This window comes from Manis javanica, chromosome 8, assembly GCF_040802235.1.
Source record: "Manis javanica isolate MJ-LG chromosome 8, MJ_LKY, whole genome shotgun sequence".
NCBI classification, from domain to species: Eukaryota; Metazoa; Chordata; class Mammalia; order Pholidota; family Manidae; genus Manis; species Manis javanica.
Window position 1 is genome coordinate 77,424,590 of NC_133163.1, and position 283,454 is coordinate 77,708,043.

Consider the following 283,454-nt stretch of genomic DNA (forward strand, 5'->3'; position numbering starts at 1 on the left):
AGTGGATGCTGCCTTCTTTGATGGAGGAGAACGCAACAGAACGTTGTGGAATGTTGTGGAATGTTGTGCAATGGCGTGAAATCGGGTTCAATGTGACACGGTAGAGAGTTCCTGAGTTGTTTCTTAGCGAATGCTGCCTTCTTTGACGCAATGCTATGCAACAGAACGTTGTGGAATGGAGTGGAATGTCGTGAAATGGAGTGGAGTGGGGTATAATGTGGTGCAATAGAGGGAAGCTGAGCGGTTTAGAGTAGAATGGAGACTTCCTTGATGGAATGGGAAACAATGCAACGTGACGGACTGTTGGATAATGAAGTAGATTGTTGTGGACTGGAGACGAATGGGGTTTAATGTGATGCAGTAGATTTTCCTGAGTGTTTTAAGAGAATGTCTGTGTGTGCATGTGTATGCTCTTGTGGGTTTGATTGGGTTAGAGTGTGTGAGTGTGAGAGGGTGTGAGTGTGTGTGACAGTGTGTGAGTGTGTGTGAGTGTGTATGTGTGTGAGGGGCTCTGTGTGAGTGAAGGAGAGTGTGTTTGTGAGCATGTTGGTTTGAGAGTGGGAACTTGACTCTGAGTGAGTGACTGTGTGTGTTTGACGGGGAATGTGCATGTTAGTGTGGGTGGAAGTGTGTGTGGCTGTGCAGGTGTGAGTGTGTGTGTGCGAATTGTGTGTTTGAATGTGTGAGAGTGCGTGAGTGTGTGTATGTGAGTGAGAGTGTGTGAGATTGTGTGATTCACGATGTGTCTGAGTGGGACGGACTGTGTTTGAGTGTGAGTGTGTCCGTCTATGAGTGTGTGTGTGAGTGAGTGTGCACGTGGGTGAGGGGCTGTGTGGGTGTATGCACGTGTCTGTTTCTGTGAGTCTGTGTGTGTGCGAGTGTGTGAGTGTGTTTGGGTTAGTAGGTGTGTGAGTAGGAGTGAGTGTTTGTGAGTGAGTATACAAGACTTGTGTGATTGTGTGAGATTGCGTGTGTGTCATAGTGTGTGAGTGAGTGTGTGTGAGTGGGCGTGTTTCAGAGTGTGTGGGGGTGTTTTTGTGTGTGATTTCGTGAGCGTGTGAGCGAGGTTGCGGGACTGTGTGAATGTCTGTGTGTTTGTGTGAGTGTGAGTGTGAGGGGAATGGGGTGAAATATGGTACAACAAAGGGTGCCTGAGAGGTTTGGAATGGAAACGAGCCTTCTCTGACAGAATGGAAAGCAATAGAAGGTGGTGGGAGACGACGGATAGGAGTCCAATGTTGTGGCATGGATTGGAATGTGGTGTATTGTGAAGCAATAGATGGTTTCTGTGTGTTTTGGAAGAGAATGGATCCCTCTTCGACGTTATGAAAGGTTTTTCTCGGAATGGAGAGGTGTTTTGTGGAATAAATTGGAATGTGGTGAAATGCGACGCAATGATGCGTGTCTGAGTGGTTTGGAAACGAATGGAGCCTTCCTTGACGGCTTGGAAAGCAATAGAACGAGATGGAATTGTGCGGAAAGGACTGGAATGTTGTGGGATGGTGTGAAATAGGGTTTAATGTGATGCAATAGAGGGTTCCTGAGTACTTTCTTAGCGAAGGCTGCCTTCTTTCACGCAATGGAACACAACAGAACGTTGTGAACTGCCGCAGAATGGAGTGGAATGTTGTGGAATGGAGTGGAATGGGGAGGAATGTGACGCAATTGACAGTTCAGGGTGTTTTGGAAGCGAATGAAGGCTTCTTTGATGGCATGTAACGCAATAGAACGCGGTGGATGTTGTGGAATGGAGTTTAATTTTGTGGAATAAAGTGGAATGGGTGGAAATGTGACGCAATACAGGGTGTCTGAGTGGTTTGGAAACGAACGGGGCCTTCTTTGATGGAATGGAAAGCAATAGGACATGGTGGAATTTTGTGGAAAGGAGCGGAATGTTGTGGGATGGCGTGAAATGCGGTTTAAAGAGAAGCAAAAGATTGCTCCTGAATTGTTTATTAGCGAATGCTGCCTTCTTTGGTGAAATGTGGTGCAACAGAACGTTGCGGAATGTTGCAGAATGGAGTGGAATGTTGTGAATTGGAGTGGAATGGGGTGTAATTTGATGCAACAGACGGTTCCTGAGTGGTTTGGAAGTGGATGCTGCCTTCTTTGATGGAGGAGAACGCAACAGAACGTTGTGGAATGTTGTGGAATGTTGTGGAATGGCGTGAAATCGGGTTCAATGTGACACGGTAGAGAGTTCCTGAGTTGTTTCTTAGCGAATGCTGCCTTCTTTGACGCAATGCTATGCAACAGAACGTTGTGGAATGGAGTGGAATGTCGTGAAATGGAGTGGAGCGGGGTATAATGTGGTGCAATAGAGGGAAGCTGAGCGGTTTAGAGTAGAATGGAGACTTCCTTGATGGAATGGGAAACAATGCAACGTGACGGACTGTTGGATAATGAAGTAGAATGTTGTGGACTGGAGACGAATGGGGTTTAATGTGATGCAGTAGATTTTCCTGAGTGTTTTAAGAGAATGTCTGTGTGTGCATGTGTATGCTCTTGTGGGTTTGATTGGGTTAGAGTGTGTGAGTGTGAGAGGGTGTGAGTGTGTGTGACAGTGTGTGAGTGTGTGTGAGTGTGTATGTGTGTGAGGGGCTCTGTGTGAGTGAAAGAGAGTGTGTTTGTGAGCATGTTGGTTTGAGAGTGGGAACTTGACTCTGAGTGAGTGACTGTGTGTGTTTGACGGGGAATGTGCATGTTAGTGTGGGTGGAAGTGTGTGTGGCTGTGCAGGTGTGAGTGTGTGTGTGCGAATTGTGTGTTTGAATGTGTGAGAGTGCATGAGTGTGTGCATGTGAGTGAGAGTGTGTGAGATTGTGTGATTCACGATGTGTCTGATTGGGACTGACTGTGTTTGAGTGTGAGTGTGTCCGTCTATGAGTGTGTGTGTGAGAGTGAGTGTGCACGTGGGTGAGGGGCTGTGTGTGTGTATGCACGTGTGTGTTTCTGTGCGTCTGTGTGTGTGCGAGTGTGTTTGGGTTAGTAGGTGTGTGAGTAGGAGTGAGTGTTTGTGAGTGAGTATACAAGACTTGTGTGATTGTGTGAGATTGCGTGTGTGTCATAGTGTGTGAGTGAGTGTGTGTGAGTGGGCGTGTTTCAGAGTGTGTGGGGGTGTTTTTGTGTGTGATTTCGTGAGCGTGTGAGCGAGGTTGCGGGACTGTGTGAGTGTCTGTGTGTTTGTGTGAGTGTGAGTGTGAGGGGAATGGGGTGAAATATGGTACAACAAAGGGTGCCTGAGAGGTTTGGAATGGAAACGAGCCTTCTCTGACAGAATGGAAAGCAATAGAAGGTGGTGGGAGACGACGGATAGGAGTTCAATGTTGTGGCATGGATTGGAATGTGGTGTATTGTGAAGCAATAGATGGTTTCTGTGTGTTTTGGAAGAGAATGGATCCCTCTTCGACGGAATGAAAGGATTTTCTCGGAATGGAGAGGTGTTTTGTGGAATAAATTGAAATGTGGTGAAATGCGACGCAATGATGCGTGTCTGAGTGGTTTGGAAACGAATGGAGCCTTCCTTGACGGATTGGAAAGCAATAGAACGAGGTGGAATTGTGCGGAAAGGACTGGAATGTTGTGGGATGGGGTGAAATAGGGTTTAATGTGATGCAATAGAGGGTTCCTGAGTACTTTCTTAGCGAAGGCTGCCTTCTTTCACGCAATGGAACACAACAGAACGTTGTGGACTGCTGCAGAATGGAGTGGAATGTTGTGGAATGGAGTGGAATGGGGAGGAAAGTGACGCAATTGACAGTTCAGGGTGTTTTGGAAGCCAATGAAGGCTTCTTTGATGGCATGTAACGCAATAGAACGCGGTGGATGTTGTGGAATGGAGTTTAATTTTGTGGAATAAAGTGGAATGGGTGGAAATGTGACGCAATACAGTTTGTCTGAGTGGTTTGGAAACGAACGGGGCCTTCTTTGATGGAATGGAAAGCAATAGGACATGGTGGAATTATGTGGAAAGTAGCTGAATGTTGTGGGATGGCGTGAAATGCGGTTTAAAGAGAAGCAAAACATTGCTCCTGAATTGTTTATTAGCGAATGCTGCCTTCTTTGGTGAAATGTGGTGCAACAGAACGTTGCGGAATGTTGCAGAATGGAGTGGAATGTTGTGAATTGGAGTGGAATGGGGTGTAATTTGATGCAACAGACGGTTCCTGAGTGGTTTGGAAGTGGATGCTGCCTTCTTTGATGGAGGAGAACGCAACAGAACGTTGTGGAATGTTGTGGAATGTTGTGGAATGGCGTGAAATCGGGTTCAATGTGACACGGTAGAGAGTTCCTGAGTTGTTTCTTAGCGAATGCTGCCTTCTTTGACGCAATGCTATGCAACAGAACGTTGTGGAATGGAGTGGAATGTCGTGAAATGGAGTGGAGTGGGGTATAATGTGGTGCAATAGAGGGAAGCTGAGCGCTTTAGAGTAGAATGGAGACTTCCTTGATGGAATGGGAAACAATGCAACGTGACGGACTGTTGGATAATGAAGTAGAATGTTGTGGACTGGAGACGAATGGGGTTTAATGTGATGCAGTAGATTTTCCTGAGTGTTTTAAGAGAATGTCTGTGTGTGCATGTGTATGCTCTTGTGGGTTTGATTGGGTTAGAGTGTGTGAGTGTGAGAGGGTGTGAGTGTGTGTGACAGTGTGTGAGTGTGTGTGAGTGTGTATGTGTGTGAGGGGCTCTGTGTGAGTGAAGGAGAGTGTGTTTGTGAGCATGTTGGTTTGAGAGTGGGAACTTGACTCTGAGTGACTGTGTGTGTTTGACGGGGAATGTGCATGTTAGTGTGGGTGGAAGTGTGTGTGGCTGTGCAGGTGTGAGTGTGTGTGTGCGAATTGTGTGTTTGAATGTGTGAGAGTGCGTGAGTGTGTGTATGTGAGTGAGAGTGTGTGAGATTGTGTGATTCACGATGTGTCTGAGTGGGACTGACTGTGTTTGAGTGTGAGTGTGTCCGTCTATGAGTGTGTGTGTGAGAGTGAGTGTGCACGTGGCTGAGGGGCTGTGTGTGTGTATGCACGTGTGTGTTTCTGTGAGTCTGTGTGTGTGCGAGTGTGTGAGTGTGTTTGGGTTAGTAGGTGTGTGAGTAGGAGTGAGTGTTTGTGAGTGAGTATACAAGACTTGTGTGATTGTGTGAGATTGCGTGTGTGTCATAGTGTGTGAGTGAGTGTGTGTGAGTGGGCGTGTTTCAGAGTGTGTGGGGGTGTTTTTGTGTGTGATTTCGTGAGTGTGTGAGCGAGGTTGCGGGACTGTGTGAGTGTCTGTGTGTTTGTGTGAGTGTGAGTGTGAGGGGAATGGGGTGAAATATGGTACAACAAAGGGTGCCTGAGAGGTTTGGAATGGAAACGAGCCTTCTCTGACAGAATGGAAAGCAATAGAAGGTGGTGGGAGACGACGGATAGGAGTGCAATGTTGTGGCATGGATTGGAATGTGGTGTATTGTGAAGCAATAGATGGTTTCTGTGTGTTTTGGAAGAGAATGGATCCCTCTTCGACGGAATGAAAGGATTTTCTTGGAATGGAGAGGTGTTTTGTGGAATAAATTGGAATGTGGTGAAATGCGACACAATGATGGGTGTCTGAGTGGTTTGGAAACGAATGGAGCCTTCCTTGACGGCTTGGAAAGCAATAGAACGAGGTGGAATTGTGCGGAAAGGACTGGAATGTTGTGGGATGGTGTGAAATAGGGTTTAATGTGATGCAATAGAGGGTTCCTGAGTACTTTCTTAGCGAAGGCTGCCTTCTTTCACGCAATGGAACACAACAGAACGTTGTGGACTGCCGCAGAATGGAGTGGAATGTTGTGGAATGGAGTGGAATGGGGAGGAATGTGACGCAATTGACAGTTCAGGGAGTTTTGGAAGCGAATGAAGGCTTCTTTGATGGCATGTAACGCAATAGAACGCGGTGGATGTTGTGGAATGGAGTTTAATTTTGTGGAATAAAGTGGAATGGGTGGAAATGTGACGCAATACAGGGTGTCTGAGTGGTTTGGAAACGAACGGGGCCTTCTTTGATGGAATGGAAAGCAATAGGACATGGTGGAATTTTGTGGAAAGGAGCGGAATGTTGTGGGATGGCGTGAAATGCGGTTTAAAGAGAAGCAAAAGATTGCTCCTGAATTGTTTATTAGCGAATGCTGCCTTCTTTGGTGAAATGTGGTGCAACAGAACGTTGCGGAATGTTGCAGAATGGAGTGGAATGTTGTGAATTGGAGTGGAATGGGGTGTAATTTGATGCAACAGACGGTTCCTGAGTGGTTTGGAAGTGGATGCTGCCTTCTTTGATGGAGGAGAACGCAACAGAACGTTGTGGAATGTTGTGGAATGTTGTGGAATGGCGTGAAATCGGGTTCAATGTGACACGGTAGAGAGTTCCTGAGTTGTTTCTTAGCGAATGCTGCCTTCTTTGACGCAATGCTATGCAACAGAACGTTGTGGAATGGAGTGGAATGTCGTGAAATGGAGTGGAGTGGGGTATAATGTGGTGCAATAGAGGGAAGCTGAGCGCTTTAGAGTAGAATGGAGACTTCCTTGATGGAATGGGAAACAATGCAACGTGACGGACTGTTGGATAATGAAGTAGAATGTTGTGGACTGGAGACGAATGGGGTTTAATGTGATGCAGTAGATTTTCCTGAGTGTTTTAAGAGAATGTCTGTGTGTGCATGTGTATGCTCTTGTGGGTTTGATTGGGTTAGAGTGTGTGAGTGTGAGAGGGTGTGAGTGTGTGTGACAGTGTGTGAGTGTGTGTGAGTGTGTATGTGTGTGAGGGGCTCTGTGTGAGTGAAGGAGAGTGTGTTTGTGAGCATGTTGGTTTGAGAGTGGGAACTTGACTCTGAGTGAGTGACTGTGTGTGTTTGACGGGGAATGTGCATGTTAGTGTGGGTGGAAGTGTGTGTGGCTGTGCAGGTGTGAGTGTGTGTGTGCGAATTGTGTGTTTGAATGTGTGAGAGTGCGTGAGTGTGTGTATGTGAGTGAGAGTGTGTGAGATTGTGTGATTCACGATGTGTCTGAGTGGGACTGACTGTGTTTGAGTGTGAGTGTGTCCGTCTATGAGTGTGTGTGTGAGAGTGAGTGTGCACGTGGCTGAGGGGCTGTGTGTGTGTATGCACGTGTGTGTTTCTGTGAGTCTGTGTGTGTGCGAGTGTGTGAGTGTGTTTGGGTTAGTAGGTGTGTGAGTAGGAGTGAGTGTTTGTGAGTGAGTATACAAGACTTGTGTGATTGTGTGAGATTGCGTGTGTGTCATAGTGTGTGAGTGAGTGTGTGTGAGTGGGCGTGTTTCAGAGTGTGTGGGGGTGTTTTTGTGTGTGATTTCGTGAGTGTGTGAGCGAGGTTGCGGGACTGTGTGAGTGTCTGTGTGTTTGTGTGAGTGTGAGTGTGAGGGGAATGGGGTGAAATATGGTACAACAAAGGGTGCCTGAGAGGTTTGGAATGGAAACGAGCCTTCTCTGACAGAATGGAAAGCAATAGAAGGTGGTGGGAGACGACGGATAGGAGTGCAATGTTGTGGCATGGATTGGAATGTGGTGTATTGTGAAGCAATAGATGGTTTCTGTGTGTTTTGGAAGAGAATGGATCCCTCTTCGACGGAATGAAAGGATTTTCTCGGAATGGAGAGGTGTTTTGTGGAATAAATTGGAATGTGGTGAAATGCGACGCAATGATGGGTGTCTGAGTGGTTTGGAAACGAATGGAGCCTTCCTTGACGGCTTGGAAAGCAATAGAACGAGGTGGAATTGTGCGGAAAGGACTGGAATGTTGTGGGATGGTGTGAAATAGGGTTTAATGTGATGCAATAGAGGGTTCCTGAGTACTTTCTTAGCGAAGGCTGCCTTCTTTCACGCAATGGAACACAACAGAACGTTGTGGACTGCCGCAGAATGGAGTGGAATGTTGTGGAATGGAGTGGAATGGGGAGGAATGTGACGCAATTGACAGTTCAGGGTGTTTTGGAAGCGAATGAAGGCTTCTTTGATGGCATGTAACGCAATAGAACGCGGTGGATGTTGTGGAATGGAGTTTAATTTTGTGGAATAAAGTGGAATGGGTGGAAATGTGACGCAATACAGGGTGTCTGAGTGGTTTGGAAACGAACGGGGCCTTCTTTGATGGAATGGAAAGCAATAGGACATGGTGGAATTTTGTGGAAAGGAGCGGAATGTTGTGGGATGGCGTGAAATGCGGTTTAAAGAGAAGCAAAAGATTGCTCCTGAATTGTTTATTAGCGAATGCTGCCTTCTTTGGTGAAATGTGGTGCAACAGAACGTTGCGGAATGTTGCAGAATGGAGTGGAATGTTGTGAATTGGAGTGGAATGGGGTGTAATTTGATGCAACAGACGGTTCCTGAGTGGTTTGGAAGTGGATGCTGCCTTCTTTGATGGAGGAGAACGCAACAGAACGTTGTGGAATGTTGTGGAATGTTGTGGAATGGCGTGAAATCGGGTTCAATGTGACACGGTAGAGAGTTCCTGAGTTGTTTCTTAGCGAATGCTGCCTTCTTTGACGCAATGCTATGCAACAGAACGTTGTGGAATGGAGTGGAATGTCGTGAAATGGAGTGGAGTGGGGTATAATGTGGTGCAATAGAGGGAAGCTGAGCGCTTTAGAGTAGAATGGAGACTTCCTTGATGGAATGGGAAACAATGCAACGTGACGGACTGTTGGATAATGAAGTAGAATGTTGTGGACTGGAGACGAATGGGGTTTAATGTGATGCAGTAGATTTTCCTGAGTGTTTTAAGAGAATGTCTGTGTGTGCATGTGTATGCTCTTGTGGGTTTGATTGGGTTAGAGTGTGTGAGTGTGAGAGGGTGTGAGTGTGTGTGACAGTGTGTGAGTGTGTGTGAGTGTGTATGTGTGTGAGGGGCTCTGTGTGAGTGAAGGAGAGTGTGTTTGTGAGCATGTTGGTTTGAGAGTGGGAACTTGACTCTGAGTGACTGTGTGTGTTTGACGGGGAATGTGCATGTTAGTGTGGGTGGAAGTGTGTGTGGCTGTGCAGGTGTGAGTGTGTGTGTGCGAATTGTGTGTTTGAATGTGTGAGAGTGCGTGAGTGTGTGTATGTGAGTGAGAGTGTGTGAGATTGTGTGATTCACGATGTGTCTGAGTGGGACTGACTGTGTTTGAGTGTGAGTGTGTCCGTCTATGAGTGTGTGTGTGAGAGTGAGTGTGCACGTGGCTGAGGGGCTGTGTGTGTGTATGCACGTGTGTGTTTCTGTGAGTCTGTGTGTGTGCGAGTGTGTGAGTGTGTTTGGGTTAGTAGGTGTGTGAGTAGGAGTGAGTGTTTGTGAGTGAGTATACAAGACTTGTGTGATTGTGTGAGATTGCGTGTGTGTCATAGTGTGTGAGTGAGTGTGTGTGAGTGGGCGTGTTTCAGAGTGTGTGGGGGTGTTTTTGTGTGTGATTTCGTGAGTGTGTGAGCGAGGTTGCGGGACTGTGTGAGTGTCTGTGTGTTTGTGTGAGTGTGAGTGTGAGGGGAATGGGGTGAAATATGGTACAACAAAGGGTGCCTGAGAGGTTTGGAATGGAAACGAGCCTTCTCTGACAGAATGGAAAGCAATAGAAGGTGGTGGGAGACGACGGATAGGAGTGCAATGTTGTGGCATGGATTGGAATGTGGTGTATTGTGAAGCAATAGATGGTTTCTGTGTGTTTTGGAAGAGAATGGATCCCTCTTCGACGGAATGAAAGGATTTTCTTGGAATGGAGAGGTGTTTTGTGGAATAAATTGGAATGTGGTGAAATGCGACACAATGATGGGTGTCTGAGTGGTTTGGAAACGAATGGAGCCTTCCTTGACGGCTTGGAAAGCAATAGAACGAGGTGGAATTGTGCGGAAAGGACTGGAATGTTGTGGGATGGTGTGAAATAGGGTTTAATGTGATGCAATAGAGGGTTCCTGAGTACTTTCTTAGCGAAGGCTGCCTTCTTTCACGCAATGGAACACAACAGAACGTTGTGGACTGCCGCAGAATGGAGTGGAATGTTGTGGAATGGAGTGGAATGGGGAGGAATGTGACGCAATTGACAGTTCAGGGAGTTTTGGAAGCGAATGAAGGCTTCTTTGATGGCATGTAACGCAATAGAACGCGGTGGATGTTGTGGAATGGAGTTTAATTTTGTGGAATAAAGTGGAATGGGTGGAAATGTGACGCAATACAGGGTGTCTGAGTGGTTTGGAAACGAACGGGGCCTTCTTTGATGGAATGGAAAGCAATAGGACATGGTGGAATTTTGTGGAAAGGAGCGGAATGTTGTGGGATGGCGTGAAATGCGGTTTAAAGAGAAGCAAAAGATTGCTCCTGAATTGTTTATTAGCGAATGCTGCCTTCTTTGGTGAAATGTGGTGCAACAGAACGTTGCGGAATGTTGCAGAATGGAGTGGAATGTTGTGAATTGGAGTGGAATGGGGTGTAATTTGATGCAACAGACGGTTCCTGAGTGGTTTGGAAGTGGATGCTGCCTTCTTTGATGGAGGAGAACGCAACAGAACGTTGTGGAATGTTGTGGAATGTTGTGGAATGGCGTGAAATCGGGTTCAATGTGACACGGTAGAGAGTTCCTGAGTTGTTTCTTAGCGAATGCTGCCTTCTTTGACGCAATGCTATGCAACAGAACGTTGTGGAATGGAGTGGAATGTCGTGAAATGGAGTGGAGTGGGGTATAATGTGGTGCAATAGAGGGAAGCTGAGCGCTTTAGAGTAGAATGGAGACTTCCTTGATGGAATGGGAAACAATGCAACGTGACGGACTGTTGGATAATGAAGTAGAATGTTGTGGACTGGAGACGAATGGGGTTTAATGTGATGCAGTAGATTTTCCTGAGTGTTTTAAGAGAATGTCTGTGTGTGCATGTGTATGCTCTTGTGGGTTTGATTGGGTTAGAGTGTGTGAGTGTGAGAGGGTGTGAGTGTGTGTGACAGTGTGTGAGTGTGTGTGAGTGTGTATGTGTGTGAGGGGCTCTGTGTGAGTGAAGGAGAGTGTGTTTGTGAGCATGTTGGTTTGAGAGTGGGAACTTGACTCTGAGTGAGTGACTGTGTGTGTTTGACGGGGAATGTGCATGTTAGTGTGGGTGGAAGTGTGTGTGGCTGTGCAGGTGTGAGTGTGTGTGTGCGAATTGTGTGTTTGAATGTGTGAGAGTGCGTGAGTGTGTGTATGTGAGTGAGAGTGTGTGAGATTGTGTGATTCACGATGTGTCTGAGTGGGACTGACTGTGTTTGAGTGTGAGTGTGTCCGTCTATGAGTGTGTGTGTGAGAGTGAGTGTGCACGTGGCTGAGGGGCTGTGTGTGTGTATGCACGTGTGTGTTTCTGTGAGTCTGTGTGTGTGCGAGTGTGTGAGTGTGTTTGGGTTAGTAGGTGTGTGAGTAGGAGTGAGTGTTTGTGAGTGAGTATACAAGACTTGTGTGATTGTGTGAGATTGCGTGTGTGTCATAGTGTGTGAGTGAGTGTGTGTGAGTGGGCGTGTTTCAGAGTGTGTGGGGGTGTTTTTGTGTGTGATTTCGTGAGTGTGTGAGCGAGGTTGCGGGACTGTGTGAGTGTCTGTGTGTTTGTGTGAGTGTGAGTGTGAGGGGAATGGGGTGAAATATGGTACAACAAAGGGTGCCTGAGAGGTTTGGAATGGAAACGAGCCTTCTCTGACAGAATGGAAAGCAATAGAAGGTGGTGGGAGACGACGGATAGGAGTGCAATGTTGTGGCATGGATTGGAATGTGGTGTATTGTGAAGCAATAGATGGTTTCTGTGTGTTTTGGAAGAGAATGGATCCCTCTTCGACGGAATGAAAGGATTTTCTCGGAATGGAGAGGTGTTTTGTGGAATAAATTGGAATGTGGTGAAATGCGACGCAATGATGGGTGTCTGAGTGGTTTGGAAACGAATGGAGCCTTCCTTGACGGCTTGGAAAGCAATAGAACGAGGTGGAATTGTGCGGAAAGGACTGGAATGTTGTGGGATGGTGTGAAATAGGGTTTAATGTGATGCAATAGAGGGTTCCTGAGTACTTTCTTAGCGAAGGCTGCCTTCTTTCACGCAATGGAACACAACAGAACGTTGTGGACTGCCGCAGAATGGAGTGGAATGTTGTGGAATGGAGTGGAATGGGGAGGAATGTGACGCAATTGACAGTTCAGGGTGTTTTGGAAGCGAATGAAGGCTTCTTTGATGGCATGTAACGCAATAGAACGCGGTGGATGTTGTGGAATGGAGTTTAATTTTGTGGAATAAAGTGGAATGGGTGGAAATGTGACGCAATACAGGGTGTCTGAGTGGTTTGGAAACGAACGGGGCCTTCTTTGATGGAATGGAAAGCAATAGGACATGGTGGAATTTTGTGGAAAGGAGCGGAATGTTGTGGGATGGCGTGAAATGCGGTTTAAAGAGAAGCAAAAGATTGCTCCTGAATTGTTTATTAGCGAATGCTGCCTTCTTTGGTGAAATGTGGTGCAACAGAACGTTGCGGAATGTTGCAGAATGGAGTGGAATGTTGTGAATTGGAGTGGAATGGGGTGTAATTTGATGCAACAGACGGTTCCTGAGTGGTTTGGAAGTGGATGCTGCCTTCTTTGATGGAGGAGAACGCAACAGAACGTTGTGGAATGTTGTGGAATGTTGTGCAATGGCGTGAAATCGGGTTCAATGTGACACGGTAGAGAGTTCCTGAGTTGTTTCTTAGCGAATGCTGCCTTCTTTGACGCAATGCTATGCAACAGAACGTTGTGGAATGGAGTGGAATGTCGTGAAATGGAGTGGAGTGGGGTATAATGTGGTGCAATAGAGGGAAGCTGAGCGCTTTAGAGTAGAATGGAGACTTCCTTGATGGAATGGGAAACAATGCAACGTGACGGACTGTTGGATAATGAAGTAGAATGTTGTGGACTGGAGACGAATGGGGTTTAATGTGATGCAGTAGATTTTCCTGAGTGTTTTAAGAGAATGTCTTTGTGTGCATGTGTATGCTCTTGTGGGTTTGATTGGGTTAGAGTGTGTGAGTGTGAGAGGGTGTGAGTGTGTGTGACAGTGTGTGAGTGTGTGTGAGTGTGTATGTGTGTGAGGGGCTCTGTGTGAGTGAAGGAGAGTGTGTTTGTGAGCATGTTGGTTTGAGAGTGGGAACTTGACTCTGAGTGAGTGACTGTGTGTGTTTGACGGGGAATGTGCATGTTAGTGTGGGTGGAAGTGTGTGTGGCTGTGCAGGTGTGAGTGTGTGTGTGCGAATTGTGTGTTTGAATGTGTGAGAGTGCGTGAGTGTGTGTATGTGAGTGAGAGTGTGTGAGATTGTGTGATTCACGATGTGTCTGAGTGGGACTGACTGTGTTTGAGTGTGAGTGTGTCCGTCTATGAGTGTGTGTGTGAGAGTGAGTGTGCACGTGGCTGAGGGGCTGTGTGTGTGTATGCACGTGTGTGTTTCTGTGAGTCTGTGTGTGTGCGAGTGTGTGAGTGTGTTCGGGTTAGTAGGTGTGTGAGTAGGAGTGAGTGTGAGTGAGTATACAAGACTTGTGTGATTGTGTGAGATTGCGTGTGTGTCATAGTGTGTGAGTGAGTGTGTGTGAGTGGGCGTGTTTCAGAGTGTGTGGGGGTGTTTTTGTGTGTGATTTCGTGAGTGTGTGAGCGAGGTTGCGGGACTGTGTGAGTGTCTGTGTGTTTGTGTGAGTGTGAGTGTGAGGGGAATGGGGTGAAATATGGTACAACAAAGGGTGCCTGAGAGGTTTGGAATGGAAACGAGCCTTCTCTGACAGAATGGAAAGCAATAGAAGGTGGTGGGAGACGACGGATAGGAGTGCAATGTTGTGGCATGGATTGGAATGTGGTGTATTGTGAAGCAATAGATGGTTTCTGTGTGTTTTGGAAGAGAATGAATCCCTCTTCGACGGAATGAAAGGATTTTCTCGGAATGGAGAGGTGTTTTGTGGAATAAATTGGAATGTGGTGAAATGCGACGCAATGATGGGTGTCTGAGTGGTTTGGAAACGAATGGAGCCTTCCTTGACGGCTTGGAAAGCAATAGAACGAGGTGGAATTGTGCGGAAAGGACTGGAATGTTGTGGGATGGTGTGAAATAGGGTTTAATGTGATGCAATAGAGGGTTCCTGAGTACTTTCTTAGCGAAGGCTGCCTTCTTTCACGCAATGGAACACAACAGAACGTTGTGGACTGCCGCAGAATGGAGTGGAATGTTGTGGAATGGAGTGGAATGGGGAGGAATGTGACGCAATTGACAGTTCAGGGTGTTTTGGAAGCGAATGAAGGCTTCTTTGATGGCATGTAACGCAATAGAACGCGGTGGATGTTGTGGAATGGAGTTTAATTTTGTGGAATAAAGTGGAATGGGTGGAAATGTGACGCAATACAGGGTGTCTGAGTGGTTTGGAAACGAACGGGGCCTTCTTTGATGGAATGGAAAGCAATAGGACATGGTGGAATTTTGTGGAAAGGAGCGGAATGTTGTGGGATGGCGTGAAATGCGGTTTAAAGAGAAGCAAAAGATTGCTCCTGAATTGTTTATTAGCGAATGCTGCCTTCTTTGGTGAAATGTGGTGCAACAGAACGTTGCGGAATGTTGCAGAATGGAGTGGAATGTTGTGAATTGGAGTGGAATGGGGTGTAATTTAATGCAACAGACGGTTCCTGAGTGGTTTGGAAGTGGATGCTGCCTTCTTTGATGGAGGAGAACGCAACAGAACGTTGTGGAATGTTGTGGAATGTTGTGCAATGGCGTGAAATCGGGTTCAATGTGACACGGTAGAGAGTTCCTGAGTTGTTTCTTAGCGAATGCTGCCTTCTTTGACGCAATGCTATGCAACAGAACATTGTGGAATGGAGTGGAATGTCGTGAAATGGAGTGGAGTGGGGTATAATGTGGTGCAATAGAGGGAAGCTGAGCGCTTTAGAGTAGAATGGAGACTTCCTTGATGGAATGGGAAACAATGCAACGTGACGGACTGTTGGATAATGAAGTAGAATGTTGTGGACTGGAGACGAATGGGGTTTAATGTGATGCAGTAGATTTTCCTGAGTGTTTTAAGAGAATGTCTTTGTGTGCATGTGTATGCTCTTGTGGGTTTGATTGGGTTAGAGTGTGTGAGTGTGAGAGGGTGTGAGTGTGTGTGACAGTGTGTGAGTGTGTGTGAGTGTGTATGTGTGTGAGGGGCTCTGTGTGAGTGAAGGAGAGTGTGTTTGTGAGCATGTTGGTTTGAGAGTGGGAACTTGACTCTGAGTGAGTGACTGTGTGTGTTTGACGGGGAATGTGCATGTTAGTGTGGGTGGAAGTGTGTGTGGCTGTGCAGGTGTGAGTGTGTGTGTGCGAATTGTGTGTTTGAATGTGTGAGAGTGCGTGAGTGTGTGTATGTGAGTGAGAGTGTGTGAGATTGTGTGATTCACGATGTGTCTGAGTGGGACTGACTGTGTTTGAGTGTGAGTGTGTCCGTCTATGAGTGTGTGTGTGAGAGTGAGTGTGCACGTGGCTGAGGGGCTGTGTGTGTGTATGCACGTGTGTGTTTCTGTGAGTCTGTGTGTGTGCGAGTGTGTGAGTGTGTTTGGGTTAGTAGGTGTGTGAGTAGGAGTGAGTGTTTGTGAGTGAGTATACAAGACTTGTGTGATTGTGTGAGATTGCGTGTGTGTCATAGTGTGTGAGTGAGTGTGTGTGAGTGGGCGTGTTTCAGAGTGTGTGGGGGTGTTTTTGTGTGTGATTTCGTGAGCGTGTGAGCGAGGTTGCGGGACTGTGTGAGTGTCTGTGTGTTTGTGTGAGTGTGAGTGTGAGGGGAATGGGGTGAAATATGGTACAACAAAGGGTGCCTGAGAGGTTTGGAATGGAAACGAGCCTTCTCTGACAGAATGGAAAGCAATAGAAGGTGGTGGGAGACGACGGATAGGAGTGCAATGTTGTGGCATGGATTGGAATGTGGTGTATTGTGAAGCAATAGATGGTTTCTGTGTGTTTTGGAAGAGAATGGATCCCTCTTCGACGGAATGAAAGGATTTTCTCGGAATGGAGAGGTGTTTTGTGGAATAAATTGGAATGTGGTGAAATGCGACGCAATGATGCGTGTCTGAGTGGTTTGGAAACGAATGGAGCCTTCCTTGACGGATTGGAAAGCAATAGAACGAGGTGGAATTGTGCGGAAAGGACTGGAATGTTGTGGGATGGGGTGAAATAGGGTTTAATGTGATGCAATAGAGGGTTCCTGAGTACTTTCTTAGCGAAGGCTGCCTTCTTTCACGCAATGGAACACAACAGAACGTTGTGGACTGCTGCAGAATGGAGTGGAATGTTGTGGAATGGAGTGGAATGGGGAGGAATGTGACGCAATTGACAGTTCAGGGTGTTTTGGAAGCGAATGAAGGCTTCTTTGATGGCATGTAACGCAATAGAACGCGGTGGATGTTGTGGAATGGAGTTTAATTTTGTGGAATAAAGTGGAATGGGTGGAAATGTGACGCAATACAGTTTGTCTGAGTGGTTTGGAAACGAACGGGGCCTTCTTTGATGGAATGGAAAGCAATAGGACATGGTGGAATTATGTGGAAAGTAGCTGAATGTTGTGGGATGGCGTGAAATGCGGTTTAAAGAGAAGCAAAACATTGCTCCTGAATTGTTTATTAGCGAATGCTGCCTTCTTTGGTGAAATGTTGTGCAACAGAACGTTGCGGAATGTTGCAGAATGGAGTGGAATGTTGTGAATTGGAGTGGAATGGGGTGTAATTTGATGCAACAGACGATTCCTGAGTGGTTTGGAAGTGGATGCTGCCTTCTTTGATGGAGGAGAACGCAACAGAACGTTGTGGAATGTTGTGGAATGTTGTGCAATGGCGTGAAATCGGGTTCAATGTGACACGGTAGAGAGTTCCTGAGTTGTTTCTTAGCGAATGCTGCCTTCTTTGACGCAATGCTATGCAACAGAACGTTGTGGAATGGAGTGGAATGTCGTGAAATGGAGTGGAGTGGGGTATAATGTGGTGCAATAGAGGGAAGCTGAGCGGTTTAGAGTAGAATGGAGACTTCCTTGATGGAATGGGAAACAATGCAACGTGACGGACTGTTGGATAATGAAGTAGATTGTTGTGGACTGGAGACGAATGGGGTTTAATGTGATGCAGTAGATTTTCCTGAGTGTTTTAAGAGAATGTCTGTGTGTGCATGTGTATGCTCTTGTGGGTTTGATTGGGTTAGAGTGTGTGAGTGTGAGAGGGTGTGAGTGTGTGTGACAGTGTGTGAGTGTGTGTGAGTGTGTATGTGTGTGAGGGGCTCTGTGTGAGTGAAGGAGAGTGTGTTTGTGAGCATGTTGGTTTGAGAGTGGGAACTTGACTCTGAGTGAGTGACTGTGTGTGTTTGACGGGGAATGTGCATGTTAGTGTGGGTGGAAGTGTGTGTGGCTGTGCAGGTGTGAGTGTGTGTGTGCGAATTGTGTGTTTGAATGTGTGAGAGTGCGTGAGTGTGTGTATGTGAGTGAGAGTGTGTGAGATTGTGTGATTCACGATGTGTCTGAGTGGGACGGACTGTGTTTGAGTGTGAGTGTGTCCGTCTATGAGTGTGTGTGTGAGTGAGTGTGCACGTGGGTGAGGGGCTGTGTGGGTGTATGCACGTGTCTGTTTCTGTGAGTCTGTGTGTGTGCGAGTGTGTGAGTGTGTTTGGGTTAGTAGGTGTGTGAGTAGGAGTGAGTATTTGTGAGTGAGTATACAAGACTTGTGTGATTGTGTGAGATTGCGTGTGTGTCATAGTGTGTGAGTGAGTGTGTGTGAGTGGGCGTGTTTCAGAGTGTGTGGGGGTGTTTTTGTGTGTGATTTCGTGAGCGTGTGAGCGAGGTTGCGGGACTGTGTGAATGTCTGTGTGTTTGTGTGAGTGTGAGTGTGAGGGGAATGGGGTGAAATATGGTACAACAAAGGGTGCCTGAGAGGTTTGGAATGGAAACGAGCCTTCTCTGACAGAATGGAAAGCAATAGAAGGTGGTGGGAGACGACGGATAGGAGTCCAATGTTGTGGCATGGATTGGAATGTGGTGTATTGTGAAGCAATAGATGGTTTCTGTGTGTTTTGGAAGAGAATGGATCCCTCTTCGACGTTATGAAAGGTTTTTCTCGGAATGGAGAGGTGTTTTGTGGAATAAATTGGAATGTGGTGAAATGCGACGCAATGATGCGTGTCTGAGTGGTTTGGAAACGAATGGAGCCTTCCTTGACGGCTTGGAAAGCAATAGAACGAGATGGAATTGTGCGGAAAGGACTGGAATGTTGTGGGATGGTGTGAAATAGGGTTTAATGTGATGCAATAGAGGGTTCCTGAGTACTTTCTTAGCGAAGGCTGCCTTCTTTCACGCAATGGAACACAACAGAACGTTGTGAACTGCCGCAGAATGGAGTGGAATGTTGTGGAATGGAGTGGAATGGGGAGGAATGTGACGCAATTGACAGTTCAGGGTGTTTTGGAAGCGAATGAAGGCTTCTTTGATGGCATGTAACGCAATAGAACGCGGTGGATGTTGTGGAATGGAGTTTAATTTTGTGGAATAAAGTGGAATGGGTGGAAATGTGACGCAATACAGGGTGTCTGAGTGGTTTGGAAACGAACGGGGCCTTCTTTGATGGAATGGAAAGCAATAGGACATGGTGGAATTTTGTGGAAAGGAGCGGAATGTTGTGGGATGGCGTGAAATGCGGTTTAAAGAGAAGCAAAAGATTGCTCCTGAATTGTTTATTAGCGAATGCTGCCTTCTTTGGTGAAATGTGGTGCAACAGAACGTTGCGGAATGTTGCAGAATGGAGTGGAATGTTGTGAATTGGAGTGGAATGGGGTGTAATTTGATGCAACAGACGGTTCCTGAGTGGTTTGGAAGTGGATGCTGCCTTCTTTGATGGAGGAGAACGCAACAGAACGTTGTGGAATGTTGTGGAATGTTGTGGAATGGCGTGAAATCGGGTTCAATGTGACACGGTAGAGAGTTCCTGAGTTGTTTCTTAGCGAATGCTGCCTTCTTTGACGCAATGCTATGCAACAGAACGTTGTGGAATGGAGTGGAATGTCGTGAAATGGAGTGGAGCGGGGTATAATGTGGTGCAATAGAGGGAAGCTGAGCGGTTTAGAGTAGAATGGAGACTTCCTTGATGGAATGGGAAACAATGCAACGTGACGGACTGTTGGATAATGAAGTAGAATGTTGTGGACTGGAGACGAATGGGGTTTAATGTGATGCAGTAGATTTTCCTGAGTGTTTTAAGAGAATGTCTGTGTGTGCATGTGTATGCTCTTGTGGGTTTGATTGGGTTAGAGTGTGTGAGTGTGAGAGGGTGTGAGTGTGTGTGACAGTGTGTGAGTGTGTGTGAGTGTGTATGTGTGTGAGGGGCTCTGTGTGAGTGAAAGAGAGTGTGTTTGTGAGCATGTTGGTTTGAGAGTGGGAACTTGACTCTGAGTGAGTGACTGTGTGTGTTTGACGGGGAATGTGCATGTTAGTGTGGGTGGAAGTGTGTGTGGCTGTGCAGGTGTGAGTGTGTGTGTGCGAATTGTGTGTTTGAATGTGTGAGAGTGCGTGAGTGTGTGCATGTGAGTGAGAGTGTGTGAGATTGTGTGATTCACGATGTGTCTGATTGGGACTGACTGTGTTTGAGTGTGAGTGTGTCCGTCTATGAGTGTGTGTGTGAGAGTGAGTGTGCACGTGGGTGAGGGGCTGTGTGTGTGTATGCACGTGTGTGTTTCTGTGCGTCTGTGTGTGTGCGAGTGTGTTTGGGTTAGTAGGTGTGTGAGTAGGAGTGAGTGTTTGTGAGTGAGTATACAAGACTTGTGTGATTGTGTGAGATTGCGTGTGTGTCATAGTGTGTGAGTGAGTGTGTGTGAGTGGGCGTGTTTCAGAGTGTGTGGGGGTGTTTTTGTGTGTGATTTCGTGAGCGTGTGAGCGAGGTTGCGGGACTGTGTGAGTGTCTGTGTGTTTGTGTGAGTGTGAGTGTGAGGGGAATGGGGTGAAATATGGTACAACAAAGGGTGCCTGAGAGGTTTGGAATGGAAACGAGCCTTCTCTGACAGAATGGAAAGCAATAGAAGGTGGTGGGAGACGACGGATAGGAGTTCAATGTTGTGGCATGGATTGGAATGTGGTGTATTGTGAAGCAATAGATGGTTTCTGTGTGTTTTGGAAGAGAATGGATCCCTCTTCGACGGAATGAAAGGATTTTCTCGGAATGGAGAGGTGTTTTGTGGAATAAATTGAAATGTGGTGAAATGCGACGCAATGATGCGTGTCTGAGTGGTTTGGAAACGAATGGAGGCTTCCTTGACGGATTGGAAAGCAATAGAACGAGGTGGAATTGTGCGGAAAGGACTGGAATGTTGTGGGATGGGGTGAAATAGGGTTTAATGTGATGCAATAGAGGGTTCCTGAGTACTTTCTTAGCGAAGGCTGCCTTCTTTCACGCAATGGAACACAACAGAACGTTGTGGACTGCTGCAGAATGGAGTGGAATGTTGTGGAATGGAGTGGAATGGGGAGGAATGTGACGCAATTGACAGTTCAGGGTGTTTTGGAAGCGATTGAAGGCTTCTTTGATGGCATGTAACGCAATAGAACGCGGTGGATGTTGTGGAATGGAGTTTAATTTTGTGGAATAAAGTGGAATGGGTGGAAATGTGACGCAATACAGTTTGTCTGAGTGGTTTGGAAACGAACGGGGCCTTCTTTGATGGAATGGAAAGCAATAGGACATGGTGGAATTATGTGGAAAGTAGCTGAATGTTGTGGGATGGCGTGAAATGCGGTTTAAAGAGAAGCAAAACATTGCTCCTGAATTGTTTATTAGCGAATGCTGCCTTCTTTGGTGAAATGTTGTGCAACAGAACGTTGCGGAATGTTGCAGAATGGAGTGGAATGTTGTGAATTGGAGTGGAATGGGGTGTAATTTGATGCAACAGACGGTTCCTGAGTGGTTTGGAAGTGGATGCTGCCTTCTTTGATGGAGGAGAACGCAACAGAACGTTGTGGAATGTTGTGGAATGTTGTGCAATGGCGTGAAATCGGGTTCAATGTGACACGGTAGAGAGTTCCTGAGTTGTTTCTTAGCGAATGCTGCCTTCTTTGACGCAATGCTATGCAACAGAACGTTGTGGAATGGAGTGGAATGTCGTGAAATGGAGTGGAGTGGGGTATAATGTGGTGCAATAGAGGGAAGCTGAGCGGTTTAGAGTAGAATGGAGACTTCCTTGATGGAATGGGAAACAATGCAACGTGACGGACTGTTGGATAATGAAGTAGATTGTTGTGGACTGGAGACGAATGGGGTTTAATGTGATGCAGTAGATTTTCCTGAGTGTTTTAAGAGAATGTCTGTGTGTGCATGTGTATGCTCTTGTGGGTTTGATTGGGTTAGAGTGTGTGAGTGTGAGAGGGTGTGAGTGTGTGTGACAGTGTGTGAGTGTGTGTGAGTGTGTATGTGTGTGAGGGGCTCTGTGTGAGTGAAGGAGAGTGTGTTTGTGAGCATGTTGGTTTGAGAGTGGGAACTTGACTCTGAGTGAGTGACTGTGTGTGTTTGACGGGGAATGTGCATGTTAGTGTGGGTGGAAGTGTGTGTGGCTGTGCAGGTGTGAGTGTGTGTGTGCGAATTGTGTGTTTGAATGTGTGAGAGTGCGTGAGTGTGTGTATGTGAGTGAGAGTGTGTGAGATTGTGTGATTCACGATGTGTCTGAGTGGGACTGACTGTGTTTGAGTGTGAGTGTGTCCGTCTATGAGTGTGTGTGTGAGAGTGAGTGTGCACGTGGCTGAGGGGCTGTGTGTGTGTATGCACGTGTGTGTTTCTGTGAGTCTGTGTGTGTGCGAGTGTGTGAGTGTGTTTGGGTTAGTAGGTGTGTGAGTAGGAGTGAGTGTTTGTGAGTGAGTATACAAGACTTGTGTGATTGTGTGAGATTGCGTGTGTGTCATAGTGTGTGAGTGAGTGTGTGTGAGTGGGCGTGTTTCAGAGTGTGTGGGGGTGTTTTTGTGTGTGATTTCGTGAGTGTGTGAGCGAGGTTGCGGGACTGTGTGAGTGTCTGTGTGTTTGTGTGAGTGTGAGTGTGAGGGGAATGGGGTGAAATATGGTACAACAAAGGGTGCCTGAGAGGTTTGGAATGGAAACGAGCCTTCTCTGACAGAATGGAAAGCAATAGAAGGTGGTGGGAGACGACGGATAGGAGTGCAATGTTGTGGCATGGATTGGAATGTGGTGTATTGTGAAGCAATAGATGGTTTCTGTGTGTTTTGGAAGAGAATGGATCCCTCTTCGACGGAATGAAAGGATTTTCTTGGAATGGAGAGGTGTTTTGTGGAATAAATTGGAATGTGGTGAAATGCGACACAATGATGGGTGTCTGAGTGGTTTGGAAACGAATGGAGCCTTCCTTGACGGCTTGGAAAGCAATAGAACGAGGTGGAATTGTGCGGAAAGGACTGGAATGTTGTGTGATGGTGTGAAATAGGGTTTAATGTGATGCAATAGAGGGTTCCTGAGTACTTTCTTAGCGAAGGCTGCCTTCTTTCACGCAATGGAACACAACAGAACGTTGTGGACTGCCGCAGAATGGAGTGGAATGTTGTGGAATGGAGTGGAATGGGGAGGAATGTGACGCAATTGACAGTTCAGGGAGTTTTGGAAGCGAATGAAGGCTTCTTTGATGGCATGTAACGCAATAGAACGCGGTGGATGTTGTGGAATGGAGTTTAATTTTGTGGAATAAAGTGGAATGGGTGGAAATGTGACGCAATACAGGGTGTCTGAGTGGTTTGGAAACGAACGGGGCCTTCTTTGATGGAATGGAAAGCAATAGGACATGGTGGAATTTTGTGGAAAGGAGCGGAATGTTGTGGGATGGCGTGAAATGCGGTTTAAAGAGAAGCAAAAGATTGCTCCTGAATTGTTTATTAGCGAATGCTGCCTTCTTTGGTGAAATGTGGTGCAACAGAACGTTGCGGAATGTTGCAGAATGGAGTGGAATGTTGTGAATTGGAGTGGAATGGGGTGTAATTTGATGCAACAGACGGTTCCTGAGTGGTTTGGAAGTGGATGCTGCCTTCTTTGATGGAGGAGAACGCAACAGAACGTTGTGGAATGTTGTGGAATGTTGTGGAATGGCGTGAAATCGGGTTCAATGTGACACGGTAGAGAGTTCCTGAGTTGTTTCTTAGCGAATGCTGCCTTCTTTGACGCAATGCTATGCAACAGAACGTTGTGGAATGGAGTGGAATGTCGTGAAATGGAGTGGAGTGGGGTATAATGTGGTGCAATAGAGGGAAGCTGAGCGCTTTAGAGTAGAATGGAGACTTCCTTGATGGAATGGGAAACAATGCAACGTGACGGACTGTTGGATAATGAAGTAGAATGTTGTGGACTGGAGACGAATGGGGTTTAATGTGATGCAGTAGATTTTCCTGAGTGTTTTAAGAGAATGTCTGTGTGTGCATGTGTATGCTCTTGTGGGTTTGATTGGGTTAGAGTGTGTGAGTGTGAGAGGGTGTGAGTGTGTGTGACAGTGTGTGAGTGTGTGTGAGTGTGTATGTGTGTGAGGGGCTCTGTGTGAGTGAAGGAGAGTGTGTTTGTGAGCATGTTGGTTTGAGAGTGGGAACTTGACTCTGAGTGAGTGACTGTGTGTGTTTGACGGGGAATGTGCATGTTAGTGTGGGTGGAAGTGTGTGTGGCTGTGCAGGTGTGAGTGTGTGTGTGCGAATTGTGTGTTTGAATGTGTGAGAGTGCGTGAGTGTGTGTATGTGAGTGAGAGTGTGTGAGATTGTGTGATTCACGATGTGTCTGAGTGGGACTGACTGTGTTTGAGTGTGAGTGTGTCCGTCTATGAGTGTGTGTGTGAGAGTGAGTGTGCACGTGGCTGAGGGGCTGTGTGTGTGTATGCACGTGTGTGTTTCTGTGAGTCTGTGTGTGTGCGAGTGTGTGAGTGTGTTTGGGTTAGTAGGTGTGTGAGTAGGAGTGAGTGTTTGTGAGTGAGTATACAAGACTTGTGTGATTGTGTGAGATTGCGTGTGTGTCATAGTGTGTGAGTGAGTGTGTGTGAGTGGGCGTGTTTCAGAGTGTGTGGGGGTGTTTTTGTGTGTGATTTCGTGAGTGTGTGAGCGAGGTTGCGGGACTGTGTGAGTGTCTGTGTGTTTGTGTGAGTGTGAGTGTGAGGGGAATGGGGTGAAATATGGTACAACAAAGGGTGCCTGAGAGGTTTGGAATGGAAACGAGCCTTCTCTGACAGAATGGAAAGCAATAGAAGGTGGTGGGAGACGACGGATAGGAGTGCAATGTTGTGGCATGGATTGGAATGTGGTGTATTGTGAAGCAATAGATGGTTTCTGTGTGTTTTGGAAGAGAATGGATCCCTCTTCGACGGAATGAAAGGATTTTCTCGGAATGGAGAGGTGTTTTGTGGAATAAATTGGAATGTGGTGAAATGCGACGCAATGATGGGTGTCTGAGTGGTTTGGAAACGAATGGAGCCTTCCTTGACGGCTTGGAAAGCAATAGAACGAGGTGGAATTGTGCGGAAAGGACTGGAATGTTGTGGGATGGTGTGAAATAGGGTTTAATGTGATGCAATAGAGGGTTCCTGAGTACTTTCTTAGCGAAGGCTGCCTTCTTTCACGCAATGGAACACAACAGAACGTTGTGGACTGCCGCAGAATGGAGTGGAATGTTGTGGAATGGAGTGGAATGGGGAGGAATGTGACGCAATTGACAGTTCAGGGTGTTTTGGAAGCGAATGAAGGCTTCTTTGATGGCATGTAACGCAATAGAACGCGGTGGATGTTGTGGAATGGAGTTTAATTTTGTGGAATAAAGTGGAATGGGTGGAAATGTGACGCAATACAGGGTGTCTGAGTGGTTTGGAAACGAACGGGGCCTTCTTTGATGGAATGGAAAGCAATAGGACATGGTGGAATTTTGTGGAAAGGAGCGGAATGTTGTGGGATGGCGTGAAATGCGGTTTAAAGAGAAGCAAAAGATTGCTCCTGAATTGTTTATTAGCGAATGCTGCCTTCTTTGGTGAAATGTGGTGCAACAGAACGTTGCGGAATGTTGCAGAATGGAGTGGAATGTTGTGAATTGGAGTGGAATGGGGTGTAATTTGATGCAACAGACGGTTCCTGAGTGGTTTGGAAGTGGATGCTGCCTTCTTTGATGGAGGAGAACGCAACAGAACGTTGTGGAATGTTGTGGAATGTTGTGCAATGGCGTGAAATCGGGTTCAATGTGACACGGTAGAGAGTTCCTGAGTTGTTTCTTAGCGAATGCTGCCTTCTTTGACGCAATGCTATGCAACAGAACGTTGTGGAATGGAGTGGAATGTCGTGAAATGGAGTGGAGTGGGGTATAATGTGGTGCAATAGAGGGAAGCTGAGCGCTTTAGAGTAGAATGGAGACTTCCTTGATGGAATGGGAAACAATGCAACGTGACGGACTGTTGGATAATGAAGTAGAATGTTGTGGACTGGAGACGAATGGGGTTTAATGTGATGCAGTAGATTTTCCTGAGTGTTTTAAGAGAATGTCTTTGTGTGCATGTGTATGCTCTTGTGGGTTTGATTGGGTTAGAGTGTGTGAGTGTGAGAGGGTGTGAGTGTGTGTGACAGTGTGTGAGTGTGTGTGAGTGTGTATGTGTGTGAGGGGCTCTGTGTGAGTGAAGGAGAGTGTGTTTGTGAGCATGTTGGTTTGAGAGTGGGAACTTGACTCTGAGTGAGTGACTGTGTGTGTTTGACGGGGAATGTGCATGTTAGTGTGGGTGGAAGTGTGTGTGGCTGTGCAGGTGTGAGTGTGTGTGTGCGAATTGTGTGTTTGAATGTGTGAGAGTGCGTGAGTGTGTGTATGTGAGTGAGAGTGTGTGAGATTGTGTGATTCACGATGTGTCTGAGTGGGACTGACTGTGTTTGAGTGTGAGTGTGTCCGTCTATGAGTGTGTGTGTGAGAGTGAGTGTGCACGTGGCTGAGGGGCTGTGTGTGTGTATGCACGTGTGTGTTTCTGTGAGTCTGTGTGTGTGCGAGTGTGTGAGTGTGTTTGGGTTAGTAGGTGTGTGAGTAGGAGTGAGTGTTTGTGAGTGAGTATACAAGACTTGTGTGATTGTGTGAGATTGCGTGTGTGTCATAGTGTGTGAGTGAGTGTGTGTGAGTGGGCGTGTTTCAGAGTGTGTGGGGGTGTTTTTGTGTGTGATTTCGTGAGTGTGTGAGCGAGGTTGCGGGACTGTGTGAGTGTCTGTGTGTTTGTGTGAGTGTGAGTGTGAGGGGAATGGGGTGAAATATGGTACAACAAAGGGTGCCTGAGAGGTTTGGAATGGAAACGAGCCTTCTCTGACAGAATGGAAAGCAATAGAAGGTGGTGGGAGACGACGGATAGGAGTGCAATGTTGTGGCATGGATTGGAATGTGGTGTATTGTGAAGCAATAGATGGTTTCTGTGTGTTTTGGAAGAGAATGAATCCCTCTTCGACGGAATGAAAGGATTTTCTCGGAATGGAGAGGTGTTTTGTGGAATAAATTGGAATGTGGTGAAATGCGACGCAATGATGGGTGTCTGAGTGGTTTGGAAACGAATGGAGCCTTCCTTGACGGCTTGGAAAGCAATAGAACGAGGTGGAATTGTGCGGAAAGGACTGGAATGTTGTGGGATGGTGTGAAATAGGGTTTAATGTGATGCAATAGAGGGTTCCTGAGTACTTTCTTAGCGAAGGCTGCCTTCTTTCACGCAATGGAACACAACAGAACGTTGTGGACTGCCGCAGAATGGAGTGGAATGTTGTGGAATGGAGTGGAATGGGGAGGAATGTGACGCAATTGACAGTTCAGGGTGTTTTGGAAGCGAATGAAGGCTTCTTTGATGGCATGTAACGCAATAGAACGCGGTGGATGTTGTGGAATGGAGTTTAATTTTGTGGAATAAAGTGGAATGGGTGGAAATGTGACGCAATACAGGGTGTCTGAGTGGTTTGGAAACGAACGGGGCCTTCTTTGATGGAATGGAAAGCAATAGGACATGGTGGAATTTTGTGGAAAGGAGCGGAATGTTGTGGGATGGCGTGAAATGCGGTTTAAAGAGAAGCAAAAGATTGCTCCTGAATTGTTTATTAGCGAATGCTGCCTTCTTTGGTGAAATGTGGTGCAACAGAACGTTGCGGAATGTTGCAGAATGGAGTGGAATGTTGTGAATTGGAGTGGAATGGGGTGTAATTTGATGCAACAGACGGTTCCTGAGTGGTTTGGAAGTGGATGCTGCCTTCTTTGATGGAGGAGAACGCAACAGAACGTTGTGGAATGTTGTGGAATGTTGTGCAATGGCGTGAAATCGGGTTCAATGTGACACGGTAGAGAGTTCCTGAGTTGTTTCTTAGCGAATGCTGCCTTCTTTGACGCAATGCTATGCAACAGAACGTTGTGGAATGGAGTGGAATGTCGTGAAATGGAGTGGAGTGGGGTATAATGTGGTGCAATAGAGGGAAGCTGAGCGGTTTAGAGTAGAATGGAGACTTCCTTGATGGAATGGGAAACAATGCAACGTGACGGACTGTTGGATAATGAAGTAGAATGTTGTGGACTGGAGACGAATGGGGTTTAATGTGATGCAGTAGATTTTCCTGAGTGTTTTAAGAGAATGTCTTTGTGTGCATGTGTATGCTCTTGTGGGTTTGATTGGGTTAGAGTGTGTGAGTGTGAGAGGGTGTGAGTGTGTGTGACAGTGTGTGAGTGTGTGTGAGTGTGTATGTGTGTGAGGGGCTCTGTGTGAGTGAAGGAGAGTGTGTTTGTGAGCATGTTGGTTTGAGAGTGGGAACTTGACTCTGAGTGAGTGACTGTGTGTGTTTGACGGGGAATGTGCATGTTAGTGTGGGTGGAAGTGTGTGTGGCTGTGCAGGTGTGAGTGTGTGTGTGCGAATTGTGTGTTTGAATGTGTGAGAGTGCGTGAGTGTGTGTATGTGAGTGAGAGTGTGTGAGATTGTGTGATTCACGATGTGTCTGAGTGGGACTGACTGTGTTTGAGTGTGAGTGTGTCCGTCTATGAGTGTGTGTGTGAGAGTGAGTGTGCACGTGGCTGAGGGGCTGTGTGTGTGTATGCACGTGTGTGTTTCTGTGAGTCTGTGTGTGTGCGAGTGTGTGAGTGTGTTTGGGTTAGTAGGTGTGTGAGTAGGAGTGAGTGTTTGTGAGTGAGTATACAAGACTTGTGTGATTGTGTGAGATTGCGTGTGTGTCATAGTGTGTGAGTGAGTGTGTGTGAGTGGGCGTGTTTCAGAGTGTGTGGGGGTGTTTTTGTGTGTGATTTCGTGAGCGTGTGAGCGAGGTTGCGGGACTGTGTGAGTGTCTGTGTGTTTGTGTGAGTGTGAGTGTGAGGGGAATGGGGTGAAATATGGTACAACAAAGGGTGCCTGAGAGGTTTGGAATGGAAACGAGCCTTCTCTGACAGAATGGAAAGCAATAGAAGGTGGTGGGAGACGACGGATAGGAGTGCAATGTTGTGGCATGGATTGGAATGTGGTGTATTGTGAAGCAATAGATGGTTTCTGTGTGTTTTGGAAGAGAATGGATCCCTCTTCGACGGAATGAAAGGATTTTCTCGGAATGGAGAGGTGTTTTGTGGAATAAATTGGAATGTGGTGAAATGCGACGCAATGATGCGTGTCTGAGTGGTTTGGAAACGAATGGAGCCTTCCTTGACGGATTGGAAAGCAATAGAACGAGGTGGAATTGTGCGGAAAGGACTGGAATGTTGTGGGATGGGGTGAAATAGGGTTTAATGTGATGCAATAGAGGGTTCCTGAGTACTTTCTTAGCGAAGGCTGCCTTCTTTCACGCAATGGAACACAACAGAACGTTGTGGACTGCTGCAGAATGGAGTGGAATGTTGTGGAATGGAGTGGAATGGGGAGGAATGTGACGCAATTGACAGTTCAGGGTGTTTTGGAAGCGATTGAAGGCTTCTTTGATGGCATGTAACGCAATAGAACGCGGTGGATGTTGTGGAATGGAGTTTAATTTTGTGGAATAAAGTGGAATGGGTGGAAATGTGACGCAATACAGTTTGTCTGAGTGGTTTGGAAACGAACGGGGCCTTCTTTGATGGAATGGAAAGCAATAGGACATGGTGGAATTATGTGGAAAGTAGCTGAATGTTGTGGGATGGCGTGAAATGCGGTTTAAAGAGAAGCAAAACATTGCTCCTGAATTGTTTATTAGCGAATGCTGCCTTCTTTGGTGAAATGTTGTGCAACAGAACGTTGCGGAATGTTGCAGAATGGAGTGGAATGTTGTGAATTGGAGTGGAATGGGGTGTAATTTGATGCAACAGACGGTTCCTGAGTGGTTTGGAAGTGGATGCTGCCTTCTTTGATGGAGGAGAACGCAACAGAACGTTGTGGAATGTTGTGGAATGTTGTGCAATGGCGTGAAATCGGGTTCAATGTGACACGGTAGAGAGTTCCTGAGTTGTTTCTTAGCGAATGCTGCCTTCTTTGACGCAATGCTATGCAACAGAACGTTGTGGAATGGAGTGGAATGTCGTGAAATGGAGTGGAGTGGGGTATAATGTGGTGCAATAGAGGGAAGCTGAGCGGTTTAGAGTAGAATGGAGACTTCCTTGATGGAATGGGAAACAATGCAACGTGACGGACTGTTGGATAATGAAGTAGATTGTTGTGGACTGGAGACGAATGGGGTTTAATGTGATGCAGTAGATTTTCCTGAGTGTTTTAAGAGAATGTCTGTGTGTGCATGTGTATGCTCTTGTGGGTTTGATTGGGTTAGAGTGTGTGAGTGTGAGAGGGTGTGAGTGTGTGTGACAGTGTGTGAGTGTGTGTGAGTGTGTATGTGTGTGAGGGGCTCTGTGTGAGTGAAGGAGAGTGTGTTTGTGAGCATGTTGGTTTGAGAGTGGGAACTTGACTCTGAGTGAGTGACTGTGTGTGTTTGACGGGGAATGTGCATGTTAGTGTGGGTGGAAGTGTGTGTGGCTGTGCAGGTGTGAGTGTGTGTGTGCGAATTGTGTGTTTGAATGTGTGAGAGTGCGTGAGTGTGTGTATGTGAGTGAGAGTGTGTGAGATTGTGTGATTCACGATGTGTCTGAGTGGGACGGACTGTGTTTGAGTGTGAGTGTGTCCGTCTATGAGTGTGTGTGTGAGTGAGTGTGCACGTGGGTGAGGGGCTGTGTGGGTGTATGCACGTGTCTGTTTCTGTGAGTCTGTGTGTGTGCGAGTGTGTGAGTGTGTTTGGGTTAGTAGGTGTGTGAGTAGGAGTGAGTATTTGTGAGTGAGTATACAAGACTTGTGTGATTGTGTGAGATTGCGTGTGTGTCATAGTGTGTGAGTGAGTGTGTGTGAGTGGGCGTGTTTCAGAGTGTGTGGGGGTGTTTTTGTGTGTGATTTCGTGAGCGTGTGAGCGAGGTTGCGGGACTGTGTGAATGTCTGTGTGTTTGTGTGAGTGTGAGTGTGAGGGGAATGGGGTGAAATATGGTACAACAAAGGGTGCCTGAGAGGTTTGGAATGGAAACGAGCCTTCTCTGACAGAATGGAAAGCAATAGAAGGTGGTGGGAGACGACGGATAGGAGTCCAATGTTGTGGCATGGATTGGAATGTGGTGTATTGTGAAGCAATAGATGGTTTCTGTGTGTTTTGGAAGAGAATGGATCCCTCTTCGACGTTATGAAAGGTTTTTCTCGGAATGGAGAGGTGTTTTGTGGAATAAATTGGAATGTGGTGAAATGCGACGCAATGATGCGTGTCTGAGTGGTTTGGAAACGAATGGAGCCTTCCTTGACGGCTTGGAAAGCAATAGAACGAGATGGAATTGTGCGGAAAGGACTGGAATGTTGTGGGATGGTGTGAAATAGGGTTTAATGTGATGCAATAGAGGGTTCCTGAGTACTTTCTTAGCGAAGGCTGCCTTCTTTCACGCAATGGAACACAACAGAACGTTGTGAACTGCCGCAGAATGGAGTGGAATGTTGTGGAATGGAGTGGAATGGGGAGGAATGTGACGCAATTGACAGTTCAGGGTGTTTTGGAAGCGAATGAAGGCTTCTTTGATGGCATGTAACGCAATAGAACGCGGTGGATGTTCTGGAATGGAGTTTAATTTTGTGGAATAAAGTGGAATGGGTGGAAATGTGACGCAATACAGGGTGTCTGAGTGGTTTGGAAACGAACGGGGCCTTCTTTGATGGAATGGAAAGCAATAGGACATGGTGGAATTTTGTGGAAAGGAGCGGAATGTTGTGGGATGGCGTGAAATGCGGTTTAAAGAGAAGCAAAAGATTGCTCCTGAATTGTTTATTAGCGAATGCTGCCTTCTTTGGTGAAATGTGGTGCAACAGAACGTTGCGGAATGTTGCAGAATGGAGTGGAATGTTGTGAATTGGAGTGGAATGGGGTGTAATTTGATGCAACAGACGGTTCCTGAGTGGTTTGGAAGTGGATGCTGCCTTCTTTGATGGAGGAGAACGCAACAGAACGTTGTGGAATGTTGTGGAATGTTGTGGAATGGCGTGAAATCGGGTTCAATGTGACACGGTAGAGAGTTCCTGAGTTGTTTCTTAGCGAATGCTGCCTTCTTTGACGCAATGCTATGCAACAGAACGTTGTGGAATGGAGTGGAATGTCGTGAAATGGAGTGGAGCGGGGTATAATGTGGTGCAATAGAGGGAAGCTGAGCGGTTTAGAGTAGAATGGAGACTTCCTTGATGGAATGGGAAACAATGCAACGTGACGGACTGTTGGATAATGAAGTAGAATGTTGTGGACTGGAGACGAATGGGGTTTAATGTGATGCAGTAGATTTTCCTGAGTGTTTTAAGAGAATGTCTGTGTGTGCATGTGTATGCTCTTGTGGGTTTGATTGGGTTAGAGTGTGTGAGTGTGAGAGGGTGTGAGTGTGTGTGACAGTGTGTGAGTGTGTGTGAGTGTGTATGTGTGTGAGGGGCTCTGTGTGAGTGAAAGAGAGTGTGTTTGTGAGCATGTTGGTTTGAGAGTGGGAACTTGACTCTGAGTGAGTGACTGTGTGTGTTTGACGGGGAATGTGCATGTTAGTGTGGGTGGAAGTGTGTGTGGCTGTGCAGGTGTGAGTGTGTGTGTGCGAATTGTGTGTTTGAATGTGTGAGAGTGCGTGAGTGTGTGCATGTGAGTGAGAGTGTGTGAGATTGTGTGATTCACGATGTGTCTGATTGGGACTGACTGTGTTTGAGTGTGAGTGTGTCCGTCTATGAGTGTGTGTGTGAGAGTGAGTGTGCACGTGGGTGAGGGGCTGTGTGTGTGTATGCACGTGTGTGTTTCTGTGCGTCTGTGTGTGTGCGAGTGTGTTTGGGTTAGTAGGTGTGTGAGTAGGAGTGAGTGTTTGTGAGTGAGTATACAAGACTTGTGTGATTGTGTGAGATTGCGTGTGTGTCATAGTGTGTGAGTGAGTGTGTGTGAGTGGGCGTGTTTCAGAGTGTGTGGGGGTGTTTTTGTGTGTGATTTCGTGAGCGTGTGAGCGAGGTTGCGGGACTGTGTGAGTGTCTGTGTGTTTGTGTGAGTGTGAGTGTGAGGGGAATGGGGTGAAATATGGTACAACAAAGGGTGCCTGAGAGGTTTGGAATGGAAACGAGCCTTCTCTGACAGAATGGAAAGCAATAGAAGGTGGTGGGAGACGACGGATAGGAGTGCAATGTTGTGGCATGGATTGGAATGTGGTGTATTGTGAAGCAATAGATGGTTTCTGTGTGTTTTGGAAGAGAATGGATCCCTCTTCGACGGAATGAAAGGATTTTCTCGGAATGGAGAGGTGTTTTGTGGAATAAATTGAAATGTGGTGAAATGCGACGCAATGATGCGTGTCTGAGTGGTTTGGAAACGAATGGAGCCTTCCTTGACGGATTGGAAAGCAATAGAACGAGGTGGAATTGTGCGGAAAGGACTGGAATGTTGTGGGATGGGGTGAAATAGGGTTTAATGTGATGCAATAGAGGGTTCCTGAGTACTTTCTTAGCGAAGGCTGCCTTCTTTCACGCAATGGAACACAACAGAACGTTGTGGACTGCTGCAGAATGGAGTGGAATGTTGTGGAATGGAGTGGAATGGGGAGGAATGTGACGCAATTGACAGTTCAGGGTGTTTTGGAAGCGAATGAAGGCTTCTTTGATGGCATGTAACGCAATAGAACGCGGTGGATGTTGTGGAATGGAGTTTAATTTTGTGGAATAAAGTGGAATGGGTGGAAATGTGACGCAATACAGTTTGTCTGAGTGGTTTGGAAACGAACGGGGCCTTCTTTGATGGAATGGAAAGCAATAGGACATGGTGGAATTATGTGGAAAGTAGCTGAATGTTGTGGGATGGCGTGAAATGCGGTTTAAAGAGAAGCAAAACATTGCTCCTGAATTGTTTATTAGCGAATGCTGCCTTCTTTGGTGAAATGTTGTGCAACAGAACGTTGCGGAATGTTGCAGAATGGAGTGGAATGTTGTGAATTGGAGTGGAATGGGGTGTAATTTGATGCAACAGACGGTTCCTGAGTGGTTTGGAAGTGGATGCTGCCTTCTTTGATGGAGGAGAACGCAACAGAACGTTGTGGAATGTTGTGGAATGTTGTGCAATGGCGTGAAATCGGGTTCAATGTGACACGGTAGAGAGTTCCTGAGTTGTTTCTTAGCGAATGCTGCCTTCTTTGACGCAATGCTATGCAACAGAACGTTGTGGAATGGAGTGGAATGTCGTGAAATGGAGTGGAGTGGGGTATAATGTGGTGCAATAGAGGGAAGCTGAGCGGTTTAGAGTAGAATGGAGACTTCCTTGATGGAATGGGAAACAATGCAACGTGACGGACTGTTGGATAATGAAGTAGATTGTTGTGGACTGGAGACGAATGGGGTTTAATGTGATGCAGTAGATTTTCCTGAGTGTTTTAAGAGAATGTCTGTGTGTGCATGTGTATGCTCTTGTGGGTTTGATTGGGTTAGAGTGTGTGAGTGTGAGAGGGTGTGAGTGTGTGTGACAGTGTGTGAGTGTGTGTGAGTGTGTATGTGTGTGAGGGGCTCTGTGTGAGTGAAGGAGAGTGTGTTTGTGAGCATGTTGGTTTGAGAGTGGGAACTTGACTCTGAGTGAGTGACTGTGTGTGTTTGACGGGGAATGTGCATGTTAGTGTGGGTGGAAGTGTGTGTGGCTGTGCAGGTGTGAGTGTGTGTGTGCGAATTGTGTGTTTGAATGTGTGAGAGTGCGTGAGTGTGTGTATGTGAGTGAGAGTGTGTGAGATTGTGTGATTCACGATGTGTCTGAGTGGGACTGACTGTGTTTGAGTGTGAGTGTGTCCGTCTATGAGTGTGTGTGTGAGAGTGAGTGTGCACGTGGCTGAGGGGCTGTGTGTGTGTATGCACGTGTGTGTTTCTGTGAGTCTGTGTGTGTGCGAGTGTGTGAGTGTGTTTGGGTTAGTAGGTGTGTGAGTAGGAGTGAGTGTTTGTGAGTGAGTATACAAGACTTGTGTGATTGTGTGAGATTGCGTGTGTGTCATAGTGTGTGAGTGAGTGTGTGTGAGTGGGCGTGTTTCAGAGTGTGTGGGGGTGTTTTTGTGTGTGATTTCGTGAGTGTGTGAGCGAGGTTGCGGGACTGTGTGAGTGTCTGTGTGTTTGTGTGAGTGTGAGTGTGAGGGGAATGGGGTGAAATATGGTACAACAAAGGGTGCCTGAGAGGTTTGGAATGGAAACGAGCCTTCTCTGACAGAATGGAAAGCAATAGAAGGTGGTGGGAGACGACGGATAGGAGTGCAATGTTGTGGCATGGATTGGAATGTGGTGTATTGTGAAGCAATAGATGGTTTCTGTGTGTTTTGGAAGAGAATGGATCCCTCTTCGACGGAATGAAAGGATTTTCTTGGAATGGAGAGGTGTTTTGTGGAATAAATTGGAATGTGGTGAAATGCGACACAATGATGGGTGTCTGAGTGGTTTGGAAACGAATGGAGCCTTCCTTGACGGCTTGGAAAGCAATAGAACGAGGTGGAATTGTGCGGAAAGGACTGGAATGTTGTGTGATGGTGTGAAATAGGGTTTAATGTGATGCAATAGAGGGTTCCTGAGTACTTTCTTAGCGAAGGCTGCCTTCTTTCACGCAATGGAACACAACAGAACGTTGTGGACTGCCGCAGAATGGAGTGGAATGTTGTGGAATGGAGTGGAATGGGGAGGAATGTGACGCAATTGACAGTTCAGGGTGTTTTGGAAGCGAATGAAGGCTTCTTTGATGGCATGTAACGCAATAGAACGCGGTGGATGTTGTGGAATGGAGTTTAATTTTGTGGAATAAAGTGGAATGGGTGGAAATGTGACGCAATACAGGGTGTCTGAGTGGTTTGGAAACGAACGGGGCCTTCTTTGATGGAATGGAAAGCAATAGGACATGGTGGAATTTTGTGGAAAGGAGCGGAATGATGTGGGATGGCGTGAAATGCGGTTTAAAGAGAAGCAAAAGATTGCTCCTGAATTGTTTATTAGCGAATGCTGCCTTCTTTGGTGAAATGTGGTGCAACAGAACGTTGCGGAATGTTGCAGAATGGAGTGGAATGTTGTGAATTGGAGTGGAATGGGGTGTAATTTGATGCAACAGACGGTTCCTGAGTGGTTTGGAAGTGGATGCTGCCTTCTTTGATGGAGGAGAACGCAACAGAACGTTGTGGAATGTTGTGGAATGTTGTGGAATGGCGTGAAATCGGGTTCAATGTGACACGGTAGAGAGTTCCTGAGTTGTTTCTTAGCGAATGCTGCCTTCTTTGACGCAATGCTATGCAACAGAACGTTGTGGAATGGAGTGGAATGTCGTGAAATGGAGTGGAGTGGGGTATAATGTGGTGCAATAGAGGGAAGCTGAGCGGTTTAGAGTAGAATGGAGACTTCCTTGATGGAATGGGAAACAATGCAACGTGACGGACTGTTGGATAATGAAGTAGAATGTTGTGGACTGGAGACGAATGGGGTTTAATGTGATGCAGTAGATTTTCCTGAGTGTTTTAAGAGAATGTCTGTGTGTGCATGTGTATGCTCTTGTGGGTTTGATTGGGTTAGAGTGTGTGAGTGTGAGAGGGTGTGAGTGTGTGTGACAGTGTGTGAGTGTGTGTGAGTGTGTATGTGTGTGAGGGGCTCTGTGTGAGTGAAGGAGAGTGTGTTTGTGAGCATGTTGGTTTGAGAGTGGGAACTTGACTCTGAGTGACTGTGTGTGTTTGACGGGGAATGTGCATGTTAGTGTGGGTGGAAGTGTGTGTGGCTGTGCAGGTGTGAGTGTGTGTGTGCGAATTGTGTGTTTGAATGTGTGAGAGTGCGTGAGTGTGTGTATGTGAGTGAGAGTGTGTGAGATTGTGTGATTCACGATGTGTCTGAGTGGGACTGACTGTGTTTGAGTGTGAGTGTGTCCGTCTATGAGTGTGTGTGTGAGAGTGAGTGTGCACGTGGCTGAGGGGCTGTGTGTGTGTATGCACGTGTGTGTTTCTGTGAGTCTGTGTGTGTGCGAGTGTGTGAGTGTGTTTGGGTTAGTAGGTGTGTGAGTAGGAGTGAGTGTTTGTGAGTGAGTATACAAGACTTGTGTGATTGTGTGAGATTGCGTGTGTGTCATAGTGTGTGAGTGAGTGTGTGTGAGTGGGCGTGTTTCAGAGTGTGTGGGGGTGTTTTTGTGTGTGATTTCGTGAGTGTGTGAGCGAGGTTGCGGGACTGTGTGAGTGTCTGTGTGTTTGTGTGAGTGTGAGTGTGAGGGGAATGGGGTGAAATATGGTACAACAAAGGGTGCCTGAGAGGTTTGGAATGGAAACGAGCCTTCTCTGACAGAATGGAAAGCAATAGAAGGTGGTGGGAGACGACGGATAGGAGTGCAATGTTGTGGCATGGATTGGAATGTGGTGTATTGTGAAGCAATAGATGGTTTCTGTGTGTTTTGGAAGAGAATGGATCCCTCTTCGACGGAATGAAAGGATTTTCTTGGAATGGAGAGGTGTTTTGTGGAATAAATTGGAATGTGGTGAAATGCGACACAATGATGGGTGTCTGAGTGGTTTGGAAACGAATGGAGCCTTCCTTGACGGCTTGGAAAGCAATAGAACGAGGTGGAATTGTGCGGAAAGGACTGGAATGTTGTGTGATGGTGTGAAATAGGGTTTAATGTGATGCAATAGAGGGTTCCTGAGTACTTTCTTAGCGAAGGCTGCCTTCTTTCACGCAATGGAACACAACAGAACGTTGTGGACTGCCGCAGAATGGAGTGGAATGTTGTGGAATGGAGTGGAATGGGGAGGAATGTGACGCAATTGACAGTTCAGGGTGTTTTGGAAGCGAATGAAGGCTTCTTTGATGGCATGTAACGCAATAGAACGCGGTGGATGTTGTGGAATGGAGTTTAATTTTGTGGAATAAAGTGGAATGGGTGGAAATGTGACGCAATACAGGGTGTCTGAGTGGTTTGGAAACGAACGGGGCCTTCTTTGATGGAATGGAAAGCAATAGGACATGGTGGAATTTTGTGGAAAGGAGCGGAATGTTGTGGGATGGCGTGAAATGCGGTTTAAAGAGAAGCAAAAGATTGCTCCTGAATTGTTTATTAGCGAATGCTGCCTTCTTTGGTGAAATGTGGTGCAACAGAACGTTGCGGAATGTTGCAGAATGGAGTGGAATGTTGTGAATTGGAGTGGAATGGGGTGTAATTTGATGCAACAGACGGTTCCTGAGTGGTTTGGAAGTGGATGCTGCCTTCTTTGATGGAGGAGAACGCAACAGAACGTTGTGGAATGTTGTGGAATGTTGTGGAATGGCGTGAAATCGGGTTCAATGTGACACGGTAGAGAGTTCCTGAGTTGTTTCTTAGCGAATGCTGCCTTCTTTGACGCAATGCTATGCAACAGAACGTTGTGGAATGGAGTGGAATGTCGTGAAATGGAGTGGAGTGGGGTATAATGTGGTGCAATAGAGGGAAGCTGAGCGCTTTAGAGTAGAATGGAGACTTCCTTGATGGAATGGGAAACAATGCAACGTGACGGACTGTTGGATAATGAAGTAGAATGTTGTGGACTGGAGACGAATGGGGTTTAATGTGATGCAGTAGATTTTCCTGAGTGTTTTAAGAGAATGTCTGTGTGTGCATGTGTATGCTCTTGTGGGTTTGATTGGGTTAGAGTGTGTGAGTGTGAGAGGGTGTGAGTGTGTGTGACAGTGTGTGAGTGTGTGTGAGTGTGTATGTGTGTGAGGGGCTCTGTGTGAGTGAAGGAGAGTGTGTTTGTGAGCATGTTGGTTTGAGAGTGGGAACTTGACTCTGAGTGAGTGACTGTGTGTGTTAGACGGGGAATGTGCATGTTAGTGTGGGTGGAAGTGTGTGTGGCTGTGCAGGTGTGAGTGTGTGTGTGCGAATTGTGTGTTTGAATGTGTGAGAGTGCGTGAGTGTGTGTATGTGAGTGAGAGTGTGTGAGATTGTGTGATTCACGATGTGTCTGAGTGGGACTGACTGTGTTTGAGTGTGAGTGTGTCCGTCTATGAGTGTGTGTGTGAGAGTGAGTGTGCACGTGGCTGAGGGGCTGTGTGTGTGTATGCACGTGTGTGTTTCTGTGAGTCTGTGTGTGTGCGAGTGTGTGAGTGTGTTTGGGTTAGTAGGTGTGTGAGTAGGAGTGAGTGTTTGTGAGTGAGTATACAAGACTTGTGTGATTGTGTGAGATTGCGTGTGTGTCATAGTGTGTGAGTGAGTGTGTGTGAGTGGGCGTGTTTCAGAGTGTGTGGGGGTGTTTTTGTGTGTGATTTCGTGAGTGTGTGAGCGAGGTTGCGGGACTGTGTGAGTGTCTGTGTGTTTGTGTGAGTGTGAGTGTGAGGGGAATGGGGTGAAATATGGTACAACAAAGGGTGCCTGAGAGGTTTGGAATGGAAACGAGCCTTCTCTGACAGAATGGAAAGCAATAGAAGGTGGTGGGAGACGACGGATAGGAGTGCAATGTTGTGGCATGGATTGGAATGTGGTGTATTGTGAAGCAATAGATGGTTTCTGTGTGTTTTGGAAGAGAATGGATCCCTCTTCGACGGAATGAAAGGATTTTCTCGGAATGGAGAGGTGTTTTGTGGAATAAATTGGAATGTGGTGAAATGCGACGCAATGATGGGTGTCTGAGTGGTTTGGAAACGAATGGAGCCTTCCTTGACGGCTTGGAAAGCAATAGAACGAGGTGGAATTGTGCGGAAAGGACTGGAATGTTGTGGGATGGTGTGAAATAGGGTTTAATGTGATGCAATAGAGGGTTCCTGAGTACTTTCTTAGCGAAGGCTGCCTTCTTTCACGCAATGGAACACAACAGAACGTTGTGGACTGCCGCAGAATGGAGTGGAATGCTGTGGAATGGAGTGGAATGGGGAGGAATGTGACGCAATTGACAGTTCAGGGTGTTTTGGAAGCGAATGAAGGCTTCTTTGATGGCATGTAACGCAATAGAACGCGGTGGATGTTGTGGAATGGAGTTTAATTTTGTGGAATAAAGTGGAATGGGTGGAAATGTGACGCAATACAGGGTGTCTGAGTGGTTTGGAAACGAACGGGGCCTTCTTTGATGGAATGGAAAGCAATAGGACATGGTGGAATTTTGTGGAAAGGAGCGGAATGTTGTGGGATGGCGTGAAATGCGGTTTAAAGAGAAGCAAAAGATTGCTCCTGAATTGTTTATTAGCGAATGCTGCCTTCTTTGGTGAAATGTGGTGCAACAGAACGTTGCGGAATGTTGCAGAATGGAGTGGAATGTTGTGAATTGGAGTGGAATGGGGTGTAATTTGATGCAACAGACGGTTCCTGAGTGGTTTGGAAGTGGATGCTGCCTTCTTTGATGGAGGAGAACGCAACAGAACGTTGTGGAATGTTGTGGAATGTTGTGCAATGGCGTGAAATCGGGTTCAATGTGACACGGTAGAGAGTTCCTGAGTTGTTTCTTAGCGAATGCTGCCTTCTTTGACGCAATGCTATGCAACAGAACGTTGTGGAATGGAGTGGAATGTCGTGAAATGGAGTGGAGTGGGGTATAATGTGGTGCAATAGAGGGAAGCTGAGCGCTTTAGAGTAGAATGGAGACTTCCTTGATGGAATGGGAAACAATGCAACGTGACGGACTGTTGGATAATGAAGTAGAATGTTGTGGACTGGAGACGAATGGGGTTTAATGTGATGCAGTAGATTTTCCTGAGTGTTTTAAGAGAATGTCTGTGTGTGCATGTGTATGCTCTTGTGGGTTTGATTGGGTTAGAGTGTGTGAGTGTGAGAGGGTGTGAGTGTGTGTGACAGTGTGTGAGTGTGTGTGAGTGTGTATGTGTGTGAGGGGCTCTGTGTGAGTGAAGGAGAGTGTGTTTGTGAGCATGTTGGTTTGAGAGTGGGAACTTGACTCTGAGTGAGTGACTGTGTGTGTTTGACGGGGAATGTGCATGTTAGTGTGGGTGGAAGTGTGTGTGGCTGTGCAGGTGTGAGTGTGTGTGTGCGAATTGTGTGTTTGAATGTGTGAGAGTGCGTGAGTGTGTGTATGTGAGTGAGAGTGTGTGAGATTGTGTGATTCACGATGTGTCTGAGTGGGACTGACTGTGTTTGAGTGTGAGTGTGTCCGTCTATGAGTGTGTGTGTGAGAGTGAGTGTGCACGTGGCTGAGGGGCTGTGTGTGTGTATGCACGTGTGTGTTTCTGTGAGTCTGTGTGTGTGCGAGTGTGTGAGTGTGTTTGGGTTAGTAGGTGTGTGAGTAGGAGTGAGTGTTTGTGAGTGAGTATACAAGACTTGTGTGATTGTGTGAGATTGCGTGTGTGTCATAGTGTGTGAGTGAGTGTGTGTGAGTGGGCGTGTTTCAGAGTGTGTGGGGGTGTTTTTGTGAGTGATTTCGTGAGTGTGTGAGCGAGGTTGCGGGACTGTGTGAGTGTCTGTGTGTTTGTGTGAGTGTGAGTGTGAGGGGAATGGGGTGAAATATGGTACAACAAAGGGTGCCTGAGAGGTTTGGAATGGAAACGAGCCTTCTCTGACAGAATGGAAAGCAATAGAAGGTGGTGGGAGACGACGGATAGGAGTGCAATGTTGTGGCATGGATTGGAATGTGGTGTATTGTGAAGCAATAGATGGTTTCTGTGTGTTTTGGAAGAGAATGGATCCCTCTTCGACGGAATGAAAGGATTTTCTCGGAATGGAGAGGTGTTCTGTGGAATAAATTGGAATGTGGTGAAATGCGACGCAATGATGCGTGTCTGAGTGGTTTGGAAACGAATGGAGCCTTCCTTGACGGATTGAAAGCAATAGAACGAGGTGGAATTGTGCGGAAAGGACTGGAATGTTGTGGGATGGGGTGAAATAGGGTTTAATGTGATGCAATAGAGGGTTCCTGAGTACTTTCTTAGCGAAGGCTGCCTTCTTTCACGCAATGGAACACAACAGAACGTTGTGGACTGCTGCAGAATGGAGTGGAATGTTGTGGAATGGAGTGGAATGGGGAGGAATGTGACGCAATTGACAGTTCAGGGTGTTTTGGAAGCGAATGAAGGCTTCTTTGATGGCATGTAACGCAATAGAACGCGGTGGATGTTGTGGAATGGAGTTTAATTTTGTGGAATAAAGTGGAATGGGTGGAAATGTGACGCAATACAGGGTGTCTGAGTGGTTTGGAAACGAACGGGGCCTTCTTTGATGGAATGGAAAGCAATAGGACATGGTGGAATTATGTGGAAAGTAGCTGAATGTTGTGGGATGGCGTGAAATGCGGTTTAAAGAGAAGCAAAACATTGCTCCTGAATTGTTTATTAGCGAATGCTGCCTTCTTTGGTGAAATGTTGTGCAACAGAACGTTGCGGAATGTTGCAGAATGGAGTGGAATGTTATGAATTGGAGTGGAATGGGGTGTAATTTGATGCAACAGACGGTTCCTGAGTGGTTTGGAAGTGGATGCTGCCTTCTTTGATGGAGGAGAACGCAACAGAACGTTGTGGAATGTTGTGGAATGTTGTGCAATGGCGTGAAATCGGGTTCAATGTGACACGGTAGAGAGTTCCTGAGTTGTTTCTTAGCGAATGCTGCCTTCTTTGACGCAATGCTATGCAACAGAACGTTGTGGAATGGAGTGGAATGTCGTGAAATGGAGTGGAGTGGGGTATAATGTGGTGCAATAGAGGGAAGCTGAGCGGTTTAGAGTAGAATGGAGACTTCCTTGATGGAATGGGAAACAATGCAACGTGACGGACTGTTGGATAATGAAGTAGATTGTTGTGGACTGGAGACGAATGGGGTTTAATGTGATGCAGTAGATTTTCCTGAGTGTTTTAAGAGAATGTCTGTGTGTGCATGTGTATGCTCTTGTGGGTTTGATTGGGTTAGAGTGTGTGAGTGTGAGAGGGTGTGAGTGTGTGTGACAGTGTGTGAGTGTGTGTGAGTGTGTATGTGTGTGAGGGGCTCTGTGTGAGTGAAGGAGAGTGTGTTTGTGAGCATGTTGGTTTGAGAGTGGGAACTTGACTCTGAGTGAGTGACTGTGTGTGTTTGACGGGGAATGTGCATGTTAGTGTGGGTGGAAGTGTGTGTGGCTGTGCAGGTGTGAGTGTGTGTGTGCGAATTGTGTGTTTGAATGTGTGAGAGTGCGTGAGTGTGTGTATGTGAGTGAGAGTGTGTGAGATTGTGTGATTCACGATGTGTCTGAGTGGGACGGACTGTGTTTGAGTGTGAGTGTGTCCGTCTATGAGTGTGTGTGTGAGTGAGTGTGCACGTGGGTGAGGGGCTGTGTGGGTGTATGCACGTGTCTGTTTCTGTGAGTCTGTGTGTGTGCGAGTGTGTGAGTGTGTTTGGGTTAGTAGGTGTGTGAGTAGGAGTGAGTGTTTGTGAGTGAGTATACAAGACTTGTGTGATTGTGTGAGATTGCGTGTGTGTCATAGTGTGTGAGTGAGTGTGTGTGAGTGGGCGTGTTTCAGAGTGTGTGGGGGTGTTTTTGTGTGTGATTTCGTGAGCGTGTGAGCGAGGTTGCGGGACTGTGTGAATGTCTGTGTGTTTGTGTGAGTGTGAGTGTGAGGGGAATGGGGTGAAATATGGTACAACAAAGGGTGCCTGAGAGGTTTGGAATGGAAACGAGCCTTCTCTGACAGAATGGAAAGCAATAGAAGGTGGTGGGAGACGACGGATAGGAGTGCAATGTTGTGGCATGGATTGGAATGTGGTGTATTGTGAAGCAATAGATGGTTTCTGTGTGTTTTGGAAGAGAATGGATCCCTCTTCGACGTTATGAAAGGTTTTTCTCGGAATGGAGAGGTGTTTTGTGGAATAAATTGGAATGTGGTGAAATGCGACGCAATGATGCGTGTCTGAGTGGTTTGGAAACGAATGGAGCCTTCCTTGACGGCTTGGAAAGCAATAGAACGAGGTGGAATTGTGCGGAAAGGACTGGAATGTTGTGGGATGGTGTGAAATAGGGTTTAATGTGATGCAATAGAGGGTTCCCGAGTACTTTCTTAGCGAAGGCTGCCTTCTTTCACGCAATGGAACACAACAGAACGTTGTGGACTGCCGCAGAATGGAGTGGAATGTTGTGGAATGGAGTGGAATGGGGAGGAATGTGACGCAATTGACAGTTCAGGGTGTTTTGGAAGCGAATGAAGGCTTCTTTGATGGCATGTAACGCAATAGAACGCGGTGGATGTTGTGGAATGGAGTTTAATTTTGTGGAATAAAGTGGAATGGGTGGAAAGGTGACGCAATACAGGGTGTCTGAGTGGTTTGGAAACGAACGGGGCCTTCTTTGATGGAATGGAAAGCAATAGGACATGGTGGAATTTTGTGGAAAGGAGCGGAATGTTGTGGGATGGCGTGAAATGCGGTTTAAAGAGAAGCAAAAGATTGCTCCTGAATTGTTTATTAGCGAATGCTGCCTTCTTTGGTGAAATGTGGTGCAACAGAACGTTGCGGAATGTTGCAGAATGGAGTGGAATGTTGTGAATTGGAGTGGAATGGGGTGTAATTTGATGCAACAGACGGTTCCTGAGTGGTTTGGAAGTGGATGCTGCCTTCTTTGATGGAGGAGAACGCAACAGAACGTTGTGGAATGTTGTGGAATGTTGTGGAATGGCGTGAAATCGGGTTCAATGTGACACGGTAGAGAGTTCCTGAGTTGTTTCTTAGCGAATGCTGCCTTCTTTGACGCAATGCTATGCAACAGAACGTTGTGGAATGGAGTGGAATGTCGTGAAATGGAGTGGAGTGGGGTATAATGTGGTGCAATAGAGGGAAGCTGAGCGGTTTAGAGTAGAATGGAGACTTCCTTGATGGAATGGGAAACAATGCAACGTGACGGACTGTTGGATAATGAAGTAGAATGTTGTGGACTGGAGACGAATGGGGTTTAATGTGATGCAGTAGATTTTCCTGAGTGTTTTAAGAGAATGTCTGTGTGTGCATGTGTATGCTCTTGTGGGTTTGATTGGGTTAGAGTGTGTGAGTGTGAGAGGGTGTGAGTGTGTGTGACAGTGTGTGAGTGTGTGTGAGTGTGTATGTGTGTGAGGGGCTCTGTGTGAGTGAAGGAGAGTGTGTTTGTGAGCATGTTGGTTTGAGAGTGGGAACTTGACTCTGAGTGAGTGACTGTGTGTGTTTGACGGGGAATGTGCATGTTAGTGTGGGTGGAAGTGTGTGTGGCTGTGCAGGTGTGAGTGTGTGTGTGCGAATTGTGTGTTTGAATGTGTGAGAGTGCGTGAGTGTGTGTATGTGAGTGAGAGTGTGTGAGATTGTGTGATTCACGATGTGTCTGAGTGGGACGGACTGTGTTTGAGTGTGAGTGTGTCCGTCTATGAGTGTGTGTGTGAGTGAGTGTGCACGTGGGTGAGGGGCTGTGTGGGTGTATGCACGTGTCTGTTTCTGTGAGTCTGTGTGTGTGCGAGTGTGTGAGTGTGTTTGGGTTAGTAGGTGTGTGAGTAGGAGTGAGTGTTTGTGAGTGAGTATACAAGACTTGTGTGATTGTGTGAGATTGCGTGTGTGTCATAGTGTGTGAGTGAGTGTGTGTGAGTGGGCGTGTTTCAGAGTGTGTGGGGGTGTTTTTGTGTGTGATTTCGTGAGCGTGTGAGCGAGGTTGCGGGACTGTGTGAATGTCTGTGTGTTTGTGTGAGTGTGAGTGTGAGGGGAATGGGGTGAAATATGGTACAACAAAGGGTGCCTGAGAGGTTTGGAATGGAAACGAGCCTTCTCTGACAGAATGGAAAGCAATAGAAGGTGGTGGGAGACGACGGATAGGAGTGCAATGTTGTGGCATGGATTGGAATGTGGTGTATTGTGAAGCAATAGATGGTTTCTGTGTGTTTTGGAAGAGAATGGATCCCTCTTCGACGTTATGAAAGGTTTTTCTCGGAATGGAGAGGTGTTTTGTGGAATAAATTGGAATGTGGTGAAATGCGACGCAATGATGCGTGTCTGAGTGGTTTGGAAACGAATGGAGCCTTCCTTGACGGCTTGGAAAGCAATAGAACGAGATGGAATTGTGCGGAAAGGACTGGAATGTTGTGGGATGGTGTGAAATAGGGTTTAATGTGATGCAATAGAGGGTTCCCGAGTACTTTCTTAGCGAAGGCTGCCTTCTTTCACGCAATGGAACACAACAGAACGTTGTGGACTGCCGCAGAATGGAGTGTAATGTTGTGGAATGGAGTGGAATGGGGAGGAATGTGACGCAATTGACAGTTCAGGGTGTTTTGGAAGCGAATGAAGGCTTCTTTGATGGCATGTAACGCAATAGAACGCGGTGGATGTTGTGGAATGGAGTTTAATTTTGTGGAATAAAGTGGAATGGGTGGAAATGTGACGCAATACAGGGTGTCTGAGTGGTTTGGAAACGAACGGGGCCTTCTTTGATGGAATGGAAAGCAATAGGACATGGTGGAATTTTGTGGAAAGGAGCGGAATGTTGTGGGATGGCGTGAAATGCGGTTTAAAGAGAAGCAAAAGATTGCTCCTGAATTGTTTATTAGCGAATGCTGCCTTCTTTGGTGAAATGTGGTGCAACAGAACGTTGCGGAATGTTGCAGAATGGAGTGGAATGTTGTGAATTGGAGTGGAATGGGGTGTAATTTGATGCAACAGACGGTTCCTGAGTGGTTTGGAAGTGGATGCTGCCTTCTTTGATGGAGGAGAACGCAACAGAACGTTGTGGAATGTTGTGGAATGTTGTGGAATGGCGTGAAATCGGGTTCAATGTGACACGGTAGAGAGTTCCTGAGTTGTTTCTTAGCGAATGCTGCCTTCTTTGACGCAATGCTATGCAACAGAACGTTGTGGAATGGAGTGGAATGTCGTGAAATGGAGTGGAGTGGGGTATAATGTGGCGCAATAGAGGGAAGCTGAGCGGTTTAGAGTAGAATGGAGACTTCCTTGATGGAATGGGAAACAATGCAACGTGACGGACTGTTGGATAATGAAGTAGAATGTTGTGGACTGGAGACGAATGGGGTTTAATGTGATGCAGTAGATTTTCCTGAGTGTTTTAAGAGAATGTCTGTGTGTGCATGTGTATGCTCTTGTGGGTTTGATTGGGTTAGAGTGTGTGAGTGTGAGAGGGTGTGAGTGTGTGTGACAGTGTGTGAGTGTGTGTGAGTGTGTATGTGTGTGAGGGGCTCTGTGTGAGTGAAAGAGAGTGTGTTTGTGAGCATGTTGGTTTGAGAGTGGGAACTTGACTCTGAGTGAGTGACTGTGTGTGTTTGACGGGGAATGTGCATGTTAGTGTGGGTGGAAGTGTGTGTGGCTGTGCAGGTGTGAGTGTGTGTGTGCGAATTGTGTGTTTGAATGTGTGAGAGTGCGTGAGTGTGTGCATGTGAGTGAGAGTGTGTGAGATTGTGTGATTCACGATGTGTCTGAGTGGGACTGACTGTGTTTGAGTGTGAGTGTGTCCGTCTATGAGTGTGTGTGTGAGAGTGAGTGTGCACGTGGGTGAGGGGCTGTGTGGGTGTATGCACGTGTCTGTTTCTGTGAGTCTGTGTGTGTGCAAGTGTGTGAGTGTGTTTGGGTTAGTAGGTGTGTGAGTAGGAGTGAGTGTTTGTGAGTGAGTATACAAGACTTGTGTGATTGTGTGAGATTGCGTGTGTGTCATAGTGTGTGAGTGAGTGTGTGTGAGTGGGCGTGTTTCAGAGTGTGTGGGGGTGTTTTTGTGTGTGATTTCGTGAGCGTGTGAGAGAGGTTGCGGGACTGTGTGAGTGTCTGTGTGTTTGTGTGAGTGTGAGTGTGAGGGGAATGGGGTGAAATATGGTACAACAAAGGGTGCCTGAGAGGTTTGGAATGGAAACGAGCCTTCTCTGACAGAATGGAAAGCAATAGAAGGTGGTGGGAGACGACGGATAGGAGTGCAATGTTGTGGCATGGATTGGAATGTGGTGTATTGTGAAGCAATAGATGGTTTCTGTGTGTTTTGGAAGAGAATGGATCCCTCTTCGACGGAATGAAAGGATTTTCTCGGAATGGAGAGGTGTTTTGTGGAATAAATTGGAATGTGGTGAAATGCGACGCAATGATGCGTGTCTGAGTGGTTTGGAAACGAATGGAGCCTTCCTTGACGGCTTGGAAAGCAATAGAACGAGGTGGAATTGTGCGGAAAGGACTGGAATGTTGTGGGATGGGGTGAAATAGGGTTTAATGTGATGCAATAGAGGGTTCCTGAGTACTTTCTTAGCGAAGGCTGCCTTCTTTCACGCAATGGAACACAACAGAACGTTGTGGACTGCTGCAGAATGGAGTGGAATGTTGTGGAATGGAGTGTAATGGGGAGGAATGTGACGCAATTGACAGTTCAGGGTGTTTTGGAAGCGATTGAAGGCTTCTTTGATGGCATGTAACGCAATAGAATGCAGAGGATGTTGTGGAATGGAGTTTAATTTTGTGGAATAAAGTGGAATGGGTGGAAATGTGACGCAATACAGGGTGTCTGAGTGGTTTGGAAAAGAACGGGGCCTTCTTTGATGGAATGGAAAGCAATAGGACATGGTGGAATTTTGTGGAAAGGAGCGGAATGTTGTGGGATGGCGTGAAATGCGGTTTAAAGAGAAGCAAAAGATTGCTCCTGAATTGTTTATTAGAGAATGCCGCCTTCTTTGGTGAAATGTGGTGCAACAGAACGTTGCGGAATGTTGCAGAATGGAGTGGAATGTTGTGAATTGGAGTGGAATTGGGAGTAATTTGATGCAACAGACGGTTCCTGAGTGGTTTGGAAGTGGATGCTGCCTTCTTTGATGGAGGAGAACGCAACAGAACGTTGTGGAATGTTGTGGAATGACGTGAAATCGGGTTAAATGTGACACGATAGAGAGTTCCTGAGTTGTTTCTTAGCGAATGCTGCCTTCTTTGACGCAATGCTATGCAACAGAACGTTGTGGAATGGAGTGGAATGTCGTGAAATGGAGTGGAGTGGGGTATAATGTGGTGCAATAGAGGGAAGCTGAGCGGTTTAGAGTAGAATGGAGACTTCCTTGATGGAATGGGAAACAATGCAACGTGACGGACTGTTGGATAATGAAGTAGAATGTTGTGGACTGGAGACGAATGGGGTTTAATGTGATGCAGTAGATTTTCCTGAGTGTTTTAAGAGAATGTCTGTGTGTGCATGTGTATGCTCTTGTGGGTTTGATTGGGTTAGAGTGTGTGAGTGTGAGAGGGTATGAGTGTGTGTGACAGTGTGTGAGTGTGTGTGAGTGTGTATGTGTGTGAGGGGCTCTGTGTGAGTGAAGCAGAGTGTGTTTGTGAGCATGTTGGTTTGAGAGTGGGAACTTGACTCTGAGTGAGTGACTGTGTGTGTTTGACGGGGAATGTGCATGTTAGTGTGGGTGGAAGTGTGTGTGGCTGTGCAGGTGTGAGTGTGTGTGTGCGAATTGTGTGTTTGAATGTGTGAGAGTGCGTGAGTGTGTGTATGTGAGTGAGAGTGTGTGAGTTTGTGTGATTCACGATGTGTCTGAGTGGGACTGACTGTGTTTGAGTGTGAGTGTGTCTGTCTATAAGTGTGTGTGTGAACGTGGGTGAGGGGCTGTGTGTGTGTATGCACGAGTGTGTTTCTGTGAGTCTGTGTGTGTGTGAGTGTGTGAGTGTGTTTGGGTTAGTAAGTGTGTGAGTAGGGGTGAGTGTTTGTGAGTGAGTATACAAGACTTGTGTGATTGTGTGAGATTGCATGTGTGTCATAGTGTGTGAGTGAGTGTGTGTGAGTGGGCGTGTTTCAGAGTGTGTGTGGGGGTTTTTGTGTGTGATTTTGTGAGTGTGTGTGCGAGGTTGCGGGATTGTGTGAGTGTCTGTGTGTTTGTGTGAGTGTGAGTGTGAGGGGAATGGGGTGAAATATGGTACAACAAAGGGTGCCTGAGAGGTTTGGAATGGAAAGGAGCCTTCTCTGACAGAATGGAAAGCAATAGAAGGTGGTGGGAGACGACGGATAGGAGTGCAATGTTGTGGCATGGATTGGAATGTGGTGTATTGTGAAGCAATAGATGGTTTCTGTGTGTTTTGGAAGAGAATGGATCCCTCTTCGACGGAATGAAAGGATTTTCTTGGAATGGAGAGGTGTTTTGTGGAATAAATTGGAATGTGGTGAAATGCGACGCAATGATGGGTGTCTGAGTGGTTTGGAAACGAATGGAGCCTTCGTTAACGGATTGGAAAGCAATAGAACGAGGAGGAATTGTGCGGAAAGGCCTGGAATGTTGTGGGTGGTGTGAAATAGGGTTTAATGTGATGCAATAGAGGGTTTCTGAGTACTTTCTTAGCGAAGGCTGCCTTCTTTCATGCAATGGAACACAACAGAACGTTGTGGACTGCTGCAGAATGGAGTGGAATGTTGTGGAATGGAGTGGAATGGGGAGGAATGTGACGCAATTGACAGTTCAGGGTGTTTTGGAAGCGATTGAAGGCTTCTTTGATGGCATGTAACGCAATAGAATGCGGTGGATGTTGTGGAATGGAGTTTAATTTTGTGGAATAAAGTGGAATGGGTGGAAATGTGACGCAATACAGGGTGTCTGAGTGGTTTGGAAACGAACGGGGCCTTCTTTGATGGAATGGAAAGCAATAGGACATGGTGGAATTTTGTGGAAAGGAGCGGAATGTTGTGGGATGGCGTGAAATGCGGTTTAAAGAGAAGCAAAAGATTGCTAATGAATTGTTTATTAGCGAATGCTGCCTTCTTTGGTGAAATGTGGTGCAACAGAACGTTGTGGAATGTTGCAGAATGGAGTGGAATGTTGTGAATTGTAGTGGAATGGGGTGTAATTTGATGCAACAGACGGTTCCTGAGTGGTTTGGAAGTGGATGCTGCCTTCTTTGATGGAGGAGAACGCAACAGAACGTTGTGGAATGTTGTGGAATGTTGTGGAATGGCGTGAAATCGGGTTCAATGTGACACGATAGAGAGTTCCTGAGTTGTTTCTTAGCGAATGCTGCCTTCTTTGACGCAATGCTATGCAACAGAACGTTGTGGAATGGAGTGGAATGTCGTGAAATGGAGTGGAGTGGGGTATAATGTGGTGCAATAGAGGGAAGCTGAGCGGTTTAGAGTAGAATGGAGAATTCCTTGATGGAATGGGAAACAATGCAACGTGACGGACTGTTTAATAATGAAGTAGAATGTTGTGGACTGGAGACGAATGGGGTTTAATGTGATGCAGTAGATTTTCCTGAGTGTTTTAAGAGAATGTCTGTGTGTGCATGTGTATGCTCTTGTGAGTTTGATTGGGTTAGAGTGTGTGAGTGTGAGAGGGTGTGAGTGTGTGTGACAGTGTGTGAGTGTGTGTGAGTGTGTATGTGTGTGAGGGGCTCTGTGTGAGTGAAGGAGAGTGCGTTTGTGAGCATGTTGGTTTGAGAGAGGGAACTTGACTCTGAGTGAGTGACTGTGTGTGTTTGACGGGGAATGTGCATGTTAGTGTGGGTGGAAGTGTGTGTGGCTGTGCAGGTGTGAGTGTGTGTGTGCGAATTGTGTGTTTGAATGTGTGAGAGTGCGTGAGTGTGTGTATGTGAGTGAGAGTGTGTGAGATTGTGTGATTCACGATGTGTCTGAGTGGGACTGAATTTGTTTGCGTGTGAGTGTGTCTGTCTATGAGTGTGTGTGTGAGAGTGAGTGTGCACGTGGGTGAGGGGCTGTGTGTGTGTATGCACGTGTGTGTTTCTGTGAGTCTGTGTGTGTGCGAGTGTGTGAGTGTGTTTGGGTTAGTAGGTGTGTGAGTAGGAGTGTGTTTGTGAGTGAGTATACAAGACTTGTGTGATTGTGTGAGATTGCATGTGTGTCATAGTGTGTGAGTGAGTGTGTGTGAGTGGGCGTGTTTCAGAGTGTGTGGGGGTGTTTTGTGTGTGATTTCGTGAGTGTGTGAGCGAGGTTGCGGGACTGTGTGAGTGTCTGTGTGTTTGTGTGAGTGTGACTGTGAGTGGAATGGGGTGAAATATGGTACAACAAAGGGTGCCTGAGAGGTTTGGAATGGAAACGAGCCTTCTCTGACAGAATGGAAAGCAATAGAAGGTGGTGGGAGACGACGGATAGGAGTGCAATGTTGTGGCATGGATTGGAATGTGGTGTATTGTGAAGCAATAGATGGTTTCTGTGTGTTTTGGAAGAGAATGGATCCCTCTTCGACGGAATGAAAGGATTTTCTCGGAATGGAGAGGTGTTTTGTGGAATAAATTGGAATGTGGTGAAATGCGACGCAATGATGGGTGTCTGAGTGGTTTGGAAACGAATGGAGCCTTCCTTGACGGATTGGAAAGCAATAGAACGAGGTGGAATTGTGCGGAAAGGCCTGGAATGTTGTGGGATGGTGTGAAATAGGGTTTAATGTGATGCAATAGAGGGTTCCTGAGTACTTTCTTAGCGAAGGCTGCCTTCTTTCACGCAATGGAACACAACAGAACGTTGTGGACTGCTGCAGAATGGAGTGGAATGTTGTGGAATGGAGTGGAATGGGGAGGAATGTGACGCAATTGACAGTTCAGGGTGTTTTGGAAGCGAATGAAGGCTTCTTTGATGGCATGTAACGCAATAGAATGCGGTGGATGTTGTGGAGTGGAGTTTAATTTTGTGGAATAAAGTGGAATGGGTGGAAATGTGACGCAATACAGGGTGTCTGAGTGGTTTGGAAACGAACGGGGCCTTCTTTGATGGAATGGAAAGCAATAGGACATGGTGGAATTTTGTGGAAAGGAGCGGAATGTTGTGGGATGGCGTGAAATGCGGTTTAAAGAGAAGCAAAAGATTGCTCCTGAATTGTTTATTAGCGAATGCCGCCTTCTTTGGTGAAATGTGGTGCAACAGAACGTTGCGGAATGTTGCAGAATGGAGTGGAATGTTGTGAATTGGAGTGGAATTGGGTGTAATTTGATGCAACAGACAGTTCCTGAGTGGTTTGGAAGTGGATGCTGCCTTCTTTGATGGAGGAGAACGCAACAGAACGTTGTGGAATGTTGTGGAATGGCGTGAAATCGGGTTCAATGTGACACGATAGAGAGTTCCTGAGTTGTTTCTTAGCGAATGCTGCCTTCTTTGACGCAATGCTATGCAACAGAACGTTGTGGAATGGAGTGGAATGTCGTGAAATGGAGTGGAGTGGGGTATAATGTGGTGCAATAGAGGGAAGCTGAGCGGTTTAGAGAAGAATGGAGACTTCCTTGATGGAATGGGAAACAATGCAACGTGACGGACTGTTTAATAATGAAGTAGAATGTTGTGGACTGGAGACGAATGGGGTTTAATGTGATGCAGTAGATTTTCCTGAGTGTTTTAAGAGAATGTCTGTGTGTGCATGTGTATGCTCTTGTGGGTTTGATTGGGTTAGAGTGTGTGAGTGTGAGAGGGTGTGAGTGTGTGTGACAGTGTGTGAGTGTGTGTGAGTCTGTATGTGTGTGAGGGGCTCTATGTGAGTGAAGGAGAGTGCGTTTGTGAGCATGTTGGTTTGAGAGTGGGAACTTGACTCTGAGTGAGTGACTGTGTGTGTTTGACGGGGAATGTGCATGTTAGTGTGGGTGGAAGTGTGTGTGGCTGTGCAGGTGTGAGTGTGTGTGTGCGAATTGTGTGTTTGAATGTGTGAGAGTGCGTGAGTGTGTGTATGTGAGTGAGAGTGTGTGAGATTGTGTGATTCACGATGTGTCTGAGTGGGACTGACTTTGTTTGCGTGTGAGTGTGTCTGTCTATGAGTGTGTGTGTGAGAGTGAGTGTGCACGTGGGTGAGGGGCTGTGTGTGTGTATGCACGTGTGTGTTTCTGTGAGTCTGTGTGTGTGCGAGTGTGTGAGTGTGTTTGGGTTAGTAGGTGTGTGAGTAGGAGTGAGTGTTTGTGAGTGAGTATACAAGACTTGTGTGATTGTGTGAGATTGCGTGTGTGTCATAGTGTGTGAGTGAGTGTGTGTGAGTGGGCGTGTTTCAGAGTGTGTGGGGGTGTTTTGTGTGTGATTTCGTGAGTGTGTGAGCGAGGTTGCGGGACTGTGTGAGTGTCTGTGTGTTTGTGTGAGTGTGACTGTGAGTGGAATGGGGTGAAATATGGTACAACAAAGGGTGCCTGAGAGGTTTGGAATGGAAACGAGCCTTCTCTGACAGAATGGAAAGCAATAGAAGGTGGTGGGAGACGACGGATAGGAGTGCAATGTTGTGGCATGGATTGGAATGTGGTGTATTGTGAAGCAATAGATGGTTTCTGTGTGTTTTGGAAGAGAATGGATCCCTCTTCGACGGAATGAAAGGATTTTCTCGGAATGGAGAGGTGTTTTGTGGAATAAATTGGAATGTGGTGAAATGCGACGCAATGATGGGTGTCTGAGTGGTTTGGAAACGAATGGAGCCTCCCTTGACGGATTGGAAAGCAATAGAACGAGGTGGAATTGTGCGGAAAGGACTGGAATGTTGTGGGATGGTGTGAAATAGGGTTTAATGTGATGCAATAGAGGGTTCCTGAGTACTTTCTTAGCGAAGGCTGCCTTCTTTCACGCAATGGAACACAACAGAACGTTGTGGACTGCTGCAGAATGGAGTGGAATGTTGTAGAATGGAGTGGAATTGGGAGGAATGTGACGCAATTGACAGTTCAGGGTGTTTTGGAAGCGATTGAAGGCTTCTTTGATGGCATGTAACGCAATAGAATGCAGTGTATGTTGTGGAATGGAGTTTAATTTTGTGGAATAAAGTGGAATGGGTGGAAATGTGACGCAATACAGGGTGTCTGAGTGGTCTGGAAACGAACGGGGCCTTCTTTGATGGAATGGAAAGCAATAGGACATGGTGGAATTTTGTGGAAAGGAGCGGAATGTTGTGGGATGGCGTGAAATGCGGTTTAAAGAGAAGCAAAAGATTGCTCCTGAATTGTTTATTAGAGAATGCCGCCTTCTTTGGTGAAAAGTGGTGCAACAGAACGTTGCGGAATGTTGCAGAATGGAGTGGAATGTTCTGAATTGGAGTGGAATTGGGTGTAATTTGATGCAACAGACGGTTCCTGAGTGGTTTGGAAGTGGATACTGCCTACTTTGATGGAGGAGAACGCAACACAACGTTGTGGAATGTTGTGGAATGGCGTGAAATCGGGTTCAATGTGACACGATAGAGAGTTCCTGAGTTGTTTCTTAGCGAATGCTGCCTTCTTTGACGCAATGGTATGCAACAGAACGTTGTGGAATAGAGTGGAATGCCGTGAAATGGAGTGGAGTGGGGTATAATGTGGTGCAATAGAGGGAAGCTGAGTGGTTTAGAGTAGAATGGAGACTTCCTTGATGGAATGGGAAACAATGCAACGTGACGGACTGTTCGATAATGAAGTAGAATGTTGTGGACTGGAGACGAATGGGGTTTAATGTGATGCAGTAGATTTTCCTGAGTGTTTTAAGAGAATGTCTGTGTGTGCATGTGTATGCTCTTGTGGGTTTGATTGGGTTAGAGTGTGTGAGTGTGAGAGGGTGTGAGTGTGTGTGACAGTGTGTGAGTGTGTGTGAGTGTGTATGTGTGTGAGGGGCTCTGTGTGAGTGAAGGAGAGTGTGTTTGTGAGCATGTTGGTTTGAGAGTGGGAACTTGACTCTGAGTGAGTGACTGTGTGTGTTTGACGGGAATGTGCATGTTAGTGTGGGTGGAATTGTGTGTGGCTGTGCAGGTGTGAGTGTGTGTGTGCGAATTGTGTGTTTGAATGTGTGAGAGTGCGTGAGTGTGTGTATGTGAGTGAGAGTGTGTGAGATTGTGTGATTCACGATGTGTCTGAGTGGGACTGACTCTGTTTGAGTGTGAGTGTGTCCGTCTATGAGTGTGTGTGTGAGAGTGAGTGTGCACGTGGGTGAGGGGCTGTGTGGGTGTATGCACGTGTCTGTTTCTGTGAGTCTGTGTGTGTGCGAGTGTGTGAGTGTGTTTGGTTTAGTAGGTGTGTGAGTAGGAGTGAGTGTTTGTGAGTGAGTATACAAGACTTGTGTGATTGTGTGAGATTGCGTGTGTGTCATAGTGTGTGAGTGAGTGTGTGTGAGTGGGCGTGTTTCAGAGTGTGTGGGGGTGTTTTTGTGTGTGATTTCGTGAGTGTGTGAGCGAGGTTGCGGGACTGTGTGAGTGTCTGTGTGTTTGTGTGAGTGTGAGTGTGAGGGGAATGGGGTGAAATATGGTACAACAAAGGGTGCCTGAGAGGTTTGGAATGGAAACGAGCCTTCTCTGACAGAATGGAAAGCAATAGAAGGTGGTGGGAGACGACGGATAGGAGTGCAATGTTGTGGCATGGATTGGAATGTGGTGTATTGTGAAGCAATAGATGGTTTCTGTGTGTTTTGGAAGAGAATGGATCCCTCTTCGACGGAATGAAAGGATTTTCTCGGAATGGAGAGGTGTTTTGTGGAATAAATTGGAATGTGGTGAAATGCGACGCAATGATGGGTGTCTGAGTGGTTTGGAAACGAATGGAGCCTTCCTTGACGGATTGGAAAGCAATAGAACGAGGTGGAATTGTGCGGAAAGGACTGGAATGTTGTGGGATGGTGTGAAATAGGGTTTAATGTGATGCAATAGAGGGTTCCTGAGTACTTTCTTAGCGAAGGCTGCCTTCTTTCACGCAATGGAACACAACAGAACGTTGTGGACTGCTGCAGAAGGGAGTGGAATGTTGTGGAATGGAGTGGAATGGGGAGGAATGTGACGCAATTGACAGTTCAGGGTGTTTTGGAAGCGAATGAAGGCTTCTTTGATGGCATGTAACGCAATAGAATGCGGTGGATGTTGTGGAATGGAGTTTAATTTTGTGGAATAAAGTGGAATGGGTGGAAATGTGACGCAATACAGGGTGTCTGAGTGGTTTGGAAACGAACGGGGCCTTCTTTGATGGAATGGAAAGCAACAGGACATGGTGGATTTTGTGGAAAGGAGCGGAATGTTGTGGGATGGCGTGAAATGCGGTTTAAAGAGAAGCAAAAGATTGCTCCTGAATTGTTTATTAGCGAATGCTGCCTTCTTTGGTGAAATGTGGTGCAACAGAACGTTGTGGAATGTTGCAGAATGGAGTGGAATGTTGTGAATTGGAGTGGAATGGGGTGTAATTTGATGCAACAGACGGTTCCTGAGTGGTTTGGAAGTGGATGCTGCCTTCTTTGATGGAGGAGAACGCAACAGAATGTTGTGGAATGTTGTGGAATGGCGTGAAATCGGGTTCAATGTGACACGATAGAGAGTTCCTGAGTTGTTTCTTAGCGAATGCTGCCTTCTTTGACGCAATGCTATGCAACAGAACGTTGTGGAATGGAGTGGAATGTCGTGAAATGGAGTGGAGTGGGGTATAATGTGGTGCAATAGAGGGAAGCTGAGCGGTTTAGAGTAGAATGGAGACTTCCTTGATGGAATGGGAAACAATGCAACGAGACGGACTGTTGGATAATTAAGTAGAATGTTGTGGACTGGAGACGAATGGGGTTTAATGTGATGCAGTAGATTTTCCTGAGTGTTTTAAGAGAATGTCTGTGTGTGCATGTGTATGCTCTTTTGGGTTTGATTGGGTTAGAGTGTGTGAGTGTGAGAGGGTGTGAGAGTGTGTGACAGTGTGTGAGTGTGTGTGAGTGTGTATGTGTGTGAGGGGCTCTGTGTGAGTGAAGGAGAGTGTGTTTGTGAGCATGTTGGTTTGAGAGTGGGAACTTGACTCTGAGTGAGTGACTGTGTGTGTTTGACGGGGAATGTGCATGTTAGTGTGGGTGGAAGTGTGTGTGGCTGTGCAGGTGTGAGTGTGTGTGTGCGAATTGTGTGTTTGAATGTGTGAGAGTGCGTGAGTGTGTGTATGTGAGTGAGAGTGTGTGAGATTGTGTGATTCACGATGTGTCTGAGTGGGACTGACTGTGTTTGAGTGTGAGTGTGTCTGTCTATGAGTGTGTGTGTGAGAGTGAGTGTGAACGTGGGTGAGGGGCTGTGTGTGTGTATGCACGTGTGTGTTTCTGTGAGTCTGTCTGTGTGTGTGAGTGTGTGAGTGTGTTTGGGTTAGTAGGTGTGTGAGTAGGGGTGAGTGTTTGTGAGTGAGTATACAAGACTTGTGTGATTGTGTGAGATTGCGTGTGTGTCATAGTGTGTGAGTGAGTGTGTGTGAGTGGGCGTGTTTCAGAGTGTGTGGGGGTGTTTTTGTGTGTGATTTCGTGAGTGTGTGTGCGAGGTTGCGGGATTGTGTGAGTGTCTGTGTGTTTGTGTGAGTGTGAGTGTGAGGGGAATGGGGTGAAATATGGTACAACAAAGGGTGCCTGAGAGGTTTGGAATGGAAACGAGCCTTCTCTGACAGAATGGAAAGCAATAGAAGGTGGTGGGAGACGACGGATAGGAGTGCAATGTTGTGGCATGGATTGGAATGTGGTGTATTGTGAAGCAATAGATGGTTTCTGTGTGTTTTGGAAGAGAATGGATCCCTCTTCGACGGAATGAAAGGATTTTCTCGGAATGGAGAGGTGTTTTGTGGAATAAATTGGAATGTGGAGAAATGCGACGCAATGATGGGTGTCTGAGTGGTTTGGAAACGAATGGAGCCTTCCTTGACGGATTGGAAAGCAATAGAACGAGGTGGAATTGTGCGGAAAGGACTGGAATGTTGTGGGATGGTGTGAAATATTGTTTAATGTGATGCAATAGAGGGTTCCTGAGTACTTTCTTAGCGAAGGCTGCCTTCTTTCACGCAATGGAACACAACAGAACGTTGTGGACTGCTGCAGAAGGGAGTGGAATGTTGTGGAATGGAGTGGAATGGGGAGAAATGTGACGCAATTGACAGTTCAGGGTGTTTTGGAAGCGAATGAAGGCTTCTTTGATGGCATGTAACGCAATAGAATGCGGTGGATGTTGTGGAGTGGAGTTTAATTTTGTGGAATAAAGTGGAATGGGTGGAAATGTGACGCAATACAGGGTGTCTGAGTGGTTTGGAAACGAACGGGGCCTTCTTTGATGGAATGGAAAGCAATAGGACATGGTGGAATTTTGTGGAAAGGAGCGGAATGTTGTGGGATGGCGTGAAATGCGGTTTAAAGAGAAGCAAAAGATTGCTCCTGAATTGTTTATTAACGAATGCCGCCTTCTTTGGTGAAATGTGGTGCAACAGAACGTTGCGGAATGTTGCAGAATGGAGTGGAATGTTGTGAATTGGAGTGGAATGGGGTGTAATTTGATGCAACAGACGGTTCCTGAGTGGTTTGGAAGTGGATGCTGCCTTCTTTGATGGAGGAGAACGCAACAGAAAGTTGTGGAATGTTGTGGAATGGCGTGAAATCGGGTTCAATGTGACACGATAGAGAGTTCCTGAGTTGTTTCTTAGCGAATGCTGCCTTCTTTGACGCAATGCTATGCAACAGAACGTTGTGGAATGGAGTGGAATGCCGTGAAATGGAGTGGAATGGGGTATAATGTGGTGCAATAGAGGGAAGCTGAGCGGTTTAGAGTAGAATGGAGACTTCCTTGATGGAATGGGAAACAATGCAACGTGACGGACTGTTGGATAATGAAGTAGAATGTTGTGGACTGGAGACGAATGGGGTTTAATGTGATGCAGTAGATTTTCCTGAGTGTTTTAAGAGAATGTCTGTGTGTGCATGTGTATGCTCTTGTGAGTTTGATTGGGTTAGAGTGTGTGAGTGTGAGAGGGTATGAGTGTGTGTGACAGTGTGTGAGTGTGTGTGAGTGTGTATGTGTGTGAGGGGCTCTGTGTGAGTGAAGGAGAGTGTGTTTGTGAGCATGTTGGTTTGAGAGTGGGAACTTGACTCTGAGTGAGTGACTGTGTGTGTTTGACGGGGAATGTGCATGTTAGTGTGGGTGGAAGTGTGTGTGGCTGTGCAGGTGTGAGTGTGTGTGTGCGAATTGTGTGTTTGAATGTGTGAGAGTGCGTGAGTGTGTGTATGTGAGTGAGAGTGTGTGAGATTGTGTGATTCACGATGTGTCTGAGTCGGACTGACTGTGTTTGTGTGTGAGTGTGTCTGTCTATGAGTGTGTGTGTGAGAGTGAGTGTGAACGTGGGTGAGGGGCTGTGTGTGTGTATGCACGTGTGTGTTTCTGTGAGTCTGTGTGTGTGTGTGAGTGTGTGAGTGTGTTTGGGTTAGTAGGTGTGTGAGTAGGGGTGATTGTTTGTGAGTGAGTATACAAGACTTGTGTGATTGTGTGAGATTGCGTGTGTGTCATAGTGTGTGAGTGAGTGTGTGTGAGTGGGCGTGTTTCAGAGTGTGTGGGGGTGTTTTTGTGTGTGATTTCGTGAGTGTGTGTGCGAGGTTGCGGGATTGTGTGAGTGTCTGTGTGTTTGTGTGAGTGTGAGTGTGAGGGGAATGGTTTGAAATATGGTACAACAAAGGGTGCCTGAGAGGTTTGGAATGGAAAGGAGCCTTCTCTGACAGAATGGAAAGCAATAGAAGGTGGTGGGAGACGACGGATAGGAGTGCAATGTTGTGGCATGGATTGGAATGTGGTGTATTGTGAAGCAATAGATGGTTTCTGTGTGTTTTGGATGAGAATGGATCCCTCTTCGACGGAATGAAAGGATTTTCTCGGAATGGAGAGGTGTTTTGTGGAATAAATTGGAATGTGGTGAAATGCGACGCAATGATGGGTGTCTGAGTGGTTTGGAAACGAATGGAGCCTTCCTTGACGGATTGGAAAGCAATAGAACGAGGTGGAATTGTGCGGAAAGGCCTGGAATGTTGTGGGATGGTGTGAAATAGGGTTTAATGTGATGCAATAGAGGGTTCCTGAGTACTTTCTTAGCGAAGGCTGCCTTCTTTCACGCAATGGAACACAACAGAACGTTGTGGACTGCTGCAGAATGGAGTGGAATGTTGTGGAATGGAGTGGAATGGGGAGGAATGTGACGCAATTGACAGTTCAGGGTGTTTTGGAAGCGAATGAAGGCTTCTTTGATGGCATGTAACGCAATAGAATGCGGTGGATGTTGTGGAATGGAGTTTAATTTTGTGGAATGAAGTGGAATGGGTGGAAATGTGACGCAATACAGGGTGTCTGAGTGGTTTGGAAACGAACGGGGCCTTCTTTGATGGAATGGAAAGCAACAGGACATGGTGGAATTTTGTGGAAAGGAGCGGAATGTTGTGGGATGGCGTGAAATGCGGTTTAAAGAGAAGCAAAAGATTGCTCCTGAATTGTTTATTAGCGAATGCTGCCTTCTTTGGTGAAATGTGGTGCAACAGAACGTTGTGGAATGTTGCAGAATGGAGTGGAATGTTGTGAATTGGAGTGGAATGGGGTGTAATTTGATGCAACAGACGGTTCCTGAGTGGTTTGGAAGTGGATGCTGCCTTCTTTGATGGAGGAGAACGCAACAGAAAGTTGTGGAATGTTGTGGAATGGCGTGAAATCGGGTTCAATGTGACACGATAGAGAGTTCCTGAGTTGTTTCTTAGCGAATGCTGCCTTCTTTGACGCAATGCTATGCAACAGAACGTTGTGGAATGGAGTGGAATGTCGTGAAATGGAGTGGAGTGGGGTATAATGTGGTGCAATAGAGGGAAGCTGAGCGGTTTAGAGTAGAATGGAGACTTCCTTGATGGAATGGGAAACAATGCAACGAGACGGACTGTTGGATAATTAAGTAGAATGTTGTGGACTGGAGACGAATGGGGTTTAATGTGATGCAGTAGATTTTCCTGAGTGTTTTAAGAGAATGTCTGTGTGTGCATGTGTATGCTCTTTTGGGTTTGATTGGGTTAGAGTGTGTGAGTGTGAGAGGGTGTGAGTGTGTGTGACAGTGTGTGAGTGTGTGTGAGTGTGTATGTGTGTGAGGGGCTCTGTGTGAGTGAAGGAGAGTGTGTTTGTGAGCATGTTGGTTTGAGAGTGGGAACTTGACTCTGAGTGAGTGACTGTGTGTGTTTGACGGGGAATGTGCATGTTAGTGTGGGTGGAAGTGTGTGTGGCTGTGCAGGTGTGAGTGTGTGTGTGCGAATTGTGTGTTTGAATGTGTGAGAGTGCGTGAGTGTGTGTATGTGAGTGAGAGTGTGTGAGATTGTGTGATTCACGATGTGTCTGAGTGGGACTGACTGTGTTTGAGTGTGAGTGTGTCTGTCTATGAGTGTGTGTGTGAGAGTGAGTGTGAACGTGGGTGAGGGGCTGTGTGTGTGTATGCACGTGTGTGTTTCTGTGAGTCTGTCTGTGTGTGTGAGTGTGTGAGTGTGTTTGGGTTAGTAGGTGTGTGAGTAGGGGTGAGTGTTTGTGAGTGAGTATACAAGACTTGTGTGATTGTGTGAGATTGCGTGTGTGTCATAGTGTGTGAGTGAGTGTGTGTGAGTGGGCGTGTTTCAGAGTGTGTGGGGGTGTTTTTGTGTGTGATTTCGTGAGTGTGTGTGCGAGGTTGCGGGATTGTGTGAGTGTCTGTGTGTTTGTGTGAGTGTGAGTGTGAGGGGAATGGGGTGAAATATGGTACAACAAAGGGCGCCTGAGAGGTTTGGAATGGAAACGAGCCTTCTCTGACAGAATGGAAAGCAATAGAAGGTGGTGGGAGACGACGGATAGGAGTGCAATGTTGTGGCATGGATTGGAATGTGGTGTATTGTGAAGCAATAGATGGTTTCTGTGTGTTTTGGAAGAGAATGGATCCCTCTTCGACGGAATGAAAGGATTTTCTCGGAATGGAGAGGTGTTTTGTGGAATAAATTGGAATGTGGTGAAATGCGACGCAATGATGGGTGTCTGAGTGGTTTGGAAACGAATGGAGCCTTCCTTGACGGATTGGAAAGCAATAGAACGAGGTGGAATTGTGCGGAAAGGACTGGAATGTTGTGGGATGGTGTGAAATAGGGTTTAATGTGATGCAATAGAGGGTTCCTGAGTACTTTCTTAGCGAAGGCTGCCTTCTTTCACGCAATGGAACACAACAGAACGTTGTGGACTGCTGCAGAAGGGAGTGGAATGTTGTGGAATGGAGTGGAATGGGGAGGAATGTGACGCAATTGACAGTTCAGGGTGTTTTGGAAGCGAATGAAGGCTTCTTTGATGGCATGTAACGCAATAGAATGCGGTGGATGTTGTGGAGTGGAGTTTAATTTTGTGGAATAAAGTGGAATGGGTGGAAATGTGACGCAATACAGGGTGTCTGAGTGGTTTGGAAACGAACGGGGCCTTCTTTGATGGAATGGAAAGCAATAGGACATGGTGGAATTTTGTGGAAAGGAGCGGAATGTTGTGGGATGGCGTGAAATGCGGTTTAAAGAGAAGCAAAAGATTGCTCCTGAATTGTTTATTAGCGAATGCCGCCTTCTTTGGTGAAATGTGGTGCAACAGAACGTTGCGGAATGTTGCAGAATGGAGTGGAATGTTGTGAATTGGAGTGGAATGGGGTGTAATTTGATGCAACAGACGGTTCCTGAGTGGTTTGGAAGTGGATGCTGCCTTCTTTGATGGAGGAGAACGCAACAGAAAGTTGTGGAATGTTGTGGAATGGCGTGAAATCGGGTTCAATGTGACACGATAGAGAGTTCCTGAGTTGTTTCTTAGCGAATGCTGCCTTCTTTGACGCAATGCTATGCAACAGAACGTTGTGGAATGGAGTGGAATGTCGTGAAATGGAGTGGAGTGGGGTATAATGTGGTGCAATAGAGGGAAGCTGAGCGGTTTAGAGTAGAATGGAGACTTCCTTGATGGAATGGGAAACAATGCAACGTGACGGACTGTTGGATAATGAAGTAGAATGTTGTGGACTGGAGACGAATGGGGTTTAATGTGATGCAGTAGATTTTCCTGAGTGTTTTAAGAGAATGTCTGTGTGTGCATGTGTATGCTCTTGTGGTTTTGATTGGGTTAGAGTGTGTGAGTGTGAGAGGGTGTGAGTGTGTGTGACAGTGTGTGAGTGTGTGTGAGTGTGTATGTGTGTGAGGGGCTCTGTGTGAGTGAAGGAGAGTGTGTTTGTGAGCATGTTGGTTTGAGAGTGGGAACTTGACTCTGAGTGAGTGACTGTGTGTGTTTGACGGGGAATGTGCATGTTAGTGTGGGTGGAAGTGTGTGTGGCTGTGCAGGTGTGAGTGTGTGTGTGCGAATTGTGTGTTTGAATGTGTGAGAGTGCGTGAGTGTGTGTATGTGAGTGAGAGTGTGTGAGATTGTGTGATTCACGATGTGTCTGAGTGGGACTGACTGTGTTTGAGTGTGAGTGTGTCTGTCTATGAGTCTGTGTGTGAGAGTGAGTGTGAACGTGGGTGAGGGGCTGTGTGTGTGTATGCACGTGTGTGTTTCTGTGAGTCTGTGTGTGTGTGAGTGTGTGAGTGTGTTTGGGTTAGTAGGTGTGTGAGTAGGGGTGAGTGTTTGTGAGTGAGTATACAAGACTTGTGTGATTGTGTGAGATTGCGTGTGTGTCATAGTGTGTGAGTGAGTGTGTGTGAGTGGGCGTGTTTCAGAGTGTGTGGGGGTGTTTTTGTGTGTGATTTCGTGAGTGTGTGTGCGAGGTTGCGGGATTGTGTGAGTGTCTGTGTGTTTGTGTGAGTGTGAGTGTGAGGGGAATGGGGTGAAATATGGTACAACAAAGGGTGCCTGAGAGGTTTGGAATGGAAAGGAGCCTTCTCTGACAGAATGGAAAGCAATAGAAGGTGGTGGGAGACGACGGATAGGAGTGCAATGTTGTGGCATGGATTGGAATGTGGTGTATTGTGAAGCAATAGATGGTTTCTGTGTGTTTTGGAAGAGAATGGATCCCTCTTCGACGGAATGAAAGGATTTTCTCGGAATGGAGAGGTGTTTTGTGGAATAAATTGGAATGTGGTGAAATGCGACGCAATGATGGGTGTCTGAGTGGTTTGGAAACGAATGGAGCCTTCCTTGACGGATTGGAAAGCAATAGAACGAGGTGGAATTGTGCGGAAAGGCCTGGAATGTTGTGGGATGGTGTGAAATAGGGTTTAATGTGATGCAATAGAGGGTTCCTGAGTACTTTCTTAGCGAAGGCTGCCTTCTTTCACGCAATGGAACACAACAGAACGTTGTGGACTGCTGCAGAATGGAGTGGAATGTTGTGGAATGGAGTGGAATGGGGAGGAATGTGACGCAATTGACAGTTCAGGGTGTTTTGGAAGCGAATGAAGGCTTCTTTGATGGCATGTAACGCAATAGAATGCGGTGGATGTTGTGGAATGGAGTTTAATTTTGTGGAATAAAGTGGAATGGGTGGAAATGTGACGCAATACAGGGTGTCTGAGTGGTTTGGAAACGAACGGGGCCTTCTTTGATGGAATGGAAAGCAACAGGACATGGTGGAATTTTGTGGAAAGGAGCGGAATGTTGTGGGATGGCGTGAAATGCGGTTTAAAGAGAAGCAAAAGATTGCTCCTGAATTGTTTATTAGCGAATGCTGCCTTCTTTGGTGAAATGTGGTGCAACAGAACGTTGTGGAATGTTGCAGAATCTAGTGGAATGTTGTGAATTGGAGTGGAATGGGGTGTAATTTGATGCAACAGACGGTTCCTGAGTGGTTTGGAAGTGGATGCTGCCTTCTTTGATGGAGGAGAACGCAACAGAACGTTGTGGAATGTTGTGGAATGTTGTGGAATGGCGTGAAATCGGGTTCAATGTGAAACGATAGAGAGTTCCTGAGTTGTTTCATAGCGAATGCTGCCTTCTTTGACGCAATGCTATGCAACAGAACGTTGTGGAATGGAGTGGAATGTCGTGAAATGGAGTGGAGTGGGGTATAATGTGGTGCAATAGAGGGAAGCTGAGCGGTTTAGAGTAGAATGGAGACTTCCTTGATGGAATGGAAAACAATGCAACGTGACGGACTGTTGGATAATGAAGTAGAATGTTGTGGACTGGAGACGAATGGGGTTTAATGTGATGCAGTAGATTTTCCTGAGTGTTTTAAGAGAATGTCTGTGTGTGCATGTGTATGCTCTTGTGGGTTTGATTGGGTTAGAGTGTGTGAGTGTGAGAGGGTGTGAGTGTGTGACAGTGTGTGAGTGTGTGTGAGTGTGTATATGTGTGAGGGGCTCTGTGTGAGTGAAGGAGAGTGTGTTTGTGAGCATGTTGGTTTGAGAGTGGGAACTTGACTCTGAGTGAGTGACTGTGTGTGTTTGACGGGGAATGTGCATGTTAGTGTGGGTGGAAGTGTGTGTGGCTGTGCAGGTGTGAGTGTGTGTGTGCGAATTGTGTGTTTGAATGTGTGAGAGTGCGTGAGTGTGTGTATGTGAGTGAGAGTGTGTGAGATTGTGTGATTCACGATGTGTCTGAGTCGGACTGACTGTGTTTGAGTGTGAGTGTGTCTGTCTATGAGTGTGTGTGTGAGAGTGAGTGTGAACGTGGGTGAGGGGCTGTGTGTGTGTATGCACGTGTGTGTTTCTGTGAGTCTGTGTGTGTGTGTGAGTGTGTGAGTGTGTTTGGGTTAGTTGGTGTGTGAGTAGGAGTGAGTGTTTGTGAGTGAGTATACAAGACTTGTGTGATTGTGTGAGATTGCGTGTGTGTCATAGTGTGTGAGTGAGTGTGTGTGAGTGGGCGTGTTTCAGAGTGTGTGGGGGTGTTTTTGTGTGTGATTTCGTGAGTGTGTGTGCGAGGTTGCGGGATTGTGTGAGTGTCTGTGTGTTTGTGTGAGTGTGAGTGTGAGGGGAATGGGGTGAAATATGGTACAACAAAGGGTGCCTGAGAGGTTTGGAATGGAAACGAGCCTTCTCTGACAGAATGGAAAGCAATAGAAGGTGGTGGGAGACGACGGATAGGAGTGCAATGTTGTGGCATGGATTGGAATGTGGTGTATTGTGAAGCAATAGATGGTTTCTGTGTGTTTTGGAAGAGAATGGATCCCTCTTCGACGGAATGAAAGGATTTTCTCGGAATGGAGAGGTGTTTTGTGGAATAAATTGGAATGTGGTGAAATGCGACGCAATGATGGGTGTCTGAGTGGTTTGGAAACGAAGGGAGCCTTCCTTGACGGCTTGGAAAGCAATAGAACGAGGTGGAATTGTGCGAAAGGACTGGAATGTTGTGGGATGGTGTGAAATAGGGTTTAATGTGATGCAATAGAGGGTTCCTGAGTACTTTCTTAGCGAAGGCTGCCTTCTTTCACGCAATGGAACACAACAGAACGTTGTGGACTGCTGCAGAATGGAGTGGAATGTTGTGGAATGGAGTGGAATGGGGAGGAATGTGACGCAATTGACAGTTCAGGGTGTTTTGGAAGCGAATGAAGGCTTCTTTGATGGCATGTAACGCAATAGAATGCGGTGGATGTTGTGGAGTGGAGTTTAATTTTGTGGAATAAAGTGGAATGGGTGGAAATGTGACGCAATACAGGGTGTCTGAGTGGTTTGGAAACGAACGGGGCCTTCTTTGATGGAATGGAAAGCAATAGGACATGGTGGAATTTTGTGGAAAGGAGCGGAATGTTGTGGGATGGCGTGAAATGCGGTTTAAAGAGAAGCAAAAGATTGCTCCTGAATTGTTTATTAGCGAATACCGCCTTCTTTGGTGAAATGTGGTGCAATAGAACGTTGCGGAATGTTGCAGAATGGAGTGGAATGTTGTGAATTGGAGTGGAATTGGGTGTAATTTGATGCAACAGACGGTTCCTGAGTGGTTTGGAAGTGGATGCTGCCTTCTTTGATGGAGGAGAACGCAACAGAAAGTTGTGGAATGTTGTGGAATGGCGTGAAATCGGGTTCAATGTGACACGATAGAGAGTTCCTGAGTTGTTTCTTAGCGAATGCTGCCTTCTTTGACGCAATGCTATGCAACAGAACGTTGTGGAATGGAGTGGAATGCCGTGAAATGGAGTGGAGTGGGGTATAATGTGGTGCAATAGAGGGAAGCTGAGCGGTTTAGAGTAGAATGGAGACTTCCTTGATGGAATGGGAAACAATGCAACGTGACGGACTGTTGGATAATGAAGTAGAATGTTGTGGACTGGAGACGAATGGGGTTTAATGTGATGCAGTAGATTTTCCTGAGTGTTTTAAGAGAATGTCTGTGTGTGCATGTGTATGCTCTTGTGGGTTTGATTGGGTTAGAGTGTGTGAGTGTGAGAGGGTGTGAGTGTGTGTGACAGTGTGTGAGTGTGTGTGAGTGTGTATGTGTGTGAGGGGCTCTGTGTGAGTGAAGGAGAGTGTGTTTGTGAGCATGTTGGTTTGAGAGTGGGAACTTGACTCTGAGTGAGTGACTGTGTGTGTTTGACGGGGAATGTGCATGTTAGTGTGGGTGGAAGTGTGTGTGGCTGTGCAGGTGTGAGTGTGTGTGTGCGAATTGTGTGTTTGAATGTGTGAGAGTGCGTGAGTGTGTGTATGTGAGTGAGAGTGTGTGAGATTGTGTGATTCACGATGTGTCTGAGTCGGACTGACTGTGTTTGTGTGTGAGTGTGTCTGTCTATGAGTCTGTGTGTGAGAGTGAGTGTGAACGTGGGTGAGGGGCTGTGTGTGTGTATGCACGTGTGTGTTTCTGTGAGTCTGTCTGTGTGTGTGAGTGTGTGAGTGTGTTTGGGTTAGTAGGTGTGTGAGTAGGGGTGAGTGTTTGTGAGTGAGTATACAAGACTTGTGTGATTGTGTGAGATTGCGTGTGTGTCATAGTGTGTGAGTGAGTGTGTGCGAGTGGGCGTGTTTCAGAGTGTGTGGGGGTGTTTTTGTGTGTGATTTCGTGAGTGTGTGTGCGAGGTTGCGGGAGTGTGTGAGTGTCTGTGTGTTTGTGTGAGTGTGAGTGTGAGGGGAATGGGGTGAAATATGGTACAACAAAGGGTGCCTGAGAGGTTTGGAATGGAAAGGAGCCTTCTCTGACAGAATGGAAAGCAATAGAAGGTGGTGGGAGACGACGGATAGGAGTGCAATGTTGTGGCATGGATTGGAATGTGGTGTATTGTGAAGCAATAGATGGTTTCTGTGTGTTTTGGAAGAGAATGGATCCCTCTTCGACGGAATGAAAGGATTTTCTCGGAATGGAGAGGTGTTTTGTGGAATAAATTGGAATGTGGTGAAATGCGACGCAATGATGGGTGTCTGAGTGGTTTGGAAACGAATGGAGCCTTCCTTGACGGATTGGAAAGCAATAGAACGAGGTGGAATTGTGCGGAAAGGCCTGGAATGTTGTGGGATGGTGTGAAATAGGGTTTAATGTGATGCAATAGAGGGTTCCTGAGTACTTTCTTAGCGAAGGCTGCCTTGTTTCACGCAATGGAACACAACAGAACGTTGTGGACTGCTGCAGAATGGAGTGGAATGTTGTGGAATGGAGTGGAATGGGGAGGAATGTGACGCAATTGACAGTTCAGGGTGTTTTGGAAGCGAATGAAGGCTTCTTTGATGGCATGTAACGCAATAGAATGCGGTGGATGTTGTGGAATGGAGTTTAATTTTGTGGAATAAAGTGGAATGGGTGGAAATGTGACGCAATACAGGGTGTCTGAGTGGTTTGGAAACGAACGGGGCCTTCTTTGATGGAATGGAAAGCAACAGGACATGGTGGAATTTTGTGGAAAGGAGCGGAATGTTGTGGGATGGCGTGAAATGCGGTTTAAAGAGAAGCAAAAGATTGCTCCTGAATTGTTTATTAGCGAATGCTGCCTTCTTTGGTGAAATGTGGTGCAACAGAACGTTGTGGAATGTTGCAGAATGGAGTGGAATGTTGTGAATTGGAGTGGAATGGGGTGTAATTTGATGCAACAGACGGTTCCTGAGTGGTTTGGAAGTGGACGCTGCCTTCTTTGATGGAGGAGAACGCAACAGAACGTTGTGGAATGTTGTGGAATGTTGTGGAATGGCGTGAAATCGGGTTCAATGTGACACGATAGAGAGTTCCTGAGTTGTTTCTTAGCGAATGCTGCCTTCTTTGACGCAATGCTATGCAACAGAACGTTGTGGAATGGAGTGGAATGTCGTGAAATGGAGTGGAGTGGGGTATAATGTGGTGCAATAGAGGGAAGCTGAGCGGTTTAGAGTAGAATGGAGACTTCCTTGATGGAATGGGAAACAATGCAACGTGACGGACTGTTGGATAATGAAGTAGAATGTTGTGGACTGGAGACGAATGGGGTTTAATGTGATGCAGTAGATTTTCCTGAGTGTTTTAAGAGAATGTCTGTGTGTGCATGTGTATGCTCTTGTGGGTTTGATTGGGTTAGAGTGTGTGAGTGTGAGAGGGTGTGAGTGTGTGTGACAGTGTGTGAGTGTGTGTGAGTGTGTATGTGTGTGAGGGGCTCTGTGTGAGTGAAGGAGAGTGTGTTTGTGAGCATGTTGGTTTGAGAGTGGGAACTTGACTCTGAGTGAGTGACTGTGTGTGTTTGACGGGGAATGTGCATGTTAGTGTGGGTGGAAGTGTGTGTGGCTGTGCAGGTGTGAGTGTGTGTGTGCGAATTGTGTGTTTGAATGTGTGAGAGTGCGTGAGTGTGTGTATGTGAGTGAGAGTGTGTGAGATTGTGTGATTCACGATGTGTCTGAGTGGGACTGACTGTGTTTGAGTGTGAGTGTGTCTGTCTATGAGTCTGTGTGTGAGAGTGAGTGTGAACGTGGGTGAGGGGCTGTGTGTGTGTATGCACGTGTGTGTTTCTGTGAGTCTGTGTGTGTGTGAGTGTGTGAGTGTGTTTGGGTTAGTAGGTGTGTGAGTAGGGGTGAGTGTTTGTGAGTGAGTATACAAGACTTGTGTGATTGTGTGAGATTGCGTGTGTGTCATAGTGTGTGAGTGAGTGTGTGTGAGTGGGCGTGTTTCAGAGTGTGTGGGGGTGTTTTTGTGTGTGATTTCGTGAGTGTGTGTGCGAGGTTGCGGGATTGTGTGAGTGTCTGTGTGTTTGTGTGAGTGTGAGTGTGAGGGGAATGGGGTGAAATATGGTACAACAAAGGGTGCCTGAGAGGTTTGGAATGGAAAGGAGCCTTCTCTGACAGAATGGAAAGCAATAGAAGGTGGTGGGAGACGACGGATAGGAGTGCAATGTTGTGGCATGGATTGGAATGTGGTGTATTGTGAAGCAATAGATGGTTTCTGTGTGTTTTGGAAGAGAATGGATCCCTCTTCGACGGAATGAAAGGATTTTCTCGGAATGGAGAGGTGTTTTGTGGAATAAATTGGAATGTGGTGAAATGCGACGCAATGATGGGTGTCTGAGTGGTTTGGAAACGAATGGAGCCTTCCTTGACGGATTGGAAAGCAATAGAACGAGGTGGAATTGTGCGGAAAGGCCTGGAATGTTGTGGGATGGTGTGAAATAGGGTTTAATGTGATGCAATAGAGGGTTCCTGAGTACTTTCTTAGCGAAGGCTGCCTTCTTTCACGCAATGGAACACAACAGAACGTTGTGGACTGCTGCAGAATGGAGTGGAATGTTGTGGAATGGAGTGGAATGGGGAGGAATGTGACGCAATTGACAGTTCAGGGTGTTTTGGAAGCGAATGAAGGCTTCTTTGATGGCATGTAACGCAATAGAATGCGGTGGATGTTGTGGAATGGAGTTTAATTTTGTGGAATAAAGTGGAATGGGTGGAAATGTGACGCAATACAGGGTGTCTGAGTGGTTTGGAAACGAACGGGGCCTTCTTTGATGGAATGGAAAGCAACAGGACATGGTGGAATTTTGTGGAAAGGAGCGGAATGTTGTGGGATGGCGTGAAATGCGGTTTAAAGAGAAGCAAAAGATTGCTCCTGAATTGTTTATTAGCGAATGCTGCCTTCTTTGGTGAAATGTGGTGCAACAGAACGTTGTGGAATGTTGCAGAATGGAGTGGAATGTTGTGAATTGGAGTGGAATGGGGTGTAATTTGATGCAACAGACGGTTCCTGAGTGGTTTGGAAGTGGATGCTGCCTTCTTTGATGGAGGAGAACGCAACAGAACGTTGTGGAATGTTGTGGAATGTTGTGGAATGGCGTGAAATCGGGTTCAATGTGACACGATAGAGAGTTCCTGAGTTGTTTCTTAGCGAATGCTGCCTTCTTTGACGCAATGCTATGCAACAGAACGTTGTGGAATGGAGTGGAATGTCGTGAAATGGAGTGGAGTGGGGTATAATGTGGTGCAATAGAGGGAAGCTGAGCGGTTTAGAGTAGAATGGAGACTTCCTTGATGGAATGGGAAACAATGCAACGTGACGGACTGTTGGATAATTAAGTAGAATGTTGTGGACTGGAGACGAATGGGGTTTAATGTGATGCAGTAGATTTTCCTGAGTGTTTTAAGAGAATGTCTGTGTGTGCATGTGTATGCTCTTGTGGGTTTGATTGGGTTAGAGTGTGTGAGTGTGACAGGGTGTGAGTGTGTGTGACAGTGTGTGAGTGTGTGTGAGTGTGTATGTGTGTGAGGGGCAATGTGTGAGTGAAGGAGAGTGTGTTTGTGAGCATGTTGGTTTGAGAGTGGGAACTTGACTCTGAGTGAGTGACTGTGTGTGTTTGACGGGGAATGTGCATGTTAGTGTGGGTGGAAGTGTGTGTGGCTGTGCAGGTGTGAGTGTGTGTGTGCGAATTGTGTGTTTGAATGTGTGAGAGTGCGTGAGTGTGTGTATGTGAGTGAGAGTGTGTGAGATTGTGTGATTCACGATGTGTCTGAGTCGGACTGAATGTGTTTGAGTGTGAGTGTGTCTGTCTATGAGTGTGTGTGTGAGAGTGAGTGTGAACGTGGGTGAGGGGCTGTGTGTGTGTATGCACGTGTGTGTTTCTGTGAGTCTGTCTGTGTGTGTGAGTGTGTGAGTGTGTTTGGGTTAGTAGGTGTGTGAGTAGGGGTGAGTGTTTGTGAGTGAGTATACAAGACTTGTGTGATTGTGTGAGATTGCGTGTGTGTCATAGTGTGTGAGTGAGTGTGTGTGAGTGGGCGTGTTTCAGAGTGTGTGGGGGTGTTTTTGTGTGTGATTTCGTGAGTGTGTGTGCGAGGTTGCGGGATTGTGTGAGTGTCTGTGTGTTTGTGTGAGTGTGAGTGTGAGGGGAATGGGGTGTAATATGGTACAACAAAGGGTGCCTGAGAGGGTTGGAATGGAAACGAGCCTTCTCTGCAGAATGGAAAGCAATAGAAGGTGGTGGGAGACGACGGATAGGAGTGCAATGTTGTGGCATGGATTGGAATGTGGTGTATTGTGAAGCAATAGATGGTTTCTGTGTGTTTTGGAAGACAATGGATCCCTCTTCGACGGAATGAAAGGATTTTCTCGGAATGGAGAGGTGTTTTGTGGAATAAATTGGAATGTGGTGAAATGCGACGCAATGATGGGTGTCTGAGTGGTTTGGAAACGAATGGAGCCTTCCTTGACGGCTTGGAAAGCAATAGAACGAGGTGGAATTGTGCGGAAAGGACTGGAATATTGTGGGATGGTGTGAAATAGGGTTTAATGTGATGCAATAGAGGGTTCCTGAGTACTTTCTTAGCGAAGGCTGCCTTCTTTCACGCAATGGAACACAACAGAACGTTGTGGACTGCTGCAGAATGGAGTGGAATGTTGTGGAATGGAGTGGAATGGGGAGGGATGTGACGCAATTGACAGTTCAGGGTGTTTTGGAAGCGAATGAAGGCTTCTTTGATGGCATGTAACGCAATAGAATGCGGTGGATGTTGTGGAGTGGAGTTTAATTTTGTGGAATAAAGTGGAATGGGTGGAAATGTGACGCAATACAGGGTGTCTGAGTGGTTTGGAAACGAACGGGGCCTTCTTTGATGGAATGGAAAGCAATAGGACATGGTGGAATTTTGTGGAAAGGAGCGGAATGTTGTGGGATGGCGTGAAATGCGGTTTAAAGAGAAGCAAAAGATTGCTCCTGAATTGTTTATTAGCGAATGCCGCCTTCTTTGGTGAAATGTGGTGCAACAGAACGTTGCGGAATGTTGCAGAATGGAGTGGAATGTTGTGAATTGGAGTGGAATTGGGTGTAATTTGATGCAACAGACGGTTCCTGAGTGGTTTGGAAGTGGATGCTGCCTTCTTTGATGGAGGAGAACGCAACAGAAAGTTGTGGAATGTTGTGGAATGGCGTGAAATCGGGTTCAATGTGACACGATAGAGAGTTCCTGAGTTGTTTCTTAGCGAATGCTGCCTTCTTTGACGCAATGCTATGCAACAGAACGTTGTGGAATGGAGTGGAATGCCGTGAAATGGAGTGGAGTGGGGTATAATGTGGTGCAATAGAGGGAAGCTGAGCGGTTTAGAGTAGAATGGAGACTTCCTTGATGGAATGGGAAACAATGCAACGTGACGGACTGTTGGATAATGAAGTAGAATGTTGTGGACTGGAGACGAATGGGGTTTAATGTGATGCAGTAGATATTCCTGAGTGTTTTAAGAGAATGTCTGTGTGTGCATGTGTATGCTCTTGTGGGTTTGATTGGGTTAGAGTGTGTGAGTGTGAGAGGGTGTGAGTGCGTGTGACAGTGTGTGAGTGTGTGTGAGTGTGTATGTGTGTGAGGGGCTCTGTGTGAGTGAAGGAGAGTGTGTTTGTGAGCATGTTGGTTTGAGAGTGGGAACTTGACTCTGAGTGAGTGACTGTGTGTGTTTGACGGGGAATGTGCATGTTAGTGTGGGTGGAAGTGTGTGTGGCTGTGCAGGTGTGAGTGTGTGTGTGCGAATTGTGTGTTTGAATGTGTGAGAGTGCGTGAGTGTGTGTATGTGAGTGAGAGTGTGTGAGATTGTGTGATTCACGATGTGTCTGAGTCGGACTGACTGTGTTTGAGTGTGAGTGTGTCTGTCTATGAGTGTGTGTGTGAGAGTGAGTGTGAACGTGGGTGAGGGGCTGTGTGTGTGTATGCACGTGTGTGTTTCTGTGAGTCTGTGTGTGTGTGTGAGTGTGTGAGTGTGTTTGGGTTAGTAGGTGTGTGAGTAGGAGTGAGTGTTTGTGAGTGAGTATACAAGACTTGTGTGATTGTGTGAGATTGCGTGTGTGTCATAGTGTGTGAGTGAGTGTGTGTGAGTGGGCGTGTTTCAGAGTGTGTGGGGGTGTTTTTGTGTGTGATTTCGTGAGTGTGTGTGCGAGGTTGCGGGATTGTGTGAGTGTCTGTGTGTTTGTGTGAGTGTGAGTGTGAGGGGAATGGGGTGAAATATGGTACAACAAAGGGTGCCTGAGAGGTTTGGAATGGAAACGAGCCTTCTCTGACAGAATGGAAAGCAATAGAAGGTGGTGGGAGACGACGGATAGGAGTGCAATGTTGTGGCATGGATTGGAATGTGGTGTATTGTGAAGCAATAGATGGTTTCTGTGTGTTTTGGAAGAGAATGGATCCCTCTTCGACGGAATGAAAGGATTTTCTCGGAATGGAGAGGTGTTTTGTGGAATAAATTGGAATGTGGTGAAATGCGACGCAATGATGGGTGTCTGAGTGGTTTGGAAACGAAGGGAGCCTTCCTTGACGGCTTGGAAAGCAATAGAACGAGGTGGAATTGTGCGAAAGGACTGGAATGTTGTGGGATGGTGTGAAATAGGGTTTAATGTGATGCAATAGAGGGTTCCTGAGTACTTTCTTAGCGAAGGCTGCCTTCTTTCACGCAATGGAACACAACAGAACGTTGTGGACTGCTGCAGAATGGAGTGGAATGTTGTGGAATGGAGTGGAATGGGGAGGAATGTGACGCAATTGACAGTTCAGGGTGTTTTGGAAGCGAATGAAGGCTTCTTTGATGGCATGTAACGCAATAGAATGCGGTGGATGTTGTGGAGTGGAGTTTAATTTTGTGGAATAAAGTGGAATGGGTGGAAATGTGACGCAATACAGGGTGTCTGAGTGGTTTGGAAACGAACGGGGCCTTCTTTGATGGAATGGAAAGCAATAGGACATGGTGGAATTTTGTGGAAAGGAGCGGAATGTTGTGGGATGGCGTGAAATGCGGTTTAAAGAGAAGCAAAAGGTTGCTCCTGAATTGTTTATTAGCGAATACCGCCTTCTTTGGTGAAATGTGGTGCAACAGAACGTTGAGGAATGTTGCAGAATGGAGTGGAATGTTGTGAATTGGAGTGGAATGGGGTGTAATTTGATGCAACAGACGGTTCCTGAGTGGTTTGGAAGTGGATGCTGCCTTCTTTGATGGAGGAGAACGCAACAGAACGTTGTGGAATGTTGTGGAATGTTGTGGAATGGCGTGAAATCGGGTTCAATGTGACACGATAGAGAGTTCCTGAGTTGTTTCTTAGCGAATGCTGCCTTCTTTGACGCAATGCTATGCAACAGAACGTTGTGGAATGGAGTGGAATGTCGTGAAATGGAGTGGAGTGGGGTATAATGTGGTGCAATAGAGGGAAGCTGAGCGGTTTAGAGTAGAATGGAGACTTCCTTGATGGAATGGGAAACAATGCAACGTGACGGACTGTTGGATAATTAAGTAGAATGTTGTGGACTGGAGACGAATGGGGTTTAATGTGATGCTGTAGATTTTCCTGAGTGTTTTAAGAGAATGTCTGTGTGTGCATGTGTATGCTCTTGTGGGTTTGATTGGGTTAGAGTGTGTGAGTGTGAGAGGGTGTGAGTGTGTGTGACAGTGTGTGAGTGTGTGTGAGTGTGTATGTGTGTGAGGGGCTCTGTGTGAGTGAAGGAGAGTGTGTTTGTGAGCATGTTGGTTTGAGAGTGGGAACTTGACTATGAGTGAGTGACTGTGTGTGTTTGACGGGGAATGTGCATGTTATTGTGGGTGGAAGTGTGTGTGGCTGTGCAGGTGTGAGTGTGTGTGTGCGAATTGTGTGTTTGAATGTGTGAGAGTGCGTGAGTGTGTGTATGTGAGTGAGAGTGTGTGAGATTGTGTGATTCACGATGTGTCTGAGTCGGACTGACTGTGTTTGAGTGTGAGTGTGTCTGTCTATGAGTGTGTGTGTGAGAGTGAGTGTGAACGTGGGTGAGGGGCTGTGTGTGTGTATGCACGTGTGTGTTTCTGTGAGTCTGTGTGTGTGTGTGAGTGTGTGAGTGTGTTTGGGTTAGTAGGTGTGTGAGTAGGAGTGATTGTTTGTGAGTGAGTATACAAGACTTGTGTGATTGTGTGAGATTGCGTGTGTGTCATAGTGTGTGAGTGATTGTGTGTGAGTGGGCGTGTTTCAGAGTGTGTGGGGGTGTTTTTGTGTGTGATTTCGTGAGTGTGTGTGCGAGGTTGCGGGATTGTGTGAGTGTCTGTGTGTTTGTGTGAGTGTGAGTGTGAGGGGAATGGGGTGAAATATGGTACAACAAAGGGTGCCTGAGAGGTTTGGAATGGAAAGGAGCCTTCTCTGACAGAATGGAAAGCAATAGAAGGTGGTGGGAGACGACGGATAGGAGTGCAATGTTGTGGCATGGATTGGAATGTGGTGTATTGTGAAGCAATAGATGGTTTCTGTGTGTTTTGGAAGAGAATGGATCCCTCTTCGACGGAATGAAAGGATTTTCTCGGAATGGAGAGGTGTTTTGTGGAATAAATTGGAATGTGGTGAAATGCGACGCAATGATGGGTGTCTGAGTGGTTTGGAAACGAATGGAGCATTCCTTGACGGATTGGAAAGCAATAGAACGAGGTGGAATTGTGCGGAAAGGCCTGGAATGTTGTGGGATGGTGTGAAATAGGGTTTAATGTGATGCAATAGAGGGTTCCTGAGTACTTTCTTAGCGAAGGCTGCCTTCTTTCACGCAATGGAACACAACAGAACGTTGTGGACTGCTGCAGAATGGAGTGGAATGTTGTGGAATGGAGTGGAATGGGGAGGAATGTGACGCAATTGACAGTTCAGGGTGTTTTGGAAGCGAATGAAGGCTTCTTTGATGGCATGTAACGCAATAGAATGCGGTGGATGTTGTGGAATGGAGTTTAATTTTGTGGAATAAAGTGGAATGGGTGGAAATGTGACGCAATACAGGGTGTCTGAGTGGTTTGGAAACGAACGGGGCCTTCTTTGATGGAATGGAAAGCAACAGGACATGGTGGAATTTTGTGGAAAGGAGCGGAATGTTGTGGGATGGCGTGAAATGCGGTTTAAAGAGAAGCAAAAGATTGCTCCTGAATTGTTTATTAGCGAATGCTGCCTTCTTTGGTGAAATGTGGTGCAACAGAACGTTGTGGAATGTTACAGAATGGAGTGGAATGTTGTGAATTGGAGTGGAATGGGGTGTAATTTGATGCAACAGACGGTTCCTGAGTGGTTTGGAAGTGGATGCTGCCTTCTTTGATGGAGGAGAACGCAACAGAACGTTGTGGAATGTTGTGGAATGTTGTGGAATGGCGTGAAATCGGGTTCAATGTGACACGATACAGAGTTCCTGAGTTGTTTCTTAGCGAATGCTGCCTTCTTTGACGCAATGCTATGCAACAGAACGTTGTGGAATGGAGTGGAATGTCGTGAAATGGAGTGGAGTGGGGTATAATGTGGTGCAATAGAGGGAAGCTGCGCGGTTTAGAGTAGAATGGAGACTTCCTTGATGGAATGGGAAACAATGCAACGTGACGGACTGTTGGATAATTAAGTAGAATGTTGTGGACTGGAGACGAATGGGGTTTAATGTGATGCAGTAGATTTTCCTGAGTGTTTTAAGAGAATGTCTGTGTGTGCATGTGTATGCTCTTGTGGGTTTGATTGGGTTAGAGTGTGTGAGTGTGAGAGTGTGTGAGTGTGTGTGACAGTGTGTGAGTGTGTGTGAGTGTGTATGTGTGTGAGGGGCTCTGTGTGAGTGAAGGAGAGTGTGTATGTGAGCATGTTGTTTTGTGAGTGGGAACTTGACTCTGAGTGAGTGACTGTGTGTGTTTGACGGGGAATGTGCATGTTAGTGTGGGTGGAAGTGTGTGTGGCTGTGCAGGTGTGAGTGTGTGTGTGCGAATTGTGTGTTTCAATGTGTGAGAGTGCGTGAGTGTGTGTATGTGAGTGAGAGTGTGTGAGATTGTGTGATTCACGATGTGTCTGAGTCGGACTGACTGTGTTTGAGTGTGAGTGTGTCTGTCTATGAGTGTGTGTGTGAGAGTGAGTGTGAACGTGGGTGAGGGGCTGTGTGTGTGTATGCACGTGTGTGTTTCTGTGAGTCTGTGTGTGTGTGTGAGTGTGTGAGTGTGTTTGGGTTAGTAGGTGTGTGAGTAGGGGTGAGTGTTTGTGAGTGAGTATACAAGACTTGTGTGATTGTGTGAGATTGCGTGTGTGTCATAGTGTGTGAGTGAGTGTGTGTGAGTGGGCGTGTTTCAGAGTGTGTGGGGGTGTTTTTGTGTGTGATTTCGTGAGTGTGTGTGCGAGGTTGCGGGATTGTGTGAGTGTCTGTGTGTTTGTGTGAGTGTGAGTGTGAGGGGAATGGTTTGAAATATGGTACAACAAAGGGTGCCTGAGAGGTTTGGAATGGAAAGGAGCCTTCTCTGACAGAGTGGAAAGCAATAGAAGGTGGTGGGAGACGACGGATAGGAGTGCAATGTTGTGGCATGGATTGGAATGTGGTGTATTGTGAAGCAATAGATGGTTTCTGTGTGTTTTGGAAGAGAATGGATCCCTCTTCGACGGAATGAAAGGATTTTCTCGGAATGGAGAGGTGTTTTGTGGAATAAATTGGAATGTGGTGAAATGCGACGCAATGATGGGTGTCTGAGTGGTTTGGAAACGAATGGAGCCTTCCTTGACGGATTGGAAAGCAATAGAACGAGGTGGAATTGTGCGGAAAGGCCTGGAATGTTGTGGGATGGTGTGAAATAGGGTTTAATGTGATGCAATAGAGGGTTCCTGAGTACTTTCTTAGCGAAGGCTGCCTTCTTTCACGCAATGGAACACAACAGAACGTTGTGGACTGCTGCAGAATGGAGTGGAATGTTGTGGAATGGAGTGGAATGGGGAGGAATGTGACGCAATTGACAGTTCAGGGTGTTTTGGAAGCGAATGAAGGCTTCTTTGATGGCATGTAACGCAATAGAATGCGCTGGATGTTGTGGAATGGAGTTTAATTTTGTGGAATAAAGTGGAATGGGTGGAAATGTGACGCAATACAGGGTGTCTGAGTGGTTTGGAAACGAACGGGGCCTTCTTTGATGGAATGGAAAGCAACAGGACATGGTGGAATTTTGCGGAAAGGAGCGGAATGTTGTGGGATGGCGTGAAATGCGGTTTAAAGAGAAGCAAAAGATTGCTCCTGAATTGTTTATTAGCGAATGCTGCCTTCTTTGGTGAAATGTGGTGCAACAGAACGTTGTGGAATGTAGCAGAATGGAGTGGAATGTTGTGAATTGGAGTGGAATGGGGTGTAATTTGATGCAACAGACGGTTCCTGAGTGGTTTGGAAGTGGATGCTGCCTTCTTTGATGGAGGAGAACGCAACAGAAAGTTGTGGAATGTTGTGGAATGTTGTGGAATGGCGTGAAATCGGGTTCAATGTGACACGATAGAGAGTTCCTGAGTTGTTTCTTAGCGAATGCTGCCTTCTTTGACGCAATGCTATGCAACAGAACGTTGTGGAATGGAGTGGAATGTCGTGAAATGGAGTGGAGTGGGGTATAATGTGGTGCAATAGAGGGAAGCTGAGCGGTTTAGAGTAGAATGGAGACTTCCTTGATGGAATGGGAAACAATGCAACGTGACGGACTGTTGGATAATTAAGTAGAATGTTGTGGACTGGAGACGAATGGGGTTTAATGTGATGCAGTAGATTTTCCTGAGTGTTTTAAGAGAATGTCTGTGTGTGCATGTGTATGCTCTTGTGGGTTTGATTGGGTTAGAGTGTGTGAGTGTGAGAGGGTGTGAGTGTGTGTGACAGTGTGTGAGTGTGTGTGAGTGTGTATGTGTGTGAGGGGCAATGTGTGAGTGAAGGAGAGTGTGTTTGTGAGCATGTTGGTTTGAGAGTGGGAACTTGACTCTGAGTGAGTGACTGTGTGTGTTTGACGGGGAATGTGCATGTTAGTGTGGGTGGAAGTGTGTGTGGCTGTGCAGGTGTGAGTGTGTGTGTGCGAATTGTGTGTTTGAATGTGTGAGAGTGCGTGAGTGTGTGTATGTGAGTGAGAGTGTGTGAGATTGTGTGATTCACGATGTGTCTGAGTGGGACTGACTGTGTTTGAGTGTGAGTGTGTCTGTCTATGAGTGTGTGTGTGAGAGTGAGTGTGAACGTGGGTGAGGGGCTGTGTGTGTGTATGCACGTGTGTGTTTCTGTGAGTCTGTGTGTGTGTGTGAGTGTGTGAGTGTGTTTGGGTTAGTAGGTGTGTGAGTAGGAGTGAGTGTTTGTGAGTGAGTATACAAGACTTGTGTGATTGTGTGAGATTGCGTGTGTGTCATAGTGTGTGAGTGAGTGTGTGTGAGTGGGCGTGTTTCAGAGTGTGTGGGGGTGTTTTTGTGTGTGATTTCGTGAGTGTGTGTGCGAGGTTGCGGGATTGTGTGAGTGTCTGTGTGTTTGTGTGAGTGTGAGTGTGAGGGGAATGGGGTGTAATATGGTACAACAAAGGGTGCCTGAGAGGGTTGGAATGGAAACGAACCTTCTCTGACAGAATGGAAAGCAATAGAAGGTGGTGGGAGACGACGGATAGGAGTGCAATGTTGTGGCATGGATTGGAATGTGGTGTATTGTGAAGCAATAGATGGTTTCTGTGTGTTTTGGAAGAGAATGGATCCCTCTTCGACGGAATGAAAGGATTTTCTCGGAATGGAGAGGTGTTTTGTGGAATAAATTGGAATGAGGTGAAATGCGACGCAATGATGGGTGTCTGAGTGGTTTGTAAACGAATGGAGCCTTCCTTGACGGCTTGGAAAGCAATAGAACGAGGTGGAATTGTGCGGAAAGGACTGGAATGTTGTGGGATGGTGTGAAATAGGGTTTAATGTGATGCAATAGAGGGTTCCTGAGTACTTTCTTAGCGAAGGCTGCCTTCTTTCACGCAATGGAACACAACAGAACGTTGTGGACTGCTGCAGAATGGAGTGGAATGTTGTGGAATGGAGTGGAATGGGGAGGAATGTGACGCAATTGACAGTTCAGGGTGTTTTGGAAGCGAATGAAGGCTTCTTTGATGGCATGTAACGCAATAGAATGCGGTGGATGTTGTGGAGTGGAGTTTAATTTTGTGGAATAAAGTGGAATGGGTGGAAATGTGACGCAATACAGGGTGTCTGAGTGGTTTGGAAACGAACGGGGCCTTCTTTGATGGAATGGAAAGCAATAGGACATGGTGGAATTTTGTGGAAAGGAGCGGAATGTTGTGGGATGGCGTGAAATGCGGTTTAAAGAGAAGCAAAAGATTGCTCCTGAATTGTTTATTAGCGAATGCTGCCTTCTTTGGTGAAATGTGGTGCAACAGAACGTTGTGGAATGTTGCAGAATGGAGTGGAATGTTGTGACTTGGAGTGGAATTGGGTGTAATTTGATGCAACAGACGGTTCCTGAGTGGTTTGGAAGTGGATGCTGCCTTCTTTGATGGAGGAGAACGCAACAGAACGTTGTGGAATGTTGTGGAATGGCGTGAAATCGGGTTCAATGTGACACGATAGAGAGTTCCTGAGTTGTTTCTTACCGAATGCTGCCTTCTTTGACGCAATGCTATGCAACAGAACGTTGTGGAATAGAGTGGAATGCCGTGAAATGGAGTGGAGTGGGGTATAATGTGGTGCAATAGAGGGAAGCTGAGCGGTTTAGAGTAGAATGGAGACTTCCTTGATGGAATGAGAAACAATGCAACGTGACGGACTGTTTGATAATGAAGTAGAATGTTGTGGACTGGAGACGAATGGGGTTTAATGTGATGCAGTAGATTTTCCTGAGTGTTTTAAGAGAATGTCTGTGTGTGCATGTGTATGCTCTTGTGGGTTTGATTAGGTTAGAGTGTGTGAGTGTGAGAGGGTGTGAGTGTGTGTGACAGTGTGTGAGTGTGTGTGAGTGTGTGTGTGTGTGAGGGGCTCTGTGTGAGTGAAGGAGAGTGTGTTTGTGAGCATGTTGGTATGAGAGTGGGAACTTGACTCTGAGTGAGTGACTGTGTGTGTTTGACCGGGAATGTGCATGTTAGTGTGGGTGGAAGTGTGTGTGGCTGTGCAGGTGTGAGTGTGTGTGTGCGAATTGTGTGTTTGAATGTGTGAGAGTGCGTGAGTGTGTGTATGTGAGTGAGAGTGTGTGAGATTGTGTGATTCACGATGTGTCTGAGTGGGACTGACTGTGTTTGAGTGTGAGTGTGTCTGTCTATGAGTGTGTGTGTGAGAGTGAGTGTGAACGTGGGTGGGGGGGTGTGTGTGTGTATGCAGGTGTGTGTTTCTCTGAGTCTGTGTTTGTGTGTGAGTGTGTGAGTGTGTTTGGGTTAGTGGGTGTGTGAGTAGGAGTGAGTGTTTGTGAGTGAGTATACAAGACTTGTGTGATTGTGTGAGATTGCGTGTGTGTCATAGTGTGTGAGTGAGTGTGTGTGAGTGGGCGTGTTTCAGAGTGTGTGGGGGTGTTTTGTGTGTGATTTCGTGAGTGTGTGTGCGAGGTTGCGGGATTGTGTGAGTGTCTGTGTGTTTTTGTGAGTGTGAGTGTGAGGGGAATGGGGTGAAATATGGTACAACAAAGGGTGCCTGAGAGGTTTGGAATGGAAATGAGCCTTCTCTGACAGAATGGAAAGCAATAGAAGGTGGTGGGAGACGACGGATAGGAGTGCAATGTAGTGGCATGGATTGGAATGTGGTGTATTGTGAAGCAATAGATGGTTTCTGTGTGTTTTGGAAGAGAATGGATCCCTCTTCGACGGAATGAAAGGATTTTCTCGGAATGGAGAGGTGTTTTGTGGAATAAATTGGAATGTGGTGAAATGCGACGCAATGATGTGTGTCTGAGTGGTTTGGAAACGAATGGAGCCTTCCTTGACGGATTGGAAAGCAATAGAACGAGGTGGAATTGTGCGGAAAGGCCTGGAATGTTGTGGGATGGTGTGAAATAGGGTTTAATGTGATGCAATAGAGGGTTCCTGAGTACTTTCTTAGCGAAGGCTGCCTTCTTTCACGCAAAGGAACACAACAGAACGTTGTGGACTGCTGCAGAATGGAGTGGAATGTTGTGGAATGGAGTGGAATGGGGAGGAATGTGACGCAATTGACAGTTCAGGGTGTTTTGGAAGCGAATGAAGGCTTCTTTGATGGCATGTAACGCAATAGAATGCAGTGGATGTTGTGGAATAGAGTTTAATTTTGTGGAATAAAGTGGAATGGGTGGAAATGTGACGCAATACAGGGTGTCTGAGTGGTTTGGAAACGAACGGGGCCTTCTTTGATGGAATGGAAAGCAATAGGACATGGTGGAATTTTGTGGAAAGGAGCAGAATGTTGTGGGATGGCGTGAAATGCGGTTTAAAGAGAAGCAAAAGATTGCTCCTGAATTGTTTATTAGCGAATGCCGCCTTCTTTGGTGAAATGTGGTGCAACAGAACGTTGCGGAATGTTGCAGAATGGAGTGGAATGTTGTGACTTGGAGTGGAATTGGGTGTAATTTGATGCAACAGACGGTTCCTGAGTGGTTTGGAAGTGGATGCTGCCTTCTTTGATGGAGGAGAACGCAACAGAACGTTGTGGAATGTTGTGGAATGGCGTGAAATCGGGTTCAATGTGACACGATAGAGAGTTCCTGAGTTGTTTCTTAGCGAATGCTGCCTTCTTTGACGCAATGCTATGCAACAGAACGTTGTGGAATAGAGTGGAATGCCGTGAAATGGAGTGGAGTGGGGTATAATGTGGTGCAATAGAGGGAAGCTGAGCGGTTTAGAGTAGAATGGAGACTTCCTTGATGGAATGGGAAACAATGCAACGTGACGGACTGTTGGATAATGAAGTAGAATGTTGTGGACTGGAGACGAATGGGGTTTAATGTGATGCAGTAGATTTTCCTGAGTGTTTTAAGAGAATGTCTGTGTGTGCATGTGTATGCTCTTGTGGGTTTGATTGGGTTAGAGTGTGTGAGTGTGAGAGGGTGTGAGTGTGTGTGACAGTGTGTGAGTGTGTGTGAGTGTGTATGTGTGTGAGGGGCTCTGTGTGAGTGAAGGAGAGTGTGTTTGTGAGCATGTTGGTTTGAGAGTGGGAACTTGACTCTGAGTGAGTGACTGTGTGTGTTTGACGGGGAATGTGCATGTTAGTGTGGGTGGAAGTGTGTGTGGCTGTGCAGGTGTGAGTGTGTGTGTGCGAATTGTGTGTTTGAATGTGTGAGAGTGCGTGAGTGTGTGTATGTGAGTGAGAGTGTGTGAGATTGTGTGATTCACGATGTGTCTGAGTGGGACTGACTGTGTTTGAGTGTGAGTGTGTCTGTCTATGAGTCTGTGTGTGAGAGTGAGTGTGAACGTGGGTGAGGGGCTGTGTGTGTGTATGCACGTGTGTGTTTCTGTGAGTCTGTGTGTGTGTGAGTGTGTGAGTGTGTTTGGGTTAGTAGGTGTGTGAGTAGGGGTGAGTGTTTGTGAGTGAGTATACAAGACTTGTGTGATTGTGTGAGATTGCGTGTGTGTCATAGTGTGTGAGTTGGCGTGTTTCAGAGTGTGTGGGGGTGTTTTTGTGTGTGATTTCGTGAGTGTGTGTGCGAGGTTGCGGTATTGTGTGAGTGTCTGTGTGTTTGTGTGAGTGTGAGTGTGAGGGGAATGGGGTGAAATATGGTACAACAAAGGGTGCCTGAGAGGTTTGGAATGGAAATGAGCCTTCTCTGACAGAATGGAAAGCAATAGAAGGTGGTGGGAGACGACGGATAGGAGTGCAATGTTGTGGCATGGATTGGAATGTGGTGTATTGTGAAGCAATAGATGGTTTCTGTGTGTTTTGGAAGAGAATGGATCCCTCTTCGACGGAATGAAAGGATTTTCTCGGAATGGAGAGGTGTTTTGTGGAATAAATTGGAATGTGGTGAAATGCGACGCAATGATGGGTGTCTGAGTGGTTTGGAAACGAATGGAGCCTTCCTTGACGGATTGGAAAGCAATAGAACGAGGTGGAATTGTGCGGAAAGGCCTGGAATGTTGTGGGATGGTGTGAAGTAGGGTTTAATGTGATGCAATAGAGGGTTCCTGAGTACTTTCTTAGCGAAGGCTGCCTTCTTTCACGCAATGGAACACAACAGAACGTTGTGGACTGCTGCAGAATGGAGTGGAATGTTGTGGAATGTAGTGGAATGGGGAGGAATGTGACGCAATTGACAGTTCAGGGTGTTTTGGAAGCGAATGAAGGCTTCTTTGATGGCATGTAACGCAATAGAATGCAGTGGATGTTGTGGAATAGAGTTTAATTTTGTGGAATAAAGTGGAATGGGTGGAAATGTGACGCAATACACGGTGTCTGAGTGGTTTGGAAACGAACGGGGCCTTCTTTGATGGAATGGAAAGCAATAGGACATGGTGGAATTTTGTGGAAAGGAGCAGAATGTTGTGGGATGGCGTGAAATGCGGTTTAAAGAGAAGCAAAAGATTGCTCCTGAATTGTTTATTAGCGAATGCCGCCTTCTTTGGTGAAATGTGGTGCAACAGAACGTTGCGGAATGTTGCAGAATGGAGTGGAATGTTGTGACTTGGAGTGGAATTGGGTGTAATTTGATGCAACAGACGGTTCCTGAGTGGTTTGGAAGTGGATGCTGCCTTCTTTGATGGAGGAGAACGCAACAGAACGTTGTGGAATGTTGTGGAATGGCGTGGAATGGCGTGAAATCGGGTTCAATGTGACACGATAGAGAGTTCCTGAGTTGATTCTTAGGGAATGCTGCCTTCTTTGACGCAATGCTATGCAACAGAACGTTGTGGAATGTAGTGGAATGTCGTGAAATGGAGTGGAGTGGGGTATAATGTGGTGCAATAGAGGGAAGCTGAGCGGTTTAGAGTAGAATGGAGACTTCCTTGATGGAATGGGAAACAATGCAACGTGACGGACTGTTGGATAATTAAGTAGAATGTTGTGGACTGGAGACGAATGGGGTTTAATGTGATGCAGTAGATTTTCCTGAGTGTTTTAAGAGAATGTCTGTGTGTGCATGTGTATGCTCTTGTGGGTTTGATTGGGTTAGAGTGTGTGAGTGTGAGAGGGTGTGAGTGTGTGTGACAGTGTGTGAGTGTGTGTGAGTCTGTATGTGTGTGAGGGGCTCTGTGTGAGTGAAGGAGAGTGTGTTTGTGAGCATGTTGGTTTGAGAGTGGGAACTTGACTCTGAGTGAGTGACTGTGTGTGTTTGACGGGGAATGTGCATGTTAGTGTGGGTGGAAGTGTGTGTGGCTGTGCAGGTGTGAGTGTGTGTGTGCGAATTGTGTGTTTGAATGTGTGAGAGTGCGTGAGTGTGTGTATGTGAGTGAGAGTGTGTGAGATTGTGTGATTCACGATGTGTCTGAGTGGGACTGACTGTGTTTGAGTGTGAGTGTGTCTGTCTATGAGTGTGTGTGTGAGAGTGAGTGTGAACGTGGGTGAGGGGCTGTGTGTGTGTATGCACGTGTGTGTTTCTGTGAGTCTGTCTGTGTGTGTGAGTGTGTGAGTGTGTTTGGGTTAGTAGGTGTGTGAGTAGGGGTGAGTGTTTGTGAGTGAGTATACAAGACTTGTGTGATTGTGTGAGATTGCGTGTGTGTCATAGTGTGTGAGTGAGTGTGTGTGAGTGGGCGTGTTTCAGAGTGTGTGGGGGTGTTTTTGTGTGTGATTTCGTGAGTGTGTGTGCGAGGTTGCGGGATTGTGTGAGTGTCTGTGTGTTTGTGTGAGTGTGAGTGTGAGGGGAATGGGGTGAAATATGGTACAACAAAGGGTGCCTGAGAGGTTTGGAATGGAAACGAGCCTTCTCTGACAGAATGGAAAGCAATAGAAGGTGGTGGGAGACGACGGATAGGAGTGCAATGTTGTGGCATGGATTGGAATGTGGTGTATTGTGAAGCAATAGATGGTTTCTGTGTGTTTTGGAAGAGAATGGATCCCTCTTCGACGGAATGAAAGGATTTTCTCGGAATGGAGAGGTGTTCTGTGGAATAAATTGGAATGTGGTGAAATGCGACGCAATGATGGGTGTCTGAGTGGTTTGGAAACGAATGGAGCCTTCCTTGACGGATTGGAAAGCAATAGAACGAGGTGGAATTGTGCGGAAAGGACTGGAATGTTGTGGGATGGTGTGAAATAGGGTTTAATGTGATGCAATAGAGGGTTCCTGAGTACTTTCTTAGCGAAGGCTGCCTTCTTTCACGCAATGGAACACAACAGAACGTTGTGGACTGCTGCAGAATGGAGTGGAATGTTGTGGAATGGAGTGGAATGGGGAGGAATGTGACGCAATTGACAGTTCAGGGTGTTTTGGAAGCGAATGAAGGCTTCTTTGATGGCATGTAACGCAATAGAATGCGGTGGATGTTGTGGAGTGGAGTTTAATTTTGTGGAATAAAGTGGAATGGGTGGAAATGTGACGCAATACAGGGTGACTGAGTTGTTTGGAAACGAACGGGGCCTTCTTTGATGGAATGGAAAGCAATAGGACATGGTGGAATTTTGTGGAAAGGAGCGGAATGTTGTGGGATGGCGTGAAACGCGGTTTAAAGAGAAGCAAAAGATTGCTCCTGAATTGTTTATTAGCGAATGCCGCCTTCTTTGGTGAAATGTGGTGCAACAGAACGTTGCGGAATGTTGCAGAATGGAGTGGAATGTTGTGAATTGGAGTGGAATTGGGTGTAATTTGATGCAACAGACGGTTCCTGAGTGGTTTGGAAGTGGATGCTGCCTTCCTTGATGGAGGAGAACGCAACAGAAAGTTGTGGAATGTTGTGGAATGGCGTGAAATCGGGTTCAATGTGACACGATAGAGAGTTCCTGAGTTGTTTCTTAGCGAATGCTGCCTTCTTTGACGCAATGCTATGCAACAGAACGTTGTGGAATGGAGTGGAATGCCGTGAAATGGAGTGGAGTGGGGTATAATGTGGTGCAATAGAGGGAAGCTGAGTGGTTTAGAGTAGAATGGAGACTTCCTTGATGGAATGGGAAACAATGCAACGTGACGGACTGTTGGATAATGAAGTAGAATGTTGTGGACTGGAGACGAATGGGGTTTAATGTGATGCAGTAGATTTTCCTGAGTGTTTTAAGAGAATGTCTGTGTGTGCATGTGTATGCTCTTGTGGGTTTGATTGGGTTAGAGTGTGTGAGTGTGAGAGGGTGTGAGTGTGTGTGACAGTGTGTGAGTGTGTGTGAGTGTGTATGTGTGTGAGGGGCTCTGTGTGAGTGAAGGAGAGTGTGTTTGTGAGCATGTTGGTTTGAGAGTGGGAACTTGACTCTGAGTGAGTGACTGTGTGTGTTTGACGGGGAATGTGCATGTTAGTGTGGGTGGAAGTGTGTGTGGCTGTGCAGGTGTGAGTGTGTGTGTGAGAATTGTGTGTTTGAATGTGTGAGAGTGCGTGAGTGTGTGTATGTGAGTGAGAGTGTGTGAGATTGTGTGATTCACGATGTGTCTGAGTCGGACTGACTGTGTTTGCGTGTGAGTGTGTCTGTCTATGAGTGTGTGTGTGAGAGTGAGTGTGAACGTGGGTGAGGGGCTGTGTGTGTGTATGCACGTGTGTTTTTCTGTGAGTCTGTGTGTGTGTGTGAGTGTGTGAGTGTGTTTGGGTTAGTAGGTGTGTGAGTAGGAGTGAGTGTTTGTGAGTGAGTATACAAGACTTGTGTGATTGTGTGAGATTGCGTGTGTGTCATAGTGTGTGAGTGAGTGTGTGTGAGTGGGCGTGTTTCAGAGTGTGTGGGGGTGTTTTTGTGTGTGATTTCGTGAGTGTGTGTGGGAGGTTGCGGGATTGTGTGAGTGTCTGTGTGTTTGTGTGAGTGTGAGTGTGAGGGGAATGGGGTGAAATATGGTACAACAAAGGGTGCCTGAGAGGTTTGGAATGGAAATGAGCCTTCTATGACAGAATGGAAAGCAATAGAAGGTGGTGGGAGACGACGGATAGGAGTGCAATGTTGTGGCATGGATTGGAATGTGGTGTATTGTGAAGCAATAGATGGTTTCTGTGTGTTTTGGAAGAGAATGGATCCCTCTTCGACGGAATGAAAGGATTTTCTCGGAATGGAGAGGTGTTTTGTGGAATAAATTGGAATGTGGTGAAATGCGACGCAATGATGGGTGTCTGAGTGGTTTGGAAACGAATGGAGCCTTCCTTGACGGATTGGAAAGCAATAGAACGAGGTGGAATTGTGCGGAAAGGCCTGGAATGTTGTGGGATGGTGTGAAATAGGGTTTAATGTGATGCAATAGAGGGTTCCTGAGTACTTTCTTAGCGAAGGCTGCCTTCTTTCACGCAATGGAACACAACAGAACGTTGTGGACTGCTGCAGAATGGAGTGGAATGTTGTGGAATGGAGTGGAATGGGGAGGAATGTGACGCAATTGACAGTTCAGGGTGTTTTGGAAGCGAATGAAGGCTTCTTTGATGGCATGAAACGCAATAGAATGCGGTGGATGTTGTGGAATGGACTTTAATTTTGTGGAATAAAGTGGAATGGGTGGAAATGTGACGCAATACAGGGTGTCTGAGTGGTTTGGAAACGAACGGGGCCTTCTTTGATGGAATGGAAAGCAATAGGTCATGGTGGAATTTTGTAGAAAGGAGCGGAATGTTGTGGGATGGCGTGAAATGCGGTTTAAAGAGAAGCAAAAGATTGCTCCTGAATTGTTTATTAGCGAATGCTGCCTTCTTTGGTGAAATGTGGTGCAACAGAACGTTGCGGAATGTTGCAGAATGGAGTGGAATGTTGTGAATTGGAGTGGAATGGGGTGTAATTTGATGCAACAGACGGTTCCTGAGTGGTTTGCAAGTGGATGCTGCCTTCTTTGATGGAGGAGAACGCAACAGAACGTTGTGGAATGTTGTGGAATGTTGTGGAATGGCGTGAAATCAGGTTCAATGTGACACGGTAGAGAGTTCCTGAGTTGTTTCTTAGCGAATGCTGCCTTCTTTGACGCAATGCTATGCAACAGAACGTTGTGGAATGGAGTGGAATGTCGTGAAATGGAGTGGAGTGGGGTATAATGTGGTGCAATAGAGGGAAGCTGAGCGGTTTAGAGTAGAATGGAGACTTCCTTGATGGAATGGGAAACAATGCAACGTGACGGACTGTTGGATAATGAAGTAGAATGTTGTGGACTGGAGACGAATGGGGTTTAATGTGATGCAGTAGATTTTCCTGAGTGTTTTAAGAGAATGTCTGTGTGTGCATGTGTATGCTCTTGTGGGTTTGATTGGGTTAGAGTGTGTGTGAGAGTGTGTGAGAGTGTGTGACAGTGTGTGAGTGTGTGTGAGTGTGTATGTGTGTGAGGGGCTCTGTGTGAGTGAAGGAGAGTGTGTTTGTGAGCATGTTGGTTTGAGAGTGGGAACTTGACTCTGAGTGAGTGACTGTGTGTGTTTGACGGGGAATGTGCATGTTAGTGTGGGTGGAAGTGTGTGTGGCTGTGCAGGTGTGAGTGTGTGTGTGCGAATTGTGTGTTTGAATGTGTGAGAGTGCGTGAGTGTGTGTATGTGAGTGAGAGTGTGTGAGATTGTGTGATTCACGATGTGTCTGAGTGGGACTGACTGTGTTTGAGTGTGAGTGTGTCCGTCTATGAGTGTGTGTGTGAGAGTGAGTGTGCACGTGGGTGAGGGGCTGTGTGTGTGTATGCACGTGTGTGTTTCTGTGCGTCTGTGTGTGTGCGAGTGTGTGAGTGTGTTTGGGTTAGTAGGTGTGTGAGTAGGAGTGAGTGTTTGTGAGTGAGTATACAAGACTTGTGTGATTGTGTGAGATTGCGTGTGTGTCATAGTGTGTGAGTGAGTGTGTGTGAGTGGGCGTGTTTCAGAGTGTTTGGGGGTGTTTTTGTGTGTGATTTCGTGAGTGTGTGAGCGAGGTTGCGGGACTGTGTGAGTGTCTGTGTGTTTGTGTGAGTGTGAGTGTGAGGGGAATGGGGTGAAATATGGTACAACAAAGGGTGCCTGAGAGGTTTGGAATGGAAACGAGCCTTCTCTGACAGAATGGAAAGCAATAGAAGGTGGTGGGAGACGACGGATAGGAGTGCAATGTTGTGGCATGGATTGGAATGTGGTGTATTGTGAAGCAATAGATGGTTTCTGTGTGTTTTGGAAGAGAATGGATCCCTCTTCGACGGAATGAAAGGATTTTCTCGGAATGGAGAGGTGTTTTGTGGAATAAATTGGAATGTGGTGAAATGCGACGCAATGATGGGTGTCTGAGTGGTTTGGAAACGAAGGGAGCCTTCCTTGACGGATTGGAAAGCAATAGAACGAGGTGGAATTGTGCGGAAAGGACTGGAATGTTGTGGGATGGTGTGAAATAGGGTTTAATGTGATGCAATAGAGGGTTCCTGAGTACTTTCTTAGCGAAGGCTGCCTTCTTTCACGCAATGGAACACAACAGAACGTTGTGGACTGCTGCAGAATGGAGTGGAATGTTGTGGAATGGAGTGGAATGGGGAGGAATGTGACGCAATTGACAGTTCAGGGTGTTTTGGAAGCGAATGAAGGCTTCTTTGATGGCATGTAACGCAATAGAACGCGGTGGATGTTGTGGAATGGAGTTTAATTTTGTGGAATAAAGTGGAATGGGTGGAAACGTGACGCAATACAGGGTGTCTGAGTGGTTTGGAAACGAACGGGGCCTTCTTTGATGGAATGGAAAGCAATAGGACATGGTGGAATTTTGTGGAAAGGAGCGGAATGTTGTGGGATGGCGTGAAATGCGGTTTAAAGAGAAGCAAAAGATTGCTCCTGAATTGTTTATTAGCGAATGCTGCCTTCTTTGGTGAAATGTGGTGCAACAGAACGTTGCGGAATGTTGCAGAATGGAGTGGAATGTTGTGAATTGGAGTGGAATGGGGTGTAATTTGATGCAACAGACGGTTCCTGAGTGGTTTGGAAGTGGATGCTGCCTTCTTTGATGGAGGAGAACGCAACAGAACGTTGTGGAATGTTGTGGAATGTTGTGGAATGGCGTGAAATCGGGTTCAATGTGACACGGTAGAGAGTTCCTGAGTTGTTTCTTAGCGAATGCTGCCTTCTTTGACGCAATGCTATGCAACAGAACGTTGTGGAATGGAGTGGAATGCCGTGAAATGGAGTGGAGTGGGGTATAATGTGGTGCAATAGAGGGAAGCTGAGCGGTTTAGAGTAGAATGGAGACTTCCTTGATGGAATGGGAAACAATGCAACGTGACGGACTGTTGGATAATGAAGTAGAATGTTGTGGACTGGAGACGAATGGGGTTTAATGTGATGCAGTAGATTTTCCTGAGTGTTTTAAGAGAATGTCTGTGTGTGCATGTGTATGCTCTTGTGGGTTTGATTGGGTTAGAGTGTGTGAGTGTGAGAGGGTGTGAGTGTGTGTGACAGTGTGTGAGTGTGTGTGAGTGTGTATGTGTGTGAGGGGCTCTGTGTGAGTGAAGGAGAGTGTGTTTGTGAGCATGTTGGTTTGAGAGTGGGAACTTGACTCTGAGTGAGTGACTGTGTGTGTTTGACGGGGAATGTGCATGTTAGTGTGGGTGGAAGTGTGTGTGGCTGTGCAGGTGTGAGTGTGTGTGTGCGAATTGTGTGTTTGAATGTGTGAGAGTGCGTGAGTGTGTGTATGTGAGTGAGAGTGTGTGAGATTGTGTGATTCACGATGTGTCTGAGTGGGACTGACTGTGTTTGAGTGTGAGTGTGTCCGTCTATGAGTGTGTGTGTGAGAGTGAGTGTGCACGTGGGTGAGGGGCTGTGTGTGTGTATGCACGTGTGTGTTTCTGTGAGTCTGTGTGTGTGCGAGTGTGTGAGTGTGTTTGGGTTAGTAGGTGTGTGAGTAGGAGTGAGTGTTTGTGAGTGAGTATACAAGACTTGTGTGATTGTGTGAGATTGCGTGTGTGTCATAGTGTGTGAGTGAGTGTGTGTGAGTGGGCGTGTTTCAGAGTGTTTGGGGGTGTGTTTGTGTGTGATTTCGTGAGTGTGTGAGCGAGGTTGCAGGACTGTGTGAGTGTCTGTGTGTTTGTGTGAGTGTGACTGTGAGGGGAATGGGGTGAAATATGGTACAACAAAGGGTGCCTGAGAGGTTTGGAATGGAAACGAGCCTTCTCTGACAGAATGGAAAGCAATAGAAGGTGGTGGGAGACGACGGATAGGAGTGCAATGTTGTGGCATGGATTGGAATGTGGTGTATTGTGAAGCAATAGATGGTTTCTGTGTGTTTTGGAAGAGAATGGATCCCTCTTCGACGGAATGAAAGGATTTTCTCGGAATGGAGAGGTGTTTTGTGGAATAAATTGGAATGTGGTGAAATGCGACGCAATGATGGGTGTCTGAGTGGTTTGGAAACGAAGGGAGCCTTCCTTGACGGATTGGAAAGCAATAGAACGAGGTGGAATTGTGCAGAAAGGACTGGAATGTTGTGGGATGGTGTGAAATAGGGTTTAATGTGATGCAATAGAGGGTTCCTGAGTACTTTCTTAGCGAAGGCTGCCTTCTTTCACGCAATGGAACACAACAGAACGTTGTGGACTGCTGCAGAATGGAGTGGAATGTTGTGGAATGGAGTGGAATGGGGAGGAATGTGACGCAATTGACAGTTCAGGGTGTTTTGGAAGCGAATGAAGGCTTCTTTGATGGCATGTAACGCAATAGAACGCGGTGGATGTTGTGGAATGGAGTTTAATTTTGTGGAATAAAGTGGAATGGGTGGAAATGTGACGCAATACAGGGTGTCTGAGTGGTTTGGAAACGAACGGGGCCTTCTTTGATGGAATGGAAAGCAATAGGACATGGTGGAATTTTGTGGAAAGGAGCGGAATGTTGTGGGATGGCGTGAAATGCGGTTTAAAGAGAAGCAAAAGATTGCTCCTGAATTGTTTATTAGCGAATGCTGCCTTCTTTGGTGAAATGTGGTGCAACAGAACGTTGCGGAATGTTGCAGAATGGAGTGGAATGTTGTGAATTGGAGTGGAATGGGGTGTAATTTGATGCAACAGACGGTTCCTGAGTGGTTTGGAAGTGGATGCTGCCTTCTTTGATGGAGGAGAACGCAACAGAACGTTGTGGAATGTTGTGGAATGTTGTGGAATGGCGTGAAATCGGGTTCAATGTGACACGGTAGAGAGTTCCTGAGTTGTTTCTTAGCGAATGCTGCCTTCTTTGACGCAATGCTATGCAACAGAACGTTGTGGAATGGAGTGGAATGTCGTGAAATGCAGTGGAGTGGGGTATAATGTGGTGCAATAGAGGGAAGCTGAGCGGTTTAGAGTAGAATGGAGACTTCCTTGATGGAATGGGAAACAATGCAACGTGACGGACTGTTGGATAATGAAGTAGAATGTTGTGGACTGGAGACGAATGGGGTTTAATGTGATGCAGTAGATTCTCCTGAGTGTTTTAAGAGCATGTCTGTGTGTGCATGTGTATGCTCTTGTGGGTTTGATTGGGTTAGAGTGTGTGAGTGTGAGAGGGTGTGAGTGTGTGTGACAGTGTGTGAGTGTGTGTGAGTGTGTATGTGTGTGAGGGGCTCTGTGTGAGTGAAGGAGAGTGTGTTTGTGTGCATGTTGGTTTGAGAGTGGGAACTTGACTCTGAGTGAGTGACTGTGTGTGTTTGACGGGGAATGTGCATGTTAGTGTGGGTGGAAGTGTGTGTGGCTGTGCAGGTGTGAGTGTGTGTGTGCGAATTGTGTGTTTGAATGTGTGAGAGTGCGTGAGTGTGTGTATGTGAGTGAGAGTGTGTGAGATTGTGTGATTCACGATGTGTCTGAGTCGGACTGACTGTGTTTGCGTGTGAGTGTGTCTGTCTATGAGTGTGTGTGTGAGAGTGAGTGTGAACGTGGGTGAGGGGCTGTGTGTGTGTATGCACGTGTGTTTTTCTGTGAGTCTGTGTGTGTGTGTGAGTGTGTGAGTGTGTTTGGGTTAGTAGGTGTGTGAGTAGGAGTGAGTGTTTGTGAGTGAGTATACAAGACTTGTGTGATTGTGTGAGATTGCGTGTGTGTCATAGTGTGTGAGTGAGTGTGTGTGAGTGGGCGTGTTTCAGAGTGTGTGGGGGTGTTTTTGTGTGTGATTTCGTGAGTGTGTGTGCGAGGTTGCGGGATTGTGTGAGTGTCTGTGTGTTTGTGTGAGTGTGAGTGTGAGGGGAATGGGGTGAAATATGGTACAACAAAGGGTGCCTGAGAGGTTTGGAATGGAAATGAGCCTTCTATGACAGAATGGAAAGCAATAGAAGGTGGTGGGAGACGACGGATAGGAGTGCAATGTTGTGGCATGGATTGGAATGTGGTGTATTGTGAAGCAATAGATGGTTTCTGTGTGTTTTGGAAGAGAATGGATCCCTCTTCGAAGGAATGAAAGGATTTTCTCGGAATGGAGAGGTGTTTTGTGGAATAAATTGGAATGTGGTGAAATGCGACGCAATGATGGGTGTCTGAGTGGTTTGGAAACGAATGGAGCCTTCCTTGACGGATTGGAAAGCAATAGAACGAGGTGGAATTGTGCGGAAAGGCCTGGAATGTTGTGGGATGGTGTGAAATAGGGTTTAATGCGATGCAATAGAGGGTTCCTGAGTACTTTCTTAGCGAAGGCTGCCTTCTTTCACGCAATGGAACACAACAGAACGTTGTGGACTGCTGCAGAATGGAGTGGAATGTTGTGGAATGGAGTGGAATGGGGAGGAATGTGACGCAATTGACAGTTCAGGGTGTTTTGGAAGCGAATGAAGGCTTCTTTGATGGCATGAAACGCAATAGAATGCGGTGGATGTTGTGGAATGGACTTTAATTTTGTGGAATAAAGTGGAATGGGTGGAAATGTGACGCAATACAGGGTGTCTGAGTGGTTTGGAAACGAACGGGGCCTTCTTTGAAGGAATGGAAAGCAATAGGTCATGGTGGAATTTTGTAGAAAGGAGCGGAATGTTGTGGGATGGCGTGAAATGCGGTTTAAAGAGAAGCAAAAGATTGCTCCTGAATTGTTTATTAGCGAATGCTGCCTTCTTTGGTGAAATGTGGTGCAACAGAACGTTGCGGAATGTTGCAGAATGGAGTGGAATGTTGTGAATTGGAGTGGAATGGGGTGTAATTTGATGCAACAGACGGTTCCTGAGTGGTTTGCAAGTGGATGCTGCCTTCTTTGATGGAGGAGAACGCAACAGAACGTTGTGGAATGTTGTGGAATGTTGTGGAATGGCGTGAAATCAGGTTCAATGTGACACGGTAGAGAGTTCCTGAGTTGTTTCTTAGCGAATGCTGCCTTCTTTGACGCAATGCTATGCAACAGAACGTTGTGGAATGGAGTGGAATGTCGTGAAATGGAGTGGAGTGGGGTATAATGTGGTGCAATAGAGGGAAGCTGAGCGGTTTAGAGTAGAATGGAGACTTCCTTGATGGAATGGGAAACAATGCAACGTGACGGACTGTTGGATAATGAAGTAGAATGTTGTGGACTGGAGACGAATGGGGTTTAATGTGATGCAGTAGATTTTCCTGAGTGTTTTAAGAGAATGTCTGTGTGTGCATGTGTATGCTCTTGTGGGTTTGATTGGGTTAGAGTGTGTGTGAGAGTGTGTGAGAGTGTGTGACAGTGTGAGTGTGTGTGAGTGTGTATGTGTGTGAGGGGCTCTGTGTGAGTGAAGGAGAGTGTGTTTGTGAGCATGTTGGTTTGAGAGTGGGAACTTGACTCTGAGTGAGTGACTGTGTGTGTTTGACGGGGAATGTGCATGTTAGTGTGGGTGGAAGTGTGTGTGGCTCTGCAGGTGTGAGTGTGTGTGTGCGAATTGTGTGTTTGAATGTGTGAGAGTGCGTGAGTGTGTGTATGTGAGTGAGAGTGTGTGAGATTGTGTGATTCACGATGTGTCTGAGTGGGACTGACTGTGTTTGAGTGTGAGTGTGTCCGTCTATGAGTGTGTGTGTGAGAGTGAGTGTGCACGTGGGTGAGGGGCTGTGTGTGTGTATGCACGTGTGTGTTTCTGTGCGTCTGTGTGTGTGCGAGTGTGTGAGTGTGTTTGGGTTAGTAGGTGTGTGAGTAGGAGTGAGTGTTTGTGAGTGAGTATACAAGACTTGTGTGATTGTGTGAGATTGCGTGTGTGTCATAGTGTGTGAGTGAGTGTGTGTGAGTGGGCGTGTTTCAGAGTGTTTGGGGGTGTTTTTGTGTGTGATTTCGTGAGTGTGTGAGCGAGGTTGCGGGACTGTGTGAGTGTCTGTGTGTTTGTGTGAGTGTGACTGTGAGGGGAATGGGGTGAAATATGGTACAACAAAGGGTGCCTGAGAGGTTTGGAATGGAAACGAGCCTTCTCTGACAGAATGGAAAGCAATAGAAGGTGGTGGGAGACGACGGATAGGAGTGCAATGTTGTGGCATGGATTGGAATGTGGTGTATTGTGAAGCAATAGATGGTTTCTGTGTGTTTTGGAAGAGAATGGATCCCTCTTCGACGGAATGAAAGGATTTTCTCGGAATGGAGAGGTGTTTTGTGGAATAAATTGGAATGTGGTGAAATGCGACGCAATGATGGGTGTCTGAGTGGTTTGGAAACGAAGGGAGCCTTCCTTGACGGATTGGAAAGCAATAGAACGAGGTGGAATTGTGCGGAAAGGACTGGAATGTTGTGGGATGGTGTGAAATAGGGTTTAATGTGATGCAATAGAGGGTTCCTGAGTACTTTCTTAGCGAAGGCTGCCTTCTTTCACGCAATGGAACACAACAGAACGTTGTGGACTGCTGCAGAATGGAGTGGAATGTTGTGGAATGGAGTGGAATGGGGAGGAATGTGACGCAATTGACAGTTCAGGGTGTTTTGGAAGCGAATGAAGGCTTCTTTGATGGCATGTAACGCAATAGAACGCGGTGGATGTTGTGGAATGGAGTTTAATTTTGTGGAATAAAGTGGAATGGGTGGAAACGTGACGCAATACAGGGTGTCTGAGTGGTTTGGAAACGAACGGGGCCTTCTTTGATGGAATGGAAAGCAATAGGACATGGTGGAATTTTGTGGAAAGGAGCGGAATGTTGTGGGATGGCGTGAAATGCGGTTTAAAGAGAAGCAAAAGATTGCTCCTGAATTGTTTATTAGCGAATGCTGCCTTCTTTGGTGAAATGTGGTGCAACAGAACGTTGCGGAATGTTGCAGAATGGAGTGGAATGTTGTGAATTGGAGTGGAATGGGGTGTAATTTGATGCAACAGACGGTTCCTGAGTGGTTTGGAAGTGGATGCTGCCTTCTTTGATGGAGGAGAACGCAACAGAACGTTGTGGAATGTTGTGGAATGTTGTGGAATGGCGTGAAATCGGGTTCAATGTGACACGGTAGAGAGTTCCTGAGTTGTTTCTTAGCGAATGCTGCCTTCTTTGACGCAATGCTATGCAACAGAACGTTGTGGAATGGAGTGGAATGCCGTGAAATGGAGTGGAGTGGGGTATAATGTGGTGCAATAGAGGGAAGCTGAGCGGTTTAGAGTAGAATGGAGACTTCCTTGATGGAATGGGAAACAATGCAACGTGACGGACTGTTGGATAATGAAGTAGAATGTTGTGGACTGGAGACGAATGGGGTTTAATGTGATGCAGTAGATTTTCCTGAGTGTTTTAAGAGAATGTCTGTGTGTGCATGTGTATGCTCTTGTGGGTTTGATTGGGTTAGAGTGTGTGAGTGTGAGAGGGTGTGAGTGTGTGTGACAGTGTGTGAGTGTGTGTGAGTGTGTATGTGTGTGAGGGGCTCTGTGTGAGTGAAGGAGAGTGTGTTTGTGAGCATGTTGGTTTGAGAGTGGGAACTTGACTCTGAGTGAGTGACTGTGTGTGTTTGACGGGGAATGTGCATGTTAGTGTGGGTGGAAGTGTGTGTGGCTGTGCAGGTGTGAGTGTGTGTGTGCGAATTGTGTGTTTGAATGTGTGAGAGTGCGTGAGTGTGTGTATGTGAGTGAGAGTGTGTGAGATTGTGTGATTCACGATGTGTCTGAGTGGGACTGACTGTGTTTGAGTGTGAGTGTGTCCGTCTATGAGTGTGTGTGTGAGAGTGAGTGTGCACGTGGGTGAGGGGCTGTGTGTGTGTATGCACGTGTGTGTTTCTGTGCGTCTGTGTGTGTGCGAGTGTGTGAGTGTGTTTGGGTTAGTAGGTGTGTGAGTAGGAGTGAGTGTTTGTGAGTGAGTATACAAGACTTGTGTGATTGTGTGAGATTGCGTGTGTGTCATAGTGTGTGAGTGAGTGTGTGTGAGTGGGCGTGTTTCAGAGTGTGTGGGGGTGTGTTTGTGTGTGATTTCGTGAGTGTGTGAGCGAGGTTGCGGGACTGTGTGAGTGTCTGTGTGTTTGTGTGAGTGTGACTGTGAGGGGATTGGGGTGAAATATGGTACAACAAAGGGTGCCTGAGAGGTTTGGAAAGGAAACGAGCCTTCTCTGACAGAATGGAAAGCAATAGAAGGTGGTGGGAGACGACGGATAGGAGTGCAATGTTGTGGCATGGATTGGAATGTGGTGTATTGTGAAGCAATAGATGGTTTCTGTGTGTTTTGGAAGAGAATGGATCCCTCTTCGACGGAATGAAAGGATTTTCTCGGAATGGAGAGGTGTTTTGTGGAATAAATTGGAATGTGGTGAAATGCGACGCAATGATGGGTGTCTGAGTGGTTTGGAAACGAATGGAGCCTTCCTTGACGGATTGGAAAGCAATAGAACGAGGTGGAATTGTGCGGAAAGGACTGGAATGTTGTGGGATGGTGTGAAATAGGGTTTAATGTGATGCAATAGAGGGTTCCTGAGTACTTTCTTAGCGAAGGCTGCCTTCTTTCACGCAATGGAACACAACAGAACGTTGTGGACTGCTGCAGAATGGAGTGGAATGTTGTGGAATGGAGTGGAATGGGGAGGAATGTGACGCAATTGACAGTTCAGGGTGTTTTGGAAGCGAATGAAGGCTTCTTTGATGGCATGTAACGCAATAGAATGCGGTGGATGTTGTGGAATGGACTTTAATTTTGTGGAATAAAGTGGAATGGGTGGAAATGTGACGCAATACAGGGTGTCTGAGTGGTTTGGAAACGAACGGGGCCTTCTTTGATGGAATGGAAAGCAATAGGTCATGGTGGAATTTTGTGGAAAGGAGCGGAATGTTGTGGGATGGCGTGAAATGCGGTTTAAAGAGAAGCAAAAGATTGCTCCTGAATTGTTTATTAGCGAATGCTGCCTTCTTTGGTGAAATGTGGTGCAGCAGAACGTTGTGGAATGTTGCAGAATGGAGTGGAATGGTGTGAATTGGAGTGGAATGGGGTGTAATTTGATGCAACAGACGGTTCCTGAGTGGTTTGGAAGTGGATGCTGCCTTCTTTGATGGAGGAGAACGCAACAGAACGTTGTGGAATGTTGTGGAATGTTGTGGAATGGCGTGAAATCGGGTTCAATGTGACACGGTAGAGAGTTCCTGAGTTGTTTCTTAGCGAATGCTGCCTTCTTTGACGCAATGCTATGCAACAGAACGTTGTGGAATGGAGTGGAATGTCGTGAAATGGAGTGGAGTGGGGTATAATGTGGTGCAATAGAGGGAAGCTGAGCGGTTTAGAGTAGAATGGAGACTTCCTTGATGGAATGGGAAACAATGCAACGTGACGGACTGTTGGATAATGAAGTAGAATGTTGTGGACTGGAGACGAATGGGGTTTAATGTGATGCAGTAGATTCTCCTGAGTGTTTTAAGAGAATGTCTGTGTGTGCATGTGTATGCTCTTGTGGGTTTGATTGGGTTAGAGTGTGTGAGTGTGAGAGGGTGTGAGTGTGTGTGACAGTGTGTGAGTGTGTGTGAGTGTGTATGTGTGTGAGGGGCTCTGTGTGAGTGAAGGACAGTGTGTTTGTGAGCATGTTGGTTTGAGAGTGGGAACTTGACTCTGAGTGAGTGACTGTGTGTGTTTGACGGGGAATGTGCATGTTAGTGTGGGTGGAAGTGTGTGTGGCTGTGCAGGTGTGAGTGTGTGTGTGCGAATTGTGTGTTTGAATGTGTGAGAGTGCGTGAGTGTGTGTATGTGAGTGAGAGTGTGTGAGATTGTGTGATTCACGATGTGTCTGAGTGGGACTGACTGTGTTTGAGTGTGAGTGTGTCCGTCTATGAGTGTGTGTGTGAGAGTGAGTGTGCACGTGGGTGAGGGGCTGTGTGTGTGTATGCACGTGTGTGTTTCTGTGAGTCTGTGTGTGTGCGAGTGTGTGAGTGTGTTTGGGTTAGTAGGTGTGTGAGTAGGAGTGAGTGTTTGTGAGTGAGTATACAAGACTTGTGTGATTGTGTGAGATTGCGTGTGTGTCATAGTGTGTGAGTGAGTGTGTGTGAGTGGGCGTGTTTCAGAGTGTGTGGGGGTGTGTTTGTGTGTGATTTGGTGAGTGTGTGAGCGAGGTTGCGGGACTGTGTGAGTGTCTGTGTGTTTGTGTGAGTGTGAGTGTGAGGGGAATGGGGTGAAATATGGTACAACAAAGGGTGCCTGAGAGGTTTGGAAAGGAAACGAGCCTTCTCTGACAGAATGGAAAGCAATAGAAGGTGGTGGGAGACGACGGATAGGAGTGCAATGTTGTGGCATGGATTGGAATGTGGTGTATTGTGAAGTAATAGATGGTTTCTGTGTGTTTTGGAAGAGAATGGATCCCTCTTCGACGGAATGAAAGGATTTTCTCGGAATGGAGAGGTGTTTTGTGGAATAAATTGGAATGTGGTGAAATGCGACGCAATGATGGGTGTCTGAGTGGTTTGGAAACGAATGGAGCCTTCCTTGACGGATTGGAAAGCAATAGAACGAGGTGGAATTGTGCGGAAAGGCCTGGAATGTTGTGGGATGGTGTGAAATAGGGTTTAATGTGATGCAATAGAGGGTTCCTGAGTACTTTCTTAGCGAAGGCTGCCTTCTTTCACGCAATGGAACACAACAGAACGTTGTGGACTGCTGCAGAATGGAGTGGAATGTTGTGGAATGGAGTGGAATGGGGAGGAATGTGACGCAATTGACAGTTCAGGGTGTTTTGGAAGCGAATGAAGGCTTCTTTGATGGCATGTAACGCAATAGAATCCGGTGGATGTTGTGGAATGGACTTTAATTTTGGGGAATAAAGTGGAATGGGTGGAAATGTGACGCAATACAGGGTGTCTGAGTGGTTTGGAAACGAACGGGGCCTTCTTTGATGGAATGGAAAGCAATAGGTCATGGTGGAATTTTGTGGAAAGGAGCGGAATGTTGTGGGATGGCGTGAAATGCGGTTTAAAGAGAAGCAAAAGATTGCTCCTGAATTGTTTATTAGCGAATGCTGCCTTCTTTGGTGAAATGTGGTGCAGCAGAACGTTGTGGAATGTTGCAGAATGGAGTGGAATGTTGTGAATTGGAGTGGAATGGGGTGTAATTTGATGCAACAGACGGTTCCTGAGTGGTTTGGAAGTGGATGCTGCCTTCTTTGATGGAGGAGAACGCAACAGAACGTTGTGGAATGTTGTGGAATGTTGTGGAATGGCGTGAAATCGGGTTCAATGTGACACGGTAGAGAGTTCCTGAGTTGTTTCTTAGCGAATGCTGCCTTCTTTGACGCAATGCTATGCAACAGAACGTTGTGGAATGGAGTGGAATGTCGTGAAATGGAGTGGAGTGGGGTATAATGTGGTGCAATAGAGGGAAGCTGAGCGGTTTAGAGTAGAATGGAGACTTCCTTGATGGAATGGGAAACAATGCAACGTGACGGACTGTTGGATAATGAAGTAGAATGTTGTGGACTGGAGACGAATGGGGTTTAATGTGATGCAGTAGATTTTCCTGAGTGTTTTAAGAGAATGTCTGTGTGTGCATGTGTATGCTCTTGTGGGTTTGATTGGGTTAGAGTGTGTGAGTGTGAGAGGGTGTGAGTGTGTGTGACAGTGTGTGAGTGTGTGTGAGTGTGTATGTGTGTGAGGGGCTCTGTGTGAGTGAAGGAGAGTGTGTTTGTGAGCATGTTGGTTTGAGAGTGGGAACTTGACTCTGAGTGAGTGACTGTGTGTGTTTGACGGGGAATGTGCATGTTAGTGTGGGTGGAAGTGTGTGTGGCTGTGCAGGTGTGAGTGTGTGTGTGCGAATTGTGTGTTTGAATGTGTGAGAGTGCGTGAGTGTGTGTATGTGAGTGAGAGTGTGTGAGATTGTGTGATTCACGATGTGTCTGAGTGGGACTGACTGTGTTTGAGTGTGAGTGTGTCCGTCTATGAGTGTGTGTGTGAGAGTGAGTGTGCACGTGGGTGAGGGTCTGTGTGTGTGTATGCACGTGAGTGTTTCTGTGCGTCTGTGTGTGTGCGAGTGTGTGAGTGTGTTTGGGTTAGTAGGTGTGTGAGTAGGAGTGAGTGTTTGTGAGTAAGTATACAAGACTTGTGTGATTGTGTGAGATTGCGTGTGTGTCATAGTGTGTGAGTGAGTGTGTGTGAGTGGGCGTGTTTCAGAGTGTGTGGGGGTGTTTTTGTGTGTGATTTCGTGAGTGTGTGAGCGAGGATGCGGGACTGTGTGAGTGTCTGTGTGTTTGTGTGAGTGTGACTGTGAGGGGAATGGCGTGAAATATGGTACAACAAAGGGTGCCTGAGAGGTTTGGAATGGAAACGAGCCTTCTCTGACAGAATGGAAAGCAATAGAAGGTGGTGGGAGACGACGGATAGGAGTGCAATGTTGTGGCATGGATTGGAATGTGGTGTATTGTGAAGCAATAGATGGTTTCTGTGTGTTTTGGAAGAGAATGGATCCCTCTTCGACGGAATGAAAGGATTTTCTCGGAATGGAGAGGTGTTTTGTGGAATAAATTGGAATGTGGTGAAATGCGACGCAATGATGGGTGTCTGAGTAGTTTGGAAACGAATGGAGCCTTCCTTGACGGATTGGAAAGCAATAGAAAGAGGTGGAATTGTGCGGAAAGGACTGGAATGTTGTGGGATGGTGTAAAATAGGGTTCAATGTGATGCAATAGAGGGTTCCTGAGTACTTTCTTAGCGAAGGCTGCCTTCTTTCACGCAATGGAACACAACAGAACGTTGTGGACTGCTGCAGAATGGAGTGGAATGTTGTGGAATGGAGTGGAATGGGGAGGAATGTGACGCAATTGACAGTTCAGGGTGTTTTGGAAGCGAATGAAGGCTTCTTTGATGGCATGTAACGCAATAGAATGCGGTGGATGTTGTGGAATGGAGTTTAATTTTGTGGAATAAAGTGGAATGGGTGGAAATGTGACGCAATACAGGGTGTCTGAGTGGTTTGGAAACGAACGGGGCCTTCTTTGATGGAATGGAAAGCAATAGGTCATGGTGGAATTTTGTGGAAAGGAGCCGAATGTGGTGGGATGGCGTGAAATGCGGTTTAAAGAGAAGCAAAAGATTGCTCCTCAATTGTTTATTAGCGAATGCTGCCTTCTTTGGTGAAATGTGGTGCAACAGAACGTTGCGGAATGTTGCAGAATGGAGTGGAATGTTGTGAATTGGAGTGGAATGGGGTGTAATTTGATGCAACAGACGGTTCCTGAGTGGTTTGGAAGTGGATGCTGCCTTCTTTGATGGAGGAGAACGCAACAGAACGTTGTGGAATGTTGTGGAATGTTGTGGAATGGCGTGAAATCGGGTTCAATGTGACACGGTAGAGAGTTCCTGAGTTGTTTCTCAGCGAATGCTGCCTTCTTTGACGCAATGCTATGCAACAGAACGTTGTGGAATGGAGTGGAATGTCGTGAAATGGAGTGGAGTGGGGTATAATGTGGTGCAATAGAGGGAAGCTGAGCGGTTTAGAGTAGAATGGAGACTTCCTTGATGGAATGGGAAACAATGCAACGTGTCGGACTGTTGGATAATGAAGTAGAATGTTGTGGACTGGAGACGAATGGGGTTTAATGAGATGCAGTAGATTCTCCTGAGTGTTTTAAGAGAATGTCTGTGTGTGCATGTGTATGCTCTTGTGGGTTTGATTGGGTTAGAGTGTGTGAGTGTGAGAGGGTGTGAGTGTGTGTGACAGTGTGTGAGTGTGTGTGAGTGTGTATGTGTGTGAGGGGCTCTGTGTGATTGAAGGAGAGTGTGTTTGTGAGCATGTTGGTTTGAGAGTGGGAACTTGACTCTGAGTGAGTTACTGTGTGTGTTTGACGGGGAATGTGCATGTTAGTGTGGGTGGAAGTGTGTGTGGCTGTGCAGGTGTGAGTGTGTGTGTGCGAATTGTGTGTTTGAATGTGTGAGAGTGCGTGAGTGTGTGTATGTGAGTGAGAGTGTGTGAGATTGTGTGATTCACGATGTGTCTGAGTGGGACTGACTGTGTTTGAGTGTGAGTGTTTCCGTCTATGAGTGTGTGTGTGAGAGTGAGTGTGCACGTGGGTGAGGGGCTGTGTGTGTGTATGCACGTGTGTGTTTCTGTGAGTCTGTGTGTGTGCGAGTGTGTGAGTGTGTTTGGGTTAGTAGGTGTGTGAGTAGGAGTGAGTGTTTGTGAGTGAGTATACAAGACTTGTGTGATTGTGTGAGATTGCGTGTGTGTCATAGTGTGTGAGTGAGTGTGTGTGAGTGGGCGTGTTTCAGAGTGTGTGGGGGTGTTTTTGTGTGTGATTTGGTGAGTGTGTGAGCGAGGTTGCGGGACTGTGTGAGTGTCTGTGTGTTTGTGTGAGTGTGAGTGTGAGGGGAATGGGGTGAAATATGGTACAACAAAGGGTGCCTGAGAGGTTTGGAATGGAAACGAGCCTTCTCTGACAGAATGGAAAGCAATAGAAGGTGGTGGGAGACGACGGATAGGAGTGCAATGTTGTGGCATGGATTGGAATGTGGTGTATTGTGAAGCAATAGATGGTTTCTGTGTGTTTTGGAAGAGAATGGATCCCTCTTCGACGGAATGAAAGGATTTTCTCGGAATGGAGAGGTGTTTTGTGGAATAAATTGGAATGTGGTGAAATGCGACGCAATGATGGGTGTCTGAGTGGTTTGGAAACGAATGGAGCCTTCCTTGACGGATTGGAAAGCAATAGAACGAGGTGGAATTGTGCGGAAAGGACTGGAATGTTGTGGGATGGTGTGAAATAGGGTTTAATGTGATGCAATAGAGGGTTCCTGAGTACTTTCTTAGCGAAGGCTGCCTTCTTTCACGCAATGGAACACAACAGAACGTTGTGGACTGCCGCAGAATGGAGTGGAATGTTGTGCAATGGAGTGGAATGGGGAGGAATGTGACGCAATTGACAGTTCAGGGTGTTTTGGAAGCGAATGAAGGCTTCTTTGATGGCATGTAACGCAATAGAATGCGGTGGATGTTGTGGAATGGAGTTTAATTTTGTGGAATAAAGTGGAATGGGTGGAAATGTGACGCAATACAGGGTGTCTGAGTGGTTTGGAAACGAACGGGGCCTTCTTTGATGGAATGGAAAGCAATAGGTCATGGTGGAATTTTGTGGAAAGGAGCCGAATGTGGTGGGATGGCGTGAAATGCGGTTTAAAGAGAAGCAAAAGATTGCTCCTCAATTGTTTATTAGCGAATGCTGCCTTCTTTGGTGAAATGTGGTGCAACAGAACGTTGCGGAATGTTGCAGAATGGAGTGGAATGTTGTGAATTGGAGTGGAATGGGGTGTAATTTGATGCAACAGACGGTTCCTGAGTGGTTTGGAAGTGGATGCTGCCTTCTTTGATGGAGGAGAACGCAACAGAACGTTGTGGAATGTTGTGGAATGTTGTGGAATGGCGTGAAATCGGGTTCAATGTGACACGGTAGAGAGTTCCTGAGTTGTTTCTCAGCGAATGCTGCCTTCTTTGACGCAATGCTATGCAACAGAACGTTGTGGAATGGAGTGGAATGTCGTGAAATGGAGTGGAGTGGGGTATAATGTGGTGCAATAGAGGGAAGCTGAGCGGTTTAGAGTAGAATGGAGACTTCCTTGATGGAATGGGAAACAATGCAACGTGTCGGACTGTTGGATAATGAAGTAGAATGTTGTGGACTGGAGACGAATGGGGTTTAATGAGATGCAGTAGATTTTCCTGAGTGTTTTAAGAGAATGTCTGTGTGTGCATGTGTATGCTCTTGTGGGTTTGATTGGGTTAGAGTGTGTGAGTGTGAGAGGGTGTGAGTGTGTGTGACAGTGTGTGAGTGTGTGTGAGTGTGTATGTGTGTGAGGGGCTCTGTGTGATTGAAGGAGAGTGTGTTTGTGAGCATGTTGGTTTGAGAGTGGGAACTTGACTCTGAGTGAGTGACTGTGTGTGTTTGACGGGGAATGTGCATGTTAGTGTGGGTGGAAGTGTGTGTGGCTGTGCAGGTGTGAGTGTGTGTGTGCGAATTGTGTGTTTGAATGTGTGAGAGTGCGTGAGTGTGTGTATGTGAGTGAGAGTGTGTGAGATTGTGTGATTCACGATGTGTCTGAGTGGGACTGACTGTGTTTGAGTGTGAGTGTTTCCGTCTATGAGTGTGTGTGTGAGAGTGAGTGTGGACGTGGGTGAGGGGCTGTGTGTGTGTATGCACGTGTGTGTTTCTGTGAGTCTGTGTGTGTGCGAGTGTGTGAGTGTGTTTGGGTTAGTAGGTGTGTGAGTAGGAGTGAGTGTTTGTGAGTGAGTATACAAGACTTGTGTGATTGTGTGAGATTGCGTGTGTGTCATAGTGTGTGAGTGAGTGTGTGTGAGTGGGCGTGTTTCAGAGTGTGTGGGGGTGTTTTTGTGTGTGATTTGGTGAGTGTGTGAGCGAGGTTGCGGGACTGTGTGAGTGTCTGTGTGTTTGTGTGAGTGTGAGTGTGAGGGGAATGGGGTGAAATATGGTACAACAAAGGGTGCCTGAGAGGTTTGGAATGGAAACGAGCCTTCTCTGACAGAATGGAAAGCAATAGAAGGTGGTGGGAGACGACGGATAGGAGTGCAATGTTGTGGCATGGATTGGAATGTGGTGTATTGTGAAGCAATAGATGGTTTCTGTGTGTTTTGGAAGAGAATGGATCCCTCTTCGACGGAATGAAAGGATTTTCTCGGAATGGAGAGGTGTTTTGTGGAATAAATTGGAATGTGGTGAAATGCGACGCAATGATGGGTGTCTGAGTGGTTTGGAAACGAATGGAGCCTTCCTTGACGGATTGGAAAGCAATAGAACGAGGTGGAATTGTGCGGAAAGGACTGGAATGTTGTGGGATGGTGTGAAATAGGGTTTAATGTGATGCAATAGAGGGTTCCTGAGTACTTTCTTAGCGAAGGCTGCCTTCTTTCACGCAATGGAACACAACAGAACGTTGTGGACTGCCGCAGAATGGAGTGGAATGTTGTGCAATGGAGTGGAATGGGGAGGAATGTGACGCAATTGACAGTTCAGGGTGTTTTGGAAGCGAATGAAGGCTTCTTTGATGGCATGTAACGCAATAGAACGCGGTGGATGTTGTGGAATGGAGTTTAATTTTGTGGAATAAAGTGGAATGGGTGGAAATGTGACGCAATACAGGGTGTCTGAGTGGTTTGGAAACGAACGGGGCCTTCTTTGATGGAATGGAAAGCAATAGGACATGGTGGAATTTTGTGGAAAGGAGCGGAATGTTGTGGGATGGCGTGATATGCGGTTTAAAGAGAAGCAAAAGATTGCTCCTGAATTGTTTATTAGCGAATGCTGCCTTCTTTGGTGAAATGTGGTGCAACAGAACGTTGCGGAATGTTGCAGAATGGAGTGGAATGTTGTGAATTGGAGTGGAATGGGGTGTAATTTGATGCAACAGACGGTTCCTGAGTGGTTTGGAAGTGGATGCTGCCTTCTTTGATGGAGGAGAACGCAACAGAACGTTGTGGAATGTTGTGGAATGTTGTGGAATGGCGTGAAATCGGGTTCAATGTGACACGATAGAGAGTTCCTGAGTTGTTTCTTAGCGAATGCTGCCTTCTTTGACGCAATGCTATGCAACAGAACGTTGTGGAATGGAGTGGAATGTCGTGAAATGGAGTGGAGTGGGGTATAATGTGGTGCAATAGAGGGAAGCTGAGCGGTTTAGAGTAGAATGGAGACTTCCTTGATGGAATGGGAAACAATGCAACGTGACGGACTGTTGGATAATGAAGTAGAATGTTGTGGACTGGAGACGAATGGGGTTTAATGAGATGCAGTAGATTTTCCTGAGTGTTTTAAGAGAATGTCTGTGTGTGCATGTGTATGCTCTTGTGGGTTTGATTGGGTTAGAGTGTGTGAGTGTGAGAGGGTGTGAGTGTGTGTGACAGTGTGTGAGTGTGTGTGAGTGTGTATGTGTGTGAGGGGCTCTGTGTGAGTGAAGGAGAGTGTGTTTGTGAGCATGTTGGTTTGAGAGTGGGAACTTGACTCTGAGTGAGTGACTGTGTGTGTTTGACGGGGAATGTGCATGTTAGTGTGGGTGGAAGTGTGTGTGGCTGTGCAGGTGTGAGTGTGTGTGTGCGAATTGTGTGTTTGAATGTGTGAGAGTGCGTGAGTGTGTGTATGTGAGTGAGAGTGTGTGAGATTGTGTGATTCACGATGTGTCTGAGTGGGACTGACTGTGTTTGAGTGTGAGTGTGTCCGTCTATGAGTGTGTGTGTGAGAGTGAGTGTGCACGTGGGTGAGAGGCTGTGTGTGTGTATGCACGTGTGTGTTTCTGTGAGTCTGTGTGTGTGCGAGTGTGTGAGTTTGTTTGGGTTAGTAGGTGTGTGAGTAGGAGTGAGTGTTTGTGAGTGAGTATACAAGACTTGTGTGATTGTGTGAGATTGCGTGTGTGTCATAGTGTGTGAGTGAGTGTGTGTGGGTGGGCGTGTTTCAGAGTGTGTGGGGGTGTTTTTGTGTGTGATTTCGTGAGTGAGTGAGCGAGGTTGCGGGACTGTGTGAGTGTCTGTGTGTTTGTGTGAGTGTGAGTGTGAGGGGAATGGGGTGAAATATGGTACAACAAAGGGTGCCTGAGAGGTTTGGAATGGAAACGAGCCTTCTCTGACAGAATGGAAAGCAATAGAAGGTGGTGGGAGACGACGGATAGGAGTGCAATGTTGTGGCATGGATTGGAATGTGGTGTATTGTGAAGCAATAGATGGTTTCTGTGTGTTTTGGAAGAGAATGGATCCCTCTTCGACGGAATGAAAGGATTTTCTCGGAATGGAGAGGTGTTTTGTGGAATAAATTGGAATGTGGTGAAATGCGACGCAATGATGGGTGTCTGAGTGGTTTGGAAACGAATGGAGCATTCCTTGACGGATTGGAAAGCAATAGAACGAGGTGGAATTGTGCGGAAAGGACTGGAATGTTGTGGGATGGTGTGAAATAGGGTTTAATGTGATGCAATAGAGGGTTCCTGAGTACTTTCTTAGCGAAGGCTGCCTTCTTTCACGCAATGGAACACAACAGAACGTTGTGGACTGCTGCAGAATGGAGTGGAATGTTGTGGAATGGAGTGGAATGGGGAGGAATGTGACGCGATTGACAGTACAGGTTATTTTGGAAGCGAATGAAGGCTTCTTTGATGGCATGTAACGCAATAGAACGCGGTGGATGTTGTGGAATGGAGTTTAATTTTGTGGAATAAAGTGGAATGGGTGGAAATGTGACGCAATACAGGGTGTCTGAGTGGTTTGGAAACGAACGGGGCCTTCTTTGATGGAATGGAAAGCAATAGGACATGGTGGAATTTTGTGGAAAGGAGCGGAATGTTGTGGGATGGCGTGAAATGCGGTTTAAAGAGAAGCAAAAGATTGCTCCTGAATTGTTTATTAGCGAATGCTGCCTTCTTTGGTGAAATGTGGTGCAACAGAACGTTGCGGAATGTTGCAGAATGGAGTGGAATGTTGTGAATTGGAGTGGAATGGGGTGTAATTTGATGCAACAGACGGTTCCTGAGTGGTTTGGAAGTGGATGCTGCCTTCTTTGATGGAGGAGAACGCAACAGAACGTTGTGGAATGTTGTGGAATGTTGTGGAATGGCGTGAAATCGGGTTCAATGTGACACGATAGAGAGTTCCTGAGTTGTTTCTCAGCGAATGCTGCCTTCTTTGACGCAATGCTATGCAACAGAACGTTGTGGAATGGAGTGGAATGTCGTGAAATGGAGTGGAGTTGGGTATAATGTGGTGCAATAGAGGGAAGCTGAGCGGTTTAGAGTAGAATGGAGACTTCCTTGATGGAATGGGAAACAATGCAACGTGACGGACTGTTGGATAATGAAGTAGAATGTTGTGGACTGGAGACGAATGGGGTTTAATGAGATGCAGTAGATTTTCCTGAGTGTTTTAAGAGAATGTCTGTGTGTGCATGTGTATGCTCTTGTGGGTTTGATTGGGTTAGAGTGTGTGAGTGTGAGAGGGTGTGAGTGTGTGTGACAGTGTGTGAGTGTGTGTGAGTGTGTATGTGTGTGAGGGGCTCTGTGTGAGTGAAGGAGAGTGTGTTTGTGAGCATGTTGGTTTGAGAGTGGGAACTTGACTCTGAGTGAGTGACTGTGTGTGTTTGACGGGGAATGTGCATGTTAGTGTGGGTGGAAGAGTGTGTGGCTGTTCAGGTGTGAGTGTGTGTGTGCGAATTGTGTGTTTGAATGTGTGAGATTGCGTGAGTGTGTGTATGTGAGTGAGAGTGTGTGAGATTGTGTGATTCACGATGTGTCTGAGTGGGACTGACTGTGTTTGAGTGTGAGTGTGTCCGTCTATGAGTGTGTGTGTGAGAGTGAGTGTGCACGTGGGTGAGGGGCTGTGTGTGTGTATGCACGTGTGTGTTTCTGTGAGTCTGTGTGTGTGCGAGTGTGTGAGTGTGTTTGGGTTAGTAGGTGTGTGAGTAGGAGTGAGTGTTTGTGAGTGAGTATACAAGACTTGTGTGATTGTGTGAGATTGCGTGTGTGTCATAGTGTGTGAGTGAGTGTGTGTGGGTGGGCGTGTTTCAGAGTGTGTGGGGGTGTTTTTGTGTGTGATTTCGTGAGTGAGTGAGCGAGGTTGCGGGACTGTGTGAGTGTCTGTGTGTTTGTGTGAGTGTGAGTGTGAGGGGAATGGGGTGAAATATGGTACAACAAAGGGTGCCTGAGAGGTTTGGAATGGAAACGAGCCTTCTCTGACAGAATGGAAAGCAATAGAAGGTGGTGGGAGACGACGGATAGGAGTGCAATGTTGTGGCATGGATTGGAATGTGGTGTATTGTGAAGCAATAGATGGTTTCTGTGTGTTTTGGAAGAGAATGGATCCCTCTTCGACGGAATGAAAGGATTTTCTCGGAATGGAGAGGTGTTTTTTAGAATAAATTGGAATGTGGTGAAATGCGACGCAATGATGGGTGTCTGAGTGGTTTGGAAACGAATGGAGCATTCCTTGACGGATTGGAAAGCAATAGAACGAGGTGGAATTGTGCGGAAAGGACTGGAATGTTGTGGGATGGTGTGAAATAGGGTTTAATGTGATGCAATAGAGGGTTCCTGAGTACTTTCTTAGCGAAGGCTGCCTTCTTTCACGCAATGGAACACAACAGAACGTTGTGGACTGCTGCAGAATGGAGTGGAATGTTGTGGAATGGAGTGGAATGGGGAGGAATGTGACGCGATTGACAGTACAGGTTATTTTGGAAGCGAATGAAGGCTTCTTTGATGGCATGTAACGCAATAGAACGCGGTGGATGTTGTGGAATGGAGTTTAATTTTGTGGAATAAAGTGGAATGGGTGGAAATGTGACGCAATACAGGGTGTCTGAGTGGTTTGGAAACGAACGGGGCCTTCTTTGATGGAATGGAAAGCAATAGGACATGGTGGAATTTTGTGGAAAGGAGCGGAATGTTGTGGGATGGCGTGAAATGCGGTTTAAAGAGAAGCAAAAGATTGCTCCTGAATTGTTTATTAGCGAATGCTGCCTTCTTTGGTGAAATGTGGTGCAACAGAACGTTGCGGAATGTTGCAGAATGGAGTGGAATGTTGTGAATTGGAGTGGAATGGGGTGTAATTTGATGCAACAGACGGTTCCTGAGTGGTTTGGAAGTGGATGCTGCCTTCTTTGATGGAGGAGAACGCAACAGAACGTTGTGGAATGTTGTGGAATGTTGTGGAATGGCGTGAAATCGGGTTCAATGTGACACGATAGAGAGTTCCTGAGTTGTTTCTCAGCGAATGCTGCCTTCTTTGACGCAATGCTATGCAACAGAACGTTGTGGAATGGAGTGGAATGTCGTGAAATGGAGTGGAGTTGGGTATAATGTGGTGCAATAGAGGGAAGCTGAGCGGTTTAGAGTAGAATGGAGACTTCCTTGATGGAATGGGAAACAATGCAACGTGACGGACTGTTGGATAATGAAGTAGAATGTTGTGGACTGGAGACGAATGGGGTTTAATGAGATGCAGTAGATTTTCCTGAGTGTTTTAAGAGAATGTCTGTGTGTGCATGTGTATGCTCTTGTGGGTTTGATTGGGTTAGAGTGTGTGAGTGTGAGAGGGTGTGAGTGTGTGTGACAGTGTGTGAGTGTGTGTGAGTGTGTATGTGTGTGAGGGGCTCAGTATGAGTGAAGTAGGGTGTGTTTGTGAGCATGTTGGTTTGAGAGTGGGAACTTGACTTTGAGTGAGTGAATGAGTGTTTGACGGTGAATGTGCATGTTAGTGTGGGTGGAAGAGTGTGTGGCTGTTCAGGTGTGAGTGTGTGTGTGCGAATTGTGTGTTTGAATGTGTGAGATTGCGTGAGTGTGTGTATGTGAGTGAGAGTGTGTGAGATTGTGTGATTCACGATGTGTCTGAGTGGGACTGACTGTGTTTGAGTGTGAGTGTGTCCGTCTATGAGTGTGTGTGTGAGAGTGAGTGTGCACGTGGGTGAGGGGCTGTGTGTGTGTATGCACGTGTGTGTTTCTGTGAGTCTGTGTGTGTGCGAGTGTGTGAGTGTGTTTGGGTTAGTAGGTGTGTGAGTAGGAGTGAGTGTTTGTGAGTGAGTATACAAGACTTGTGTGATTGTGTGAGATTGCGTGTGTGTCATAGTGTGTGAGTGAGTGTGTGTGGGTGGGCGTGTTTCAGAGTGTGTGGGGGTGTTTTTGTGTGTGATTTCGTGAGTGAGTGAGCGAGGTTGCGGGACTGTGTGAGTGTCTGTGTGTTTGTGTGAGTGTGAGTGTGAGGGGAATGGGGTGAAATATGGTACAACAAAGGGTGCCTGAGAGGTTTGGAATGGAAACGAGCCTTCTCTGACAGAATGGAAAGCAATAGAAGGTGGTGGGAGACGACGGATAGGAGTGCAATGTTGTGGCATGGATTGGAATGTGGTGTATTGTGAAGCAATAGATGGTTTCTGTGTGTTTTGGAAGAGAATGGATCCCTCTTCGACGGAATGAAAGGATTTTCTCGGAATGGAGAGGTGTTTTGTGGAATAAATTGGAATGTGGTGAAATGCGACGCAATGATGGGTGTCTGAGAGGTTTGGAAACGAATGGAGCCTTCCTTGACGGATTGGAAAGCAATAGAACGAGGTGGAATTGTGCGGAAAGGACTGGAATGTTGTGGGATGGTGTGAAATAGGGTTTAATGTGATGCAATAGAGGGTTCCTGAGTACTTTCTTAGCGAAGGCTGCCTTCTTTCACGCAATGGAACACAACAGAACGTTGTGGACTGCTGCAGAATGGAGTGGAATGTTGTGGAATGGAGTGGAATGGGGAGGAATGTGACGCGATTGACAGTTCAGGGTATTTTGGAAGCGAATGAAGGCTTCTTTGATGGCATGTAACGCAATAGAACGCGGTGGATGTTGTGGAATGGAGTTTAATTTTGTGGAATAAAGTGGAATGGGTGGAAATGTGACGCAATACAGGGTGTCTGAGTGGTTTGGAAACGAACGGGGCCTTCTTTGATGGAATGGAAAGCAATAGGACATGGTGGAATTTTGTGGAAAGGAGCGGAATGTTGTGGGATGGCGTGAAATGCGGTTTAAAGAGAAGCAAAAGATTGCTCCTGAATTGTTTATTAGCGAATGCTGCCTTCTTTGGTGAAATGTGGTGCAACAGAACGTTGCGGAATGTTGCAGAATGGAGTGGAATGTTGTGAATTGGAGTGGAATGGGGTGTAATTTGATGCAACAGACGGTTCCTGAGTGGTTTGGAAGTGGATGCTGCCTTCTTTGATGGAGGAGAACGCAACAGAACGTTGTGGAATGTTGTGGAATGTTGTGGAATGGCGTGAAATCGGGTTCAATGTGACACGATAGAGAGTTCCTGAGTTGTTTCTCAGCGAATGCTGCCTTCTTTGACGCAATGCTATGCAACAGAACGTTGTGGAATGGAGTGGAATGTCGTGAAATGGAGTGGAGTGGGGTATAATGTGGTGCAATAGAGGGAAGCTGAGCGGTTTAGAGTAGAATGGAGACTTCCTTGATGGAATGGGAAACAATGCAACGTGACGGACTGTTGGATAATGAAGTAGAATGTTGTGGACTGGAGACGAATGGGGTTTAATGAGATGCAGTAGATTTTCCTGAGTGTTTTAAGAGAATGTCTGTGTGTGCATGTGTATGCTCTTGTGGGTTTGATTGGGTTAGAGTGTGTGAGTGTGAGAGGGTGTGAGTGTGTGTGACAGTGTGTGAGTGTGTGTGAGTGTGTATGTGTGTGAGGGGCTCTGTGTGAGTGAAGGAGAGTGTGTTTGTGAGCATGTTGGTTTGAGAGTGGGAACTTGACTCTGAGTGAGTGACTGTGTGTGTTTGACGGGGAATGTGCATGTTAGTGTGGGTGGAAGAGTGTGTGGCTGTGCAGGTGTGAGTGTGTGTGTGCGAATTGTGTGTTTGAATGTGTGAGAGTGCGTGAGTGTGTGTATGTGAGTGAGAGTGTGTGAGATTGTGTGATTCACGATGTGTCTGAGTGGGACTGACTGTGTTTGAGTGTGAGTGTTTCCGTCTATGAGTGTGTGTGTGAGTGAGTGTGCACGTGGGTGAGGGGCTGTGTGTGTGTATGCACGTGTGTGTTTCTGTGAGTCTGTGTGTGTGCGAGTGTGTGAGTGTGTTTGGGTTAGTAGGTGTGTGAGTAGGAGTGAGTGTTTGTGAGTGAGTATACAAGACTTGTGTGATTGTGTGAGATTGCGTGTGTGTCATAGTGTGTGAGTGAGTGTGTGTGGGTGGGCGTGTTTCAGAGTGTGTGGGGGTGTTTTTGTGTGTGATTTCGTGAGTGATTGAGCGAGGTTGCGGGACTGTGTGAGTGTCTGTGTGTTTGTGTGAGTGTGAGTGTGAGGGGAATGGGGTGAAATATGGTACAACAAAGGGTGCCTGAGAGGTTTGGAATGGAAACGAGCCTTCTCTGACAGAATGGAAAGCAATAGAAGGTGGTGGGAGACGACGGATAGGAGTGCAATGTTGTGGCATGGATTGGAATGTGGTGTATTGTGAAGCAATAGATGGTTTCTGTGTGTTTTGGAAGAGAATGGATCCCTCTTCGACGGAATGAAAGGATTTTCTCGGAATGGAGAGGTGTTTTTTAGAATAAATTGGAATGTGGTGAAATGCGACGCAATGATGGGTGTCTGAGTGGTTTGGAAACGAATGGAGCATTCCTTGACGGATTGGAAAGCAATAGAACGAGGTGGAATTGTGCGGAAAGGACTGGAATGTTGTGGGATGGTGTGAAATAGGGTTTAATGTGATGCAATAGAGGGTTCCTGAGTACTTTCTTAGCGAAGGCTGCCTTCTTTCACGCAATGGAACACAACAGAACGTTGTGGACTGCTGCAGAATGGAGTGGAATGTTGTGGAATGGAGTGGAATGGGGAGGAATGTGACGCGATTGACAGTACAGGTTATTTTGGAAGCGAATGAAGGCTTCTTTGATGGCATGTAACGCAATAGAACGCGGTGGATGTTGTGGAATGGAGTTTAATTTTGTGGAATAAAGTGGAATGGGTGGAAATGTGACGCAATACAGGGTGTCTGAGTGGTTTGGAAACGAACGGGGCCTTCTTTGATGGAATGGAAAGCAATAGGACATGGTGGAATTTTGTGGAAAGGAGCGGAATGTTGTGGGATGGCGTGAAATGCGGTTTAAAGAGAAGCAAAAGATTGCTCCTGAATTGTTTATTAGCGAATGCTGCCTTCTTTGGTGAAATGTGGTGCAACAGAACGTTGCGGAATGTTGCAGAATGGAGTGGAATGTTGTGAATTGGAGTGGAATGGGGTGTAATTTGATGCAACAGACGGTTCCTGAGTGGTTTGGAAGTGGATGCTGCCTTCTTTGATGGAGGAGAACGCAACAGAACGTTGTGGAATGTTGTGGAATGTTGTGGAATGGCGTGAAATCGGGTTCAATGTGACACGATAGAGAGTTCCTGAGTTGTTTCTCAGCGAATGCTGCCTTCTTTGACGCAATGCTATGCAACAGAACGTTGTGGAATGGAGTGGAATGTCGTGAAATGGAGTGGAGTTGGGTATAATGTGGTGCAATAGAGGGAAGCTGAGCGGTTTAGAGTAGAATGGAGACTTCCTTGATGGAATGGGAAACAATGCAACGTGACGGACTGTTGGATAATGAAGTAGAATGTTGTGGACTGGAGACGAATGGGGTTTAATGAGATGCAGTAGATTTTCCTGAGTGTTTTAAGAGAATGTCTGTGTGTGCATGTGTATGCTCTTGTGGGTTTGATTGGGTTAGAGTGTGTGAGTGTGAGAGGGTGTGAGTGTGTGTGACAGTGTGTGAGTGTGTGTGAGTGTGTATGTGTGTGAGGGGCTCTGTGTGAGTGAAGGAGAGTGTGTTTGTGAGCATGTTGGTTTGAGAGTGGGAACTTGACTCTGAGTGAGTGACTGTGTGTGTTTGACGGGGAATGTGCATGTTAGTGTGGGTGGAAGAGTGTGTGGCTGTTCAGGTGTGAGTGTGTGTGTGCGAATTGTGTGTTTGAATGTGTGAGAGTGCGTGAGTGTGTGTATGTGAGTGAGAGTGTGTGAGATTGTGTGATTCACGATGTGTCTGAGTGGGACTGACTGTGTTTGAGTGTGAGTGTTTCCGTCTATGAGTGTGTGTGTGAGTGAGTGTGCACGTGGGTGAGGGTCTGTGTGTGTGTATGCACGTGTGTGTTTCTGTGAGTCTGTGTGTGTGCGAGTGTGTGAGTGTGTTTGGGTTAGTAGGTGTGTGAGTAGGAGTGAGTGTTTGTGAGTGAGTATACAAGACTTGTGTGATTGTGTGAGATTGCGTGTGTGTCATAGTGTGTGAGTGAGTGTGTGTGAGTGGGCGTGTTTCAGAGTGTGTGGGGGTGTTTTTGTGTGTGATTTCGTGAGTGTGTGAGCGAGGTTGCGGGACTGTGTGAGTGTCTGTGTGTTTGTGTGAGTGTGAGTGTGAGGGGAATGGGGTGAAATATGGTACAACAAAGGGTGCCTGAGAGGTTTGGAATGGAAACGAGCCTTCTCTGACAGAATGGAAAGCAATAGAAGGTGGTGGGAGACGACGGATAGGAGTGCAATGTTGTGGCATGGATTGGAATGTGGTGTATTGTGAAGCAATAGATGGTTTCTGTGTGTTTTGGAAGAGAATGGATCCCTCTTCGACGGAATGAAAGGATTTTCTCGGAATGGAGAGGTGTTTTGTGGAATAAATTGGAATGTGGTGAAATGCGACGCAATGATGGGTGTCTGAGTGGTTTGGAAACGAATGGAGCCTTCCTTGACGGATTCTAAAGCAATAGAACGAGGTGGAATTGTGCGGAAAGGACTGGAATGTTGTGGGATGGTGTGAAATAGGGTTTAATGTGATGCAATAGAGGGTTCCTGAGTACTTTCTAAGCGAAGGCTGCCTTCTTTCACGCAATGGAACAAAACAGAACGTTGTGGACTGCTGCAGAATGGAGTGGAGTGTTGTGGAATGGAGTGGAATGGGGAGGAATGTGACGCAATTGACAGTTCAGGGTGTTTTGGAAGCGAATGAAGGCTTCTTTGATGGCATGTAACGCAATAGAACGCGGTGGATGTTGTGGAATGGAGTTTAATTTTGTGGAATAAAGTGGAATGGGTGGAAATGTGACGCAATACAGGGTGTCTGAGTGGTTTGGAAACGAACGGGGCCTTCTTTGATGGAATGGAAAGCAATAGGACATGGTGGAATTATGTGGAAAGGAGCGGAATGCTGTGGGATGGCGTGAAATGCGGTTTAAAGAGAAGCAAAAGATTGCTCCTGAATTGTTTATTAGCGAATGCTGCCTTCTTTGGTGAAATGTGGTGCAACAGAACGTTGCGGAATGTTACAGAATGGAGTGGAATGTTGTGAATTGGAGACGAATGGGGTGTAATTTGATGCAACAGACGGTTCCTGAGTGGTTTGGAAGTGGATGCTGCCTTCTTTGATGGAGGAGTACGCAACAGAACGTTGTGGAATGTTGTGGAATGTTGTGGAATGGCGTGAAATCGGGTTCAATGTGACACGGTAGAGAGTTCCTGAGTTGTTTCTTAGCGAATGCTGCCTTCTTTGACGCAATGCTATGCAACAGAACGTTGTGGAATGGAGTGGAATGTCGTGAAATGGAGTGGAGTGGGGTATAATGTGGTGCAATAGAGGGAAGCTGAGCGGTTTAGAGTAGAATGGAGACTTCCTTGATGGAATGGGAAACAATGCAACGTGACGGACTGTTGGATAATGAAGTAGAATGTTGTGGACTGGAGACGAATGGGGTTTAATGAGATGCAGTAGATTTTCCTGAGTGTTTTAAGAGAATGTCTGTGTGTGCATGTGTATGCTCTTGTGGGTTTGATTGGGTTAGAGTGTGTGAGTGTGAGAGGGTGTGAGTGTGTGTGACAGTGTGTGAGTGTGTGTGAGTGTGTATGTGTGTGAGGGGCTCTGTGTGAGTGAAGGAGAGTGTGTTTGTGAGCATGTTGGTTTGAGAGTGGGAACTTGACTCTGAGTGAGTGACTGTGTGTGTTTGACGGGGAATGTGCATGTTAGTGTGGGTGGAAGTGTGTGTGGCTGTGCAGGTGTGAGTGTGTGTGTGCGAATTGTGTGTTTGAATGTGTGAGAGTGCGTGAGTGTGTGTATGTGAGTGAGAGTGTGTGAGATTGTGTGATTCACGATGTGTCTGAGTGGGACTGACTGTGTTTGAGTGTGAGTGTGTCCGTCTATGGGTGTGTGTGTGAGAGTGAGTGTGCACGTGGGTGAGGGGCTGTGTGTGTGTATCCACGTGTGTGTTTCTGTGAGTCTGTGTGTGTGCGAGTGTGTGAGTGTGTTTGGGTTAGTAGGTGTGTGAGTAGGAGTGAGTGTTTGTGAGTGAGTATACAAGACTTGTGTGATTGTGTGAGATTGCGTGTGTGTCATAGTGTGTGAGTGAGTGTGTGTGAGTGGGCGTGTTTCAGAGTGTGTGGGGGTGTTTTTGTGTGTGATTTGGTGAGTGTGTGAGCGAGGTTGCGGGACTGTGTGAGTGTCTGTGTGTTTGTGTGAGTGTGAGTGTGAGGGGAATGGGGTGAAATATGGTACAACAAAGGGTGCCTGAGAGGTTTGGAATGGAAACGAGCCTTCTCTGACAGAATGGAAAGCAATAGAAGGTGGTGGGAGACGACGGATAGGAGTGCAATGTTGTGGCATGGATTGGAATGTGGTGTATTGTGAAGCAATAGATGGTTTCTGTGTGTTTTGGAAGAGAATGGATCCCTCTTCGACGGAATGAAAGGATTTTCTCGGAATGGAGAGGTGTTTTGTGGAATAAATTGGAATGTGGTGAAATGTGACGCAATGATGGGTGTCTGAGTGGTTTGGAAACGAATGGAGCCTTCCTTGACGGATTGGAAAGCAATAGAACGAGGTGGAATTGTGCGGAAAGGACTGGAATGTTGTGGGATGGTGTGAAATAGGGTTTAATGTGATGCAATAGAGGGTTCCTGAGTACTTTCTTAGCGAAAGCTGCCTTCTTTCACGCAATGGAACACAACAGAACGTTGTGGACTGCTGCAGAATGGAGTGGAATGTTGTGGAATGGAGTGGAATGGGGAGGAATGTGACGCAATTGACAGTTCAGGGTGTTTTGGAAGCGAATGAAGGCTTCTTTGATGGCATGTAACGCAATAGAACGCGGTGGATGTTGTGGAATGGAGTTTAATTTTGTGGAATAAAGTGGAATGGGTGGAAATGTGACGCAATACAGGGTGTCTGAGTGGTTTGGAAACGAACGGGGCCTTCTTTGATGTAATGGAAAGCAATAGGACATGGTGGAATTTTGTGGAAAGGAGCGGAATGTTGTGGGATGGCGTGAAATGCGGTTTAAAGAGAAGCAAAAGATTGCTCCTGAATTGTTTATTAGCGAATGCTGCCTTCTTTGGTGAAATGTGGTGCAACAGAACGTTGCGGAATGTTACAGAATGGAGTGGAATGTTGTGAATTGGAGACGAATGGGGTGTAATTTGATGCAACAGACGGTTCCTGAGTGGTTTGGAAGTGGATGCTGCCTTCTTTGATGGAGGAGAACGCAACAGAACGTTGTGGAATGTTGTGGAATGTTGTGGAATGGCGTGAAATCGGGTTCAATGTGACACGGTAGAGAGTTCCTGAGTTGTTTCTTAGCGAATGCTGCCTTCTTTGACACAATGCTATGCAACAGAACGTTGTGGAATGGAGTGGAATGTCGTGAAATGGAGTGGAGTGGGGTATAATGTGGTGCAATAGAGGGAAGCTGAGCGGTTTAGAGTAGAATGGAGACTTCCTTGATGGAATGGGAAACAATGCAACGTGACGGACTGTTGGATAATGAAGTAGAATGTTGTGGACTGGAGACGAATGGGGTTTAATGAGATGCAGTAGATTTTCCTGAGTGTTTTAAGAGAATGTCTGTGTGTGCATGTGTATGCTCTTGTGGGTTTGATTGGGTTAGAGTGTGAGAGTGTGAGAGGGTGTGAGTGTGTGTGACAGTGTGTGAGTGTGTGTGAGTGTGTATGTGTGTGAGGGGCTCTGTGTGAGTGAAGGAGAGTGTGTTTGTGAGCATGTTGGTTTGAGAGTGGGAACTTGACTCTGAGTGAGTGACTGTGTGTGTTTGACGGGGAATGTGCATGTTAGTGTGGGTGGAAGTGTGTGTGGCTGTGCAGGTGTGAATGTGTGTGTGCGAATTGTGTGTTTGAATGTGTGAGAGTGCGTGAGTGTGTGTATGTGAGTGAGAGTGTGTGAGATTGTGTGATTCACGATGTGTCTGAGTGGGACTGACTGTGTTTGAGTGTGAGTGTGTCCGTCTATGAGTGTGTGTGTGAGAGTGAGTGTGCACGTGGGTGAGGGGCTGTGTGTGTGTATGCACGTGTGTGTTTCTGTGAGTCTGTGTGTGTGCGAGTGTGTGAGTGTGTTTGGGTTAGTAGGTGTGTGAGTAGGAGTGAGTGTTTGTGAGTGAGTATACAAGACTTGTGTGATTGTGTGAGATTGCGTGTGTGTCATAGTGTGTGAGTGAGTGTGTGTGAGTGGGCGTGTTTCAGAGTGTGTGGGGGTGTTTTTGTGTGTGATTTGGTGAGTGTGTGAGCGAGGTTGCGGGACTGTGTGAGTGTCTGTGTGTTTGTGTGAGTGTGAGTGTGAGGGGAATGGGGTGAAATATGGTACAACAAAGGGTGCCTGAGAGGTTTGGAATGGAAACGAGCCTTCTCTGACAGAATGGAAAGCAATAGAAGGTGGTGGGAGACGACGGATAGGAGTGCAATGTTGTGGCATGGATTGGAATGTGGTGTATTGTGAAGCAATAGATGGTTTCTGTGTGTTTTGGAAGAGAATGGATCCCTCTTCGACGGAATGAAAGGATTTTCTCGGAATGGAGAGGTGTTTTGTGGAATAAATTGGAATGTGGTGAAATGTGACGCAATGATGGGTGTCTGAGTGGTTTGGAAACGAATGGAGCCTTCCTTGACGGATTGGAAAGCAATAGAACGAGGTGGAATTGTGCGGAAAGGACTGGAATGTTGTGGGATGGTGTGAAATAGGGTTTAATGTGATGCAATAGAGGGTTCCTGAGTACTTTCTTAGCGAAAGCTGCCTTCTTTCACGCAATGGAACACAACAGAACGTTGTGGACTGCTGCAGAATGGAGTGGAATGTTGTGGAATGGAGTGGAATGGGGAGGAATGTGACGCAATTGACAGTTCAGGGTGTTTTGGAAGCGAATGAAGGCTTCTTTGATGGCATGTAACGCAATAGAACGCGGTGGATGTTGTGGAATGGAGTTTAATTTTGTGGAATAAAGTGGAATGGGTGGAAATGTGACGCAATACAGGGTGTCTGAGTGGTTTGGAAACGAACGGGGCCTTCTTTGATGGAATGGAAAGCAATAGGACATGGTGGAATTTTGTGGAAAGGAGCGGAATGTTGTGGGATGGCGTGAAATGCGGTTTAAAGAGAAGCAAAAGATTGCTCCTGAATTGTTTATTAGCGAATGCTGCCTTCTTTGGTGAAATGTGGTGCAACAGAACGTTGCGGAATGTTACAGAATGGAGTGGAATGTTGTGAATTGGAGACGAATGGGGTGTAATTTGATGCAACAGACGGTTCCTGAGTGGTTTGGAAGTGGATGCTGCCTTCTTTGATGGAGGAGAACGCAACAGAACGTTGTGGAATGTTGTGGAATGTTGTGGAATGGCGTGAAATCGGGTTCAATGTGACACGGTAGAGAGTTCCTGAGTTGTTTCTTAGCGAATGCTGCCTTCTTTGACACAATGCTATGCAACAGAACGTTGTGGAATGGAGTGGAATGTCGTGAAATGGAGTGGAGTGGGGTATAATGTGGTGCAATAGAGGGAAGCTGAGCGGTTTAGAGTAGAATGGAGACTTCCTTGATGGAATGGGAAACAATGCAACGTGACGGACTGTTGGATAATGAAGTAGAATGTTGTGGACTGGAGACGAATGGGGTTTAATGAGATGCAGTAGATTTTCCTGAGTGTTTTAAGAGAATGTCTGTGTGTGCATGTGTATGCTCTTGTGGGTTTGATTGGGTTAGAGTGTGAGAGTGTGAGAGGGTGTGAGTGTGTGTGACAGTGTGTGAGTGTGTGTGAGTGTGTATGTGTGTGAGGGGCTCTGTGTGAGTGAAGGAGAGTGTGTTTGTGAGCATGTTGGTTTGAGAGTGGGAACTTGACTCTGAGTGAGTGACTGTGTGTGTTTGACGGGGAATGTGCATGTTAGTGTGGGTGGAAGTGTGTGTGGCTGTGCAGGTGTGAGTGTGTGTGTGCGAATTGTGTGTTTGAATGTGTGAGAGTGCGTGAGTGTGTGTATGTGAGTGAGAGTGTGTGAGATTGTGTGATTCACGATGTGTCTGAGTGGGACTGACTGTGTTTGAGTGTGAGTGTGTCCGTCTATGAGTGTGTGTGTGAGAGTGAGTGTGCACGTGGGTGAGGGGCTGTGTGTGTGTATGCACGTGTGTGTTTCTGTGAGTCTGTGTGTGTGCGAGTGTGTGAGTGTGTTTGGGTTAGTAGGTGTGTGAGTAGGAGTGAGTGTTTGTGAGTGAGTATACAAGACTTGTGTGATTGTGTGAGATTGCGTGTGTGTCATAGTGTGTGAGTGAGTGTGTGTGAGTGGGCGTGTTTCAGAGTGTGTGGGGGTGTTTTTGTGTGTGATTTCGTGAGTGTGTGAGCGAGGTTGCGGGACTGTGTGAGTGTCTGTGTGTTTGTGTGAGTGTGAGTGTGAGGGGAATGGGGTGAAATATGGTACAACAAAGGGTGCCTGAGAGGTTTGGAATGGAAACGAGCCTTCTCTGACAGAATGGAAAGCAATAGAAGGTGGTGGGAGACGACGGATAGGAGTGCAATGTTGTGGCATGGATTGGAATGTGGTGTATTGTGAAGCAATAGATGGTTTCTGTGTGTTTTGGAAGAGAATGGATCCCTCTTCGACGGAATGAAAGGATTTTCTCGGAATGGAGAGGTGTTTTGTGGAATAAATTGGAATGTGGTGAAATGCGACGCAATGATGGGTGTCTGAGTGGTTTGGAAACGAATGGAGCCTTCCTTGACGGCTTGGAAAGCAATAGAACGAGGTGGAATTGTGCGGAAAGGACTGGAATGTTGTGGGATGGTGTGAAATAGGGTTTAATGTGATGCAATAGAGGGTTCCTGATTACTTTCTTGGCGAAGGCTGCCTTCTTTCACGCAATGGAACACAACAGAACGTTGTGGACTGCTGCAGAATGGAGTGGAATGTTGTGGAATGGAGTGGAATGGGGAGGAATGTGACGCAATTGACAGTTCAGGGTGTTTTGGAAGCGAATGAAGGCTTCTTTGATGGCATGTAACGCAATAGAACGCGGTGGATGTTGTGGAATGGAGTTTAATTTTGTGGAATAAAGTGGAATGGGTGGAAATGTGACGCAATACAGGGTGTCTGAGTGGTTTGGAAACGAACGGGGCCTTCTTTGATGGAATGGAAAGCAATAGGTCATGGTGGAATTTTGTGGAAAGTAGCGGAATGTTGTGGGATGGCGTGAAATGCGGTTTAAAGAGAAGCAAAAGATTGCTCCTGAATTGTTTATTAGCGAATGCTGCCTTCTTTGGTGAAATGTGGTGCAACAGAACGTTGCGGAATGTTGCAGAATGGAGTGGAATGTTGTGAATTGGAGTGGAATGGGGTGTAATTTGATGCAACAGACGGTTCCTGAGTGGTTTGGAAGTGGATGCTGCCTTCTTTGATGGAGGAGAACGCAACAGAACGTTGTGGAATGTTGTGGAATGTTGTGGAATGGCGTGAAATCGGGTTCAATGTGACACGGTAGAGAGTTCCTGAGTTGTTTCTTAGCGAATGCTGCCTTCTTTGACGCAATGCTATGCAACAGAACGTTGTGGAATGGAGTGGAATGTCGTGAAATGGAGTGGAGTGGGGTATAATGTGGTGCAATAGAGGGAAGCTGAGCGGTTTAGAGTAGAATGGAGACTTCCTTGATGGAATGGGAAACAATGCAACGTGACGGACTGTTGGATAATGAAGTAGAATGTTGTGGACTGGAGACGAATGGGGTTTAATGTGATGCAGTAGATTTTCCTGAGTGTTTTAAGAGAATGTCTGTGTGTGCATGTGTATGCTCTTGTGGGTTTGATTGGGTTAGAGTGTGTGAGTGTGAGAGGGTGTGAGTGTGTGTGACAGTGTGTGAGTGTGTGTGAGTGTGTATGTGTGTGAGGGGCTCTGTGTGAGTGAAGGAGAGTGTGTTTGTGAGCATGTTGGTTTGAGAGTGGGAACTTGACTCTGAGTGAGTGACTGTGTGTGTTTGACGGGGAATGTGCATGTTAGTGTGGGTGGAAGTGTGTGTGGCTGTGCAGGTGTGAGTGTGTGTGTGCGAATTGTGTGTTTGAATGTGTGAGAGTGCGTGAGTGTGTGTATGTGAGTGAGAGTGTGTGAGATTGTGTGATTCACGATGTGTCTGAGTGGGACGGACTGTGTTTGAGTGTGAGTGTGTCCGTCTATGAGTGTGTGTGTGAGAGTGAGTGTGCACGTGGGTGAGGGGCTGTGTGGGTGTATGCACGTGTCTGTTTCTGTGAGTCTGTGTGTGTGCGAGTGTGTGAGTGTGTTTGTGTTAGTAGGTGTGTGAGTAGGAGTGAGTGTTTGTGAGTGAGTATACAAGACTTGTGTGATTGTGTGAGATTGCGTGTGTGTCAGTGTGTGAGTGAGTGTGTGTGAGTGGGCGTGTTTCAGAGTGTGTGGGGGTGTTTTTGTGTGTGATTTCGTGAGCGTGTGAGCGAGGTTGCGGGACTGTGTGAGTGTCTGTGTGTTTGTGTGAGTGTGAGTGTGAGGGGAATGGGGTGAAATATGGTACAACAAAGGGTGCCTGAGAGGTTTGGAATGGAAACGAGCCTTCTCTGACAGAATGGAAAGCAATAGAAGGTGGTGGGAGACGACGGATAGGAGTGCAATGTTGTGGCATGGATTGGAATGTGGTGTATTGTGAAGCAATAGATGGTTTCTGTGTGTTTTGGAAGAGAATGGATCCCTCTTCGACGGAATGAAAGGATTTTCTCGGAATGGAGAAGTGTTTTGTGGAATAAATTGGAATGTGGTGAAATGCGACGCAATGATGCGTGTCTGAGTGGTTTGGAAACGAATGGAGCCTTCCTTGACGGCTTGGAAAGCAATAGAACGAGGTGGAATTGTGCGGAAAGGACTGGAATGTTGTGGGATGGTGTGAAATAGGGTTTAATGTGATGCAATAGAGGGTTCCTGAGTACTTTCTTAGCGAAGGCTGCCTTCTTTCACGCAATGGAACACAACAGAACGTTGTGGACTGCTGCAGAATGGAGTGGAATGTTGTGGAATGGAGTGGAATGGGGAGGAATGTGACGCAATTGACAGTTCAGGGTGTTTTGGAAGCGAATGAAGGCTTCTTTGATGGCATGTAACGCAATAGAACGCGGTGGATGTTGTGGAATGGAGTTTAATTTTGTGGAATAAAGTGGAATGGGTGGAAATGTGACGCAATACAGGGTGTCTGAGTGGTTTGGAAACGAACGGGGCCTTCTTTGATGGAATGGAAAGCAATAGGACATGGTTTAATTTTGTGGAAAGTAGCGGAATGTTGTGGGATGGCGTGAAATGCGGTTTAAAGAGAAGCAAAAGATTGCTCCTGAATTGTTTATTAGCGAATGCTGCCTTCTTTGGTGAAATGTGGTGCAACAGAACGTTGCGGAATGTTGCAGAATGGAGTGGAATGTTGTGAATTGGAGTGGAATGGCGTGTAATTTGATGCAACAGACGGTTCCTGAGTGGTTTGGAAGTGGATGCTGCCTTCTTTGATGGAGGAGAACGCAACAGAACGTTGTGGAATGTTGTGGAATGTTGTGGAATGGCGTGAAATCGGGTTCAATGTGACACGGTAGAGAGTTCCTGAGTTGTTTCTTAGCGAATGCTGCCTTCTTTGACGCAATGCTATGCAACAGAACGTTGTGGAATGGAGTGGAATGTCGTGAAATGGAGTGGAGTGGGGTATAATGTGGTGCAATAGAGGGAAGCTGAGCGCTTTAGAGTAGAATGGAGACTTCCTTGATGGAATGGGAAACAATGCAACGTGACGGACTGTTGGATAATGAAGTAGAATGTTATGGACTGGAGACGAATGGGGTTTAATGTGATGCAGTAGATTTTCCTGAGTGTTTTAAGAGAATGTCTGTGTGTGCATGTGTATGCTCTTGTGGGTTTGATTGGGTTAGAGTGTGTGAGTGTGAGAGGGTGTGAGTGTGTGTGACAGTGTGTGAGTGTGTGTGAGTGTGTATGTGTGTGAGGGGCTCTGTGTGAGTGAAGGAGAGTGTGTTTGTGAGCATGTTGGTTTGAGAGTGGGAACTTGACTCTGAGTGAGTGACTGTGTGTGTTTGACGGGGAATGTGCATGTTAGTGTGGGTGGAAGTGTGTGTGGCTGTGCAGGTGTGAGTGTGTGTGTGCGAATTGTGTGTTTGAATGTGTGAGAGTGCGTGAGTGTGTGTATGTGAGTGAGAGTGTGTGAGATTGTGTGATTCACGATGTGTATGAGTGGGACTGACTGTGTTTGAGTGTGAGTGTGTCCGTCTATGAGTGTGTGTGTGAGAGTGAGTGTGCACGTGGCTGAGGGGCTGTGTGTGTGTATGCACGTGTGTGTTTCTGTGAGTCTGTGTGTGTGCGAGTGTGTGAGTGTGTTTGGGTTAGTAGGTGTGTGAGTAGGAGTGAGTGTTTGTGAGTGAGTATACAAGACTTGTGTGATTGTGTGAGATTGCGTGTGTGTCATAGTGTGTGAGTGAGTGTGTGTGAGTGGGCGTGTTTCAGAGTGTGTGGGGGTGTTTTTGTGTGTGATTTCGTGAGTGTGTGAGCGAGGTTGCGGGACTGTGTGAGTGTCTGTGTGTTTGTGTGAGTGTGAGTGTGAGGGGAATGGGGTGAAATATGGTACAACAAAGGGTGCCTGAGAGGTTTGGAATGGAAACGAGCCTTCTCTGACAGAATGGAAAGCAATAGAAGGTGGTGGGAGACGACATATAGGAGTGCAATGTTGTGGCATGGATTGGAATGTGGTGTATTGTGAAGCAATAGATGGTTTCTGTGTGTTTTGGAAGAGAATGGATCCCTCTTCGACGGAATGAAAGGATTTTCTCGGAATGGAGAAGTGTTTTGTGGAATAAATTGGAATGTGGTGAAATGCGACGCAATGATGGGTGTCTGAGTGGTTTGGAAACGAATGGAGCCTTCCTTGACGGATTGGAAAGCAATAGAACGAGGTGGAATTGTGCGGAAAGGACTGGAATGTTGTGGGATGGTGTGAAATAGGGTTTAATGTGATGCAATAGAGGGTTCCTGAGTACTTTCTTAGCGAAGGCTGCCTTCTTTCACGCAATGGAACACAACAGAACGTTGTGGACTGCTGCAGAATGGAGTGGAATGTTGTGGAATGGAGTGGAATGGGGAGGAATGTGACGCAATTGACAGTTCAGGGTGTTTTGGAAGCGAATGAAGGCTTCTTTGATGGCATGTAACGCAATAGAACGCGGTGGATGTTGTGGAATGGAGTTTAATTTTGTGGAATAAAGTGGAATGTTTGGAAATGTGACGCAATACAGGGTGTCTGAGTGGTTTGGAAACGAACGGGGCCTTCTTTGATGGAATGGAAAGCAATAGGACATGGTGGAATTTTGTGGAAAGGAGCGGAATGTTGTGGGATGGCGTGAAATGCGGTTTAAAGAGAAGCAAAAGATTGCTCCTGAATTGTTTATTAGCGAATGCTGCCTTCTTTGGTGAAATGTGGTGCAACAGAACGTTGCGGAATGTTGCAGAATGGAGTGGCCTGTTGTGAATTGGAGTGGAATGGGGTGTAATTTGATGCAACAGACGGTTCCTGAGTGGTTTGGAAGTGGATGCTGCCTTCTTTGATGGAGGAGAACGCAACAGAACGTTGTGGAATGTTGTGGAATGTTGTGCAATGGCGTGAAATCGGGTTCAATGTGACACGGTAGAGAGTTCCTGAGTTGTTTCTTAGCGAATGCTGCCTTCTTTGACGCAATGCTATGCAACAGAACGTTGTGGAATGGAGTGGAATGTCGTGAAATGGAGTGGAGTGGGGTATAATGTGGTGCAATAGAGGGAAGCTGAGCGGTTTAGAGTAGAATGGAGACTTCCTTGATGGAATGGGAAACAATGCAACGTGACGGACTGTTGGATAATGAAGTAGAATGTTGTGGACTGGAGACGAATGGGGTTTAATGTGATGCAGTAGATTTTCCTGAGTGTTTTAAGAGAATGTCTGTGTGTGCATGTGTATGCTCTTGTGGGTTTGATTGGGTTAGAGTGTGTGAGTGTGAGAGGGTGTGAGTGTGTGTGACAGTGTGTGAGTGTGTGTGAGTGTGTATGTGTGTGAGGGGCTCTGTGTGAGTGAAGGAGAGTGTGTTTGTGAGCATGTTGGTTTGAGAGTGGGAACTTGACTCTGAGTGAGTGACTGTGTGTGTTTGACGGGGAATGTGCATGTTAGTGTGGGTGGAAGTGTGTGTGGCTGTGCAGGTGTGAGTGTGTGTGTGCGAATTGTGTGTTTGAATGTGTGAGAGTGCGTGAGTGTGTGTATGTGAGTGAGAGTGTGTGAGATTGTGTGATTCACGATGTGTCTGAGTGGGACTGACTGTGTTTGAGTGTGAGTGTGTCCGTCTATGAGTGTGTGTGTGAGAGTGAGTGTGCACGTGGCTGAGGGGCTGTGTGTGTATGCACGTGTGTGTTTCTGTGAGTCTGTGTGTGTGCGAGTGTGTGAGTGTGTTTGGGTTAGTAGGTGTGTGAGTAGGAGTGAGTGTTTGTGAGTGAGTATACAAGACTTGTGTGATTGTGTGAGATTGCGTGTGTGTCATAGTGTGTGAGTGAGTGTGTGTGAGTGGGCGTGTTTCAGAGTGTGTGGGGGTGTTTTTGTGTGTGATTTCGTGAGTGTGTGAGCGAGGTTGCGGGACTGTGTGAGTGTCTGTGTGTTTGTGTGAGTGTGAGTGTGAGGGGAATGGGGTGAAATATGGTACAACAAAGGGTGCCTGAGAGGTTTGGAATGGAAACGAGCCTTCTCTGACAGAATGGAAAGCAATAGAAGGTGGTGGGAGACGACGGATAGGAGTGCAATGTTGTGGCATGGATTGGAATGTGGTGTATTGTGAAGCAATAGATGGTTTCTGTGTGTTTTGGAAGAGAATGGATCCCTCTTCGACGGAATGAAAGGATTTTCTCGGAATGGAGAGGTGTTTTGTGGAATAAATTGGAATGTGGTGAAATGCGACGCAATGATGGGTGTCTGAGTGGTTTGGAAACGAATGGAGCCTTCCTTGACGGCTTGGAAAGCAATAGAACGAGGTGGAATTGTGCGGAAAGGACTGGAATGTTGTGGGATGGTGTGAAATAGGGTTTAATGTGATGCAATAGAGGGTTCCTGAGTACTTTCTTAGCGAAGGCTGCCTTCTTTCACGCAATGGAACACAACAGAACGTTGTGGACTGCCGCAGAATGGAGTGGAATGTTGTGGAATGGAGTGGAATGGGGAGGAATGTGACGCAATTGACAGTTCAGGGTGTTTTGGAAGCGAATGAAGGCTTCTTTGATGGCATGTAACGCAATAGAACGCGGTGGATGTTGTGGAATGGAGTTTAATTTTGTGGAATAAAGTGGAATGGGTGGAAATGTGACGCAATACAGGGTGTCTGAGTGGTTTGGAAACGAACGGGGCCTTCTTTGATGGAATGGAAAGCAATAGGACATGGTGGAATTTTGTGGAAAGGAGCGGAATGTTGTGGGATGGCGTGAAATGCGGTTTAAAGAGAAGCAAAAGATTGCTCCTGAATTGTTTATTAGCGAATGCTGCCTTCTTTGGTGAAATGTGGTGCAACAGAACGTTGCGGAATGTTGCAGAATGGAGTGGAATGTTGTGAATTGGAGTGGAATGGGGTGTAATTTGATGCAACAGACGGTTCCTGAGTGGTTTGGAAGTGGATGCTGCCTTCTTTGATGGAGGAGAACGCAACAGAACGTTGTGGAATGTTGTGGAATGTTGTGGAATGGCGTGAAATTGGGTTCAATGTGACACGGTAGAGAGTTCCTGAGTTGTTTCTTAGCGAATGCTGCCTTCTTTGACGCAATGCTATGCAACAGAACGTTGTGGAATGGAGTGGAATGTCGTGAAATGGAGTGGAGTGGGGTATAATGTGGTGCAATAGAGGGAAGCTGAGCGCTTTAGAGTAGAATGGAGACTTCCTTGATGGAATGGGAAACAATGCAACGTGACGGACTGTTGGATAATGAAGTAGAATGTTGTGGACTGGAGACGAATGGGGTTTAATGTGATGCAGTAGATTTTCCTGAGTGTTTTAAGAGAATGTCTGTGTGTGCATGTGTATGCTCTTGTGGGTTTGATTGGGTTAGAGTGTGTGAGTGTGAGAGGGTGTGAGTGTGTGTGACAGTGTGTGAGTGTGTGTGAGTGTGTATGTGTGTGAGGGGCTCTGTGTGAGTGAAGGAGAGTGTGTTTGTGAGCATGTTGGTTTGAGAGTGGGAACTTGACTCTGAGTGAGTGACTGTGTGTGTTTGACGGGGAATGTGCATGTTAGTGTGGGTGGAAGTGTGTGTGGCTGTGCAGGTGTGAGTGTGTGTGTGCGAATTGTGTGTTTGAATGTGTGAGAGTGCGTGAGTGTGTGTATGTGAGTGAGAGTGTGTGAGATTGTGTGATTCACGATGTGTCTGAGTGGGACTGACTGTGTTTGAGTGTGAGTGTGTCTGTCTATGAGTGTGTGTGTGAGAGTGAGTGTGCACGTGGGTGAGGGGCTGTGTGTGTGTATGCACGTGTGTGTTTCTGTGAGTCTGTGTGTGTGCGAGTGTGTGAGTGTGTTTGGGTTAGTAGGTGTGTGAGTAGGAGTGAGTGTTTGTGAGTGAGTATACAAGACTTGTGTGATTGTGTGAGATTGCGTGTGTGTCATAGTGTGTGAGTGAGTGTGTGTGAGTGGGCGTGTTTCAGAGTGTGTGGGGGTGTTTTTGTGTGTGATTTCGTGAGTGTGTGAGCGAGGTTGCGGGACTGTGTGAGTGTCTGTGTGTTTGTGTGAGTGTGAGTGTGAGGGGAATGGGGTGAAATATGGTACAACAAAGGGTGCCTGAGAGGTTTGGAATGGAAACGAGCCTTCTCTGACAGAATGGAAAGCAATAGAAGGTGGTGGGAGACGACGGATAGGAGTGCAATGTTGTGGCATGGATTGGAATGTGGTGTATTGTGAAGCAATAGATGGTTTCTGTGTGTTTTGGAAGAGAATGGATCCCTCTTCGACGGAATGAAAGGATTTTCTCGGAATGGAGAGGTGTTTTGTGGAATAAATTGGAATGTGTTGAAATGCGACGCAATGATGGGTGTCTGAGTGGTTTGGAAACGAATGGAGCCTTCCTTGACGGCTTGGAAAGCAATAGAACGAGGTGGAATTGTGCGGAAAGGACTGGAATGTTGTGGGATGGTGTGAAATAGGGTTTAATGTGATGCAATAGAGGGTTCCTGATTACTTTCTTGGCGAAGGCTGCCTTCTTTCACGCAATGGAACACAACAGAACGTTGTGGACTGCCGCAGAATGGAGTGGAATGTTGTGGAATGGAGTGGAATGGGGAGGAATGTGACGCAATTGACAGTTCAGGGTGTTTTGGAAGCGAATGAAGGCTTCTTTGATGGCATGTAACGCAATAGAACGCGGTGGATGTTGTGGAATGGAGTTTAATTTTGTGGAATAAAGTGGAATGGGTGGAAATGTGACGCAATACAGGGTGTCTGAGTGGTTTGGAAACGAACGGGGCCTTCTTTGATGGAATGGAAAGCAATAGGACATGGTGGAATTTTGTGGAAAGGAGCGGAATGTTGTGGGATGGCGTGAAATGCGGTTTAAAGAGAAGCAAAAGATTGCTCCTGAATTGTTTATTAGCGAATGCTGCCTTCTTTGGTGAAATGTGGTGCAACAGAACGTTGCGGAATGTTGCAGAATGGAGTGGAATGTTGTGAATTGGAGTGGAATGGGGTGTAATTTGATGCAACAGACGGTTCCTGAGTGGTTTGGAAGTGGATGCTGCCTTCTTTGATGGAGGAGAACGCAACAGAACGTTGTGGAATGTTGTGGAATGTTGTGGAATGGCGTGAAATCGGGTTCAATGTGACACGGTAGAGAGTTCCTGAGTTGTTTCTTAGCGAATGCTGCCTTCTTTGACGCAATGCTATGCAACAGAACGTTGTGGAATGGAGTGGAATGTCGTGAAATGGAGTGGAGTGGGGTATAATGTGGTGCAATAGAGGGAAGCTGAGCGCTTTAGAGTAGAATGGAGACTTCCTTGATGGAATGGGAAACAATGCAACGTGACGGACTGTTGGATAATGAAGTAGAATGTTGTGGACTGGAGACGAATGGGGTTTAATGTGATGCAGTAGATTTTCCTGAGTGTTTTAAGAGAATGTCTGTGTGTGCATGTGTATGCTCTTGTGGGTTTGATTGGGTTAGAGTGTGTGAGTGTGAGAGGGTGTGAGTGTGTGTGACAGTGTGTGAGTGTGTGTGAGTGTGTATGTGTGTGAGGGGCTCTGTGTGAGTGAAGGAGAGTGTGTTTGTGAGCATGTTGGTTTGAGAGTGGGAACTTGACTCTGAGTGAGTGACTGTGTGTGTTTGACGGGGAATGTGCATGTTAGTGTGGGTGGAAGTGTGTGTGGCTGTGCAGGTGTGAGTGTGTGTGTGCGAATTGTGTGTTTGAATGTGTGAGAGTGCGTGAGTGTGTGTATGTGAGTGAGAGTGTGTGAGATTGTGTGATTCACGATGTGTCTGAGTGGGACTGACTGTGTTTGAGTGTGAGTGTGTCCGTCTATGAGTGTGTGTGTGAGAGTGAGTGTGCACGTGGCTGAGGGGCTGTGTGTGTGTATGCACGTGTGTGTTTCTGTGAGTCTGTGTGTGTGCGAGTGTGTGAGTGTGTTTGGGTTAGTAGGTGTGTGAGTAGGAGTGAGTGTTTGTGAGTGAGTATACAAGACTTGTGTGATTGTGTGAGATTGCGTGTGTGTCATAGTGTGTGAGTGAGTGTGTGTGAGTGGGCGTGTTTCAGAGTGTGTGGGGGTGTTTTTGTGTGTGATTTCGTGAGCGTGTGAGCGAGGTTGCGGGACTGTGTGAATGTCTGTGTGTTTGTGTGAGTGTGAGTGTGAGGGGAATGGGGTGAAATATGGTACAACAAAGGGTGCCTGAGAGGTTTGGAATGGAAACGAGCCTTCTCTGACAGAATGGAAAGCATTAGAAGGTGGTGGGAGACGACGGATAGGAGTGCAATGTTGTGGCATGGATTGGAATGTGGTGTATTGTGAAGCAATAGATGGTTTCTGTGTGTTTTGGAAGAGAATGGATCCCTCTTCGACGTTATGAAAGGTTTTTCTCGGAATGGAGAGGTGTTTTGTGGAATAAATTGGAATGTGGTGAAATGCGACGCAATGATGGGTGTCTGAGTGGTTTGGAAACGAATGGAGCCTTCCTTGACGGCTTGGAAAGCAATAGAACGAGATGGAATTGTGCGGAAAGGACTGGAATGTTGTGGGATGGTGTGAAATAGGGTTTAATGTGATGCAATAGAGGGTTCCTGAGTACTTTCTTAGCGAAGGCTGCCTTCTTTCACGCAATGGAACACAACAGAACGTTGTGGACTGCCGCAGAATGGAGTGGAATGTTGTGGAATGGAGTGGAATGGGGAGGAATGTGACGCAATTGACAGTTCAGGGTGTTTTGGAAGCGAATGAAGGCTTCTTTGATGGCATGTAACGCAATAGAACGCGGTGGATGTTGTGGAATGGAGTTTAATTTTGTGGAATAAAGTGGAATGGGTGGAAATGTGACGCAATACAGGGTGTCTGAGTGGTTTGGAAACGAACGGGGCCTTCTTTGATGGAATGGAAAGCAATAGGACATGGTGGAATTTTGTGGAAAAGAGCGGAATGTTGTGGGATGGCGTGAAATGCGGTTTAAAGAGAAGCAAAATATTGCTCCTGAATTGTTTATTAGCGAATGCTGCCTTCTTTGGTGAAATGTGGTGCAACAGAACGTTGCGGAATGTTGCAGAATGGAGTGGAATGTTGTGAATTGGAGTGGAATGGGGTGTAATTTGATGCAACAGACGGTTCCTGAGTGGTTTGGAAGTGGATGCTGCCTTCTTTGATGGAGGAGAACGCAACAGAACGTTGTGGAATGTTGTGGAATGTTGTGGAATGGCGTGAAATCGGGTTCAATGTGACACGGTAGAGAGTTCCTGAGTTGTTTCTTAGCGAATGCTGCCTTCTTTGACGCAATGCTATGCAACAGAACGTTGTGGAATGGAGTGGAATGTCGTGAAATGGAGTGGAGCGGGGTATAATGTGGTGCAATAGAGGGAAGCTGAGCGGTTTAGAGTAGAATGGAGACTTCCTTGATGGAATGGGAAACAATGCAACGTGACGGACTGTTGGATAATGAAGTAGAATGTTGTGGACTGGAGACGAATGGGGTTTAATGTGATGCAGTAGATTTTCCTGAGTGTTTTATGAGAATGTCTGTGTGTGCATGTGTATGCTCTTGTGGGTTTGATTGGGTTAGAGTGTGTGAGTGTGAGAGGGTGTGAGTGTGTGTGACAGTGTGTGAGTGTGTGTGAGTGTGTATGTGTGTGAGGGGCTCTGTGTGAGTGAAAGAGAGTGTGTTTGTGAGCATGTTGGTTTGAGAGTGGGAACTTGACTCTGAGTGAGTGACTGTGTGTGTTTGACGGGGAATGTGCATGTTAGTGTGGGTGGAAGTGTGTGTGGCTGTGCAGGTGTGAGTGTGTGTGTGCGAATTGTGTGTTTGAATGTGTGAGAGTGCGTGAGTGTGTGCATGTGAGTGAGAGTGTGTGAGATTGTGTGATTCACGATGTGTCTGAGTGGGACTGACAGTGTTTGAGTGTGAGTGTGTCCGTCTATGAGTGTGTGTGTGAGAGTGAGTGTGCACGTGGGTGAGGGGCTGTGTGTGTGTATGCACGTGTGTGTTTCTGTGCGTCTGTGTGTGTGCGAGTGTGTGAGTGTGTTTGGGTTAGTAGGTGTGTGAGTAGGAGTGAGTGTTTGTGAGTGAGTATACAAGACTTGTGTGATTGTGTGAGATTGCGTGTGTGTCATAGTGTGTGAGTGAGTGTGTGTGAGTGGGCGTGTTTCAGAGTGTGTGGGGGTGTTTTTGTGTGTGATTTCGTGAGCGTGTGAGCGAGGTTGCGGGACTGTGTGAGTGTCTGTGTGTTTGTGTGAGTGTGAGTGTGAGGGGAATGGGGTGAAATATGGTACAACAAAGGGTGCCTGAGAGGTTTGGAATGGAAACGAGCCTTCTCTGACAGAATGGAAAGCAATAGAAGGTGGTGGGAGACGACGGATAGGAGTGCAATGTTGTGGCATGGATTGGAATGTGGTGTATTGTGAAGCAATAGATGGTTTCTGTGTGTTTTGGAAGAGAATGGATCCCTCTTCGACGGAATGAAAGGATTTTCTCGGAATGGAGAGGTGTTTTGTGGAATAAATTGAAATGTGGTGAAATGCGACGCAATGATGCGTGTCTGAGTGGTTTGGAAACGAATGGAGCCTTCCTTGACGGAATGGAAAGCAATAGAACGAGGTGGAATTGTGCGGAAAGGACTGGAATGTTGTGGGATGGTGTGAAATAGGGTTTAATGTGATGCAATAGAGGGTTCCTGAGTACTTTCTTAGCGAAGGCTGCCTTCTTTCACGCAATGGAACACAACAGAACGTTGTGGACTGCTGCAGAATGGAGTGGAATGTTGTGGAATGGAGTGGAATGGGGAGGAATGTGACGCAATTGACAGTTCAGGGTGTTTTGGAAGCGAATGAAGGCTTCTTTGATGGCATGTAACGCAATAGAACGCGGTGGATGTTGTGGAATGGAGTTTAATTTTGTGGAATAAAGTGGAATGGGTGGAAATGTGACGCAATACAGTTTGTCTGAGTGGTTTGGAAACGAACGGGGCCTTCTTTGATGGAATGGAAAGCAATAGGACATGGTGGAATTATGTGGAAAGTAGCTGAATGTTGTGGGATGGCGTGAAATGCGGTTTAAAGAGAAGCAAAACATTGCTCCTGAATTGTTTATTAGCGAATGCTGCCTTCTTTGGTGAAATGTTGTGGAACAGAACGTTGCGGAATGTTGCAGAATGGAGTGGAATGTTGTGAATTGGAGTGGAATGGGGTGTAATTTGATGCAACAGACGGTTCCTGAGTGGTTTGGAATTGGATGCTGCCTTCTTTGATGGAGGAGAACGCAACAGAACGTTGTGGAATGTTGTGGAATGTTGTGCAATGGCGTGAAATCGGGTTCAATGTGACACGGTAGAGAGTTCCTGAGTTGTTTCTTAGCGAATGCTGCCTTCTTTGACGCAATGCTATGCAACAGAACGTTGTGGAATGGAGTGGAATGTCGTGAAATGGAGTGGAGTGGGGTATAATGTGGTGCAATAGAGGGAAGCTGAGCGGTTTAGAGTAGAATGGAGACTTCCTTGATGGAATGGGAAACAATGCAACGTGACGGACTGTTGGATAATGAAGTAGATTGTTGTGGACTGGAGACGAATGGGGTTTAATGTGATGCAGTAGATTTTCCTGAGTGTTTTAAGAGAATGTCTGTGTGTGCATGTGTATGCTCTTGTGGGTTTGATTGGGTTAGAGTGTGTGAGTGTGAGAGGGTGTGAGTGTGTGTGACAGTGTGTGAGTGTGTGTGAGTGTGTATGTGTGTGAGGGGCTCTGTGTGAGTGAAGGAGAGTGTGTTTGTGAGCATGTTGGTTTGAGAGTGGGAACTTGACTCTGAGTGAGTGACTGTGTGTGTTTGACGGGGAATGTGCATGTTAGTGTGGGTGGAAGTGTGTGTGGCTGTGCAGGTGTGAGTGTGTGTGTGCGAATTGTGTGTTTGAATGTGTGAGAGTGCGTGAGTGTGTGTATGTGAGTGAGAGTGTGTGAGATTGTGTGATTCACGATGTGTCTGAGTGGGACGGACTGTGTTTGAGTGTGAGTGTGTCCGTCTATGAGTGTGTGTGTGAGTGAGTGTGCACGTGGGTGAGGGGCTGTGTGGGTGTATGCACGTTTCTGTTTCTGTGAGTCTGTGTGTGTGCGAGTGTGTGAGTGTGTTTGGGTTAGTCGGTGTGTGAGTAGGAGTGAGTGTTTGTGAGTGAGTATACAAGACTTGTGTGATTGTGTGAGATTGCGTGTGTGTCATAGTGTGTGAGTGAGTGTGTGTGAGTGGGCGTGTTTCAGAGTGTGTGGGGGTGTTTTTGTGTGTGATTTCGTGAGCGTGTGAGCGAGGTTGCGGGACTGTGTGAATGTCTGTGTGTTTGTGTGAGTGTGAGTGTGAGGGGAATGGGGTGAAATATGGTACAACAAAGGGTGCCTGAGAGGTTTGGAATGGAAACGAGCCTTCTCTGACAGAATGGAAAGCAATAGAAGGTGGTGGGAGACGACGGATAGGAGTGCAATATTGTGGCATGGATTGGAATGTGGTGTATTGTGAAGCAATAGATGGTTTCTGTGTGTTTTGGAAGAGAATGGATCCCTCTTCGACGTTATGAAAGGTTTTTCTCGGAATGGAGAGGTGTTTTGTGGAATAAATTGGAATGTGGTGAAATGCGACGCAATGATGCGTGTCTGAGTGGTTTGGAAACGAATGGAGCCTTCCTTGACGGCTTGGAAAGCAATAGAACGAGGTGGAATTGTGCGGAAAGGACTGGAATGTTGTGGGATGGGGTGAAATAGGGTTTAATGTGATGCAATAGAGGGTTCCTGAGTACTTTCTTAGCGAAGGCTGCCTTCTTTCACGCAATGGAACACAACAGAACGTTGTGGACTGCTGCAGAATGGAGTGGAATGTTGTGGAATGGAGTGGAATGGGGAGGAATGTGACGCAATTGACAGTTCAGGGTGTTTTGGAAGCGAATGAAGGCTTCTTTGATGGCATGTAACGCAATAGAACGCGGTGGATGTTGTGGAATGGAGTTTAATTTTGTGGAATAAAGTGGAATGGGTGGAAATGTGACGCAATACAGGGTGTCTGAGTGGTTTGGAAACGAACGGGGCCTTCTTTGATGGAATGGAAAGCAATAGGACATGGTGGAATTTTGTGGAAAAGAGCGGAATGTTGTGGGATGGCGTGAAATGCGGTTTAAAGAGAAGCAAAATATTGCTCCTGAATTGTTTATTAGCGAATGCTGCCTTCTTTGGTGAAATGTGGTGCAACAGAACGTTGCGGAATGTTGCAGAATGGAGTGGAATGTTGTGAATTGGAGTGGAATGGGGTGTAATTTGATGCAACAGACGGTTCCTGAGTGGTTTGGAAGTGGATGCTGCCTTCTTTGATGGAGGAGAACGCAACAGAACGTTGTGGAATGTTGTGGAATGTTGTGGAATGGCGTGAAATCGGGTTCAATGTGACACGGTAGAGAGTTCCTGAGTTGTTTCTTAGCGAATGCTGCCTTCTTTGACGCAATGCTATGCAACAGAACGTTGTGGAATGGAGTGGAATGTCGTGAAATGGAGTGGAGCGGGGTATAATGTGGTGCAATAGAGGGAAGCTGAGCGGTTTAGAGTAGAATGGAGACTTCCTTGATGGAATGGGAAACAATGCAACGTGACGGACTGTTGGATAATGAAGTAGAATGTTGTGGACTGGAGACGAATGGGGTTTAATGTGATGCAGTAGATTTTCCTGAGTGTTTTATGAGAATGTCTGTGTGTGCATGTGTATGCTCTTGTGGGTTTGATTGGGTTAGAGTGTGTGAGTGTGAGAGGGTGTGAGTGTGTGTGACAGTGTGTGAGTGTGTGTGAGTGTGTATGTGTGTGAGGGGCTCTGTGTGAGTGAAAGAGAGTGTGTTTGTGAGCATGTTGGTTTGAGAGTGGGAACTTGACTCTGAGTGAGTGACTGTGTGTGTTTGACGGGGAATGTGCATGTTAGTGTGGGTGGAAGTGTGTGTGGCTGTGCAGGTGTGAGTGTGTGTGTGCGAATTGTGTGTTTGAATGTGTGAGAGTGCGTGAGTGTGTGCATGTGAGTGAGAGTGTGTGAGATTGTGTGATTCACGATGTGTCTGAGTGGGACTGACAGTGTTTGAGTGTGAGTGTGTCCGTCTATGAGTGTGTGTGTGAGAGTGAGTGTGCACGTGGGTGAGGGGCTGTGTGTGTGTATGCACGTGTGTGTTTCTGTGCGTCTGTGTGTGTGCGAGTGTGTGAGTGTGTTTGGGTTAGTAGGTGTGTGAGTAGGAGTGAGTGTTTGTGAGTGAGTATACAAGACTTGTGTGATTGTGTGAGATTGCGTGTGTGTCATAGTGTGTGAGTGAGTGTGTGTGAGTGGGCGTGTTTCAGAGTGTGTGGGGGTGTTTTTGTGTGTGATTTCGTGAGCGTGTGAGCGAGGTTGCGGGACTGTGTGAGTGTCTGTGTGTTTGTGTGAGTGTGAGTGTGAGGGGAATGGGGTGAAATATGGTACAACAAAGGGTGCCTGAGAGGTTTGGAATGGAAACGAGCCTTCTCTGACAGAATGGAAAGCAATAGAAGGTGGTGGGAGACGACGGATAGGAGTGCAATGTTGTGGCATGGATTGGAATGTGGTGTATTGTGAAGCAATAGATGGTTTCTGTGTGTTTTGGAAGAGAATGGATCCCTCTTCGACGGAATGAAAGGATTTTCTCGGAATGGAGAGGTGTTTTGTGGAATAAATTGAAATGTGGTGAAATGCGACGCAATGATGCGTGTCTGAGTGGTTTGGAAACGAATGGAGCCTTCCTTGACGGAATGGAAAGCAATAGAACGAGGTGGAATTGTGCGGAAAGGACTGGAATGTTGTGGGATGGTGTGAAATAGGGTTTAATGTGATGCAATAGAGGGTTCCTGAGTACTTTCTTAGCGAAGGCTGCCTTCTTTCACGCAATGGAACACAACAGAACGTTGTGGACTGCTGCAGAATGGAGTGGAATGTTGTGGAATGGAGTGGAATGGGGAGGAATGTGACGCAATTGACAGTTCAGGGTGTTTTGGAAGCGAATGAAGGCTTCTTTGATGGCATGTAACGCAATAGAACGCGGTGGATGTTGTGGAATGGAGTTTAATTTTGTGGAATAAAGTGGAATGGGTGGAAATGTGACGCAATACAGTTTGTCTGAGTGGTTTGGAAACGAACGGGGCCTTCTTTGATGGAATGGAAAGCAATAGGACATGGTGGAATTATGTGGAAAGTAGCTGAATGTTGTGGGATGGCGTGAAATGCGGTTTAAAGAGAAGCAAAACATTGCTCCTGAATTGTTTATTAGCGAATGCTGCCTTCTTTGGTGAAATGTTGTGGAACAGAACGTTGCGGAATGTTGCAGAATGGAGTGGAATGTTGTGAATTGGAGTGGAATGGGGTGTAATTTGATGCAACAGACGGTTCCTGAGTGGTTTGGAATTGGATGCTGCCTTCTTTGATGGAGGAGAACGCAACAGAACGTTGTGGAATGTTGTGGAATGTTGTGCAATGGCGTGAAATCGGGTTCAATGTGACACGGTAGAGAGTTCCTGAGTTGTTTCTTAGCGAATGCTGCCTTCTTTGACGCAATGCTATGCAACAGAACGTTGTGGAATGGAGTGGAATGTCGTGAAATGGAGTGGAGTGGGGTATAATGTGGTGCAATAGAGGGAAGCTGAGCGGTTTAGAGTAGAATGGAGACTTCCTTGATGGAATGGGAAACAATGCAACGTGACGGACTGTTGGATAATGAAGTAGATTGTTGTGGACTGGAGACGAATGGGGTTTAATGTGATGCAGTAGATTTTCCTGAGTGTTTTAAGAGAATGTCTGTGTGTGCATGTGTATGCTCTTGTGGGTTTGATTGGGTTAGAGTGTGTGAGTGTGAGAGGGTGTGAGTGTGTGTGACAGTGTGTGAGTGTGTGTGAGTGTGTATGTGTGTGAGGGGCTCTGTGTGAGTGAAGGAGAGTGTGTTTGTGAGCATGTTGGTTTGAGAGTGGGAACTTGACTCTGAGTGAGTGACTGTGTGTGTTTGACGGGGAATGTGCATGTTAGTGTGGGTGGAAGTGTGTGTGGCTGTGCAGGTGTGAGTGTGTGTGTGCGAATTGTGTGTTTGAATGTGTGAGAGTGCGTGAGTGTGTGTATGTGAGTGAGAGTGTGTGAGATTGTGTGATTCACGATGTGTCTGAGTGGGACGGACTGTGTTTGAGTGTGAGTGTGTCCGTCTATGAGTGTGTGTGTGAGTGAGTGTGCACGTGGGTGAGGGGCTGTGTGGGTGTATGCACGTTTCTGTTTCTGTGAGTCTGTGTGTGTGCGAGTGTGTGAGTGTGTTTGGGTTAGTCGGTGTGTGAGTAGGAGTGAGTGTTTGTGAGTGAGTATACAAGACTTGTGTGATTGTGTGAGATTGCGTGTGTGTCATAGTGTGTGAGTGAGTGTGTGTGAGTGGGCGTGTTTCAGAGTGTGTGGGGGTGTTTTTGTGTGTGATTTCGTGAGCGTGTGAGCGAGGTTGCGGGACTGTGTGAATGTCTGTGTGTTTGTGTGAGTGTGAGTGTGAGGGGAATGGGGTGAAATATGGTACAACAAAGGGTGCCTGAGAGGTTTGGAATGGAAACGAGCCTTCTCTGACAGAATGGAAAGCAATAGAAGGTGGTGGGAGACGACGGATAGGAGTGCAATATTGTGGCATGGATTGGAATGTGGTGTATTGTGAAGCAATAGATGGTTTCTGTGTGTTTTGGAAGAGAATGGATCCCTCTTCGACGTTATGAAAGGTTTTTCTCGGAATGGAGAGGTGTTTTGTGGAATAAATTGGAATGTGGTGAAATGCGACGCAATGATGCGTGTCTGAGTGGTTTGGAAACGAATGGAGCCTTCCTTGACGGCTTGGAAAGCAATAGAACGAGGTGGAATTGTGCGGAAAGGACTGGAATGTTGTGGGATGGGGTGAAATAGGGTTTAATGTGATGCAATAGAGGGTTCCTGAGTACTTTCTTAGCGAAGGCTGCCTTCTTTCACGCAATGGAACACAACAGAACGTTGTGGACTGCTGCAGAATGGAGTGGAATGTTGTGGAATGGAGTGGAATGGGGAGGAATGTGACGCAATTGACAGTTCAGGGTGTTTTGGAAGCGAATGAAGGCTTCTTTGATGGCATGTAACGCAATAGAACGCGGTGGATGTTGTGGAATGGAGTTTAATTTTGTGGAATAAAGTGGAATGGGTGGAAATGTGACGCAATACAGGGTGTCTGAGTGGTTTGGAAACGAACGGGGCCTTCTTTGATGGAATGGAAAGCAATAGGACATGGTGGAATTTTGTGGAAAGTAGCGGAATGTTGTGGGATGGCGTGAAATGCGGTTTAAAGAGAAGCAAAAGATTGCTCCTGAATTGTTTATTAGCGAATGCTGCCTTCTTTGGTGAAATGTGGTGCAACAGAACGTTGCGGAATGTTGCAGAATGGAGTGGAATGTTGTGAATTGGAGTGGAATGGGGTGTAATTTGATGCAACAGACGGTTCCTGAGTGGTTTGGAAGTGGATGCTGCCTTCTTTGATGGAGGAGAACCCAACAGAACGTTGTGGAATGTTGTGGAATGTTGTGGAATGGCGTGAAATCGGGTTCAATGTGACACGGTAGAGAGTTCCTGAGTTGTTTCTTAGCGAATGCTGCCTTCTTTGACGCAATGCTATGCAACAGAACGTTGTGGAATGGAGTGGAATGTCGTGAAATGGAGTGGAGTGGGGTATAATGTGGTGCAATAGAGGGAAGCTGAGCGGTATAGAGTAGAATGGAGACTTCCTTGATGGAATGGGAAACAATGCAACGTGACGGACTGTTGGATAATGAAGTAGAATGTTGTGGACTGGAGACGAATGGGGTTTAATGTGATGCAGTAGATTTTCCTGAGTGTTTTAAGAGAATGTCTGTGTGTGCATGTGTATGCTCTTGTGGGTTTGATTGGGTTAGAGTGTGTGAGTGTGAGAGGGTGTGAGTGTGTGTGACAGTGTGTGAGTGTGTGTGAGTGTGTATGTGTGTGAGGGGCTCTGTGTGAGTGAAAGAGAGTGTGTTTGTGAGCATGTTGGTTTGAGAGTGGGAACTTGACTCTGAGTGAGTGACTGTGTGTGTTTGACGGGGAATGTGCATGTTAGTGTGGGTGGAAGTGTGTGTGGCTGTGCAGGTGTGAGTGTGTGTGTGCGAATTGTGTGTTTGTATGTGTGAGAGTGCGTGAGTGTGTGCATGTGAGTGAGAGTGTGTGAGATTGTGTGATTCACGATGTGTCTGAGTGGGACTGACTGTGTTTGAGTGTGAGTGTGTCCGTCTATGAGTGTGTGTGTGAGAGTGAGTGTGCACGTGGGTGAGGGGCTGTGTGTGTGTATGCACGTGTGTGTTTCTGTGCGTCTGTGTGTGTGCGAGTGTGTGAGTGTGTTTGGGTTAGTAGGTGTGTGAGTAGGAGTGAGTGTTTGTGAGTGAGTATACAAGACTTGTGTGATTGTGTGAGATTGCGTGTGTGTCATAGTGTGTGAGTGAGTGTGTGTGAGTGGGCGTGTTTCAGAGTGTGTGGGGGTGTTTTTGTGTGTGATTTCGTGAGCGTGTGAGCGAGGTTGCGGGACTGTGTGAGTGTCTGTGTGTTTGTGTGAGTGTGAGTGTGAGGGGAATGGGGTGAAATATGGTACAACAAAGGGTGCCTGAGAGGTTTGGAATGGAAACGAGCCTTCTCTGACAGAATGGAAAGCAATAGAAGGTGGTGGGAGACGACGGATAGGAGTGCAATGTTGTGGCATGGATTGGAATGTGGTGTATTGTGAAGCAATAGATGGTTTCTGTGTGTTTTGGAAGAGAATGGATCCCTCTTCGACGGAATGAAAGGATTTTCTCGGAATGGAGAGGTGTTTTGTGGAATAAATTGGAATGTGGTGAAATGCGACGCAATGATGCGTGTCTGAGTGGTTTGGAAACGAATGGAGCCTTCCTTGACGGCTTGGAAAGCAATAGAACGAGGTGGAATTGTGCGGAAAGGACTGGAATGTTGTGGGATGGGGTGAAATAGGGTTTAATGTGATGCAATAGAGGGTTCCTGAGTACTTTCTTAGCGAAGGCTGCCTTCTTTCACGCAATGGAACACAACAGAACGTTGTGGACTGCTGCAGAATGGAGTGGAATGTTGTGGAATGGAGTGGAATGGGGAGGAATGTGACGCAATTGACAGTTCAGGGTGTTTTGGAAGCGAATGAAGGCTTCTTTGATGGCATGTAACGCAATAGAACGCGGTGGATGTTGTGGAATGGAGTTTAATTTTGTGGAATAAAGTGGAATGGGTGGAAATGTGACGCAATACAGGGTGTCTGAGTGGTTTGGAAACGAACGGGGCCTTCTTTGATGGAATGGAAAGCAATAGGACATGGTGGAATTTTGTGGAAAGTAGCGGAATGTTGTGGGATGGCGTGAAATGCGGTTTAAAGAGAAGCAAAAGATTGCTCCTGAATTGTTTATTAGCGAATGCTGCCTTCTTTGGTGAAATGTGGTGCAACAGAACGTTGCGGAATGTTGCAGAATGGAGTGGAATGTTGTGAATTGGAGTGGAATGGGGTGTAATTTGATGCAACAGACGGTTCCTGAGTGGTTTGGAAGTGGATGCTGCCTTCTTTGATGGAGGAGAACGCAACAGAACGTTGTGGAATGTTGTGGAATGTTGTGCAATGGCGTGAAATCGGGTTCAATGTGACACGGTAGAGAGTTCCTGAGTTGTTTCTTAGCGAATGCTGCCTTCTTTGACGCAATGCTATGCAACAGAACGTTGTGGAATGGAGTGGAATGTCGTGAAATGGAGTGGAGTGGGGTATAATGTGGTGCAATAGAGGGAAGCTGAGCGGTTTAGAGAAGAATGGAGACTTCCTTGATGGAATGGGAAACAATGCAACGTGACGGACTGTTGGATAATGAAGTAGATTGTTGTGGACTGGAGACGAATGGGGTTTAATGTGATGCAGTAGATTTTCCTGAGTGTTTTAAGAGAATGTCTGTGTGTGCATGTGTATGCTCTTGTGGGTTTGATTGGGTTAGAGTGTGTGAGTGTGAGAGGGTGTGAGTGTGTGTGACAGTGTGTGAGTGTGTGTGAGTGTGTATGTGTGTGAGGGGCTCTGTGTGAGTGAAGGAGAGTGTGTTTGTGAGCATGTTGGTTTGAGAGTGGGAACTTGACTCTGAGTGAGTGACTGTGTGTGTTTGACGGGGAATGTGCATGTTAGTGTGGGTGGAAGTGTGTATGGCTGTGCAGGTGTGAGTGTGTGTGTGCGAATTGTGTGTTTGAATGTGTGAGAGTGCGTGAGTGTGTGTATGTGAGTGAGAGTGTGTGAGATTGTGTGATTCACGATGTGTCTGAGTGGGACGGACTGTGTTTGAGTGTGAGTGTGTCCGTCTATGAGTGTGTGTGTGAGTGAGTGTGCACGTGGGTGAGGGGCTGTGTGGGTGTATGCACGTGTCTGTTTCTGTGAGTCTGTGTGTGTGCGAGTGTGTGAGTGTGTTTGGGTTAGTAGGTGTGTGAGTAGGAGTGAGTGTTTGTGAGTGAGTATACAAGACTTGTGTGATTGTGTGAGATTGCGTGTGTGTCATAGTGTGTGAGTGAGTGTGTGTGAGTGGGCGTGTTTCAGAGTGTGTGGGGGTGTTTTTGTGTGTGATTTCGTGAGCGTGTGAGCGAGGTTGCGGGACTGTGTGAATGTCTGTGTGTTTGTGTGAGTGTGAGTGTGAGGGGAATGGGGTGAAATATGGTACAACAAAGGGTGCCTGAGAGGTTTGGAATGGAAACGAGCCTTCTCTGACAGAATGGAAAGCAATAGAAGGTGGTGGGAGACGACGGATAGGAGTGCAATATTGTGGCATGGATTGGAATGTGGTGTATTGTGAAGCAATAGATGGTTTCTGTGTGTTTTGGAAGAGAATGGATCCCTCTTCGACGTTATGAAAGGTTTTTCTCGGAATGGAGAGGTGTTTTGTGGAATAAATTGGAATGTGGTGAAATGCGACGCAATGATGCGTGTCTGAGTGGTTTGGAAACGAATGGAGCCTTCCTTGACGGCTTGGAAAGCAATAGAACGAGGTGGAATTGTGCGGAAAGGACTGGAATGTTGTGGGATGGGGTGAAATAGGGTTTAATGTGATGCAATAGAGGGTTCCTGAGTACTTTCTTAGCGAAGGCTGCCTTCTTTCACGCAATGGAACACAACAGAACGTTGTGGACTGCTGCAGAATGGAGTGGAATGTTGTGGAATGGAGTGGAATGGGGAGGAATGTGACGCAATTGACAGTTCAGGGTGTTTTGGAAGCGAATGAAGGCTTCTTTGATGGCATGTAACGCAATAGAACGCGGTGGATGTTGTGGAATGGAGTTTAATTTTGTGGAATAAAGTGGAATGGGTGGAAATGTGACGCAATACAGGGTGTCTGAGTGGTTTGGAAACGAACGGGGCCTTCTTTGATGGAATGGAAAGCAATAGGACATGGTGGAATTTTGTGGAAAGTAGCGGAATGTTGTGGGATGGCGTGAAATGCGGTTTAAAGAGAAGCAAAAGATTGCTCCTGAATTGTTTATTAGCGAATGCTGCCTTCTTTGGTGAAATGTGGTGCAACAGAACGTTGCGGAATGTTGCAGAATGGAGTGGAATGTTGTGAATTGGAGTGGAATGGGGTGTAATTTGATGCAACAGACGGTTCCTGAGTGGTTTGGAAGTGGATGCTGCCTTCTTTGATGGAGGAGAACCCAACAGAACGTTGTGGAATGTTGTGGAATGTTGTGCAATGGCGTGAAATCGGGTTCAATGTGACACGGTAGAGAGTTCCTGAGTTGTTTCTTAGCGAATGCTGCCTTCTTTGACGCAATGCTATGCAACAGAACGTTGTGGAATGGAGTGGAATGTCGTGAAATGGAGTGGAGTGGGGTATAATGTGGTGCAATAGAGGGAAGCTGAGCGGTTTAGAGTAGAATGGAGACTTCCTTGATGGAATGGGAAACAATGCAACGTGACGGACTGTTGGATAATGAAGTAGAATGTTGTGGACTGGAGACGAATGGGGTTTAATGTGATGCAGTAGATTTTCCTGAGTGTTTTAAGAGAATGTCTGTGTGTGCATGTGTATGCTCTTGTGGGTTTGATTGGGTTAGAGTGTGTGAGTGTGAGAGGGTGTGAGTGTGTGTGACAGTGTGTGAGTGTGTGTGAGTGTGTATGTGTGTGAGGGGCTCTGTGTGAGTGAAAGAGAGTGTGTTTGTGAGCATGTTGGTTTGAGAGTGGGAACTTGACTCTGAGTGAGTGACTGTGTGTGTTTGACGGGGAATGTGCATGTTAGTGTGGGTGGAAGTGTGTGTGGCTGTGCAGGTGTGAGTGTGTGTGTGCGAATTGTGTGTTTGTATGTGTGAGAGTGCGTGAGTGTGTGCATGTGAGTGAGAGTGTGTGAGATTGTGTGATTCACGATGTGTCTGAGTGGGACTGACTGTGTTTGAGTGTGAGTGTGTCTGTCTATGAGTGTGTGTGTGAGAGTGAGTGTGCACGTGGGTGAGGGGCTGTGTGTGGGTATGCACGTGTTTGTTTCTGTGAGTCTGTGTGTGTGCGAGTGTGTGAGTGTGTTTGGGTTAGTAGGTGTGTGATTAGGAGTGAGTGTTCGTGAGTGAGTATACAAGACTTGTGTGATTGTGTGAGATTGCGTGTGTGTCATAGTGTGTGAGTGAGTGTGTGTGAGTGGGCGTGTTTCAGAGTGTGTGGGGGTGTTTTTGTGTGTGATTTCGTGAGCGTGTGAGCGAGGTTGCGGGACTGTGTGAGTGTCTGTGTGTTTGTGTGAGTGTGAGTGTGAGGGGAATGGGGTGAAATATGGTACAACAAAGGGTGCCTGAGAGGTTTGGAATGGAAACGAGCCTTCTCTGACAGAATGGAAAGCAATAGAAGGTGGTGGGAGACGACGGATAGGAGTGCAATGTTGTGGCATGGATTGGAATGTGGTGTATTGTGAAGCAATAGATGGTTTCTGTGTGTTTTGGAAGAGAATGGATCCCTCTTCGACGGAATGAAAGGATTTTCTCGGAATGGAGAGGTGTTTTGTGGAATAAATTGGAATGTGGTGAAATGCGACGCAATGATGCGTGTCTGAGTGGTTTGGAAACGAATGGAGCCTTCCTTGACGGATTGGAAAGCAATAGAACGAGGTGGAATTGTGCGGAAAGGACTGGAATGTTGTGGGATGGGGTGAAATAGGGTTTAATGTGATGCAATAGAGGGTTCCTGAGTACTTTCTTAGCGAAGGCTGCCTTCTTTCACGCAATGGAACACAACAGAACGTTGTGGACTGCTGCAGAATGGAGTGGAATGTTGTGGAATGGAGTGGAATGGGGAGGAATGTGACGCAATTGACAGTTCAGGGTGTTTTGGAAGCGAATGAAGGCTTCTTTGATGGCATGTAACGCAATAGAACGCGGTGGATGTTGTGGAATGGAGTTTAATTTTGTGGAATAAAGTGGAATGGGTGGAAATGTGACGCAATACATTTTGTCTGAGTGGTTTGGAAACGAACGGGGCCTTCTTTGATGGAATGGAAAGCAATAGGACATGGTGGAATTATGTGGAAAGTAGCTGAATGCTGTGGGATGGCGTGAAATGCGGTTTAAAGAGAAGCAAAACATTGCTCCTGAATTGTTTATTAGCGAATGCTGCCTTCTTTGGTGAAATGTTGTGCAACAGAACGTTGCGGAATGTTGCAGAATGGAGTGGAATGTTGTGAATTGGAGTGGAATGGGGTGTAATTTGATGCAACAGACGGTTCCTGAGTGGTTTGGAAGTGGATGCTGCCTTCTTTGATGGAGGAGAACGCAACAGAACGTTGTGGAATGTTGTGGAATGTTGTGCAATGGCGTGAAATCGGGTTCAATGTGACACGGTAGAGAGTTCCTGAGTTGTTTCTTAGCGAATGCTGCCTTCTTTGATGCAATGCTATGCAACAGAACGTTGTGGAATGGAGTGGAATGTCGTGAAATGGAGTGGAGTGGGGTATAATGTGGTGCAATAGAGGGAAGCTGAGCGGTTTAGAGTAGAATGGAGACTTCCTTGATGGAATGGGAAACAATGCAACGTGATGGACTGTTGGATAATGAAGTAGATTGTTGTGGACTGGAGACGAATGGGGTTTAATGTGATGCAGTAGATTTTCCTGAGTGTTTTAAGAGAATGTCTGTGTGTGCATGTGTATGCTCTTGTGGGTTTGATTGGGTTAGAGTGTGTGAGTGTGAGAGGGTGTGAGTGTGTGTGACAGTGTGTGAGTGTGTGTGAGTGTGTATGTGTGTGAGGGGCTCTGTGTGAGTGAAGGAGAGTGTGTTTGTGAGCATGTTGGTTTGAGAGTGGGAACTTGACTCTGCGTGAGTGACTGTGTGTGTTTGACGGGGAATGTGCATGTTAGTGTGGGTGGAAGTGTGTGTGGCTGTGCAGGTGTGAGTGTGTGTGTGCGAATTGTGTGTTTGAATGTGTGAGAGTGCGTGAGTGTGTGCATGTGAGTGAGAGTGTGTGAGATTGTGTGATTCACGATGTGTCTGAGTGGGACTGACTGTGTTTGAGTGTGAGTGTGTCCGTCTATGAGTGTGTGTGTGAGAGTGAGTGTGCACGTGGGTGAGGGGCTGTGTGTGTGTTTGCACGTGTGTGTTTCTGTGCGTCTGTGTGTGTGCGAGTGTGTGAGTGTGTTTGGGTTAGTAGGTGTGTGAGTAGGAGTGAGTGTTTGTGAGTGAGTATACAAGACTTGTGTGATTGTGTGAGATTGCGTGTGTGTCATAGTGTGTGAGTGAGTGTGTGTGAGTGGGCGTGTTTCAGAGTGTGTGGGGGTGTTTTTGTGTGTGATTTCGTGAGCGTGTGAGCGAGGTTGCGGGACTGTGTGAGTGTCTGTGTGTTTGTGTGAGTGTGAGTGTGAGGGGAATGGGGTGAAATATGGTACAACAAAGGGTGCCTGAGAGGTTTGGAATGGAAACGAGCCTTCTCTGACAGAATGGAAAGCAATAGAAGGTGGTGGGAGACGACGGATAGGAGTGCAATGTTGTGGCATGGATTGGAATGTGGTGTATTGTGAAGCAATAGATGGTTTCTGTGTGTTTTGGAAGAGAATGGATCCCTCTTCGACGGAATGAAAGGATTTTCTCGGAATGGAGAGGTGTTTTGTGGAATAAATTGAAATGTGGTGAAATGCGACGCAATGATGCGTGTCTGAGTGGTTTGGAAACGAATGGAGCCTTCCTTGACGGAATGGAAAGCAATAGAACGAGGTGGAATTGTGCGGAAAGGACTGGAATGTTGTGGGATGGGGTGAAATAGGGTTTAATGTGATGCAATAGAGGGTTCCTGAGTACTTTCTTAGCGAAGGCTGCCTTCTTTCACGCAATGGAACACAACAGAACGTTGTGGACTGCTGCAGAATGGAGTGGAATGTTGTGGAATGGAGTGGAATGGGGAGGAATGTGACGCAATTGACAGTTCAGGGTGTTTTGGAAGCGAATGAAGGCTTCTTTGATGGCATGTAACGCAATAGAACGCGGTGGATGTTGTGGAATGGAGTTTAATTTTGTGGAATAAAGTGGAATGGGTGGAAATGTGACGCAATACAGTTTGTCTGAGTGGTTTGGAAACGAACGGGGCCTTCTTTGATGGAATGGAAAGCAATAGGACATGGTGGAATTATGTGGAAAGTAGCTGAAAGTTGTGGGATGGCGTGAAATGCGGTTTAAAGAGAAGCAAAACATTGCTCCTGAATTGTTTATTAGCGAATGCTGCCTTCTTTGGTGAAATGTTGTGGAACAGAACGTTGCGGAATGTTGCAGAATGGAGTGGAATGTTGTGAATTGGAGTGGAATGGGGTGTAATTTGATGCAACAGACGGTTCCTGAGTGGTTTGGAATCGGATGCTGCCTTCTTTGATGGAGGAGAACGCAACAGAACGTTGTGGAATGTTGTGGAATGTTGTGCAATGGCGTGAAATCGGGTTCAATGTGACACGGTAGAGAGTTCCTGAGTTGTTTCTTAGCGAATGCTGCCTTCTTTGACGCAATGCTATGCAACAGAACGTTGTGGAATGGAGTGGAATGTCGTGAAATGGAGTGGAGTGGGGTATAATGTGGTGCAATAGAGGGAAGCTGAGCGGTTTAGAGTAGAATGGAGACTTCCTTGATGGAATGGGAAACAATGCAACGTGACGGACTGTTGGATAATGAAGTAGATTGTTGTGGACTGGAGACGAATGGGGTTTAATGTGATGCAGTAGATTTTCCTGAGTGTTTTAAGAGAATGTCTGTGTGTGCATGTGTATGCTCTTGTGGGTTTGATTGGGTTAGAGTGTGTGAGTGTGAGAGGGTGTGAGTGTGTGTGACAGTGTGTGAGTGTGTGTGAGTGTGTATGTGTGTGAGGGGCTCTGTGTGAGTGAAGGAGAGTGTGTTTGTGATCATGTTGGTTTCAGAGTGGGAATTTGACTCTGAGTGAGTGACTGTGTGTGTTTGACGGGGAATGTGCATGTTAGTGTGGGTGGAAGTGTGTGTGGCTGTGCAGGTGTGAGTGTGTGTGTGCGAATTGTGTGTTTGAATGTGTGAGAGTGCGTGAGTGTGTGTATGTGAGTGAGAGTGTGTGAGATTGTGTGATTCACGATGTGTCTGAGTGGGACAGACTGTGTTTGAGTGTGAGTGTGTCCGTCTATGAGTGTGTGTGTGAGTGAGTGTGCACGTGGGTGAGGGGCTGTGTGGGTGTATGCACGTGTCTGTTTCTGTGAGTCTGTGTGTGTGCGAGTGTGTGAGTGTGTTTGGGTTAGTAGGTGTGTGAGTAGGAGTGAGTGTTTGTGAGTGAGTATACAAGACTTGTGTGATTGTGTGAGATTGCGTGTGTGTCATAGTGTGTGAGTGAGTGTGTGTGAGTGGGCGTGTTTCAGAGTGTGTGGGGGTGTTTTTGTGTGTGATTTCGTGAGCGTGTGAGCGAGGTTGCGGGACTGTGTGAATGTCTGTGTGTTTGTGTGAGTGTGAGTGTGAGGGGAATGGGGTGAAATATGGTACAACAAAGGGTGCCTGAGAGGTTTGGAATGGAAACGAGCCTTCTCTGACAGAATGGAAAGCAATAGAAGGTGGTGGGAGACGACGGATAGGAGTGCAATATTGTGGCATGGATTGGAATGTGGTGTATTGTGAAGCAATAGATGGTTTCTGTGTGTTTTGGAAGAGAATGGATCCCTCTTCGACGTTATGAAAGGTTTTTCTCGGAATGGAGAGGTGTTTTGTGGAATAAATTGGAATGTGGTGAAATGCGACGCAATGATGCGTGTCTGAGTGGTTTGGAAACGAATGGAGCCTTCCTTGACGGCTTGGAAAGCAATAGAACGAGGTGGAATTGTGCGGAAAGGACTGGAATGTTGTGGGATGGGGTGAAATAGGGTTTAATGTGATGCAATAGAGGGTTCCTGAGTACTTTCTTAGCGAAGGCTGCCTTCTTTCACGCAATGGAACACAACAGAACGTTGTGGACTGCTGCAGAATGGAGTGGAATGTTGTGGAATGGAGTGGAATGGGGAGGAATGTGACGCAATTGACAGTTCAGGGTGTTTTGGAAGCGAATGAAGGCTTCTTTGATGGCATGTAACGCAATAGAACGCGGTGGATGTTGTGGAATGGAGTTTAATTTTGTGGAATAAAGTGGAATGGGTGGAAATGTGACGCAATACAGGGTGTCTGAGTGGTTTGGAAACGAACGGGGCCTTCTTTGATGGAATGGAAAGCAATAGGACATGGTGGAATTTTGTGGAAAGTAGCGGAATGTTGTGGGATGGCGTGAAATGCGGTTTAAAGAGAAGCAAAAGATTGCTCCTGAATTGTTTATTAGCGAATGCTGCCTTCTTTGGTGAAATGTGGTGCAACAGAACGTTGCGGAATGTTGCAGAATGGAGTGGAATGTTGTGAATTGGAGTGGAATGGGGTGTAATTTGATGCAACAGACGGTTCCTGAGTGGTTTGGAAGTGGATGCTGCCTTCTTTGATGGAGGAGAACCCAACAGAACGTTGTGGAATGTTGTGGAATGTTGTGCAATGGCGTGAAATCGGGTTCAATGTGACACGGTAGAGAGTTCCTGAGTTGTTTCTTAGCGAATGCTGCCTTCTTTGACGCAATGCTATGCAACAGAACGTTGTGGAATGGAGTGGAATGTCGTGAAATGGAGTGGAGTGGGGTATAATGTGGTGCAATAGAGGGAAGCTGAGCGGTTTAGAGTAGAATGGAGACTTCCTTGATGGAATGGGAAACAATGCAACGTGACGGACTGTTGGATAATGAAGTAGAATGTTGTGGACTGGAGACGAATGGGGTTTAATGTGATGCAGTAGATTTTCCTGAGTGTTTTAAGAGAATGTCTGTGTGTGCATGTGTATGCTCTTGTGGGTTTGATTGGGTTAGAGTGTGTGAGTGTGAGAGGGTGTGAGTGTGAGTGACAGTGTGTGAGTGTGTGTGAGTGTGTATGTGTGTGAGGGGCTCTGTGTGAGTGAAAGAGAGTGTGTTTGTGAGCATGTTGGTTTGAGAGTGGGAACTTGACTCTGAGTGAGTGACTGTGTGTGTTTGACGGGGAATGTGCATGTTAGTGTGGGTGGAAGTGTGTGTGGCTGTGCAGGTGTGAGTGTGTGTGTGCGAATTGTGTGTTTGAATGTGTGAGAGTGCGTGAGTGTGTGCATGTGAGTGAGAGTGTGTGAGATTGTGTGATTCACGATGTGTCTGAGTGGGACTGACTGTGTTTGAGTGTGAGTGTGTCCGTCTATGAGTGTGTGTGTGAGAGTGAGTGTGCACGTGGGTGAGGGGCTGTGTGTGTGTATGCACGTGTGTGTTTCTGTGCGTCTGTGTGTGTGCGAGTGTGTGAGTGTGTTTGGGTTAGTAGGTGTGTGAGTAGGAGTGAGTGTTTGTGAGTGAGTATACAAGACTTGTGTGATTGTGTGAGATTGCGTGTGTGTCATAGTGTGTGAGTGAGTGTGTGTGAGTGGGCGTGTTTCAGAGTGTGTGAGGTGTTTTTGTGTGTGATTTCGTGAGCGTGTGAGCGAGGTTGCGGGACTGTGTGAGTGTCTGTGTGTTTGTGTGAGTGTGAGTGTGAGGGGAATGGGGTGAAATATGGTACAACAAAGGGTGCCTGAGAGGTTTGGAATGGAAACGAGCCTTCTCTGACAGAATGGAAAGCAATAGAAGGTGGTGGGAGACGACGGATAGGAGTGCAATGTTGTGGCATGGATTGGAATGTGGTGTATTGTGAAGCAATAGATGGTTTCTGTGTGTTTTGGAAGAGAATGGATCCCTCTTCGACGGAATGAAAGGATTTTCTCGGAATGGAGAGGTGTTTTGTGGAATAAATTGAAATGTGGTGAAATGCGACGCAATGATGCGTGTCTGAGTGGTTTGGAAACGAATGGAGCCTTCCTTGACGGAATGGAAAGCAATAGAACGAGGTGGAATTGTGCGGAAAGGACTGGAATGTTGTGGGATGGTGTGAAATAGGGTTTAATGTGATGCAATAGAGGGTTCCTGAGTACTTTCTTAGCGAAGGCTGCCTTCTTTCACGCAATGGAACACAACAGAACGTTGTGGACTGCTGCAGAATGGAGTGGAATGTTGTGGAATGGAGTGGAATGGGGAGGAATGTGACGCAATTGACAGTTCAGGGTGTTTTGGAAGCGAATGAAGGCTTCTTTGATGGCATGTAACGCAATAGAACGCGGTGGATGTTGTGGAATGGAGTTTAATTTTGTGGAATAAAGTGGAATGGGTGGAAATGTGACGCAATACAGTTTGTCTGAGTGGTTTGGAAACGAACGGGGCCTTCTTTGATGGAATGGAAAGCAATAGGACATGGTGGAATTATGTGGAAAGTAGCTGAATGTTGTGGGATGGCGTGAAATGCGGTTTAAAGAGAAGCAAAACATTGCTCCTGAATTGTTTATTAGCGAATGCTGCCTTCTTTGGTGAAATGTTGTGGAACAGAACGTTGCGGAATGTTGCAGAATGGAGTGGAATGTTGTGAATTGGAGTGGAATGGGGTGTAATTTGATGCAACAGACGGTTCCTGAGTGGTTTGGAATTGGATGCTGCCTTCTTTGATGGAGGAGAACGCAACAGAACGTTGTGGAATGTTGTGGAATGTTGTGCAATGGCGTGAAATCGGGTTCAATGTGACACGGTAGAGAGTTCCTGAGTTGTTTCTTAGCGAATGCTGCCTTCTTTGACGCAATGCTATGCAACAGAACGTTGTGGAATGGAGTGGAATGTCGTGAAATGGAGTGGAGTGGGGTATAATGTGGTGCAATAGAGGGAAGCTGAGCGGTTTAGAGTAGAATGGACACTTCCTTGATGGAATGGGAAACAATGCAACGTGACGGACTGTTGGATAATGAAGTAGATTGTTGTGGACTGGAGACGAATGGGGTTTAATGTGATGCAGTAGATTTTCCTGAGTGTTTTAAGAGAATGTCTGTGTGTGCATGTGTATGCTCTTGTGGGTTTGATTGGGTTAGAGTGTGTGAGTGTGAGAGGGTGTGAGTGTGTGTGACAGTGTGTGAGTGTGTGTGAGTGTGTATGTGTGTGAGGGGCTCTGTGTGAGTGAAGGAGAGTGTGTTTGTGAGCATGTTGGTTTGAGAGTGGGAACTTGACTCTGAGTGAGTGACTGTGTGTGTTTGACGGGGAATGTGCATGTTAGTGTGGGTGGAAGTGTGTGTGGCTGTGCAGGTGTGAGTGTGTGTGTGCGAATTGTGTGTTTGAATGTGTGAGAGTGCGTGAGTGTGTGTATGTGAGTGAGAGTGTGTGAGATTGTGTGATTCACGATGTGTCTGAGTGGGACGGACTGTGTTTGAGTGTGAGTGTGTCCGTCTATGAGTGTGTGTGTGAGTGAGTGTGCACGTGGGTGAGGGGCTGTGTGGGTGTATGCACGTGTCTGTTTCTGTGAGTCTGTGTGTGTGCGAGTGTGTGAGTGTGTTTGGGTTAGTAGGTGTGTGAGTAGGAGTGAGTGTTTGTGAGTGAGTATACAAGACTTGTGTGATTGTGTGAGATTGCGTGTGTGTCATAGTGTGTGAGTGAGTGTGTGTGAGTGGGCGTGTTTCAGAGTGTGTGGGGGTGATTTTGTGTGTGATTTCGTGAGCGTGTGAGCGAGGTTGCGGGACTGTGTGAATGTCTGTGTGTTTGTGTGAGTGTGAGTGTGAGGGGAATGGGGTGAAATATGGTACAACAAAGGGTGCCTGAGAGGTTTGGAATGGAAACGAGCCTTCTCTGACAGAATGGAAAGCAATAGAAGGTGGTGGGAGACGACGGATAGGAGTGCAATATTGTGGCATGGATTGGAATGTGGTGTATTGTGAAGCAATAGATGGTTTCTGTGTGTTTTGGAAGAGAATGGATCCCTCTTCGACGTTATGAAAGGTTTTTCTCGGAATGGAGAGGTGTTTTTTGGAATAAATTGGAATGTGGTGAAATGCGACGCAATGATGCGTGTCTGAGTGGTTTGGAAACGAATGGAGCCTTCCTTGACGGCTTGGAAAGCAATAGAACGAGGTGGAATTGTGCGGAAAGGACTGGAATGTTGTGGGATGGGGTGAAATAGGGTTTAATGTGATGCAATAGAGGGTTCCTGAGTACTTTCTTAGCGAAGGCTGCCTTCTTTCACGCAATGGAACACAACAGAACGTTGTGGACTGCTGCAGAATGGAGTGGAATGTTGTGGAATGGAGTGGAATGGGGAGGAATGTGACGCAATTGACAGTTCAGGGTGTTTTGGAAGCGAATGAAGGCTTCTTTGATGGCATGTAACGCAACAGAACGCGGTGGATGTTGTGGAATGGAGTTTAATTTTGTGGAATAAAGTGGAATGGGTGGAAATGTGACGCAATACAGGGTGTCTGAGTGGTTTGGAAACGAACGGGGCCTTCTTTGATGGAATGGAAAGCAATAGGACATGGTGGAATTTTGTGGAAAGTAGCGGAATGTTGTGGGATGGCGTGAAATGCGGTTTAAAGAGAAGCAAAAGATTGCTCCTGAATTGTTTATTAGCGAATGCTGCCTTCTTTGGTGAAATGTGGTGCAACAGAACGTTGCGGAATGTTGCAGAATGGAGTGGAATGTTGTGAATTGGAGTGGAATGGGGTGTAATTTGATGCAACAGACGGTTCCTGAGTGGTTTGGAAGTGGATGCTGCCTTCTTTGATGGAGGAGAACCCAACAGAACGTTGTGGAATGTTGTGGAATGTTGTGCAATGGCGTGAAATCGGGTTCAATGTGACACGGTAGAGAGTTCCTGAGTTGTTTCTTAGCGAATGCTGCCTTCTTTGACGCAATGCTATGCAACAGAACGTTGTGGAATGGAGTGGAATGTCGTGAAATGGAGTGGAGTGGGGTATAATGTGGTGCAATAGAGGGAAGCTGAGCGGTTTAGAGTAGAATGGAGACTTCCTTGATGGAATGGGAAACAATGCAACGTGACGGACTGTTGGATAATGAAGTAGAATGTTGTGGACTGGAGACGAATGGGGTTTAATGTGATGCAGTAGATTTTCCTGAGTGTTTTAAGAGAATGTCTGTGTGTGCATGTGTATGCTCTTGTGGGTTTGATTGGGTTAGAGTGTGTGAGTGTGAGAGGGTGTGAGTGTGTGTGACAGTGTGTGAGTGTGTGTGAGTGTGTATGTGTGTGAGGGGCTCTGTGTGAGTGAAAGAGAGTGTGTTTGTGAGCATGTTGGTTTGAGAGTGGGAACTTGACTCTGAGTGAGTGACTGTGTGTGTTTGACGGGGAATGTGCATGTTAGTGTGGGTGGAAGTGTGTGTGGCTGTGCAGGTGTGAGTGTGTGTGTGCGAATTGTGTGTTTGTATGTGTGAGAGTGCGTGAGTGTGTGCATGTGAGTGAGAGTGTGTGAGATTGTGTGATTCACGATGTGTCTGAGTGGGACTGACTGTGTTTGAGTGTGAGTGTGTCTGTCTATGAGTGTGTGTGTGAGAGTGAGTGTGCACGTGGGTGAGGGGCTGTGTGTGTGTATGCACGTGTGTGTTTCTGTGAGTCTGTGTGTGTGCGAGTGTGTGAGTGTGTTTGGGTTAGTAGGTGTGTGATTAGGAGTGAGTGTTCGTGAGTGAGTATACAAGACTTGTGTGATTGTGTGAGATTGCGTGTGTGTCATAGTGTGTGAGTGAGTGTGTGTGAGTGGGCGTGTTTCAGAGTGTGTGGGGGTGTTTTTGTGTGTGATTTCGTGAGCGTGTGAGCGAGGTTGCGGGACTGTGTGAGTGTCTGTGTGTTTGTGTGAGTGTGAGTGTGAGGGGAATGGGGTGAAATATGGTACAACAAAGGGTGCCTGAGAGGTTTGGAATGGAAACGAGCCTTCTCTGACAGAATGGAAAGCAATAGAAGGTGGTGGGAGACGACGGATAGGAGTGCAATGTTGTGGCATGGATTGGAATGTGGTGTATTGTGAAGCAATAGATGGTTTCTGTGTGTTTTGGAAGAGAATGGATCCCTCTTCGACGGAATGAAAGGATTTTCTCGGAATGGAGAGGTGTTTTGTGGAATAAATTGAAATGTGGTGAAATGCGACGCAATGATGCGTGTCTGAGTGGTTTGGAAACGAATGGAGCCTTCCTTGACGGAATGGAAAGCAATAGAACGAGGTGGAATTGTGCGGAAAGGACTGGAATGTTGTGGGATGGGGTGAAATAGGGTTTAATGTGATGCAATAGAGGGTTCCTGAGTACTTTCTTAGCGAAGGCTGCCTTCTTTCACGCAATGGAACACAACAGAACGTTGTGGACTGCTGCAGAATGGAGTGGAATGTTGTGGAATGGAGTGGAATGGGGAGGAATGTGACGCAATTGACAGTTCAGGGTGTTTTGGAAGCGAATGAAGGCTTCTTTGATGGCATGTAACGCAATAGAACGCGGTGGATGTTGTGGAATGGAGTTTAATTTTGTGGAATAAAGTGGAATGGGTGGAAATGTGACGCAATACAGTTTGTCTGAGTGGTTTGGAAACGAACGGGGCCTTCTTTGATGGAATGGAAAGCAATAGGACATGGTGGAATTATGTTTAAAGTAGCTGAAAGTTGTGGGATGGCGTGAAATGCGGTTTAAAGAGAAGCAAAACATTGCTCCTGAATTGTTTATTAGCGAATGCTGCCTTCTTTGGTGAAATGTTGTGGAACAGAACGTTGCGGAATGTTGCAGAATGGAGTGGAATGTTGTGAATTGGAGTGGAATGGGGTGTAATTTGATGCAACAGACGGTTCCTGAGTGGTTTGGAATCGGATGCTGCCTTCTTTGATGGAGGAGAACGCAACAGAACGTTGTGGAATGTTGTGGAATGTTGTGCAATGGCGTGAAATCGGGTTCAATGTGACACGGTAGAGAGTTCCTGAGTTGTTTCTTAGCGAATGCTGCCTTCTTTGACGCAATGCTATGCAACAGAACGTTGTGGAATGGAGTGGAATGTCGTGAAATGGAGTGGAGTGGGGTATAATGTGGTGCAATAGAGGGAAGCTGAGCGGTTTAGAGTAGAATGGAGACTTCCTTGATGGAATGGGAAACAATGCAACGTGACGGACTGTTGGATAATGAAGTAGATTGTTGTGGACTGGAGACGAATGGGGTTTAATGTGATGCAGTAGATTTTCCTGAGTGTTTTAAGAGAATGTCTGTGTGTGCATGTGTATGCTCTTGTGGGTTTGATTGGGTTAGAGTGTGTGAGTGTGAGAGGGTGTGAGTGTGTGTGACAGTGTGTGAGTGTGTGTGAGTGTGTATGTGTGTGAGGGGCTCTGTGTGAGTGAAGGAGAGTGTGTTTGTGAGCATGTTGGTTTGAGAGTGGGAACTTGACTCTGAGTGAGTGACTGTGTGTGTTTGACGGGGAATGTGCATGTTAGTGTGGGTGGAAGTGTGTGTGGCTGTGCAGGTGTGAGTGTGTGTGTGCGAATTGTGTGTTTGAATGTGTGAGAGTGCGTGAGTGTGTGTATGTGAGTGAGAGTGTGTGAGATTGTGTGATTCACGATGTGTCTGAGTGGGACGGACTGTGTTTGAGTGTGAGTGTGTCCGTCTATGAGTGTGTGTGTGAGTGAGTGTGCACGTGGGTGAGGGGCTGTGTGGGTGTATGCACGTGTCTGTTTCTGTGAGTCTGTGTGTGTGCGAGTGTGTGAGTGTGTTTGGGTTAGTAGGTGTGTGAGTAGGAGTGAGTGTTTGTGAGTGAGTATACAAGACTTGTGTGATTGTGTGAGATTGCGTGTGTGTCATAGTGTGTGAGTGAGTGTGTGTGAGTGGGCGTGTTTCAGAGTGTGTGGGGGTGTTTTTGTGTGTGATTTCGTGAGCGTGTGAGCGAGGTTGCGGGACTGTGTGAATGTCTGTGTGTTTGTGTGAGTGTGAGTGTGAGGGGAATGGGGTGAAATATGGTACAACAAAGGGTGCCTGAGAGGTTTGTAATGGAAACGAGCCTTCTCTGACAGAATGGAAAGCAATAGAAGGTGGTGGGAGACGACGGATAGGAGTGCAATATTGTGGCATGGATTGGAATGTGGTGTATTGTGAAGCAATAGATGGTTTCTGTGTGTTTTGGAAGAGAATGGATCCCTCTTCGACGTTATGAAAGGTTTTTCTCGGAATGGAGAGGTGTTTTGTGGAATAAATTGGAATGTGGTGAAATGCGACGCAATGATGCGTGTCTGAGTGGTTTGGAAACGAATGGAGCCTTCCTTGACGGCTTGGAAAGCAATAGAACGAGGTGGAATTGTGCGGAAAGGACTGGAATGTTGTGGGATGGGGTGAAATAGGGTTTAATGTGATGCAATAGAGGGTTCCTGAGTACTTTCTTAGCGAAGGCTGCCTTCTTTCACGCAATGGAACACAACAGAACGTTGTGGACTGCTGCAGAATGGAGTGGAATGTTGTGGAATGGAGTGGAATGGGGAGGAATGTGACGCAATTGACAGTTCAGGGTGTTTTGGAAGCGAATGAAGGCTTCTTTGATGGCATGTAACGCAATAGAACGCGGTGGATGTTGTGGAATGGAGTTTAATTTTGTGGAATAAAGTGGAATGGGTGGAAATGTGACGCAATACAGGGTGTCTGAGTGGTTTGGAAACGAACGGGGCCTTCTTTGATGGAATGGAAAGCAATAGGACATGGTGGAATTTTGTGGAAAGTAGCGGAATGTTGTGGGATGGCGTGAAATGCGGTTTAAAGAGAAGCAAAAGATTGCTCCTGAATTGTTTATTAGCGAATGCTGCCTTCTTTGGTGAAATGTGGTGCAACAGAACGTTGCGGAATGTTGCAGAATGGAGTGGAATGTTGTGAATTGGAGTGGAATGGGGTGTAATTTGATGCAACAGACGGTTCCTGAGTGGTTTGGAAGTGGATGCTGCCTTCTTTGATGGAGGAGAACCCAACAGAACGTTGTGGAATGTTGTGGAATGTTGTGCAATGGCGTGAAATCGGGTTCAATGTGACACGGTAGAGAGTTCCTGAGTTGTTTCTTAGCGAATGCTGCCTTCTTTGACGCAATGCTATGCAACAGAACGTTGTGGAATGGAGTGGAATGTCGTGAAATGGAGTGGAGTGGGGTATAATGTGGTGCAGTAGAGGGAAGCTGAGCGGTTTAGAGTAGAATGGAGACTTCCTTGATGGAATGGGAAACAATGCAACGTGACGGACTGTTGGATAATGAAGTAGAATGTTGTGGACTGGAGACGAATGGGGTTTAATGTGATGCAGTAGATTTTCCTGAGTGTTTTAAGAGAATGTCTGTGTGTGCATGTGTATGCTCTTGTGGGTTTGATTGGGTTAGAGTGTGTGAGTGTGAGAGGGTGTGAGTGTGTGTGACAGTGTGTGAGTGTGTGTGAGTGTGTATGTGTGTGAGGGGCTCTGTGTGAGTGAAGGAGAGTGTGTTTGTGAGCATGTTGGTTTGAGAGTGGGAACTTGACTCTGAGTGAGTGACTGTGTGTGTTTGACGGGGAATGTGCACGTTAGTGTGGGTGGAAGTGTGTGTGGCTGTGTAGGTGTGAGTGTGTGTGTGCGAATTGTGTGTTTGAATGTGTGAGAGTGCGTGAGTGTGTGTATGTGAGTGAGAGTGTGTGAGATTGTGTGATTCACGATGTGTCTGAGTGGGACTGACTGTGTTTGAGTGTGAGTGTGTCTGTCTACGAGTGTGTGTGTGAGAGTGAGTGTGCACGTGGGTGAGGGGCTGTGTGTGTGTATGCACGTGTGTGTTTCTGTGAGTCTGTGTGTGTGTGAGTGTGTGAGTGTGTTTGGGTTAGTAGGTGTGTGAGTAGGAGTGAGTGTTTGTGAGTGAGTATACAAGACTTGTGTGATTGTGTGAGATTGCGTGTGTGTCATAGTGTGTGAGTGATTGTGTGTGAGTGGGCGTGTTTCAGAGTGTGTGGGGGTGTTTTTGTGTGTGATTTCGTGAGTGTGTGAGCGAGGTTGCGGGACTGTGTGAGTGTCTGTGTGTTTGTGTGAGTGTGAGTGTGAGGGGAACGGGGTGAAATATGGTACAACAAAGGGTGCCTGAGAGGTTTGGAATGGATACGAGCCTTCTCTGACAGAATGGAAAGCAATAGAAGGTGGTGGGAGACGACGGATAGGAGTGCAATGTTGTGGCATGGATTGGAATGTGGTGTATTGTGAAGCAATAGATGGTTTCTGTGTGTTTTGGAAGAGAATGGATCCCTCTTCGACGGAATGAAAGGATTTTCTCGGAATGGAGAGGTGTTTTGTGGAATAAATTGGAATGTGGTGAAATGCGACGCAATGATGGGTGTCTGAGTGGTTTGGAAACGAATGGAGCCTTCCTTGACGGATTGGAAAGCAATAGAACGAGGTGGAATTGTGCGGAAAGGACTGGAATGTTGTGGGATGGTGTGAAATAGGGTTTAATGTGATGCAATAGAGGGTTCCTGAGTACTTTCTTAGCGAAGGCTGCCTTCTTTCACGCAATGGAACACAACAGACCGTTGTGGACTGCCGCAGAATGGAGTGGAATGTTGTGGAATGGAGTGGAATGGGGAGGAATGTGACGCAATTGACAGTTCAGGGTGTTTTGGAAGCGAATGAAGGCTTCTTTCATGGCATGTAACGCAATAGAACGCGGTGGATGTTGTGGAATGGAGTTTAATTTTGTGGAATAAAGTGGAATGGGTGGAAATGTGACGCAATACAGGGTGTCTGAGTGGTTTGGAAACGAACGGGGCCTTCTTTGATGGAATGGAAAGCAATAGGACATGGTGGAATTTTGTGGAAAGGAGCGGAATGTTGTGGGATGGAGTGAAATGCGGTTTAAAGAGAAGCAAAAGATTGCTCCTGAATTGTTTATTAGCGAATGCTGCCTTCTTTGGTGAAATGTGGTGCAACAGAACGTTGTGGAATGTTGCAGAATGGAGTGGAATGCTGTGAATTGGAGTGGAATGGGGTGTAATTTGATGCAACAGACGGTTCCTGAGTGGTTTGGAAGTGGATGCTGCCTTCTTTGATGGAGGAGAAAGCAACAGAACGTTGTGGAATGTTGTGGAATGTTGTGGAATGGCGTGAAATCGGGTTCAATGTGACACGATAGAGAGTTCCTGAGTTGTTTCTTAGCGAATGCTGCCTTCTTTGACGCAATGCTATGCAACAGAACGTTGTGGAATGGAGTGGAATGTCGTGAAATGGAGTGGAGTGGGGTATAATGTGGTGCAATAGAGGGCAGCTGAGCGGTTTAGAGTAGAATGGAGACTTCCTTGATGGAATGGGAAACAATGCAACGTGACGGACTGTTGGATAATGAACTAGAATGTTGTGGACTGGAGACGAATGGGGTTTAATGTGATGCAGTAGATTTTCCTGAGTGTTTTAAGAGAATGTCTGTGTGTGCATGTGTATGCTCTTGTGGGTTTGATTGGGTTAGAGTGTGTGAGTGTGAGAGGGTGTGAGTGTGTGTGACAGTGTGTGAGTGTGTGTGAGTGTGTATGTGTGTGAGGGGCTCTGTGTGAGTGAAGGAGAGCGTGTTTGTGAGCATGTTGGTTTGAGAGTGGGAACTTGACTCTGAGTCAGTGACTGTGTGTGTTTGACGGGGAATGTGCACGTTAGTGTGGGTGGAGGTGTGTGTGGCTGTGTAGGTGTGAGTGTGTGTGTGCGAATTGTGTGTTTGAATGTGTGAGAGTGCGTGAGTGTGTGTATGTGAGTGAGAGTGTGTGAGATTGTGTGATTCACGATGTGTCTGAGTGGGACTGACTGTGTTTGAGTGTGAGTGTGTCTGTCTACGAGTGTGTGTGTGAGAGTGAGTGTGCACGTGGGTGAGGGGCTGTGTGTGTGTATGCACGTGTGTGTTTCTGTGAGTCTGTGTGTGTGTGAGTGTGTGAGTGTGTTTGGGTTAGTAGGTGTGTGAGTAGGAGTGAGTGTTTGTGAGTGAGTATACAAGACTTGTGTGATTGTGTGAGATTGCGTGTGTGTCATAGTGTGTGAGTGATTGTGTGTGAGTGGGCGTGTTTCAGAGTGTGTGGGGGTGTTTTTGTGTGTGATTTCGTGAGTGTGTGAGCGAGGTTGCGGGACTGTGTGAGTGTCTGTGTGTTTGTGTGAGTGTGAGTGTGAGGGGAACGGGGTGAAATATGGTACAACAAAGGGTGCCTGAGAGGTTTGGAATGGATACGAGCCTTCTCTGACAGAATGGAAAGCAATAGAAGGTGGTGGGAGACGACGGATAGGAGTGCAATGTTGTGGCATGGATTGGAATGTGGTGTATTGTGAAGCAATAGATGGTTTCTGTGTGTTTTGGAAGAGAATGGATCCCTCTTCGACGGAATGAAAGGATTTTCTCGGAATGGAGAGGTGTTTTGTGGAATAAATTGGAATGTGGTGAAATGCGACGCAATGATGGGTGTCTGAGTGGTTTGGAAACGAATGGAGCCTTCCTTGACGGATTGGAAAGCAATAGAACGAGGTGGAATTGTGCGGAAAGGACTGGAATGTTGTGGGATGGTGTGAAATAGGGTTTAATGTGATGCAATAGAGGGTTCCTGAGTACTTTCTTAGCGAAGGCTGCCTTCTTTCACGCAATGGAACACAACAGACCGTTGTGGACTGCCGCAGAATGGAGTGGAATGTTGTGGAATGGAGTGGAATGGGGAGGAATGTGACGCAATTGACAGTTCAGGGTGTTTTGGAAGCGAATGAAGGCTTCTTTCATGGCATGTAACGCAATAGAACGCGGTGGATGTTGTGGAATGGAGTTTAATTTTGTGGAATAAAGTGGAATGGGTGGAAATGTGACGCAATACAGGGTGTCTGAGTGGTTTGGAAACGAACGGGGCCTTCTTTGATGGAATGGAAAGCAATAGGACATGGTGGAATTTTGTGGAAAGGAGCGGAATGTTGTGGGATGGAGTGAAATGCGGTTTAAAGAGAAGCAAAAGATTGCTCCTGAATTGTTTATTAGCGAATGCTGCCTTCTTTGGTGAAATGTGGTGCAACAGAACGTTGTGGAATGTTGCAGAATGGAGTGGAATGCTGTGAATTGGAGTGGAATGGGGTGTAATTTGATGCAACAGACGGTTCCTGAGTGGTTTGGAAGTGGATGCTGCCTTCTTTGATGGAGGAGAAAGCAACAGAACGTTGTGGAATGTTGTGGAATGTTGTGGAATGGCGTGAAATCGGGTTCAATGTGACACGATAGAGAGTTCCTGAGTTGTTTCTTAGCGAATGCTGCCTTCTTTGACGCAATGCTATGCAACAGAACGTTGTGGAATGGAGTGGAATGTCGTGAAATGGAGTGGAGTGGGGTATAATGTGGTGCAATAGAGGGCAGCTGAGCGGTTTAGAGTAGAATGGAGACTTCCTTGATGGAATGGGAAACAATGCAACGTGACGGACTGTTGGATAATGAACTAGAATGTTGTGGACTGGAGACGAATGGGGTTTAATGTGATGCAGTAGATTTTCCTGAGTGTTTTAAGAGAATGTCTGTGTGTGCATGTGTATGCTCTTGTGGGTTTGATTGGGTTAGAGTGTGTGAGTGTGAGAGGGTGTGAGTGTGTGTGACAGTGTGTGAGTGTGTGTGAGTGTGTATGTGTGTGAGGGGCTCTGTGTGAGTGAAGGAGAGCGTGTTTGTGAGCATGTTGGTTTGAGAGTGGGAACTTGACTCTGAGTCAGTGACTGTGTGTGTTTGACGGGGAATGTGCACGTTAGTGTGGGTGGAGGTGTGTGTGGCTGTGTAGGTGTGAGTGTGTGTGTGCGAATTGTGTGTTTGAATGTGTGAGAGTGCGTGAGTGTGTGTATGTGAGTGAGAGTGTGTGAGATTGTGTGATTCACGATGTGTCTGAGTGGGACTGACTGTGTTTGAGTGTGAGTGTGTCTGTCTACGAGTGTGTGTGTGAGAGTGAGTGTGCACGTGGGTGAGGGGCTGTGTGTGTGTATGCACGTGTGTGTTTCTGTGAGTCTGTGTGTGTGTGAGTGTGTGAGTGTGTTTGGGTTAGTAGGTGTGTGAGTAGGAGTGAGTGTTTGTGAGTGAGTATACAAGACTTGTGTGATTGTGTGAGATTGCGTGTGTGTCATAGTGTGTGAGTGATTGTGTGTGAGTGGGCGTGTTTCAGAGTGTGTGGGGGTGTTTTTGTGTGTGATTTCGTGAGTGTGTGAGCGAGGTTGCGGGACTGTGTGAGTGTCTGTGTGTTTGTGTGAGTGTGAGTGTGAGGGGAACGGGGTGAAATATGGTACAACAAAGGGTGCCTGAGAGGTTTGGAATGGATACGAGCCTTCTCTGACAGAATGGAAAGCAATAGAAGGTGGTGGGAGACGACGGATAGGAGTGCAATGTTGTGGCATGGATTGGAATGTGGTGTATTGTGAAGCAATAGATGGTTTCTGTGTGTTTTGGAAGAGAATGGATCCCTCTTCGACGGAATGAAAGGATTTTCTCGGAATGGAGAGGTGTTTTGTGGAATAAATTGGAATGTGGTGAAATGCGACGCAATGATGGGTGTCTGAGTGGTTTGGAAACGAATGGAGCCTTCCTTGACGGATTGGAAAGCAATAGAACGAGGTGGAATTGTGCGGAAAGGACTGGAATGTTGTGGGATGGTGTGAAATAGGGTTTAATGTGATGCAATAGAGGGTTCCTGAGTACTTTCTTAGCGAAGGCTGCCTTCTTTCACGCAATGGAACACAACAGACCGTTGTGGACTGCCGCAGAATGGAGTGGAATGTTGTGGAATGGAGTGGAATGGGGAGGAATGTGACGCAATTGACAGTTCAGGGTGTTTTGGAAGCGAATGAAGGCTTCTTTCATGGCATGTAACGCAATAGAACGCGGTGGATGTTGTGGAATGGAGTTTAATTTTGTGGAATAAAGTGGAATGGGTGGAAATGTGACGCAATACAGGGTGTCTGAGTGGTTTGGAAACGAACGGGGCCTTCTTTGATGGAATGGAAAGCAATAGGACATGGTGGAATTTTGTGGAAAGGAGCGGAATGTTGTGGGATGGAGTGAAATGCGGTTTAAAGAGAAGCAAAAGATTGCTCCTGAATTGTTTATTAGCGAATGCTGCCTTCTTTGGTGAAATGTGGTGCAACAGAACGTTGTGGAATGTTGCAGAATGGAGTGGAATGCTGTGAATTGGAGTGGAATGGGGTGTAATTTGATGCAACAGACGGTTCCTGAGTGGTTTGGAAGTGGATGCTGCCTTCTTTGATGGAGGAGAAAGCAACAGAACGTTGTGGAATGTTGTGGAATGTTGTGGAATGGCGTGAAATCGGGTTCAATGTGACACGATAGAGAGTTCCTGAGTTGTTTCTTAGCGAATGCTGCCTTCTTTGACGCAATGCTATGCAACAGAACGTTGTGGAATGGAGTGGAATGTCGTGAAATGGAGTGGAGTGGGGTATAATGTGGTGCAATAGAGGGCAGCTGAGCGGTTTAGAGTAGAATGGAGACTTCCTTGATGGAATGGGAAACAATGCAACGTGACGGACTGTTGGATAATGAACTAGAATGTTGTGGACTGGAGACGAATGGGGTTTAATGTGATGCAGTAGATTTTCCTGAGTGTTTTAAGAGAATGTCTGTGTGTGCATGTGTATGCTCTTGTGGGTTTGATTGGGTTAGAGTGTGTGAGTGTGAGAGGGTGTGAGTGTGTGTGACAGTGTGTGAGTGTGTGTGAGTGTGTATGTGTGTGAGGGGCTCTGTGTGAGTGAAGGAGAGCGTGTTTGTGAGCATGTTGGTTTGAGAGTGGGAACTTGACTCTGAGTCAGTGACTGTGTGTGTTTGACGGGGAATGTGCACGTTAGTGTGGGTGGAGGTGTGTGTGGCTGTGTAGGTGTGAGTGTGTGTGTGCGAATTGTGTGTTTGAATGTGTGAGAGTGCGTGAGTGTGTGTATGTGAGTGAGAGTGTGTGAGATTGTGTGATTCACGATGTGTCTGAGTGGGACTGACTGTGTTTGAGTGTGAGTGTGTCTGTCTACGAGTGTGTGTGTGAGAGTGAGTGTGCACGTGGGTGAGGGGCTGTGTGTGTGTATGCACGTGTGTGTTTCTGTGAGTCTGTGTGTGTGTGAGTGTGTGAGTGTGTTTGGGTTAGTAGGTGTGTGAGTAGGAGTGAGTGTTTGTGAGTGAGTATACAAGACTTGTGTGATTGTGTGAGATTGCGTGTGTGTCATAGTGTGTGAGTGATTGTGTGTGAGTGGGCGTGTTTCAGAGTGTGTGGGGGTGTTTTTGTGTGTGATTTCGTGAGTGTGTGAGCGAGGTTGCGGGACTGTGTGAGTGTCTGTGTGTTTGTGTGAGTGTGAGTGTGAGGGGAACGGGGTGAAATATGGTACAACAAAGGGTGCCTGAGAGGTTTGGAATGGAAACGAGCCTTCTCTGACAGAATGGAAAGCAATAGAAGGTGGTGGGAGACGACGGATAGGAGTGCAATGTTGTGGCATGGATTGGAATGTGGTGTATTGTGAAGCAATAGATGGTTTCTGTGTGTTTTGGAAGAGAATGGATCCCTCTTCGACGGAATGAAAGGATTTTCTCGGAATGGAGAGTTGTTTTGTGGAATAAATTGGAATGTGGTGAAATGCGACGCAATGATGGGTGTCTGAGTGGTTTGGAAACGAATGGAGCCTTCCTTGACGGATTGGAAAGCAATAGAACGAGGTGGAATTGTGCGGAAAGGACTGGAATGTTGTGGGATGGTGTGAAATAGGGTTTAATGTGATGCAATAGAGGGTTCCTGAGTACTTTCTTAGCGAAGGCTGCCTTCTTTCACGCAATGGAACACAACAGACCGTTGTGGACTGCTGCAGAATGGAGTGGAATGTTGTGGAATGGAGTGGAATGGGGAGGAATGTGACGCAATTGACAGTTCAGGGTGTTTTGGAAGCGAATGAAGGCTTCTTTCATGGCATGTAACGCAATAGAACGCGGTGGATGTTGTGGAATGGAGTTTAATTTTGTGGAATAAAGTGGAATGGGTGGAAATGTGACGCAATACCGGGTGTCTGAGTGGTTTGGAAACGAACGGGGCCTTCTTTGATGGAATGGAAAGCAATAGGACATGGTGGAATTTTGTGGAAAGGAGCGGAATGTTGTGGGATGGAGTGAAATGCGGTTTAAAGAGAAGCAAAAATTGCTCCTGAATTGTTTATTAGCGAATGCTGCCTTCTTTGGTGAAATGTGGTGCAACAGAACGTTGTGGAATGTTGCAGAATGGAGTGGAATGCTGTGAATTGGAGTGGAATGGGGTGTAATTTGATGCAACAGACGGTTCCTGAGTGGTTTGGAAGTGGATGCTGCCTTCTTTGATGGAGGAGAAAGCAACAGAACGTTGTGGAATGTTGTGGAATGTTGTGGAATGGCGTGAAATCGGGTTCAATGTGACACGATAGAGAGTTCCTGAGTTGTTTCTTAGCGAATGCTGCCTTCTTTGACGCAATGCTATGCAACAGAACGTTGTGGAATGGAGTGGAATGTCGTGAAATGGAGTGGAGTGGGGTATAATGTGGTGCAATAGAGGGCAGCTGAGCGGTTTAGAGTAGAATGGAGACTTCCTTGATGGAATGGGAAACAATGCAACGTGACGGACTGTTGGATAATGAAGTAGAATGTTGTGGACTGGAGACGAATGGGGTTTAATGTGATGCAGTAGATTTTCCTGAGTGTTTTAAGAGAATGTCTGTGTGTGCATGTGTATGCTCTTGTGGGTTTGATTGGGTTAGAGTGTGTGAGTGTGAGAGGGTGTGAGTGTGTGTGACAGTGTGTGAGTGTGTGTGAGTGTGTATGTGTGTGAGGGGCTCTGTGTGAGTGAAGGAGAGCGTGTTTGTGAGCATGTTGGTTTGAGAGTGGGAACTTGACTCTGAGTCAGTGACTGTGTGTGTTTGACGGGGAATGTGCACGTTAGTGTGGGTGGAGGTGTGTGTGGCTGTGTAGGTGTGAGTGTGTGTGTGCGAATTGTGTGTTTGAATGTGTGAGAGTGCGTGAGTGTGTGTATGTGAGTGAGAGTGTGTGAGATTGTGTGATTCACGATGTGTCTGAGTGGGACTGACTGTGTTTGAGTGTGAGTGTGCCTGTCTATGAGTGTGTGTGTGAGAGTGAGTGTGCACGTGGGTGAGGGGCTGTGTGTGTGTATGCACGTGTGTGTTTCTGTGAGTCTGTGTGTGTGTGAGTGTGTGAGTGTGTTTGGGTTAGTAGGTGTGTGAGTAGGAGTGAGTGTTTGTGAGTGAGTATACAAGACTTGTGTGATTGTGTGAGATTGCGTGTGTGTCATAGTGTGTGAGTGAGTGTGTGTGAGTGGGCGTGTTTCAGAGTGTGTGGGGGTGTTTTTGTGTTTGAATTCGTGAGTGTGTGAGCGAGGTTGCGGGACTGTGTGAGTGTCTGTGTGTTTGTGTGAGTGTGAGTGTGAGGGGAACGGGGTGAAATATGGTACAACAAAGGGTGCCTGAGAGGTTTGGAATGGAAACGAGCCTTCTCTGACAGAATGGAAAGCAATAGAAGGTGGTGGGAGACGACGGATAGGAGTGCAATGTTGTGGCATGGATTGGAATGTGGTGTATTGTGAAGCAATAGATGGTTTCTGTGTGTTTTGGAAGAGAATGGATCCCTCTTCGACGGAATGAAAGGATTTTCTCGGAATGGAGAGGTGTTTTGTGGAATAAATTGGAATGTGGTGAAATGCGACGCAATGATGGGTGTCTGAGTGGTTTGGAAACGAATGGAGCCTTCCTTGAATGATTGGAAAGCAATAGAACGAGGTGGAATTGTGCAGAAAGGACTGGAATGTTGTGGGATGGTGTGAAATAGGGTTTAATGTGATGCAATAGAGGGTTCCTGAGTACTTTCTTAGCGAAGGCTGCCTTCTTTCACGCAATGGAACACAACAGACCGTTGTTGACTGCCGCAGAATGGAGTGGAATGTTGTGGAATGGAGTGGAATGGGGAGGAATGTGACGCAATTGACAGTTCAGGGTGTTTTGGAAGCGAATGAAGGCTTCTTTCATGGCATGTAACGCAATAGAACGCGGTGGATGTTGTGGAATGGAGTTTAAATTTGTGGAATAAAGTGGAATGGGTGGAAATGTGACGCAATACAGGGTGTCTGAGTGGTTTGGAAACGAACGGGGCCTTCTTTGATGGAATGGAAAGCAATAGGACATGGTGGAATTTTGTGGAAAGGAGCGGAATGTTGTCGGATGGCGTGAAATGCGGTGTAAAGAGAAGCAAAAGATTGCTCCTGAATTGTTTATTAGCGAATGCTGCCTTCTTTGGTGAAATGTGGTGCAACAGAACGTTGTGGAATGTTGCAGAATGGAGTGGAATGCTGTGAATTGGAGTCTAATGGGGTGTAATTTGATGCAACAGACGGTTCCTGAGTTTTTTGGAAGTGGATGCTGCCTTCTTTGATGGAGGAGAAAGCAACAGAACGTTGTAGAATGTTGTGGAATGTTGTGGAATGGCGTGAAATCGGGTTCAATGTGATACGATAGAGAGTTCCTGAGTTGTTTCTTAGCGAATGCTGCCTTCTTTGACGCAATGCTATGCAACAGAACGTTGTGGAATGGAGTGGAATGTCGTGAAATGGAGTGGAGTGGGGTATAATGTGGTGCAATAGAGGGAAGCTGAGCGGTTTAGAGTAGAATGGAGACTTCCTTGATGGAATGGGAAACAATGCAACGTGACGGACTGTTGGATAATGAAGTGGAATGTTGTGGACTGGAGACGAATGGGGTTTAATGTGATGCAGTAGATTTTCCTGAGTGTTTTAAGAGAATGTCTGTGTGTGCATGTGTATGCTCTTGTGGGTTTGATTGGGTTAGAGTGTGTGAGTGTCAGAGGGTGTGAGTGTGTGTGACAGTGTGTGAGTGTGTGTGACTGTGTATGTGTGTGAGGGGCTCTGTGTGAGTGAAGGAGAGTGTGTTTGTGAGCATGTTGGTTTGAGAGTGGGAACTTGACTCTGAGTGAGTGACTGTGTGTGTTTGACGGGGAATGTGCACGTTAGTGTGGGTGGAAGTGTGTGTGGCTGTGCAGGTGTGAGTGTGTGTGTGCGAATTGTGTGTTTGAATGTGTGAGAGTGCGTGAGTGCGTGTATGTGAGTGAGAGTGTGTGAGATTGTGTGATTCACGATGTGTCTGAGTGGGACTGACTGTGTTTGAGTGTGAGTGTGTCTGTCTATGAGTGTGTGTGTGAGAGTGAGTGTGCACGTGAGTGAGGGGCTGTGTGTGTGTATGCACGTGTGTGTTTCTGTGAGTCTGTGTGTGTGTGAGTGTGTGAGTGTGTTTGGGTTAGTAGGTGTGTGAGTAGGAGTGAGTGTTTGTGAGTGAGTATACAAGACTTGTGTGATTGTGTGAGATTGCGTGTGTGTCATAGTGTGTGAGTGAGTGTGTGTGAGTGGGCGTGTTTCAGAGTGTGTGGGGGTGTTTTTGTGTGTGATTTCGTGAGTGTGTGAGCGACGTTGCGGGACTGTATGAGTGTCTGTGTGTTTGTGTGAGTGTGAGTGTGAGGGCAATGGGGTGAAATATGGTACAACAAAGGGTGCCTGAGAGGTTTGGAATGGAAACGAGCCTTCACTGACAGAATGGAAAGCAATAGAAGGTGGTGGGAGACGACGGATAGGAGTGCAATGTTGTGGCATGGATTGGAATGTGGTGTATTGTGAAGCAATAGATGGTTTCTGTGTGTTTTGGAAGAGAATGGATCCCTCTTCGACGGAATGAAAGGATTTTCTCGGAATGGAGAGGTGTTTTGTGGAATAAATTGGAATGTGGTGAAATGCGACGCAATGATGGGTGTCTGAGTGGTTTGGAAACGAATGGAGCCTTCCTTGACGGATTGGAAAGCAATAGAACGAGGTGGAATTGTGCGGAAAGGACTGGAATGTTGTGGGATGGTGTGAAATAGGGTTTAATGTGATGCAATAGAGGGTTCCTGAGTACTTTCTTAGCGAAGGCTGCCTTCTTTCACGCAATGGAACACAACAGAACGTTGTGGACTGCCGCAGAATGGAGTGGAATGTTGTGGAATGGAGTGGAATGGGGAGGAATGTGACGCAATTGACAGTTCAGGGTGTTTTGGAAGCGAATGAAGGCTTCTTTGATGGCATGTAACGCAATAGAATGCGGTGGATGTTGTGGAATGGAGTTTAATTTTGTGGAATAAAGTGGAATGGGTGGAAATGTGACGCAATACAGGGTGTCTGAGTGGTTTGGAAACGAAAGGGGCCTTCGTTGATGGAATGGAAAGCAATAGGACATGGTGGAATTTTGTGGAAAGGAGCGGAATGTTGTGGGATGGCGTGAAATGCGGTTTAAAGAGAAGCAAAAGATTGCTCCTGAATTGTTTATTAGCGAAAGCTGCCTTCTTTGGTGAAATGTGGTGCAACAGAACGTTGTGGAATGTTGCAGAATGGAGTGGAATGCTGTGAATTGGAGTGGAATGGGGTGTAATTTGATGCAACAGACGGTTCCTGAGTGGTTTGGAAGTGGATGCTGCCTTCTTTGATGGAGGAGAAAGCAACAGAACGTTGTGGAATGTTGTGGAATGGCGTGAAATCGGGTTCAATGTGACACGATAGAGAGTTCCTGAGTTGTTTCTTAGCGAATGCTGCCTTCTTTGACGCAATGCTATGCAACAGAACGTTGTGGAATGGAGTGGAATGTCGTGAAATGGAGTGCAGTGGGGTATAATGTGGTGCAATAGAGGGCAGCTGAGCGGTTTAGAGTAGAATGGAGACTTCCTTGATGGAATGGGAAACAATGCAACGTGACGGACTGTTGGATAATGAAGTAGAATGTTGTGGACTGGAGACGAATGGGGTTTAATGTGATGCAGTAGATTTTCCTGAGTGTTTTAAGAGAATGTCTGTGTGTGCATGTGTATGCTCTTGTGGGTTTGATTGGGATAGAGTGTGTGAGTGTGAGAGGGTGTGAGTGTGTGTGACAGTGTGTGAGTGAGTGTGAGTGTGTATGTGTGTGAGGGGCTCTGTGTGAGTGAAGGAGAGTGTGTTTGTGAGCATGTTGGTTTGAGAGTGGGAACTTGACTCTGAGTCAGTGACTGTGTGTGTTTGACGGGGAATGTGCACGTTAGTGTGGGTGGAGGTGTGTGTGGCTGTGTAGGTGTGAGTGTGTGTGTGCGAATTGTGTGTTTGAATGTGTGAGAGTGCGTGAGTGTGTGTATGTGAGTGAGAGTGTGTGAGATTGTGTGATTCACGATGTGTCTGAGTGGGACTGACTGTGTTTGAGTGTGAGTGTGTCTGTCTATGAGTGTGTGTGTGAGAGTGAGTGTGCACGTGGGTGAGGGGCTGTGTGTGTGTATGCACGTGTGTGTTTCTGTGAGTCTGTGTGTGTGTGAGTGTGTGAGTGTGTTTGGGTTAGTAGGTGTGTGAGTAGGAGTGAGTGTTTGTGAGTGAGTATACAAGACTTGTGTGATTGTGTGAGATTGCGTGTGTGTCATAGTGTGTGAGTGAGTGTGTGTGAGTGGGCGTGTTTCAGAGTGTGTGGGGGTGTTTTTGTGTTTGAATTCGTGAGTGTGTGAGCGAGGTTGCGGGACTGTGTGAGTGTCTGTGTGTTTGTGTGAGTGTGAGTGTGAGGGGAATGGGGTGAAATATGGTACAACAAAGGGTGCCTGAGAGGTTTGGAATGGAAACGAGCCTTCTCTGACAGAATGGAAAGCAATAGAAGGTGGTGGGAGACGACGGATAGGAGTGCAATGTTGTGGCATGGATTGGAATGTGGTGTATTGTGAAGCAATAGATGGTTTCTGTGTGTTTTGGAAGAGAATGGATCCCTCTTCGACGGAATGAAAGGATTCTCTCGGAATGGAGAGGTGTTTTGTGGAATAAATTGGAATGTGGTGAAATGCGACGCAATGATGGGTGTCTGAGTGGTTTGGAAACGAATGGAGCCTTCCTTGACGGATTGGAAAGCAATAGAACGAGGTGGAATTGTGCGGAAAGGACTGGAATGTTGTGGGATGGTGTGAAATAGGGTTTAATGTGATGCAATAGAGGGTTCCTGAGTACTTTCTTAGCGAAGGCTGCCTTCTTTCACGCAATTGGACACAACAGAACGTTGTTGACTGCCGCAGAATGGAGTGGAATGTTGTGGAATGGAGTAGAATGGGGAGGAATGTGACGCAATTGACAGTTCAGGGTGTTTTGGAAGCGAATGAAGGCTTCTTTGATGGCATGTAACGCAATAGAATGCGGTGGATGTTGTGGAATGGAGTTTAATTTTGTGGAATAAAGTGGAATGGGTGGAAATGTGACGCAATACAGGGTGTCTGAGTGGTTTGGAAACGAACGGGGCCTTCTTTGATGGAATGGAAAGCAATAGGACATGGTGGAATTTTGTGGAAAGGAGCGGAATGTTGTGGGATGGCGTGAAATGCGGTTTAAAGAGAAGCAAAAGATTGCTCCTGAATTGTTAATTAGCGAACGCTGCCTTCTTTGGTGAAATGTGGTGCAACAGAACGTTGTGGAATGTTGCAGAATGGAGTGGAATGCTGTGAATTGGAGTCTAATGGGGTGTAATTTGATGCAACAGACGGTTCCTGAGTTTTTTGCAAGTGGATGCTGCCTTTTTTGATGGAGGAGAAAGCAACAGAACGTTGTAGAATGTTGTGGAATGTTGTGGGATGGCGTGAAATCGGGTTCAATGTGACACGATAGAGAGTTCCTGAGTTGTTTCTTAGCGAATGCTGCCTTATTTGATGCAATGCTATGCAACAGAACGTTGTGGAATGGAGTGGAATGTCGTGAAATGGAGTGGATTGGTGTATAATGTGGTGCAATAGAGGGAAGCTGAGCGGTTTAGAGTAGAATGGACACTTCCTTGATGAAATGGGAAACAATGCAACGTGACGGACTGTTGGATAATGAAGTAGAATGTTGTGGACTGGAGACGAATGGGGTTTAATGTGATGCAGTAGATTTTCCTGAGTGTTTTAAGAGAATGTCTGTGTGTGCATGTGTATGCTCTTGTGGGTTTGATTGGGTTAGAGTGTGTGAGTGTGAGAGGGTGTGAGTGTGTGTGACAGTGTGTGAGTGTGTGTGAGTGTGTATGTGTGTGAGGGGCTCTGTGTGAGTGAAGGAGAGTGTGTTTGTGAGCATGTTGGTTTGAGAGTGGGAACTTGACTCTGAGTGAGTGACTGTGTGTGTTTGACGGGGAATGTGCACGTTAGTGTGGGTGGAAGTGTGTGTGGCTGTGCAGGTGTGAGTGTGTGTGTGTGAATTGTGTGTTTGAATGTGTGAGAGTGCGTGAGTGTGTGTATGTGAGTGAGAGTGTGTGAGATTGTGTGATTCACGATGTGTCTGAGTGGGACTGACTGTTTTTGAGTGTGAGTGTGTCTGTCTATGAGTGTGTGTGTGAGAGTGACTGTGCACGTGAGTGAGGGGCTGTGTGTGTGTATGCACGTGTGTGTTTCTGTGAGTCTGTGTGTGTGTGAGTGTGTGAGTGTGTTTGGGTTAGTAGGTGTGTGAGTAGGAGTGAGTGTTTGTGAGTGAGTATACAAGACTTGTGTGATTGTGTGAGATTGCGTGTGTGTCATAGTGTGTGAGTGAGTGTGTGTGAGTGGGCGTGTTTCAGAGTGTGTGGCGGTGTTTTTGTGTGTGATTTCGTGAGTGTGTGAGCGACGTTGCGGGACTGTGTGAGTGTCTGTGTGTTTGTGTGAGTGTGAGTGTGAGGGGAACGGGGTGAAATATGGTACAACAAAGGGTGCCTGAGAGGTTTGGAATGGAAACGAGCCTTCTCTGACAGAATGGAAAGCAATAGAAGGTGGTGGGAGACGACGGATAGGAGTGCAATGTTGTGGCATGGATTGGAATGTGGTGTATTGTGAAGCAATAGATGGTTTCTGTGTGTTTTGGAAGAGAATGGATCCCTCTTCGACGGAATGAAAGGATTTTCTCGGAATGGAGAGGTGTTTTGTGGAATAAATTGGAATGTGGTGAAATGCGACGCAATGATGGGTGTCTGAGTGGTTTGGAAACGAATGGAGCCTTCCTTGAATGATTGGAAAGCAATAGAACGAGGTGGAATTGTGCAGAAAGGACTGGAATGTTGTGGGATGGTGTGAAATAGGGTTTAATGTGATGCAATAGAGGGTTCCTGAGTACTTTCTTAGCGAAGGCTGCCTTCTTTCACGCAATGGAACACAACAGACCGTTGTTGACTGCCGCAGAATGGAGTGGAATGTTGTGGAATGGAGTGGAATGGGGAGGAATGTGACGCAATTGACAGTTCAGGGTGTTTTGGAAGCGAATGAAGGCTTCTTTCATGGCATGTAACGCAATAGAACGCGGTGGATGTTGTGGAATGGAGTTTAAATTTGTGGAATAAAGTGGAATGGGTGGAAATGTGACGCAATACAGGGTGTCTGAGTGGTTTGGAAACGAACGGGGCCTTCTTTGATGGAATGGAAAGCAATAGGACATGGTGGAATTTTGTGGAAAGGAGCGGAATGTTGTCGGATGGCGTGAAATGCGGTGTAAAGAGAAGCAAAAGATTGCTCCTGAATTGTTTATTAGCGAATGCTGCCTTCTTTGGTGAAATGTGGTGCAACAGAACGTTGTGGAATGTTGCAGAATGGAGTGGAATGCTGTGAATTGGAGTCTAATGGGGTGTAATTTGATGCAACAGACGGTTCCTGAGTTTTTTGGAAGTGGATGCTGCCTTCTTTGATGGAGGAGAAAGCAACAGAACGTTGTAGAATGTTGTGGAATGTTGTGGAATGGCGTGAAATCGGGTTCAATGTGATACGATAGAGTTCCTGAGTTGTTTCTTAGCGAATGCTGCCTTCTTTGACGCAATGCTATGCAACAGAACGTTGTGGAATGGAGTGGAATGTCGTGAAATGGAGTGGAGTGGGGTATAATGTGGTGCAATAGAGGGAAGCTGAGCGGTTTAGAGTAGAATGGAGACTTCCTTGATGGAATGGGAAACAATGCAACGTGACGGACTGTTGGATAATGAAGTGGAATGTTGTGGACTGGAGACGAATGGGGTTTAATGTGATGCAGTAGATTTTCCTGAGTGTTTTAAGAGAATGTCTGTGTGTGCATGTGTATGCTCTTGTGGGTTTGATTGGGTTAGAGTGTGTGAGTGTCAGAGGGTGTGAGTGTGTGTGACAGTGTGTGAGTGTGTGTGACTGTGTATGTGTGTGAGGGGCTCTGTGTGAGTGAAGGAGAGTGTGTCTGTGAGCATGTTGGTTTGAGAGTGGGAACTTGACTCTGAGTGAGTGACTGTGTGTGTTTGACGGGGAATGTGCACGTTAGTGTGGGTGGAAGTGTGTGTGGCTGTGCAGGTGTGAGTGTGTGTGTGCGAATTGTGTGTTTGAATGTGTGAGAGTGCGTGAGTGCGTGTATGTGAGTGAGAGTGTGTGAGATTGTGTGATTCACGATGTGTCTGAGTGGGACTGACTGTGTTTGAGTGTGAGTGTGTCTGTCTATGAGTGTGTGTGTGAGAGTGAGTGTGCACGTGAGTGAGGGGCTGTGTGTGTGTATGCACGTGTGTGTTTCTGTGAGTCTGTGTGTGTGTGAGTGTGTGAGTGTGTTTGGGTTAGTAGGTGTGTGAGTAGGAGTGAGTGTTTGTGAGTGAGTATACAAGACTTGTGTGATTGTGTGAGATTGCGTGTGTGTCATAGTGTGTGAGTGAGTGTGTGTGAGTGGGCGTGTTTCAGAGTGTGTGGGGGTGTTTTTGTGTGTGATTTCGTGAGTGTGTGAGCGACGTTGCGGGACTGTATGAGTGTCTGTGTGTTTGTGTGAGTGTGAGTGTGAGGGCAATGGGGTGAAATATGGTACAACAAAGGGTGCCTGAGAGGTTTGGAATGGAAACGAGCCTTCACTGACAGAATGGAAAGCAATAGAAGGTGGTGGGAGACGACGGATAGGAGTGCAATGTTGTGGCATGGATTGGAATGTGGTGTATTGTGAAGCAATAGATGGTTTCTGTGTGTTTTGGAAGAGAATGGATCCCTCTTCGACGGAATGAAAGGATTTTCTCGGAATGGAGAGGTGTTTTGTGGAATAAATTGGAATGTGGTGAAATGCGACGCAATGATGGGTGTCTGAGTGGTTTGGAAACGAATGGAGCCTTCCTTGACGGATTGGAAAGCAATAGAACGAGGTGGAATTGTGCGGAAAGGACTGGAATGTTGTGGGATGGTGTGAAATAGGGTTTAATGTGATGCAATAGAGGGTTCCTGAGTACTTTCTTAGCGAAGGCTGCCTTCTTTCACGCAATGGAACACAACAGAACGTTGTGGACTGCCGCAGAATGGAGTGGAATGTTGTGGAATGGAGTGGAATGGGGAGGAATGTGACGCAATTGACAGTTCAGGGTGTTTTGGAAGCGAATGAAGGCTTCTTTGATGGCATGTAACGCAATAGAATGCGGTGGATGTTGTGGAATGGAGTTTAATTTTGTGGAATAAAGTGGAATGGGTGGAAATGTGACGCAATACAGGGTGTCTGAGTGGTTTGGAAACGAACGGGGCCTTCGTTGATGGAATGGAAAGCAATAGGACATGGTGGAATTTTGTGGAAAGGAGCGGAATGTTGTGGGATGGCGTGAAATGCGGTTTAAAGAGAAGCAAAAGATTGCTCCTGAATTGTTTATTAGCGAAAGCTGCCTTCTTTGGTGAAATGTGGTGCAACAGAACGTTGTGGAATGTTGCAGAATGGAGTGGAATGCTGTGAATTGGAGTGGAATGGGGTGTAATTTGATGCAACAGACGGTTCCTGAGTGGTTTGGAAGTGGATGCTGCCTTCTTTGATGGAGGAGAAAGCAACAGAACGTTGTGGAATGTTGTGGAATGGCGTGAAATCGGGTTCAATGTGACACGATAGAGAGTTCCTGAGTTGTTTCTTAGCGAATGCTGCCTTCTTTGACGCAATGCTATGCAACAGAACGTTGTGGAATGGAGTGGAATGTCGTGAAATGGAGTGCAGTGGGGTATAATGTGGTGCAATAGAGGGCAGCTGAGCGGTTTAGAGTAGAATGGAGACTTCCTTGATGGAATGGGAAACAATGCAACGTGACGGACTGTTGGATAATGAAGTAGAATGTTGTGGACTGGAGACGAATGGGGTTTAATGTGATGCAGTAGATTTTCCTGAGTGTTTTAAGAGAATGTCTGTGTGTGCATGTGTATGCTCTTGTGGGTTTGATTGGGATAGAGTGTGTGAGTGTGAGAGGGTGTGAGTGTGTGTGACAGTGTGTGAGTGAGTGTGAGTGTGTATGTGTGTGAGGGGCTCTGTGTGAGTGAAGGAGAGTGTGTTTGTGAGCATGTTGGTTTGAGAGTGGGAACTTGACTCTGAGTCAGTGACTGTGTGTGTTTGACGGGGAATGTGCACGTTAGTGTGGGTGGAGGTGTGTGTGGCTGTGTAGGTGTGAGTGTGTGTGTGCGAATTGTGTGTTTGAATGTGTGAGAGTGCGTGAGTGTGTGTATGTGAGTGAGAGTGTGTGAGATTGTGTGATTCACGATGTGTCTGAGTGGGACTGACTGTGTTTGAGTGTGAGTGTGTCTGTCTATGAGTGTGTGTGTGAGAGTGAGTGTGCACGTGGGTGAGGGGCTGTGTGTGTGTATGCACGTGTGTGTTTCTGTGAGTCTGTGTGTGTGTGAGTGTGTGAGTGTGTTTGGGTTAGTAGGTGTGTGAGTAGGAGTGAGTGTTTGTGAGTGAGTATACAAGACTTGTGTGATTGTGTGAGATTGCGTGTGTGTCATAGTGTGTGAGTGAGTGTGTGTGAGTGGGCGTGTTTCAGAGTGTGTGGGGGTGTTTTTGTGTTTGAATTCGTGAGTGTGTGAGCGAGGTTGCGGGACTGTGTGAGTGTCTGTGTGTTTGTGTGAGTGTGAGTGTGAGGGGAATGGGGTGAAATATGGTACAACAAAGGGTGCCTGAGAGGTTTGGAATGGAAACGAGCCTTCTCTGACAGAATGGAAAGCAATAGAAGGTGGTGGGAGACGACGGATAGGAGTGCAATGTTGTGGCATGGATTGGAATGTGGTGTATTGTGAAGCAATAGATGGTTTCTGTGTGTTTTGGAAGAGAATGGATCCCTCTTCGACGGAATGAAAGGATTTTCTCGGAATGGAGAGGTGTTTTGTGGAATAAATTGGAATGTGGTGAAATGCGACGCAATGATGGGTGTCTGAGTGGTTTGGAAACGAATGGAGCCTTCCTTGACGGATTGGAAAGCAATAGAACGAGGTGGAATTGTGCGGAAAGGACTGGAATGTTGTGGGATGGTGTGAAATAGGGTTTAATGTGATGCAATAGAGGGTTCCTGAGTACTTTCTTAGCGAAGGCTGCCTTCTTTCACGCAATTGGACACAACAGAACGTTGTTGACTGCCGCAGAATGGAGTGGAATGTTGTGGAATGGAGTAGAATGGGGAGGAATGTGACGCAATTGACAGTTCAGGGTGTTTTGGAAGCGAATGAAGGCTTCTTTGATGGCATGTAACGCAATAGAATGCGGTGGATGTTGTGGAATGGAGTTTAATTTTGTGGAATAAAGTGGAATGGGTGGAAATGTGACGCAATACAGGGTGTCTGAGTGGTTTGGAAACGAACGGGGCCTTCTTTGATGGAATGGAAAGCAATAGGACATGGTGGAATTTTGTGGAAAGGAGCGGAATGTTGTGGGATGGCGTGAAATGCGGTTTAAAGAGAAGCAAAAGATTGCTCCTGAATTGTTAATTAGCGAACGCTGCCTTCTTTGGTGAAATGTGGTGCAACAGAACGTTGTGGAATGTTGCAGAATGGAGTGGAATGCTGTGAATTGGAGTCTAATGGGGTGTAATTTGATGCAACAGACGGTTCCTGAGTTTTTTGCAAGTGGATGCTGCCTTTTTTGATGGAGGAGAAAGCAACAGAACGTTGTAGAATGTTGTGGAATGTTGTGGGATGGCGTGAAATCGGGTTCAATGTGACACGATAGAGAGTTCCTGAGTTGTTTCTTAGCGAATGCTGCCTTATTTGATGCAATGCTATGCAACAGAACGTTGTGGAATGGAGTGGAATGTCGTGAAATGGAGTGGATTGGTGTATAATGTGGTGCAATAGAGGGAAGCTGAGCGGTTTAGAGTAGAATGGAGACTTCCTTGATGAAATGGGAAACAATGCAACGTGACGGACTGTTGGATAATGAAGTAGAATGTTGTGGACTGGAGACGAATGGGGTTTAATGTGATGCAGTAGATTTTCCTGAGTGTTTTAAGAGAATGTCTGTGTGTGCATGTGTATGCTCTTGTGGGTTTGATTGGGTTAGAGTGTGTGAGTGTGAGAGGGTGTGAGTGTGTGTGACAGTGTGTGAGTGTGTGTGAGTGTGTATGTGTGTGAGGGGCTCTGTGTGAGTGAAGGAGAGTGTGTTTGTGAGCATGTTGGTTTGAGAGTGGGAACTTGACTCTGAGTGAGTGACTGTGTGTGTTTGACGGGGAATGTGCACGTTAGTGTGGGTGGAAGTGTGTGTGGCTGCGCAGGTGTGAGTGTGTGTGTGTGAATTGTGTGTTTGAATGTGTGAGAGTGCGTGAGTGTGTGTATGTGAGTGAGAGTGTGTGAGATTGTGTGATTCACGATGTGTCTGAGTGGGACTGACTGTTTTTGAGTGTGAGTGTGTCTGTCTATGAGTGTGTGTGTGAGAGTGACTGTGCACGTGAGTGAGGGGCTGTGTGTGTGTATGCACGTGTGTGTTTCTGTGAGTCTGTGTGTGTGTGAGTGTGTGAGTGTGTTTGGGTTAGTAGGTGTGTGAGTAGGAGTGAGTGTTTGTGAGTGAGTATACAAGACTTGTGTGATTGTGTGAGATTGCGTGTGTGTCATAGTGTGTGAGTGAGTGTGTGTGAGTGGGCGTGTTTCAGAGTGTGTGGCGGTGTTTTTGTGTGTGATTTCGTGAGTGTGTGAGCGACGTTGCGGGACTGTGTGAGTGTCTGTGTGTTTGTGTGAGTGTGAGTGTGAGGGGAACGGGGTGAAATATGGTACAACAAAGGGTGCCTGAGAGGTTTGGAATGGAAACGAGCCTTCTCTGACAGAATGGAAAGCAATAGAAGGTGGTGGGAGACGACGGATAGGAGTGCAATGTTGTGGCATGGATTGGAATGTGGTGTATTGTGAAGCAATAGATGGTTTCTGTGTGTTTTGGAAGAGAATGGATCCCTCTTCGACGGAATGAAAGGATTTTCTCGGAATGGAGAGTTGTTTTGTGGAATAAATTGGAATGTGATGAAATGCGACGCAATGATGCGTGTCTGAGTGGTTTGGAAACGAATGGAGCCTTCCTTGACGGATTGGAAAGCAATAGAACGAGGTGGAATTGTGCGGAAAGGACTGGAATGTTGTGGGATGGTGTGAAATAGGGTTTAATGTGATGAAATAGAGGGTTCCTGAGTACTTTCTTAGCGAAGGCTGCCTTCTTTCACGCAATGGAACACAACAGAACGTTGTGGACTGCCGCAGAATGGAGTGGAATGTTGTGGAATGGAGTGGAATGGGGAGGAATGTGACGCAATTGACAGTTCAGGGTGTTTTGGAAGCGAATGAAGGCTTCTTTGATGGCATGTAACGCAATAGAACGCGGTGGATGTTGTGGAACGGAGTTTAATTTTGTGGAATAAAGTGGAATGGGTGGAAATGTGACGCAATACAGGATGTCTGAGTGGTTTGGAAACGAACGGGGCCTTCTTTGATGGAATGGAAAGCAATAGGACATGGTGGAATTTTGTGGAAAGGAGCGGAATGTTGTGGGATGGCGTGAAATGCGGTTTAAAGAGAAGCAAAAGATTGCTCCTGAATTGTTTATTAGCGAACGCTGCCTTCTTTGGTGAAATGTGGTGCAACAGAACGTTGTGGAATGTTGCAGAATGGAGAGGAATGCTGTGAATTGGAGTCTAATGGGGTGTAATTTGATGCAACAGACGGTTCCTGAGTTTTTTGGAAGTGGATGCTGCCTTTTTTGATGGAGGAGAAAGCAACAGAACGTTGTAGAATGTTGTGGAATGTTGTGGGATGGCGTGAAATCGGGTTCAATGTGACACGATAGAGAGTTCCTGACTTGTTTCTTAGCGAATGCTGCCTCCTTTGACGCAATGCTATGCAACAGAACGTTGTGGAATGGAGTGGAATGTCGTGAAATGGAGTGGAGTGGGGTATAATGTGGTGCAATAGAGGGAAGCTGAGCGGTTTAGAGTAGAATGGAGACTTCCTTGATGGAATGGGAAACAATGCAACGTGACGGACTGTTGGATAATGAAGTAGAATGTTGTGGACTGGAGATGAATGGGGTTTAATGTGATGCAGTAGATTTTCCTGAGTGTTTTAAGAGAATGTCTGTGTGTGCATGTGTATGCTCTTGTGGGTTTGATTGGGTTAGAGTGTGTGAGTGTGAGAGGGTGTGAGTGTGTGTGACAGTGTGTGAGTGTGTGTGAGTGTGTATGTGTGTGAGGGGCTCTGTGTGAGTGAAGGAGAGTGTGTTTGTGAGCATGTTGGTTTGAGAGTGGGAACTTGACTCTGAGTGAGTGACTGTGTGTGTTTGACGGGGAATGTGCACGTTAGTGTGGGTGGAAGTGTGTGTGGCTGTGCAGGTGTGAGTGTGTGTGTGCGAATTGTGTGTTTGAATGTGTGAGAGTGCGTGAGTGTGTGTATGTGAGTGAGAGTGTGTGAGATTGTGTGATTCACGATGTGTCTGAGTGGGACTGACTGTGTTTGAGTGTGAGTGTGTCTGTCTATGAGTGTGTGTGTGAGAGTGAGTGTGCACGTGAGTGAGGGGCTGTGTGTGTGTATGCACGTGTTTGTTTCTGTGAGTCTGTGTGTGTGTGAGTGTGTGAGTGTGTTTGGGTTAGTAGGTGTGTGAGTAGGAGTGAGTGTTTGTGAGTGAGTATACAAGACTTGTGTGATTGTGTGAGATTGCGTGTGTGTCATAGTGTGTGAGTGAGTGTGTGTGAGTGGGCGTGTTTCAGAGTGTGTGGGGGTGTTTTTGTGTGAGATTTCGTGAGTGTGTGAGCGAGGTTGCGGGACTGTGTGAGTGTCTGTGTGTTTGTGTGAGTGTGAGTGTGAGGGGAATGGGGTGAAATATGGTACAACAAAGGGTGCCTGAGAGGTTTGGAATGGAAACGAGCCTTCTCTGACAGAATGGAAAGCAATAGAAGGTGGTGGGAGACGACGGATAGGAGTGCAATGTTGTGGCATGGATTGGAATGTGGTGTATTGTGAAGCAATAGATGGTTTCGGTGTGTTTTGGAAGAGAATGGATCCCTCTTCGACGGAATGAAAGGATTTTCTCGGAATGGAGAGGTGTTTTGTGGAATAAATTGGAATGTGGTGAAATGCGACGCAATGATGGGTGTCTGAGTGGTTTGGAAACGAATGGAGCCTTCCTTGACGGATTGGAAAGCAATAGAACGAGGTGGAATTGTGCGGAAAGGACTGGAATGTTGTGGGATGGTGTGAAATAGGGTTTAATGTGATTCAATAGAGGGTTCCTGAGTACTTTCTTAGCGAAGGCTGCCTTCTTTCACGCAATGGAACACAACAGAACGTTGTGGACTGCCGCAGAATGGAGTGGAATGTTGTGGAATGGAGTGGAATGGGGAGGAATGTGATGCAATTGACAGTTCAGGGTGTTTTGGAAGCGAATGAAGGCTTCTTTGATGGCATGTAACGCAATAGAATGCGGTGGATGTCGTGGAATGGAGTTTAATTTTGTGGAATAAAGTGGAATGGGTGGAAATGTGACGCAATACACGGTGTCTGAGTGGTTTGGAAACGAACGGGGCCTTCTTTGATGGAATGGAAAGCAATAGGACATGGTGGAATTTTGTGGAAAGGAGCGGAATGTTGTGGGATGGCGTGAAATGCGGTTTAAAGAGAAGCAAAAGATTGCTCCTGAATTGTTTATTAGCGAATGCTGCCTTCTTTGGTGAACTGTGGTGCAACAGAACGTTGTGGAATGTTGCAGAATGGAGTGGAATGCTGTGAATTGGAGTGGAATGTGGTGTAATTTGATGCAACAGACGGTTCCTGAGTGGTTTGGAAGTGGATGCTGCCTTCTTTGATGGAGGAGAACGCAACAGAACGTTGTGGAATGTTGTGGAATGGCGTGAAATCGGGTTCAATGTGACACGATACAGAGTTCCTGAGTTGTTTCTTAGCGAATGCTGCCTTATTTGACGCAATGCTATGCAACAGAACGTTGTGGAATGGAGTGGAATGTCGTGAAATGGAGTGGAGTGGGGTATAATGTGGTGCAATAGAGGGAAGCTGAGCGGTTTAGAGTAGAATGGAGACTTCCTTGATGGAATGGGAAACAATGCAACGTGACGGACTGTTGGATAATGAAGTAGAATGTTGTGGACTGGAGACGAATGGGGTTTAATGTGATGCAGTAGATTTTCCTGAGTGTTTTAAGAGAATGTCTGTGTGTGCATGTGTATGCTCTTGTGGGTTTGATTGGGTTAGAGTGTGTGAGTGTGAGAGGGTGTGAGTGTGTGTGACAGTGTGTGAGTGTGTGTGAGTGTGTATGTGTGTGAGGGGCTCTGTGTGAGTGAAGGAGAGTGTGTTTGTGAGCATGTTGGTTTGAGAGTGGGAACTTGACTCTGAGTGAGTGACTGTGTGTGTTTGACGGGGAATGTGCACGTTAGTGTGGGTGGAAGTGTGTGTGGCTGTGCAGGTGTGAGTGTGTGTGTGTGAATTGTGTGTTTGAATGTGTGAGAGTGCGTGAGTGTGTGTATGTGAGTGAGAGTGTGTGAGATTGTGTGATTCACGATGTGTCTGAGTGGGACTGACTGTTTTTGAGTGTGAGTGTGTCTGTCTATGAGTGTGTGTGTGAGAGTGACTGTGCACGTGAGTGAGGGGCTGTGTGTGTGTATGCACGTGTGTGTTTCTGTGAGTCTGTGTGTGTGTGAGTGTGTGAGTGTGTTTGGGTTAGTAGGTGTGTGAGTAGGAGTGAGTGTTTGTGAGTGAGTATACAAGACTTGTGTGATTGTGTGAGATTGCGTGTGTGTCATAGTGTGTGAGTGAGTGTGTGTGAGTGGGCGTGTTTCAGAGTGTGTGGGGGTGTTTTTGTGTGTGATTTCGTGAGTGTGTGAGCGACGTTGCGGGACTGTGTGAGTGTCTGTGTGTTTGTGTGAGTGTGAGTGTGAGGGGAATGGGGTGAAATATGGTACAACAAAGGGTGCCTGAGAGGTTTGGAATGGAAACGAGCCTTCTCTGACAGAATGGAAAGCAATAGAAGGTGGTGGGAGACGACGGATAGGAGTGCAATGTTGTGGCATGGATTGGAATGTGGTGTATTGTGAAGCAATAGATGGTTTCTGTGTGTTTTGGAAGAGAATGGATCCCTCTTCGACGGAATGAAAGGATTTTCTCGGAATGGAGAGTTGTTTTGTGGAATAAATTGGAATGTGATAAAATGCGACGCAATGATGCGTGTCTGAGTGGTTTGGAAACGAATGGAGCCTTCCTTGACGGATTGGAAAGCAATAGAACGAGGTGGAATTGTGCGGAAAGGACTGGAATGTTGTGGGATGGTGTGAAATAGGGTTTAATGTGATGAAATAGAGGGTTCCTGAGTACTTTCTTAGCGAAGGCTGCCTTCTTTCACGCAATGGAACACAACAGAACGTTGTGGACTGCCGCAGAATGGAGTGGAATGTTGTGGAATGGAGTGGAATGGGGAGGAATGTGACGCAATTGACAGTTCAGGGTGTTTTGGAAGCGAATGAAGGCTTCTTTGATGGCATGTAACGCAATAGAACGCGGTGGATGTTGTGGAACGGAGTTTAATTTTGTGGAATAAAGTGGAATGGGTGGAAATGTGACGCAATACAGGATGTCTGAGTGGTTTGGAAACGAACGGGGCCTTCTTTGATGGAATGGAAAGCAATAGGACATGGTGGAATTTTGTGGAAAGGAGCGGAATGTTGTGGGATGGCGTGAAATGCGGTTTAAAGAGAAGCAAAAGATTGCTCCTGAATTGTTTATTAGCGAACGCTGCCTTCTTTGGTGAAATGTGGTGCAACAGAACGTTGTGGAATGTTGCAGAATGGAGAGGAATGCTGTGAATTGGAGTCTAATGGGGTGTAATTTGATGCAACAGACGGTTCCTGAGTTTTTTGGAAGTGGATGCTGCCTTTTTTGATGGAGGAGAAAGCAACAGAACGTTGTAGAATGTTGTGGAATGTTGTGGGATGGCGTGAAATCGGGTTCAATGTGACACGATAGAGAGTTCCTGACTTGTTTCTTAGCGAATGCTGCCTCCTTTGACGCAATGCTATGCAACAGAACGTTGTGGAATGGAGTGGAATGTCGTGAAATGGAGTGGAGTGGGGTATAATGTGGTGCAATAGAGGGAAGCTGAGCGGTTTAGAGTAGAATGGAGACTTCCTTGATGGAATGGGAAACAATGCAACGTGACGGACTGTTGGATAATGAAGTAGAATGTTGTGGACTGGAGACGAATGGGGTTTAATGTGATGCAGTAGATTTTCCTGAGTGTTTTAAGAGAATGTCTGTGTGTGCATGTGTATGCTCTTGTGGGTTTGATTGGGTTAGAGTGTGTGAGTGTGAGAGGGTGTGAGTGTGTGTGACAGTGTGTGAGTGTGTGTGAGTGTGTATGTGTGTGAGGGGCTCTGTGTGAGTGAAGGAGAGTGTGTTTGTGAGCATGTTGGTTTGAGAGTGGGAACTTGACTCTGAGTGAGTGACTGTGTGTGTTTGACGGGGAATGTGCACGTTAGTGTGGGTGGAAGTGTGTGTGGCTGTGCAGGTGTGAGTGTGTGTGTGCGAATTGTGTGTTTGAATGTGTGAGAGTGCGTGAGTGTGTGTATGTGAGTGAGAGTGTGTGAGATTGTGTGATTCACGATGTGTCTGAGTGGGACTGACTGTTTTTGAGTGTGAGTGTGTCTGTCTATGAGTGTGTGTGTGAGAGTGACTGTGCACGTGAGTGAGGGGCTGTGTGTGTGTATGCACGTGTGTGTTTCTGTGAGTCTGTGTGTGTGTGAGTGTGTGAGTGTGTTTGCGGTAGTAGGTGTGTGAGTAGGAGTGAGTGTTTGTGAGTGAGTATACAAGACTTGTGTGATTGTGTGAGATTGCGTGTGTGTCATAGTGTGTGAGTGAGTGTGTGTGAGTGGGCGTGTTTCAGAGTGTGTGGGGGTGTTTTTGTGTGAGATTTCGTGAGTGTGTGAGCGAGGTTGCGGGACTGTGTGAGTGTCTGTGTGTTTGTGTGAGTGTGAGTGTGAGGGGAATGGGGTGAAATATGGTACAACAAAGGGTGCCTGAGAGGTTTGGAATGGAAACGAGCCTTCTCTGACAGAATGGAAAGCAATAGAAGGTGGTGGGAGACGACGGATAGGAGTGCAATGTTGTGGCATGGATTGGAATGTGGTGTATTGTGAAGCAATAGATGGTTTCTGTGTGTTTTGGAAGAGAATGGATCCCTCTTCGACGGAATGAAAGGATTTTCTCGGAATGGAGAGGTGTTTTGTGGAATAAATTGGAATGTGGTGAAATGCGACGCAATGATGGGTGTCTGAGTGGTTTGGAAACGAATGGAGCCTTCCTTGACGGATTGGAAAGCAATAGAACGAGGTGGAATTGTGCGGAAAGGACTGGAATGTTGTGGGATGGTGTGAAATAGGGTTTAATGTGATTCAATAGAGGGTTCCTGAGTACTTTCTTAGCGAAGGCTGCCTTCTTTCACGCAATGGAACACAACAGAACGTTGTGGACTGCCGCAGAATGGAGTGGAATGTTGTGGAATGGAGTGGAATGGGGAGGAATGTGATGCAATTGACAGTTCAGGGTGTTTTGGAAGCGAATGAAGGCTTCTTTGATGGCATGTAACGCAATAGAATGCGGTGGATGTCGTGGAATGGAGTTTAATTTTGTGGAATAAAGTGGAATGGGTGGAAATGTGACGCAATACAGGGTGTCTGAGTGGTTTGGAAACGAACGGGGCCTTCTTTGATGGAATGGAAAGCAATAGGACATGGTGGAATTTTGTGGAAAGGAGCGGAATGTTGTGGGATGGCGTGAAATGCGGTTTAAAGAGAAGCAAAAGATTGCTCCTGAATTGTTTATTAGCGAATGCTGCCTTCTTTGGTGAAATGTGGTGCAACAGAACGTTGTGGAATGTTGCAGAATGGAGTGGAATGCTGTGAATTGGAGTGGAATGTGGTGTAATTTGATGCAACAGACGGTTCCTGAGTGGTTTGGAAGTGGATGCTGCCTTCTTTGATGGAGGAGAACGCAACAGAACGTTGTGGAATGTTGTGGAATGGCGTGAAATCGGGTTCAATGTGACACGATACAGAGTTCCTGAGTTGTTTCTTAGCGAATGCTGCCTTATTTGACGCAATGCTATGCAACAGAACGTTGTGGAATGGAGTGGAATGTCGTGAAATGGAGTGGAGTGGGGTATAATGTGGTGCAATAGAGGGAAGCTGAGCGGTTTAGAGTAGAATGGAGACTTCCTTGATGGAATGGGAAACAATGCAACGTGACGGACTGTTGGATAATGAAGTAGAATGTTGTGGACTGGAGACGAATGGGGTTTAATGTGATGCAGTAGATTTTCCTGAGTGTTTTAAGAGAATGTCTGTGTGTGCATGTGTATGCTCTTGTGGGTTTGATTGGGTTAGACTGTGTGAGTGTGAGAGGGTGTGAGTGTGTGTGACAGTGTGTGAGTGTGTGTGAGTGTGTATGTGTGTGAGGGGCTCTGTGTGAGTGAAGGAGAGTGTGTTTGTGAGCACGTTGGTTTGAGAGTGGGAACTTGACTCTGAGTGAGTGACTGTGTGTGTTTGACGGGGAATGTGCACGTTAGTGTGGGTGGAAGTGTGTGTGGCTGTGCAGGTGTGAGTGTGTGTGCGAATTGTGTGTTTGAATGTGTGAGAGTGCGTGAGTGTGTGTATGTGAGTGAGAGTGTGTGAGATTGTGTGATTCACGATGTGTCTGTGTGGGACTGACTGTGTTTGAGTGTGAGTGTGTCTGTCTATGAGTGTGTGTGTGAGAGTGAGTGTGCACGTGAGTGAGGGGCTGTGTGTGTGTATGCACGTGTGTGTTTCTGTGAGTCTGTGTGTGTGTGAGTGTGTGAGTGTGTTTGGGTTAGTAGGTGTGTGAGTAGGAGTGAGTGTTTGTGAGTGAGTATACAAGACTTGTGTGATTGTGTGAGATTGCGTGTGTGTCATAGTGTGTGAGTGAGTGTGTGTGAGTGGGCGTGTTTCAGAGTGTGTGGGGGTGATTTTGTGTGTGATTTCGTGAGTGTGAGAGCGAGGTTGCGGGACTGTGTGAGTGTCTGTGTGTTTGTGTGAGTGTGAGTGTGAGGGGAATGGGGTGAAATATGGTACAACAAAGGGTGCCTGAGAGGTTTGGAATGGAAACGAGCCTTCTCTGACAGAATGGAAAGCAATAGAAGGTGGTGGGAGACGACGGATAGGAGTGCAATGTTGTGGCATGGATTGGAATGTGGTGTATTGTGAAGCAATAGATGTTTTCTGTGTGTTTTGGAAGAGAATGGATCCCTCTTCGACGGAATGAAAGGATTTTCTCGGAATGGAGAGGTGTTTTGTGGAATAAATTGGAATGTGGTGAAATGCGACGCAATGATGGGTGTCTGAGTGGTTTGGAAACGAATGGAGCCTTCCTTGACGGATTGGAAAGCAATAGAACGAGGTGGAATTGTGCGGAAAGGACTGGAATGTTGTGGGATGGTGTGAAATAGGGTTTAATGTGATTCAATAGAGGGTTCCTGAGTACTTTCTTAGCGAAGGCTGCCTTCTTTCATGCAATGGAACACAACAGAACGTTGTGGACTGCTGCAGAATGGAGTGGAATGTTGTGGAATGGAGTGGAATGGGGAGGAATGTGATGCAATTGACAGTTCAGGGTGTTTTGGAAGCGAATGAAGGCTTCTTTGAAGGCATGTAACGCAATAGAATGCGGTGGATGTTGTGGAATGGAGTTTAATTTTGTGGAATAAAGTGGAATGGGTGTTAATGTGACGCAATACAGGGTGTCTGAGTGGTTTGGAAACGAACGGGGCGTTCTTTGATGGAATGGAAAGCAATAGGACATGGTGGAATTTTGTGGAAAGGAGCGGAATGTTGTGGGATGGCGTGAAATGCGGTTTAAAGAGAAGCAAAAGATTGCTCCTGAATTGTTAATTAGCGAATGCTGCCTTCTTTGGTGAAATGTGGTGCAACAGAACGTTGTGGAATGTTGCAGAATGGAGTGGAATGCTGTGAATTGGAGTGGAATGGGGTGTAATTTGATGCAACAGACGGTTCCTGAGTGGTTTGGAAGTGGATGCTGCCTTCTTTGATGGAGGAGAACGCAACAGAACGTTGTGGAATGTTGTGGAATGGCGTGAAATCGGGTTCAATGTGACACGATAGAGAGTTCCTGACTTGTTTCTTAGCGAATGCTGCCTCCTTTGACGCAATGCTATGCAACAGAACGTTGTGGAATGGAGTGGAATGTCGTGAAATGGAGTGGAGTGGGGTATAATGTGGTGCAATAGAGGGAAGCTGAGCGGTTTAGAGTAGAATGGAGACTTCCTTGATGGAATGGGAAACAATGCAACGTGACGGACTGTTGGATAATGAAGTAGAATGTTGTGGACTGGAGACGAATGGGGTTTAATGTGATGCAGTAGATTTTCCTGAGTGTTTTAAGAGAATGTCTGTGTGTGCATGTGTATGCTCTTGTGGGTTTGATTGGGTTAGAGTGTGTGAGTGTGAGAGGGTGTGAGTGTGTGTGACAGTGTGTGAGTGTGTGTGAGTGTGTATGTGTGTGAGGGGCTCTGTGTGAGTGAAGGAGAGTGTGTTTGTGAGCATGTTGGTTTGAGAGTGGGAACTTGACTCTGAGTGAGTGACTGTGTGTGTTTGACGGGGAATGTGCACGTTAGTGTGGGTGGAAGTGTGTGTGGCTGTGCAGGTGTGAGTGTGTGTGTGCGAATTGTGTGTTTGAATGTGTGAGAGTGCGTGAGTGTGTGTATGTGAGTGAGAGTGTGTGAGATTGTGTGATTCACGATGTGTCTGAGTGGGACTGACTGTGTTTGAGTGTGAGTGTGTCTGTCTATGAGTGTGTGTGTGAGAGTGAGTGTGCACGTGAGTGAGGGGCTGTGTGTGTGTATGCACGTGTGTGTTTCTGTGAGTCTGTGTGTGTGTGAGTGTGTGAGTTTGTTTGGGTTAGTAGGTGTGTGAGTAGGAGTGAGTGTTTGTGAGTGAGTATACAAGACTTGTGTGATTGTGTGAGATTGCGTGTGTGTCATAGTGTGTGAGTGAGTGTGTGTGAGTGGGCGTGTTTCAGAGTGTGTGGGGGTGTTTTTGTGTGTGATTTCGTGAGTGTGTGAGCGAGGTTGCGGGACTGTGTGAGTGTCTGTGTGTTTGTGTGAGTGTGAGTGTGAGGGGAATGGGGTGAAATATGGTACAACAAAGGGTGCCTGAGAGGTTTGGAATGGAAACGAGCCTTCTCTGACAGAATGGAAAGCAATAGAAGGTGGTGGGAGACGACGGATAGGAGTGCAATGTTGTGGCATGGATTGGAATGTGGTGTATTGTGAAGCAATAGATGGTTTCTGTGTGTTTTGGAAGAGAATGGATCCCTCTTCGACGGAATGAAAGGATTTTCTCGGAATGGAGAGGTGTTTTGTGGAATAAATTGGAATGTGGTGAAATGCGACGCAATGATGGGTGTCTGAGTGGTTTGGAAACGAATGGAGCCTTCCTTGACGGATTGGAAAGCAATAGAACGAGGTGGAATTGTGCGGAAAGGACTGGAATGTTGTGGGATGGTGTGAAATAGGGTTTAATGTGATTCAATAGAGGGTTCCTGAGTACTTTCTTAGCGAAGGCTGCCTTCTTTCACGCAATGGAACACAACAGAACGTTGTGGACTGCCACAGAATGGAGTGGAATGTTGTGGAATGGAGTGGAATGGGGAGGAATGTGATGCAATTGACAGTTCAGGGTGTTTTGGAAGCGAATGAAGGCTTCTTTGATGGCATGTAACGCAATAGAATGCGGTGGATGTTGTGGAATGGAGTTTAATTTTGTGGAATAAAGTGGAATGGGTGGAAATGTGACGCAATACAGGGTGTCTGAGTGGTTTGGAAACGAACGGGGCCTTCTTTGATGGAATGGAAAGCAATGGGACATGGTGGAATTTTGTGGAAAGGAGCGGAATGTTGTGGGATGGCGTGAAATGCGGTTTAAAGAGAAGCAAAAGATTGCTCCTGAATTGTTAATTAGCGAATGCTGCCTTCTTTGGTGAAATGTGGTGCAACAGAACGTTGTGGAATGTTGCAGAATGGAGTGGAATGCTGTGAATTGGAGTGGAATGGGGTGTAATTTGATGCAAAGGACGGTTCCTGAGTGGTTTGGAAGTGGATGCTGCCTTCTTTGATGGAGGAGAACGCAACAGAACGTTGTGGAATGTTTTGGAATGGCGTGAAATCGGGTTCAATGTGACACGATAGAGAGTTCCCGAGTTGTTTCTTAGCGAATGCTGCCTCCTTTGACGCAATGCTATGCAACAGAACGTTGTGGAATGGAGTGGAATGTCGTGAAATGGAGTGGAGTGGGGTATAATGTGGTGCAATAGAGGGAAGCTGAGCGGTTTAGAGTAGAATGGAGACTTCCTTGATGGAATGGGAAACAATGCAACGTGACGGACTGTTGGATAATGAAGTAGAATGTTGTGGACTGGAGACGAATGGGGTTTAATGTGATGCAGTAGATTTTCCTGAGTGTTTTAAAAGAATGTCTGTGTGTGCATGTGTATGCTCTTGTGGGTTTGATTGGGTTAGAGTGTGTGAGTGTGAGAGGGTGTGAGTGTGTGTGACAGTGTGTGAGTGTGTGTGAGTGTGTATGTGTGTGAGGGGCTCTGTGTGAGTGAAGGAGAGTGTGTTTGTGAGCATGTTGGTTTGAGAGTGGGAACTTGACTCTGAGTGAGTGACTGTGTGTGTTTGACGGGGAATGTGCATGTTAGTGTGGGTGGAAGTGTGTGTGGCTGTGCAGGTGTGAGTGTGTGTGTGCGAATTGTGTGTTTGAATGTGTGAGAGTGCGTGAGTGTGTGTATGTGAGTGAGAGTGTGTGAGATTGTGTGATTCACGATGTGTCTGAGTGGGACTGACTGTGTTTGAGTGTGAGTGTGTCTGTCTATGAGTGTGTGTGTGAGAGTGAGTGTGCACGTGAGTGAGGGGCTGTGTGTGTGTATGCACGTGTGTGTTTCTGTGAGTCTGTGTGTGTGTGAGTGTGTGAGTGTGTTTGGGTTAGTAGGTGTGTGAGTAGGAGTGAGTGTTTGTGAGTGAGTATACAAGACTTGTGTGATTGTGTGAGATTGCGTGTGTGTCATAGTGTGTGAGTGAGTGTGTGTGAGTGGGCGTGTTTCAGAGTGTGTGGGGGTGTTTTTGTGTGTGATTTCGTGAGTGTGTGAGCGAGGTTGCGGGACTGTGTGAGTGTCTGTGTGTTTGTGTGAGTGTGAGTGTGAGGGGAATGGGGTGAAATATGGTACAACAAAGGGTGCCTGAGAGGTTTGGAATGGAAACGAGCCTTCTCTGACAGAATGGAAAGCAATAGAATGTGGTGGGAGACGACGGAAAGGAGTGCAATGTTGTGGCATGGATTGGAATGTGGTGTATTGTGAAGCAATAGATGGTTTCTGTGTGTTTGGGAAGAGAATGGATCCCTCTTCGACGGAATGAAAGGATTTTCTCGGAATGGAGAGGTGTTTTGTGGAATAAATTGGAATCTGGTGTAATGCGATGCAATGATGGGTGTCTGAGTGTTTTGGAAACGAGTGGAGCCTTCCTTGACGGATTGGAAAGCAATAGAACGAGGTGGAATTGTGCGGAAAGGACTGGAATGTTGTGGGATGGTGTGAAATAGGGTTTAATGTGATTCAATAGAGGGTTCCTGAGTACTTTCTTAGCGAAGGCTGCCTTCTTTCACGCAATGGAACACAACAGAACGTTGTGGACTGCCACAGAATGGAGTGGAATGTTGTGGAATGGAGTGGAATGGGGAGGAATGTGATGCAATTGACAGTTCAGGGTGTTTTGGAAGCGAATGAAGGCTTCTTTGATGGCATGGAACGCAATAGAATGCGGTGGATGTTGTGGAATGGAGTTTAATTTTGTGGAATAAAGTGCAATGGGTGGAAATGTGACGCAATACAGGGTGTCTGAGTGGTTTGGAAACGAACGGGGCCTTCTTTGATGGAATGGAAAGCAATAGGACATGGTGGAATTTTGTGGAAAGGAGTGGAATGTTGTGCGATGGCGTGAAATGCGGTTTAAAGAGAAGCAAAAGATTGCTCCTGAATTGTTTATTAGCGAATGCTGCCTTCTTTGGTGAAATGTGGTGCAACAGAACGTTGTGGAATGTTGCAGAATGGAGTGGAATGTTGTGAATTGGAGTGGAATTGGGTGTAATTTGATGCAACAGACGGTTCCTGAGTGGTTTGGAAGTGGATGCTGCCTTCTTTGATGGAGGAGAACGCAACAGAACGTTGTGGAATGTTGTGGAATGGCGTGAAATCGGGTTCAATGTGACACGATAGAGAGTTCCTGAGTTGTTTCTTAGCGAATGCTGCCTCCTTTGACGCAAAGCTATGCAACAGAACGTTGTGGAATGGAGTGGAATGTCGTGAAATGGAGTGGAGTGGGGTATAATGTGGTGCAATAGAGGGAAGCTGAGCGGTTTAGAGTAGAATTTAGACTTCCTTGATGGAATGGGAAACAATGCAACGTGACGGACTGTTGGATAATGAAGTAGAATGTTGTGGACTGGAGACGAATGGGGTTTAATGTGATGCAGTAGATTTTCCTGAGTGTTTTAAGAGAATGTCTGTGTGTGCATGTGTATGCTTTTGTGGGTTTGATTGGGTTACAGTGTGTGAGTGTGAGAGGGTGTGAGTGTGTGTGACAGTGTGTGAGTGTGTATGTGTGTGAGGGGCTCTGTGTGAGTGAAGGAGAGTGTGTTTGTGAGCATGTTGGTTTGAGAGTGGGAACTTGACTCTGAGTGAGTGACTGTGTGTGTTTGACGGGGAATGTGCACGTTAGTGTGGGTGGAAGTGTGTGTGGCTGTGCAGGTGTGAGTGTGTGTGTGCGAATTGTGTGTTTGAATGTGTGAGAGTGCGTGTGTGTATGTGAGTGAGAGTGTGTGAGATTGTGTGATTCACGATGTGTCTGAGTGGGACTGACTGTGTTTGAGTGTGAGTGTGTCTGTCTATGAGTGTGTGTGTGAGAGTGAGTGTGCACGTGAGTGAGGGGCTGTGTGTGTGTATGCACGTGTGTGTTTCTGTGAGTCTGTGTGTGTGTGAGTGTGTGAGTGTGTTTGGGTTAGTAGGTGTGTGAGTAGGAGTGAGTGTTTGTGAGTGAGTATACAAGACTTGTGTGATTGTGTGAGATTGCGTGTGTGTCATAGTGTGTGAGTGAGTGTGTGTGAGTGGGCGTGTTTCAGAGTGTGTGGGGGTGTTTTTTTGTGTGATTTCGTGAGTGTGTGAGCGAGGTTGCAGGACTGTGTGAGTGTCTGTGTGTTTGTGTGAGTGTGAGTGTGAGGGGAATGGGGTGAAATATGGTACAACAAAGGGTGCCTGAGAGGTTTGGAATGGAAACGAGCCTTCTCTGACAGAATGGAAAGCAATAGAAGGTGGTGGGAGACGACGGATAGGAGTGCAATGTTGTGGCATGGATTGGAATGTGGTGTATTGTGAAGCAATAGATGGTTTCTGTGTGTTTTGGAAGAGAATGGATCCCTCTTCGACGGAATGAAAGGATTTTCTCGGAATGGAGAGGTGTTTTGTGGAATAAATTGGAATGTGGTGAAATGCGACGCAATGATGGGTGTCTGAGTGGTTTGGAAACGAATGGAGCCTTCCTTGACGGATTGGAAAGCAATAGAACGAGGTGGAATTGTGCGGAAAGGTCTGGAATGTTGTGGGATGGTGTGAAATAGGGTTTAATGTGATGCAATAGAGGGTTCCTGAGTACTTTCTTAGCGAAGGCTGCCTTCTTTCACGCAATGGAACACAACAGAACGTTGTGGACTGCCGCAGAATGGAGTGGAATGTTGTGGAATGGAGTGGAATGGGGAGGAATGTGATGCAATTGACAGTTCAGGGTGTTTTGGAAGCGAATGAAGGCTTCTTTGATGGCATGTAACGCAATAGAATGCTGTGGATGTTGTGGAATGGAGTTTAATTTTGTGGAATAAAGTGGAATGGGTGGAAATGTGACGCAATACAGGGTGTCTGAGTAGTTTGGAAACGAACGGGGCCTTCTTTGATGGAATGGAAAGCAATAGGACATGGTGGAATTTTGTGGAAAGGAGCGGAATGTTGTGGGATGGCGTGAAATGCGGTTTAAAGAGAAGCAAAAGATTGCTCCTGAATTGTTAATTAGCGAATGCTGCCTTCTTTGGTGAAATGTGGTGCAACAGAACGTTGTGGAATGTTGCAGAATGGAGTGGAATGCTGTGAATTGGAGTGGAATGGGGTGTAATTTGATGCAACAGACGGTTCCTGAGTGGTTTGGAAGTGGATGCTGCCTTCTTTGATGGAGGAGAACGCAACAGAACGTTGTGGAATGTTGTGGAATGGCGTGAAATCGGGTTCAATGTGACACGATAGAGAGTTCCCGAGTTGTTTCTTAGCGAATGCTGCCTCCTTTGACGCAATGCTATGCAACAGAACGTTGTGGAATGGAGTGGAATGTCGTGAAATGGAGTGGAGTGGGGTATAATGTGGTGCAATAGAGGGAAGCTGAGCGGTTTAGAGTAGAATGGAGACTTCCTTGATGGAATGGGAAACAATGCAACGTGACGGACTGTTGGATAATGAAGTAGAATGTTGTGGACTGGAGACGAATGGGGTTTAATGTGATGCAGTAGATTTTCCTGAGTGTTTTAAGAGAATGTCTGTGTGTGCATGTGTATGCTCTTGTGGGTTTGATTGGGTTAGAGTGTGTGAGTGTGAGAGGGTGTGAGTGTGTGTGACAGTGTGTGAGTGTGTGTGAGTGTGTATGTGTGTGAGGGGCTCTGTGTGAGTGAAGGAGAGTGTGTTTGTGAGCATGTTGGATTGAGAGTGGGAACTTGACTCTGAGTGAGTGACTGTGTGTGTTTGACGGGGAATGTGCACGTTTGTGTGGGTGGAAGTGTGTGTGGCTGTGCAGGTGTGAGTGTGTGTGCGAATTGTGTGTTTGAATGTGTGAGAGTGCGTGAGTGTGTGTATGTGAGTGAGAGTGTGTGAGATTGTGTGATTCACGATGTGTCTGAGTGGGACTGACTGTGTTTGAGTGTGAGTGTGTCTGTCTATGAGTGTGTGTGTGAGAGTGAGTGTGCACGTGAGTGAGGGGCTGTGTGTGTGTATGCACGTGTGTGTTTCTGTGAGTCTGTGTGTGTGTGAGTGTGTGAGTGTGTTTGGGTTAGTAGGTGTGTGAGTAGGAGTGAGTGTTTGTGAGTGAGTATACAAGACTTGTGTGATTGTGTGAGATTGCGTGTGTGTCATATTGTGTGAGTGAGTGTGTGTGAGTGGGCGTGTTTCAGAGTGTGTGGGGGTTATTTTGTGTGTGATTTCGTGAGTGTGTGAGCGAGGTTGCGGGACTGTGTGAGTGTCTGTGTGTTTGTGTGAGTGTGAGTGTGAGGGGAATGGGGTGAAATATGGTACAACAAAGGGTGCCTGAGAGGTTTGGAATGGAAACGAGCCTTCTCTGACAGAATGGAAAGCAATAGAAGGTGGTGGGAGACGACGGATAGGAGTGCAATGTTGTGGCATGGATTGGAATGTGGTGTATTGTGAAGCAATAGATGGTTTCTGTGTGTTTTGGAAGAGAATGGATCCCTCTTCGACGGAATGAAAGGATTTTCTCGGAATGGAGAGGTGTTTTGTGGAATAAATTGGAATGTGGTGAAATGCGACGCAATGATGGGTGTCTGAGTGGTTTGGAAACGAATGGAGCCTTCCTTGACGGATTGGAAAGCAATAGAACGAGGTGGAATTGTGCGGAAAGGACTGGAATGTTGTGGGATGGTGTGAAATAGGGTTTAATGTGATTCAATAGAGGGTTCCTGAGTACTTTCTTAGCGAAGGCTGCCTTCTTTCATGCAATGGAACACAACAGAACGTTGTGGACTGCCGCAGAATGGAGTGGAATGTTGTGGAATGGAGTGGAATGGGGAGGAATGTGATGCAATTGACAGTTCAGGGTGTTTTGGAATCGAATGAAGGCTTCTTTGAAGGCATGTAACGCAATAGAATGCGGTGGATGTTGTGGAATGGAGTTTAATTTTGTGGAATAAAGTGGAATGGGTGGAAATGTGACGCAATACAGGGTGTCTGAGTGGTTTGGAAATGAACGGGGCCTTCTTTAATGGAATGGAAAGCAATAGGACATGGTGGAATTTTGTGGAAAGGAGCGGAATGTTGTGGGATGGCGTGAAATGCGGTTTAAAGAGAAGCAAAAGATTGCTCCTGAATTGTTTATTAGCGAATGCTGCCTTCTTTGGTGAAATGTGGTGCAACAGAACGTTGTGGAATGTTGCAGAATGGAGTGGAATGCTGTGAATTGGAGTGGAATGGGGTGTAATTTGATGCAACAGACGGTTCCTGAGTGGTTTGGAAGTGGATGCTGCCTTCTTTGATGGAGGAGAACGCAACAGAACGTTGTGGAATGTTGTGGAATGGCGTGAAATCGGGTTCAATGTGACACGATACAGAGTTCCTGAGTTGTTTCTTAGCGAATGCTGCCTTATTTGACGCAAAGCTATGCAACAGAACGTTGTGGAATGGAGTGGAATGTCGTGAAATGGAGTGGAGTGGGGTATAATGTGGTGCAATAGAGGGAAGCTGAGCGGTTTAGAGTAGAATGGAGACTTCCTTGATGGAATGGGAAACAATGCAACGTGACGGACTGTTGGATAATGAAGTAGAATGTTGTGGACTGGAGACGAATGGGGTTTAATGTGATGCAGTAGATTTTCCTGAATGTTTTAAGAGAATGTCTGTGTGTGCATGTGTATGCTCTTGTGGGTTTGATTGGGTTAGAGTGTGTGAGTGTGAGAGGGTGTGAGTGTGTGTGACAGTGTGTGAGTGTGTGTGAGTGTGTATGTGTGTGAGGGGCTCTGTGTGAGTGAAGGAGAGTGTGTTTGTGAGCATGTTGGTTTGAGAGTGGGAACTTGACTCTGAGTGAGTGACTGTGTGTGTTTGACGGGGAATGTGCACGTTAGTGTGGGTGGAAGTGTGTGTGGCTGTGCAGGTGTGAGTGTGTGTGTGCGAATTGTGTGTTTGAATGTGTGAGAGTGCGTGAGTGTGTGTATGTGAGTGAGAGTGTGTGAGATTGTGTGATTCACGATGTGTCTGAGTGGGACTGACTGTGTTTGAGTGTGAGTGTGTCTGTCTATGAGTGTGTGTGTGAGAGTGAGTGTGCACGTGAGTGAGGGGCTGTGTGTGTGTATGCACGTGTGTGTTTCTGTGAGTCTGTGTGTGTGTGAGTGTGTGAGTGTGTTTGGGTTAGTAGGTGTGTGAGTAGGAGTGAGTGTTTGTGAGTGAGTATACAAGACTTGTGTGATTGTGTGAGATTGCGTGTGTGTCATAGTGTGTGAGTGAGTGTGTGTGAGTGGGCGTGTTTCAGAGTGTGTGGGGGTGTTTTTGTGTGTGATTTCGTGAGTGTGTGAGCGAGGTTGCGGGGCTGTGTGAGTGTCTGTGTGTTTGTGTGAGTGTGAGTGTGAGGGGAATGGGGTGAAATATGGTACAACAAAGGGTGCCTGAGAGGTTTGGAATGGAAACGAGCCTTCTCTGACAGAATGGAAAGCAATAGAAGGTGGTGGGAGACGACGGATAGGAGTGCAATGTTGTGGCATGGATTGGAATGTGGTGTATTGTGAAGCAATAGATGGTTTCTGTGTGTTTTGGAAGAGAATGGATCCCTCTTCGACGGAATGAAAGGATTTTCTCGGAATGGAGAGGTGTTTTGTGGAATAAATTGGAATGTGGTGAAATGCGACGCAATGATGGGTGTCTGAGTGGTTTGGAAACGAATGGAGCCTTCCTTGACGGATTGGAAAGCAATAGAACGAGGTGGAATTGTGCGGAAATTACTGGAATGTTGTGGGATGGTGTGAAATAGGGTTTAATGTGATTCAATAGAGGGTTCCTGAGTACTTTCTTAGCGAAGGCTGCCTTCTTTCACGCAATGGAACACAACAGAACGTTGTGGACTGCCGCAGAATGGAGTGGAATGTTGTGGAATGGAGTGGAATGGGGAGGAATGTGACGCAATTGACAGTTCAGGGTGTTTTGGAAGCGAATGAAGGCTTCTTTGATGGCATGTAACGCAATAGAACGCGGTGGATGTTGTGGAATGGAGTTTAAATTTGTGGAATAAAGTGGAATGGGTGGAAATGTGACGCAATACAGGGTGTCTGAGTGGTTTGGAAACGAACGGGGCCTTCTTTGATGGAATGGAAAGCAATAGGACATGGTGGAATTTTGTGGAAAGGAGCGGAATGTTGTGGGATGGCGTGAAATGCGGTTTAAAGAGAAGCAAAAGATTGCTCCTGAATTGTTTATTAGCGAATGCTGCCTTCTTTGGTGAAATGTGGTGCAACAGAACGTTGTGGAATGTTGCAGAATGGAGTGGAATGCTGTGAATTGGAGTCTAATGGGGTGTAATTTGATGCAACAGACGGTTCCTGAGTTTTTTGGAAGTGGATGCTGCCTTCTTTGATGGAGGAGAAAGCAACAGAACGTTGTAGAATGTTGTGGAATGTTGTGGGATGGCGTGAAATCGGGTTCAATGTGACACGATAGAGAGTTCCTGAGTTGTTTCTTAGCGAATGCTGCCTCCTTTGACGCAATGCTATGCAACAGAACGTTGTGGAATGGAGTGGAATGTCGTGAAATGGAGTGGAGTGGGGTATAATGTGGTGCAATAGAGGGAAGCTGAGCGGTTTAGAGTAGAATGGAGACTTCCTTGATGGAATGGGAAACAATGCAACGTGACGGACAGTTGGATAATGAAGTAGAATGTTGTGGACTGGAGACGAATGGGGTTTAATGTGATGCAGTAGATTTTCCTGAGTGTTTTAAGAGAATGTCTGTGTGTGCATGTGTATGCTCTTGTGGGTTTGATTGGGTTAGAGTGTGTGAGTGTGAGAGGGTGTGAGTGTGTGTGACAGTGTGTGAGTGTGTGTGAGTGTGTATGTGTGTGAGGGGCTCTGTGTGAGTGAAGGAGAGTGTGTTTGTGAGCATGTTGGTTTGAGAGTGGGAACTTGACTCTGAGTGAGTGACTGTGTGTGTTTGACGGGGAATGTGCACGTTAGAGTGGGTGGAAGTGTGTGTTGCTGTGCAGGTGTGAGTGTGTGTGTGCGAATTGTGTGTTTGAATGTGTGAGAGTGCGTGAGTGTGTGTATGTGAGTGAGAGTGTGTGAGATTGTGTGATTCACGATGTGTCTGAGTGGGACTGACTGTGTTTGAGTGTGAGTGTGTCTGTCTATGAGTGTGTGTGTGAGAGTGAGTGTGCACGTGAGTGAGGGGCTGTGTGTGTGTATGCACGTGTGTGTTTCTGTGAGTCTGTGTGTGTGTGAGTGTGTGAGTGTGTTTGGGTTAGTAGGTGTGTGAGTAGGAGTGAGTGTTTGTGAGTGAGTATACAAGACTTGTGTGATTGTGTGAGATTGCGTGTGTGTCATAGTGTGTGAGTGAGTGTGTGTGAGTGGGCGTGTTTCAGAGTGTGTGGGGGTGTTTTTGTGTGTGATTTCGTGAGTGTGTGAGCGAGGTTGCGGGGCTGTGTGAGTGTCTGTGTGTTTGTGTGAGTGTGAGTGTGAGGGGAATGGGGTGAAATATGGTACAACAAAGGGTGCCTGAGAGGTTTGGAATGGAAACGAGCCTTCTCTGACAGAATGGAAAGCAATAGAAGGTGGTGGGAGACGACGGATAGGAGTGCAATGTTGTGGCATGGATTGGAATGTGGTGTATTGTGAAGCAATAGATGGTTTCTGTGTGTTTTGGAAGAGAATGGATCCCTCTTCGACGGAATGAAAGGATTTTCTCGGAATGGAGAGGTGTTTTGTGGAATAAATTGGAATGTGGTGAAATGCGACGCAATGATGGGTGTCTGAGTGGTTTGGAAACGAATGGAGCCTTCCTTGACGGATTGGAAAGCAATAGAACGAGGTGGAATTGTGCGGAAATTACTGGAATGTTGTGGGATGGTGTGAAATAGGGTTTAATGTGATTCAATAGAGGGTTCCTGAGTACTTTCTTAGCGAAGGCTGCCTTCTTTCACGCAATGGAACACAACAGAACGTTGTGGACTGCCGCAGAATGGAGTGGAATGTTGTGGAATGGAGTGGAATGGGGAGGAATGTGACGCAATTGACAGTTCAGGGTGTTTTGGAAGCGAATGAAGGCTTCTTTGATGGCATGTAACGCAATAGAACGCGGTGGATGTTGTGGAATGGAGTTTAAATTTGTGGAATAAAGTGGAATGGGTGGAAATGTGACGCAATACAGGGTGTCTGAGTGGTTTGGAAACGAACGGGGCCTTCTTTGATGGAATGGAAAGCAATAGGACATGGTGGAATTTTGTGGAAAGGAGCGGAATGTTGTGGGATGGCGTGAAATGCGGTTTAAAGAGAAGCAAAAGATTGCTCCTGAATTGTTTATTAGCGAATGCTGCCTTCTTTGGTGAAATGTGGTGCAACAGAACGTTGTGGAATGTTGCAGAATGGAGTGGAATGCTGTGAATTGGAGTCTAATGGGGTGTAATTTGATGCAACAGACGGTTCCTGAGTTTTTTGGAAGTGGATGCTGCCTTCTTTGATGGAGGAGAAAGCAACAGAACGTTGTAGAATGTTGTGGAATGTTGTGGGATGGCGTGAAATCGGGTTCAATGTGACACGATAGAGAGTTCCTGAGTTGTTTCTTAGCGAATGCTGCCTCCTTTGACGCAATGCTATGCAACAGAACGTTGTGGAATGGAGTGGAATGTCGTGAAATGGAGTGGAGTGGGGTATAATGTGGTGCAATAGAGGGAAGCTGAGCGGTTTAGAGTAGAATGGAGACTTCCTTGATGGAATGGGAAACAATGCAACGTGACGGACAGTTGGATAATGAAGTAGAATGTTGTGGACTGGAGACGAATGGGGTTTAATGTGATGCAGTAGATTTTCCTGAGTGTTTTAAGAGAATGTCTGTGTGTGCATGTGTATGCTCTTGTGGGTTTGATTGGGTTAGAGTGTGTGAGTGTGAGAGGGTGTGAGTGTGTGTGACAGTGTGTGAGTGTGTGTGAGTGTGTATGTGTGTGAGGGGCTCTGTGTGAGTGAAGGAGAGTGTGTTTGTGAGCATGTTGGTTTGAGAGTGGGAACTTGACTCTGAGTGAGTGACTGTGTGTGTTTGACGGGGAATGTGCACGTTAGAGTGGGTGGAAGTGTGTGTTGCTGTGCAGGTGTGAGTGTGTGTGTGCGAATTGTGTGTTTGAATGTGTGAGAGTGCGTGAGTGTGTGTATGTGAGTGAGAGTGTGTGAGATTGTGTGATTCACGATGTGTCTGAGTGGGACTGACTGTGTTTGAGTGTGAGTGTGTCTGTCTATGAGTGTGTGTGTGAGAGTGAGTGTGCACGTGAGTGAGGGGCTGTGTGTGTGTATGCACGTGTGTGTTTCTGTGAGTCTGTGTGTGTGTGAGTGTGTGAGTGTGTTTGGGTTAGTAGGTGTGTGAGTAGGAGTGAGTGTTTGTGAGTGAGTATACAAGACTTGTGTGATTGTGTGAGATTGCGTGTGTGTCATAGTGTGTGAGTGAGTGTGTGTGAGTGGGCGTGTTTCAGAGTGTGTGGGGGTGTTTTTGTGTTTGAATTCGTGAGTGTGTGAGCGAGGTTGCGGGGCTGTGTGAGTGTCTGTGTGTTTGTGTGAGTGTGAGTGTGAGGGGAATGGGGTGAAATATGGTACAACAAAGGGTGCCTGAGAGGTTTGGAATGGAAACGAGCCTTCTCTGACAGAATGGAAAGCAATAGAAGGTGGTGGGAGACGACGGATAGGAGTGCAATGTTGTGGCATGGATTGGAATGTGGTGTATTGTGAAGCAATAGATGGTTTCTGTGTGTTTTGGAAGAGAATGGATCCCTCTTCGACGGAATGAAAGGATTTTCTCGGAATGGAGAGGTGTTTTGTGGAATAAATTGGAATGTGGTGAAATGCGACGCAATGATGGGTGTCTGAGTGGTTTGGAAACGAATGGAGCCTTCCTTGACGGATTGGAAAGCAATAGAACGAGGTGGAATTGTGCGGAAAGGTCTGGAATGTTGTGGGATGGTGTGAAATAGGGTTTAATGTGATGCAATAGAGGGTTCCTGAGTACTTTCTTAGCGAAGGCTGCCTTCTTTCACGCAATGGAACACAACAGAACGTTGTGGACTGCCGCACAATGGAGTGGAATGTTGTGGAATGGAGTGGAATGGGGAGGAATGTGATGCAATTGACAGTTCAGGGTGTTTTGGAAGCGAATGAAGGCTTCTTTGATGGCATGTAACGCAATAGAATGCGGTGGATGTTGTGGAATGGAGTTTAATTTTGTGGAATAAAGTGGAATGGGTGGAAATGTGACGCAATACAGGGTGTCTGAGTGGTTTGGAAACGAACGGGGCCTTCTTTGATGGAATGGAAAGCAATAGGACATGGTGGAATTTTGTGGAAAGGAGCGGAATGTTGTGGGATGGCGTGAAATGCGGTTTAAAGAGAAGCAAAAGATTGCTCCTGAATTGTTAATTAGCGAATGCTGCCTTCTTTGGTGAAATGTGGTGCAACAGAACGTTGTGGAATGTTGCAGAATGGAGTGGAATGCTGTGAATTGGAGTGGAATGGGGTGTAATTTGATGCAACAGACGGTTCCTGAGTGGTTTGGAAGTGGATGCTGCCTTCTTTGATGGAGGAGAACGCAACAGAACGTTGTGGAATGTTGTGGAATGGCGTGAAATCGGGTTCAATGTGACACGATACAGAGTTCCTGAGTTGTTTCTTAGCGAAAGCTGCCTCCTTTGACGCAATGCTATGCAACAGAACGTTGTGGAATGGAGTGGAATGTCGTGAAATGGAGTGGAGTGGGGTATAATGTGGTGCAATAGAGGGAAGCTGAGCGGTTTAGAGTAGAATGGAGACTTCCTTGATGGAATGGGAAACAATGCAACGTGACGGACTGTTGGATAATGAAGTACAATGTTGTGGACTGGAGACGAATGGGGTTTAATGTGATGCAGTAGATTTTCCTGAGTGTTTTAAGAGAATGTCTGTGTGTGCATGTGTATGCCCTTGTGGGTTTGATTGGGTTAGAGTGTGTGAGTGTGAGAGGGTGTGAGTGTGTGTGACAGTGTGTGAGTGTGTGTGAGTGTGTATGTGTGTGAGGGGCTCTGTGTGAGTGAAGGAGAGTGTGTTTGTGAGCATGTTGGTTTGAGAGTGGGAACTTGACTCTGAGTGAGTGACTGTGTGTGTTTGACGGGGAATGTGCACGTTAGTGTGGGTGGAAGTGTGTGTGGCTGTGCAGGTGTGAGTGTGTGTGTGCGAATTGTGTGTTTTAATGTGTGAGAGTGCGTGAGTGTGTGTATGTGAGTGAGAGTGTGTGAGATTGTGTGATTCACGATGTGTCTGAGTGGGACTGACTGTGTTTGAGTGTGAGTGTGTCTGTCTATGAGTGTGTGTGTGAGAGTGAGTGTGCACGTGAGTGAGGGGCTGTGTGTGTGTATGCACGTGTGTGTTTCTGTGAGTCTGTGTGTGTGTGAGTGTGTGAGTGTGTTTGGGTTAGTAGGTGTGTGAGTAGGAGTGAGTGTTTGTGAGTGAGTATACAAGACTTGTGTGATTGTGTGAGATTGCGTGTGTGTCATAGTGTGTGAGTGAGTGTGTGTGAGTGGGCGTGTTTCAGAGTGTGTGGGGGTGTTTTTGTGTGTGATTTCGTGAGTGTGAGAGCGAGGTTGCGGGGCTGTGTGAGTGTCTGTGTGTTTGTGTGAGTGTGAGTGTGAGGGGAATGGGGTGAAATATGGTACAACAAAGGGTGCCTGAGAGGTTTGGAATGGAAACGAGCCTTCTCTGACAGAATGGAAAGCAATAGAAGGTGGTGGGAGACGACGGATAGGAGTGCAATGTTGTGGCATGGATTGGAATGTGGTGTATTGTGAAGCAATAGATGGTTTCTGTGTGTTTTGGAAGAGAATGGATCCCTCTTCGACGGAATGAAAGGATTTTCTCGGAATGGAGAGGTGTTTTGTGGAATAAATTGGAATGTGGTGAAATGCGACGCAATGATGGGTGTCTGAGTGGTTTGGAAACGAATGGAGCCTTCCTTGACGGATTGGAAAGCAATAGAACGAGGTGGAATTGTGCGGAAAGGTCTGGAATGTTGTGGGATGGTGTGAAATAGGGTTTAATGTGATTCAATAGAGGGTTCCTGAGTACTTTCTTAGCGAAGGCTGCCTTCTTTCACGCAATGGAACACAACAGAACGTTGTGGACTGCCGCACAATGGAGTGGAATGTTGTGGAATGGAGTGGAATGGGGAGGAATGTGATGCAATTGACAGTTCAGGGTGTTTTGGAAGCGAATGAAGGCTTCTTTGATGGCATGTAACGCAATAGAATGCGGTGGATGTTGTGGAATGGAGTTTAATTTTGTGGAATAAAGTGGAATGGGTGGAAATGTGACGCAATACAGGGTGTCTGAGTGGTTTGGAAACGAACGGGGCCTTCTTTGATGGAATGGAAAGCAATAGGACATGGTGGAATTTTGTGGAAAGGAGCGGAATGTTGTGGGATGGCGTGAAATGCGGTTTAAAGAGAAGCAAAAGATTGCTCCTGAATTGTTAATTAGCGAATGCTGCCTTCTTTGGTGAAATGTGGTGCAACAGAACGTTGTGGAATGTTGCAGAATGGAGTGGAATGCTGTGAATTGGAGTGGAATGGGGTGTAATTTGATGCAACAGACGGTTCCTGAGTGGTTTGGAAGTGGATGCTGCCTTCTTTGATGGAGGAGAACGCAACAGAACGTTGTGGAATGTTGTGGAATGGCGTGAAATCGGGTTCAATGTGACACGATAGAGAGTTCCCGAGTTGTTTCTTAGCGAATGCTGCCTCCTTTGACGCAATGCTATGCAACAGAACGTTGTGGAATGGAGTGGAATGTCGTGAAATGGAGTGGAGTGGGGTATAATGTGGCGCAATAGAGGGAAGCTGAGCGGTTTAGAGTAGAATGGAGACTTCCTTGATGGAATGGGAAACAATGCAACGTGACGGACTGTTGGATAATGAAGTAGAATGTTGTGGACTGGAGACGAATGGGGTTTAATGTGATGCAGTAGATTTTCCTGAGTGTTTTAAGAGAATGTCTGTGTGTGCATGTGTATGCTCTTGTGGGTTTGATTGGGTTAGAGTGTGTGAGTGTGAGAGGGTGTGAGTGTGTGTGACAGTGTGTGAGTGTGTGTGAGTGTGTATGTGTGTGAGGGGCTCTGTGTGAGTGAAGGAGAGTGTGTTTGTGAGCATGTTGGTTTGAGAGTGGGAACTTGACTCTGAGTGAGTGACTGTGTGTGTTTGACGGGGAATGTGCACGTTAGTGTGGGTGGAAGTGTGTGTGGCTGTGCAGGTGTGAGTGTGTGTGTGCGAATTGTGTGTTTGAATGTGTGAGAGTGCGTGAGTGTGGTTATGTGAGTGAGAGTGTGTGAGATTGTGTGATTCACGATGTGTCTGAGTGGGACTGACTGTGTTTGAGTGTGAGTGTGTCTGTCTATGAGTGTGTGTGTGAGAGTGAGTGTGCACGTGAGTGAGGGACTGTGTGTGTGTATGCACGTGTGTGTTTCTGTGAGTCTGTGTGTGTGTGAGTGTGTGAGTGTGTTTGGGTTAGTAGGTGTGTGAGTAGGAGTGAGTGTTTGTGAGTGAGTATACAAGACTTGTGTGATTGTGTGAGATTGCGTGTGTGTCATAGTGTGTGAGTGAGTGTGTGTGAGTGGGCGTGTTTCAGAGTGTGTGGGGGTGTTTTTGTGTATGATTTCGTGAGTGTGTGAGTGAGGTTGCGGGACTGTGTGAGTGTCTGTGTGTTTGTGTGAGTGTGAGTGTGAGGGGAATGGGGTGAAATATGGTACAACAAAGGGTGCCTGAGAGGTTTGGAATGGAAACGAGCCTTCTCTGACAGAATGGAAAGCAATAGAAGGTGGTGGGAGACGACGGATAGGAGTGCAATGTTGTGGCATGGATTGGAATGTGGTGTATTGTGAAGCAATAGATGGTTTCTGTGTGTTTTGGAAGAGAATGGATCCCTCTTCGACGGAATGAAAGGATTTTCTCGGAATGGAGAGGTGTTTTGTGGAATAAATTGGAATGTGGTGAAATGCGACGCAATGATGGGTGTCTGAGTGGTTTGGAAACGAATGGAGCCTTCCTTGACGGATTGGAAAGCAATAGAACGAGGTGGAATTGTGCGGAAAGGACTGGAATGTTGTGGGATGGTGTGAAATAGGGTTTAATGTGATTCAATAGAGGGTTCCTGAGTACTTTCTTAGCGAAGGCTGCCTTCTTTCACGCAATGGAACACAACAGAACGTTGTGGACTGCCGCAGAATGGAGTGGAATGTTGTGGAATGGAGTGGAATGGGGAGGAATGTGATGCAATTGACAGTTCAGGGTGTTTTGGAAGCGAATGAAGGCTTCTTTGATGGCATGTAACGCAATAGAATGCGGTGGATGTTGTGGAATGGAGTTTAATTTTGTGGAATAAAGTGGAATGGGTGGAAATGTGACGCAATACAGGGTGTCTGAGTGGTTTGGAAACGAACGGGGCCTTCTTTGATGGAATGGAAAGCAATAGGACATGGTGGAATTTTGTGGAAAGGAGCGGAATGTTGTGGGATGGCGTGAAATGCGGTTTAAAGAGAAGCAAAAGATTGCTCCTGAATTGTTAATTAGCGAATGCTGCCTTCTTTGGTGAAATGTGGTGCAACAGAACGTTGTGGAATGTTGCAGAATGGAGTGGAATGCTGTGAATTGGAGTGGAATGGGGTGTAATTTGATGCAACAGACGGTTCCTGAGTGGTTTGGAAGTGGATGCGGCCTTCTTTGATGGAGGAGAACGCAACAGAACGTTGTGGAATGTTGTGGAATGGCGTGAAATCGGGTTCAATGTGACACGATAGAGAGTTCCTGAGTTGTTTCTTAGCGAAAGCTGCCTCCTTTGACGCAATGCTATGCAACAGAACGTTGTGGAATGGAGTGGAATGTCGTGAAATGGAGTGGAGTGGGGTATAATGTGGCGCAATAGAGGGAAGCTGAGCGGTTTAGAGTAGAATGGAGACTTCCTTGATGGAATGGGAAACAATGCAACGTGACGGACTGTTGGATAATGAAGTACAATGTTGTGGACTGGAGACGAATGGGGTTTAATGTGATGCAGTAGATTTTCCTGAGTGTTTTAAGAGAATGTCTGTGTGTGCATGTGTATGCTCTTGTGGGTTTGATTGGGTTAGAGTGTGTGAGTGTGAGAGGGTGTGAGTGTGTGTGACAGTGTGTGAGTGTGTGTGAGTGTGTATGTGTGTGAGGGGCTCTGTGTGAGTGAAGGAGAGTGTGTTTGTGAGCATGTTGGTTTGAGAGTGGGAACTTGACTCTGAGTGAGTGACTGTGTGTGTTTGACGGGGAATGTGCACGTTAGTGTGGGTGGAAGTGTGTGTGGCTGTGCAGGTGTGAGTGTGTGTGTGCGAATTGTGTGTTTGAATGTGTGAGAGTGCGTGAGTGTGGTTATGTGAGTGAGAGTGTGTGAGATTGTGTGATTCACGATGTGTCTGAGTGGGACTGACTGTGTTTGAGTGTGAGTGTGTCTGTCTATGAGTGTGTGTGTGAGAGTGAGTGTGCACGTGAGTGAGGGGCTGTGTGTGTGTATGCACGTGTGTGTTTCTGTGAGTCTGTGTGTGTGTGAGTGTGTGAGTGTGTTTGGGTTAGTAGGTGTGTGAGTAGGAGTGAGTGTTTGTGAGTGAGTATACAAGACTTGTGTGATTGTGTGAGATTGCGTGTGTGTCATATTGTGTGAGTGAGTGTGTGTGAGTGGGCGTGTTTCAGAGTGTGTGGGGGTGTTTTTGTGTGTGATTTCGTGAGTGTGTGAGCGAGGTTGCGGGACTGTGTGAGTGTCTGTGTGTTTGTGTGAGTGTGAGTGTGAGGGGAATGGGGTGAAATATGGTACAACAAAGGGTGCCTGAGAGGTTTGGAATGGAAACGAGCCTTCTCTGACAGAATGGAAAGCAATAGAAGGTGGTGGGAGACGACGGATAGGAGTGCAATGTTGTGGCATGGATTGGAATGTGGTGTATTGTGAAGCAATAGATGGTTTCTGTGTGTTTTGGAAGAGAATGGATCCCTCTTCGACGGAATGAAAGGATTTTCTCGGAATGGAGAGGTGTTTTGTGGAATAAATTGGAATGTGGTGAAATGCGACGCAATGATGGGTGTCTGAGTGGTTTGGAAACGAATGGAGCCTTCCTTGACGGATTGGAAAGCAATAGAACGAGGTGGAATTGTGCGGAAAGGACTGGAATGTTGTGGGATGGTGTGAAATAGGGTTTAATGTGATTCAATAGAGGGTTCCTGAGTACTTTCTTAGCGAAGGCTGCCTTCTTTCACGCAATGGAACACAACAGAACGTTGTGGACTGCCGCAGAATGGAGTGGAATGTTGTGGAATGGAGTGGAATGGGGAGGAATGTGACGCAATTGACAGTTCAGGGTGTTTTGGAAGCGAATGAAGGCTTCTTTGATGGCATGTAACGCAATAGAACGCGGTGGATGTTGTGGAATGGAGTTTAAATTTGTGGAATAAAGTGGAATGGGTGGAAATGTGATGCAATACAGGGTGTCTGAGTGGTTTGGAAATGAACGGGGCCTTCTTTGATGGAATGGAAAGCAATAGGACATGGTGGAATTTTGTTGAAAGGAGCGGAATGTTGTGGGATGGCGTGAAATGCGGTTTAAAGAGAAGCAAAGGATTGCTCCTGAATTGTTTATTAGCGAATGCTGCCTTCTTTGGTGAAATGTGGTGCAACAGAACGTTGTGGAATGTTGCAGAATGGAGTGGAATGCTGTGAATTGGAGCCTAATGGGGTGTAATTTGATGCAACAGACGGTTCCTGAGTTTTTTGGAAGTGGATGCTGCCTTCTTTAATGGAGGAGAAAGCAACAGAACGTTGTAGAATGTTGTGGAATGTTGTGGAATGGCGTGAAATCGGTTTCAATGTGGCACGATAGAGAGTTCCTGAGTTGTTTCTTAGCGAATGCTGCCTCCTTTGACGCAATGCTATGCAACAGAACGTTGTGGAATGGAGTGGAATGTCGTGAAATGGAGTGGAGTGGGGTATAATGTGGTGCAATAGAGGGAAGCTGAGCGGTTTAGAGTAGAATGGAGACTTCCTTGATGGAATGGGAAACAATGCAACGTGACGGACTGTTGGATAATGAAGTAGAATGTTGTGGACTGGAGACGAATGGGGTTTAATGTGATGCAGTAGATTTTCCTGAGTGTTTTAAGAGAATGTCTGTGTGTGCATGTGTATGCTCTTGTGGGTTTGATTGGGTTAGAGTGTGTGAGTGTGAGAGGGTGTGAGTGTGTGTGACAGTGTGTGAGTGTGTGTGAGTGTGTATGTGTGTGAGGGGCTCTGTGTGAGCGAAGGAGAGTGTGTTTGTGAGCATGTTGGTTTGAGAGTGGGAACTTGACTCTGAGTGAGTGACTGTGTGTGTTTGACGGGGAATGAGCACGTTAGTGTGGGTGGAAGTGTGTGTGGCTGTGCAGGTGTGAGTGTGTGTGTGCGAATTGTGTGTTTGAATGTGTGAGAGTGCGTGAGTGTGTGTATGTGAGTGAGAGTGTGTGAGATTGTGTGATTCACGATGTGTCTGAGTGGGACTGACTGTGTTTGAGTGTGAGTGTGTCTGTCTATGAGTGTGTGTGTGAGAGTGAGTGTGCACGTGAGTGAGGGGCTGTGTGTGTGTATGCACGTGTGTGTTTCTGTGAGTCTGTGTGTGTGTGAGTGTGTGAGTGTGTTTGGGTTAGTAGGTGTGTGAGTGGGAGTGAGTGTTTGTGAGTGAGTATACAAGACTTGTGTGATTGTGTGAGATTGCGTGTGTGTCATAGTGTGTGAGTGAGTGTGTGTGGGTGGGCGTGTTTCAGAGTGTGTGGGGGTGTTTTTGTGTGTGATTTCGTGAGTGTGTGAGCGAGGTTGCGGGACTGTGTGAGTGTCTGTGTGTTTGTGTGAGTGTGAGTGTGAGGGGAATGGGGTCAAATATGGTACAACAAAGGGTGCCTGAGAGGTTTGGAATGGAAACGAGCCTTCTCTGACAGAATGGAAAGCAATAGAAGGTGGTGGGAGACGACGGATAGGAGTGCAATGTTGTGGCATGGATTGGAATGTGGTGTATTGTGAAGCAATAGATGGTTTCTGTGTGTTTTGGAAGAGAATGGATCCCTCTTCGACGGAAAGAAAGGATTTTCCGGAATGGAGAGGTGTTTTGTGGAATAAATTGGAATGTGGTGAAATGCGACGCAATGATGGGTGTCTGAGTGGTTTGGAAACGAAAGGAGACTCCCTTGACGGATTGGAAAGCAATAGAACGAGGTGGAATTGTGCGGAAAGGACTGGAATGTTGTGGGATGGTGTGAAATAGGGTTTAATGTGATGCAATAGAGGGTTCCTGAGTACTTTCTTAGCGAAGGCTGCCTTCTTTCACGCAATGGAACACAACAGAACGTTGTGGACTGCCGCAGAATGGAGTGGAATGTTGTGGAATGGAGTGGAATGGGGAGGAATGTGACGCAATTGACAGTTCAGGGTGTTTTGGAAGCGAATGAAGGCTTCTTTGATGGCATGTAACGCAATAGAACGCGGTGGATGTTGTGGAATGGAGTTTAAATTTGTGGAATAAAGTGGAATGGGTGGAAATGTGACGCAATACAGGGTGTCTGAGTGGTTTGGAAATGAACGGGGCCTTCTTTGATGGAATGGAAAGCAATAGGACATGGTGGAATTTTGTTGAAAGGAGCGGAATGTTGTGGGATGGCGTGAAATGCGGTTTAAAGAGAAGCAAAGGATTGCTCCTGAATTGTTTATTAGCGAATGCTGCCTTCTTTGGTGAAATGTGGTGCAACAGAACGTTGTGGAATGTTGCAGAATGGAGTGGAATGCTGTGAATTGGAGCCTAATGGGGTGTAATTTGATGCAACAGACGGTTCCTGAGTTTTTTGGAAGTGGATGCTGCCTTCTTTAATGGAGGAGAAAGCAACAGAACGTTGTAGAATGTTGTGGAATGTTGTGGAATGGCGTGAAATCGGTTTCAATGTGACACGATAGAGAGTTCCTGAGTTGTTTCTTAGCGAATGCTGCCTCCTTTGACGCAATGCTATGCAACAGAACGTTGTGGAATGGAGTGGAATGTCGTGAAATGGAGTGGAGTGGGGTATAATGTGGTGCAATAGAGGGAAGCTGAGCGGTTTAGAGTAGAATGGAGACTTCCTTGATGGAATGGGAAACAATGCAACGTGACGGACTGTTGGATAATGAAGTAGAATGTTGTGGACTGGAGACGAATGGGGTTTAATGTGATGCAGTAGATTTTCCTGAGTGTTTTAAGAGAATGTCTGTGTGTGCATGTGTATGCTCTTGTGGGTTTGATTGGGTTAGAGTGTGTGAGTGTGAGAGGGTGTGAGTGTGTGTGACAGTGTGTGAGTGTGTGTGAGTGTGTATGTGTGTGAGGGGCTCTGTGTGAGTGAAGGAGAGTGTGTTTGTGAGCATGTTGGTTTGAGAGTGGGAACTTGACTCTGAGTGAGTGACTGTGTGTGTTTGACGGGGAATGAGCACGTTAGTGTGGGTGGAAGTGTGTGTGGCTGTGCAGGTGTGAGTGTGTGTGTGCGAATTGTGTGTTTGAATGTGTGAGAGTGCGTGAGTGTGTGTATGTGAGTGAGTGTGTGAGATTGTGTGATTCACGATGTGTCTGAGTGGGACTGACTGTGTTTGAGTGTGAGTGTGTCTGTCTATGAGTGTGTGTGTGAGAGTGAGTGTGCACGTGAGTGAGGGGCTGTGTGTGTTTCTGTGAGTCTGTGTGTGTGTGAGTGTGTGAGTGTGTTTGGGTTAGTAGGTGTGTGAGTAGGAGTGAGTGTTTGTGAGTGAGTATACAAGACTTGTGTGATTGTGTGAGATTGCGTGTGTGTCATAGTGTGTGAGTGAGTGTGTGTGAGTGGGCGTGTTTCAGAGTGTGTGGGGGTGTTTTTGTGTGTGATTTCGTGAGTGTGTGAGCGAGGTTGCGGGACTGTGTGAGTGTCTGTGTGTTTGTGTGAGTGTGAGTGTGAGGGGAATGGGGTGAAATATGGTACAACAAAGGGTGCCTGAGAGGTTTGGAATGGAAACGAGCCTTCTCTGACAGAATGGAAAGCAATAGAAGGTGGTGGGAGACGACGGATAGGAGTGCAATGTTGTGGCATGGATTGGAATGTGGTGTATTGTGAAGCAATAGATGGTTTCTGTGTGTTTTGGAAGAGAATGGATCCCTCTTCGACGGAATGAAAGGATTTTCTCGGAATGGAGAGGTGTTTTGTGGAATAAATTGGAATGTGGTGAAATGCGACGCAATGATGGGTGTCTGAGTGGTTTGGAAACGAATGGAGCCTTCCTTGACGGATTGGAAAGCAATAGAACGAGGTGGAATTGTGCGGAAAGGACTGGAATGTTGTGGGATGGTGTGAAATAGGGTTTAATGTGATTCAATAGAGGGTTCCTGAGTACTTTCTTAGCGAAGGCTGCCTTCTTTCACGCAATGGAACACAACAGAACGTTGTGGACTGCCGCAGAATGGAGTGGAATGTTGTGGAATGGAGTGGAATGGGGAGGAATGTGATGCAATTGACAGTTCAGGGTGTTTTGGAAGCGAATGAAGGCTTCTTTGATGGCATATAACGCAATAGAATGCGGTGGATGTTGTGGAATGGAGTTTAATTTTGTGGAATAAAGTGGAATGGGTGGAAATGTGACGCAATACAGGGTGTCTGAGTGGTTTGGAAACGAACGGGGCCTTCTTTGATGGAATGGAAAGCAATAGGACATGGTGGAATTTTGTGGAAAGGAGCGGAATGTTGTGGGATGGCGTGAAATGCGGTTTAAAGAGAAGCAAAAGATTGCTCCTGAATTGTTAATTAGCGAATGCTGCCTTCTTTGGTGAAATGTGGTGCAACAGAACGTTGTGGAATGTTGCAGAATGGAGTGGAATGCTGTGAATTGGATTGGAATGGGGTGTAATTTGATGCAACAGACGGTTCCTGAGTGGTTTGGAAGTGGATGCGGCCTTCTTTGATGGAGGAGAACGCAACAGAACGTTGTGGAATGTTGTGGAATGGCGTGAAATCGGGTTCAATGTGACACGATAGAGAGTTCCTGAGTTGTTTCTTAGCGAAAGCTGCCTCCTTTGACGCAATGCTATGCAACAGAACGTTGTGGAATGGAGTGGAATGTCGTGAAATGGAGTGGAGTGGGGTATAATGTGGCGCAATAGAGGGAAGCTGAGCGGTTTAGAGTAGAATGGAGACTTCCTTGATGGAATGGGAAACAATGCAACGTGACGGACTGTTGGATAATGAAGTACAATGTTGTGGACTGGAGACGAATGGGGTTTAATGTGATGCAGTAGATTTTCCTGAGTGTTTTAAGAGAATGTCTGTGTGTGCATGTGTATGCTCTTGTGGGTTTGATTGGGTTAGAGTGTGTGAGTGTGAGAGGGTGTGAGTGTGTGTGACAGTGTGTGAGTGTGTGTGAGTGTGTATGTGTGTGAGGGGCTCTGTGTGAGTGAAGGAGAGTGTGTTTGTGAGCATGTTGGTTTGAGAGTGGGAACTTGACTCTGAGTGAGTGACTGTGTGTGTTTGACGGGGAATGTGCACGTTAGTGTGGGTGGAAGTGTGTGTGGCTGTGCAGGTGTGAGTGTGTGTGTGCGAATTGTGTGTTTTAATGTGTGAGAGTGCGTGAGTGTGTGTATGTGAGTGAGAGTGTGTGAGATTGTGTGATTCACGATGTGTCTGAGTGGGACTGACTGTGTTTGAGTGTGAGTGTGTCTGTCTATGAGTGTGTGTGTGAGAGTGAGTGTGCACGTGAGTGAGGGGCTGTGTGTGTGTATGCACGTGTGTGTTTCTGTGAGTCTGTGTGTGTGTGAGTGTGTGAGTGTGTTTGGGTTAGTAGGTGTGTGAGTAGGAGTGAGTGTTTGTGAGTGAGTATACAAGACTTGTGTGATTGTGTGAGATTGCGTGTGTGTCATAGTGTGTGAGTGAGTGTGTGTGAGTGGGCGTGTTTCAGAGTGTGTGGGGGTGTTTTTGTGTGTGATTTCGTGAGTGTGTGAGCGAGGTTGCGGGACTGTGTGAGTGTCTGTGTGTTTGTGTGAGTGTGAGTGTGAGGGGAATGGGGTGAAATATGGTACAACAAAGGGTGCCTGAGAGGTTTGGAATGGAAACGAGCCTTCTCTGACAGAATGGAAAGCAATAGAAGGTGGTGGGAGACGACGGATAGGAGTGCAATGTTGTGGCATGGATTGGAATGTGGTGTATTGTGAAGCAATAGATGGTTTCTGTGTGTTTTGGAAGAGAATGGATCCCTCTTCGACGGAATGAAAGGATTTTCTCGGAATGGAGAGGTGTTTTGTGGAATAAATTGGAATGTGGTGAAATGCGACGCAATGATGGGTGTCTGAGTGGTTTGGAAACGAATGGAGACTCCCTTGACGGATTGGAAAGCAATAGAACGAGGTGGAATTGTGCGGAAAGGACTGGAATGTTGTGGGATGGTGTGAAATAGGGTTTAATGTGATTCAATAGAGGGTTCCTGAGTACTTTCTTAGCGAAGGCTGCCTTCTTTCACGCAATGGAACACAACAGAACGTTGTGGACTGCCGCAGAATGGAGTGGAATGTTGTGGAATGGAGTGGAATGGGGAGGAATGTGACGCAATTGACAGTTCAGGGTGTTTTGGAAGCGAATGAAGGCTTCTTTGATGGCATGTAACGCAATAGAACGCGGTGGATGTTGTGGAATGGAGTTTAAATTTGTGGAATAAAGTGGAATGGGTGGAAATGTGATGCAATACAGGGTGTCTGAGTGGTTTGGAAATGAACGGGGCCTTCTTTGATGGAATGGAAAGCAATAGGACATGGTGGAATTTTGTTGAAAGGAGCGGAATGTTGTGGGATGGCGTGAAATGCGGTTTAAAGAGAAGCAAAGGATTGCTCCTGAATTGTTTATTAGCGAATGCTGCCTTCTTTGGTGAAATGTGGTGCAACAGAACGTTGTGGAATGTTGCAGAATGGAGTGGAATGCTGTGAATTGGAGCCTAATGGGGTGTAATTTGATGCAACAGACGGTTCCTGAGTTTTTTGGAAGTGGATGCTGCCTTTTTTAATGGAGGAGAAAGCAACAGAACGTTGTAGAATGTTGTGGAATGTTGTGGAATGGCGTGAAATCGGTTTCAATGTGGCACGATAGAGAGTTCCTGAGTTGTTTCTTAGCGAATGCTGCCTCCTTTGACGCAATGCTATGCAACAGAACGTTGTGGAATGGAGTGGAATGTCGTGAAATGGAGTGGAGTGGGGTATAATGTGGTGCAATAGAGGGAAGCTGAGCGGTTTAGAGTAGAATGGAGACTTCCTTGATGGAATGGGAAACAATGCAACGTGACGGACTGTTGGATAATGAAGTAGAATGTTGTGGACTGGAGACGAATGGGGTTTAATGTGATGCAGTAGATTTTCCTGAGTGTTTTAAGAGAATGTCTGTGTGTGCATGTGTATGCTCTTGTGGGTTTGATTGGGTTAGAGTGTGTGAGTGTGAGAGGGTGTGAGTGTGTGTGACAGTGTGTGAGTGTGTGTGAGTGTGTATGTGTGTGAGGGGCTCTGTGTGAGTGAAGGAGAGTGTGTTTGTGAGCATGTTGGTTTGAGAGTGGGAACTTGACTCTGAGTGAGTGACTGTGTGTGTTTGACGGGGAATGAGCACGTTAGTGTGGGTGGAAGTGTGTGTGGCTGTGCAGGTGTGAGTGTGTGTGTGCGAATTGTGTGTTTGAATGTGTGAGAGTGCGTGAGTGTGTGTATGTGAGTGAGAGTGTGTGAGATTGTGTGATTCACGATGTGTCTGAGTGGGACTGACTGTGTTTGAGTGTGAGTGTGTCTGTCTATGAGTGTGTGTGTGAGAGTGAGTGTGCACGTGAGTGAGGGGCTGTGTGTGTGTATGCACGTGTGTGTTTCTGTGAGTCTGTGTGTGTGTGAGTGTGTGAGTGTGTTTGGGTTAGTAGGTGTGTGAGTGGGAGTGAGTGTTTGTGAGTGAGTATACAAGACTTGTGTGATTGTGTGAGATTGCGTGTGTGTCATAGTGTGTGAGTGAGTGTGTGTGAGTGGGCGTGTTTCAGAGTGTGTGGGGGTGTTTTTGTGTGTGATTTCGTGAGTGTGTGAGCGAGGTTGCGGGACTGTGTGAGTGTCTGTGTGTTTGTGTGAGTGTGAGTGTGAGGGGAATGGGGTGAAATATGGTACAACAAAGGGTGCCTGAGAGGTTTGGAATGGAAACGAGCCTTCTCTGACAGAATGGAAAGCAATAGAAGGTGGTGGGAGACGACGGATAGGAGTGCAATGTTGTGGCATGGATTGGAATGTGGTGTATTGTGAAGCAATAGATGGTTTCTGTGTGTTTTGGAAGAGAATGGATCCCTCTTCGACGGAAAGAAAGGATTTTCCGGAATGGAGAGGTGTTTTGTGGAATAAATTGGAATGTGGTGAAATGCGACGCAATGATGGGTGTCTGAGTGGTTTGGAAACGAATGGAGACTCCCTTGACGGATTGGAAAGCAATAGAACGAGGTGGAATTGTGCGGAAAGGACTGGAATGTTGTGGGATGGTGTGAAATAGGGTTTAATGTGATGCAATAGAGGGTTCCTGAGTACTTTCTTAGCGAAGGCTGCCTTCTTTCACGCAATGGAACACAACAGAACGTTGTGGACTGCCGCAGAATGGAGTGGAATGTTGTGGAATGGAGTGGAATGGGGAGGAATGTGACGCAATTGACAGTTCAGGGTGTTTTGGAAGCGAATGAAGGCTTCTTTGATGGCATGTAACGCAATAGAACGCGGTGGATGTTGTGGAATGGAGTTTAAATTTGTGGAATAAAGTGGAATGGGTGGAAATGTGACGCAATACAGGGTGTCTGAGTGGTTTGGAAATGAACGGGGCCTTCTTTGATGGAATGGAAAGCAATAGGACATGGTGGAATTTTGTTGAAAGGAGCGGAATGTTGTGGGATGGCGTGAAATGCGGTTTAAAGAGAAGCAAAGGATTGCTCCTGAATTGTTTATTAGCGAATGCTGCCTTCTTTGGTGAAATGTGGTGCAACAGAACGTTGTGGAATGTTGCAGAATGGAGTGGAATGCTGTGAATTGGAGCCTAATGGGGTGTAATTTGATGCAACAGACGGTTCCTGAGTTTTTTGGAAGTGGATGCTGCCTTCTTTAATGGAGGAGAAAGCAACAGAACGTTGTAGAATGTTGTGGAATGTTGTGGAATGGCGTGAAATCGGTTTCAATGTGACACGATAGAGAGTTCCTGAGTTGTTTCTTAGCGAATGCTGCCTCCTTTGACGCAATGCTCTGCAACAGAACGTTGTGGAATGGAGTGGAATGTCGTGAAATGGAGTGGAGTGGGGTATAATGTGGTGCAATAGAGGGAAGCTGAGCGGTTTAGAGTAGAATGGAGACTTCCTTGATGGAATGGGAAACAATGCAACGTGACGGACTGTTGGATAATGAAGTAGAATGTTGTGGACTGGAGACGAATGGGGTTTAATGTGATGCAGTAGATTTTCCTGAGTGTTTTAAGAGAATGTCTGTGTGTGCATGTGTATGCTCTTGTGGGTTTGATTGGGTTAGAGTGTGTGAGTGTGAGAGGGTGTGAGTGTGTGTGACAGTGTGTGAGTGTGTGTGAGTGTGTATGTGTGTGAGGGGCTCTGTGTGAGTGAAGGAGAGTGTGTTTGTGAGCATGTTGGTTTGAGAGTGGGAACTTGACTCTGAGTGAGTGACTGTGTGTGTTTGACGGGGAATGAGCACGTTAGTGTGGGTGGAAGTGTGTGTGGCTGTGCAGGTGTGAGTGTGTGTGTGCGAATTGTGTGTTTGAATGTGTGAGAGTGCGTGAGTGTGTGTATGTGAGTGAGTGTGTGAGATTGTGTGATTCACGATGTGTCTGAGTGGGACTGACTGTGTTTGAGTGTGAGTGTGTCTGTCTATGAGTGTGTGTGTGAGAGTGAGTGTGCACGTGAGTGAGGGGCTGTGTGTGTGTATGCACGTGTGTGTTTCTGTGAGTCTGTGTGTGTGCGAGTGTGTGAGTGTGTTTGGGTTAGTAGGTGTGTGAGTAGGAGTGAGTGTTTGTGAGTGAGTATACAAGACTTGTGTGATTGTGTGAGATTGCGTGTGTGTCATAGTGTGTGAGTGAGTGTGTGTGAGTGGGCGTGTTTCAGAGTGTGTGGGGGTGTTTTTGTGTGTGATTTCGTGAGTGTGTGAGCGAGGTTGCGGGACTGTGTGAGTGTCTGTGTGTTTGTGTGAGTGTGAGTGTGAGGGGAATGGGGTGAAATATGGTACAACAAAGGGTGCCTGAGAGGTTTGGAATGGAAACGAGCCTTCTCTGACAGAATGGAAAGCAATAGAAGGTGGTGGGAGACGACGGATAGGAGTGCAATGTTGTGGCATGGATTGGAATGTGGTGTATTGTGAAGCAATAGATGGTTTCTGTGTGTTTTGGAAGAGAATGGATCCCTCTTCGACGGAATGAAAGGATTTTCTCGGAATGGAGAGGTGTTTTGTGGAATAAATTGGAATGTGGTGAAATGCGACGCAATGATGGGTGTCTGAGTGGTTTGGAAACGAATGGAGCCTTCCTTGACGGATTGGAAAGCAATAGAACGAGGTGGAATTGTGCGGAAAGGACTGGAATGTTGTGGGATGGTGTGAAATAGGGTTTAATGTGATTCAATAGAGGGTTCCTGAGTACTTTCTTAGCGAAGGCTGCCTTCTTTCACGCAATGGAACACAACAGAACGTTGTGGACTGCCGCAGAATGGAGTGGAATGTTGTGGAATGGAGTGGAATGGGGAGGAATGTGATGCAATTGACAGTTCAGGGTGTTTTGGAAGCGAATGAAGGCTTCTTTGAAGGTATGTAACGCAATAGAATGCGGTGGATGTTGTGGAATGGAGTTTAATTTTGTGGAATAAAGTGGAATGGGTGGAAATGTGACGCAATACAGGGTGTCTGAGTGGTTTGGAAACGAACGGAGCCTTCTTTTATGGAATGGAAAGCAATAGGACATGGTGGAATTTTGTGGAAAGGAGCGGAATGTTGTGGGATGGCGTGAAATGCGGTTTAAAGAGAAGCAAAAGATTGCTCCTGAATTGTTAATTAGCGAATGCTGCCTTCTTTGGTGAAATGTGGTGCAACAGAACGTTGTGGAATGTTGCAGAATGGAGTGGAATGCTGTGAATTGGAGTGGAATGGGGTGTAATTTGATGCAACAGACGGCTCCTGAGTGGTTTGGAAGTGGATGCTGCCTTCTTTGATGGAGGAGAACGCAACAGAACGTTGTGGAATGTTGTGGAATGGCGTGAAATCGGGTTCAATGTGACACGATACAGAGTTCCTGAGTTGTTTCTTAGCGAATGCTGCCTCCTTTGACGCAATGCTATGCAACAGAACGTTGTGGAATGGAGTGGAATGTCGTGAAATGGAGTGGAGTGGGGTATAATGTGGTGCAATAGAGGGAAGCTGAGCGGTTTAGAGTAGAATGGAGACTTCCTTGATGGAATGGGAAACAATGCAACGTGACGGACTGTTGGATAATGAAGTAGAATGTTGTGGACTGGAGACGAATGGGGTTTAATGTGATGCAGTAGATTTTCCTGAGTGTTTTAAGAGAATGTCTGTGTGTGCATGTGTATGCTCTTGTGGGTTTGATTGGGTTAGAGTGTGTGAGTGTGAGAGGGTGTGAGTGTGTGTGACAGTGTGTGAGTGTGTGTGAGTGTGTATGTGTGTGAGGGGCTCTGTGTGAGTGAAGGAGAGTGTGTTTGTGAGCATGTTGGTTTGAGAGTGGGAACTTGACTCTGAGTGAGTGACTGTGTGTGTTTGACGGGGATGTGCACGTTAGTGTGGGTGGAAGTGTGTGTGGCTGTGCAGGTGTGAGTGTGTGTGTGCGAATTGTGTGTTTGAATGTGGGAGAGTGCGTGAGTGTGTGTATGTGAGTGAGAGTGTGTGAGATTGTGTGATTCACGATGTGTCTGAGTGGGACTGACTGTGTTTGAGTGTGAGTGTGTCTGTCTATGAGTGTGTGTGTGAGAGTGAGTGTGCACGTGAGTGAGGGGCTGTGTGTGTTTCTGTGAGTCTGTGTGTGTGTGAGTGTGTGAGTGTGTTTGGGTTAGTAGGTGTGTGAGTAGGAGTGAGTGTTTGTGAGTGAGTATACAAGACTTGTGTGATTGTGTGAGATTGCGTGTGTGTCATAGTGTGTGAGTGAGTGTGTGTGAGTGGGCGTGTTTCAGAGTGTGTGGGCGTGTTTTTGTGTGTGATTTCGTGAGTGTGTGAGCGAGGTTGCGGGACTGTGTGAGTGTCTGTGTGTTTGTGTGAGTGTGAGTGTGAGGGGAATGGGGTGAAATATGGTACAACAAAGGGTGCCTGAGAGGTTTGGAATGGAAACGAGCCTTCTCTGACAGAATGGAAAGCAATAGAAAGTGGTGGGAGACGACGGATAGGAGTGCAATGTTGTGGCATGGATTGGAATGTGGTGTATTGTGAAGCAATAGATGGTTTCTGTGTGTTTTGGAAGAGAATGGATCCCTCTTCGACGGAATGAAAGGATTTTCTCGGAATGGAGAGGTGTTTTGTGGAATAAATTGGAATGTGGTGAAATGCGACGCAATGATGGGTGTCTGAGTGGTTTGGAAACGAATGGAGCCTTCCTTGACGGATTGGAAAGCAATAGAACGAGGTGGAATTGTGCGGAAAGGACTGGAATGTTGTGGGATGGTGTGAAATAGGGTTTAATGTGATTCAATAGAGGGTTCCTGAGTACTTTCTTAGCGAAGGCTGCCTTCTTTCACGCAATGGAACACAACAGAACGTTGTGGACTGCCGCAGAATGGAGTGGAATGTTGTGGAATGGAGTGGAATGGGGAGGAATGTGATGCAATTGACAGTTCAGGGTGTTTTGGAAGCGAATGAAGGCTTCTTTGAAGGCATGTAACGCAATAGAATGCGGTGGATGTTGTGGAATGGAGTTAAATTTTGTGGAATAAAATGGAATGGGTGGAAATGTGACGCAATACAGGGTGTCTGAGTGGTTTGGAAACGAACGGAGCCTTCTTTGATGGAATGGAAAGCAATAGGATATGGTGGAATTTTGTGGAAAGGAGCGGAATGTTGTGGGATGGCGTGAAATGCGGTTTAAAGAGAAGAAAAGATTGCTCCTGAATTGTTTATTAGCGAATGCTGCCATCTTTGGTGAAATGTGGTGCAACAGAACGTTGTGGAATGTTGCAGAATGGAGTGGAATGCTGTGAATTGGAGTGGAATGGGGTGTAATTTGATGCAACAGACGGTTCCTGAGTGGTTTGGAAGTGGATGCTGCCTTCTTTGATGGAGGAGAACGCAACAGAACGTTGTGGAATGTTGTGGAATGGCGTGAAATCGGGTTCAATGTGACACGATAGAGAGTTCCTGAGTTGTTTCTTAGCGAATGCTGCCTCCTTTGACGCAATGCTATGCAACAGAACGTTGTGGAATGGAGTGGAATGTCGTGAAATGGAGTGGAGTGGGGTATAATGTGGTGCAATAGAGGGAAGCTGAGCGGTTTAGAGTAGAATGGAGACTTCCTTGATGGAATGGGAAACAATGCAACGTGACGGACTGTTGGATAATGAAGTACAATGTTGTGGACTGGAGACGAATGGGGTTTAATGTGATGCAGTAGATTTTCCTGAGTGTTTTAAGAGAATGTCTGTGTGTGCATGTGTATGCTCTTGTGGGTTTGATTGGGTTAGAGTGTGTGAGTGTGAGAGGGTGTGAGTGTGTGTGACAGTGTGTGAGTGTGTGTGAGTGTGTATGTGTGTGAGGGGCTCTGTGTGAGTGAAGGAGAGTGTGTTTGTGAGCATGTTGGTTTGAGAGTGGGAACTTGACTCTGAGTGAGTGACTGTGTGTGTTTGACGGGGATGTGCACGTTAGTGTGGGTGGAAGTGTGTGTGGCTGTGCAGGTGTGAGTGTGTGTGTGCGAATTGTGTGTTTGAATGTGTGAGAGTGCGTGAGTGTGTGTATGTGAGTGAGAGTGTGTGAGATTGTGTGATTCACGATGTGTCTGAGTGGGACTGACTGTGTTTGAGTGTGAGTGTGTCTGTCTATGAGTGTGTGTGTGAGAGTGAGTGTGCACGTGAGTGAGGGGCTGTGTGTGTTTCTGTGAGTCTGTGTGTGTGTGAGTGTGTGAGTGTGTTTGGGTTAGTAGGTGTGTGAGTAGGAGTGAGTGTTTGTGAGTGAGTATACAAGACTTGTGTGATTGTGTGAGATTGCGTGTGTGTCATAGTGTGTGAGTGAGTGTGTGTGAGTGGGCGTGTTTCAGAGTGTGTGGGGGTGTTTTTGTGTGTGATTTCGTGAGTGTGTGAGCGAGGTTGCGGGACTGTGTGAGTGTCTGTGTGTTTGTGTGAGTGTGAGTGTGAGGGGAATGGGGTGAAATATGGTACAACAAAGGGTGCCTGAGAGGTTTGGAATGGAAACGAGCCTTCTCTGACAGAATGGAAAGCAATAGAAGGTGGTGGGAGACGACGGATAGGAGTGCAATGTTGTGGCATGGATTGGAATGTGGTGTATTGTGAAGCAATAGATGGTTTCTGTGTGTTTTGGAAGAGAATGGATCCCTCTTCGACGGAATGAAAGGATTTTCTCGGAATGGAGAGGTGTTTTGTGGAATAAATTGGAATGTGGTGAAATGCGACGCAATGATGGGTGTCTGAGTGGTTTGGAAACGAATGGAGCCTTCCTTGACGGATTGGAAAGCAATAAAACGAGGTGGAATTGTGCGGAAAGGACTGGAATGTTGTGGGATGGTGTGAAATAGGGTTTAATGTGATTCAATAGAGGGTTCCTGAGTACTTTCTTAGCGAAGGCTGCCTTCTTTCACGCAATGGAACACAACAGAACGTTGTGGACTGCCGCAGAATGGAGTGGAATGTTGTGGAATGGAGTGGAATGGGGAGGAATGTGATGCAATTGACAGTTCAGGGTGTTTTGGAAGCGAATGAAGGCTTCTTTGAAGGCATGTAACGCAATAGAATGCGGTGGATGTTGTGGAATGGAGTTAAATTTTGTGGAATAAAATGGAATGGGTGGAAATGTGACGCAATACAGGGTGTCTGAGTGGTTTGGAAACGAACGGAGCCTTCTTTGATGGAATGGAAAGCAATAGGACATGGTGGAATTTTGTGGAAAGGAGCGGAATGTTGTGGGATGGCGTGAAATGCGGTTTAAAGAGAAGAAAAGATTGCTCCTGAATTGTTAATTAGCGAATGCTGCCATCTTTGGTGAAATGTGGTGCAACAGAACGTTGTGGAATGTTGCAGAATGGAGTGGAATGCTGTGAATTGGAGTGGAATGGGGTGTAATTTGATGCAACAGACGGTTCCTGAGTGGTTTGGAAGTGGATGCTGCCTTCTTTGATGGAGGAGAACGCAACAGAACGTTGTGGAATGTTGTGGAATGGCGTGAAATCGGGTTCAATGTGACACGATAGAGAGTTCCTGAGTTGTTTCTTAGCGAATGCTGCCTCCTTTGACGCAATGCTATGCAACAGAACGTTGTGGAATGGAGTGGAATGTCGTGAAATGGAGTGGAGTGGGGTATAATGTGGTGCAATAGAGGGAAGCTGAGCGGTTTAGAGTAGAATGGAGACTTCCTTGATGGAATGGGAAACAATGCAACGTGACGGACTGTTGGATAATGAAGTACAATGTTGTGGACTGGAGACGAATGGGGTTTAATGTGATGCAGTAGATTTTCCTGAGTGTTTTAAGAGAATGTCTGTGTGTGCATGTGTATGCTCTTGTGGGTTTGATTGGGTTAGAGTGTGTGAGTGTGAGAGGGTGTGAGTGTGTGTGACAGTGTGTGAGTGTGTGTGAGTGTGTATGTGTGTGAGGGGCTCTGTGTGAGTGAAGGAGAGTGTGTTTGTGAGCATGTTGGTTTGAGAGTGGGAACTTGACTCTGAGTGAGTGACTGTGTGTGTTTGACGGGGATGTGCACGTTAGTGTGGGTGGAAGTGTGTGTGGCTGTGCAGGTGTGAGTGTGTGTGTGCGAATTGTGTGTTTGAATGTGGGAGAGTGCGTGAGTGTGTGTATGTGAGTGAGAGTGTGTGAGATTGTGTGATTCACGATGTGTCTGAGTGGGACTGACTGTGTTTGAGTGTGAGTGTGTCTGTCTATGAGTGTGTGTGTGAGAGTGAGTGTGCACGTGAGTGAGGGGCTGTGTGTGTTTCTGTGAGTCTGTGTGTGTGTGAGTGTGTGAGTGTGTTTGGGTTAGTAGGTGTGTGAGTAGGAGTGAGTGTTTGTGAGTGAGTATACAAGACTTGTGTGATTGTGTGAGATTGCGTGTGTGTCATAGTGTGTGAGTGAGTGTGTGTGAGTGGGCGTGTTTCAGAGTGTGTGGGGGTGTTTTTGTGTGTGATTTCGTGAGTGTGTGAGCGAGGTTGCGGGACTGTGTGAGTGTCTGTGTGTTTGTGTGAGTGTGAGTGTGAGGGGAATGGGGTGAAATATGGTACAACAAAGGGTGCCTGAGAGGTTTGGAATGGAAACGAGCCTTCTCTGACAGAATGGAAAGCAATAGAAGGTGGTGGGAGACGACGGATAGGAGTGCAATGTTGTGGCATGGATTGGAATGTGGTGTATTGTGAAGCAATAGATGGTTTCTGTGTGTTTTGGAAGAGAATGGATCCCTCTTCGACGGAATGAAAGGATTTTCTCGGAATGGAGAGGTGTTTTGTGGAATAAATTGGAATGTGGTGAAATGCGACGCAATGATGGGTGTCTGAGTGGTTTGGAAACGAATGGAGCCTTCCTTGACGGATTGGAAAGCAATAAAACGAGGTGGAATTGTGCGGAAAGGACTGGAATGTTGTGGGATGGTGTGAAATAGGGTTTAATGTGATTCAATAGAGGGTTCCTGAGTACTTTCTTAGCGAAGGCTGCCTTCTTTCACGCAATGGAACACAACAGAACGTTGTGGACTGCCGCAGAATGGAGTGGAATGTTGTGGAATGGAGTGGAATGGGGAGGAATGTGATGCAATTGACAGTTCAGGGTGTTTTGGAAGCGAATGAAGGCTTCTTTGAAGGCATGTAACGCAATAGAATGCGGTGGATGTTGTGGAATGGAGTTAAATTTTGTGGAATAAAATGGAATGGGTGGAAATGTGACGCAATACAGGGTGTCGGAGTGGTTTGGAAACGAACGGAGCCTTCTTTGATGGAATGGAAAGCAATAGGACATGGTGGAATTTTGTGGAAAGGAGCGGAATGTTGTGGGATGGCGTGAAATGCGGTTTAAAGAGAAGAAAAGATTGCTCCTGAATTGTTAATTAGCGAATGCTGCCATCTTTGGTGAAATGTGGTGCAACAGAACGTTGTGGAATGTTGCAGAATGGAGTGGAATGCTGTGAATTGGAGTGGAATGGGGTGTAATTTGATGCAACAGACGGTTCCTGAGTGGTTTGGAAGTGGATGCTGCCTTCTTTGATGGAGGAGAACGCAACAGAACGTTGTGGAATGTTGTGGAATGGCGTGAAATCGGGTTCAATGTGACACGATAGAGAGTTCCTGAGTTGTTTCTTAGCGAATGCTGCCTCCTTTGACGCAATGCTATGCAACAGAACGTTGTGGAATGGAGTGGAATGTCGTGAAATGGAGTGGAGTGGGGTATAATGTGGTGCAATAGAGGGAAGCTGAGCGGTTTAGAGTAGAATGGAGACTTCCTTGATGGAATGGGAAACAATGCAACGTGACGGACTGTTGGATAATGAAGTACAATGTTGTGGACTGGAGACGAATGGGGTTTAATGTGATGCAGTAGATTTTCCTGAGTGTTTTAAGAGAATGTCTGTGTGTGCATGTGTATGCTCTTGTGGGTTTGATTGGGTTAGAGTGTGTGAGTGTGAGAGGGTGTGAGTGTGTGTGACAGTGTGTGAGTGTGTGTGAGTGTGTATGTGTGTGAGGGGCTCTGTGTGAGTGAAGGAGAGTGTGTTTGTGAGCATGTTGGTTTGAGAGTGGGAACTTGACTCTGAGTGAGTGACTGTGTGTGTTTGACGGGGATGTGCACGTTAGTGTGGGTGGAAGTGTGTGTGGCTGTGCAGGTGTGAGTGTGTGTGTGCGAATTGTGTGTTTGAATGTGGGAGAGTGCGTGAGTGTGTGTATGTGAGTGAGAGTGTGTGAGATTGTGTGATTCACGATGTGTCTGAGTGGGACTGACTGTGTTTGAGTGTGAGTGTGTCTGTCTATGAGTGTGTGTGTGAGAGTGAGTGTGCACGTGAGTGAGGGGCTGTGTGTGTTTCTGTGAGTCTGTGTGTGTGTGAGTGTGTGAGTGTGTTTGGGTTAGTAGGTGTGTGAGTAGGAGTGAGTGTTTGTGAGTGAGTATACAAGACTTGTGTGATTGTGTGAGATTGCGTGTGTGTCATAGTGTGTGAGTGAGTGTGTGTGAGTGGGCGTGTTTCAGAGTGTGTGGGGGTGTTTTTGTGTGTGATTTCGTGAGTGTGTGAGCGAGGTTGCGGGACTGTGTGAGTGTCTGTGTGTTTGTGTGAGTGTGAGTGTGAGGGGAATGGGGTGAAATATGGTACAACAAAGGGTGCCTGAGAGGTTTGGAATGGAAACGAGCCTTCTCTGACAGAATGGAAAGCAATAGAAGGTGGTGGGAGACGACGGATAGGAGTGCAATGTTGTGGCATGGATTGGAATGTGGTGTATTGTGAAGCAATAGATGGTTTCTGTGTGTTTTGGAAGAGAATGGATCCCTCTTCGACGGAATGAAAGGATTTTCTCGGAATGGAGAGGTGTTTTGTGGAATAAATTGGAATGTGGTGAAATGCGACGCAATGATGGGTGTCTGAGTGGTTTGGAAACGAATGGAGCCTTCCTTGACGGATTGGAAAGCAATAAAACGAGGTGGAATTGTGCGGAAAGGACTGGAATGTTGTGGGATGGTGTGAAATAGGGTTTAATGTGATTCAATAGAGGGTTCCTGAGTACTTTCTTAGCGAAGGCTGCCTTCTTTCACGCAATGGAACACAACAGAACGTTGTGGACTGCCGCAGAATGGAGTGGAATGTTGTGGAATGGAGTGGAATGGGGAGGAATGTGATGCAATTGACAGTTCAGGGTGTTTTGGAAGCGAATGAAGGCTTCTTTGAAGGCATGTAACGCAATAGAATGCGGTGGATGTTGTGGAATGGAGTTTAATTTTGTGGAATAAAGTGGAATGGGTGGAAATGTGACGCAATACAGGGTGTCTGAGTGGTTTGGAAACGAACGGAGCCTTCTTTGATGGAATGGAAAGCAATAGGACATGGTGGAATTTTGTGGAAAGGAGCGGAATGTTGTGGGATGGCGTGAAATGCGGTTTAAAGAGAAGCAAAAGATTGCTCCTGAATTGTTAATTAGCGAATGCTGCCTTCTTTGGTGAAATGTGGTGCAACAGAACGTTGTGGAATGTTGCAGAATGGAGTGGAATGCTGTGAATTGGAGTGGAATGGGGTGTAATTTGATGCAACAGACGGCTCCTGAGTGGTTTCGAAGTGGATGCTGCCTTCTTTGATGGAGGAGAACGCAACAGAACGTTGTGGAATGTTGTGGAATGGCGTGAAATCGGGTTCAATGTGACACGATACAGAGTTCCTGAGTTGTTTCTTAGCGAATGCTGCCTCCTTTGACGCAATGCTATGCAACAGAACGTTGTGGAATGGAGTGGAATGTCGTGAAATGGAGTGGAGTGGGGTATAATGTGGTGCAATAGAGGGAAGCTGAGCGGTTTAGAGTAGAATGGAGACTTCCTTGATGGAATGGGAAACAATGCAACGTGACGGACTGTTGGATAATGAAGTAGAATGTTGTGGACTGGAGACGAATGGGGTTTAATGTGATGCAGTAGATTTTCCTGAGTGTTTTAAGAGAATGTCTGTGTGTGCATGTGTATGCTCTTGTGGGTTTGATTGGGTTAGAGTGTGTGAGTGTGAGAGGGTGTGAGTGTGTGTGACAGTGTGTGAGTGTGTGTGAGTGTGCATGTGTGTGAGGGGCTCTGTGTGAGTGAAGGAGAGTGTGTTTGTGAGCATGTTGGTTTGAGAGTGGGAACTTGACTCTGAGTGAGTGACTGTGTGTGTTTGACGGGGATGTGCACGTTAGTGTGGGTGGAAGTGTGTGTGGCTGTGCAGGTGTGAGTGTGTGTGTGCGAATTGTGTGTTTGAATGTGTGAGAGTGCGTGAGTGTGTGTATGTGAGTGAGAGTGTGTGAGATTGTGTGATTCACGATGTGTCTGAGTGGGACTGACTGTGTTTGAGTGTGAGTGTGTCTGTCTATGAGTGTGTGTGTGAGAGTGAGTGTGCACGTGAGTGAGGGGCTCTGTGTGTGTATGCACGTGTGTGTTTCTGTGAGTCTGTGTGTGTGTGAGTGTGTGAGTGTGTTTGGGTTAGTAGGTGTGTGAGTAGGAGTGAGTGTTTGTGAGTGAGTATACAAGACTTGTGTGATTGTGTGAGATTGCGTGTGTGTCATAGTGTGTGAGTGAGTGTGTGTGAGTGGGCGTGTTTCAGAGTGTGTGGGGGTGTTTTTGTGTGTGATTTCGTGAGTGTGTGAGCGAGGTTGCGGGACTGTGTGAGTGTCTGTGTGTTTGTGTGAGTGTGAGTGTGAGGGGAATGGGGTGAAATATGGTACAACAAAGGGTGCCTGAGAGGTTTGGAATGGAAACGAGCCTTCTCTGACAGAATGGAAAGCAATAGAAGGTGGTGGGAGACGACGGATAGGAGTGCAATGTTGTGGCATGGATTGGAATGTGGTGTATTGTGAAGCAATAGATGGTTTCTGTGTGTTTTGGAAGAGAATGGATCCCTCTTCGACGGAATGAAAGGATTTTCTCGGAATGGAGAGGTGTTTTGTGGAATAAATTGGAATGTGGTGAAATGCGACGCAATGATGGGTGTCTGAGTGGTTTGGAAACGAATGGAGCCTTCCTTGACGGATTGGAAAGCAATAGAACGAGGTGGAATTGTGCGGAAAGGACTGGAATGTTGTGGGATGGTGTGAAATAGGGTTTAATGTGATTCAATAGAGGGTTCCTGAGTACTTTCTTAGCGAAGGCTGCCTTCTTTCACGCAATGGAACACAACAGAACGTTGTTGACTGCCGCAGAATGGAGTGGAATGTTGTGGAATGGAGTGGAATGGGGAGGAATGTGACGCAATTGACACTTCAGGGTGTTTTGGAAGCGAATGAAGGCTTCTTTGATGGCATGTAACGCAATAGAACGCGGTGGATGTTGTGGAATGGAGTTTAAATTTGTGGAATAAAGTGGAATGGGTGGAAATGTAACGCAATACAGGGTGTCTGAGTGGTTTGGAAATGAACGGGGCCTTCTTTGATGGAATGGAAAGCAATAGGACATGGTGGAATTTTGTTGAAAGGAGCGGAATGTTGTGGGATGGCGTGAAATGCGGTTTAAAGAGAAGCAAAAGATTGCTCCTGAATTGTTTATTAGCGAATGCTGCCTTCTTTGGTGAAATGTGGTGCAACAGAACGTTGTGGAATGTTGCAGAATGGAGTGGAATGCTGTGAATTGGAGCCTAATGGGGTGTAATTTGATGCAACAGACGGTTCCTGATTTTTTTGGAAGTGGATGCTGCCTTCTTTAATGGAGGAGAAAGCAACAGAACGTTGTAGAATGTTGTGGAATGTTGTGGAATGGCGTGAAATCGGTTTCAATGTGACACGATAGAGAGTTCCTGAGTTGTTTCTTAGCGAATGCTGCCTCCTTTGACGCAATGCTATGCAACAGAACGTTGTGGAATGGAGTGGAATGTCGTGAAATGGAGTGGAGTGGGGTATAATGTGGTGCAATAGAGGGAAGCTGAGCGGTTTAGAGTAGAATGGAGACTTCCTTGATGGAATGGGAAACAATGCAACGTGACGGACTGTTGGATAATGAAGTAGAATGTTGTGGACTGGAGACGAATGGGGTTTAATGTGATGCAGTAGATTTTCCTGAGTGTTTTAAGAGAATGTCTGTGTGTGCATGTGTATGCTCTTGTGGGTTTGATTGGGTTAGAGTGTGTGAGTGTGAGAGGGTGTGAGTGTGTGTGACAGTGTGTGAGTGTGTGTGAGTGTGTATGTGTGTGAGGGGCTCTGTGTGAGTGAAGGAGAGTGTGTTTGTGAGCATGTTGGTTTGAGAGTGGGAACTTGACTCTGAGTGAGTGACTGTGTGTGTTTGACGGGGATGTGCACGTTAGTGTGGGTGGAAGTGTGTGTGGCTGTGCAGGTGTGAGTGTGTGTGTGCGAATTGTGTGTTTGAATGTGTGAGAGTGCGTGAGTGTGTGTATGTGAGTGAGAGTGTGTGAGATTGTGTGATTCACGATGTGTCTAAGTGGGACTGACTGTATTTGAGTGTGAGTGTGTCTGTCTATGAGTGTGTGTGTGAGAGTGAGTGTGCACGTGAGTGAGGGGCTGTGTGTGTGTATGCACGTGTTTGTTTCTGTGAGTCTGTGTGTGTGTGAGTGTGTGAGTGTGTTTGGGTTAGTAGGTGTGTGAGTAGGAGTGAGTGTTTGTGAGTGAGTATACAAGACTTGTGTGATTGTGTGAGATTGCGTGTGTGTCATAGTGTGTGAGTGAGTGTGTGTGAGTGGGCGTGTTTCAGAGTGTGTGGGCGTGTTTTTGTGTGTGATTTCGTGAGTGTGTGAGCGAGGTTGCGGGACTGTGTGAGTGTCTGTGTGTTTGTGTGAGTGTGAGTGTGAGGGGAATGGGGTGAAATATGGTACAACAAAGGGTGCCTGAGAGGTTTGGAATGGAAACGAGCCTTCTCTGACAGAATGGAAAGCAATAGAAAGTGGTGGGAGACGACGGATAGGAGTGCAATGTTGTGGCATGGATTGGAATGTGGTGTATTGTGAAGCAATAGATGGTTTCTGTGTGTTTTGGAAGAGAATGGATCCCTCTTCGACGGAATGAAAGGATTTTCTCGAAATGGAGAGGTGTTTTGTGGAATAAATTGGAATGTGGTGAAATGCGACGCAATGATGGGTGTCTGAGTGGTTTGGAAACGAATGGAGCCTTCCTTGACGGATTGGAAAGCAATAGAACGAGGTGGAATTGTGCGGAAAGGACTGGAATGTTGTGGGATGGTGTGAAATAGGGTTTAATGTGATTCAATAGAGGGTTCCTGAGTACTTTCTTAGCGAAGGCTGCCTTCTTTCACGCAATGGAACACAACAGAACGTTGTGGACTGCCGCAGAATGGAGTGGAATGTTGTGGAATGGAGTGGAATGGGGAGGAATGTGATGCAATTGACAGTTCAGGGTGTTTTGGAAGCGAATGAAGGCTTCTTTGAAGGCATGTAACGCAATAGAATGCGGTGGATGTTGTGGAATGGAGTTTAATTTTGTGGAATAAAGTGGAATGGGTGGAAATGTGACGCAATACAGGGTGTCTGAGTGGTTTGGAAACGAACGGAGCCTTCTTTGATGGAATGGAAAGCAATAGGACATGGTGGAATTTTGTGGAAAGGAGCGGAATGTTGTGGGATGGCGTGAAATGCGGTTTAAAGAGAAGCAAAAGATTGCTCCTGAATTGTTAATTAGCGAATGCTGCCTTCTTTGGTGAAATGTGGTGCAACAGAACGTTGTGGAATGTTGCAGAATGGAGTGGAATGCTGTGAATTGGAGTGGAATGGGGTGTAATTTGATGCAACAGACGGTTCCTGAGTGGTTTGGAAGTGGATGCTGCCTTCTTTGATGGAGGAGAACGCAACAGAACGTTGTGGAATGTTGTGGAATGGCGTGAAATAGGGTTCAATGTGACACGATAGAGAGTTCCTGAGTTGTTTCTTAGCGAATGCTGCCTCCTTTGACGCAATGCTATGCAACAGAACGTTGTGGAATGGAGTGGAATGTCGTAAAATGGAGTGGAGTGGGGTATAATGTGGTGCAATAGAGGGAAGCTGAGCGGTTTAGAGTAGAATGGAGACTTCCTTGATGGAATGGGAAACAATGCAACGTGACGGACTGTTGGATAATGAAGTAGAATGTTGTGGACTGGAGACGAATGGGGTTTAATGTGATGCAGTAGATTTTCCTGAGTGTTTTAAGAGAATGTCTGTGTGTGCATGTGTATGCTCTTGTGGGTTTGATTGGGTTAGAGTGTGTGAGTGTGAGAGGGTGTGAGTGTGTGTGACAGTGTGTGAGTGTGTGTGAGTGTGCATGTGTGTGAGGGGCTCTGTGTGAGTGAAGGAGAGTGTGTTTGTGAGCATGTTGGTTTGAGAGTGGGAACTTGACTCTGAGTGAGTGACTGTGTGTGTTTGACGGAGCTGTGCACGTTAGTGTGGGTGGAAGTGTGTGTGGCTGTGCAGGTGTGAGTGTAATTGTGCGAATTGTGTGTTTGAATGGGAGGGAGTGCGTGAGTGTGTGTATGTGAGTGAGAGTGTGTGAGATTGTGTGATTCACGATGTGTCTGAGTGGGACTGACTGTGTTTGAGTGTGAGTGTGTCTGTCTATGAGTGTGTGTGTGAGAGTGAGTGTGCACGTGAGTGAGGGGCTGTGTGTGTGTATGCACGTGTGTGTTTCTGTGAGTCTGTGTGTGTGTGAGTGTGTGAGTGTGTTTGGGTTAGTAGGTGTGTGAGTAGGAGTGAGTGTTTGTGAGTGAGTATACAAGACTTGTGTGATTGTGTGAGATTGCGTGTGTGTCATAGTGTGTGAGTGAGTGTGTGTGAGTGGGCGTGTTGCAGAGTGTGTGGGGGTGTTTTTGTGTGTGATTTCGTGAGTGTGTGAGCGAGGTTGCGGGACTGTGTGAGTGTCTGTGTGTTTGTGTGAGTGTGAGTGTGAGGGGAATGGGGTGAAATATGGTACAACAAAGGGTGCCTGAGAGGTTTGGAATGGAAACGAGCCTTCTCTGACAGAATGGAAAGCAATAGAAGGTGGTGGGAGACGACGGATAGGAGTGCAATGTTGTGGCATGGATTGGAATGTGGTGTATTGTGAAGCAATAGATGGTTTCTGTGTGTTTTGGAAGAGAATGGATCCCTCTTCGACGGAATGAAAGGATTTTCTCGGAATGGAGAGGTGTTTTGTGGAATAAATTGGAATGTGGTGAAATGCGACGCAATGATGGGTGTCTGAGTGGTTTGGAAACGAATGGAGCCTTCCTTGACGGATTGGAAAGCAATAGAACGAGGTGGAATTGTGCGGAAAGGACTGGAATGTTGTGGGATGGTGTGAAATAGGGTTTAATGTGATTCAATAGAGGGTTCATGAGTACTTTCTTAGCGAAGGCTGCCTTCTTTCACGCAATGGAACACAACAGAACGTTGTGGACTGCCGCAGAATGGAGTGGAATGTTGTGGAATGGAGTGGAATGGGGAGGAATGTGACGCAATTGACAGTTCAGGGTGTTTTGGAAGCGAATGAAGGCTTCTTTGAAGGTATGTAACGCAATAGAATGCGGTGGATGTTGTGGAATGGAGTTTAATTTTGTGGAATAAAGTGGAATGGGTGGAAATGTGACGCAATACAGGGTGTCTGAGTGGTTTGGAAACGAACGGAGCCTTCTTTGATGGAATGGAAAGCAATAGGACATGGTGGAATTTTGTGGAAAGGAGCGGAATGTTGTGGGATGGCGTGAAATGCGGTTTAAAGAGAAGCAAAAGATTGCTCCTGAATTGTTAATTAGCGAATGCTGCCTTCTTTGGTGAAATGTGGTGCAACAGAACGTTGTGGAATGTTGCAGAATGGAGTGGAATGCTGTGAATTGGAGTGGAATGGGGTGTAATTTGATGCAACAGACGGCTCCTGAGTGGTTTGGAAGTGGATGCTGCCTTCTTTGATGGAGGAGAACGCAACAGAACGTTGTGGAATGTTGTGGAATGGCGTGAAATCCGGTTCAATGTGACACGATACAGAGTTCCTGAGTTGTTTCTTAGCGAATGCTGCCTCCTTTGACGCAATGCTATGCAACAGAACGTTGTGGAATGGAGTGGAATGTCGTGAAATGGAGTGGAGTGGGGTATAATGTGGTGCAATAGAGGGAAGCTGAGCGGTTTAGAGTAGAATGGAGACTTCCTTGATGGAATGGGAAACAATGCAACGTGACGGACTGTTGGATAATGAAGTACAATGTTGTGGACTGGAGACGAATGGGGTTTAATGTGATGCAGTAGATTTTCCTGAGTGTTTTAAGAGAATGTCTGTGTGTGCATGTGTATGCTCTTGTGGGTTTGATTGGGTTAGAGTGTGTGAGTGTGAGAGGGTGTGAGTGTGTGTGACAGTGTGTGAGTGTGTGTGAGTGTGTATGTGTGTGAGGGGCTCTGTGTGAGTGAAGGAGAGTGTGTTTGTGAGCATGTTGGTTTGAGAGTGGGAACTTGACTCTGAGTGAGTGACTGTGTGTGTTTGACGGGGATGTGCACGTTAGTGTGGGTGGAAGTGTGTGTGGCTGTGCAGGTGTGAGTGTGTGTGTGCGAATTGTGTGTTTGAATGTGGGAGAGTGCGTGAGTGTGTGTATGTGAGTGAGAGTGTGTGAGATTGTGTGATTCACGATGTGTCTGAGTGGGACTGACTGTGTTTGAGTGTGAGTGTGTCTGTCTATGAGTGTGTGTGTGAGAGTGAGTGTGCACGTGAGTGAGGGGCTGTGTGTGTTTCTGTGAGTCTGTGTGTGTGTGAGTGTGTGAGTGTGTTTTGGTTAGTAGGTGTGTGAGTAGGAGTGAGTGTTTGTGAGTGAGTATACAAGACTTGTGTGATTGTGTGAGATTGCGTGTGTGTCATAGTGTGTGAGTGAGTGTGTGTGAGTGGGCGTGTTGCAGAGTGTGTGGGGGTGTTTTTGTGTGTGATTTCGTGAGTGTGTGAGCGAGGTTGCGGGACTGTGTGAGTGTCTGTGTGTTTGTGTGAGTGTGAGTGTGAGGGGAATGGGGTGAAATATGGTACAACAAAGGGTGCCTGAGAGGTTTGGAATGGAAACGAGCCTTCTCTGACAGAATGGAAAGCAATAGAAGGTGGTGGGAGACGACGGATAGGAGTGCAATGTTGTGGCATGGATTGGAATGTGGTGTATTGTGAAGCAATAGATGGTTTCTGTGTGTTTTGGAAGAGAATGGATCCCTCTTCGACGGAATGAAAGGATTTTCTCGGAATGGAGAGGTGTTTTGTGGAATAAATTGGAATGTGGTGAAATGCGACGCAATGATGGGTGTCTGAGTGGTTTGGAAACGAATGGAGCCTTCCTTGACGGATTGGAAAGCAATAGAACGAGGTGGAATTGTGCGGAAAGGACTGGAATGTTGTGGGATGGTGTGAAATAGGGTTTAATGTGATTCAATAGAGGGTTCCTGAGTACTTTCTTAGCGAAGGCTGCCTTCTTTCACGCAATGGAACACAACAGAACGTTGTGGACTGCCGCAGAATGGAGTGGAATGTTGTGGAATGGAGTGGAATGGGGAGGAATGTGACGCAATTGACAGTTCAGGGTGTTTTGGAAGCGAATGAAGGCTTCTTTGATGGCATGTAACGCAATAGAACGCGGTGGATGTTGTGGAATGGAGTTTAAATTTGTGGAATAAAGTGGAATGGGTGGAAATGTAACGCAATACAGGGTGTCTGAGTGGTTTGGAAATGAACGGGGCCTTCTTTGATGGAATGGAAAGCAATAGGACATGGTGGAATTTTGTTGAAAGGAGCGGAATGTTGTGGGATGGCGTGAAATGCGGTTTAAAGAGAAGCAAAAGATTGCTCCTGAATTGTTTATTAGCGAATGCTGCCTTCTTTGGTGAAATGTGGTGCAACAGAACGTTGTGGAATGTTGCAGAATGGAGTGGAATGCTGTGAATTGGAGCCTAATGGGGTGTAATTTGATGCAACAGACGGTTCCTGATTTTTTTGGAAGTGGATGCTGCCTTCTTTAATGGAGGAGAAAGCAACAGAACGTTGTAGAATGTTGTGGAATGTTGTGGAATGGCGTGAAATCGGTTTCAATGTGACACGATAGAGAGTTCCTGAGTTGTTTCTTAGCGAATGCTGCCTCCTTTGACGCAATGCTATGCAACAGAACGTTGTGGAATGGAGTGGAATGTCGTGAAATGGAGTGGAGTGGGGTATAATGTGGTGCAATAGAGGGAAGCTGAGCGGTTTAGAGTAGAATGGAGACTTCCTTGATGGAATGGGAAACAATGCAACGTGACGGACTGTTGGATAATGAAGTAGAATGTTGTGGACTGGAGACGAATGGGGTTTAATGTGATGCAGTAGATTTTCCTGAGTGTTTTAAGAGAATGTCTGTGTGTGCATGTGTATGCTCTTGTGGGTTTGATTGGGTTAGAGTGTGTGAGTGTGAGAGGGTGTGAGTGTGTGTGACAGTGTGTGAGTGTGTGTGAGTGTGTATGTGTGTGAGGGGCTCTGTGTGAGTGAAGGAGAGTGTGTTTGTGAGCATGTTGGTTTGAGAGTGGGAACTTGACTCTGAGTGAGTGACTGTGTGTGTTTGACGGGGATGTGCACGTTAGTGTGGGTGGAAGTGTGTGTGGCTGTGCAGGTGTGAGTGTGTGTGTGCGAATTGTGTGTTTGAATGTGTGAGAGTGCGTGAGTGTGTGTATGTGAGTGAGAGTGTGTGAGATTGTGTGATTCACGATGTGTCTAAGTGGGACTGACTGTATTTGAGTGTGAGTGTGTCTGTCTATGAGTGTGTGTGTGAGAGTGAGTGTGCACGTGAGTGAGGGGCTGTGTGTGTGTATGCACGTGTTTGTTTCTGTGAGTCTGTGTGTGTGTGAGTGTGTGAGTGTGTTTGGGTTAGTAGGTGTGTGAGTAGGAGTGAGTGTTTGTGAGTGAGTATACAAGACTTGTGTGATTGTGTGAGATTGCGTGTGTGTCATAGTGTGTGAGTGAGTGTGTGTGAGTGGGCGTGTTTCAGAGTGTGTGGGCGTGTTTTTGTGTGTGATTTCGTGAGTGTGTGAGCGAGGTTGCGGGACTGTGTGAGTGTCTGTGTGTTTGTGTGAGTGTGAGTGTGAGGGGAATGGGGTGAAATATGGTACAACAAAGGGTGCCTGAGAGGTTTGGAATGGAAACGAGCCTTCTCTGACAGAATGGAAAGCAATAGAAAGTGGTGGGAGACGACGGATAGGAGTGCAATGTTGTGGCATGGATTGGAATGTGGTGTATTGTGAAGCAATAGATGGTTTCTGTGTGTTTTGGAAGAGAATGGATCCCTCTTCGACGGAATGAAAGGATTTTCTCGAAATGGAGAGGTGTTTTGTGGAATAAATTGGAATGTGGTGAAATGCGACGCAATGATGGGTGTCTGAGTGGTTTGGAAACGAATGGAGCCTTCCTTGACGGATTGGAAAGCAATAGAACGAGGTGGAATTGTGCGGAAAGGACTGGAATGTTGTGGGATGGTGTGAAATAGGGTTTAATGTGATTCAATAGAGGGTTCCTGAGTACTTTCTTAGCGAAGGCTGCCTTCTTTCACGCAATGGAACACAACAGAACGTTGTGGACTGCCGCAGAATGGAGTGGAATGTTGTGGAATGGAGTGGAATGGGGAGGAATGTGATGCAATTGACAGTTCAGGGTGTTTTGGAAGCGAATGAAGGCTTCTTTGAAGGCATGTAACGCAATAGAATGCGGTGGATGTTGTGGAATGGAGTTTAATTTTGTGGAATAAAGTGGAATGGGTGGAAATGTGACGCAATACAGGGTGTCTGAGTGGTTTGGAAACGAACGGAGCCTTCTTTGATGGAATGGAAAGCAATAGGACATGGTGGAATTTTGTGGAAAGGAGCGGAATGTTGTGGGATGGCGTGAAATGCGGTTTAAAGAGAAGCAAAAGATTGCTCCTGAATTGTTAATTAGCGAATGCTGCCTTCTTTGGTGAAATGTGGTGCAACAGAACGTTGTGGAATGTTGCAGAATGGAGTGGAATGCTGTGAATTGGAGTGGAATGGGGTGTAATTTGATGCAACAGACGGTTCCTGAGTGGTTTGGAAGTGGATGCTGCCTTCTTTGATGGAGGAGAACGCAACAGAACGTTGTGGAATGTTGTGGAATGGCGTGAAATCGGGTTCAATGTGACACGATAGAGAGTTCCTGAGTTGTTTCTTAGCGAATGCTGCCTCCTTTGACGCAATGCTATGCAACAGAACGTTGTGGAATGGAGTGGAATGTCGTAAAATGGAGTGGAGTGGGGTATAATGTGGTGCAATAGAGGGAAGCTGAGCGGTTTAGAGTAGAATGGAGACTTCCTTGATGGAATGGGAAACAATGCAACGTGACGGACTGTTGGATAATGAAGTACAATGTTGTGGACTGGAGACGAATGGGGTTTAATGTGATGCAGTAGATTTTCCTGAGTGTTTTAAGAGAATGTCTGTGTGTGCATGTGTATGCTCTTGTGGGTTTGATTGGGTTAGAGTGTGTGAGTGTGAGAGGGTGTGAGTGTGTGTGACAGTGTGTGAGTGTGTGTGAGTGTGTATGTGTGTGAGGGGCTCTGTGTGAGTGAAGGAGAGTGTGTTTGTGAGCATGTTGGTTTGAGAGTGGGAACTTGACTCTGAGTGAGTGACTGTGTGTGTTTGACGGGGAATGTGCACGTTAGTGTGGGTGGAAGTGTGTGTGGCTGTGCAGGTGTGAGTGTGTGTGTGCGAATTGTGTGTTTGAATGTGTGAGAGTGCGTGAGTGTGTGTATGTGAGTGAGAGTGTGTGAGATTGTGTGATTCACGATGTGTCTGAGTGGGACTGACTGTGTTAGAGTGTGAGTGTGTCTGTCTATGAGTGTGTGTGTGAGAGTGAGTGTGCACGTGAGTGAGGGGCTGTGTGTGTGTATGCACGTGTTTGTTTCTGTGAGTCTGTGTGTGTGTGAGTGTGTGAGTGTGTTTGGGTTAGTAGGTGTGTGAGTAGGAGTGAGTGTTTGTGAGTGAGTATACAAGACTTCTGTGATTGTGTGAGATTGCGTGTGTGTCATAGTGTGTGAGTGAGTGTGTGTGAGTGGGCGTGTTTCAGAGTGTGTGGGGGTGTTTTTGTGTGTGATTTCGTGAGTGTGTGAGCGAGGTTGCGAGACAGTGTGAGTGTCTGTGTGTTTGTGTGAGTGTGAGTGTGAGGGGAATGGGGTGAAATATGGTACAACAAAGGGTGCCTGAGAGGTTTGGAATGGAAACGAGCCTTCTCTGACAGAATGGAAAGCAATAGAAGGTGGTGGGAGACGACGGATAGGAGTGCAATGTTGTGGCATGGATTGGAATGTGGTGTATTGTGAAGCAATAGATGGTTTCTGTGTGTTTTGGAAGAGAATGGATCCCTCTTCGACGGAATGAAAGGATTTTCTCGGAATGGAGAGGTGTTTTGTGGAATAAATTGGAATGTGGTGAAATGCGACGCAATGATGGGTGTCTGAGTGGTTTGGAAACGAATGGAGCCTTCCTTGACGGATTGGAAAGCAATAGAACGAGGTGGAATTGTGCGGAAAGGACTGGAATGTTGTGGGATGGTGTGAAATAGGGTTTAATGTGATTCAATAGAGGGTTCCTGAGTACTTTCTTAGCGAAGGCTGCCTTCTTTCACGCAATGGAACACAACAGAACGTTGAGGACTGCCGCAGAATGGAGTGGAATGTTGTGGAATGGAGTGGAATGGGGAGGAATGTGATGCAATTGACAGTTCAGGGTGTTTTGGAAGCGAATGAAGGCTTCTTTGAAGGCATGTAACGCAATAGAATGCGGTGGATGTTGTGGAATGGAGTTAAATTTTGTGGAATAAAATGGAATGGGTGGAAATGTGACGCAATACAGGGTGTCTGAGTGGTTTGGAAACGAACGGAGCCTTCTTTGATGGAATGGAAAGCAATAGGACATGGTGGAATTTTGTGGAAAGGAGCGGAATGTTGTGGGATGGCGTGAAATGCGGTTTAAAGAGAAGAAAAGATTGCTCCTGAATTGTTAATTAGCGAATGCTGCCATCTTTGGTGAAATGTGGTGCAACAGAACGTTGTGGAATGTTGCAGAATGGAGTGGAATGCTGTGAATTGGAGTGGAATGGGGTGTAATTTGATGCAACAGACGGTTCCTGAGTGGTTTGGAAGTGGATGCTGCCTTCTTTGATGGAGGAGAACGCAACAGAACGTTGTGGAATGTTGTGGAATGGCGTGAAATCGGGTTCAATGTGACACGATAGAGAGTTCCTGAGTTGTTTCTTAGCGAATGCTGCCTCCTTTGACGCAATGCTATGCAACAGAACGTTGTGGAATGGAGTGGAATGTCGTGAAATGGAGTGGAGTGGGGTATAATGTGGTGCAATAGAGGGAAGCTGAGCGGTTTAGAGTAGAATGGAGACTTCCTTGATGGAATGGGAAACAATGCAACGTGACGGACTGTTGGATAATGAAGTACAATGTTGTGGACTGGAGACGAATGGGGTTTAATGTGATGCAGTAGATTTTCCTGAGTGTTTTAAGAGAATGTCTGTGTGTGCATGTGTATGCTCTTGTGGGTTTGATTGGGTTAGAGTGTGTGAGTGTGAGAGGGTGTGAGTGTGTGTGACAGTGTGTGAGTGTGTGTGAGTGTGTATGTGTGTGAGGGGCTCTGTGTGAGTGAAGGAGAGTGTGTTTGTGAGCATGTTGGTTTGAGAGTGGGAACTTGACTCTGAGTGAGTGACTGTGTGTGTTTGACGGGGATGTGCACGTTAGTGTGGGTGGAAGTGTGTGTGGCTGTGCAGGTGTGAGTGTGTGTGTGCGAATTGTGTGTTTGAATGTGTGAGAGTGCGTGAGTGTGTGTATGTGAGTGAGAGTGTGTGAGATTGTGTGATTCACGATGTGTCTAAGTGGGACTGACTGTATTTGAGTGTGAGTGTGTCTGTCTATGAGTGTGTGTGTGAGAGTGAGTGTGCACGTGAGTGAGGGGCTGTGTGTGTGTATGCACGTGTTTGTTTCTGTGAGTCTGTGTGTGTGTGAGTGTGTGAGTGTGTTTGGGTTAGTAGGTGTGTGAGTAGGAGTGAGTGTTTGTGAGTGAGTATACAAGACTTGTGTGATTGTGTGAGATTGCGTGTGTGTCATAGTGTGTGAGTGAGTGTGTGTGAGTGGGCGTGTTTCAGAGTGTGTGGGCGTGTTTTTGTGTGTGATTTCGTGAGTGTGTGAGCGAGGTTGCGGGACTGTGTGAGTGTCTGTGTGTTTGTGTGAGTGTGAGTGTGAGGGGAATGGGGTGAAATATGGTACAACAAAGGGTGCCTGAGAGGTTTGGAATGGAAACGAGCCTTCTCTGACAGAATGGAAAGCAATAGAAAGTGGTGGGAGACGACGGATAGGAGTGCAATGTTGTGGCATGGATTGGAATGTGGTGTATTGTGAAGCAATAGATGGTTTCTGTGTGTTTTGGAAGAGAATGGATCCCTCTTCGACGGAATGAAAGGATTTTCTCGAAATGGAGAGGTGTTTTGTGGAATAAATTGGAATGTGGTGAAATGCGACGCAATGATGGGTGTCTGAGTGGTTTGGAAACGAATGGAGCCTTCCTTGACGGATTGGAAAGCAATAGAACGAGGTGGAATTGTGCGGAAAGGACTGGAATGTTGTGGGATGGTGTGAAATAGGGTTTAATGTGATTCAATAGAGGGTTCCTGAGTACTTTCTTAGCGAAGGCTGCCTTCTTTCACGCAATGGAACACAACAGAACGTTGTGGACTGCCGCAGAATGGAGTGGAATGTTGTGGAATGGAGTGGAATGGGGAGGAATGTGATGCAATTGACAGTTCAGGGTGTTTTGGAAGCGAATGAAGGCTTCTTTGAAGGCATGTAACGCAATAGAATGCGGTGGATGTTGTGGAATGGAGTTTAATTTTGTGGAATAAAGTGGAATGGGTGGAAATGTGACGCAATACAGGGTGTCTGAGTGGTTTGGAAACGAACGGAGCCTTCTTTGATGGAATGGAAAGCAATAGGACATGGTGGAATTTTGTGGAAACGAGCGGAATGTTGTGGGATGGCGTGAAATGCGGTTTAAAGAGAAGCAAAAGATTGCTCCTGAATTGTTAATTAGCGAATGCTGCCTTCTTTGGTGAAATGTGGTGCAACAGAACGTTGTGGAATGTTGCAGAATGGAGTGGAATGCTGTGAATTGGAGTGGAATGGGGTGTAATTTGATGCAACAGACGGTTCCTGAGTGGTTTGGAAGTGGATGCTGCCTTCTTTGATGGAGGAGAACGCAACAGAACGTTGTGGAATGTTGTGGAATGGCGTGAAATCGGGTTCAATGTGACACGATAGAGAGTTCCTGAGTTGTTTCTTAGCGAATGCTGCCTCCTTTGACGCAATGCTATGCAACAGAACGTTGTGGAATGGAGTGGAATGTCGTAAAATGGAGTGGAGTGGGGTATAATGTGGTGCAATAGAGGGAAGCTGAGCGGTTTAGAGTAGAATGGAGACTTCCTTGATGGAATGGGAAACAATGCAACGTGACGGACTGTTGGATAATGAAGTACAATGTTGTGGACTGGAGACGAATGGGGTTTAATGTGATGCAGTAGATTTTCCTGAGTGTTTTAAGAGAATGTCTGTGTGTGCATGTGTATGCTCTTGTGGGTTTGATTGGGTTAGAGTGTGTGAGTGTGAGAGGGTGTGAGTGTGTGTGACAGTGTGTGAGTGTGTGTGAGTGTGTATGTGTGTGAGGGGCTCTGTGTGAGTGAAGGAGAGTGTGTTTGTGAGCATGTTGGTTTGAGAGTGGGAACTTGACTCTGAGTGAGTGACTGTGTGTGTTTGACGGGGAATGTGCACGTTAGTGTGGGTGGAAGTGTGTGTGGCTGTGCAGGTGTGAGTGTGTGTGTGCGAATTGTGTGTTTGAATGTGTGAGAGTGCGTGAGTGTGTGTATGTGAGTGAGAGTGTGTGAGATTGTGTGATTCACGATGTGTCTGAGTGGGACTGACTGTGTTTGAGTGTGAGTGTGTCTGTCTATGAGTGTGTGTGTGAGAGTGAGTGTGCACGTGAGTGAGGGGCTGTGTGTGTGTATGCACGTGTGTGTTTCTGTGAGTCTGTGTGTGTGTGAGTGTGTGAGTGTGTTTGGGTTAGTAGGTGTGTGAGTAGGAGTGAGTGTTTGTGAGTGAGTATACAAGACTTGTGTGATTGTGTGAGATTGCGTGTGTGTCATAGTGTGTGAGTGAGTGTGTGTGAGTGGGCGTGTTTCAGAGTGTGTGGGGGTGTTTTTGTGTGTGATTTCGTGAGTGTGTGAGCGAGGTTGCGAGACAGTGTGAGTGTCTGTGTGTTTGTGTGAGTGTGAGTGTGAGGGGAATGGGGTGAAATATGGTACAACAAAGGGTGCCTGAGAGGTTTGGAATGGAAACGAGCCTTCTCTGACAGAATGGAAAGCAATAGAAGGTGGTGGGAGACGACGGATAGGAGTGCAATGTTGTGGCATGGATTGGAATGTGGTGTATTGTGAAGCAATAGATGGTTTCTGTGTGTTTTGGAAGAGAATGGATCCCTCTTCGACGGAATGAAAGGATTTTCTCGGAATGGAGAGGTGTTTTGTGGAATAAATTGGAATGTGGTGAAATGCGACGCAATGATGGGTGTCTGAGTGGTTTGGAAACGAATGGAGCCTTCCTTGACGGATTGGAAAGCAATAGAACGAGGTGGAATTGTGCGGAAAGGACTGGAATGTTGTGGGATGGTGTGAAATAGGGTTTAATGTGATTCAATAGAGGGTTCCTGAGTACTTTCTTAGCGAAGGCTGCCTTCTTTCACGCAATGGAACACAACAGAACGTTGTGGACTGCCGCAGAATGGAGTGGAATGTTGTGGAATGGAGTGGAATGGGGAGGAATGTGATGCAATTGACAGTACAGGGTGTTTTGGAAGCGAATGAAGGCTTCTTTGAAGGCATGTAACGCAATAGAATGCGGTGGATGTTGTGGAATGGAGTTAAATTTTGTGGAATAAAATGGAATGGGTGGAAATGTGACGCAATACAGGGTGTCTGAGTGGTTTGGAAACGAACGGAGCCTTCTTTGATGGAATGGAAAGCAATAGGACATGGTGGAATTTTGTGGAAAGGAGCGGAATGTTGTGGGATGGCGTGAAATGCGGTTTAAAGAGAAGAAAAGATTGCTCCTGAATTGTTAATTAGCGAATGCTGCCATCTTTGGTGAAATGTGGTGCAACAGAACGTTGTGGAATGTTGCAGAATGGAGTGGAATGCTGTGAATTGGAGTGGAATGGGGTGTAATTTGATGCAACAGACGGTTCCTGAGTGGTTTGGAAGTGGATGCTGCCTTCTTTGATGGAGGAGAACGCAACAGAACGTTGTGGAATGTTGTGGAATGGCGTGAAATCGGGTTCAATGTGACACGATAGAGAGTTCCTGAGTTGTTTCTTAGCGAATGCTGCCTCCTTTGACGCAATGCTATGCAACAGAACGTTGTGGAATGGAGTGGAATGTCGTGAAATGGAGTGGAGTGGGGTATAATGTGGTGCAATAGAGGGAAGCTGAGCGGTTTAGAGTAGAATGGAGACTTCCTTGATGGAATGGGAAACAATGCAACGTGACGGACTGTTGGATAATGAAGTACAATGTTGTGGACTGGAGACGAATGGGGTTTAATGTGATGCAGTAGATTTTCCTGAGTGTTTTAAGAGAATGTCTGTGTGTGCATGTGTATGCTCTTGTGGGTTTGATTGGGTTAGAGTGTGTGAGTGTGAGAGGGTGTGAGTGTGTGTGACAGTGTGTGAGTGTGTGTGAGTGTGTATGTGTGTGAGGGGCTCTGTGTGAGTGAAGGAGAGTGTGTTTGTGAGCATGTTGGTTTGAGAGTGGGAACTTGACTCTGAGTGAGTGACTGTGTGTGTTTGACGGGGAATGTGCACGTTAGTGTGGGTGGAAGTGTGTGTGGCTGTGCAGGTGTGAGTGTGTGTGTGCGAATTGTGTGTTTGAATGTGTGAGAGTGCGTGAGTGTGTGTATGTGAGTGAGAGTGTGTGAGATTGTGTGATTCACGATGTGTCTGAGTGGGACTGACTGTGTTTGAGTGTGAGTGTGTCTGTCTATGAGTGTGTGTGTGAGAGTGAGTGTGCACGTGAGTGAGGGGCTGTGTGTGTGTATGCACGTGTGTGTTTCTGTGAGTCTGTGTGTGTGTGAGTGTGTGAGTGTGTTTGGGTTAGTAGGTGTGTGAGTAGGAGTGAGTGTTTGTGAGTGAGTATACAAGACTTGTGTGATTGTGTGAGATTGCGTGTGTGTCATAGTGTGTGAGTGAGTGTGTGTGAGTGGGCGTGTTTCAGAGTGTGTGGGGGTGTTTTTGTGTGTGATTTCGTGAGTGTGTGAGCGAGGTTGCGGGACTGTGTGAGTGTCTGTGTGTTTGTGTGAGTGTGAGTGTGAGGGGAATGGGGTGAAATATGGTACAACAAAGGGTGCCTGAGAGGTTTGGAATGGAAACGAGCCTTCTCTGACAGAATGGAAAGCAATAGAAGGTGGTGGGAGACGACGGATAGGAGTGCAATGTTGTGGCATGGATTGGAATGTGGTGTATTGTGAAGCAATAGATGGTTTCTGTGTGTTTTGGAAGAGAATGGATCCCTCTTCGACGGAATGAAAGGATTTTCTCGGAATGGAGAGGTGTTTTGTGGAATAAATTGGAATGTGGTGAAATGCGACGCAATGATGGGTGTCTGAGTGGTTTGGAAACGAATGGAGCCTTCCTTGACGGATTGGAAAGCAATAGAACGAGGTGGAATTGTGCGGAAAGGACTGGAATGTTGTGGGATGGTGTGAAATAGGGTTTAATGTGATTCAATAGAGGGTTCCTGAGTACTTTCTTAGCGAAGGCTGCCTTCTTTCACGCAATGGAACACAACAGAACGTTGTGGACTGCCGCAGAATGGAGTGGAATGTTGTGGAATGGAGTGGAATGGGGAGGAATGTGATGCAATTGACAGTTCAGGGTGTTTTGGAAGCGAATGAAGGCTTCTTTGATGGCATGTAACGCAATAGAACGCGGTGGATGTTGTGGAATGGAGTTTAATTTTGTGGAATAAAGTGGAATGGGTGGAAATGTGACGCAATACAGGGTGTCTGAGAGGTTTGGAAACGAACGGGGCCTTCTTTGATGGAATGGAAAGCAATAGGACATGGTGGAATTTTGTGGAAAGGAGCGGAATGTTGTGGGATGGCGTGAAATGCGGTTTAAAGAGAAGCAAAAGATTGCTCCTGAATTGTTTATTAGCGAATGCTGCCTTCTTTGGTGAAATGTGGTGCAACAGAACGTTGTGGAATGTTGCAGAATGGAGTGGAATGCTGTGAATTGGAGTGGAATGGGGTGTAATTTGATGCAACAGACGGTTCCTGAGTGGTTTGGAAGTGGATGCTGCCTTCTTTGATGGAGGAGAACGCAACAGAACGTTGTGGAATGTTTTGGAATGGCGTGAAATCCGGTTCAATGTGACACGATACAGAGTTCCTGAGTTGTTTCTTAGCGAATGCTGCCTCCTTTGACGCAATGCTATGCAACAGAACGTTGTGGAATGGAGTGGAATGTCGTGAAATGGAGTGGAGTGGGGTATAATGTGGTGCAATAGAGGGAAGCTGAGCGGTTTAGAGTAGAATGGAGACTTCCTTGATGGAATGGGAAACAATGCAACGTGACGGACTGTTGGATAATGAAGTAGAATGTTGTGGACTGGAGACGAATGGGGTTTAATGTGATGCAGTAGATTTTCCTGAGTGTTTTAAGAGAATGTCTGTGTGTGCATGTGTATGCTCTTGTGGGTTTGATTGGGTTAGAGTGTTTGAGTGTGAGAAGGTGTGAGTGTGTGTGACAGTGTGTGAGTGTGTGTGAGTGTGTATGTGTGTGAGGGGCTCTGTGTGAGTGAAGGAGAGTGTGTTTGTGAGCATGTTGGTTTGAGAGTGGGAACTTGACTCTGAGTGAGTGACTGTGTGTGTTTGACGGGGAATGTGCATGTTAGTGTGGGTGGAAGTGTGTGTGGCTGTGCAGGTGTGAGTGTGTGTGTGCGAATTGTGTGTTTGAATGTGTGAGAGTGTGTGAGTGTGTGTATGTGAGTGAGAGTGTGTGAGATTGTGTGATTCACGATGTGTCTGAGTGGGACTGACTCTGTTTGAGTGTGAGTGTGTCTGTCTATGAGTGTGTGTGTGAGAGTGAGTGTGCACGTGAGTGAGGGGCTGTGTGTGTGTATGCACGTGTGTGTTTCTGTGAGTCTGTGTGTGTGTGAGTGTGTGAGTGTGTTTGGGTTAGTAGGTGTGTGAGTAGGAGTGAGTGTTTGTGAGTGAGTATACAAGACTTGTGTGATTGTGTGAGATTGCGTGTGTGTCATAGTGTGTGAGTGAGTGTGTGTGAGTGGGCGTGTTTCAGAGTGTGTGGGGGTGTTTTTGTGTGTGATTTCGTGAGTGTGTGAGCGAGGTTGCGGGACTGTGTGAGTGTCTGTGTGTTTGTGTGAGTGTGAGTGTGAGGGGAATGGGGTGAAATATGGTACAACAAAGGGTGCCTGAGAGGTTTGGAATGGAAACGAGCCTTCTCTGACAGAATGGAAAGCAATAGAAGGTGGTGGGAGACGACGGATAGGAGTGCAATGTTGTGGCATGGATTGGAATGTGGTGTATTGTGAAGCAATAGATGGTTTCTGTGTGTTTTGGAAGAGAATGGATCCCTCTTCGACGGAATGAAAGGATTTTCTCGGAATGGAGAGGTGTTTTGTGGAATAAATTGGAATGTGGTGAAATGCGACGCAATGATGGGTGTCTGAGTGGTTTGGAAACGAATGGAGCCTTCCTTGACGGATTGGAAAGCAATAGAACGAGGTGGAATTGTGCGGAAAGGACTGGAATGTTGTGGGATGGTGTGAAATAGGGTTTAATGTGATTCAATAGAGGGTTCCTGAGTACTTTCTTAGCGAAGGCTGCCTTCTTTCACGCAATGGAACACAACAGAACGTTGTGGACTGCCGCAGAATGGAGTGGAATGTTGTAGAATGGAGTGGAATGGGGAGGAATGTGATGCAATTGACAGTTCAGGGTGTTTTGGAAGCGAATGAAGGCTTCTTTGATGGCATGTAACGCAATAGAACGCGGTGGATGTTGTGGAATGGAGTTTAATTTTGTGGAATAAAGTGGAATGGGTGGAAATGTGACGCAATACAGGGTGTCTGAGAGGTTTGGAAACGAACGGGGCCTTCTTTGATGGAATGGAAAGCAATAGGACATGGTGGAATTTTGTGGAAAGGAGCGGAATGTTGTGGGATGGCGTGAAATGCGGTTTAAAGAGAAGCAAAAGATTGCTCCTGAATTGTTTATTAGCGAATGCTGCCTTCTTTGGTGAAATGTGGTGCAACAGAACGTTGTGGAATGTTGCAGAATGGAGTGGAATGCTGTGAATTGGAGTGGAATGGGGTGTAATTTGATGCAACAGACGGTTCCTGAGTGGTTTGGAAGTGGATGCTGCCTTCTTTGATGGAGGAGAACGCAACAGAACGTTGTGGAATGTTGTGGAATGGCGTGAAATCGGGTTCAATGTGACACGATACAGAGTTCCTGAGTTGTTTCTTAGCGAATGCTGCCTCCTTTGACGCAATGCTATGCAACAGAACGTTGTGGAATGGAGTGGAATGTCGTGAAATGGAGTGGAGTGGGGTATAATGTGGTGCAATAGAGGGAAGCTGAGCGGTTTAGAGTAGAATGGAGACTTCCTTGATGGAATGGGAAACAATGCAACGTGACGGACTGTTGGATAATGAAGTACAATGTTGTGGACTGGAGACGAATGGGGTTTAATGTGATGCAGTAGATTTTCCTGAGTGTTTTAAGAGAATGTCTGTGTGTGCATGTGTATGCTCTTGTGGGTTTGATTGGGTTAGAGTGTTTGAGTGTGAGAAGGTGTGAGTGTGTGTGACAGTGTGTGAGTGTGTGTGAGTGTGTATGTGTGTGAGGGGCTCTGTGTGAGTGAAGGAGAGTGTGTTTGTGAGCATGTTGGTTTGAGAGTGGGAACTTGACTCTGAGTGAGTGACTGTGTGTGTTTGACGGGGAATGTGCATGTTAGTGTGGGTGGAAGTGTGTGTGGCTGTGCAGGTGTGAGTGTGTGTGTGCGAATTGTGTGTTTGAATGTGTGAGAGTGTGTGAGTGTGTGTATGTGAGTGAGAGTGTGTGAGATTGTGTGATTCACGATGTGTCTGAGTGGGACTGACTCTGTTTGAGTGTGAGTGTGTCTGTCTATGAGTGTGTGTGTGAGAGTGAGTGTGCACGTGAGTGAGGGGCTGTGTGTGTGTATGCACGTGTGTGTTTCTGTGAGTCTGTGTGTGTGTGAGTGTGTGAGTGTGTTTGGGTTAGTAGGTGTGTGAGTAGGAGTGAGTGTTTGTGAGTGAGTATACAAGACTTGTGTGATTGTGTGAGATTGCGTGTGTGTCATAGTGTGTGAGTGAGTGTGTGTGAGTGGGCGTGTTTCAGAGTGTGTGGGGGTGTTTTTGTGTGTGATTTCGTGAGTGTGTGAGCGAGGTTGCGGGACTGTGTGAGTGTCTGTGTGTTTGTGTGAGTGTGAGTGTGAGGGGAATGGGGTGAAATATGGTACAACAAAGGGTGCCTGAGAGGTTTGGAATGGAAACGAGCCTTCTCTGACAGAATGGAAAGCAATAGAAGGTGGTGGGAGACGACGGATAGGAGTGCAATGTTGTGGCATGGATTGGAATGTGGTGTATTGTGAAGCAATAGATGGTTTCTGTGTGTTTTGGAAGAGAATGGATCCCTCTTCGACGGAATGAAAGGATTTTCTCGGAATGGAGAGGTGTTTTGTGGAATAAATTGGAATGTGGTGAAATGCGACGCAATGATGGGTGTCTGAGTGGTTTGGAAACGAATGGAGCCTTCCTTGACGGATTGGAAAGCAATAGAACGAGGTGGAATTGTGCGGAAAGGACTGGAATGTTGTGGGATGGTGTGAAATAGGGTTTAATGTGATTCAATAGAGGGTTCCTGAGTACTTTCTTAGCGAAGGCTGCCTTCTTTCACGCAATGGAACACAACAGAACGTTGTGGACTGCCGCAGAATGGAGTGGAATGTTGTGGAATGGAGTGGAATGGGGAGGAATGTGATGCAATTGACAGTTCAGGGTGTTTTGGAAGCGAATGAAGGCTTCTTTGAAGGCATGTAACGCAATAGAATGCGGTGGATGTTGTGGAATGGAGTTAAATTTTGTGGAATAAAATGGAATGGGTGGAAATGTGACGCAATACAGGGTGTCTGAGTGGTTTGGAAACGAACGGAGCCTTCTTTGATGGAATGGAAAGCAATAGGACATGGTGGAATTTTGTGGAAAGGAGCGGAATGTTGTGGGATGGCGTGAAATGCGGTTTAAAGAGAAGAAAAGATTGCTCCTGAATTGTTAATTAGCGAATGCTGCCGTCTTTGGTGAAATGTGGTGCAACAGAACGTTGTGGAATGTTGCAGAATGGAGTGGAATGCTGTGAATTGGAGTGGAATGGGGTGTAATTTGATGCAACAGACGGTTCCTGAGTGGTTTCGAAGTGGATGCTGCCTTCTTTGATGGAGGAGAACGCAACAGAACGTTGTGGAATGTTGTGGAATGGCGTGAAATCGGGTTCAATGTGACACGATAGAGAGTTCCTGAGCTGTTTCTTAGCGAATGCTGCCTCCTTTGACGCAATGCTATGCAACAGATCGTTGTGGAATGGAGTGGAATGTCGTGAAATGGAGTGGAGTGGGGTATAATGTGGTGCAATAGAGGGAAGCTGAGCGGTTTAGAGTAGAATGGAGACTTCCTTGATGGAATGGGAAACAATGCAACGTGACGGACTGTTGGATAATGAAGTACAATGTTGTGGACTGGAGACGAATGGGGTTTAATGTGATGCAGTAGATTTTCCTGAGTGTTTTAAGAGAATGTCTGTGTGTGCATGTGTATGCTCTTGTGGGTTTGATTGGGTTAGAGTGTGTGAGTGTGAGAGGGTGTGAGTGTGTGTGACAGTGTGTGAGTGTGTGTGAGTGTGTATGTGTGTGAGGGGCTCTGTGTGAGTGAAGGAGAGTGTGTTTGTGAGCATGTTGGTTTGAGAGTGGGAACTTGACTCTGAGTGAGTGACTGTGTGTGTTTGACGGGGAATGTGCACGTTAGTGTGGGTGGAAGTGTGTGTGGCTGTGCAGGTGTGAGTGTGTGTGTGCGAATTGTGTGTTTGAATGTGTGAGAGTGCGTGAGTGTGTGTATGTGAGTGAGAGTGTGTGAGATTGTGTGATTCACGATGTGTCTGAGTGGGACTGACTGTGTTTGAGTGTGAGTGTGTCTGTCTATGAGTGTGTGTGTGAGAGTGAGTGTGCACGTGAGTGAGGGGCTGTGTGTGTGTATGCACGTGTGTGTTTCTGTGAGTCTGTGTGTGTGTGAGTGTGTGAGTGTGTTTGGGTTAGTAGGTGTGTGAGTAGGAGTGAGTGTTTGTGAGTGAGTATACAAGACTTGTGTGATTGTGTGAGATTGCGTGTGTGTCATAGTGTGTGAGTGAGTGTGTGTGAGTGGGCGTGTTTCAGAGTGTGTGGGGGTGTTTTTGTGTGTGATTTCGTGAGTGTGTGAGCGAGGTTGCGGGACTGTGTGAGTGTCTGTGTGTTTGTGTGAGTGTGAGTGTGAGGGGAATGGGGTGAAATATGGTACAACAAAGGGTGCCTGAGAGGTTTGGAATGGAAACGAGCCTTCTCTGACAGAATGGAAAGCAATAGAAGGTGGTGGGAGACGACGGATAGGAGTGCAATGTTGTGGCATGGATTGGAATGTGGTGTATTGTGAAGCAATAGATGGTTTCTGTGTGTTTTGGAAGAGAATGGATCCCTCTTCGACGGAATGAAAGGATTTTCTCGGAATGGAGAGGTGTTTTGTGGAATAAATTGGAATGTGGTGAAATGCGACGCAATGATGGGTGTCTGAGTGGTTTGGAAACGAATGGAGCCTTCCTTGACGGATTGGAAAGCAATAGAACGAGGTGGAATTGTGCGGAAAGGACTGGAATGTTGTGGGATGGTGTGAAATAGGGTTTAATGTGATTCAATAGAGGGTTCCTGAGTACTTTCTTAGCGAAGGCTGCCTTCTTTCACGCAATGGAACACAACAGAACGTTGTGGACTGCCGCACAATGGAGTGGAATGTTGTGGAATGGAGTGGAATGGGGAGGAATGTGATGCAATTGACAGTTCAGGGTGTTTTGGAAGCGAATGAAGGCTTCTTTGATGGCATGTAACGCAATAGAATGCGGTGGATGTTGTGGAATGGAGTTTAATTTTGTGGAATAAAGTGGAATGGGTGGAAATGTGACGCAATACAGGGTGTCTGAGTGGTTTGGAAACGAACGGGGCCTTCTTTGATGGAATGGAAAGCAATAGGACATGGTGGAATTTTGTGGAAAGGAGCGGAATGTTGTGGGATGGCGTGAAATGCGGTTTAAAGAGAAGAAAAGATTGCTCCTGAATTGTTAATTAGCGAATGCTGCCTTCTTTGGTGAAATGTGGTGCAACAGAACGTTGTGGAATGTTGCAGAATGGAGTGGAATGCTGTGAATTGGAGTGGAATGGGGTGTAATTTGATGCAACAGACGGTTCCTGAGTGGTTTGGAAGTGGATGCTGCCTTCTTTGATGGAGGAGAACGCAACAGAACGTTGTGGAATGTTGTGGAATGGCGTGAAATCGGGTTCAATGTGACACGATACAGAGTTCCTGAGTTGTTTCTTAGCGAATGCTGCCTCCTTTGACGCAATGCTATGCAACAGAACGTTGTGGAATGGAGTGGAATGTCGTGAAATGGAGTGGAGTGGGGTATAATGTGGTGCAATAGAGGGAAGCTGAGCGGTTTAGAGTAGAATGGAGACTTCCTTGATGGAATGGGAAACAATGCAACGTGACGGACTGTTGGATAATGAAGTACAATGTTGTGGACTGGAGACGAATGGGGTTTAATGTGATGCAGTAGATTTTCCTGAGTGTTTTAAGAGAATGTCTGTGTGTGCATGTGTATGCTCTTGTGGGTTTGATTGGGTTAGAGTGTTTGAGTGTGAGAAGGTGTGAGTGTGTGTGACAGTGTGTGAGTGTGTGTGAGTGTGTATGTGTGTGAGGGGCTCTGTGTGAGTGAAGGAGAGTGTGTTTGTGAGCATGTTGGTTTGAGAGTGGGAACTTGACTCTGAGTGAGTGACTGTGTGTGTTTGACGGGGAATGTGCATGTTAGTGTGGGTGGAAGTGTGTGTGGCTGTGCAGGTGTGAGTGTGTGTGTGCGAATTGTGTGTTTGAATGTGTGAGAGTGTGTGAGTGTGTGTATGTGAGTGAGAGTGTGTGAGATTGTGTGATTCACGATGTGTCTGAGTGGGACTGACTGTGTTTGAGTGTGAGTGTGTCTGTCTATGAGTGTGTGTGTGAGAGTGAGTGTGCACGTGAGTGAGGGGCTGTGTGTGTGTATGCACGTGTGTGTTTCTGTGAGTCTGTGTGTGTGTGAGTGTGTGAGTGTGTTTGGGTTAGTAGGTGTGTGAGTAGGAGTGAGTGTTTGTGAGTGAGTATACAAGACTTGTGTGATTGTGTGAGATTGCGTGTGTGTCATAGTGTGTGAGTGAGTGTGTGTGAGTGGGCGTGTTTCAGAGTGTGTGGGGGTGTTTTTGTGTGTGATTTCGTGAGTGTGTGAGCGAGGTTGCGAGACAGTGTGAGTGTCTGTGTGTTTGTGTGAGTGTGAGTGTGAGGGGAATGGGGTGAAATATGGTACAACAAAGGGTGCCTGAGAGGTTTGGAATGGAAACGAGCCTTCTCTGACAGAATGGAAAGCAATAGAAGGTGGTGGGAGACGACGGATAGGAGTGCAATGTTGTGGCATGGATTGGAATGTGGTGTATTGTGAAGCAATAGATGGTTTCTGTGTGTTTTGGAAGAGAATGGATCCCTCTTCGACGGAATGAAAGGATTTTCTCGGAATGGAGAGGTGTTTTGTGGAATAAATTGGAATGTGGTGAAATGCGACGCAATGATGGGTGTCTGAGTGGTTTGGAAACGAATGGAGCCTTCCTTGACGGATTGGAAAGCAATAGAACGAGGTGGAATTGTGCGGAAAGGACTGGAATGTTGTGGGATGGTGTGAAATAGGGTTTAATGTGATGCAATAGAGGGTTCCTGAGTTCTTTCTTAGCGAAGGCTGCCTTCTTTCACGCAATGGAACACAACAGAACGTTGTGGACTGCCGCAGAATGGAGTGGAATGTTGTGGAATGGAGTGGAGTGGGGAGGAATGTGACGCAATTGACAGTTCAGGGTGTTTTGGAAGCGAATGAAGGCTTCTTTGATGGCATGTAACGCAATAGAACGCGGTGGATGTTGTGGAATGGAGTTTAAATTTGTGGAATAAAGTGGAATGGGTGGAAATGTGACGCAATACAGGGTGTCTGAGTGGTTTGGAAATGAACGGGGCCTTCTTTGATGGAATGGAGAGCAATAGGACATGGTGGAATTTTGTGGAAAGGAGCGGAATGTTGTGGGATGGCGTGAAATGCGGTTTAAAGAGAAGCAAAAGATTGCTCCTGAATTGTTTATTAGCGAATGCTGCCTTCTTTGGTGAAATGTGGTGCAACAGAACGTTGTGGAATGTTGCAGAATGGAGTGGAATGCTGTGAATTGGAGTCTAATGGGGTGTAATTTGATGCAACAGACGGTTCCTGAGTTTTTTGGAAGTGGATGCTGCCTTCTTTAATGGAGGAGAAAGCAACAGAAAGTTGTAGAATGTTGTGGAATGTTGTGGAATGGCGTGGAATGGCGTGAAATCGGGTTCAATGTGACACGATAGAGAGTTCCTGAGTTGTTTCTTAGCGAATGCTGCCTTCTTTGACGCAATGCTATGCAACAGAACGTTGTGGAATGGAGTGGAATGTCGTGAAATGGAGTGGAGTGGGGTATAATGTGGTGCAATAGAGGGAAGCTGAGCGGTTTAGAGTAGAATGGAGACTTCCTTGATGGAATGGGAAACAATGCAACGTGACGGACTGTTGGATAATGAAGTAGAATGTTGTGGACTGGAGACGAATGGGGTTTAATGTGATGCAGTAGATTTTCCTGAGTGTTTTAAGAGAATGTCTGTGTGTGCATGTGTATGCTCTTGTGGGTTTGATTGGGTTAGAGTGTGTGAGTGTGAGAGGGTGTGAGTGTGTGTGACAGTGTGTGAGTGTGTGTGAGTGTGTATGTGTGTGAGGGGCTCTGTGTGAGTGAAGGAGAGTGTGTTTGTGAGCATGTTGGTTTGAGAGTGGGAACTTGACTCTGAGTGAGTGACTGTGTGTGTTTGACGGGGAATGTGCACGTTAGTGTGGGTGGAAGTGTGTGTGGCTGTGCAGGTGTGAGTGTGTGTGTGCGAATTGTGTGTTTGAATGTGTGAGAGTGCGTGAATGTGTGTATGTGAGTGAGAGTGTGTGAGATTGTGTGATTCACGATGTGTCTGAGTGGGACTGACTGTGTTTGAGTGTGAGTGTGTCCGTCTATGAGTGTGTGTGTGAGAGTGAGTGTGCACGTGAGTGAGGGGCTGTGTGTGTGTATGCACGTGTGTGTTTCTGTGAGTCTGTGTGTGTGTGAGTGTGTGAGTGTGTTTGGGTTAGTAGGTGTGTGAGTAGGAGTGAGTGTTTGTGAGTATACAAGACTTGTGTGATTGTGTGAGATTGCGTGTGTGTCATAGTGTGTGAGTGAGTGTGTGTGAGTGGGCGTGTTTCAGAGTGTGTGGGGGTGTTTTTGTGTGTGATTTCGTGAGTGTGTGAGCGAGGTTGCGAGACTGTGTGAGTGTCTGTGTGTTTGTGTGAGTGTGAGTGTGAGGGGAATGGGGTGAAATATGGTACAACAAAGGGTGCCTGAGAGGTTTGGAATGGAAAGGAGCCTTCTCTGACAGAATGGAAAGCAATAGAAGGTGGTGGGAGACGGCGGATAGGAGTGCAATGTTGTGGCATGGATTGGAATGTGGTGTATTGTGAAGCAATAGATGGTTTCTGTGTGTTTTGGAAGAGAATGGATCCCTCTTCGACGGAATGAAAGGATTTTCTCGGAATGGAGAGGTGTTTTGTGGAATAAATTGGAATGTGGTGAAATGCGACGCAATGATGGGTGTCTGAGTGGTTTGGAAACGAATGGAGCCTTCCTTGACGGATTGGAAAGCAATAGAACGAGGTGGAATTGTGCGGAAAGGACTGGAATGTTGTGGGATGGTGTGAAATAGGGTTTAATGTGATGCAATAGAGGGTTCCTGAGTACTTTCTTAGCGAAGGCTGCCTTCTTTCACGCAATGGAACACAACAGAACGTTGTGGACTGCCGCAGAATGGAGTGGAATGTTGTGGAATGGAGTGGAATGGGGAGGAATGTGACGCAATTGACAGTTCAGGGTGTTTTGGAAGCGAATGAAGGCTTCTTTGATGGCATGTAACGCAATAGAACGCGGTGGATGTTGTGGAATGGAGTTTAAATTTGTGGAATAAAGTGGAATGGGTGGAAATGTGACGCAATACAGGGTGTCTGAGTGGTTTGGAAATGAACGGGGCCTTCTTTGATGGAATGGAAAGCAATAGGACATGGTGGAATTTTGTGGAAAGGAGCGGAATGTTGTGGGATGGCGTGAAATGCGGTTTAAAGAGAAGCAAAAGATTGCTCCTGAATTGTTTATTAGCGAATGCTGCCTTCTTTGGTGAAATGTGGTGCAACAGAACGTTGTGGAATGTTGCAGAATGGAGTGGAATGCTGTGAATTGGAGTCTAATGGGGTGTAATTTGATGCAACAGACGGTTCCTGAGTTTTTTGGAAGTGGATGCTGCCTTCTTTAATGGAGGAGAAAGCAACAGAAAGTTGTAGAATGTTGTGGAATGTTGTGGAATGGCGTGGAATGGCGTGAAATCGGGTTCAATGTGACAGGATAGAGAGTTCCTGAGTTGTTTCTTAGCGAATGCTGCCTTCTTTGACGCAATGCTATGCAACAGAACATTGTGGAATGGAGTGGAATGTCGTGAAATGGAGTGGAGTGGGGTATAATGTGGTGCAATAGAGGGAAGCTGCGCGGTTTAGAGTAGAATGGAGACTTCCTTGATGGAATGGGAAACAATGCAACGTGACGGACTGTTGGATAATGAAGTAGAATGTTGTGGACTGGAGACGAATGGGGTTTAATGTGATGCAGTAGATTTTCCAGAGTGTTTTAAGATAATGTCTGTGTGTGCATGTGTATGCTCTTGTGGGTTTGATTGAGTTAGAGTGTGTGAGCGTGAGAGGGTGTGAGTGTGTGTGACAGTGTGTGAGTGTGTGTGAGTGTGTATGTGTGTGAGGGGCTCTGTGTGAGTGAAGGAGAGTGTGTTTGTGAGCATGTTGGTTTGAGAGTGGGAACTTGACTCTGAGTGAGTGACTGTGTGTGTTTGACGGGGAATGTGCATTTTAGTGTGGGTGGAAGTGTGTGTGGCTGTGCAGGTGTGAGTGTGTGTGTGCAAATTGTGTGTTTGAATGTGTGAGAGTGCGTGAGTGTGTGTATGTGAGTGAGAGTGTGTGAGATTGTGTGATTCACGATGTGTCTGAGTGGGACTGACTGTGTTTGAGTGTGAGTGTGTCTGTCTATGAGTGTGTGTGTGAAAGTGAGTGTGCACCTGAGTGAGGGGCTGTGTGTGTGTATGCACGTGTGTGTTTCTGTGAGTCTGTGTGTGTGTGAGTGTGTGAGTGTGTTGGGTTTAGTAGGTGTGTGAGTAGGAGTGAGTGTTTGTGAGTGAGTATACAAGACTTGTGTGATTGTGTGAGATTGCGTGTGTGTCATAGTGTGTGAGTGAGTGTGTGTGAGTGGGCGTGTTTCAGAGTGTGTGGGGGTGTTTTTGTGTGTGATTTCGTGAGTGTGTGAGCGAGGTTGCGGGACTGTGTGAGTGTCTGTGTGTTTGTGTGAGTGTGAGTGTGAGGGGAATGGGGTGAAATATGGTACAACAAAGGGTGCCTGAGAGGTTTGGAATGGAAACGAGCCTTCTCTGACAGAATGGAAAGCAATAGAAGGTGGTGGGAGACGACGGATAGGAGTGCAATGTTGTGGCATGGATTGGAATGTGGTGTATTGTGAAGCAATAGATGGTTTCTGTGTGTTTTGGAAGAGAATGGATCCCTTTTCGACGGAATGAAAGGATTTTCTCGGAATGGAGAGGTGTTTTGTGGAATAAATTGGAATGTGGTGAAATGCGACGCAATGATGGGTGTCTGAGTGGTTTGGAAACGAATGGAGCCTTCCTTGACGGATTGGAAAGCAATAGAACGAGGTGGAATTGTGCGGAAAGGACTGGAATGTTGTGGGATGGTGTGAAATAGGGTTTAATGTGATGCAATAGAGGGTTCCTGAGTACTTTCTTAGCGAAGGCTGCCTTCTTTCACGCAATGGAACACAACAGAACGTTGTGGACTGCCGCAGAATGGAGTGGAATGTTGTGGAATGGAGTGGAATGGGGAGGAATGTGACGCAATTGACAGTTCAGGGTGTTTTGGAAGCGAATGAAGGCTTCTTTGATGGCATGTAACGCAATAGAACGCGGTGGATGTTGTGGAATGGAGTTTAAATTTGTGGAATAAAGTGGAATAGGTGGAAATGTGACGCAATACAGGGTGTCTGAGTGGTTTGGAAACGAACGGGGCCTCCTTTGATGGAATGGAAAGCAATAGGACATGGTGGAATTTTGTGGAAAGGAGCGGAATGTTGTGGGATGGCGTGAAATGCGGTTTAAAGGGAAGCAAAAGATTGCTCCTGAATTGTTTATTAGCGAATGCTGCCTTCTTTGGTGAAATGTGGTGCAACAGAACGTTGTGGAATGTTGCCGAATGGAGTGGAATGCTGTGAATTGGAGTCTAATGGGGTGTAATTTGATGCAACAGACGGTTCCTGAGTTTTTTGGAAGTGGATGCTGTCTTCTTTGATGGAGGAGAAAGCAACAGAACGTTGTAGAATGTTGTGGAATGTTGTGGAATGGCGTGAAATCGGGTTCAATGTGACACGATAGAGAGTTCCTGAGTTGTTTCTTAGCGAATGCTGCCTTCTTTGACGCAATGCTATGCAACAGAACGTTGTGGAATGGAGTGGAATGTCGTGAAATGGAGTGGAGTGGGGTATAATGTGGTGCAATAGAGGGAAGCTGAGCGGTTTAGAGTAGAATGGAGACTTCCTTGATGGAATGGGAAACAATGCAACGTGACGGACTGTTGGATAATGAAGTAGAATGTTGTGGACTGGAGACGAATGGGGTTTAATGTGATGCAGTAGATTTTCCTGAGTGTTTTAAGAGAATGTCTGTGTGTGCATGTGTATGCTCTTGTGGGTTTGATTGGGTTAGAGTGTGTGAGTGTGAGAGGGTGTGAGTGTGTGTGACAGTGTGTGAGTGTGTGTGAGTGTGTATGTGTGTGAGGGGCTCTGTGTGAGTGAAGGAGAGTGTGTTTGTGAGCATGTTGGTTTGAGAGTGGGAACTTGACTCTGAGTGAGTGACTGTGTGTGTTTGACGGGGAATGTGCATGTTAGTGTGGGTGGAAGTGTGTGTGGCTGTGCAGGTGTGAGTGTGTGTGTGCGAATTGTGTGTTTGAAAGTGTGAGAGTGCGTGAGTGTGTGTATGTGAGTGAGAGTGTGTGAGATTGTGTGATTCACGATGTGTCTGAGTCGGACTGACTGTGTTTGAGTGTGAGTGTGTCTGTCTATGAGTGTGTGTGTGAGAGTGAGTGTGCACGTGGTTGAGGGGCTGTGTGTGTGTATGCACGTGTGTGTTTCTGTGAGTCTGTGTGTGTGTGAGTGTGTGAGTGTGTTTGGGTTAGTAGGTGTGTGAGTAGGAGTGAGTGTTTGTGAGTGAGTATACAAGACTTGTGTGATTGTGTGAGATTGCGTGTGTGTCATAGTGTGTGAGTGAGTGTGTGTGAGTGGGCGTGTTTCAGAGTGTGTGGGGGTGTTTTTGTGTGTGATTTCGTGAGTGTGTGAGCGAGGTTGCGGGACTGTGTGAGTGTCTGTGTGTTTGTGTGAGTGTGAGTGTGAGGGGAATGGGGTGAAATATGGTACAACAAAGGGTGCCTGAGAGGTTTGGAATGGAAACGAGCCTTCTCTGACAGAATGGAAAGCAATAGAAGGTGGTGGGAGACGACGGATAGGAGTGCAATGTTGTGGCATGGATTGGAATGTGGTGTATTGTGAAGCAATAGATGGTTTCTGTGTGTTTTGGAAGAGAATGGATCCCTCTTCGACGGAATGAAAGGATTTTCTCGGAATGGAGAGGTGTTTTGTGGAATAAATTGGAATGTGGTGAAATGCGACGCAATGATGGGTGTCTGAGTGGTTTGGAAACGAATGGAGCCTTCCTTGACGGATTGGAAAGCAATAGAACGAGGTGGAATTGTGCGGAAAGGACTGGAATGTTGTGGGATGGTGCGAAATAGGGTTTAATGTGATGCAATAGAGGGTTCCTGAGTACTTTCTTAGCGAAGGCTGCCTTCTTTCACGCAATGGAACACAACAGAACGTTGGGGACTGCTGCAGAATGGAGTGAAATGTTGTGGAATGGAGTGGAATGGGGAGGAATGTGATGCAATTGACAGTTCAGGGTGTTTTGGAAGCGAATGAAGGCTTCTTTGATGGCATGTAACGCAATAGAACGCGGTGGATGTTGTGGAATGGAGTTTAATTTTGTGGAATAAAGTGGAATGGGTGGAAATGTGACGCAATACAGGGTGTCTGAGAGGTTTGGAAACGAACGGGGCCTTCTTTGATGGAATGGAAAGCAATAGGACATGGTGGAATTTTGTGGAAAGGAGCGGAATGTTGTGGGATGGCGTGAAATGCGGTTTAAAGAGAAGCAAAAGATTGCTCCTGAATTGTTTATTAGCGAATGCTGCCTTCTTTGGTGAAATGTGGTGCAACAGAACGTTGTGGAATGTTGCAGAATGGAGTGGAATGTTGTGAATTGGAGTGGAATGGGGTGTAATTTGATGCAACAGACGGTTCCTGAGTGGTTTGGAAGTGGATGCTGCCTTCTTTGATGGAGGAGAACGCAACAGAACGTTGTGGAATGTTGTGGAATGTTGTGCAATGGCGTGAAATCGGGTTCAATGTGACACGATAGAGAGTTCCTGAGTTGTTTCTTAGCGAATGCTGCCTTCTTTGACGCAATGCTATGCAACAGAACGTTGTGGAATGGAGTGGAATGTCGTGAGATGGAGTGGAGTGGTGTATAATGTGGTGCAATAGAGGGAAGCTGAGCGGTTTAGAGTAGAATGGAGACTTCCTTGATGGAATGGGAAACAATGCAACGTGACGGACTGTTGGATAATGAAGTAGAATGTTGTGGACTGGAGACGAATGGGGTTTAATGTGATGCAGTAGATTTTCCTGAGTGCTTTAAGAGAATGTCTGTGTGTGCATGTGTATGCTCTTGTGGGTTTGATTGGGTTAGAGTGTGTGAGTGTGAGAGGGTGTGAGTGTGTGTGACAGTGTGTGAGTGTGTGTGAGTGTGTATGTGTGTGAGGGGCTCTGTGTGAGTGAAGGAGAGTGTGTTTGTGAGCATGTTGGTTTGAGAGTGGGAACTTGACTCTGAGTGAGTGACTGTGTGTGTTTGACGGGGAATGTGCACGTTAGTGTGGGTGGAAGTGTGTGTGGCTGTGCAGGTGTGAGTGTGTGTGTGCGAATTGTGTGTTTGAATGTGTGAGAGTGCGTGAGTGTGTGTATGTGAGTGAGAGTGTGTGAGATTGTGTGATTCACGATGTGTCTGAGTGGGACTGACTGTGTTTGAGTGTGAGTGTGTCTGTCTATGAGTGTGTGTGTGAGAGTGAGTGTGCACGTGAGTGAGGGGCTGTGTGTGTGTATGCACGTGTGTGTTTCTGTGAGTCTGTGTGTGTGTGAGTGTGTGAGTGTGTTTGGGTTAGTAGGTGTGTGAGTAGGAGTGAGTGTTTGTGAGTGAGTATACAAGACTTGTGTGATTGTGTGAGATTGCGTGTGTGTCATAGTGTGTGAGTGAGTGTGTGTGAGTGGGCGTGTTTCAGAGTGTGTGGGGGTGTTTTTGTGTGTGATTTCGTGAGTGTGTGAGCGAGGTTGCGGGACTGTGTGAGTGTCTGTGTGTTTGTGTGAGTGTGAGTGTGAGGGGAATGGGGTGAAATATGGTACAACAAAGGGTGCCTGAGAGGTTTGGAATGGAAACGAGCCTTCTCTGACAGAATGGAAAGCAATAGAAGGTGGTGGGAGACGACGGATAGGAGTGCAATGTTGTGGCATGGATTGGAATGTGGTGTATTGTGAAGCAATAGATGGTTTCTGTGTGTTTTGGAAGAGAATGGATCCCTCTTCGACGGAATGAAAGGATTTTCTCGGAATGGAGAGGTGTTTTGTGGAATAAATTGGAATGTGGTGAAATGCGACGCAATGATGGGTGTCTGAGTGGTTTGGAAACGAATGGAGCCTTCCTTGACGGATTGGAAAGCAATAGAACGAGGTGGAATTGTGCGGAAAGGACTGGAATGTTGTGGGATGGTGTGAAATAGGGTTTAATGTGATTCAATAGAGGGTTCCTGAGTACTTTCTTAGCGAAGGCTGCCTTCTTTCACGCAATGGAACACAACAGAACGTTGTGGACTGCCGCAGAATGGAGTGGAATGTTGTGGAATGGAGTGGAATGGGGAGGAATGTGATGCAATTGACAGTTCAGGGTGTTTTGGAAGCGAATGAAGGCTTCTTTGATGGCATGTAACGCAATAGAATGCGGTGGATGTTGTGGAATGGAGTTTAATTTTGTGGAATAAAGTGGAATGGGTGGAAATGTGACGCAATACAGGGTGTCTGAGTGGTTTGGAAACGAACGGGGCCTTCTTTGATGGAATGGAAAGCAATAGGACATGGTGGAATTTTGTGGAAAGGAGCGGAATGTTGTGGGATGGCGTGAAATGCGGTTTAAAGAGAAGAAAAGATTGCTCCTGAATTGTTAATTAGCGAATGCTGCCTTCTTTGGTGAAATGTGGTGCAACAGAACGTTGTGGAATGTTGCAGAATGGAGTGGAATGCTGTGAATTGGAGTGGAATGGGGTGTAATTTGATGCAACAGACGGTTCCTGAGTGGTTTGGAAGTGGATGATGCCTTCTTTGATGGAGGAGAACGCAACAGAACGTTGTGGAATGTTGTGGAATGGCGTGAAATCGGGTTCAATGTGACACGATACAGAGTTCCTGAGTTGTTTCTTAGCGAATGCTGCCTCCTTTGACGCAATGCTATGCAACAGAACGTTGTGGAATGGAGTGGAATGTCGTGAAATGGAGTGGAGTGGGGTATAATGTGGTGCAATAGAGGGAAGCTGAGCGGTTTAGAGTAGAATGGAGACTTCCTTGATGGAATGGGAAACAATGCAACGTGACGGACTGTTGGATAATGAAGTAGAATGTTGTGGACTGGAGACGAATGGGGTTTAATGTGATGCAGTAGATTTTCCTGAGTGTTTTAAGAGAATGTCTGTGTGTGCATGTGTATGCTCTTGTGGGTTTGATTGGGTTAGAGTGTGTGAGTGTGAGAGGGTGTGAGTGTGTGTGACAGTGTGTGAGTGTGTGTGAGTGTGTATGTGTGTGAGGGGCTCTGTGTGAGTGAAGGAGAGTGTGTTTGTGAGCATGTTGGTTTGAGAGTGGGAACTTGACTCTGAGTGAGTGACTGTGTGTGTTTGACGGGGAATGTGCACGTTAGTGTGGGTGGAAGTGTGTGTGGCTGTGCAGGTGTGAGTGTGTGTGTGCGAATTGTGTGTTTGAATGTGTGAGAGTGCGTGAGTGTGTGTATGTGAGTGAGAGTGTGTGAGATTGTGTGATTCACGATGTGTCTGAGTGGGACTGACTGTGTTTGAGTGTGAGTGTGTCTGTCTATGAGTGTCTGTGTGAGAGTGAGTGTGCACGTGAGTGAGGGGCTGTGTGTGTGTATGCACGTGTGTGTTTCTGTGAGTCTGTGTGTGTGTGAGTGTGTGAGTGTGTTTGGGTTAGTAGGTGTGTGAGTAGGAGTGAGTGTTTGTGAGTGAGTATACAAGACTTGTGTGATTGTGTGAGATTGCGTGTGTGTCATAGTGTGTGAGTGAGTGTGTGTGAGTGGACGTGTTTCAGAGTGTGTGGGGGTGTTTTTGTGTGTGATTTCGTGAGTGTGTGAGCGAGGTTGCGGGACTGTGTGAGTGTCTGTGTGTTTGTGTGAGTGTGAGTGTGAGGGGAATGGGGTGAAATATGGTACAACAAAGGGTGCCTGAGAGGTTTGGAATGGAAACGAGCCTTCTCTGACAGAATGGAAAGCAATAGAAGGTGGTGGGAGACGACGGATAGGAGTGCAATGTTGTGGCATGGATTGGAATGTGGTGTATTGTGAAGCAATAGATGGTTTCTGTGTGTTTTGGAAGAGAATGGATCCCTCTTCGACGGAATGAAAGGATTTTCTCGGAATGGAGAGGTGTTTTGTGGAATAAATTGGAATGTGGTGAAATGCGACGCAATGATGGGTGTCTGAGTGGTTTGGAAACGAATGGAGCCTTCCTTGACGGATTGGAAAGCAATAGAACGAGGTGGAATTGTGCGGAAAGGACTGGAATGTTGTGGGATGGTGTGAAATAGGGTTTAATGTGATTCAATAGAGGGTTCCTGAGTACTTTCTTAGCGAAGGCTGCCTTCTTTCACGCAATGGAACACAACAGAACGTTGTGGACTGCCGCACAATGGAGTGGAATGTTGTGGAATGGAGTGGAATGGGGAGGAATGTGATGCAATTGACAGTTCAGGGTGTTTTGGAAGCGAATGAAGGCTTCTTTGATGGCATGTAACGCAATAGAACGCGGTGGATGTTGTGGAATGGAGTTTAATTTTGTGGAATAAAGTGGAATGGGTGGAAATGTGACGCAATACAGGGTGTCTGAGAGGTTTGGAAACGAACGGGGCCTTCTTTGATGGAATGGAAAGCAATAGGACATGGTGGAATTTTGTGGAAAGGAGCGGAATGTTGTGGGATGGCGTGAAATGCGGTTTAAAGAGAAGCAAAAGATTGCTCCTGAATTGTTTATTAGCGAATGCTGCCTTCTTTGGTGAAATGTGGTGCAACAGAACGTTGTGGAATGTTGCAGAATGGAGTGGAATGCTGTGAATTGGAGTGGAATGGGGTGTAATTTGATGCAACAGACGGTTCCTGAGTGGTTTGGAAGTGGATGCTGCCTTCTTTGATGGAGGAGAACGCAACAGAACGTTGTGGAATGTTGTGGAATGGCGTGAAATCGGGTTCAATGTGACACGATACAGAGTTCCTGAGTTGTTTCTTAGCGAATGCTGCCTCCTTTGACGCAATGCTATGCAACAGAACGTTGTGGAATGGAGTGGAATGTCGTGAAATGGAGTGGAGTGGGGTATAATGTGGTGCAATAGAGGGAAGCTGAGCGGTTTAGAGTAGAATGGAGACTTCCTTGATGGAATGGGAAACAATGCAACGTGACGGACTGTTGGATAATGAAGTAGAATGTTGTGGACTGGAGACGAATGGGGTTTAATGTGATGCAGTAGATTTTCCTGAGTGTTTTAAGAGAATGTCTGTGTGTGCATGTGTATGCTCTTGTGGGTTTGATTGGGTTAGAGTGTGTGAGTGTGAGAGGGTGTGAGTGTGTGTGACAGTGTGTGAGTGTGTGTGAGTGTGTATGTGTGTGAGGGGCTCTGTGTGAGTGAAGGAGAGTGTGTTTGTGAGCATGTTGGTTTGAGAGTGGGAACTTGACTCTGAGTGAGTGACTGTGTGTGTTTGACGGGGAATGTGCACGTTAGTGTGGGTGGAAGTGTGTGTGGCTGTGCAGGTGTGAGTGTGTGTGTGCGAATTGTGTGTTTGAATGTGTGAGAGTGCGTGAATGTGTGTATGTGAGTGAGAGTGTGTGAGATTGTGTGATTCACGATGTGTCTGAGTGGGACTGACTGTGTTTGAGTGTGAGTGTGTCCGTCTATGAGTGTGTGTGTGAGAGTGAGTGTGCACGTGAGTGAGGGGCTGTGTGTGTGTATGCACGTGTGTGTTTCTGTGAGTCTGTGTGTGTGTGAGTGTGTGAGTGTGTTTGGGTTAGTAGGTGTGTGAGTAGGAGTGAGTGTTTGTGAGTATACAAGACTTGTGTGATTGTGTGAGATTGCGTGTGTGTCATAGTGTGTGAGTGAGTGTGTGTGAGTGGGCGTGTTTCAGAGTGTGTGGGGGTGTTTTTGTGTGTGATTTCGTGAGTGTGTGAGCGAGGTTGCGAGACTGTGTGAGTGTCTGTGTGTTTGTGTGAGTGTGAGTGTGAGGGGAATGGGGTGAAATATGGTACAACAAAGGGTGCCTGAGAGGTTTGGAATGGAAAGGAGCCTTCTCTGACAGAATGGAAAGCAATAGAAGGTGGTGGGAGACGGCGGATAGGAGTGCAATGTTGTGGCATGGATTGGAATGTGGTGTATTGTGAAGCAATAGATGGTTTCTGTGTGTTTTGGAAGAGAATGGATCCCTCTTCGACGGAATGAAAGGATTTTCTCGGAATGGAGAGGTGTTTTGTGGAATAAATTGGAATGTGGTGAAATGCGACGCAATGATGGGTGTCTGAGTGGTTTGGAAACGAATGGAGCCTTCCTTGACGGATTGGAAAGCAATAGAACGAGGTGGAATTGTGCGGAAAGGACTGGAATGTTGTGGGATGGTGTGAAATAGGGTTTAATGTGATGCAATAGAGGGTTCCTGAGTACTTTCTTAGCGAAGGCTGCCTTCTTTCACGCAATGGAACACAACAGAACGTTGTGGACTGCCGCAGAATGGAGTGGAATGTTGTGGAATGGAGTGGAATGGGGAGGAATGTGACGCAATTGACAGTTCAGGGTGTTTTGGAAGCGAATGAAGGCTTCTTTGATGGCATGTAACGCAATAGAACGCGGTGGATGTTGTGGAATGGAGTTTAAATTTGTGGAATAAAGTGGAATGGGTGGAAATGTGACGCAATACAGGGTGTCTGAGTGGTTTGGAAATGAACGGGGCCTTCTTTGATGGAATGGAAAGCAATAGGACATGGTGGAATTTTGTGGAAAGGAGCGGAATGTTGTGGGATGGCGTGAAATGCGGTTTAAAGAGAAGCAAAAGATTGCTCCTGAATTGTTTATTAGCGAATGCTGCCTTCTTTGGTGAAATGTGGTGCAACAGAACGTTGTGGAATGTTGCAGAATGGAGTGGAATGCTGTGAATTGGAGTCTAATGGGGTGTAATTTGATGCAACAGACGGTTCCTGAGTTTTTTGGAAGTGGATGCTGCCTTCTTTAATGGAGGAGAAAGCAACAGAAAGTTGTAGAATGTTGTGGAATGTTGTGGAATGGCGTGGAATGGCGTGAAATCGGGTTCAATGTGACAGGATAGAGAGTTCCTGAGTTGTTTCTTAGCGAATGCTGCCTTCTTTGACGCAATGCTATGCAACAGAACATTGTGGAATGGAGTGGAATGTCGTGAAATGGAGTGGAGTGGGGTATAATGTGGTGCAATAGAGGGAAGCTGCGCGGTTTAGGGTAGAATGGAGACTTCCTTGATGGAATGGGAAACAATGCAACGTGACGGACTGTTGGATAATGAAGTAGAATGTTGTGGACTGGAGACGAATGGGGTTTAATGTGATGCAGTAGATTTTCCAGAGTGTTTTAAGATAATGTCTGTGTGTGCATGTGTATGCTCTTGTGGGTTTGATTGAGTTAGAGTGTGTGAGCGTGAGAGGGTGTGAGTGTGTGTGACAGTGTGTGAGTGTGTGTGAGTGTGTATGTGTGTGAGGGGCTCTGTGTGAGTGAAGGAGAGTGTGTTTGTGAGCATGTTGGTTTGAGAGTGGGAACTTGACTCTGAGTGAGTGACTGTGTGTGTTTGACGGGGAATGTGCATTTTAGTGTGGGTGGAAGTGTGTGTGGCTGTGCAGGTGTGAGTGTGTGTGTGCAAATTGTGTGTTTGAATGTGTGAGAGTGCGTGAGTGTGTGTATGTGAGTGAGAGTGTGTGAGATTGTGTGATTCACGATGTGTCTGAGTGGGACTGACTGTGTTTGAGTGTGAGTGTGTCTGTCTATGAGTGTGTGTGTGAAAGTGAGTGTGCACCTGAGTGAGGGGCTGTGTGTGTGTATGCACGTGTGTGTTTCTGTGAGTCTGTGTGTGTGTGAGTGTGTGAGTGTGTTGGGTTTAGTAGGTGTGTGAGTAGGAGTGAGTGTTTGTGAGTGAGTATACAAGACTTGTGTGATTGTGTGAGATTGCGTGTGTGTCATAGTGTGTGAGTGAGTGTGTGTGAGTGGGCGTGTTTCAGAGTGTGTGGGGGTGTTTTTGTGTGTGATTTCGTGAGTGTGTGAGCGAGGTTGCGGGACTGTGTGAGTGTCTGTGTGTTTGTGTGAGTGTGAGTGTGAGGGGAATGGGGTGAAATATGGTACAACAAAGGGTGCCTGAGAGGTTTGGAATGGAAACGAGCCTTCTCTGACAGAATGGAAAGCAATAGAAGGTGGTGGGAGACGACGGATAGGAGTGCAATGTTGTGGCATGGATTGGAATGTGGTGTATTGTGAAGCAATAGATGGTTTCTGTGTGTTTTGGAAGAGAATGGATCCCTTTTCGACGGAATGAAAGGATTTTCTCGGAATGGAGAGGTGTTTTGTGGAATAAATTGGAATGTGGTGAAATGCGACGCAATGATGGGTGTCTGAGTGGTTTGGAAACGAATGGAGCCTTCCTTGACGGATTGGAAAGCAATAGAACGAGGTGGAATTGTGCGGAAAGGACTGGAATGTTGTGGGATGGTGTGAAATAGGGTTTAATGTGATGCAATAGAGGGTTCCTGAGTACTTTCTTAGCGAAGGCTGCCTTCTTTCACGCAATGGAACACAACAGAACGTTGTGGACTGCCGCAGAATGGAGTGGAATGTTGTGGAATGGAGTGGAATGGGGAGGAATGTGACGCAATTGACAGTTCAGGGTGTTTTGGAAGCGAATGAAGGCTTCTTTGATGGCATGTAACGCAATAGAACGCGGTGGATGTTGTGGAATGGAGTTTAAATTTGTGGAATAAAGTGGAATAGGTGGAAATGTGACGCAATACAGGGTGTCTGAGTGGTTTGGAAACGAACGGGGCCTCCTTTGATGGAATGGAAAGCAATAGGACATGGTGGAATTTTGTGGAAAGGAGCGGAATGTTGTGGGATGGCGTGAAATGCGGTTTAAAGGGAAGCAAAAGATTGCTCCTGAATTGTTTATTAGCGAATGCTGCCTTCTTTGGTGAAATGTGGTGCAACAGAACGTTGTGGAATGTTGCCGAATGGAGTGGAATGCTGTGAATTGGAGTCTAATGGGGTGTAATTTGATGCAACAGACGGTTCCTGAGTTTTTTGGAAGTGGATGCTGTCTTCTTTGATGGAGGAGAAAGCAACAGAACGTTGTAGAATGTTGTGGAATGTTGTGGAATGGCGTGAAATCGGGTTCAATGTGACACGATAGAGAGTTCCTGAGTTGTTTCTTAGCGAATGCTGCCTTCTTTGACGCAATGCTATGCAACAGAACGTTGTGGAATGGAGTGGAATGTCGTGAAATGGAGTGGAGTGGGGTATAATGTGGTGCAATAGAGGGAAGCTGAGCGGTTTAGAGTAGAATGGAGACTTCCTTGATGGAATGGGAAACAATGCAACGTGACGGACTGTTGGATAATGAAGTAGAATGTTGTGGACTGGAGACGAATGGGGTTTAATGTGATGCAGTAGATTTTCCTGAGTGTTTTAAGAGAATGTCTGTGTGTGCATGTGTATGCTCTTGTGGGTTTGATTGGGTTAGAGTGTGTGAGTGTGAGAGGGTGTGAGTGTGTGTGACAGTGTGTGAGTGTGTGTGAGTGTGTATGTGTGTGAGGGGCTCTGTGTGAGTGAAGGAGAGTGTGTTTGTGAGCATGTTGGTTTGAGAGTGGTAACTTGACTCTGAGTGAGTGACTGTGTGTGTTTGACGGGGAATGTGCATGTTAGTGTGGGTGGAAGTGTGTGTGGCTGTGCAGGTGTGAGTGTGTGTGTGCGAATTGTGTGTTTGAAAGTGTGAGAGTGCGTGAGTGTGTGTATGTGAGTGAGAGTGTGTGAGATTGTGTGATTCACGATGTGTCTGAGTCGGACTGACTGTGTTTGAGTGTGAGTGTGTCTGTCTATGAGTGTGTGTGTGAGAGTGAGTGTGCACGTGGTTGAGGGGCTGTGTGTGTGTATGCACGTGTGTGTTTCTGTGAGTCTGTGTGTGTGTGAGTGTGTGAGTGTGTTTGGGTTAGTAGGTGTGTGAGTAGGAGTGAGTGTTTGTGAGTGAGTATACAAGACTTGTGTGATTGTGTGAGATTGCGTGTGTGTCATAGTGTGTGAGTGAGTGTGTGTGAGTGGGCGTGTTTCAGAGTGTGTGGGGGTGTTTTTGTGTGTGATTTCGTGAGTGTGTGAGCGAGGTTGCGGGACTGTGTGAGTGTCTGTGTGTTTGTGTGAGTGTGAGTGTGAGGGGAATGGGGTGAAATATGGTACAACAAAGGGTGCCTGAGAGGTTTGGAATGGAAACGAGCCTTCTCTGACAGAATGGAAAGCAATAGAAGGTGGTGGGAGACGACGGATAGGAGTGCAATGTTGTGGCATGGATTGGAATGTGGTGTATTGTGAAGCAATAGATGGTTTCTGTGTGTTTTGGAAGAGAATGGATCCCTCTTCGACGGAATGAAAGGATTTTCTCGGAATGGAGAGGTGTTTTGTGGAATAAATTGGAATGTGGTGAAATGCGACGCAATGATGGGTGTCTGAGTGGTTTGGAAACGAATGGAGCCTTCCTTGACGGATTGGAAAGCAATAGAACGAGGTGGAATTGTGCGGAAAGGACTGGAATGTTGTGGGATGGTGCGAAATAGGGTTTAATGTGATGCAATAGAGGGTTCCTGAGTACTTTCTTAGCGAAGGCTGCCTTCTTTCACGCAATGGAACACAACAGAACGTTGGGGACTGCTGCAGAATGGAGTGAAATGTTGTGGAATGGAGTGGAATGGGGAGGAATGTGATGCAATTGACAGTTCAGGGTGTTTTGGAAGCGAATGAAGGCTTCTTTGATGGCATGTAACGCAATAGAACGCGGTGGATGTTGTGGAATGGAGTTTAATTTTGTGGAATAAAGTGGAATGGGTGGAAATGTGACGCAATACAGGGTGTCTGAGAGGTTTGGAAACGAACGGGGCCTTCTTTGATGGAATGGAAAGCAATAGGACATGGTGGAATTTTGTGGAAAGGAGCGGAATGTTGTGGGATGGCGTGAAATGCGGTTTAAAGAGAAGCAAAAGATTGCTCCTGAATTGTTTATTAGCGAATGCTGCCTTCTTTGGTGAAATGTGGTGCAACAGAACGTTGTGGAATGTTGCAGAATGGAGTGGAATGTTGTGAATTGGAGTATAATGGGGTGTAATTTGATGCAACAGACGGTTCCTGAGTGGTTTGGAAGTGGATGCTGCCTTCTTTGATGGAGGAGAACGCAACAGAACGTTGTGGAATGTTGTGGAATGTTGTGCAATGGCGTGAAATCGGGTTCAATGTGACACGATAGAGAGTTCCTGAGTTGTTTCTTAGCGAATGCTGCCTTCTTTGACGCAATGCTATGCAACAGAACGTTGTGGAATGGAGTGGAATGTCGTGAGATGGAGTGGAGTGGTGTATAATGTGGTGCAATAGAGGGAAGCTGAGCGGTTTAGAGTAGAATGGAGACTTCCTTGATGGAATGGGAAACAATGCAACGTGACGGACTGTTGGATAATGAAGTAGAATGTTGTGGACTGGAGACGAATGGGGTTTAATGTGATGCAGTAGATTTTCCTGAGTGCTTTAAGAGAATGTCTGTGTGTGCATGTGTATGCTCTTGTGGGTTTGATTGGGTTAGAGTGTGTGAGTGTGAGAGGGTGTGAGTGTGTGTGACAGTGTGTGAGTGTGTGTGAGTGTGTATGTGTGTGAGGGGCTCTGTGTGAGTGAAGGAGAGTGTGTTTGTGAGCATGTTGGTTTGAGAGTGGGAACTTGACTCTGAGTGAGTGACTGTGTGTGTTTGACGGGGAATGTGCACGTTAGTGTGGGTGGAAGTGTGTGTGGCTGTGCAGGTGTGAGTGTGTGTGTGCGAATTGTGTGTTTGAATGTGTGAGAGTGCGTGAGTGTGTGTATGTGAGTGAGAGTGTGTGAGATTGTGTGATTCACGATGTGTCTGAGTGGGACTGACTGTGTTTGAGTGTGAGTGTGTCTGTCTATGAGTGTGTGTGTGAGAGTGAGTGTGCACGTGAGTGAGGGGCTGTGTGTGTGTATGCACGTGTGTGTTTCTGTGAGTCTGTGTGTGTGTGAGTGTGTGAGTGTGTTTGGGTTAGTAGGTGTGTGAGTAGGAGTGAGTGTTTGTGAGTGAGTATACAAGACTTGTGTGATTGTGTGAGATTGCGTGTGTGTCATAGTGTGTGAGTGAGTGTGTGTGAGTGGGCGTGTTTCAGAGTGTGTGGGGGTGTTTTTGTGTGTGATTTCGTGAGTGTGTGAGCGAGGTTGCGGGACTGTGTGAGTGTCTGTGTGTTTGTGTGAGTGTGAGTGTGAGGGGAATGGGGTGAAATATGGTACAACAAAGGGTGCCTGAGAGGTTTGGAATGGAAACGAGCCTTCTCTGACAGAATGGAAAGCAATAGAAGGTGGTGGGAGACGACGGATAGGAGTGCAATGTTGTGGCATGGATTGGAATGTGGTGTATTGTGAAGCAATAGATGGTTTCTGTGTGTTTTGGAAGAGAATGGATCCCTCTTCGACGGAATGAAAGGATTTTCTCGGAATGGAGAGGTGTTTTGTGGAATAAATTGGAATGTGGTGAAATGCGACGCAATGATGGGTGTCTGAGTGGTTTGGAAACGAATGGAGCCTTCCTTGACGGATTGGAAAGCAATAGAACGAGGTGGAATTGTGCGGAAAGGACTGGAATGTTGTGGGATGGTGTGAAATAGGGTTTAATGTGATTCAATAGAGGGTTCCTGAGTACTTTCTTAGCGAAGGCTGCCTTCTTTCACGCAATGGAACACAACAGAACGTTGTGGACTGCCGCAGAATGGAGTGGAATGTTGTGGAATGGAGTGGAATGGGGAGGAATGTGATGCAATTGACAGTTCAGGGTGTTTTGGAAGCGAATGAAGGCTTCTTTGATGGCATGTAACGCAATAGAATGCGGTGGATGTTGTGGAATGGAGTTTAATTTTGTGGAATAAAGTGGAATGGGTGGAAATGTGACGCAATACAGGGTGTCTGAGTGGTTTGGAAACGAACGGGGCCTTCTTTGATGGAATGGAAAGCAATAGGACATGGTGGAATTTTGTGGAAAGGAGCGGAATGTTGTGGGATGGCGTGAAATGCGGTTTAAAGAGAAGAAAAGATTGCTCCTGAATTGTTAATTAGCGAATGCTGCCTTCTTTGGTGAAATGTGGTGCAACAGAACGTTGTGGAATGTTGCAGAATGGAGTGGAATGCTGTGAATTGGAGTGGAATGGGGTGTAATTTGATGCAACAGACGGTTCCTGAGTGGTTTGGAAGTGGATGATGCCTTCTTTGATGGAGGAGAACGCAACAGAACGTTGTGGAATGTTGTGGAATGGCGTGAAATCGGGTTCAATGTGACACGATACAGAGTTCCTGAGTTGTTTCTTAGCGAATGCTGCCTCCTTTGACGCAATGCTATGCAACAGAACGTTGTGGAATGGAGTGGAATGTCGTGAAATGGAGTGGAGTGGGGTATAATGTGGTGCAATAGAGGGAAGCTGAGCGGTTTAGAGTAGAATGGAGACTTCCTTGATGGAATGGGAAACAATGCAACGTGACGGACTGTTGGATAATGAAGTACAATGTTGTGGACTGGAGACGAATGGGGTTTAATGTGATGCAGTAGATTTTCCTGAGTGTTTTAAGAGAATGTCTGTGTGTGCATGTGTATGCTCTTGTGGGTTTGATTGGGTTAGAGTGTGTGAGTGTGAGAGGGTGTGAGTGTGTGTGACAGTGTGTGAGTGTGTGTGAGTGTGTATGTGTGTGAGGGGCTCTGTGTGAGTGAAGGAGAGTGTGTTTGTGAGCATGTTGGTTTGAGAGTGGGAACTTGACTCTGAGTGAGTGACTGTGTGTGTTTGACGGGGAATGTGCACGTTAGTGTGGGTGGAAGTGTGTGTGGCTGTGCAGGTGTGAGTGTGTGTGTGCGAATTGTGTGTTTGAATGTGTGAGAGTGCGTGAGTGTGTGTATGTGAGTGAGAGTGTGTGAGATTGTGTGATTCACGATGTGTCTGAGTGGGACTGACTGTGTTTGAGTGTGAGTGTGTCTGTCTATGAGTGTCTGTGTGAGAGTGAGTGTGCACGTGAGTGAGGGGCTGTGTGTGTGTATGCACGTGTGTGTTTCTGTGAGTCTGTGTGTGTGTGAGTGTGTGAGTGTGTTTGGGTTAGTAGGTGTGTGAGTAGGAGTGAGTGTTTGTGAGTGAGTATACAAGACTTGTGTGATTGTGTGAGATTGCGTGTGTGTCATAGTGTGTGAGTGAGTGTGTGTGAGTGGACGTGTTTCAGAGTGTGTGGGGGTGTTTTTGTGTGTGATTTCGTGAGTGTGTGAGCGAGGTTGCGGGACTGTGTGAGTGTCTGTGTGTTTGTGTGAGTGTGAGTGTGAGGGGAATGGGGTGAAATATGGTACAACAAAGGGTGCCTGAGAGGTTTGGAATGGAAACGAGCCTTCTCTGACAGAATGGAAAGCAATAGAAGGTGGTGGGAGACGACGGATAGGAGTGCAATGTTGTGGCATGGATTGGAATGTGGTGTATTGTGAAGCAATAGATGGTTTCTGTGTGTTTTGGAAGAGAATGGATCCCTCTTCGACCGAATGAAAGGATTTTCTCGGAATGGAGAGGTGTTTTGTGGAATAAATTGGAATGTGGTGAAATGCGACGCAATGATGGGTGTCTGAGTGGTTTGGAAACGAATGGAGCCTTCCTTGACGGATTGGAAAGCAATAGAACGAGGTGGAATTGTGCGGAAAGGACTGGAATGTTGTGGGATGGTGTGAAATAGGGTTTAATGTGATTCAATAGAGGGTTCCTGAGTACTTTCTTAGCGAAGGCTGCCTTCTTTCACGCAATGGAACACAACAGAACGTTGTGGACTGCCGCACAATGGAGTGGAATGTTGTGGAATGGAGTCGAATGGGGAGGAATGTGATGCAATTGACAGTTCAGGGTGTTTTGGAAGCGAATGAAGGCTTCTTTGATGGCATGTAACGCAATAGAACGCGGTGGATGTTGTGGAATGGAGTTTAATTTTGTGGAATAAAGTGGAATGGGTGGAAATGTGACGCAATACAGGGTGTCTGAGAGGTTTGGAAACGAACGGGGCCTTCTTTGATGGAATGGAAAGCAATAGGACATGGTGGAATTTTGTGGAAAGGAGCGGAATGTTGTGGGATGGCGTGAAATGCGGTTTAAAGAGAAGCAAAAGATTGCTCCTGAATTGTTTATTAGCGAATGCTGCCTTCTTTGGTGAAATGTGGTGCAACAGAACGTTGTGGAATGTTGCAGAATGGAGTGGAATGCTGTGAATTGGAGTGGAATGGGGTGTAATTTGATGCAACAGACGGTTCCTGAGTGGTTTGGAAGTGGATGCTGCCTTCTTTGATGGAGGAGAACGCAACAGAACGTTGTGGAATGTTGTGGAATGGCGTGAAATCGGGTTCAATGTGACACGATACAGAGTTCCTGAGTTGTTTCTTAGCGAATGCTGCCTCCTTTGACGCAATGCTATGCAACAGAACGTTGTGGAATGGAGTGGAATGTCGTGAAATGGAGTGGAGTGGGGTATAATGTGGTGCAATAGAGGGAAGCTGAGCGGTTTAGAGTAGAATGGAGACTTCCTTGATGGAATGGGAAACAATGCAACGTGACGGACTGTTGGATAATGAAGTACAATGTTGTGGACTGGAGACGAATGGGGTTTAATGTGATGCAGTAGATTTTCCTGAGTGTTTTAAGAGAATGTCTGTGTGTGCATGTGTATGCTCTTGTGGGTTTGATTGGGTTAGAGTGTTTGAGTGTGAGAAGGTGTGAGTGTGTGTGACAGTGTGTGAGTGTGTGTGAGTGTGTATGTGTGTGAGGGGCTCTGTGTGAGTGAAGGAGAGTGTGTTTGTGAGCATGTTGGTTTGAGAGTGGGAACTTGACTCTGAGTGAGTGACTGTGTGTGTTTGACGGGGAATGTGCACGTTAGTGTGGGTGGAAGTGTGTGTGGCTGTGCAGGTGTGAGTGTGTGTGTGCGAATTGTGTGTTTGAATGTGTGAGAGTGCGTGAGTGTGTGTATGTGAGTGAGAGTGTGTGAGATTGTGTGATTCACGATGTGTCTGAGTGGGACTGACTGTGTTTGAGTGTGAGTGTGTCTGTCTATGAGTGTGTGTGTGAGAGTGAGTGTGCACGTGAGTGAGGGGCTGTGTGTGTGTATGCACGTGTGTGTTTCTGTGAGTCTGTGTGTGTGAGTGTGTGAGTGTGTTTGGGTTAGTAGGTGTGTGAGTAGGAGTGAGTGTTTGTGAGTGAGTATACAAGACTTGTGTGATTGTGTGAGATTGCGTGTGTGTCATAGTGTGTGAGTGAGTGTGTGTGAGTGGGCGTGTTTCAGAGTGTGTGGGGGTGTTTTTGTGTGTGATTTCGTGAGTGTGTGAGCGAGGTTGCGGGACTGTGTGAGTGTCTGTGTGTTTGTGTGAGTGTGAGTGTGAGGGGAATGGGGTGAAATATGGTACAACAAAGGGTGCCTGAGAGGTTTGGAATGGAAACGAGCCTTCTCTGACAGAATGGAAAGCAATAGAAGGTGGTGGGAGACGACGGATAGGAGTGCAATGTTGTGGCATGGATTGGAATGTGGTGTATTGTGAAGCAATAGATGGTTTCTGTGTGTTTTGGAAGAGAATGGATCCCTCTTCGACGGAATGAAAGGATTTTCTCGGAATGGAGAGGTGTTTTGTGGAATAAATTGGAATGTGGTGAAATGCGACGCAATGATGGGTGTCTGAGTGGTTTGGA